The sequence below is a fragment of the Onychomys torridus genome, chromosome 15 (assembly GCF_903995425.1).
Source record: "Onychomys torridus chromosome 15, mOncTor1.1, whole genome shotgun sequence".
NCBI classification, from domain to species: Eukaryota; Metazoa; Chordata; class Mammalia; order Rodentia; family Cricetidae; genus Onychomys; species Onychomys torridus.
Genome location: NC_050457.1, coordinates 51954264 through 52196440, shown reverse-complemented (window position 1 = coordinate 52196440; position 242177 = coordinate 51954264). Strand labels below are relative to the sequence as shown.

General features: G+C 42.7%; 2 protein-coding genes across 4 annotated transcripts; one reads left to right on the top strand and one right to left on the bottom strand.

Annotated features, from left to right (window-relative positions):
- Nucleotides 1–96888: 96888 nt before the first annotated feature.
- On the bottom strand, nt 96889–212752 carry Drosha (drosha ribonuclease III). Of its 3 annotated transcripts, none has more exons than XM_036206998.1 (35): nt 212597–212752; nt 211370–211470; nt 208754–208819; nt 204805–205629; nt 203943–204035; nt 199099–199209; nt 198637–198868; nt 193966–194107; nt 191071–191225; nt 186811–186891; nt 179408–179494; nt 176809–176895; nt 170126–170197; nt 168506–168587; nt 167502–167576; nt 155172–155341; nt 151404–151528; nt 149727–149826; nt 147633–147740; nt 143495–143602; nt 143002–143140; nt 142602–142662; nt 133625–133684; nt 132080–132179; nt 128102–128204; nt 126219–126289; nt 121146–121190; nt 119041–119198; nt 117767–117872; nt 107589–107730; nt 105728–105810; nt 105542–105645; nt 102388–102480; nt 101571–101617; nt 96889–97909 (listed from the first exon to the last, which is right to left on the bottom strand). In XM_036206998.1, exons 3-35 carry the CDS (start codon nt 208768–208770, stop codon nt 97779–97781), a joined length of 4113 nt encoding a protein of 1370 aa, XP_036062891.1. In that variant the 5' UTR covers nt 208771–208819; nt 211370–211470; nt 212597–212752; the 3' UTR covers nt 96889–97778. The 3 variants fall into 3 exon arrangements, with proteins under 3 accessions (XP_036062891.1, XP_036062892.1, XP_036062894.1); XM_036206999.1 differs by having other exon boundaries at nt 151428–151528; XM_036207001.1 differs by lacking the exon at nt 199099–199209.
- A 142-nt stretch (nt 212753–212894) lies between these two features.
- On the top strand, nt 212895–229937 carry C15H5orf22 (chromosome 15 C5orf22 homolog). The gene is made up of 9 exons (XM_036207343.1): nt 212895–213058; nt 213733–213878; nt 216770–216919; nt 220672–221101; nt 222790–222852; nt 223213–223334; nt 224118–224184; nt 228015–228154; nt 229676–229937. The coding sequence occupies exons 1-9, from the start codon at nt 212936–212938 to the stop codon at nt 229806–229808; spliced, it is 1374 nt and encodes a 457-aa protein (XP_036063236.1). The 5' UTR covers nt 212895–212935; the 3' UTR covers nt 229809–229937.
- The last annotated feature ends 12240 nt before the right edge of the window (nt 229938–242177 follow it).

Genomic DNA, 242177 nt, shown 5'->3' with positions numbered 1-242177 from the left:
TTTTCAGATGGAACAAAGCTGGTGATTTCATTTTAATTCAGGATAAAAATATGTGGCTTAGTTCTCATTTCCACTTCCCAAAGTGTTATACAAGAGACTGACTCTGGAACTTAGACGCATCCAAGTTTTGAGAAGTCAAACTAACTTCCTAATGTTTCCATTATGTCATCTGTGTGCCCTGTGTTCCTGAACAATGGTCTACATAGAAGGCTTTATCCTGAAGTAGGGGTTCATGATTTATGAAATGCCAACAGGGCACTCTTAGATTTTGCATACCTGTGTACATTAGAAGCATACAGCTAGAAAGTGGAGAGTTGATTCCTGGGTGCAAGCTAAATATTTGAATGAGATGCTTGTCCTTATCAAACAAATCCCTTGTCCTTGGGAATACAGCCACCCAAATAAATTCTCTCAGCCCCTGGTTACTAGGTTTGAAGCAGCATAATTACTTTGGAAGAATACACTAAAAACTCAAAATCTCTGCCATTTTGAAGGACGTCCTCTATTTTAAAAAACACTCATTTTAGTGTTACTTTAATTTTTACTTTATCTAGATGAAATCATTTTTGAATTGTCATATTGTAGAAGTGGGCTCAAGGTACAAGGAGTTCACTGTATTTAAATTAACAATATATCGATCTTCTTTATCAGATAAGAGCAGAAAGATGAATTCTTGGTGTGTGGGTCTTCAGGAAGATGGGCTGCAGCCTAAGCTCTGACAAGCATGTGTCTTTTCTAGAGGATGGAATTGCATGGTAGTCTTGTCAGAGTTCAAAGACGATCATGGTTGCAGTGTTTTAAATCTTCCTTCAATGTCTTCATGGAATAATTTTCAAAAGGGATAATTCTCTACTAAAAATACCAGACTGCGACTATATTCAATGCAAAAAGCAATAACCTCTTATAAAGCCAGTACAGTGGCTCACACACTTGTTTAAAGTTAATAAAGAAATAGCTCATTTTCAAAGCCAGGAGTTTATGGTCTCTGCATCATCGATTTAATTTAAGCATTGCCGAGACAATCTTGAATCTCCCCGTTTTGAAATACCTTATTTATGATGCATTCTCGGTTTTTTAATTTGGGGGGAATGTTAGCCTGACAGAGCCGGCAGACAAAAGCGTTAAAGGATGTCAAAAGGAAACAAACACTATTACCCGCCATATTTCAGAAGGGACTGAGGCACTTAGCTGAGAAGACACCAGCTTATTAGATTAATTTCAAAAGATCTTTTACCAGTTGCTTGATTCCACTGGAGGGGGGGGGGGGAACATGAACCACAAACTCAAATTTCCTTCCAAATGAGGTTATTTGACAAATGAGGCATGGACTCAGTGTCGTAGAAAAAGCATCCCGCTGTAATCAGAGCTTGGTCTTTCTTGTGAGGCTATGCTATTTATGTAAATATATCTGAGGCACTTTCTGTAACCTTTTAGTTTTCTATGATCTATTAGTTTAGTGTTTATTAAAAAAAAATATCCATATGTAGAATCACTCAGCACTCACGGGGAATGCTTTTGTGGCAAACATCTAATAGATCTGCTCAGAAGAACACAGGAACACTGCAAACCCACTGTGCTGTTCTGTTTGAGGTTCTTTTCACTGCTTTACAAGGAGGCCACATCAGAGTGGGCCTTGTAATAAACGCTGTGTGCGTCTGTGGTCATACCAAGCTCAGGCAGTTTAGCATTCTCCTCCTGTGACTTGTGATTCCTGAACCAAGAAAATAAAGGCTTCTGGTACCAACTGTACTTAATTAAAAAATAATTCAAGTATAAATTGAAGTTTATGCCACACTTGAAGACCAACTGGCTGGAGTCCTCTGTCTGTTCATATCTTCAGCGAGAGGAGAGGGTGGATGGAAACAATCGGGCTGGCTTCGTCCATATGTCCAGGTGGATAGACCTTTGTAATCTCACACTTTATGTGGCAAAGTTTTTTCTGTGTTAGAAGAATGAGGTGGAAATAGTGACCCTCTAGCTCAGTGTGGCTGGGCCTTATGTTGTAGTCAAATGACAGATAACACACTCCTTGACATGGCTCCTTTTATTTGGTTTTCTTTTCTTAGTCTTATAAATTTGAAAAGAATGCAACTTTAAAAAGTGATTTCTCACAAAGAGTAAATATGCCTTTTGCAAATCAATTTTTGTAACGTTATTTATATGATATTACTTAAATAAACTGTTTTTTTCTAACTTGCTTTTTTTTTTCCCCAATTCTCTCAACTATTGTTTGTCATCATGGAGGTTTTTGCTTTTGTTTTGTTTTGTTTTGTTTTTTAGCATATTTGACATACTTTAACATTCTGAATCCAGTATTTCAACTTCTTGGATAGCTAAGTAAACCTAATGTGTTACGCAGTAAGTAGCTTGTGAACCATCATTTCTCCCAGCCAGTCATTTAGAGCAATAGTGCTGCCCTGTGCATCACACTGCTGGGACACAGTGAATTCTGCTGTGATTTATAGTGTCCCTGTATTGAGAAGGTTGCTTGTCCATACAGTAATTGCTTCAGATAAAAAAAAAAAAAAGAAGAAAAGAAAGAAACTGGCAGTTCTATATTTGTATCCCTTCCAAACCTACATCCTCTATTTCGTTCCTTCAGAAACAATGGTCCGTGGGTCTACCACTTAAGAGAGAAAGAAAAAGAAAAGGCCAGCTTGGAGTAAAATAAGAATAAAATCCAACATCCTGATCTGTGGAGCAAATGAGATGTTTTCAGGCCATTTGGAGCTGCAACGCTTCACATCTTCTTTTTTAAGCTGCCTCCTATTTCTGTGGAGGCTGTTTGATAATTATTTTTGACTACCAGAATTCATAGCTGTGCCAAGGAGTTTTTCACTTATTCATTTGTGGGTTCCATGTATATTCGGTTAAGAACACACTGTGTTGTGGAAAGTTCAACAGTAAGCCAGACCAGAATTATCTTCCCTCCTCTTGGGAAGAGAGGGGTATTAGTTACCTTGCTGTTGTTGTGATAAGACACCATGACCAAAGGCAACTTAGGGAAGAAAGAGTTTCTTTTGGCTTACAGTTCCAGAGGGAGAGGCCATAGTGGTAGGGGAGGCATGACAGCAGGTGGCCAGAGCAAGAAGCCAAGACATCACATCTTCAGCTGGAAACAGGAAGTGAAGAGAAAACCAGAAGGCTACAAACTCTCAAGGCCCGCCCCCCCCCCTATGCCATACTTCCTCCAGCCAGGCTCCACCTCTAAAGGCTCTGCAACCTCCCCAAACAGGGCCACCCAACTAGTGACCAAGGGTTCAAACATGTGACCCTATTGTAGACACCTCTCATTCAAAACACCACAAGAGATAAGAAATCAAACAGAAACTCACTATTGTTTGGTTTTCCTTGTGTCTGTTATTTTTTGAAGGTAATGTACTCAAAAACAGATGCCTGCAGGAGGAAAGAAGGCTGTTAGAAATAAACTTTTGGGAGGCTAGGAATATTGCACACTAGTACACACTGTGCTCTAGAGCCAAGTTTCTTCCTGCTCAAGCACCCTCACCTTGCCAACTCTGTACCACCCTCAGAACTGTGGCACCCCTAAGGATAGACAGAGCCAACCGAGACTGAAGGATGCTGGCATAATTCCCTAACCCAACTGGTAAGATAGGCAGGAAGCACAAGGTAACGTCTTCAAGAAATGGTTCATGAGCCTAGGCAGACATTTAAGTCAGGTGAGCCATTTCTACTTGTCATAATAAACCACTCTCCGTTACGTTTTTAAGATTAGGAGAAAACAACCCTGTTTGTCACAACCAAAAAAAAAAAAAAAAGTCTAAAGTCTCCACAATGTTGATTTCTCACTTGAGAGCAGCTAGGGCCTTCCTCTCATGTCCTGGGGAGCACACTGCCTCCAAGACATCCCTGGCAGGCAGAAATCAGCCACATGGCCCCAAATTACGTAGGAAGAGGCTAGGATACATACACTAGCACATGTGTAGCTGCTGGGCACTAAGAATCTTTGCCATCTCTAACTTCAGTTCCTGTCAGTCTCACACTGTCTTTCCCAACCCCCCCCCCAATTTCAATCACTATAATAAACCACATCCCACAATGGTAATGTAGGTATCATCAAAAGAGAAAGTCAGAAATCATTTACAAGTTCAACCTTCATTTTAGGTTAAAAACCATGGTAGGCATTGCTAATCAACTGCCACATTCATTGATTTCCTAAGACCTTGGACTCCCACATAGGAATACCCTTAGAATCCATCACCAATAAAGAAATGTTGGCCAATGTTCTATCTCAAACCTAAGAGATGAACTTCCTTAATGAAGACACTGTTCTCTTTCATATTAAGTTTTGTTGATTAGCCACTTCTGACATTTGGGAAAAGCCTTCTGTTTTGGGGTTTTCAAAATTTGCAATAGGTTAAGAAGCTAAAAGACAGCCTGCTGTTACAATTGGCTCTCATCTTCTTTCATAAGTTGGAATCAGTGAGCCTTGTTCACACAGTTCCGATATTAAGTGCTAGACTTGGATGCTCATTCTGCAGCAATCATGTGCACACCTACTCGTGAGGCACAGATCAGTGTGACAAGGCACAGCACTAAACAACACAGACACATACCCTTCATCAAGGCTGATGTGACTTACTGTCCCATTACTAATAATAGTTTGCCCCACTAAACAATGACACCATGATTCTTTATCGTCTTCTCTGGGTTTCAGATTCCCGAATCCAATACTTTTTCCCAATATGCTATGAATAGATATGGCTCTTTAAAAGAAGTAGATCATCTCCTACTTCTCTCTATAATATACTTATTCCTTTTCTTAAAATGTCTCCCTTGACATATTAGATCATCTTTATTGCTTCCTAAGCCATTTAGTCTCAAAAACCTAACTTTTAAAGGCGAACATATCTTGTTTGCACATTAGTAAAAAAACTGCCTTCATACAGTCAGTCAAGGATAGGTTTTATTAAAGCTTTTAACTTTGCTTAGCTGCCTAATAATGCCTTACTTTTATACAGCACTTTAGAAATAACTACCATTTATATTACTTAATAAAGTATCTGCACATTAGACTGTATCATTCCTATTTCATGAACAAAGTACGTAGGGTCATTTGCCTGTAAGTCCCCATCACAAAAATTCTACTTAAACTCACTTTTTTTAAATGCAGACTCTGCAGTCCTGCCACTGAACCCCACATTTTCTCCACTGTATGCATGTCCATTTGAGTGAATATTTATTGAGGAAAAGGGGAATTTTCTATTTATTCAAATTCTAATGATGATGGCCGTGGCCCTAAAGTCAATACTCTCCATGAGATGAGTCCAAAGGCTCTGTGGGGAAAAAGAAAGCCTGAAACGCAACTTTCTGTCTATTAACCCCAATTACCCATGTAATTCTTATTATAAAATTGGAACAGTGTTATTAAGGAAAAATATCCCCAAGAAATATCAAATTCCACCAGATCTGCAAAACCTCTGTTTATATGAGTATAATCATGCAACGTTGATACTTTGCGTATGAATTGTACTGAACCCCTGTCAAGTAGCAATGCCCTAAAGGACGTGAGGAGAGGGATTAGCACTTTCTGTCTCTCCTTCAGCAATTCAGATGCTGTGAATGAAGTACAAGGTGTTATAGTTTGGATCTTGAACATCCCACAAAGGCCTATGAGCCAATGGCCATTGCACTATTAAGAGGTCAGGAAACCTTTAGCTGGTGGCATCTAGTGGAACAAAGTTAGGCCATTGGAAAAATGCCCTTGAAGGAGCAATTGAGACCCTGGATCCATCATCCCCCTCTTTTCTACTTGGCTGCCAGGAGATGAATAGGTCTCCTTTACAACAACCCCCCTGCTATGATATACCAAGCCATCATAAGCCCATAGCAAGAAGGCTAAGTGACATGAGCTAAAATATTGAAAATAAATACAAAAATAAGTCTTTTCCCTTAAGTTGGTTATCTCAGTATCACATGACTTTTTCTGGGGCGATGTGAGCAAATATCTATTAAGCCCAAATAGGACACTAATGACAGTCCCAAGTAACTAATCTACTCAAGTCTAGCTGGTGAACCACAGAGTTTAAATGCTTTCCATAGAATAAGAGAATCTCCTTCCCTCTCAGAAAATGTTAACCACTCATATACCCTTGGGAAGGAACTTCATGATCTTAAGATACCTCCTAAGCCTCCCCAATTTCCATGAGAAAGTATAAATAGGTCCAATCTTATAGGGGTCCCCTGATGCTCGTACATGCTCTGATTTCAATGATTTTAAGATATAAATAGCTATGGTATGCCCAGAGACAGACACAGATACAAAGGAAGAAGGAATATTAGCTAGTCATGGGCCCCACTGACAGACCTTAGCCCAATAGTGTGGCAGCTGAGATACCCCTAGAAAGCCCAACTGATCCATCAGGTGGGTACAGTCACAGCAAGTTATCAGCTACAAATCTTTGAGTATAAATTAAAAGAAATATTTTTTACTCTTTTTCTCTAATTGGATTTTATTTTATATTTTCAATTCCACTTCCTGTGAGCAGCAGAAACTCAGCTATGGCTGTTCACTGATACTACAGCAAAATTCTTAGAGATTGAGACAATGTCAACAGTTGGGTGAGACATCACCAAAGCTTAAAGTAAATCACCTAAAAAAGGAGGGGAAGCAGATGGATTCCTGAGTGTGCTGAATAGTTTTATGTCAACTTGACACAAGCTAAAGTCATCTGAGAGGATGGGGCCTCAGTTAAGAAAATACCTCCAAGCTACACAACTGCTACCCATAAGCAGAGGGTCTAGGTCAGTCCTATGCAGGCTCCCTTGCTATAGGTCCAGAGCTCTGTTTGTGGGTCCCCTAGCATTGGGATCGGGACCTGTCCCTGGCGCAGGAGCTGGCACTTTGGAACCTATTCCTCATGCTGAGATGCCTCCCCAAGCCTTGATGGGGGGGGGGGGGGGGGGGGGGGGAGCTTGGTCCTGCCACCACTTGATATACCATGCTTTGTTGACTCCCATGGGAGGCCTGCCCCTTTCAGAATGGAGGAGGAGAGGATGGCATGGAGACAGATGGGAAGTAGGAGGAAAGAAGAGGGAGAGAGGAGGAAGGGAAAACTGTGGTTGGCATGTAAAACAAATGAAAAAATTAATGAAAGAAAGAAGGAAGGAAGGAAAGAAGGAAGGAAGGAGGGAGGGAGAGAGGGAGGGAGGGAGGGAGAAAGGGAGGGAGGGAGGGAGAGAGGGAGGGAGGAAGGAAGGAAGGAAGGAAGGAAGGAAGGAAGGAAGGAAGGAAGAAAATGCCTCCATTAGATCTGGCTGTAGGCAAGCCTGTAGGGCATTTTCTCAATTAGTGACAGATGGGAGGGTCCAGTCCACTATGGAATGCCATCCCTGGGCTGGTGGTCTTGGGTTGTATAAGAAAGCAGGCTGAGCAAGCCATGGGGAGCAAGCCAATAAGCAGTACCCCTGCATGGCCTCTGCATCAGCTACTCCTCCAGGCTCCTGCATGCTTCAGTCCCTGTCCTGACTTCCTTTGATGATGAACAATGATGTGGAAGTGCAAGCCAAGTAAACTCTTTCCTCCACAGTTTGCTTTGGTCATGGTGTTTCATCACAGCAATAGTGACCCTAACTAGGACACTGAGAGAATCTGGTAATTCTCTGTTTTAACCCTCTCTGTCTGTCCTTTCATTCACCACAAAATGAGCAGACAGAAGTGTATTGATCGTATTTTTATGTCATTGTCCTCATTTCTCATTCTCAGAAGGTCAGGGTGAAAAGCTTGACAAAGACACCTGGTTCTTCCATGACTTACAGTTTCGCAAAGATTCAGAAAGAGCTGGAAATTATCTCAGAATGTCACAGTTTCCAGCCTAATGCTAATTTATTACCATAGAGTTTTCTGTTACTGCCTTGGGCATTGTAAAAAAGCATCCACTTGTGATATCTAAAAAAATTAAGTAATATATTAAAAATTGACCTGATCATCAATGATTCTGAATACTTATTCTGTGATGAATACTTTACTACTTAGTTTATGTGTTAGGTATAATATTTTTCTTTATTATAAATCAAACAGAACATGACAAAGTATTTTCTGATTTATGAATATATTATATAAAAATTCTGAGATATCATAAAATCACAATTGGATATATATTTAACAAATACTTTATGTTGAAAATAATAAATATGTTCAATACAGACTGCTTGCCTCAGTTTGAATCCACCAACACCTATCATCTTTCAAAACAATTTGGTGACCAGGGCATGGTAGTACATACCTTTAATACCAGCACTGGGGATGTGGAAGCAGATGGAGTTCTGTGAGTTCACAGTCAACTTGGTCTACTTTATATGATCCAGGACAGCCAGAGCTACATAGAAAGACTTTTGTCAAATAAATAAATAAAATTGGTGAGGGTCGGGAAAATGTCTCAGGAGGTAAAAGCACCTGGGCCAAACCTGATGATCTGAACTTGATCCCCAGGCCCCACAGGATGGAAGGAGAGATCCATTTCCCTCAGGCTCCCTCTGACCAACATGCATGTACCATGACAAGCATGCATACATGGATATAGAGAAAGGGGAGCCTTTATTCATGGTTGGTAGGAGTATAAATTTGTGCAGTCATTATGGAAATCATTGCAGAGATGTCCCAAAAAGCTAGAAATAGAACTACAGTTTGATCCAGCCACACCCTTCCTGGGCATACACCCAAAGGATCCTATATTTTAATACAGAGATATTTGATCAGCCATGTTCAGTGCTGTTCTATTCACAATATCTATGAAACAGAAACAACCTAAACATACATCAGCTGATGAATGGATAATGAAAATGTGGTACATTTACACAATGGAATAATATTCAGCAGTGAAATTATGAAATTTGCAAGTATGTGGATGGGGATGAAAATAGTGATGGCTAGTAAGAGAACCCAGGCCCAGAAAGGCAAACATCACATGTTCTCTTTCTTTTCCCTTTTTTCTTTCTTTCTTTTTTTTTTTTTTTTTAAAGCAAAGAGCCTTTATTTTCTTAAGATTTATTTATCTATTACGTATACAGTGTTCTGCCTGCATGTTTGCCTACAGGCCAGAAGGGGGCACCAGATCTCATTATGGATGGTTGTGAGCCACCGTGTAGTTGCTGGGAATTGAACTCAGGACCTGTGGAAGAGCAGCCAGTACCCTTAACCACTGAGCCACCTCTGCAGCCCACATGTTCTCTTTTTTTTCTTTCTTTCTTTCTTTTTTTTTTTGACATTTAAAAAAATTTATTTATTATGAAGTGTTCTGCCTGCATGTATGCCGCAGGCCGGAAGAGGGCACCAGATCTCATTACAGATGGTTGTGAGCCACTGTGTGGTTGCTGGGAATTGAACTCGGGACCTCTGGAAGAGCAGCCAGTACCCTTAACTGCTGAGCCATCTCTCCAGCCCACATGTTCTCTTTCAAATGTAGGTCCTCAGTCTAGCTTTTGACCTTTAAATATGTGTGCTTAAATTGGAGCAGCTGTAGAAGGGAAGAAACTAAAAACGCCCCCCCCAGTAGGAGTAAAATTTAAAGGGGTGGGAGTAGATAGTAAAACACAGGTGTTGTGAAGGGGAAGTGGGAAAATATGGGGCAGGAAGGGTTGAGTGGGAAAGAAGATGTGAGGGAGGGAAGAGGAGAAGGTATGGGGAGAAATAACACTAAAATCCTCTGGAAAAGCCATATGAAGCCTAATATTTCATATTTACCAACACAGGAAGAGTATAAAAGGAATTACACTATACAGAGAGATAATGCCTCTCCGAGATTCCATACACTATCAAAAAAACAAAAAAGCAGTACCAGGGGTGACTTATTATGCTAAGTAACAAACTATAGTCACCTTGGGGTCACCTGGGAAGAGGGAACAGAAGTTGAGGAATTGCCTCCATGAGATTGGCCTGTGGGCATTTTCTTGATGAACAACTCAGGTGGGTGATGTCACATCTGGACAGATGGTCCTGGATTATATAACAAAGCAAGATGAGCAAACCAGAGGGGAGCTGTGGTGGTATTGTGTTCCCCAAATCTTGTGCACCCTAATAAACGTATCTGAGGTCAGAGAACTGAACTGCCACTGGATACAGAGGCTAGAAAAATGGTAGCACATGTCTTTAATCCTATCATTCCAGAGGCAGAAATCCATCTGGATCTCTGAGTTCAAGGCCACATTGGAAACAGCCAGGCATAGTGACACAGGCCTTTAATCCCAAGAAGTGATGGCAGAAAGCAGAAAAAGTATATAAGGTGTGAAAACCAGGGACTAGGCTGATTAAGCTTTTAGGCTTTGAGCAGCACAGTTCAGCTGAGATTCATTTGGATGAGGACTCAGAGGCTTCCAGTCTGAGGAAACAGGATCAGCTGAGGAATTGGTGAGGTGAGGAAGCTGTGGCTTGTTCTGCTTCTGTGATCTTCCAGCATTTACCCCAATACCTGGCTTTAGGTTTATTTTATTAATAAGAACTCTTTGAGATTTATGCTACAGAGAGCAAGCCAGTAATCAGGGTTCCTCTTCAGTTCCTGCCTCCAGGTTCCTGCTCTGTATTCCTGCCCTGACTTCCCCTTGGAGTGTAAGATGAAAAAAACAAAGCAAAACAAAACCCTTTCTTACCCAGGTTGGTTTTGATCGAAGTATTTATCATAGCAACAGAGGGAAAACTAGGACAGTTAGCTCCCAGAGACCCATTCAAAACAATTAAAGCCCCTGCGACTGCTTCTAGCTACTCAGAAATTGATGGCAAGACCCCATTGCTGGGAAACTAAGAAATAAAACTAGTAAAACATGGAAGCTTCATTTCTATTGGTTAGATTTCATAGAGACAGAGGTTCTAAGCAGAATGATGTGGGATGTCTTCTGTATGCTGCAAATATATATACTGCTTTTATTGGTTGATAGATAAAGCTGCTTTGGCCTATGACAGGGCAGAATATAGCTAGGCAGGAAAGCCAAACTGAATACAGGGAGAAAGAAGGGCAGAGTTAAGAGAGACACCATTCAGCTGCCCGAGAAGCAAGATGCCAGCAGACTGGTAAAGCCATGTCCACAATGCAAAATATAGATCAATAGAAATGGGCTAATTTATGTTATAAGAGCTACTTAGTAATAAGCCCAAGCCATCAACCAAACATTTATAATTAATATAACCCTCTAAGTGATTATTTTATAAGCAGCTGCAGGACCAGGCAGGGTGCAAAAAAGCCTCTGGCTATGTTTGGCACCAAACCAACGTGGGGCAGGAATTTTCCACCTGAAAAAAAACTTAAGTGGGGGGGCACATAAACAGAGCCAAAAACAGCTTCCTAGTTATATCTCTCATGCGGACTGCAGTACAGAGATGCTGCAGCATTCAGGCTTAAGCACAGCATGACAGGTTCCCACCATGGTACATTGACCCCATAGTTGGGGCTGGAGGTAGTAAGCATAACTCTCCTTGGTACCTCCAAAACTGAACAGGGCAGAGCCATCAGCTAAAGCTACAGCTTTGGTCTGAGTCATGCCCCACTTAACAGTTTAAAGCAATGATCAAAAAAGGATTAGAGATACCCAATAAAGATAGGTTCACACACACACACACACACACACACACACACACACACACACACACAAACACCCTCTAAACGGGTCACAGTGTACATAGGCTTGAAAGAGAAAGGGGAAATGATAGAAACAGTCATAGATTAATAGAATAATGTGAAGACAATAAAATGAGGTCCTTGAAAAAGAAATAGAATAATAAAAATTATAATAAGCCACATAAAGATGGAAAATACAAAGAATAGTATAGAAATTCCCAATAATGTTTGTTTTCATTTAAAGGGGGTTGGTTATAAAAGGTTAATGGTAATAATCTCTTTCTAAAGAAAAAAGGAGGATATAATATAGAAATGATAAAAAGGTAGATTATTAAATCTACTTTAATCCAAAAAACAAATATTACCTCAAAATACTTTACATTGGTATGGATTTGGGTTTATTGATACAAATTTAAGGTCAATTTTGCTATACTATATGTATATTTATTTATATTTCTACTCTTGTTTAAGGTATTGTATTAATGCAGCTCATTTAAAAATATAATATATAGTTAAGAAATACAAGTTAATAGTCATCTATAATAGTCAAACTTATAGTCATATTAGTTAGGTTTTATAGATATGCAGAGATACATTTCAGATGGGTAGGATGTATTCTTCAAACACTTCAAAAACCTAAAGAATATGGCATTTAAAATGTTTTAAGAATTTAGATTTTTCTCAATAATGAGACATGTCTGCTCCTGGTACCACCAATTACTTCAAGAGAATGATGGGCATTGAAGAAGCTCCTTATGGAGTTTGCTTTCAATGTGGTAAGGCTAGCCATTGGGCAAGAAACTGCTTTTGCCTTGACGGCTTGACTGTATGCTGTATAAACTGGACACACAGGACCCACAGGAAATTGGCTGCTGAACTTTGCCAAAACAAGGTGAGACAGTCTTTCAGGATTCCCGTTTCATGAAAGAGTCTGGCAGACATTTTGCAGGACACAGAAGAAAGGGATTGACAAATTTTGCCAAAATAGGTAGGACAGTCCTTCAAATTTCGTGCTTCACTGAGAAATATGCCAGAGACTCTAGGCCTATAGGCTAATGATGGATCCCCCGATATAACAGAAGAACTTTGGGTGACCATCCAAGCAGACAGATATCTCTATCATTTCCAGAATTTTGGAAGTTGCTTACAATGCACTTCCTGTTTACTGAGGTAACATTATATCCTTCTGGGGTCTTTCATTGAGTTGAAGACTAGATAGTTATAATTGCAGTTTTCCTTAGTTATGATAAAAGATAAATTAGACATAAAACTTCAGACTCACAAAGAGAAGATAGATGATAGAGTTTCTTCTTTAATTTTGCCAAATACAAATAGACTAAGTATTGTAACTGTAATTCTTACCTGATACTTGTTTTGTTATATGTAATTTTACAATGTTAAAGTTAAAACCTTCCTTTTTATTTTTTTTTTTCTTCTTCTGGAGCTGAGGACTGAACTCAGGGCCTTGTGCTTGCTAGGCAAGCGCTCTACCACTGAGCTAAATCCCCAACCCCAAAACCTTCCTTTTTAACTAGATAAAAAAGGGGAAATGATGTGGGATATTCTTCTGTATGCTGCGAATATATGTTGCTTTTATTGGTTGATGAATAAAGCTGCTTTGGCCTATGGCAGGGCCAAAAATATCTAGTCAGGAAAGCCAAACTAAATACAGGGAGGAAGAGGGGTGGGGTCAAGAGAGACACCAGCAGTGGCCAGAGGTATAAGATGCCAAAGCATTACCAGCAATCCATGGGCCACGTGGCAATACATAGATTCATAGAAATGGGTTAATTTTAAGAGCTAACTAATAACAGCCTGAGCCATTGGCCAAACATTTATAATTAATAATATTAAGCCTCTGAATTATTGTTTTATAAGCAGTTGTGGGACTGGGCAAGACACAGAAAAGCCTCCAGCTATAGCACAATGCTTAGGAGGAAAAATAGTCCAGAACCTTATCCAGTTTTGAGCTCTAATGATGGTTGGATTGGCAAGACATGCTCTAATGTGCAATCGTGGCATGGATTAGTTATGGGAGCAACCAAGTGCTTTCTGGTTAGATTTAATGTCTGCTCCACAAGACAGAAGTCATGCCTGGTACTGTTAGCTGGGCCAAAAACACATGGCTGAATAAGTCAAAGACCCTGGAGGAGAACCTACTGCCATTACTCTGCTAAATAGTAAGAACAGCCCTCCAAATACTTACCTTTACTTATAGACTGGTGCATCTCTCAACTTTCATTGGAGAAGCCTTTTATTTTTGCAGTAAATGATAATTAATACCATGACTCACAACTGGCCAAGGTGCAGTGAATAAGAGACTATGGCATGGGACTGGAAAGATGGCCTAGCAGTTAAGACCAAGTAGTGCTTTTGCAGAGGACCAGAGTTTGGTTCCCAACACCCACATCAGGTAGCTTAAAACCACCTGTAAGTATAATTCCAAGGGACCAACACCCTCTTTTGAACTCTCTGGGCACACACACACACACACACACACACACACACACACACACACACACACACACTGAAAATAAATCTAAAAAGAATGCTGGGACATCTATATCATACCTCTTCCTCCAAGGCTCAGCAATTATAGTAGGAAAGCAGACATGCCTTAGTTACTTTTCTAGTGTTGTGATAAAACACTGTAACCATTGCAACTTATAAAAGAAAGCATTTAATTAGGCTTACAATTTCACAAGTTTAGATGGCAGAACAAAGGAACAGTGGAGAGTTTACATCCTGAATACAGAATTCTTTTGAAAACAAAAAGTCCACCCAAATAACATACTTCCTCCAACAAGGCCACACCTCCCAAACCTTCCCAACCATTTCCATCAACTGGGGACCAAGTATTCAAATATATGAGCCTATGGTGACTGTTCTCATTCAAACCATCACTTTCCACACCTTGGCCCCCATAAACTTGTGGACATATCATAATGCAAAATGCATTTAGTCCAACTTGAAAAGTCTTCATGGTCTTCCACAATCTCAACACAGCTTAAGTCCAAAGTCTCATCTGAGATTCCTAGCCATCTCTTAATTGTAAACCCTGTAAAATTAAAAACCAAATTACATACTTCCAACATACAATGGCAAAAAAAAATATTTGTTATGATTTCAAAAGGGAGGAGTGGGGATATAGTAAGGAAATACTGGACCCAGACTCCAAGTCCAGCTCCATGTCTTGTGTTAAAAGGCTTAAGTGGCTTGACCCTGTGGCTTGACCGCTTGTAAGATACATATTTCTCTTGGGCTGGCTCAGCATCTTATATGCAGTTCTCACCTGATGACTCTGGCACCTTTAACATCTTAGGGTCTCCAACATAATGTAGGCTTCCCTTGTTTTTATTTTGAAAATAGTTTTTTTATACAACATATTCCGATTATGGTTCTCCCTTTCCCCCTCCTTCTTGTTCCTCCTCCCCTCCCCTCCCAACCAGAGCCACAACATCCTTTCTGTCTCTTCTTAGAAAACCAACAGAAATCTAAGGAATAATAATAAAATTAAGATAAAACAAAATGGAGCAGGACAAAACAACCAAACAAGAAAAAGAGCCAAAGAAAAACCACAAGCAACAGACACAGACACAGAGACATGCCTAAGCTTCACTTTAACAGCTTCACTCAAGAGTCTCTCAAGAACTCCAGGCAGGGACTCCTCTACCACATACCCAGCCTCAGCAGCTGTCCTTAATAGAAAAAAGAAGATCCCACAACACCTGCATTCATGGACCCATCATGAATAAAGTCACATGGACAAATGATGGCGAGTTTGACTGCCAACTTGGGGTGGACCCTTGAATCACATCCATAGCAGTCTGCTGATTAGGAACAGAAAATTCCTTAGGCCTTTTCTTTTTACAACTTAGAAGCTTATCTGGGTGGTGTTTTTGCCCAAATGGCATCCTCCCTTTATTTCATTTCAGGTCAGGCCTCTTTTTAATCTCCTTGTCTTTTTCAACACAAGTCTTTGGCTCCAATATTAAATTTCCTGGTATACACCCCCCCTCATTAAACTGTATATTTTCTATTTCTTTTTGCTACCCTTGCTCTTTTTCATTGTAGACCTGCATATGATTACTAATAACTATGGGACAGAGTCAATATTAGGCTGTCTCGAGATCTCCTCTGCCAAGGAAATTAGTCCGTTACTTTTCAATTCATCCTCAGGAAGATTCATAGGAGAATCATCTCTAGTCCAGTTGCTAACATTGTCCTGCTCTGAAACCTCTTGAGCTGGGCCTCCATAGTTGGCATTACTCTCACACTATTGCCTTCCAAGCTCAAATTAAGATGACCCAGTAAACCTGCGAATAACATTTAACTGCTTTCTTAATCCAAAATCTTCCACACCCCTCCAAAAAACTGCAAAATCAGGCCTGTCACCACAACTTTCCACTCCCTGGTACCAACTTCTGTCTTAGTTACTTTTCTATTACTGAGGGAAAAAAAAAACAAAAAACACTATGACCAAGGCAACTTGTTCAGTTTGGCTGTGGTTTCAGAGGGTTAGAGTCCATGATGGCAAAGCAAAGAGCTGAGAGCTCACATCTGAATCTAAAACCCTGAGGTAGAAAGAGAGCCTTGGGAAGGGCAGTGGTCTTTTGAAACTCCAAAGCCATACCCTCAGTGACACATCTTCTAACAAGGCCACACCTCCTAATCCTTCCAAAACAGTTCCATGAACTGGGGACCCAGTATTGAAATAGCCTGTGGGGGCTGTTCTCATTCAAACCACCCCAGAGCAGAAAGATTATAGGAGCTAAAGGTTGAGTCAAATGGCTATGAACAGGGTTTTCTGCACATGATAGTGTTTGCACACAAGAACCCTCAGCAGTTGTGGCTTCAGGCATATGAAAAAGCCAGGTAAAATTCCAGGAGGGATGGAGGAGGAGCTAATGAAGTCCTACCCTCACAGAAGAGCTATTGGCAGATGATGGCAAGGCAATCTGGGAGGAGATGGAGGGGAGGGAGTAGGGGGCGGATCTTATCAAAACACATTAACACAAAATTCTCAATCAAAAATATACTTAGCATAATAATAATAATAATAATAATAATAATAATAATAATAATTTGGTGAAAGGGAAAAGTTCAAAGGATGGGCTGCTGGGTGAGAGAAGGTACAAGGGCAGATTGGCCTCAGCATCAGGACTTGAGCACCTCAAGGAAGAAAATTTGCATCCTTTTTTTTAAAAAAAGATTTATTTATTTATTATGTATGGAGTGTTCTGCCTGCATGTATCCCTGCAGGCCAGAAGAGGGCACCAGATCTCATTTTAGGTGGTTGTGAGCCACCATGTGGGTGCTGGGAATTGGACTCAGGACCTCTGGAAGAGCAGCCAATGCTCTTAACCTCTGAGCTATCTCTCCAACCCAAATTTGCATCCTTTAAGATGCAAAGTCTTTGATTAATACCAGGAAAAAGTCAGGGTTATTTTATGCACACCACCAGCCTTAGGCATTACTCACTTTGGAGGCCCCATATACACTACTGTAGACATATTAAAATCTACCCTTTTGTAAATTTTTGTCATTTCTACCCCTGATGCCTAGTTTGCACTGAGCACATTGACTCTGCCATTGAGGTATGTCCCTACCCTGTTTGCTTACTCATATGGTTGGTTGGTTGGTTGGTTGGTTGGTTGGCTGGCTGGTTGGTTGGTTGGTTTTAACATAGCATTTGCAGAGCAGTAGCACCTCTTCAGAGGAAACAGATAGTGTGAGCACTGTGTCTAATTCAGTCCAAGACAGGACAAACAAGGAAAGATGGAATTGCAAATCTGCATTTAGAACAAATTCCATAGACTCTTACTGCACACCTGAATCTGAGACAGAAACAAAACCATTGAGCCAATAGAAGCCAGGGTGTGCCCTAGGAATTGTGGGTAAATCATTTGACTAAGAAAGATGGTTCCTTACTGAAGGCCTGCCCCCAAGAATCAAAAAGAGAAAGAAATTTCCAGAGCTGATGTGGTGATCAGTAAGTTCTTATATTTTTGCACATACCCTTCAAGTTTTCCGTACCTGAACCTCTCCTGAAAAGGTTGCAAGCTTCCAATTAAAATTCCAAAGACCACACAAATATGTTCATGTAAAGCCCTGGGTGAGGCCTCCCACTACCTACTCTTGTTTTGGGGTTTGTTTGGATTTTTTTTTTTCCAGAACTTTTCTGGCTACTTTCCCTGCATGTGTCAATCAATAGGTAAGTAACTGAAACCCCTCCAGAGTTGACTCACCGGCACTACTTAGCATCTGCTTCTACATCTCTTATTCTCTGAGCCTCGGCTGGTGAACTCCCCATCTCCCAGGACCCAATCAGAGTTCTACTTCAATTAGCTTAATTGGAAGAAGACACAACTAACTCTCCAATTAAAGTTCTAAACGAGCTATTAGAATAGTCTATTTTTGTCTCTTCGGAGTAAGCTTTCCTAATAGTCATTTTTTAAAAGTTATGCTTCCTTGAAGGAGAAAAGGTGGCTATTATCAGATCAATTACTGACAATGACCACACCTCATCAGAAACTAGGGTCATTCATTCCACATAGGTGATTTGTAAGTAAGCCATTTACTTGGTTTTTTTTTTTATTAATTTTATTTTTTCTAAAGTTAATGTACATAGTTTCAAATGTCAAATAGTTCTTCGAAGTTTCTAGTGAAGGGAGGGGCCGGCAAGACAGCTCATCAGATAAAAGCACTTGCCGAAAAAGCATCGTGACCCAAGTTCAAACCCTGGACCCCATGTAAAGGTAGAAGAGAACCAATTACACAGAGTTGGCCTCTGACCTCTACATGTGCACATGCATGCACGCACCACACACATACATACAAACTCCCCATGTCACCCTACTCCCTTACACAGAAACAATCTCCATCGACTCTTCCAGACTTCCATTAGTCAGAATGTCACCATTTTGTAATTTCAGCAGTGGTTAACAACGACCTCAGAGAGGTCAACCTAAAGCTTTATAGTTTTAAATACCGTGTATTGACTTTCCACTATCAAGAGTGACGACTTAGATTGACTAGACCCGCCCTCCAACACACATACTCAATTCTTTTCCTCCATCTTTCTAAGATGGCTATAGCACATTTGGCAGTTCTATTTAAGGCTTATGTTACTATCTCTGTATAAATATTCTGACACAGTATTACAAATTCACCCCCTTTCTTACTCAACTTTCTTTTTCCTGAAATTAGTGTACCTCTTTAAAAAATACTTCTTATTTTTCCACATACCGGCCCTACTCTCAAATGTATAAGGTAATTACAATATCAAGTAAGAACTTGCCCATCTCTGTGAGGTCATGATGATATTTTAAATTAAATGCATTTCTATGAGGAAAGTTTAGTCAGAATGATGACATCTATAGTGTCTCTTCACAGATCATCCACTATTAAGAGGTGACAGCGGTAAATGCAGAGGCTAATGGTGATACAAGGTACTAAGTGATGCATGGAGTGGCAGGAGGATGGATGAGTACGATTATCTGGACCACCAGAAGGGCCTTAGTGTGGGGGTAGCACTGCTTCTCGATGGCTCATCCTGCTCTCATCCATCCATTTCCACGGGGTCTTCCCTTCCATTCTTTTTTCAGGTTCTCATGTGTGTTTACTCTTCAGCTGCTATGTGTTGGTCCTACAGTTAAGAACTTAACCTATTAAAATGGAATTACATAAATCATTTTTAAAATTGTCCATATGGAGCTGGCTACTGTTCCCTTTTCTTTTCTTGGGAGTTCATTTTGTTCTTTGACAATTTCATACACAAACACACACATACACACACACACACACACACACACACACACACCATTCTGATTACTCTTTCTCTCCAGCATCTCCTTTGTCTCCCTCCCATCACCAACAAGCTCCTATCTTTACTGGTCCCTTTCCCAGATTCACGACTTTTTGTTTGGTTTGGTGACATCCTTAGTTTAACCAGGGCCATTTGTATGAGCATTGACTTAGAACTATCCATTGGAGCCTGGTAAGGTCACCAGTAGGTGTACAACTAAATGAATGATAAGGGAGACAGAAACATCCATTGGAAAAAAGATATCCTAGTCAAGAAATGATCTGTATCTACCTGCAGAAGAACTAAATAAGATTCATGTATTTCAGCTTGCACAAAAATCAACTCAGAAAGTATCAAAGACTTATTTAAACACTGAAACTTTCAGACAGACAATGAGGGAGCACTCTTTAAGAGTTGAGTTGGGCAAGAACTTTCTGAACAGAACATCAATGGCACAGAAACTAGCCCCAAGTACCAACAGATGGGACTACATGAGATTAAAAGGTTATGGCTGGTCATATTAGTGCGTGTCTTTAATCCCAACACTCAGGAGGCAGAGACAGATGGATCTCTGTATGAGGCCAGCCTGGTCTACATAGCAAGTTCTAGAAACACATATTAAGATCCTATTCTAAACATTTTCTGCACAATAAAAAAAAAAAACTAAGTAGTAAAGATTTTCTCCCATTTGATGGGAAAAAAAGCCAAATAAATATTTCTAAATATCAAGAAAATAAAACTGCCATTCAACAAGTGGGCTAATGAATTGAATAGGCAGTTTTGAAAAAAGAAACAAATGGTATTCTGTAGCAGTTTCTTCCAAAATTGAAAGATTCCAGCCTACAGGAAAACTCCTTAAGACAGAAAGTAACCAACTCAAAATAGCTTCAGGAAGTCCCTGAAACTAACTAATCATTAGGCCCATCCCTCCAGAAGAGTAAACAGCAAAGATTGTTGACAGTCACTCTCAGACACTGCAACCCACAAAGCAACAGATGGAGCCAAGCAGCCTGAACAAAGCAGAAGCCATCTAAGCTTCCTAGAAGAGGTTTAGACCAACTAAGCTACTAAGGACATTCTCCAACCTGTTGAGCTGCCTGCAGGCTATGCAGTGGGCTCCAGTCTCCCAGTTTTATGAGCTGTCATCCATGCAAGGGTAGACTTTTATAATACAGCTGTCTGTGAATCATTTATGCTCTTCCTGTAAGTAACCCCTCACCCATATTCTTATAAGTAATCCCAATAAAACTCATTGTTTCATCAAGTTGGACATTGATGGTATCCATACTTTGTTCTGTCATGGACTCCCTATCTGGGATGAGTATATGTGTATGTGTTGCATCTCCCCAGAAAAAAGTCTCCTACATAACAGATGGCCAATAACTATTTTCAAAAGTTCAACTTCTCTAGATACCATCTCACCCCAGTCAGAATGGCCATCATCTGGAAAAATGATCACAAATGCTAGAGAAGACATGGGGAGTACAGCCATTATGGAAATCAGTTTGGGAGTTCCTTATGAAATTAAAAGTGGAGCTACCATATGACCCAGATACTCTGCTCCTAGCATACCCTCAGAGAACCCCATACCCCACCACAGAAATATTTGTACCTCCAAGTTTATCACTATAGCAAGGAAATGGAACCAACCTAGCTGCCAATCAAAAATCTGATACACACGTAAAATGCATCCATTTCCTTGGCCATTCTCTTTATTTGATAGGATTTTAGTATGGTTTCTGAAGAACTTAAGCAGATTCATGTAACCTGTCCAACAGGTTATCCAAAATTATGTCTGTATCATTATCTTCAATTCAGTGGCATGAATAAACATTATTATAAAGAGTACTCAGCACTACAATGGTGGGTTGTGTCTTACTATCTAGCAGAAAAGATGATACTTGAATATGCAGTTGTGAACAAAAGAACTGTTGTGATATGCCAAGCTGTGGACACATGTCAAGGCTTCTAAGTGAAATAAATAATCATGCTAAACAGTAAAAATGAACTGGTCAGGAGAATAAGAAAGGGCATTTATGTAAAATGAACAGCCTACCAGATGACTCAAAACTTGAAGAGACCATGGTATGCTAAAGAATTGAAAATGACTGGTGTGAGTGGAGAGTAGTGTGGTGTAGTAAGGGGGAAGGGTGCTGGCATGAGAAGGGAGCTGAAGGGCATGCTCATGAAGTGCAGTGTGAGACACAAGATAGGGTGTGGGCTTTAAAATGGAAACCATTGTGTGATCTACACAGGAAGCAATGATATGGTGAGATGTTCTGTTGAGAGACAACTCTGGTTCCAGAATGATGAAAGGCTGAGAAGACAGAAGGAATGATGAGCAGAAGGTGAGAGCATGTATGGTGTGGTCCTTCCAGCAGGAATTGAGACAGTTTGGCAGGCACTAGCACAGTATAACAGAGATCTGGTCTTTATGTCCATGGATCCATGAGAGATTTTGAACCATTCTGCTGATGGACTGAGATGAGAACAATTCCCACATTTCTAGACTGAGCACATATCACCCAGATACCAAAGAAAAGAAAAAATTTGAAGGAAAGACAGTCTTCAATTCAAACATGCTCATTTTCAGAGACTGTGTGACATTTAAAAAGAAAAGCCAGGCAGTAGTTAAATACATAGAACTAAAGTTTAATATAATCAATTTAAGGTATAGATGTGATTTTGAGGGACAGAATCTTAGTTACTGTTCTATTGCTATGAAGAGACACCATGACCATGCAACTCTTATAAAAGAAAGCATTTAATTGGAGCTGGCTTACAGTGTCAGAGGTTTAGTCCATCATTATCATGGCAGGAATCATGGCAGCACACAGGAAGACATGGTGCTGGAGAAGGAGCTGAGATTTCTACATCTGGATCCACAGGCTGGAGAAAAACAGAGACTCTGGGCTTGGAAGGGGCTTTTTGAAACCTCAAAGGCCACCCTCCAGTAACACACTTCCTCCAACCAAGGCCACGCCTCCTAATCCTTTCAGATAGTAACACTCCCTGGTGACCAAGTATTCAAATCTATGCGCCTATGAGGGCCATTCTCATTCCAACCAACACAGACAGCCACACATAGATGGCCATTTGAGGTGAAGAATGAGATTGGGCAGAGAAAACATGAGAGCCTGTAGGGGAGAGGAAGAAGACACAGTATCAGATGGTAGTCATGAAATAAGCAAACACAAAGAATGGGCTATGACTGAGAAAGATTTTTCCCAAAAACTACAAGGAAAACAAGAAAAGTTGACAGGTCCAATATGTGGAAAAGAGTCACAGAAAAGATGATGGGAAGTTGGCCAAGTGGGGTTGGGAGAGCAACTTAAACACATAAATTTCCAATGGACACAGAGAAATGGAGGGCATGGAAGAGCCTGGCTACATATGGCATTATGGTCAGGTGGCTGAGCCTAAAGATTCAATGTCAATGAGGTATGCCAGTCATAGTCAGAAAATAAGCAGGAAGAAGAAGGATGGAGAAGAGGATGTGTAGAACCCACCCTCAAAGATGACCCCTCAATTTGGGTCAGCAAGTTCTGGGATGCCTGTGGGAAGATGAGTGTAGGTACCACTGTAGAAAACAGGAGAAAGATGCTGAGATCAGATGGGCCCAGCTACAATGGTTAATCAGGTCTTTTCCATTTTTGTGATGGCACGAAAGAGATTTTCATTCAGCAGAAATCAAAGTCAAAACTTTGCATTCAGATTTCTTCTTAGCTAGTATAGTAACCTGTGACTCAGTCTTCTCCCACAAAACTGGGTGGCAGCATCGAGCCATGGGTCCTGGACAGCTACCAGACTGTGATGGAGGAACCTGTGCACACAATGTGCAGAGCTGCGAGGCTATGATGGTTAGTGTTAGATATGTTAAATGTGTTCTTTCCAGGGGACCAGCTTGGTGTTCACGTCTGTGAATTTGCGATAGCCCCCATCTCTGTGCTCCTGTAAGTAAAGTTTGATCACCCCTTTTGTCCAAAAACCTAAAGGATATAAGGCCACTCATCTTTCCATCAAACTTGAACATTACATAGAAGATGTAAGGAATGTGTTATGCTGCATTTTATGGAATAACTCTATGATGGAGTTATCAGCAGTGTTAAAAAAATTCACCCTCTAGCAAATCTAGCTCACAGTTCAGAAGATGTTTCTTCAGCGATAAAAAGCCTTTTAACATTCCTCTTAAGCAGCCATTTGATTATTCTTATGCCGCTGTACTAAAGGCAATTAATGACATTCTTAAAGCATGAGCAGGTTCTGATACCTGCAACCCCCACACACACCACCATCTGTTTGTGAGATCCTAATGTTGCACTGCATTGACACCTCTTAGTGTTAAAGCTGTACAGTGGCTTCAGAAAACCAATGACCTCCAAAATCAAGGTGGGCTGGTGTCGCTGCACTTGGCAAAACTTGAAGGCATTCATGTTTCCGTCATTGCCCCTCAACCAAATTTGATGTAGATCTACTTTTTTGAGTGCAAAAGTTTTTCTTCAAACCCTCTCTTTTTATCCATGAGTAATATGTATCTGCGAGGGATGCCTGCTCCTGGTACCAATGTTTATAAGGAACAGTTTTCATCTCCATTCACAATAATTAGCCCTCTTTGTTTTGATTTGGTTGGTAAAGCCCTTTAGGAAATGGCACTCGTGTGGTAAATACAATAAGCCATACATCTGTATGGTCTATCACTATACCTGCTGTTATATACACAGTGGGCTCCCAACAAATGTTTACTGAATACCGGAATAAGTCAATTTATCTATCTCTGAAAAAAAATACTTTTTAATATCTATCCTTTGGGAATGTCAAGCTGTGGCTGAAGCAATCAGATGGAACAGTTGTAATCTTTTCCTAAGCTTTTGTACCTTAAGTTTTACATAAGCATACGTTCCCTTTCAGATAACAAGTGCATAAAATGTCTCTGTTGTGCTTGTAATGAGTCTCCATATTACAGAGTCTCGGTGTAGAGCCACCACAGGCATCAACCTTGAAATCCCTAGGTGCAATATTGGATGGAGGCTCAGGGAAAGATATTAGGGTGTGTGTGTGTGTGTGTGTGTGTGTGTGTGTGTGTGTGTGTGTCTGTGTGTGTGTGTGTGTGTGTGTGTGTGTGTGTGTGTGTGTGTGTGTGTGTGTGATACTGCAGCTGGTTTCTGAATCCGGAGGAAAAGGTTGAACACCTGAGGGACAAGTGTTCTACACAGAGAGAAAGACAATGCCTATCTCTTCTGAATACATGCTAATGGGGAGAAGGAAGCTGCTGAGCAAGCAGCATGTGTAGGATATTAGCGTGGACCATGAAAAGTTGCTGCACCATCAAAACCGATGGGTTGGGGGAAGACTCATCCAGCAGGTCTGAAAAACAGCTACAATTTTTGCAAAACATCAGCATGTATTTTTTAAGTTTTGGAATTAAAATGCCTTCTGAACGTTTAGTTTGTTGTCAAAAGGCAACATTGTTTTCTGAGTTCTGCTACTTAAGTAGAGTGATATTTTCTTAGGATGGGGAATAACAAAAAGCAGGGGATGAAATTCAGCACTGGGAAGCTCCAGGCAGGGAAAGAAAAATAAATCAATCACTGATTTAGAAGAAAAGAACGCTTTTCAAATGAGGGTTAATGAGACAAATAACTTTTCACCTGTACAGACTCTTTTGTTGTAAACGCACTCTCATCCTCCGAAACACCCCAGACATTTCATGTGAGTTTGGCTTTGAGCTCCCTCCAGTGCTTACTCTTTTGTTTCTGGATACATTAATTCCGGTATTTCTAAAAGCATTTTTTGTGCACCTTCACACGGTTCTCTACAATGCTCTGCAGAGATAAAAAAGAAAGTTGGGTTTTGCTTGTCCTAGAAGAGCTGTTAAATATTTTCATGCTGAGAAGTGTTCAGCGTTGTTCATTAAAAAATGCTTGTTTATACTCTCAACTGCTAGAATAAAAAAATTACTTGATTCTCCTAACTACCAATAAATAGATGGATGCCTTTCTAACTAGTCTCTTATGTGGCTGAAGCTAATAAACCCCTAAGGAGAAATTAATAGGCTACCTTTCCACTTTGCAGAATTGGATGCATTAAATCATGATTCTAAGTCTTTCAAAGTCTTTAACTCTGCATAATTTTGCATGGAGTGGGGAAAAAAGCTATATACAAGCTATTCTTCCCCACTTGAAATGAAAATTTAATTTAGAGGAATTGTCTAAATTGGTCATGTCCCTCCCTAGCACTTGAATTACTAACTCATGTAATTAGAGGAAAATTACTGAAAAACTAAATATTTAAGCACTTTATTGACATAAAAATAGCATTTAGTATAGATATGTAAATATAATTATATTTTGACATGTGATCTCTTGATTATTAACTTCTTGTTTGACTATTTTCTATGGCAGAAATCTTTCTTATTTTATAGTTTTCTAATTTGGAAGTAAACAATATACCTTAAATATATTGCTAATATACCTTAACTATATTGCTAATATACCTTAAATATGTTGCTAATATACCTTAAATATGTTGCTAATATACCTGAAATATGTTGCTATAGCATTGTTTTGTTCTATCTTTCATAACATTTAATTTTCTAAAATTATGTTAGCAGCCAATCTACCATAAATATTTTTCTCAATTATCAAAATAAATTATACCTAAATACCATGTGTGATGATCAGAGTTCATCCTTTCAAAATATAAAACCAAGTAATATAATAAAACATATAGAAGATAAAGGACATAAAAGCCTAAACTTAAAAACGTAATTAACATTTAGCTCTGTCAGTGAAATACTTGGTTTTTTTTAAGGCTGGAAATCTATCTCAAAGGCAGAATGACTGCCTACCATGTACAGGGGTCTGAGTTAGAGTCCCAGCACTGTGTAAACTTGTATACTCCAGAGCTCTCAGCACTCAGGAGGATCAGGAGCTCAAGGTCATCCTTAGCTACCTAGCAAGTACAAGACCAGCCCAAGAGCCTGTCTCAAGGATGTAGTAAGTTGTTGTTTGGTTCTTTTCTTGGGGAGCCCACCACCCAGCTCCCAAATAAATTGCATACAGAGGCTTATTCTTAATTATCAGTGCCTGGCCTCAGCTTGGCTTAGTTCTGGTCAGCTTTCCTTATCTTAAATTATCCTATCTTCCTTTTGCCTCTGGGCTTTTCCTGTTCTCTAACTTTTGTAAATCTCACTCTTACTCCGTGGCTTGCTGTGTAGCTGGGTGGCTGACCCCTGGAGTCCTCCTCCTTCTCTGGCTCCTAGATCTTAGATCTCAATCCCAGTTTTCTCCTTCTATATAAACTCTGCCTGCCAGCCCTGCCTATCCTTTCTCTTGCCTTGCTGTTGGTCAGTTCTTTATTAGACCATCAGGTGTTTTAGACCGGCCCAGTAACACAGCTTCACAGAGTTAAACAAATGCAACATAAACAAAGTAACACACCTTAAAATAACATTTGACCACACAAGGAAAATAAGGAGGAAGACTTTAAAATGTTTGTCACTGGCTGACAACGCAGCATATAGAACACTGGCTACAATGGAGTATTGCAGGATATTTATTTACACCGAGTGACGATGTGTCTGTCTTGCCTCACCTGCCTAGGGCACCTGATTGGTTTGGTAAAGAGCTGAATGGCCAGTAGCTAGGCAGGAGGGACTAGGCAGGACTTCTGGGCAGAGATGGGAACTGTGGGAAGAAGAGAGACAGATTTCACCAGCCAGACATGAAAGGAGTTGGACATACAGAATGGAAGAGAGTTAAAAAGCCACGTGGCAGAATGGAGATTAATAGAAACAGGTTAATTTAAGTTATAAGAGCTAATTGGAGGGTTAGGGATTTAGCTCAGTGGTAGAGCGCTTGCCTAGCAAGCTCAAAGCCCTGGGTTTGATCCTCAGCTCAAAAAGAAAGAGCTAGTTGGAAACAAACCTAAGCTAAGGCCAACCAAGCTTTCATGATTAATAGTAAGAAAGACTCCGTGTCATTATTTGGGGGCTGGCAGTCCAAAGAAAGTCCAATAAGAAAGACCTGCAAAAATGCAGTGTATCATGGACATTTAAGGAGGCATCTGCCAACCTTGGCTCCATCCCACACCAGTATGATTCAGGTATGTTAGCCATGACTGCTTAGACAATGACTTAAATGGACAAAGGAATTCTTCTCCTATTAATTATGTCCCCAAATAAGCTTTAATAAAATATGATAATGAGTGACAGAGTACCACACTCAAATACCAAGATGCTGCTCAGTGAGAAAGTCCATCCTATCCTTCCACTTTCTACATGGAAAAACTGCCTGACCAAGGAGTAGAAGCTGGCCACAGTGAATCGGGTCCAAAGTAACTCAGGCGTGACAAACGCTACTAGATTCTAAAGCAGTAATAATAGCTCTATGAGGAACACTGCCCACTTGACAATGTCCTCTCAGGAAGAACCAACCCAACATAGGATTTCACATTGGATCACTTTCCTGGCCATCCCCTGGCCGCTGGCATAGTGTGAAACTACCACCTGTGGCATGGATGGAGTGAGTTCTTGCGCTGGCTAGTTTTATGTCACCTTGACACAAGCTAATGTCATCTGAGAGGAGAGAACCCCTCCATAAGATCCAGCTGTAGAGCATTTCTAAGTGATTGATGGGGAAGGCCCAGCCTATTGTGGGTGATGCCATCCCTGGGCTAGTGGTCCTGGGTTTTATAAGAAAGCAGGCTGAGCAACCCATGAATAACAAGCCAATAAGCAGCACCTCTCCGTGGCCTCTGCATCAGCTCCTGCCTCCAGGTTCCTGTCCTGCTTGAGGTCCTGCCCTCACTGCCTTTGATGAGGACCTGTTATATGAAACTGTGAGCAAAATAACCCCTTTTCTCAAGTTGCTTTTGGTCATGGTGTTTCATAACAGCAATAGTAACCCTAACTAAGACAGTTCTGGTGCCTGATATTTGAGCAGCAGAGAAAAATGATTGCTTTGGGGTGAAGAACCATCTCCTGAAATAAAAGGCCAGGGTAGGGCATGAGCAGCCAAGTATATTCTCACTTCCATCTCGTAAGAAGTGTTCTGCTTCATGGATGTTTGGGAAGATATTCTCCTAAAAGAAAAGCTTCTCCCATCCAAAGAGTCTTGACTTAGCAAAACAGATGTGAGCCAGGTAAGATGGGCCTTCTCCCAGAGGCACTAGGCTGATGTTAAGTATTGTGAGCACACCAGTTAAAATAACCAGCAGCGTTAATGACAAGTTCTTTTGGTAAACACTCACTCTAGTGTTTGTTTTCCTGTAAATAAGCAAAGACATTGGGGGAGGGGCAATATGACTCCTTCACTGGTGACTTTTAGACACTCCCACCTGCCCTGGATGCTTGAGCAAAAGAACTGCCAGTCAAAGGAGCAGACAGATTATCCTTAAAGCAGCTCCAGTCATTTTAAGTGCCCCCACGCCATAAGGAAATTATATAATGGCCTCCGCTGCTTCCCCTGCGGGTGCAGCTCCATCACACTGCACTTGTGGCTTCGGGTACCACTTGCTCTTCTGACACTGAAGGTGCTGCTGTTCTCCTCCTACCAGTCACCGCTAGCCATCCATGCTACTAACTCTTCCTTCGCTTTGAAGCTCAGCCCTCTCCACTCAAGGTGGGCAAGCAAAGATGGCCCGACGGAAGCCTTTCACTGGGCTCATGGTCTCACACCAAGGAAGAGAGGACTGAAGGACGGCTCCCCTCCTGTTCACCAAATGAGTTGAGCTGCCTGCTTAGATGCCCAGAGAAGGGCGGCAGGTGACAGGCCAACAGCAGCAGCAGCAGCAGCAGCAGCAGCAGCAGCAGCAGCAGGAGTGAGGATAGCTGCCTCCTGAATTCCCACTGGCATCTGTGACAGCAGCCATAATGACAAGATATAGCTAAACAGGTCCAGCAAGGAAACAAGGAAAAGAGGAAGAGCAGAAATCACGAGAAGGTGAGGAACTGAAGCTAGTGAAGAAGTAGAGGGCTGTCAAGGGCCAGAGAAGATGAACTGCAGGCACCAAATACTAGAAGAGTTTCAGAGTCTCTAGGACAGTGGTTCTCAACCTATGGGTCGCGACCCCTCTGGGTCAAATGACCCTTTCACAGGGGTCACCTGTCTTAGGGTTTCAGTTGCTGCGAAGAGACACCATGACCATGGCAACTCTTATAAAGGAAAACATTTAACTGGGTGGCTTGCAGTTCAGAGGTTCACTCCATTATCATCATGATGGGACATGGTGGCCTGCAGGCAGACATGGCGCTGGAGAAGGAGCTGAGAGTTCTACATGTTGATATCCAGGCACACAGAAAGTGAACTGAGACACTGGGCATAGCTCAAGCATAGGAGACCTCAAAGCCCACCCCTGCTGTGGATATCGCTCTGTGTAAATAAAGTTCTGATTGGCCAGTGGCCAGGCAGGAAGTATAGGCGGGACAAGAGAGTAGAGAATTCTGGGAAGTAGAAGGCTGGGGAGGGACACCACCAGCCGCCACCAGGAGAAGCAACATGTAAAGACACTGGTAAGCCACAAGCCATGTGGCAAAGTATAGATAAGCAGAAATGGGTTAATTTAAGATAGAAAAAGTAGATAACAAGAAGCCTGCCACAGCCATACAGTTTGTAAACAATGTAAGTCTCTATGTGCTTTCTTGGTTGGGTCTGAGCGACTGTGGGACTGGCAGGTAAGAGAGATTTGTCCTGACTGGGCCAGGCAGAAAAACTCCAACTACAAATGGCGCCCAACGTGTTGGCAAGAGTTTCCACCTAAAACCTCAGAAAAAAGATTCTAAGACGGAGCTAAAAACAGCTTCCTAGTTGTCTCCCTCAAGTTAGCAACAGCCTGCCGGTTTGAGCTACTATGGCAGGTTCCTGGCGTGTGCGTCTGACCTGCAGTGTGGCAGGAATGAGAAATCTATAAGCGACGCTTTACTCTGCTGCATGGTGGATTTAGTCTTTGCGAGTTTAAAAAAAAAAAAAAAAAAAAAAAAAAGGGTTTCTGGGCTATGCACTGCTTTGATAGAACTGCTTCTGATAGTTGATGGTAGACATGGCTCCAGACCCAGAGCTGTCGGTAAACTGTACCACCGCCATGTTGGGAAACTGAGGTGGGTGGAGCCAGCAGCCACAGTGGCATTTCAGTCTTACAAAGATGGATATTATACACAGAGAATCTGGTTTGTCTTGTCTTTGGGACTTTTAACTGCAGAAAAAGATTTGATCGTAAAGGCTGTTAAGTTAAATAAATATGTAAATTTTAAAGGTACCTTCAAAATTTGGATATAAGGATATGTTGCTTTGGAAAAGAGTCTCTGCTTTTGTTTCCACAGAAAGCCAGAGGCTATGGATTTGTTCCAGATTAAGATACATCAGGTTTGATGAGCCAAGACCACCTGAAAGGTCTCTGATGACACCATGGCCCAGATGATCCAACATCCAGAATGCTTTCAAGGCAACTGGCTCAGAGGTTCACCCTAATGGACTACTCCATAATCCTAAAATTTTCTTTGTGTCCCCATAAGATACAGCGCCCCCCTCCAGCAGGAAGTAGTAAGAGAAACTACACCCACATTCCCAAAATTATCAAGCTGGCTTTGGAGATGGAATTGGCTCACTCCTTCTCTAAACCCAGACATATTGCTAAAACAAAAGGTTAAGAGATTCTTGTGTCCCAAATCAAAAGAGCCCTCTGGTGTGGGACAGAGAAAAAAACAATATTTTTCTTTAAAGCAGGTTGATTATAAATGAGATCTCTTTCTAAAGAAGAAAGGGGAATATGATATAGATATAATAGGATGAAAAGGTAGATTAGGGAACTTCTAAAGAGCAACAACTTGTTTAAAATGTTTTACATTGGTTTAGATTTTAGTCTATTGATACAAACTTAGTTAATTTTGTTATATTGTGTGTATATTTCTACTCTTGTTTAAGGTATTATGTTTATATAGCTCATTTAAAATTGTAATAGATAATTAAAAATAGATTAATAACTGGTCATCTATGATAATCATACTCATAGCCATGTTAGTTAAGTCTTCTAGGTATACACAGAGATATTTCAGATAGACAGGTACTCTTCAAAACACTTCAAAGGTCTACAGAATATGGCATTTAAAATATTTTTAAAATTTAGACTTTCTAGACAGTCAGACATGTCTGCTCCTGGCAGCACCAATTTACTTCAGAGAGGAGGATGGGCATTGAAGACACATCTTATCTTCATGAAGACATATCTTATCTTCACCTTGGCAAAAATAGCCATTTGGGCAAGAAACTGTTCTTGCTTGGACTGCTCGATCAACTGGACATGCAGGACCCATAGAAAGGTGACCACTAAACTTTGCTTGACAAAATGGTCCTTCAGGTTCCTGCTTCGCAGAGGAAACTGCCAGACATTCTACAGGACACTGAGAGAAGTGACCAAGAGACTCTAGCCCTGTGGGCTGAAGACAAATGCCCCAACTTTACAAAGGAACATTAGGTGACTGTCCAGGCTGCCAGCTGTCTCTGTCTACTCTTGCAAGACTCCTGAAAAATGCTTACATCCTTCTCCCGGTTCTCAGGTAATATTATATCCTTCTGAGGTCTTTGATGTGGTTGAAGGCTAGATAGTTATAATTTCCTCAGTTATGATACAAGATAAGTTAGATATAAAACCTTAGACTCACAAATATAAGATAGGATATCTTCTTTAATATTGAAACTGTATTTCTTGCTAGATAATTGTTTTGTTATATGTAATTGTACTATGTAAAAGTTAAAACCTTCCTTAAAAAAAAAAAAAAAGAAAAGGGGAAGTGCTGTGGATATCGCTCTGTGTAAATAAAGTTCTGATTGGCCAGTGGCCAGGCAGGAAGTATAGGCGGGACAAGAGAGTAGAGAATTCTGGGAAGTAGAAGGCTGGGGAGGGACACCACCAGCTGCCACCAGGAGAAGCAACATGTAAAGACACTGGTAAGCCACAAGCCATGTGGCAAAGTATAGATAAGCAGAAATGGGTTAATTTAAGATAGAAAAAGTAGATAACAAGAAGCCTGCCACGGCCATACAGTTTCTAAACAATGTAAGTTTCTGTGTGCTTTCTTGTTTGGGTCTGAGCTACTGTGGGACTGGCGGGTAAGAGAGATTTGTCCTGACTGGGCCAGGCAGAAAAACTCCAACTACACACCCCCACACTTCCTCCAACAAAGCCACACCTCCTAATCGTGCCAGTCTCAATGAGCTTATGGGGGCCAATTACATTCAAATCACCACATCACCTATGGCCATTTGGAAAACACAATATTTACATTATGATTCATAACAGTAGCAAAATTACAGTTATGAAGGAGCAACAAAATAATTTTACGGTGGGGGGGTCACCACAACATGAGGAACTGTATTAAAGGGTCGTAGCATTAGGAAGGTCGAGAACCACTGCCCTAGGAAAAAGGCTCTCAGACACCTATGAGAATTGCTAGCACTGTACAGCTGAGAGCCCTGCTACCTGAAGCCTGTATGAACCTGGTCACACCAGCCATCACCACCTACTGCTGCTCCCGTCCTGTGGTGCGAGGGTATCGATACAAACGCTACCACAGACCTGCACTTGGAGAGCTTCTCTTTGTTTACTTGTGATTTCTTAATATTTTATTAAGCCTCTGAGGATTTCAAACACACAGAGAATGTATTTTGATCATAGTCACCTCCCACTCCTCACACATCCTACTCTTCCCCCACCCCTTCCCAAGTCTTTTTTTTTAATAACCCACGGAGTCCAGTCTGTACCTGCCCATATACCTGTATGTGTGGTGCTATCCACTGGCCCAAATTCTTAACAAAAATGACTCCCCTCCTCTAGAGGCCATCAATCTTTAATAGCTCTTCAGCTGGTCCCAGAACTTTATGTGGTTTGATCTTCCCCAGACACGTGCAGGAAACCACAGCTGCTGTGAGTTCAACAGCAAAGTGGTCCTGGTGTGTCCAGAGAAGCCTGTTTTACTCTGCTCCCCACCAGTTTCTGCTTCTTACAATGTTTCTGCTTCCCTCCATAGTGACAGTCCCTGAGCCGTGGTTAGGGGTGGTAATATGGATGTCTCATTTGTGGTTAGGCCCTCCACAGTCACTGATTCTCTCTGCCCTTTGAGCAGTTGTGAGTTTCTTCCTTAACCCCTATCTTAGTTAGGGTTTTTATTGCTGTGAAGAGACACCATGACCCTGGCAACTCTTATACAGGAAAAACATTCCATTGTAGTGGCTTACAGTTCAGAGGTTTAGTCCATCATCGTCATGGTGGGAAGCAATGCAGCATGCAGGCAGACATGGTGCTGGAGAAGGAGCTAAGCATTCTTACATCTTACGACTCACAGGCAACAGGAAGTGGTCTGTCTGTCTCACTGGGCATGGCTTGAGCATATATGAGGCCTCAAAGCCCACTTCCACAGTGACACACTTCCTCCAACAAGGTCATCCCTACTCCAATGAAGCCACACCTCCTAATGGTGACACTCCTTTTGGGGGAGCATTTTCTTTCAACCCACCACAATCCCCATCTACTACACAAAGGAAATTTTCCTTTAGGTCTGAGAGTGGCATCAACCTATACTACCCATGTTTTTATCAGGTGAGTCAGAAGGACCCTAGATAGCTGACTAGCAACAGAGTTAACAGCCTTTTCTGTCTCACATTGCCACTTCACAGGTCCCAAATAAAGCAACTTGGGGTCATTTAACACCAGTAGAAAAGAACCAACACCATTTGCACTAACCTTTTATATCTCACACCAGATGCCACTGTGTAACTGGACAAATTTCTCCCACTCTCCAATTCCCAAATAACCACTTAGAGGCTTGTATTAATTATAAATGTTTGGCTAATGGCTCAGGATTATTACTAGCTAGCTCTTACATCTTAAATTAACCCATTTCCTTTAATCAATGTATTGCCATGTGGCCGTGGTGTTACTGGTCTGCTGGCATGTTACTCCTTGTGTGGCTGGCTGGCATCTCTCAGACTCTGTCCTTCTGCTGTATCTCTGCCTAGATTTCCCACCTGTCTACATCCTGCCTTGCCATAGGCCAAAGCAGCTTTATTTATCAACCAATGAGAGGGACACATATTCACAGCATACAGACAGACATTCCACAGCACCACTGTATGAAATATGTTGCCATCCCTCTCTGAAATTTTACTTCCATTATGTCGAGACTGTATCTAACTGATCTCTACAAATTCAAATTTCAGTGAGAAGAGATCATAGGACCATCTCAATGAGACAACTCTGAATTTCCTATGCAAATTATCTCATCTCTTCTCCAAAGACTAAGACAAAGATTAATGTCAAGTTATACTATGGACCCTAGACTGGACCCCTCCTGATACAGAATTACATAAACAGTTCTAAACCTAGGATCTCTGACCTCTGGAAAATAGTTGTCATTGTCTTTCAATGATAATGGAGAAAAAAAAGTCCTTACATCATCCAATGATCTAAGAATGAAAAGGATTTGGGGAGTGAAATATTGGTGTCTAAATACTTAAGTATCTCTTGGAATAAATCATGATTGAATTTACTTTTAAGGATGAATGGTAATTTTGCAGACACAGCTGACAGTTGTGTTCTGAGGAAAGAGTGATCACAATAGGAATCTTTCCGGAGTTAAGGAAAGTGAGTCAGTATAACAAAAGCCAGCAGTAAGCTTGGGAGGACTTTGAGTTGAAAGTAAATGACAAGGTGTTTGAGTTTTCTTCTAAAGGCTTATAACACATCCTTGAAGGGGCTGAAGTAGACGCGTGATATAATCAAATTAAGGATCCAGAAAGTTCAAGGCAAGAGCAATGTAAACAATTAAGTCTGGCATGAAAACAGTGGGTTGTTGCAGAGATTTAATCAAGATGAAATGTGAAATTCTAAATAAAACCATTTGATGAGAATACAAAACAGGAAAGTGTGTGTGTGTGTGTGTGTGTGTGTGTGTGTGTGTGTTTGTGTGTGTATGAGTGTGTGTGTATGTGTATGTGTGTGTATGTGTATGTGTGTGTATGTGTGTATGTGCATGTATGTGTGTATGTGTATGTGTGTGTACGCGCATGTATGTGTGTATGTGTGTGTGTGTTGGCTGCCGATGGAGCAACCACCAGCTCCATCTGGTTAGTGATGGTTAGGATGGTGTACGTGCTTAGAGGAAGAATTGTTTTATGGCTAAGGACATGGCTCAGTGGATAAAGCATTTGCTTCACAAGTGTGAGAACCAGAATTCAGATCCCTAGAACTCACAGAGTGGTGGCCTGTCTGTAATCCTAATACTTGCACTCATGATGCAGAGACAGGGATCCCCAGGAAAGGCTAGAAAGCCATTGTAGAGAGAATTGATGAGCTCTGGGTTTGACAAAAAAAAAAAAAAAAAAAAAAATCCTGCCCCAATAGAGTGTAGATCAATTGAGGAAGGCATCTTATATCAACTTTGGACACACACACAAACACATGAACACATATGTGAACACAAAACACACCCATACACACCACATATACATAAATCTAAAAGGTAAGAGTTGTTTTATTATAGGTTAGCCAATGATGCTTTATGATCCTTTTCTACCCCAAATTTATCATCAAACTTTTCTCTGAACTATATTAAGCTACTGAGCACTGCTTATGTATTACTTTTCTATCACTGTGGTAAAATTACCACAGACTTGGTTACTTTTAAAACAACTTCAGGAAAACTGTGAGCTGATGCTGGAGGCAGTGGATGGTATCCATGCTCCCCCTGCTATAGTCTCCAAGGAATGAGCCAAGGATAGTTAGTTGCTATGAAGGGATGGGTGAGAAAGAAAATCAAACAAACCAAAATCCTAGTTTCAGCAGCAACTAAAGAAATGAAACTTCCTTAATATATTTTTATACTTTGATTATGGTCTCCCCTCCCCTGCTCTCTCCATTTCCCCTCCCATCAGGACCCACACACGTTCTGTCTCTCCTTAGAAAACACAGAAGCATCTGAAAAATGAAATAAGGTAAGTAAAAAAAAAAAAAAAAAAAAACAAATTGAAATATGACAAAATAACCAAACAAGGCAAAAATGAAGCACAAGAAATGCACATAGATGCAGACACACATGCCCACACACTCAGGAATCCCATAAAGTCCAAAACCAAGAACCATACTATCTACACAAAGGATCTGTAAGATAAAAAAGAAGAAAATAGTGCCCCGACTTAACATTAGGGGACAGAGAAGCACCAAAGACCCCATTGAGTTAGATTTTGTGTTGAAGTGAGACTTCCCTGGAGAAAATTAAATTTTCTTCACAAGTGGCTATCAACTGGAGATTGCTTTTAGGTTAGGGATGGGAGCATGTGTCCACTTCTCCTAGGACCTCATCTGGTGTAGACCCATGCAGGCCCTGTGCATGTTGCCACAGTCTCTGTGAATTCACCAGCCCTGCTGTGCCATGAAGACCTGGACTCCTTGGTGTCCTTCATCCCCTCTTCTACACTCCTTTTGCCTCCTCTTCCATTGAGCTCCCTGACCCCTGAGGGGAGGGATTTGATGAAGAAATCTCTTTTAGGGCTAAGTGCTCTCATTCTCTGCATATCGTCTGACTGTGAGTATCAATATTTGTTCCCATCTGCTGCCTGAGGAAGCTTCTCTGATGACGGCAGAGAAAGGCACTGGTCTATGAATATAGAAGAATGTCATTAGGAATCAATTTTATTGCTACATTCCTTTAGCACAGTAGTTCTCAATCTTCCTAATGCTGTTTAATTCTAAAAGGTAAGAATTGTTTTATTATAGGTTAGCCAATGATTTAAAAATATTTTCTGACCGGGCGGTGGTGGTGCACACCTTTAATCCCAGCACTGGGGAGGCAGAGCTAGGCGGATCTCTGTGAGTTCGAGGCCAGCCTGGGCTACCAAGTGAGTTCCAGGAAAGGTGCAAAGATACACAGAAAAATCCTATCTCAAAAAAAAAAATTCTAATGTTTTATGATCCTTTTCTACCCCAAATTTATCATCAAACTTTTCTTTGAACTATATTAAGCTACTGAGCACTGCTTATGTATTACTTTTCTATCACTATGGTAATTTAATACAGTTTCTCATGTGTGGTGACCCCCAATTGTAAAATTATTCTCTTGTGAATGGTGAATACCCTAACTGTCATCACAGAGCTTTTCTCCAATGACTGATGGAAGCAGATGCAGAGATCCACAGCCAAACACCAGGCAGAGCTCCAGGAGTCCAGTCGAAGAGAGAGAAGAGGGATTCTATGAGTAAGTGCATTAGGATCATGATGGGGAAACCTACAGAGACGACCAAACCAAACAAGTGGGAAATCATGAAAGTTGGATCCATGGCTGTAGAGCCTGCATGGGACTGGATTAGGCCCTCTGCATGATGAGACTGTTGTGTAGCTTGATCTGCTTGGGGGTCCCCTAGCAGTAGGATCAGAATTCATCTCTGGTGCATGAGTGGGCTTTTGGAGCCCACAACCTATGATGGGACACCTCGTGAAGCCTTGAGGCAAGGGGAAGGGCTTGGACATGCCTCTACTAGATATGCCTCCCCATGGGAGGCCCTTGCCTTCTTGTAGGGGAGAGTGGAGGGGTAGGTGGGAGAGGGAGGCTGAGGAGGGGAGCAGGAGGAGAAAAGAGGGGGATCTTTGGTATGTAAAATGAATGAAAAAATTTTCTTAATAAAAAAAATTATTGTTGCTACATCAAAACTATAATTTTTGGATTGTAACATAAATATCTGATATGACCCCAAAGGGATTGCAACCCACAGGTTGAGAACCACTTTAGCAGAACAATATTATTTGGTTTTTACCTAGGTCCCTGGCCTATCTAGTCTCAGTTTCTTAGCCACCCAAGCAGCATTGAGTAAGGGTTCTATCTGTGGAGTGGGCCTTAAGTCAAATCAGATAGTGGTTGGTTACTCCCACAAGCTCTGTGCCATTATTGCACCAGTGTATCTTGCAAGCAGATCACTCTTGTAGATCGAAGGGTTTGTAGCTGGTTATTATTTACCTCTCTCCTTAGATATCATGCAGAGAACCTTCTAGTACTGTGAATACTACTCCATGGGGTGAAGGCTCTAGGCAGGTAGGTATCAGCTCAACTTCTCCATGCTCAATAGCTATGTAGGTGTTGTCTTCAGTAATCGGGCCCTAGCATCAGTGTGTGGGGATAGTCCAATAGCAGTGAACAACAGACACACATACATGAACATGTGTCACAGAAACACACACAAAGATATTTTTAAAAAATGGAGAACAGTGAAGTACCGTTCAGTGTGCAAAATACAAATTAGATATTAGGTGGCATCTGTTTTTATGCATGTCCATGTATGTGTGTATGTATGCATCTACATAGGGGAATGTGTTACTTAGTGCATCCACAGAAGTCAAAGAACAACCTTGGATGTCAGTTCTCACCTTCAACCTTTAAGACAGTGTCTGTTACACACACCAGGCTAACTGACCCACAAGCTTCCAGGAATTCCCCTGTACCCACCTCTCATCTCACCATAAGAGCACAGAGAGCATGTTACTATGTCTGGCTTGACATGAGTGCTGGGGACTTTTAAGCCTTTCTCTTTTGATTTTACCTTGGCCCAGACTCCCCTATCTTTTCCCATCTATTTTAATCCCTTTGTGTTTACTTTTCCTTCTGTCTTTTTCTCTATTGCTGTAATACTCCTTGGTAGTGTTACTCACCTTATTTTCTTCCTGTTCCAGCCCTTAGTAATACATGTCTTAGTACATATCATACTATAATTGTTCCATTGCAGAGGTTAAGTGGAGGAATGCTACCCACTGAAGAGGAAAAATAAGTGTACTGGGAGGCACCAGAAACACTAGATAGAATATTAAATAAGCAAACATTACAAAAACAATAAAATGACAGGAATTAGTACATACCTTTCAAGAATGACTCTAATTTTAGTTACTGGTCTCAATTATCCAATCAAAAAATACAGACTAGCACATTAAAAACAACCCACCTATTTGTTACCTACAAAGAATACTCCTCAGTGACAAAGACAAATAGAACCTTAGGGTAAAATATGCAAAAAGACATTCCAAGTAAATGAAATTTGAAAGCCAGCAGGGGTAGCCATGTTAATATCAGACAAAACAGATCTCAAACCAAATTTATTCAAGGGAAAAAAACAAGGTCCCTTCATATTGATTAAATAATCCATGAAAGGGATATTAACATTCTGCACTTGCAAAACTAATCATAAAAATAATTTTATAAAAATAGACTAGATAAAATTGCATAGATGTAGTTCAACACAAAATAATAAATGACTGACTTCCATACCACACTATCACTAATGGATAGATAATCCAGACAAAAAAATAATAACAAGAAAAATCAAAGTTCAATCACATAGATCTAATGGACTGAACAGCTATCTACAGAATATTCCATCTAAACATTTCAGAACATACAGTTTTCTTAGAAGTACCTGGAACTTTCTCTAGGTCACATTTAGGACACAAAGGAAATCCTGAGACAGTGACATGAGACTTAGCAAGCCTGACAATCCACTGGTTTAATCATTAGACTCACATAACGGAAGGAGAGAACGGACTCCTATAAGTTGTGCTCTGACAGGCACATGTATGCCATATCTCACACACACACACACACACACACACACAATAATAATAATAATAATAATAATAATAATTAGAAAAGAAATTCTTTTAAAGGAATTCTTAACAAATATAAGAAATTTTAAATAAATTCTTGTATCTAGTCACAATGAAATTCAACTAGAACTCAACAGCAAAGGAACTACAGAACACCCACAAACTCACGGAGATGGAACAACGCAATGCTGAATGATGGGTCACTGGAAAAAATCAGAATGGAGATTTAAAAATCCCTAAAATTGAATGAAAATACAAATGCAAACATACACGAACATTCAGAATAAAATGGAAGTAGTTCTAAGTGTTTATAGCTACAAATGCCTGCATTAAAATATCAAAGAAATCTCAAATACATAACTTAATAATGTACCCCAAAGTACTAGAAAAACAAGAATAAATTGAAAGCAAAATCAGTAGATAAAAAGAAACAGTAAAGATCGGCGTGAGAAACAATGAAAGAACAGAACAAAGAATTGATGAGACAAAGGGTCTTGATTCTTTGAGACTGCCATGTCTCAGCAAACTAACCAAAACGAGAGAGGCAAAAATTAACGCAATTAAAGGCAATCAGGTGGCTATTATAACAAATCCCAACAAAATCCATATTGAAAACCTATATTTCCCAACAAGCTGGGAATTACAAAAGAAATGGGTATATTTCCAGGCATATAGATGACCTAGCAAAATTAAATCAAGAGGATCTAGCAACATAAACTGATCTATAGCAAGCAATGATATTAGAAGTCTCCCGTTAAAAAATTAAAAAGCCCCAAATCAGATGGATTCACTGCTGAATTCTACTAGATCTTTAAAAAAGAATTAACATCAATGATCCTCAAACTAGTACATATGATAAAACAGCAAAAAATTATACCACACTCATTTTACAAAGCTAGTATTACCCTCATACCAAAAGTGGATAAGGACACAGCCACAGAGGAACATCATGGGCCAGTTTCCCCTTAAATATGAATGCAAAAACTCTCAGTAAAATACTTGCAATTGGAATTCAACTGCAGAGCAAGAACACCATTCACCATGACCAAGTGGGCTTCCTGGTAGAGACACAAGGAGGATTCGATGTTTGCAAATCATCATCACATGATCATTTCAATCAATGCAGAAAAGGCAGTTCATGAAGTCCACCAGTCCTTCACGATTAAAAACCCTAGGAACAGAAGTTAAATGCCAACATAATACATGCTATATATACAACAAACGCCACCACAAAACTTAGACCTGATGAATACTTTCAGCAAAGCATCAAGATAAATAATAATAATAATAATAATAATAATAATAATAACAATAATAATAATAATAGTTCTGCTATGTTTCACTAAGAATGCTGAGAAAGAAAAAGCAGGAAGGTAATCCTATTAATCATAGCTTTTTTTTTTTTAATGCCTAGGAATAAACCTAACCAATGAAATGAAAGATTTCTATAATGAAAATCTTCAAACACTCCTCCCTTTGTGGGAATGGGAGTTATCTACCTCCTATTTCTTGTGTGTAGCCATGGTAAATGCATAGGTGGTGTATATGTATCGACATTGAAAGTAAGTTTGTATGGGTATATGCAGACAGGTCAGCACTGGGTGGTAGTCACCTTAGTACTGAGATGGGGCTGTTTCCCTGAACCTGGAGTTTACCTATTAATGAGGCTGGCTGGCCAATGAGCTCCAAGGACTCACCACTACCACCTCTCCCCGACAACCGCTAGACACCGCCCCCGCCCCCACTCCCCACCACACTTTCACTGCAGACTGGGGCTACATCCCTGCTGCCACACTTAGTTTTCACACAGGTGCTGAAGATTCTAACTCGGGGTCTTCAGGCTTATTGAGCAGGCTCATAAGTAACCAAGCCATCTCCCTAGGTTCCCACTTTTAATGTTCCACCCTACAGAGTCACTCTGAGGTGCGTCTTTGTTTTTCTTATGGAGTTGTTTTTAAACAATATGGAGTAAGAGGCAGTTTTTCCCCTAACCTTAGAAAGGGTGCCCGCTCCACATACACTTACCAGAATGATAATACCTTTCACTTGATATTTTATGCTTTTAATACTTTTTTATATTTTTCTGTGTGATCTGGGTTTCTCTGTTTTGTTTTGTGTGTAGCTTTATGTTTGCAATAATTTTCTAGTTTTAAATTTTATGCTTTTGAATAATACATTTAATCTACTTTTAAAATTTATTAATCAACTTTAAACAGGGCCTATAAACTTTCTGAAGGAAGACGAGGAAAATATCTTATGTACTCATTCTCTCAAATTTACACAACCCCCTCTCCCCCATACATACTGGTGTGGTTTAGTATATGACTATGTTAAATTATCCTGGTATTATCTTTATGTGCTAAAAAAAATGTACTGAAACATTCATCAGTTGAGTTATCAGTACTATAATTTCCCAAACGCCACCACGAAAGACAGAGAAACAGGGAAATGGACATTCATCCCCCCACCCCAGCACTTCCTGCTGTCCTCACAACTGTTGTGGTGAAGTCCTTATTTCTATGCTGTTACAACTTATAACCTTCACATTCTTGTCTAAACTCCTCATTTCCTGTTGCTCAGTCTTGGTGTTGTATCTAAATCATTTCAGTGCCCACATCAGTATTCAAATTTCCTATTCCTGTACTCTGTTTTTATCAGCCCCCATCACTTACTTAGCTAGATTTCATAACCAAATAGATATTTTTTGCCAAAAACCTAATGTGTACAACGTTTCTGATTCATTTTGTGTGCCAAAAAAATAATTTGTTTTCTTTAGGATATTTAACAAAGTATGAAGATCCCAGAGCACTCTATTTCCCTAAAGACTTTGTAATGGTTGCCATGTCATTTCCCAGCATTCATGCTATGAAATTTAATGCTGATTTCACTTTTCCGCAAGAGGTGACTTTGCTCACTTACTCAGCAAGTACTAAAGAGAAGTCTACTGTGTGGCTAGTCCTATTTTAACGACAAAGTCTATAATCAGATTCCTTTTTGTCCTCTATTCTGAGACAGGGCCTCATGCAGCCCAGCCATTGTAACCAAGATGACCTTGAACTTCAGATTCTCCTGCCTCCACCTCTCGGGATTACAGGCGTGCACCACTACACCAGGAATAGAATATTTTATATGGTACCAGTAATTAAACCCAGGGCTTAAGGCATGCTGAGCAAAGAATCCATCAACTGACCTACATTCTCTTCCTCCACACACCATCCACCTACATCCCAATTTCCTTATTTTTGATACTCAACAGCACTTTCATAACAATTACCTTAAGACATAAGGACATGGTTGGTACTCACCCCCAGTTCACATAATCAAGTCTTCTTTTCTGTGGTTTTAAAAACAACATTGAAATATTTTAGGAGGTGCTTACTAGTTCCATTATTTTCTGTTTGAAATTCAGGTTGTGGTTTAATGCATCTTCTGATATACACCATCCTCTTTCCTTTTGTTTTCACTTATTTTCTCCAGAACATCTGAAGTCTTCTTCAAAGTTCAAGGTGTTTCTCTAAAATATCTAGTCTCTCTAAAACTCTAAAGCATCTCTAAATCTCCAGAATCTCTCTAAATTCTCAAAAATGTAAATAACTCAGTATCCAGTGTCTGGGGTTCTCTCATGATTCTCTAGGCTCCAACACACACACACATCTTGTCTTCAGGAATCAAACTGGCTCCGATCGACAGCTGCTGCTGTCATTGTCCATCTCCCTTAGACTGGCATCTCCAAATTCTCGAGTCTTCAATGCAATCATGCTGCTCCTTCACCAATAGCCTCCCCTGGAATCTGTCCAGGAATTCTGACTCTGTCACATGATACCAAGCCTCAAATTATCTCCATGACCCCTTCAATCCTGGGACTTCTTCTTCAGCTGAGGCTGCACCTTCATCAAGGGTCTTTCTCAGTCTCCCAAGTGCTAAGCCTCAGCTACTCTCCATGACCCCTTCAGAACCAGTACTACCTGGTAAGATTCTTTCACATTATCCAGTAAGGTTGCCAGCACAAGGTACACCCTTGGACCCTTCTGGACCATAGCTTCTGTGTGCTGACCCAGAGGAAACATTTCCACAAAGATTTTGCCTCAGTGATGCTGGTCTCTTCTTAGTCACTGCTAATTTCTCAGTTCCAGCCAACCGGCATCAATTATCCCAACAAATCAAAGATGTCACTTCAGTGTGTCTTAATTCACAATATCAAACAGACCCCCACATGTTATTTAAGGGGCTCTCAAACTTCCCTCTGAAATTTCACAAGCCAGGCCTCCTTCACCTGCACTGCTCCCAGCATTATCTTAGTTCCCATAATAGCTCATTACACTCTAAACACTCAACAGCTTGTCCAGCTCAAAGTTCCAAAATCCTTCCACAGTCCTTCCCCAAAGAGGGTCAAATCTGTCAAAGCAATACCCTACTTCTGGTACTAATTTCTATATTAGTTAATGTTTCAGTTCTGTTGTAAAACACCATGACTAAAATCAACTTGGGTAGGAGAGGGTTTATTTCAGCTCAGAGTTCTACATCATGGAACAAGCCAGTAAACAGCACCCCTCCATGGCCTCTGCATCAGCTCCTGACTCCAGGTTCCTGTCCTGTTTGAGTTTCTGACCTGAATTCCTTCAGCAATGGGCTATGACATGAAACTGTGAGCTGAAATAAATCCTTCCCTCCCAAAGTTGATTTTGATAATGGGGTTTTATCATAGTAATAGAAACACTAAGACAGGCCTCCTTTTTGGAATGAGCACAGAGATCAGTGGCCAATGCTCAGGTTCACTGTGAGGAGACCTGTCATTTACAATCATTTGATCAAAGCTGACTCCCTGAGTATGTCAGGTCTTGGTCTTAGAAATTGAGAGTGTAGACTTGGCCTTGAATTCCAAGCCTAAAACTGATTAGTAAGTTTGGGGTAAAAATAGTGCCCTCATCACTGGTAACTATAAGAATGATCTGAATTGGTACATGTAACCAGTCCCTGGCACCGAATAAGCACTTGGCAACCAACGGCTATCTTTATTGTCAACATTGTAATTAACAGTGTCATTATTCCACAATATGCTTCCAGTGTGCTTCTGCAAAGTTAATGTATTTTTCTCCTTCTATTCCCGTCTGGTCTGCCATGGAATGTGGACCTAATGGTTTCTAGTTAAGGGACAACAGGGAAAGCCCTCTGAGCTGTGCCTATTATTGGAGAACAGCCCTGTGCATGTGGACGGTCCAGCCTGTATCCATTTTTGGCATCCTCTGGAATCGGGGCCAAATGGCCCTATATTTAGAAGCAATTCTTCATCGTTAGGACTTGTGTCTGTCTCCCAGCTTCATTAAAGATAGACTCTTTTTGTGAGCATCATGTTGCTTTCAGCTGTATTAGCGACCAGAGCTCAGCACAGTTATCTTTATGCTGCTATCTTCAAGCCAAAGCTCTTAATACTTTTAAATCCAGGAATATTTTTAAATAAGTGAGAGACTGGTAAGCGTCTCTCCTTCTCCACTGAAGCTTAAATATGAAGACATTATAAGAAGGATTTAAGAGTTTTTAATGCACTGTTCATAAAAGGATAGTTTAAACCTTAAAATCAGTTCCTAGGGGAGATTATTAAATCTTATTCCACTTTTGTACTTGGGACTAAATATTTTCTTTATTTAGAAAATGGTTTTGCATGGGAAACAGAAATACGATGATAATACAAAGTTTTGGTAAATAAATTTCAGGTTGTTACTTAAAGTGTCTTTGAAATTTTAACTGAGAATAAATATATTTTATGACTTGCATAAATATATTTATATATGCATGTTAATGTAGGTATTTGAAGTATATGTTTTTCAAATAATATAAACTTGTTTCAACAAATCTTGTCCATAGTTTTACTTTGTGAATTTAATTTTTCTTTAAGTGCTTATTTTATTTATTATATTAGGGAACTAATATAGCAAAGTCAGTTCAATGATACCTTTTATTTTCGTGGTAAGTGGTGATTGTGATGTTTCTTCACATTTGTAAGTAAACTGAAACTATGTCTGTAAATTATTTCATGTACTTTTTAAAACAACCTCTTGAGAGAGAATGTATTATTAGGCCCACTTCAGAGATAAAGAAACTGGGGCTTAAAGGGTTAATCACATTCCTGTCATAACCAGGAAGGAATTTACCAAGTCACATCAGTCCAAAGCCCATCATCCTGGATCTGGGAGACCCCCTTTTCTGACGCTTCCTCCCTAACAATGTAGACAGAACAATAGTTACTTTACCAAAGCCAAAAAAAAAAAAAAAAAAAAAAAAATTAACTGAGGAAATTTATCCAAGGTCACCTAGTTCCAATGAGAAAGAGAAACTTAACACATATATCATTTCATCACAGCTCTTGAAAGTTGGGAAACTGAACTTCTGCGTCACAGAGCAAGTGAGGAACTTCTAATCAATATTTCTCAATTCGTTTATAATTCACTGACGCCTATTTTCCCTGGCCTAGGCAGTAGAAGCAAAACACTCAGAAATGCTCTTGTTCCATGGGTTGCTAAATCTTCCAAAGCTTCAGTGAATCTCCAAAACAAATGGTCACTTGGCTATTAAGCAGGGGGAGAAAGGAATTGCTCTGCACAACAGCACATATAAACTGAATTTTTGAGGTATAATAAATACTTTCTCCTTGAAGGTGGTTCTTTTCCTTTTTTAAAAAATTCAGGTTGCTGAAGTAAGTCAAAAGAGACAAATATAGCTCTCTGCTCCTCTGCATTGGAGGTTAATCATAAAATGCATCTTTGTTTTAAAATCCCATGAATGTCAGAATAGGAAGCCATCTAGCATCAGTTCATAAATGGGCTATTCTGTTTGAAACTTTGACAAACGATTCTCTGTTTCTGCTTCTCTTTGTTGAGAAAGAGACAGTGGCCTTCTGGGACGGCTCTTTAAGGTATTTCCATGAGATTTATGTGGCACAGTGAGCTTTCAAAGACAAATCAATATATCCAAGTAGAGCATTCTAATATAATCACACTGATCAAGAAGAGTGTGTCGTCCCCACAGATCTGTCATCTCTCTTCTCCCCGTGTGAAGCTGCCTAAAGTTTTTATGTTCCTGAAACAAAGCTCTGGATGACATTCTTCACTCATGTTTGATAGTGACTGAATTCCACGCCATCAGTCATCCCTGAGTCACAAACTTTCTCGAAGGAAACTATTCACGTGGGAGGTTGACAGGAGAGAAGGTAGATGGAAAGCAAAGCTATTGAGGAAACGTGAACCTGGATTGTGCCCTTAGCACTAGTTGTGAACCTAAATTTACACACAAAGTGAACCTGTAAAAGTCTGTTAAATCCTAAAACCTGTAGGGTTTATTCATAATCCCTAATTACTGTAGGAATGATGATCACACTTCTCCGTGCTGTTTCTGAAGGAAGTTATTAATATCATGATTATTAGGGGGTTGAGTTCTCCAACCCTCTCCAGTTCCAGATGTGCATGCAGTCCTAGCAACCTGCCCCCAACTGGGATCTTCCCATTGAGCATTACTGCCTCGCTTCATCTTCAGAGACGTTAAACAGCACCTGATTAAAATGTTCCTAATACTTCGCATGGAAATAAAGAGAGGGAAATGGTGTGATGGCTAGCTTACATTTCAACTTGACACAACCTCACCTGGGAAGAGAGTCTTCATGAGGAATTGTCTGCATTGGGTTAGCCTGTGGGAATTTCTGGGGGGGGGGGGAGGGGACGGGAAGTTAACTGATGCAGGGAGACCCAGCCCACTATGGGTGGCATGATTCCCTAGGCAGGGCCCCCTGCACTGTATAATAGTGGGGAAATTAAGTTGAGCACAAGCAAGCAAGTGAGCCTACATCTATTTATTTTTCTCTGCCTTTGACTGTGGATATGGAGGGACTAGCTGTTTGAAGTTCTTACCTTGATTTCCCCACAATGGTGGGCTACAACCTGGAATTGTAAACTTGAAACAAACACTTTTCTTCACTAAGTTGCTTTTTATTGTAGTATTTTTATCACAGTAGCAGACACATATCAAAGGGGGGATATGTGTCTCAAAATTGTGCATGAGGATATCTTTAAGAAAATGGGCAAGGTGGGAACTATTGATGGAATTATTAAAAGTCAGAAAAACTATCCTTTCTATATTAGGTGAAGTGATAGGAACTCCACCACTATCACCAATTCATACATCAAAGTCCTAAATCCCAGTATTGCAGAATGTGAGTACATTTGGAAACTGGGTCATTTAAAAGGTCATTACATTAAAAAGACATCATCTATAGGGTGGAAATTTACAAGAAAATGAATTAAGGGCAAAGTCATGCCCAGACAGGAGATCATGCGAAGACATAAGGAGATCCTGGACATCTACAATCTACACAGAGAGCTCTCAGAAGAAAACAACAGTGCCAACACACTGATATCAGATTTCCAACCTTCAGAATTTGTTTAGCTATTCAGTCTATGCCATTTTGTTATGGCGGCCTAAGTAAACATATACATGACATCAGAGTTCAGAATCAGTTAACAAACAAGAAAGATAGGTTTCAAAGTTGGAGCTACGTTATTGATAAGTAGGTTTAAGAGCATGACTTTTGACCAGCGATGGATAGGACTGACATTGAATTCATAAACTCAAAGCAGCAGGCCTACCCTGGAAGACTATTCTAAGAAAGAGCTCCTAGGACCAGCTAACGGATCTGACATGTCTACAAGGAGATGAAACAGTCAGAAAGAAAGAGAACTCCCCCAGGGAGGGAAGAGTGGTAGGAGGGGAGGTAGTGTGTTCTGCTGCCTTATTTGTCTTTCTCCATTTCTTTATTCTGGGTAGGAGTAGAGATCTCAAAAATTGGAAATAAGTGTCTCCTTGCTCCTATAATTCTATCTTTAGTGGATCTCAAGTTTCTTTATCATGTCCTTCATAGAGACATGAGATCAATTCTGGTCATCATCACTTAGACATGTCATAGACAACTAAAGTGACATAGTGAGATCTCACTTTCCTGCCTTCATTGTGACTGTATTTCTATAGTTCTTTCCTTAGCTATCACTGTCTAATCTTGGACGAGACAGTCATCTAATGTATCAGTTTCTTTTCTGCTGCCGTGATAAAACACCGTGACCAAGGCAACTTAGAGGAGAAAGAGTTCACTTGGGCTTACAGTTCCAGAGGGTTGGAGTCCGTGACAGTGGGGAAGCATGGCAGCAAGTTGCAAGTGACGCAGCTGGAGTAGCAAGCTGAGAGCCCAAATATTGACCCACAAAGCAGAGAGAGCAACTAGAAATAACAGGAGTCTTTAAACTCTCAGAATCCACCTCTGGTGACAGAATTCCTCCAACAAAGCCTAAAGCTCCCCAAAAAGTGCCACCAACTGGGGACAAAGTGTTCAAATGACCAAGGATATGGGAGAGCCTGGAGTTGGTGGCACATGCCTTTAATCCCAGCACTTGGTAGGCAGAGACAGGCGGATCTCTGTGAGTTCGAGGCCAGCCTGGTCTGTACACTGAGCTGCAGGATTCCAGGATAGGCTCCAAAGCTACACAGAGAAACCTTGTCTGGAAAACGAAAGAAAAAGAAAAGAAAAGAATATGGGGGACATTTCAAATCACTACATCTGATTTTCTGCTTCTCACCTTCTGGGTTCTTCCTCTTTTAAAGGTTCACCAGTCTGTCTACCACATTCAAGTCCCATCACTGATACTCTTCCCAGTTCCCCTGGATCCTACCCCCATCTTCTTTATTCCCTGTCATGGTTTAGATATAGTTTGCTCCTGTAAGGGTTCATGTCCTGGAAGCCTGGTGCCCAATGTAACAGCAGTGAAGCCTTTCACAAGGAGGACCTACTAGAATGAGTCTGGATCATGAACACCCTAATGAAAGAACTAATTCTGATTTTGAGGAATGTCATAGGTCTCATAGGAGTGGACTAGTTCCCATGAAAGTCAAGTTGTCATCAAAGAGTGAGCCTGTCCCATCCCCCCACCCCACCTCTTGCTTCCTTTCTCTCCATGTGACTCATACACACTTCCACCTTGAAGCCCTTGCTAGAAGCTGACATGTGGGGACCTCTTGCACTTTGAGTTAACCATAAACTCCAATTTGACCACAATACTCAATAAATCAAAATTCTTCCAACTTCTGAGAACTAGGGAGATGCACCAGTTGGTAAAGCACTTACAATGTAAGCCTGAGAACCTGAGTTCAAATCCCCGAGGCTCACATAAACCTGGATATAGTTACTTGTGCTCATAATCCCAGTGTCCCTGTAGCAAGAATAGGGTGTGGGAATTAGGGGGCCCTAGAACCTCAGGAGGCATTTGCCTGATGACACATTGGTGGACAACAAAAGAGTGACTGTCTCAAACAAGGTGAAAGGTGAGTGCTAATGCTTATACTGCATAGTCTTGGGAGCATCCTCACTGACAGGAGACTTCATCTCCATACTTCTTCCTAAGGGAAAAGCCTTGGAAGAAAAGGTCCCGGGCTACCTTTGACCTTCTTACCCATTCTTGGGAGAAGAAAAATTAAATAAATGACCCAATATATCACCCTCTTCTCTTAGCATCTGCGGCCTAAAGAGGAGATGCCTGACTTAGTTACTTGTGCTGTTGCTATGATAAAATACCATGACAAAAGCAACCTAAAAGAGAGGGGGTTCACCATTCAAGGGCACAGTCTATCATGGCAAGGAAGATATGGCAGCAAGAGTTGAGGCAGTCAGTCACATTGGATCCAGTTTGATGAATATTTGTGTGATCAGCTCACTTTCTTCTTTTGATACAGTCCAGGATCCATCCCAAGGAGCAGTGCAACCCACAATGGACCTGTCTTCATACTTTGATTAACCTGATAAAGACAGTGCTCCCCAGGCATGTCCAGAAGTCCACATCCCAGATGATTGTAGAGGTCATCCAGCTAGTCATTAAGACTATCACAGAGTCATAAGCTCAGCATAAAGAGGCAGCCAGAGTCCCAAGCTCTGATTGTATATCAGTGAATACTTAAAAATGTCAAGGGAAAGTGAAGAAAGTTAATGTGACCATCACACTAAACCTTATTCTCCTACAGGTTTATTGCTGTTAGAAATATATTTTGATCTGCATTTACCCCAATCTACAGTTTCAATTCTGATCCTGCATAGAGAAAATGAATGGCAAGCTAACCCCTTCCATCCCAACATTCCTGAAGGTCTACAATTCTACCTCTGTGTTATAGATCTGCAGTGTTAGGAGCTTAGCATGGGCATGGTATAAGAGTTCACAGTTAACTATTTTGCTCAGAAGAAATAAATCATAGCCAAAGGAATGGCCTCTTCTTGCCAAGCAACCAAGGCAGGCAAACAGCACCTCTATTGTGGAGTTTGACACTCTCCAGAACACCTTGTGCTTGAGTGCCTCCTTATTTATTGCTTATCACCTGACATCAGAATTCCATATCACTACTCACAGCCCTCCTTTAACTCTTTATAACTAATCTGTTACCATGGAGACTTCATTATTACCTTTTCCCGCTTGCAAACTTGCCCTACCTTACAGCTTTTCATTGGATACTATAATAGTTTCCTAACTGGCTTCTGGTTTTGTCTCTTTCCAATTTTTTCCAGTTTATATATAAAAGATTATTGTTTCCAAAGGGTATAATGGGTTATATCTTTCCTCATGTTAAAAACTGCCAGTGAGTTCCAATTATCTTCTCAATTAAATAGGATACTTTCTGTTAGAATTCAAGGAAAGAGGAAAACCCTTCACGGTAACACCCAACTCTCTTGCTCATCTATGTCTACATTTTACACTGTAACTGTACTAGATTAATTGCTGTCACCTTAACAACCCTACACTTGGTTTTTCCTTCCTGGTTTTACTGACATGTTCCTACTTATCAATATATCCTTTCCCTTTCCCAAATGGATTTTGAAGGAGAGGTAAAAAAAATAGTGAAGTTCAATTATTTCATGGCTTTTCTTATTTCTCCAACCCTGACAAAAGGTTGAGTCCTTTTTATTGGTGGGGTTGGGGCAGGGGGGACAAGAAAATATAAGAATCCTTTGAGCTTTCAAGATTGAGCCCATCAATATCTTATCACAGAAAAGAGAGCCCCCAACCCCCAGCTTTCCTGGGGACCAGTTGTATAGCCATGGTAAGGCACACATGTTTGTTGTTTTTGCTCTTTTGGGGAGTCTGCCACCCAGCTCCCAAATAAATTAATTACACATGGAGGCTTATTCTTAATTATGAATGCCCGGCCTTAGCTTGACTTGTTTCCTGCCAACTTTTTTTAACTTTATATTATCCCATCTACCTTTTAAAATCCTAAAGCCTCTAGGATTTTCCCATTCTCTTACTTCTATAAATCTCCATGGCTTGCTGTGTAGCTGGGTGGCTGGCCTCTGGAGTCCTCCTCCTTCTCTGGCTGCTAGCTCCCTCTCTGAGATTTCTCCCTCTATACATTCTTTCTGCCTTCCAGTCCTGCCTTTCCTTCTCCTGCCTTGCTATTGGTCACTCAGTGCTTTATTAGATCATCGGGTGTTCTAGACAGGCACAGTAACACAGCTTCACAGAGTTAAACAAATGCACCATAAACAAAAGTAACACGCTTAAAATAATACTCTACAATACATGCTCCTGTAAATAACTTCTTATCTATGCTCCTTTAAGCAAAGCTAAAGAAACATGCCCTGGATCATCAAAACCAAAAGGAAGATGTAGAAGTAGAAAGGACAACTAGAGAAGAGAAGGGGCTTAGCAGAAAGGGTTGGGACAAGCAAGAGTAATGAAGTAAATAATACCAAAATACATTATGTGCATGTTTGAAGATGTCATAATGAAACCCACTATCATGTGTAGTTAATATGTGTTAATGAAAAAAATTAATTTTAAAATCAAACTTCATGCTTTTCTTGCAGTACTTATTTGACTGTATTATTGTGACTCGCCTCTTCCCCCCAAGAGCACCCAAATGTTTCTTTGGCCAATCACTCCTTTCCTGTTCACCCATCCCAATACTAACCAGACCTGCTTAGCTTCTGAGATCAGATGCATTCAGGGAGGTGTGGCCACAGACTTTCCTATTCTCGGCCACCAATGTTAAGATGATTTCTTCCTCCTTTGTCTTCAAGTAGAGAGTTTACCAAGTGGCTTCCTCTTCTCTTTTGTATAGGGGAGAAGATATAAGAACTTATAAGGCCCATGGGACATAAGAAATATTGGTGGGGGCTTTAAAAGAGTCTCCCTTGTCTTTGAAAAGACCTCAAGAAGACAAAGTCCATCTTCCTCAGATGGTGCGGTGAGGATGTGAGAGCTAGACTGTGGAAGTCGTTTTGCTATTATGAAAGGAGACTGTGCAAAGATAAATCTGGCACAAAGCAGAGGGAACCAGCTAGACCCATTGTGGAGAAACTGTGCTATTTTGAGCCTTTGAGCTGTCATCCTTGCATCTGACCCTAATTTTGATCTTCCCAATCTAAGTCTGATGTGTGCACACCAGTGACCAATTTTTCACCTTCACACTAGACATATGTTATCTTTTCAGTGGGTCAAGTGTAAGCCTACTATAATGTATCTCATAGAACCTACATTGCAGCCTTTTAATAGATATCTTTAGATGAGATTGATCTGTGCAGAGGGAAAAAACACTTCCAGGAATTTACTTAGATTTATTTAAAAACGAAATAGAATAAATTCTCACTAAATGCTAGCTGAGCTGGGATGGGAACACTGATATTTAATAGAGGCACACTGCATCAAGCAGATTCACTGTGGCAAATAGCCTTTAAATCCAGTTTCCTTCACGGGGAGGGTTCAGAAAAGCAACCAGTAGGAGTGTTCTCTGGAGGCAGAAAATTTGTGAAGTCACAGTGGAAACAGTGGGCACGTTGTCTTACTCCAGAGTTTAGAGGAAATACTTTCAAATTCTTTCCACTTAGTATAGTGTTGGCCACAGGTTTATCATCTATAATCTTTATTATGTTGAAGTATGTTCTGTCTATATGTGTTCTGGAGAGAAACAGGTGGGCTGGAGAGCAGTAACCAAAATTAAGTATTGTGAAAATGCCATAAGGAAGCCTGTTCCTTTGTATGCAGATCGAAAATTTAAATTAAATTAAAAAAAATAATTAGCAGTCCTGGCATTTTATCATCTAGGTCATTTTCATATTTAATTAAAATGGTCTGTCCCATGGAGCCAAATTAATTTCTTTGAATAACAAAATTATAAGGGTTCTAAATCCAGGAAAGGCAGTCTTCTCTAAAGTGCAAAGGGCCCAGGGCCATCTCCAAGGCTACAAAACACACCAGAGGCAGAACGGGATGTTCTGATGAAGGAGAAGGCTAACCATTAAGTAATTCTGGAGCAGGTGAACCCAAGTTGGAGAAAGCAGAAGAGCATCAATTGCAATACTAGATCTCTGTTTCTGAGTAGTACATCATTATAAACAATACATCCTTTCAAACAATTTCCATGTAACAGTCACAGTACTGTGAGTTGTAAGTTTGCTGTGCCATGACTACATTTTCTGATCAAGGATCCAATGTTGTCTGGAGGTTCTAAAGTCTTTGAAAGTGGATGGGGGAATAGGGGAGATGTGTTATGGGTACATACCAGTGGAGTGTTCTCTACTTCCAAACCATTCAGGCTGGGAGCAGATTTCAGTGTCTTATGATTATAGAACTGAGGTTCCTCTACCCTCTTGATAGTCAGTCAGAACTGCTCCCAGCAACTCAAGGCCACCCAAGTTTCTTGGCCTGTGGACTTTTCCATCTTCAAGCCAGCCACGATGATAACACTTCCTGGTTTGAATGGCTGACTTCCTCTGTATTTGAGCTCCAGAATCAGATTTGAGGGACAGCTGTGATTCAGGCAATACCTACTTATTTAATTTCCCACTCTAATGTCAATTGTCTTGAGATTTTTAATTAGATACAACAAAAGTCCTGCACACCGCCCCTTGGTTAATACTGAGTTAATATGACTGGAAGAAGATGCGTGCACCTTGGGAGACAAATACCTTGGGGCTTCCTTGGAGGACCACCTATCACACTACAGAGAAAAGCAGAATCCAGCCCACAGCACAAAGCCATCCAGCTCTCTTGAGGAAAGAACAGTTCATGGAACATTGGCTTTAGCCATCTGACCCTCCTGTTTGATCCTCAGAATGATACGGAAAGCAAGCCCTAGTTCCTTCTCTGCATCTTCTGTCAGTACCTAACTCAATTGTCTCAGGCTGCCACAATAACATGAAATTGTCCCTCAGTAGCCACAGAAATTGGTGCCAGGACTCCTGTGGATCCCAACAGCCAGAAACATTCGCATCTATTATATAAGATGGCATTTTTTTTTCACATACCCTATATGCAACTTCCTATAGAAGTCAAATAATCTCTAGATAATGGATTTAATTTAACTTAACGTAAATTATTGTTCTCTATTGTGCATGGTCTGGTAGAAAGGAGTCTTTACCTGTTCAGTTGGGATACAGTGTTTTTTTTACATTTGCTAATCCTAGTTAGTTGAATCCATGAATGAGGAAGCCACACGTGCAAATGGCTAGCTGTGCCAAAGACTGCATGGATGAAATAACAGAAACGTATTCCTTACTACTACAGAGACAGCAAGTGGAGCAGTCATCATGGTCATGATTTCATCTCCAGATAGTTACCTCCCAAAGGCCTCATCTCCAAATACCATGGTGCTGGAGTTAGGGCCTCAGTATAGGAAGGAGGACACAATTTAGTCCATAATAATTTAAAACTCCAGTAACAAAAATTCACTCTTCATCCCAGGAACAATCAGCTTGCTAAGAGCAAAGATGTTACCCCAATTGGAAAAACAACCAAAGTTCCCTCTCCTCTCTTTCCCCTCCCCCAAGCCATGCTATTGTCCATAAACAACGCTTGCAGAGTTTTCTGATACGTGTTTCTCAATTTAATTCATAAATGAACGCTCCTGAAAGGAGGTTCCTGGTGCCTCAGTTTCAAGCATCCTCTTCCAGTTAGGATCGCCTTTAATCCAGACCTCTGAGATGAAGTTGCCCACACTGACATCCCTCAGGTCCTGCCATGTCCAATTAGCCATAAGAGAGCTTGAAAATTACAGCACCTTTTACACCATGACTCTGTGTATTAGTTCCCTATTGCTGCTGTAACAAATTAACATAAGCTCCATGGCTCAAGCTGGTAGGGCTCCATTCTTTGTGAAGTTCTGGTCCTTTCTTCCTTGTCTTCCCAGCGTAAGGCACTGTCTGTCTCCATCCTTGCCTGGCAGCTCACTCTGTGAGCATCACTCTCCCCTCTGTTCCCACTGCCATGTGGCTCTTTCTGACCGCCATGCTTCTCACTTAGAAGGATTCTGTGGTTTGCACCCGGCTCACCTGGTAATGTGGAATGATCCTCCCAATGAACAACCCTTTCTGTAACCTCATCTGCCTTTGAAGGTAACTATTAATGGGGGGGAGGGAGGAGGGATGTGGGAGGACATTCCACTACTACTCACCATTCTTAGCTGTGTTTTCAGATCCCTGGGATAAAATGTCCAACAGGAATAACTTAAGGAGGGAGGGTTTATTTGGGCTTGAAGTATCAGAGGGATTTTAGTGCATCCAGAGAAGGAGGGCATGGGGCAGGAATAGCTCCATTTGTGGTAATGGGAGCATGCAGGGACCAGGAAATAGAGAAGGCAGGGTAAAAGCAGAAGTAGTTATAACATTCACAGGCCTATGCTAGTGATCTGCTTCTGCCAAGTAGGCCCCATGCCCCCTGGGTTTCTACAACCTCCCAAAGGGGCATCAGCAGCAGAGGACCAAGTATAAAAAATGCATGAATCTATGTGGGACATTTTAGACTCAGACCATAGCATTGTGTTCCTGGTGCCATCTCATACTGTAAAATGAATTTGGTCTGTTTTCAAGCATCCCATAGTCCAATAGTCCCAACACTGTTCAGAGTCCTAATCCAAAGGTCTCTTCTGAAACTCAGGGTTAGACTCTTAATTGTGAGCCCCTGTTTAAAAAAACATAAAATTTAAATAAAGTTATATACTTCCAAAATATAATGGCATCAAGTAAATATCCTCATTCTAAAAGGGGGAATCAGGGTGATTCCCTTGACAAAACAAGACCAAAACCCGGTACAGCAAACATGACATCCTAAAATCATGCCCAGTATCTAGGACACATGGAGTCGAATGTGAACTCCAACCATCTTGGGAAGCTCTGACCCTCCCAATTGTAGCACACATAGGGCCTCTCTTGGGCCAGCCCCACTCAGTGCTTTCATTTTTGCTTAGCTAACATCCCACATTGCTGGTGCCTCCTAAATCCTGGGGTCCCTGCTCCTTACCACTCCACGCTTCAGCCTCTCAGCGCCTCCCTGCAGGAACCTGGCCCTGCGACACATTCCTGGCCTCACCAGCTTTTTCCAAAACCCTTGTGCAAGCCTCCCTGGCCTTGTAACTCTTACTTCCTGAATACCTGCAAAAACAACATCGTAGAGATGATGCCAGGTTCTGATGCCAGCTCAAGAAGTCACCACACTTCCTGGACCAGCTTCTGAGAACCTGCATGACCAACCCGAGGAAAGCGTTTCTTTGTTGCCCATTTTCAGCGAGATGTCTTGGAGGAAAGATATCTCTTTTTAGGCACTGTCTCTGTCTTGAGGCACTCTTCTCTCTGAATGTTTTTCAAATGCTTTACATGTCACATCCCGTCCCCCCAAACCTTTGATGAAAGGGCTCTTTCCATCAAGTAACGGTTCTAGTCCCACAGTGCCAAATGAATACTCTTTGATGTCATTAGTATTTTTAATGATTATAGCTTCTTTGGCTGCACTTGTTTTGTCCACAACCTTAAACAAGATCGTATTTCTCTCCTGAAACAAAACAAAAAACAAAAAAAAACAAAAAAACAAAACTGTATACTTTGCATATATTTCTGCTCCCATTCCTGCTCTGTGCCATCACTGTAAATCTGACTAAGAAGAGCAATTAACAACCATGCCACCACAGCCTGCATGATACACTAGGGTGCAACTTCCCCAGCCAAATAAATTATCCCTTACTGTTCTACTGTCCATCAACAGATGAATGAAGAAAATGTGGTGCATACGCACAATGGAATTTGATTTGGCTGTACCAAATAATAGAACCATTACATTTGAGAGAGAAATGGATGGAACTAGAGATCATCTTGTTAAGCACAGTGTGCCAGACGTTCTCTCATATGTAGAACTGGGGTTCAAATAACATACAAATGTATGTACACACACAGGACATTAAAAAAGGGGGAGGGACTGGGGATTCAGCTCAGTGGTAGAGCGCTTGCCTAGCAAGTGCAAGGCCCTGGGTTCGATCCTCAGCTCCACATAAAAAAAAAAAAAAAAGAAGAAAAGAAAAGCCAGAAAAGAAGGGGACTGGGAAAAAGAGGAGAAGAGAAGAGAAAAACACTTGAAGTGAGCAAGGTGTCCAGCTAGAGGGACAGAGGGAGGACAGGGGAGGACTGTGGGATGAGAATGCCATGTGTGTCTGAAAAGGTAGCCATGAGACCCATTTCACTTGTGCTAGCCAAAAAGTGAAAGGAAAGCTCTGCCTATAGTATATCAGGGCCTACAGCTCCAAAGTTCTGCCACATCTCTCCCAGGAACCAGCTCCAAAGGCCTGTGACTTACATGTCACCACGGGGACTCTGCTTCTTGGTACCAATCTTCAGTATCGATCTGTTTTCAAAGCGCTGTGACAAGCCTTGGTGCAGTGGGAAGGGGCTTGGACCTGCCCAAGCTCAGTGTGCTGGGCTCTGCTGACTCCCCACGGGAGACCTTGAATTGGGGGATGTGGGGATGCGGGGTGGCTTTGTAGGGAGGACTGGGAGGTGGGTGAAGGGAGGAGGGGGGAATCTGTGGGTGGTATGTGAAGTGAGTAGAAAATTTCTTAATAAAAAAAAAAATGGGGGAAAAAAAAAGCTCTGTGACAAAATACCAAAGAGACACAACTCAGGGAAGGAAGACTTATTTGGGCTCCTGGATTCAGAGATTTGGTTCCTTGTGGTGAGTGGAAGGTGCTGTGGCAGCAGGTAGGCACAGTGGCATCTTCATCACAGGAAGCAGAGATAGTAAGTTAGAACCCAAATAAGGTATAGCCTTTAAAAGCCCTCTAATGACCTATGACTACAAGTTAGGCATGACATCTCAAAGATTCTATAATCTCCCCAAATAGTACTACCAGCTGGGTACCAAGTTTAAACACAGGGGCCTGTAGGGAACATTTTAACTTAAATCACAGCACGCCCACACTCTTTTCTTTCTTCCATGTGTGCATGTCGTGTGCACACACTTGTCTATGTAGATGTGCACGTACATGAAGGCCAGAGGTTGATGCCTGGCTTTATCTGTCTCTGAGATGCAGGGTCTCTCTCTGAACCTGGAGCTGTGCTGGAGAAGAGCAAGTGCAGGAACCCTCTTGTCTCTGTTCCTCCGCAGAGCTGGGGGGTGGGGGGGTAGGCATACTCAAACAACCATTCACAGCTTTTTCACTCAGTTCTGGGGATTTGAACTCAGGTTCTCATGCTTGCATGGGGAGGTCTCTTAACCAAGGGTTCATCTCCACAGACCCTTACTCCTTTTCTTCTTTCCCCATTAAAATAACTAGTGTCTAGTGTGAGTTACCATCTGGATCAGTTCCAGATTGTGATAGTGTATGAATGTTCTGCATCTATACACAGCAAGCGAAAGGAGACAGTCTCTTCCATCCCTCTCCGGTACATCCTTCCTTGCACTCTTCCCGTGTCTCCCAAGGCACCATCATATCCAGACACAATTTCCCCTAAAGAGAACTATGCACATTTTGACTTGTAAATTCATTTTGAGTTCAGGATAACTGTGAACCTCCAAGTGGTTGACTATTGCTAAGGAAAATAAAACCCAATCATCATCCATTATGTTACATCCTATGTGCACATTTTATCTCAGTGCTTCACAATGATTGTTTATTAACCATTTAATCTTGCTCGCATTATCCCATTGATATATTTTGCTCAGGAAATTGAGTGCCTCAGGTGAAGACAAAATCCATTATGATTAAGCAGAATTTTTTTCTCTCCTGTCACAAGCTTTTCCCCTTAGTGCTGAGGTTTTCAGAAAAGAGTTCAAGTTGACAGAAGACAGTTAGGTGTGTTTGCTTTGGGAACTAAGCAGTCCATTCAGGTGGTTCACCCAGAACAAAAGAACCATCGTCTTCCGAAAGGAGTTCTGACGCTCCATTGGCACTTTTTAAATGATAGGTTTTCCAACTCTGCCCATCAAGGCTTCAAAAATCCTAGGGTTGAATTTCAACCAAAGCACCCTGTAGTAGGCATAAAATAGGTGTGTGGAGTTTGATTTTGATTGAGCCTCTGTCCTCATTGTCACCTGTGAATAAGCCCTCTCCTGGGTAGCCGGATGAATGCCAGAAAGCAAAGGCCAGTTTTCAGGTGCTGCATTCTAGCAAAAGCAATCTACCCCCAAAGCTTCCAGAAGGCTGTTATTGGGAAAGCAAAATTGCACTGTGAGAGGTCAGGGGCTCCTATTCACCTCTCTGTGGCCACATGAAGAGACTTTCTCTTTGGTGGGACCATAATACAGTATAGAGCAGCGGGATCACACTTTTGGTATCACCAGTTGCTATCAATTTTAGAAAATAAATCACCAGTTCACTCTGCCCATTTTAAGAGTCCTGCAAGTACTTTTAGGAAATGTCAGGCTGAAATGTTTAACTAACCCCACTAATTGCCTCTACCATCCCTAAACCCTAGAACTGATTTGTCACCCATAATATATATCTAACCCTCACTCACCTCTCCAGACTTTGAGAGAATGAACTCAGTAAGATGCCGAAAATGTTACTTCACACAGACAGAACGAAGCACTAATTGGGGCATGCCATTTATGTCACTTCCCAGAGTGGACTGCTGTTCATTTTGGTCCCATCAACCTGAGGAGATAATGAAGGCTGTTGCCCAGGTTTTTGGTACAAAGGTCACCTAGACCAAAAAAAGAAAGAAAAGACAGAAAGGAAGGAAGGAAGTGGATCTCAGTGCCCTATGCTTGACAACACCATGAGGATTTGCTGGGCTGTTTCCTTGACCTCTGCAAAGACAAGTCCTTTGTTCTGGAAATCGTATATTCAAACAGGAGACAAATGACTTCAGATTTCACTCACAATTGCCTGCCTTCTGTCTGTCAGCCCACTGCAGAGAAGCAGGTGGGGGATGGTGTATCTCAGACTGTTAACTTCCAATGTGGTCCAAGACCCAAAAGCTAAGTGAGACTAAGGTAATTGGGAAATTAGAGTTCAAGATAAACTCCAGGGGCGGGGGTAGGGTGGGGGGGGGGGGTGTGTGTGTGTGTGTGTGTGTGTGTGTGTGTGTGTGCTTGTGTGCACACTTTTACATGTGTGAGTTCATGTGGGTATTAAGAATCATTCTTACAAGGCTGGCGAGATGGTACAGTGGTTAAAAGCACTTACAACTATAGCAGGAATCTCGACAGTTCTTATTAATAAAATCAAACCCGAGGCCAGGTATTGGAGTGACTGCTGGAAGATCAGAGAGACAGAACAAGCCACAGCTACCTCACCTTGCCAGTTCCTCAACTGATCCTGTTTCCTCAGACTGGAAGCCTCTGAGTCCTTATCCAGAATGGATATCAGCTGAACTGTGCTGCTTAAAGCCTAAAAGCTTAACCAGCCAAATGCTGCTAGTTTCTGGCCTCCACACCTTCTAAATCTTTCTGCTTTCTGCCATCACTCGCTGGGATTAAAGGCATGAGACACCATGCTTGGCTGTATCCTTGAACACACAGAGATCCAGGTAAATCTCTGCCTCTGGAATGCTAGGATTAAAGGCGTGTGCTACCACTGCCTATCCTCTATGTTTAATATTATGGCCGTCCTGTTCTCTAACCCCAGATAAGTTTATTAGCATGCACAATATTTCGGGGAACACAATACCACCACATACTACTTTTCCCAAGGACCCAGTTTCAATCCCTAGCACCCACAGCTGCTGCGATGATCCCAGGGGACCCAAGGCCTTCTTCTGGGCTCCAATGGCACAGTGTGCACATGGTGCACTATAGTGATATTTTATTTGTACTGAAATGTGATTTTATTTGTATATTAATAAAGTTGCCTTGGGGTCAGAGCAAGCCATAGCAGAAGTTGGGCAGTACACGCCTTTAATCCCAGCACTTGGGAGGCAGAGCTAGGCAGGATCTCTGTGTGTTCAAGGACACAGCCAGCATGGCGACACATACCTTTAATCTCAATACCAACCATAGAAGAACTGGAGGTCTGTACAGATAGGCAGTGACTAGGAAGTAATGTGGCTGGGTTTACAACCAATGAGAAGGCAGAATAGAAAGTCTATATAAAAGACAGGACACAGGAAGTAGCTCTCTTGTGGAGAGGAAAGACAGAGCAGCAGTGAAGGGTAAGGTTTTCAGCTCTCAGCTATTGCTCTGACCTCTTGGCTTTTAACTCTGCAATTGGCTCTGTGTTTCTTATTTAACAAGACGGTTACATCTACAGTGCACATGCAGGCAAAACACCCATACCCATAAAAAATAAGTTAGAATTTTTTGAAGAACCATTCCTGTGACATATGACAAAAAACAAACAAACAAACAAACAAACACCTCTAAGACTGGGAAAGTTGTTCAATAGTAAACACTTGCCATGCAAACATGAGGTCCAGAGTTCAGCTCCCCCAAACTTCCATAGACGTTGGGAGGGTGTGGTGGCCCACCTGTAATTCCAGTACTGAAGAAAGAGAGACAGGAGACTCCTAAAGTTTGCTTCACATTCAACTGAGAACTCCTGCCTCAGTGAATAAGGTGGGAAGCAATTGAATAGGTTCCTGACTTTAACATTAGACCTACACACACACACACACACACACACACACACACACACACACACACACGCACCCCACACATGTGCATTGACCCACATCAAACACACACACATAAATGCACACACACCTCACACATACATAAGGGGAGGAATATTAGAATTTCACACTTATCAATCCGAGTCTCCAACTGCTATAGGCAGCCTTGCACACAGCCTCTCTCTCTAAGCAGCTGAGCTGAAAATCCTCCCTGCACGGGCTTGCTGCTGTCCTCATTTTTTTCCCCCAGGGTATTTATTTCCTAGTTTTTGGGTCTGGGGATTCTTACAGGGGTCTGCTTGGCCACATTCTAGTGCACAGTGCATTCAGAATGCTTACAGAGGGGCACTTTTGTCTTCACACACATGTCTTCTATTAGCATATACCACTTCAGCTGTAGCCCAGGTAACACACCCAGAATGGTGATTTTTTTTTTCCAGTTTCACTTATATAAAAGTAACACGGAAATGTTGTAAGAAAAACAGCCAAGAGTATAAAGAATAGAATGGAAAGAGGTTTCCTACTTGCTTACCATCAGTGCCTCGCCTAAGAAACGCCTAAACTGCTTCTGGTTTTAATTCATATGCTTGTTATTTGTAAAATATAAAATAATAAAGCATAGGAGATTTCCGAGTGTATCAAATTTATATTTAGCCTATTGTCTCCCAGAAATGAAAGATGAGGATTTAATTAACTTATTCAGCCATTCTCTCCTCTCCACCTCCTCTTCCTTTTATTTGATGTATTATCATTTTTATTTCTTTGCTTGTTTATCTTTAATTACTTTAAATAATATACTTATGCCTCACTGTCTTATTGTAGCAGGTTCAATTTTCTTGAGCCATGTTCTGGGGAGTAAAAAGGATTAACTTCCTTTATTTTCTGTAACGAAAAGACCACATTTCATTCGTTTGGCAGAAACCTTAATCATCGTCAATCCTGGGCAAACTGGATCATTTTACGTTTGAACTCTGCAAAGTCATACTTAATTTCCCCCTTTCCCTCTCACGTTCCCTGGGCAGGCAGGCTGTCTTGGAGACTCACAGGAGTTGAAGCACTGGAGTGGACAGGTTCTTAGGACATGCCTGACCTTTGTCCTAGACAGCATCTTCCAGGGTCATCAGCGTTTCTGTGGATGCCCACAGTGCTACTGTTACAGCGCTATCATGAACGCTGCCTATCCATCCATTTGTGCAGTGACATTTATGTTGTGTCCCGGTAAGAGCCACCACCACCACCACACACACACACACACACACACACACACACACACACACACACCCGTTAGGAGCTGGAGAAATGGCTTCATGGGCAAAGTGCTTGTAGCACAAGCATCAGGACCTGAGTTCAGATCCCCAGTGCCCAAGTAAGACACCAGGTGTGGCAGCCCATTCTCGTAATCCCAGTGCTAGGAGGTCCCTGGCACTCACTGGCTTACCAGTGCATCTAACTGGTGAACTGTGGGTTCAAGTAGAGACACTGTCTCAAATATATGTATAGATAAAGAAAAGCACGTGGCCTCAACCACTGCTTCCACATGTTCACATGCAGGCAAGTGTACCCTTGAACCCATGTAACACACACGCACATACACAAGATCCCCTTTAAATTGACTAGAACTTCAGTGACCCAATTCTAATTCATGAACCATGTTTTGATTCCTTTCCTGTGGCTACAGAGACAGAAACCTGAGCAGAATTGTTTCAGGCCCTCTGTGCCTTGGGGGACCACAATTCCCATTTGCCACCCACGGCACCATTTTGTTGGGAGGTGAGGACCTATCTGGGAGGCTTGCCATCTGGTTGGCTGCCTTCCAGAAAGGAGTGTGCTACCTTAGTCCTCTTCCCTTTTTCAAAGCTACCCCTTCCACTTCAGGATTGGGGTGGGACCGGGGCAGATTTCAGGGAGCCTCCCAAGCACTTACTGTGCCTCCCATGCCCCAACTTTCTGACCTCTCTCTTCACTTCAGACAAACCCTACCTTTGTGCACTGATTTTTTTTAGCTCATTGACACATTTTTTTCTTTTGCAAAATCAAAAGGCTATATGAGTTTTAAGACAATAAGTTTCAGAAGCACATTCAGAAATTCAAAAGCCAAGAATGTTACCAATGGCACATAGTTATATCCGCCCTGCTCTAGAGAGTAAACCCAGAATGCTTTAACCTAACATTCTGTGTTTAAGAGAACACACTCCCAAGATTGTAAAACAAATGCTCGGGTAGGTGGGGGATTCCAAGCTATTACCTATTACCGTAGGCAGATTCTAATAACAGACATCAGTACCTCTTATCCTCCTCTACTAAGCCAGGCTATTAAGGATCGTTTGCAATCCTTCCTCCCTTAAATTATTAATTACTATGGGAATTCTGATGCCCAGCACACTGGCCAATTGTAAGTGGCTTGGCCCAATGAGAGGGGTGTTCTCTGCAGAGATGTGACCCCATAAGAAACCAGGGCGAGGGCGGGAGAGATGGCTCAGAGGTTAAATGCACCGACTGCTCTTCCAGAGGTCCTGAGTTCAATTCCCAGCACCCACATGGTGGCTCACAACCATCTGTAATGAGATCTGGTGCCCTCTTCTGTGTACATAAGAAATAAATAAATCTTTTTTAGAAAGAAAGAAAGAAAGAAAGAAAGAAAGAAAGAAAGAAAGAAAGGAAGGAAGGAAGGAAGGAAGGAAGGAAGGAAGGAAGGAAGGAAAGAAAGAAAGAAAGAAAGAAAGAAAGAAAGAAAGAGAACCGGGTTGAGGCGTGGTGAGGCACGATGCTCTCTCTTGGATGGTGAGGAGCTAGCAACGATGTGGAGAAAGTATGGCTTGGAGCTTCCTCATCCTCTTGGAAATGAAGAGATAGGGGCAGCTGAACCCGTGGCAGGTGGCAGCTTCATTCTATATCATGAGTATAGTGCACTGATTCTGACTTTTCATAAACTCTGACTTGATCTGCAGATTTCCTTTTATAACTCATCAGTTGCCATTCAGCCTTAAAATGATGCCCTAACCAAATATAAATTTAATTTACTTAAATCCTAGTAAGTCCAGAAACAGACGATCCTGAACTAATACAGTGAATAATAACATAACTGAAAAGCCTACACCCTATCTCCACCCCCACGACATCATCCTCAGCATGTGGGCTTGTGATCCCATGTTTGCTAGACGACTGTAATTTCAGGGATGCATCTGTTGAGAAGAGCAGGAAGGGCGGGCCCCAGCTATGTTTGTTCCCCTTCATCAACAGTGCAAGTATTTTCGTAGAGCGGCTCTCCATCACACATTTCTGTCCGTCTCTCACTGGTCAGAACTCTGTGGTAAAGTCAGGTAACAGAGAACCAGGTTGACAGGTCTGAGTGAAGGAGGTTGGAAATAGGCATTGAGTAAGCAAGTTAAACATGTCTACCAAAAGTCCTCACTATTTGCACTAAAGCAACTTGCTGTACTCCACCAGCAAGAGAGACAACACGCATCTCATTCAGCTGCTGTATCAAGCTTCAAGTCCACACTCTCTAAGGAGTAATCCAGTCCCTCTCAGGTATGTATGCATGGTGCTTCTTGGGGTTAGAGAAGATCATCTATGGCCAAGGAAAAACACATCTGTCTTGGTTAGGGTTGCTATGGCTGTGATGAAACACCATGAACAAAAGCAAGTTGGGGAGAAAAAGGTTTATTTGGCTTATATTTCCACATTGTAGTCCATCATGAAGGAAGCCGGGACAGGAACTCAAACAGGGCAGGAACCTGGAGGCAGGAGCTGATGCAGAGGCCTCATGGAGGGGTGCTGCTTGCTGGCTGCCTCACCATGACAGCTGTTTTGGAACCCAGGACCACCAGCCGAGATATGACACCACCCACAGCAGGCTGCGCCCTCCCCACATTGATCACAAGTTAAGAAAATGCCTTACTGCTGGACATTCTTCTCAAGGGAGGTTCTCTGCTTTTAGATAATTCTAGCTGGTGTCAAATTGACATAAGACTAGCCAGGACAGCACATAACACACAGTGGAGAAGAAACAGAATAACCTGAAAAATAAAACTTGTAAAAGGCAAAGCAAAGCAAGAACGATACCTATTCATTTGAGAGGTGACAGAAGGCAAAGATCAGAGAGGCCACATTCCATGCATGTATTAAATCACAAAGTCACACTGTAGCAAAGAAGGCTGTCGCTCCTCTGTCTACATGGAGCTCTTAAGAGCTCATGCTTCTGGTTTTTTGGTGGTTTTTTTGGCTAGGAAACTTGCTCTAGATCATTGCCTCCAGTATCCTGTTTCAGACTGGTCATGGGTTACCCCTCCAGAAGAAGTAACATCATGGATGGAGAATTACTGCTGAGAGGTGATTCTCAAAGAGGAGCTATTTTTCCCTAGCCATCCACGGGGGACATGTGATAATGTCTAGACAGTTTTTAGTGGTTACAACAAGGTAGATTGCCACTGGTATCTATCTAGTGAGCAGAAACTACTACTATAATCAAGAGATAATTCCCTCAAAACAGAGAGGTACCTGGTGCAATATGTCAATCATAAAAAAGGCTGAGCAACCCTGCCTTAAGTTAATCAAAATAATCTCATGCCCCTATGTTTATATATTACATGTATAATACATATGCATGCTATATATGCATACAGTACTCCTCTGGTGTAATTCTGTTGCTATTTGAAATCTGAGGGGTGGGGGAACACCACTAATGTGGTAAGGACAGTGGACCAGAAAGATGCAAGCCTGAAGTCTTCCCATGTAAGAACTCTCCTATCCCCAGATGTTTCCTCCTCTGAGAAAACAAATGTCCAACTTGCTCAAGTCCATGTTGTTTTGTTTTGTTTTGTTTGTTTGTTTGTTTGTTTGTTTTCAAAACAGGGTTTCTCTGTGTAGTTTTGGTGCCTGTCCTGAAGCTTGCTCTGTAGACCAGGCTGGCCTCGAACTCACAGAGATCCATCTGGCTCTGCCTCCCCAGTGCTGGGATCAAAGGCGTGCACCACCACCATCATCCAGCCAAGTCCGTATAATTGATATTCTCTGTTCCTTGCAGCTGAGTATATCTTAGTTGATATGGCGGCCCTGTTCCCACTTTTCCATGTGACTGACATCTGCCCTTTGAGGAGAGTTCTTCCTATTTTATCTCATGACTGACGATGTTCTTTCATATTTAACAGCAAAACCCAGGGTGATAAGTAAGGCTCCCCTCTACTGTTGTGTAGGTACCCCCAAAAAAAGGTCCTCCTGAGAGAATTCTGGAAGGGAATGTCAACACGGTTTTGCTTTATAATGTTTCCTTTAGAAGACTTTAGAGCAGTGATTCTCAACCTTCCTAAGACTGTGACCCTTTAATACAGTTTCTCATGGTGTGGTGACCCCCCCCCCAAGCATAAAATTATTTTCATTACTACTCCATAACTATAATTTTGCTACTGTTATGAATCATGATGTAAATATCTGATATGCAGGATATCTGATATGCAACCTTTATGAAAGGGCCATTCAACTCCAAGGGGGCCGAAACCCACAGGTCAAGAACTGTTGCTTTAGCAGGAAGTACCTGTGCAGCTACAGGTCTAACCTGGACACTAACTCACAGCTGGAAGCTTTACTATTTTCTTTTCTGGGCTTACATTTGTTTTGGAAAACAGCCTTCTGTTTTTGTAAAGTGGTTAAACAGATGTGGCTCCCTTGCTTTGGCCTATGGGTAAGACATAAACTTCTTGTTCTGCATACAGAGCTGTGGGACCCACCTAAGTAGCTTCTTCTTTTGTTTATCTTGAGTTAGTGACCCTTGTCATAAAACCACTAGTGTCATTATGAAGGTCCCACCTTCTTGACTTTTTCCAATCCTAACTACTTTTCAGGGTCTCACCCTCAAATACCATTAACTTGAACTTGAGAATTGGGTTTCTAACACTTGAACTTTGGGGGCAACACAGTCTAACCATAGCACCTTTGGATCCCCAGTGGGTTTAGAGGGTTATTAAAAAGGAAATGTATGCTCGACCTGTCATTTTCAAATCAAAATATATTTGTTTGTTTGTTTGTTTGTTTGTTTGTTTTGAGTCCAGGTCTCACTATGTAGATCAGCTTGCCTCAGACTCATAGGAATCCACCTGCCTCTGTCACCCCGATACTGGGATTAAAGACTTGTGGCACCACACCCATCTCAAAGTGTGTGCTTTTGAGGGCTTATTCTATTAGACCCTGTAAGCCTTTTCTCTGAGAAGACACCACATATTAACTAGTAATATTCAACTTAAGGAGAGGGATGCAAAATCAAAATCAAAGATTCAACCTAACAATGTTCTCGATGTTTGACAGGATGGATTGGGAGCATTTGGTGACATCTGTCTTATTTCGTGGCTTTGGAAAGAATTTGGAAATGATTTTGCCAGGAAAGTTCAGATAAACTCAAGAAGGAAAACCCAAAGCATATAACAAGAATGATCATAATATTTTAAATTAATCTCAAAAGGCTAATCCCTCGATGTGGTATCTCTTCAGCTTTTAATCCAGTAATAGACTTTCCCGTTTGCCTATAAAATAACACTTGAACGTGCAAAGGAGGGATGGGATTAAAGATGTCTATGGAATTTACAAATCCAGCCCTTCTGGTTGGAGCAGAGTTGTTTAAAAAGTGGGTCCTCTGAAAGCTTTTCCTTTCATTAGCAATGTTACTAAAAGCAGCATGAACAGCAAGACTGATTTTAGGGAAAACTAATCGCTACATTTGAATTCTCATGATACTCAGAGAGAAGAGACGTAAGAACTTTCTGAATAATTGCATTTGTTCCCAGAACTGTAATCTGTGTAGCACCCCAGCCTCCAATCTCCTCTCCACAAATGTAACTGGGAAGGAGATTGGGGGTTGGATGAAGATCCTGGGGCACAGCAGTCAGAGAATGTCACAGGCTCTGTAGCAAAATTCCATAAGACACTTCAGCAGACAAGCAGGGTGGTGCCTCGAACTGTGTGAGTCGCTTTCCTGCTTGATCTAGTGAGGTCCTTAAGACCCAAACAAGGACTTGCAAGGTCCAGCAGATGCCTGCCTCAACCTCATCCTAACTGTATAGTGAGGCTTGGAGTCATCCTCTGCTGATCCAGCCTCTGGGTGGGGACTTATGGTCCCTACTTCTTTCAATAGGAGCCTAAGAAGTAACTTAACCCTGACTACAGTAGCTGCCCGCAGTCTTAGCCATGACTGTCCTACCATCCATGGCAGCTGCCTTCTGCAGAAACCCAACATTTCTGCTCACTGCTGTGCTTCAAACCTTGCATCAAACCTGCCCAACATTTCATGTTCACTGTCTGACTTCCATAAATACCTCCATTCGTAGCAAGTGGAGTTTTAACAAAACTCCTGTGAGGATTGGGGGAATGCAATGCTAAGTAAAGATTTTATTTTTATATATAACCAGCTTCTTAGAGTGTTTCCAGTGTGAATATATTTTAAAGCTCTCCAGGCAAGAGAGCAACTGCTCATTTGCAAGGTTGTGCCGGGCACTTATTTCCCTATAGTCACTAGATGGTACATATTTATCTTATTACTCTTTAATGGATAATAAGACATATCTAAAGAGAACAGACCGCATAGCGGGAAATCCTGCATGCAGGTGTCACAGAGCAACCTGGGTGGAAAATAACTGGCTATTAGTGAAATGCTAAACTGGAAAATAAGCACCTAAACACCACGCTTGTCCTGGAACAGAGAACAACACTAAACCTTTTCGGCCTAATCCATCCAAAACCACAAAGGTATTCAGAACAAGGACGGTGACCGCTAAAGTTTGTAAGGCTGTCTGCCTTTAGCTAGGTGAAGAGTTTTCCACGAAGGCTTCCATTTCTTGGGTTGTTTTGTTTTGTTTGTTTGTTGTTGTTTTTCTTTTTATTTATCTATTGGATGGTTGGAAGATCAACATTGTAAGTTAATTTTTTTTACAACCAATGATTGTTTTTCAAAATTACCGGGTGTTTCGGTGTGTATGTATACCTGTGTATGTGGTTCTGTCTCCTTTTTCATCTGAGTTTCTTTATCTGCCTCTCTGTTTTTCTCTGTATGTGGGGTATGTGTGCAAGCGTGCCTGTACTCTCTGGAAAGGAAAGAGCTGGCTGAAGTCCACGACCCTGCTTACGCATGATCAAGATGGCAGTAGTGCATTCCTGGAAGGTCTTTGCTAACTATTGCTTTGGTTGCCTTTTCACACCCATGATTCAAACTGTTCAGTCAGCTCAAATGGATAACAAGTGACCTGGTGCAAATTACAGGAATCTGCAGGACAAGCTCCAGAGAGCACTCAGCCAAATGCCTGTGTACTTCTATTAGACAAGCTGCAGAATTCTTCTGGGAACAGGCCAGAGGCCCCTCCGACAGAGAGCATCTCTGATTCAGGGCATCTTTAAGCATCGGGAAGGAAAGTGAGAGCATTACTTGAGAAGTGAGTCACTTCCAGGGCTGAAGAGTGGTTGTTTTTAATTTATCTATCGACCTTCAGTCATGATGAGTAATAATCCTATGGAAGAACCAGTTTCCACTGGAATGTCAATAACCGAAGCAGAGAGAGTGGTTTGTGGGTTTCCTCACAGGACTCGAGAACACCAGATTGCAAATGGCAAACTAAAACTGCCCACAGCCCTTTCACAATCCTGATGGCAAAGGCTTTGTGTTTGCTCTGTTTTTCTCTGGTAAGCACACTAAAATACAGCTCGTAGACATGTTGTTGATTTGTAAGACAAGGAAGACTGTCTCTGACTGCCCTCCATCTTCCATAATTGAATTCCTGCTTCTGTTTAACACAGCAAAGGGCAAGAGGAAACTGAAGTTTCCTGAACACTCAGCTGTGCCCATCTGATGGCCAAGCCTTTACACAGTTTATCACATTTAATTCATATGCCACACTGGGAGATAGTTAGCATCATTACTTCAATTTTATGAACAAAATGAAGTTTTCCAAAGTCACAATACTAATGGATTTTGTATAATCTACCCAGCTTCAAAGACCACACTCCTTCCATGACCTTACTTTCCTGAACCAATTCATAGTATTATCTAAACCATGAGGCATGGTGACTTTTCTTCTACACCCTCCTTCAAGATGAAGCCTCCCCTGATTGTGCATTTGCAGACTACCCTGTGTTACATCAAGCCACAAACAATAAAAAAGAAAGAAAGAAAAACCCAATCCATTGTCTTGCTTCTTTGGTATTGTAGATTGAATTTAAGATGAGTTCTCACTCTACTTCTGAGATAACCTGAAGTAATTTACAAGCTGAAGCACCATGTAAAAATATGACATTTACATCAGAAATAGAACTGTGCCCATCAAAAGGACCTAATCCATTCCCTCAGTCATCAGCAAATAGGTATTAGTCAGGCCCTTTTCTAGGAGTCATCACAGGACCAAGATGAACTCAGTATTACACATAAATAAATTCTAAGTAATTCACAGGCAATTAGGGAAAAGCCGAAACATGTTCTATTATAAAATTTGAATTTTATAATAAGTTAAAGCCATAAATTTCACATGAAAAATGGAAGATTTATTCAACAAAAAAAAAAAAAAATCAAGTAGATTAGTCATGTGGATCTTTCTAGAAAGGGCACTGAGTAAACCCTGCAGAGAAAATCAAAACTGCCATTTTGAAAAGTACAAGGCTCGCTGTTCAAATGGGCGATTCTCCTATCGATCTCCCATATACTTAAGCTTTATAGGAATTAAAGTCTTGGTCATCAAACACCATGGATCAATATCTGGCACACAGAAGCATTTCAGAACCATCTGACAGTACTACAAGTTTCCAGTTTCTACACTACACTGGAAAAATACCTTTATGCAGGAAATTTGTTTTTCAAAAGTGAACTCAATGGAAGATGGTAGCAGTCATGTGCTTCCTTAAAATGCTACAGCCTGCTTGCAAAAGTCAGACACAGATTAGGTTTAAAATATTCAACATGAAACACACGTGCTAGATTTTGTTTGGTAATTACCTAATGCCTCAGATACGAGGGTCCTGATATTCCCTCCCAGCACCATGCACTGGAGCCTGATTGGAATTGAGAAGGGACGGGATGCAAGGAGCAGTTCCTCGCCAAAGTGCAAGGAAATAGTGCACTCTAACAGTAAGATGGGCTCTGTAGCCCTTTCCAGAAATGTCTGTCTCAGGATTCTTTTCCTCTTAAAATACAGTCATCACACTGAAACCTCCTCCACTTGATATTCTGCACGCATTTGACATTTTGACAGCCCCACCATTCCTTAGACGACGTTGTCGTCCCTGCTTTTAGGGTGTGAGTGCTCCAGTGATTACCCACTGTCCTTCTGGGCCACTCCTCTCTCTCTTGCCCTGGCTTCTCTCAGTAGTATACCTGGGCTTTTAACACACCAGTGCCCCCACCGAAAGGACCCATTTGACCCTGTGCTCTGCTCCATCTGCACTCTTCTGAGGAAACAATCATTCCCACTGTCTCCGCTGTCACCGAAATGTCCCTATGAAAACTCTTTCCCAGACCCACGGCTCAAGCCTGTCACCTGAGCTTTCCAGTGGCCTGAGGGACTTTTACCATCTCTCTCTCATTGGCGTCTCAAACACACCCTGACAGAGACAAAATACCTTTTTCCTGCACTGTGCCTCTCCTCAAACACTGTGGCCCCAAAGCAGCACCACCTAGGCAGATAAAGGATCTGATTGCCACATGCTCTTAGCTTTAAGTCACAGCTTCCGGGAGGGAGGTGTTTTGACCCTACTTCAGCGGAGAACCTTTTTTTTTTTTTTTTAAACGATGCGTAATTCTGAAATTTAAGTTTTTCAGCTAAATGGAAAGTGAGGCAGGCACATTTGTTTCTCATATTTACATGCCTGCTAGTCCAATAAAAAGTGAAAGTAACCCAAAAGGTTGAAATCAGATGAAGTGAATGATGAGGGAAGAGATCTCATGTGTCAAATGGGGAAGGAAGGTGTCTTAGTTAGGGTTTCTGTGAAGAGACACCAGGACCACAGCAACACTTTTTTTTTTCCGGGTTTTTTTTTTTTTAATTCTTTTTGATAACAAAAGATTTTTTTTTTTGAATTTTTTCTTTATTAAGAGATTTTTTCTACTCATTCCACATACCATCCACAGATTCCCCCCCTCTTCCCTCCCCCACCCTTCCAGCCCTCTTTCCCAAGCCACCCCACATCCCCACATCCCCCAAATCGAGGTCTCTCATGGGGAGTCAGCAGAGCCCAGCACACTGAGCCTAGGCAGGTCCAAGCTCCTTCCCACTGCACAAAGGCTGTGCAAGGCGTCACAATGCAGGCACAGGATTCCAGAAGCCTGCCCATAGATAGACCAGGGATAGATCCCGATCCTCCTGCCTCAGTGCCTCCCAAACAGTTTGAGCCAAACAACCATTTTCCATACCCAGAGGGCCTAGTCCAGTCCCATGGAGACTCCACAGCCACCAGTCCACAGTTCATGGGCTTCCACTAGTGTGGCCGGTCATCTCTGCAGACCACAGCAACTCTTATATAATTGTGGTGGCTTACAGTTCAGAGGTTTAGTCATTATCACTATGGTGGGAAGCAGGGCAGCATGCAGGCAGACATGGTGCTAGATAAGGAGCTGAGAGTTCTTACATCTTGACTCACAGGCAACAGGAAATGGTCTGTCTCACTGGGCGTGGCTTGAGCATAGATCAGATCTCAAAGCCTGCCTCTACATTTCCTTCAACAAGATCACACCTACTCCAGCAAGGCCGCATCTCTTCATAGAATCACTTCCTTCAGAAGCCATTTTCTTTCAAACCACCACAGAAAGGGGAAGAGGCAAACATTTGGAATGATACTAAGAAGGTGTGTGTATATTGGTTTAAAAAAAAAATAAGGAAGGCTTTAAATGTATTAATGTTTCTTCTGTTTATGAACTGCCATGGTTTAGCAAATGTCAATGTCATGTTGTAGAGGAGGGAGTCTTTATTCCAGAAGATACTGTGAGTGTTTCTGTGCAGAACCATGCTTCTCCTTTGGAAATATGTGATCAGCCAGGTCTACACTCCTAGCCTTTCAGCCAGTGTGCAACACCGTGCAGACTCTTGGCATATAGGGAAAACTATCTGCCCACCGGAGAGGAGCCTGGGAAAGAAACTAGCATAAGAACCCAGGAAGGGAGTAAGGAGGGCAAAGGCACACAGAAGGAGGGCAAAACTGATGGTATTGTCTTTAAGTGAATATCTAAGAGCTAACGGTGTGGCTGTGTAACACGCTACTCTATCAACACCACTGATCCCTGAAGACCTTTTTTGAATTCATCCCCCTCCCCCAGTTACTGTTGTTAAGTAGAGGGAGAAACGGTTTCCCAATGACACAAGCTACTGTCGTATGGCTTTCATATCAAGTGTCTGTTTCCCTTGGTTCCAATTAGTTCAATTCAAAATTATTTAAAGTTTGATTGGAGGTTAGACTTTGAAGCATCACAAATGAGTGTGACATCTAATGATACTGGGTGGAGAAATCCCAGTATAAATATCATCTATCAAATTCCCATTGTTTCTCACCAGGATAAAAATGGTGGTAGTGGTGGTGATGGTGGAGTAGGGAAAGGTCATTCTAGAAAGAAGTGAGTAAAAGAGCAGAGCCAGTCTCAGGCCACCAACTGGGAAAGTTGAAGGTATGTGACCCTATGACCAAGATTAGTCAGTGACCAGAATGGCCATCTGCTAATGCATCTTGGCAAATGAAATGGGAACTAAGCGTAGTGACTGGCATATGGAACACTGTGTTCACAGTAACAACAGATGAGGAAAAGCTAGTTTTTGTTGAGTTTGAGGCTACACAAGTTCCAGATCTCTAGAAGAAAAGTTCACATACACAGTGGAGATGTCAAGAGTTGCCAAGATGGTGGAGTGTTCTTGCTGCTGGGACTGATGGGTGTGGCTTGCTGTCTATGGCTGTCTCTCCTGTGTGGTCTCCTCATTTCAAGTGGAGAGCACTTCCATTAATCACAGGACTGGGTCATGGTTATCTTTCCAATATTCTTAGCCAAACAGCTCAATGTCTCTGACCTTCCAAAGTAGAAATACCTCTCCTTTCCACATATATTTTTTTGGGGTCAGGGTCTCACTATGTATCCCAGGCTGTCCTGAAACTCACTATGTAGACCAGGCTGGCCTTGAACTCACAGAGATCCACCTGCCTGTGCCTCCCAAGCACTGGTATTAAAGGTGTATGCCATGATGCCCAGCCCCTCTCCACATTGTCTAAGGCAAGTTTTAATGACTGTACCTGCTCATTAAGCTGTATGACCTCAATTTCTGATTTCTAAATCTTTATCAGAACTTGATGTTGAGGCACTGGACAAAACACAGTTTATGATCATCTTATTTAACTGCACCTGCTGTTAGGATTCTGTCTGAAGTGTCTCTTAGGTAGGCTGAAATTATGTTTAGCAGGTATGTTGGTTTGAAAGAGAATTGCCACTCTAGGGTCATATTTGTGTACTTGGTCCCTGGTAGACCTGTTTGCAAAGAATTAGGAGGCGTGGCTTTGCTGGAAAAGGTATGTCACTTGGGTCAAGCTTTGAGGTTTCAAAATCCCGTGCCATTCCCAGTTAGCTCTCTCTGCCTGAGCTCCCAGTAAACTCTACCAGTTGCCTTGTATCTCTTCATAGCAATAGAAAGATAAGTAAGACATAAGTTGGTGTCCAGGAGTGGGATATTGCCATGATGGGCCTGATCATGCTGGGGTTTTGTTGTTGTTGTTTGTCTGTTTTTTAAGTAATGTGGAAGAGTTTAGAACTCTGGATTAGAAAAGTGGTGGAATGTCCTTGAGTGGGGCATAGTGAGCCCTTCTTGTAGGACCTTGGAAGACAATAGTGCTAAGAGCAGTGGAGGCCCAGCTCAAGAGTTTTCAGAGGGGAAAAATATTAGCTACAGGGTTAGAGACCATTTTTGTGATGTTTTGGCAAAGGATGTGGCTGCTTTCTGCCTTTGTCCTAAGAATCTGCTTAAGGCAAAATTGAAAAGTTTTAGACTAATTTCATTGACAGAGGCGATTTCAAGACAGTCCTGTAGTGACTCTGTCATATTGTTATTAGTAATCACTCTTGTGCAGGTCTACAGTGAAAAAGAACAAGCAGGGCAGAAACTACAAATGAATAGTTTGAGGATAAAAAGAGCACCAGGGGACATAATGTTGGAGACAACGCTCATGCTGAACGAGATAAAAGGGGAGACCTGACGTCCTTGTCATGCCTCAACAGGATTGTATTCCTTTCCACTGTAGTTAGCACTGAAGACTTCCTTAAAACCCTGAATAAAATCCAGGGGGGTTTGTTGGGGATGGAGAGATGGCTGCCTTGGTGGTTAAAAGCACTTGTTGCTCTTGCAAAGGACACAGGTTCCATTCCCAGCACCCACATGGTGGCTCACAACCATACATAACTCCAGCTCCCGGGGATCGAATGTTCTCTCTGAACCTCTGTGAGTCATAGGCACCAGGCACATGTAGTGCACATACATACAAACATGGAGGCAAAATATTCATATACATAAAATAGATATCAAAATTAAAAAAAAAAAAAAACCTTCAAGCTTTCTTGGAAATATCTTTTACCAGCTTCTCCACTGGAATTATCTAGTGAACATTAATTCACATAAACAATGATTGCCAACATTTAAAACTATATATATATATATATATATATATATATATATATATATATATATATATATATATATATATATATAAACTGTGGTTGTTGGAATAGGAATGACCCCCACAGGCTCATATAGGTGAAGGCTTAGTCACTAGGGAGTAGAGCTCTGATAGAATCAGGCCTTGTTGGAGGAAATTTGTTACTTGGGGTGGACTTTGAAGTTTGAAAAGCCTGAGGCAGGGCCAATGTCACCCTCCCTCTCTCTGACTGTGGATCAGGATGTAGCTCTCAGCTATTGCTCAAATGTCTGCCTGCATACCTCGATGCTCCCTGCCATGATGATAATGAACTCAACCTTGGAAACTGTAAGCCAGCCCCCAGTGCTTTCTTTTCTAGAGTTGACGTGGGCATGTTGTATCTTCACGGCGATAGAACACTGACTAAGACAATACCCATGCTCCAAGTTTGCTTGCAACTTTACTTTCATCAAACTAATACAGACTAGAAAAGCATGTCCATGATCTGGTAATAAGCCACTCCTAAACAAAACAGGCCCACTTTGTGAAGTTTAAAAATACTATATCATCATCCCACACAGTGATGCCGTACTTGCCCACAGTCTCCTGGGTTATCCAGGTAGAACACACACTGACTGAATTCCCTAACTGCAAGAAGGCTCCCTGCTCACTGTGTCTTTCTGGCAAGGAATGGCAATCCCACTATCGCATATGATGTCAATGTTGTTCTTGACATTTGGGAACAGAGCGTAGGTTGGCCCAGCCCTGGCACACTCCAAGAGAGGACTGGCTGGGGTGAAGGGTGGCTGTATCTTCCCCCTTGCTGCCTCACCTTCTCACACAGACCCTGCCTGTGAAGGTCTTTGAAAATCTAAATAAAGGCATGTGTCCTTGTGGTAGGCATGAGCCTTTCAGATCTCCCAGCTGTATGCTTGGAAATAGAGCTGCTGCGTTTGCACAGAGCCTGTGCTTCTAACAGCCTGCTCCCAATAACTGCTACAGAGAGCAGGCATCAGCACCGGCACTCCAAAGAGACCAGGGATTCGACGATGGGTATTCTGGCTGAAGACGTCGTGTGAATGTCTCCTCCCAAACTCACGGTGAGATTTAACCACCACTGTGTTAAGAGAAGAATCTTTGAGAGATGATGAACTCATGAGAATTGATGCCTTCATGGCAATGTTCATAGAGGTGGGGCACTGATATAAAAGATGACTTTGACCCAAGTTTCCTCTTCATCTTGCAAAAGCTTCTTGCCTTTCTAAAACATTGTGTCACAACCCCAATGCCTTTGTCTGCTGATGTCAAGTTCTTGGACTTTGCAAGTCTTTCGAACTAGACCAGATAAAATTTTATTGTTCATGAATTATCCAGTCTGTGGTGTTCTGTTATTATAGCAGATTTACTAGGTCACTAGATGATTCTGCAATGGCCTTACTGAATGTCTGTTATGTGAACAGCACTCTAAAAAGGACCCACCAGAACCACCTTCCACCCTGCCTTCATTTCTTCCCTTCCAGTCTCCCTCCCTCCATTCCTTTCTTCTTTCCTTCCCTCTCTGAGAAGAGTCTTTTAGTTGTCTTTATCTCTTTCAAGTGGTCCTGTAAGAAATTTCTTGAGCCAGGCTGGGGAGATGGCTCAGTGGTTAAGAGCACTGGCTGCTCTTGTAGAGGTCCTGAGTTCAATTCCCAGCAACCATTTAGTGGCTCACAATCATCCTCAGTAATGAGATCTGGTGCCCTCTTCTGGCCTGCAGGCAGACATACAGGCAGAGCACTGTATGCAAAATAAATAAATAAATAGATAGATAGATAGATAGATAGATAGATAGATAGATAGATAGATAGATAAATAAGTAAACAAACAAACAAACAAACAAATCTTTAAAAAAAGAAATTTCTTGAATTTTAATCCATTTTCTTATTGATGTAGGTTGTTATTGTTTGAATATAAAAGGCTCCCCATAAATGTGGGTTTTTTAATGTTTGATTCCCAGTTGGCATTGCTGTGTTTGGAGGTTACAAACCTTAAGAATCAGGGCCCATCTAGAAGAAGTAAGTCACTGGAAGTAGGCCCTTGGGGACAGTATTCTTGACTGCTTCCTGCCTGCCATGATGGGAACAGCTGTCTTCTGCCACATTCTCTCACTGCTATGCTTTCTGCTAAGGTACCCAGATCTAAGCAACCATGGATTGACTCCTCTGAGGCCGAGAGCCCAAAGAAATCTTTCCTTCCTTGTTTCTGTCAGGCATTTTGGTCTCCATGATGCTAAATTGCCTAGTTCACTGGCTAAATCTGATCCTCGGGTAAACTTACACTTGTTGTTCCCAACATTGGACAAACTGTCTTCAAGACTTACACAACTTGGCTGGGCAGTGGTGGTGCACGCCTTTCATCCCAGCACTCGGGAGGCAGAGCCAGGCGGATCTCTGTGAGTTCGAGGCCAGCCTGGTCTACAGAGTGAGATCCAGGATAGGCACCAAAACTACACAGAGAAACGCTCGAAACACACACACACACACACACACACACACACATGCACGCACGCACGCACGCACGCACGCACACACATACACACACACAAACCAAAAAAAAAAAAAAATACAAAAACAAAAACAAACACCTCACAGTCCATCCACGGGCCTTGTGGTGATCACTGGCATCTTGATGAGAAGGCTGTCCTACAACCTGCCCCTCATTGCCCACCACCACATCATCTTGCTTCTCTCTGGGTTTGCCTCATCTTTCACTTGGAACTCAATGCTCCTCTTATATATCTTTCTCCCTGCAAAGGTCTACTATCCAATCTAGTCCTTATGTAGCTTCCAGAAATATGCATCACTATCCTGTTCACACTACCAACTATTTGCCATCATGTAAAGGTCAGCCTGTTGCTCAAGGATATTTCAGGGATCCCCAATCTTTTTTCTTCCCAAACTCATTCCCTTCCTCAGCCACAGGGGCTGTCTTGACATACTGCATATTGCTGTCCTATCTTAATAAAACCAATTCTGCTAGCGAACAGCCAACTCCCTTTAGTGGCAGAGTGGTTTTTTTTTGTTTTGTTTTGTTTTGCTTTGCTTTGTTTTTTAGCATGTACAAGGCCCTAGGTTTGATCCCTAGTGCTATTTTTTTTTTTAAATGGGCATAGCCTAGAGTGGGTTGTCAGCTTTAGAAACTAAAAGTAAAATTTACCATTAGCTAAGTTCATGAATATGACTTAAAAAATGATTGTTTACTATTCTATGAACAGTGATTCTTGTAGTAAGGACAAGACTACATGGAGCACCTATAATCAGTATTTTTCTCTGTGTAAGAAACTTCCAAAGGAATGTTAATTTAAAAACCAAAAGAATACTTGGTGGGTATAGAAAGAAAATAATTGGTAATTGAATCTCTAATAACATCATTTATTAATTCACTTACTCATCTAATTGGGTGTCTCTCCAGGTTCTCTGATGCAGGCCTCTGCCCAAGCCAGTTCTTTGGCCAGGGAAAGCAGATTATTAATGATCTGTATAAAACTCCCTCCTCTTTGATTAAGCTTGATAGAGACAGCACCATCCCATTTGTTAAGAACCTAAGATTAACTAACCTTGCTTTTCCTGATTATTTTCTTTACATGTTATATGTTTATATATTCTATCTCATTAGAGTACAGTTTCCGGCGCCAGATGTCTAGCTCATTAGTTCACATGCTCTTGCATGTCTGTTCTTGACCAGTAATATATTGGCATGCATACAAGAACTGTCCTACCTTTCAGCTCTTCCCAGACTATAAATTGTGGCTTCCTCACTATCCTCTTTCTGCCACTCGCCCCCTTGTAGAGAGAGGTCCTATCCTAACAATCCTGCTATACTTTTAACCAAGAAGGCATCCTACTCAACTTGCCACAGTGTACCTAATACCCACACATCTGCTTCTCCGAAGTTTCCCCATAGAATCAAATAAGACCCGAGTTCCTCCATGTGGTCATTTCCAATCACTCCATCCCACCCGAGGATCCTTACTGTGTAGAACTCCCATCCGTAGTACCATGCATTTGTCTCTATGCCAGTGCTGTCTGAGTATCTGTTTCACCTTGGATTCCGTGAATACTGAGTCTCATCAGCACTTTCTCACGCAAGGGTTTTTGCATTAAACATTAGCAGTAGAGATAAGCTTCACACACTTGCTACCTTCCCCAGTAGCCCCTTGACAGGGCCATCTGTCATCGTAATCTCGCTCCAGTTAGAAGAGTCCTCCCGTGGTTCTCACTCACTGTGGGCCTTTCTGCCAGAGTCCAGCAGTAAATCCTGTTGGTTCTCGAACCCCCTGCCTCCTGTCTGACACTTGTATTGCTCACATTCTCTGATAGTCCTTGACATCTTGGCAGCTATATGGACCTGTATAACCATCTATCACCATGGAGCTCCCTGACCTCCAACCTAGCAACTTTAACCCTAGGCTTACATCTTCTCTCCAGCAATAGCTCTACTCAAAATAAAACTCTTGGAGTATCTATCCCTCACATTTTCTCCTCAATCTCAGCTGGGAAAGGGTTATCTTGGAGCTCCCAAAGCATAATGATCTCGCCTATTGAATATGACGTCACTGGCTCCTCCAGTGAGACAAATTATTCTGACCCCCTGTCCCACTCCCCTTTACTCTCCCTGTCTCATGGATCTTAGCCTGACCTCAAACTTGCAAGGTAATTAAGAATGATGACTTGAACTTTTGACTCTCCTTCCTGTACCTCCCAAGTTCTGGGGTTACAGGCTAGTTAGTGGTACCTGTTTTTGTTCAATGCTGGGGATGAAACCCAAGGCTTCCTATATTCCAGGCAAACACTCTACCAACTGAGGTACATCTCCAGCCCTCAGCTCTATTTTCTTACAGAAGTGGGATCTGTGGAAAGACTTCTGAATTCTGGCTCCCAGCACCTGAGGATCATGTCAGTACTGTGACAGCAAGAATCTTCTAAGATCAAGGCCATGGAGTTCAGATCAAGGACATCCTGGTCACAGGTCCAAACTATAAGATGCAAACAGAATCATGGCATTTTCAAGGAATGAATGCTCTGCCATTCAGGACTAGGAGAGACTCCCATGGCCCTCATTGCCACATATCCGTTCTCTGAAAGAGGTTGAAATCTGCATTAGTGGGTTTGGAAGTCTGTGTCACTTACCTCCTGCTTCTATCAACTCTAGCGGCCACGTCTGAGGTCATGGGTGCTGTGGTGTGGATATGGTTTGTCCCCCAGAGACTCACATAGTGGAAGCTTGATCTTCATGCATTTTGTGGTATGTCGATAAGACTTTTTTAAGAGGTGGGGCTTAGTGGAAGGTAATTAGGCCATTGGGGATGCCATGCTCCCAAACAGATTAGTACTGTCTCCACGGAGTGAATCATGCCTGATAGGAATGAATTGGTATTTGTGAGAGCAAGTTGCTACAAAAGAGTAAGCCTGGCACCTCCCTGGTTCATGCTTCCTAATCACATACATGTTCCTCTACATGCTTCTGAGCTGGCCCCTTCTGCTTCTCCACCGTGTTGTGACTACAGCAAGGGTTTCTCAGGCTTCCAGTGCCATGCTGACTGCACCTTGTCGCTTCCATAATCATAAACTAAATAATCCTCTTTTCTCGATATATTATTCTTCATCAGCATTTTTTGTTGTAACAACCCAAAACTGACTAATACAATGGTCAAGCAGGAGATAAATGAACTCAAAGATGGAGGCAGAAAGGGACAAGAAGGCTGTGTAAATCCTGTTGTGAAGAGGAATGCAGTGGGAGCTTGTTTCCTATAGCCTCACATATCTCAGAGAATACTGTCAATCAAGTTGGTCCTCTAAACAGTTCTTTCTAGAACCCACTGCCATTGACTCAACCCAATGGAAATAGGCCCTGGTTTAGGTGCAGCTGTGGGTTGGTTTCCCAGAATGCATCTCTCCTCTTTGCTAAGACCAGCTGAAACTCAAAGATGAAGCTTCCAATAGGATAGTCTGCAAACATGTTCTTGCCTTTTGCATGGGTCTCTGCTACAGCAGACTTGCTTTCTCAGCCCTTACAAACTCTAGTTGGCAAAATGTGACCCCCCTGCTATGGGATTTACCAACTACTCTTTCTCCCCACTAGTCAGATGATCCTTGGGGAGAATTTGACATTCATCAAGCACAAAATCTTAGGATCATAGACATGAATAGGTGAGTAGATGATATGGTCACCTGTGATGCCACTGAGATGGTATCCTGCTATCCTTGACAATCCCTGACAACAGAATTCATGGTTTTGAAAGTCTGCTATTTCACTTAAAACATGACAAAGTATTAAAAACCAAAACACCAGCAACAAAAATTTTCCTGCAGTCTCAGAGCGGTAAGAGACGAAGTTGATGCTTACCTTGGTTATTAGGTATATGACCCCTCTGCAATATCATCTCCAGAAAGGCCAATAATCTTTTTTTGTTGTTATTTTAAGTCAATTTTAATAAAACCTTCCAGACAGAACATCCATTTCCACATATCTTGAAATAAAGAACAGGAAAACTTATCGACACACCTTCATTCCTATTCTTTAGTTACTGAACAAAAATAGTGGTTTTCTTCCAGCCATGGCTGTCATGCTTTTATCCCAATTTAATTCACACATCTTCATAACTGAACTCCTGTCCTCCAGGCCTTCCCAAGGAGTGAAGGCAAAGAGCAGACAGAGAAACCTTAATCTGCCTGTATTGTTTCTTTTGTTGTTACAGTTGGTATTTATTTGGGACAAGATTTCCCTGCGTAGCCCAGGCAGGCCTTGAACTCCTGAGGGCTGGGATCCCAGGCACACACTGCCAACATTCACTGCACTGATTTCTTTTCACTGACTTGTTTCCCCAGAAATATATACAAATGCATAAAGCCAGGCTTGCAGATTACCATTGAATCTCTGGTTTCCAGCCATTGTCCATGGTGCTCTGACTTCTGGGTTTGCTGGTACAAGGCTGTTCTTGCATGAAAACATGAATGTGGATCCTGACATCCCTTGGTTCTTTCCAGCTATCCCCCTTGATGGAAACCCTAGTGCCAGTGGCTTCATGCCAGTCATGTGTACAAGCCAGACTCTGTAGCAGGAATCTTAACAGGTCTTATTAATAAAAACAAACTCGGGGCCTGTTATTGGGGTGAATGCTGGAGTGTCAGAGAAGCAGAACAAGCCACAGCTTCCTCACCTCGACAGTTCCTCACCTGATCCTGTTTCCTCAGACTAGAAGCCTCTCAGTCCTCATCCAGATGAAACTTAGCTGAACTGTTGCTCCAAAGCCTAAAAGCTTAACCAGCCAAAACGCTTCTAGTTTCTGGTCTTCATGCCTTATATGTCTTTCTATTTTCGGCCATCACTCCCTGGGATTAAAGGCTCACTTCTTGGGATTAAAGGCGTGTGCCTGATTGTTTCCAGTGTAGCCTTGAACTCACAGAGATCCAGAGGGATTTCTGTCTCTGGAATGCTAGGATTAAAAGCGCGAGTGCCACCATTTTCTGGCTTCTGTATCTAGTGGCTGTCCTGTTCTCTGACCCCAGATAAGTTTATTAGGGTGCACAAGATTTTGGGGCACACAGTACTACCAGACTGACTCTCTCTCTCTCTCTCTCTCTCTCTCTCTCTCTCTCTCTCTCTCTCTCTCTCTCTCCCTCCCTCCCTCCCTCCCTCTCCCTCCCTCCCTCCCTCCCTTTCTCCCTCCCTCCCTCCATCCCTCCCTCTCTATTTTTAGCCTGCCTTAAGTACAAACCTGTTTTTCTTCAAATGGCAACATCAACTTCCTGCTAAAATATTATTTGATTTTGAGCTTACAAATACATTCTGTGATCAAATTTAAAATGGACCCTGTGTGCCCTGGAAAACAGTATTTAGTCTCTTCTTGATTCAGAATTGTTATCATGAATGTACAACATTTGAGTTCTATAAAACAATACAGTTCCAAGTCTAGAATTTGAATAACTCCAGACGCCTGGCTCCAAACAAAATGTCTCCAGCTATCTTGAGACATTCTCTTTATTTATTTGTTTTAGCCCATGCTTGCCATCCAGAGAGCAGGAGAGACTTGACTCTAACGCTTGTCGAAAGGCCTGGTCAAGAAGAGTCAGCAAGTCTGCTACAGGAGCTAAGGGCTATTTCTGTGGCAGCCTTTCTTGAGTGGAGTCATTACCACTTAACTCCTGTGTCAGGGCTACATTTTGCAGAATGGAAGATATCAAATGGGGTAAGTAGTAAGCCCACAACATCTCCGGGGACAAAAAGGGCTTTCGTTTACTGACAATAGCCATGACCCCTAAAAGCCACCATCTCCTTGAGACCTTTCTTTTGAAGGACACTCACATTTCCAGTGAGCTAGTGATACCTTGGCAGAGCAAAAATAACACGAATGAAAGGGACAAGAACACCACATACGCCATGACCACTTCACGCTGAAGGAGATTTCTGCCAGCAGATTGGAAATGGCTTCTGTACCCCAGAGTCTCTATGTATCTGTGCAGCCCTGTATAGTCTGGGTCTGTGATGCTAGCTCTGGGAAATCCCCCTTACACTTCTTTTTTGCTTTTGCTTATTTTTCTGCTTTGTGTTCATCACTATCCCTATCCTCAAATGTTTTCCATTCCAATTAGAGGCTAGAATTCCACTTAGGGTTCCCTAGTGAACTCTGTAGCTTCATGTCTAAAGTACTAGGACTAAAGTTAACTATCCTCATAGCCAGCCATTTGAGGCCCAAATTCCTCCAAATTATGTTCCATCACAAAAATACCTTCCTGAAGCACGGACCCTCAGATAATTGATTACAAGACCAAACTAAAATCATTTTTGGCAGATGTTGTCCAAAATGCAATTAATTAGTATCCAATTATCTCATTAAAACAGATAAATTTATTTAGAAACCAGAGTATATCTTTCAATTAATTCACACAGTCAATATCGAATGACTCTGATAAAAACTGTGCTATTCATGAGAATATTATTCAGGCTTTATATGGTCATTGAGCAGAACTACTAACAAGTGCTCTCATAGTTTACAGGTCAGAGCTTCTCATGCTCTATGATGTAAAAGCTTCAAGGCTCAATCAATCATTTCTTCAAGTACTAGACAAACGGCAGAATTATTTCCTAAGGATGAGCCCAGCTTTCTGTACCTTGGTCCATGCAGTGGTCAAATGACTATCACTCCAAGTAGGCAGCTACCTACATTTTATTAGATAGAATTCAACTGCCATCAGTCTGGGTTTTCCCCCCAAGAACAAAGTTCCATTATCAATGAACACCTTCTCTCTTAAATACAAGATTCTGTCTGAAAACCATTAACATCAAACTGTCAACTGGCCAATTCTTGTCAGAATCTCAGATTTTTTTTTTTTTTTAAAAAGGGTGATGTTGATGGATAGCTACTTAAAAATATATGTAATGTTTTTACATGTGCCCCAGTGGTGCCTAAAGCCTATTGCTTGCTCAAAATCAACATCAGATACACAAAGCTGGACCAATTGATGTCTCCTTCCCACATTCCCCCCCACCACTACACTGCAGGGGGTAGGGCCTTGACTTGGATCAAGAGACACTAGAAGAAAAGCCCTAGACATCAGATGGCACGTTTACTTTTGGGATGTGGCCTGAAGGCATTGCTTTCTTGGTCACTCAGTGTGTCCCCGACGACCCTGCTGTACACTGCACTTTGGAACCCATGCAAACATAATCTATAGCCATCCAGAGAGACACTATGGTGTCACTTACTGTGGGCTGCAAAAATGGGCAAGTTCCCTCCAGTCCAGGTAGTCATATAATGGTACCTGGTGGAGCTCCTTAACGCAGTACTTTATGGAACTATTAAAAAGACCAGGGGGGAACAATATACTTTATACCATGCAGTAAACACGAAAATGTCACAAGTTATGATGACTTGTAACTCTGGACAACAGATCCAAATCACAGGCCGGTGGAACTCTGGGGACAGATTGTTTTCTTCCCCTCTTGCCATGTTGCACTCCTGCTAACAAGTGTGTTCCACGCTGTTCTTCTTAGCCCACTCCTGTTTGACTTGGGATGTTTTGGTAAAGAGCACTACCCTGAAGATTCTGCTGTGCCCTTGCTCACGTTTACTTCACAGGCCGCCTTCAGCCGTGCTACACCCCTACATGCTGACATCATCACAAGTTGGAGCCTCTCTTCGCTCAGTGGCTCCAAGCCACACCTGCCACGAAGGCTGACTCTGCTTATCCACACCAGAGATAACGGCAGACTTTAATTCTACTTTTGCACTGAAAACCAACACACTGCTCAGCACCCAGGCAGTGGCAGGCTCACTCAACAGTGAACAACAGCTCAGCAAGGCCCCAGCCAAACAGCTCTCGTCAAGGCTTTGGCTCGGACACCCTGACCTTGTCTCAGACCACCGTGTGATCTCAGGCGAGGAAGGTAACTTTGCTGTGTTCTGACATCTAGAAAGAACACTAACTGAGGTAAAGCTGTAGGACAGACTCGGAACGTCCGTTTCTTGGAAGCGGGAGGGGAAGGACAGGGGAGAAGAGATGGAAAGACAGATATGCATTCTTTCAATAAAGAATGAAAAGCCACACCTTTCATTTTTTTCCCTTTGCCCCTCAGCACACTTGGAGACACATTTGCTATTCAGTTTGAATGGGAAAGTAGACACAATCTTCTCGCCAATAATTTTGAATGTTTGTTTCTCTGGCATCTTTTATGCCTACTTTTACGTCTTCTTGTAGCCTCGTTTTTACATTGTATTTATAGTTCATTATTCAGTGTGGTTTTGTTTTTTTTTTTATATGTGAGTTTTGGGCTTTCCCTGAGGTTTGAAGAATGTCTCAAATCTTTTATGGAATGAGATGTGATATGTATAAATGCCTGCATTTGGAGATGCTGTCCTGAGCATTTTTATGATACAATATAACAATATAATCTTATAAAGTTATCTTGTCTTCCTTAATACTCCCAGTGACCCTGGGAGACAGACATTATGAACTCCATTCCTAAGATAAGGCAACTCAGTTTTGTGAACAGCCTTCCCCCATGGTCAGAATTTGATATACACGTCCTCTCTTGAATCCCAATCCAAAGCTTTTCCTTCTCTAACTGACTTGGCCTCTCCAGAGTCATTAGCCATGCAGGTTTGCTACTGCCCTGACAAATAACACCAGTGACAAGAGCCAATCTGTACCACTCACCTGCTACGTGGCAGGCATTTTATAGGCACTGTCTTATTTAGCGTTCCCCATAAGCCAATGATGTGGTGACTACATTACCCTTTATAAGCCATCCGCTATGCAGAGGCAAGTGCCCCACAGGCACACGTAAGAGAGGAGTAGGGATTTGAACCCAGATTAGTGCAACTCCCAAGTTCTTGCTCTTGGCTGGCACCCAGCAAGGGCATTGGCTCTGTCACCAAGTGACACTTCCTGAGGGTAGTGTTCAAAAACCTCTGGGTTTGTATGATGTCACTGTGTGGCCTCGATTGAAGCAGACAGTAGCAGCAGGCTGTCCCCACTTCCCTGACCTCTTCCCAGAAGGAAAGCTACCCCAAGCGGGCAGCGGGATTGCCTTCGCCACTAACCTGCTGTGGTTCATTAAAGCCTCAGGCCTTTATGATCCCCTTCGGATCTGTGCGAAAGGGTCACAATCCCGGGCTTTGTGTCCCAATTCATATTCCCCTTTATGTTCCACCTGGGAGCTGTGATTTTCTTAACATTCTCTTTGCTGCCTGTTTTAAGATTTGGACATAGGTGAGGCTAACAAAACTCACGTAGTAGTACCGGCCATTTAAAAGCATCCAAAGACTGCTTGGGGAAGTCTAATTATTTGCCTTGAAGTCTATTCTTTTTATCTTTGAGATTTATTTGGCTTTTAGACCCTTTTACCTTAAGATATGCTTTTAGGTTACAACAAACAAGGCTGACAACTATTTCTGAAAATATTCAAACAAGGACTTCCATTTCTTTTTCATCTTTGTACGCGCACCAATTCTTTTCATGTTAACGGGACCGCAGGATTGCTGCTTTCTGGGTTGGCCATCTACTTTGTTGGTCAAGACTCAGAGTCTCTTTGTTATTTTCCTTAGCTCCTGACAGCCCTGTGTTCCCTCCCGGGGACTGACCTCAGGCAGTAACACCATGACTTCTCAAAGCCTTGGTTTTGTTTATGTTCTCTTTATTCATAAAAGTGAAGAAAAACATTCTTCTGTCTCGATCGGGTTGTTCTGAAGATTCAATGAGGCAACGTGTGTTAAAAGCTTTGAAAACCATATGCTGTCATGAAAACACAGGCTCGGCCCCCATGGTCCCTCGTGCCAACTTCAGATAAAGGGCATGGGTTTAAGGAACATGTGCCTTGTAAATTACAAAGGCATCTGGGCCTGCAGCCTAATTGTCTGGAAGAAAAGCAGACAATTCTGTAAGTCCGTCCTGTTGTCTGTCCATCAGGGATCATGGACTGATGATCCTGCATCTGAGGCTTTGATGACGGGCATTTTTTTTTTTTTTTTTTTTTTTTTTTTTGTGGAGCTGAGGATCAAACCCAGGGCCTTGTGCTTGCTAGGCAAGCACTCTACCACTGAGCTAAATCCCCAACCCCAAAAGAGTCTTTCTTTTTTTTTTTTTCAAGACACGGTTTCTCTATGTAGCTTTGCGCCTTTTCCTGGAACTCACTTGGTAGTCTAGGCTAGCCTCGAACTCACAGAGATCCACCTGCCTCTGCCTCTGCCTCCTGAGTGCTGGGATTAAAGGCATGCGCCACCACTGCCCAGCGATGACCGGCATTTTTATCCACTCTCATAGCACATCTGCAAAGGTGGGAAAGAACCGCAATACACTTTGAATGTGGCTTGTTTTCTGGTGGTATTTTTCAATCTCAAAGCAGAGGTCAGGAGGCTATGGCCCATGGATGGACTCTAGCCTTATCATCTGCTTGTCCTCCAAGCCAAGAATGTTTTCTACCTTTTAAAAGAGTTGAAAAGCAGCCGGGCGGTGGTGGCGCACACCTTTAATCCCAGCACTCGGGAGGCAGAGGCAGGCGGATCTTTGTGAGTTTGAGGCCAGCCTGGTCTACAAAGGCACAAAGCTACACAGAGAAACCCTGTCCCAACAAATAAATAAATAAATAAATAAATAAATAAATAAATAAATAAATAAATAAATATTGAAAAGCAATCAAAATAATACTTTCAACATGTGAAAGTTATATGGAATTCTAATGCCAATGTCTATAAAATTTTTATCATGTCCTATTTGGGCTTTCAAAGTCAGCTGCATCCTGTCTTCAAGCAGTCATTCAGCACCTGCATATAAAGCATTCTAAGTCCTCCTCAGTGTGAGGCTGCCACAATGCCTGAGGGGTTTAATTGGTGTGGAGACTTTAACAGAGAGCTGATGATCTAAACACAAAGAAGGCTTCGGCTTGAGGAATGGATAGAGCAGAAGGGTCCATTTGGGGGTTCCATCAGGATGGGAATGACCAAAAGGGGAAAAGTGATAGGGACGGAAGATACAAAATGTCGGGGGTGGAAGAATATGATTTCTCTGGGTACCGTGACCCAGATAGGACTAGACCTGTGCAGTGGCCGTTCTCTTTATGGCCATTCTGGCCATTGATGTCAACACTTACCTTTATTCTTGCTGTTTGTATGGTTGAGCAATCAATAGTTTTATGATGCAATCTCCAGAGAGTCAGGAGGGACCCAGTGTGGTGGGGTACACTTTATGATCCGTAACCTCCAGTTAGGCTTGGCTCCACCCCACACCTGTGCTTCATGTTGCTCATGCTCCAGTGCTCCCAGTTCTGAGAACCAGCGGGCTCTGGCAGCCTCTGGCTCTCACACCTTCCCTCTAGGTTTTTTTTTTTTTTTTTTTTTTTTGGTTTCTCTTCCCCTTTGCATGATTTTGCTTTGCCTGGGCCAAATTCACACCCCCACCCTTACTACTTAACTCTGACTTGCAATTCGCCTCCTAGGAGAGAGGGGTTATAAATAATATATGAGGTTTCCCGGACCCTGCAAACATTGGGGAGTGAATTGGTGCTCTGAAAGCCTTTGTTAGTGGTTTGGGAGTATTGGCAAGTACTTCTGTCTGTTGATGGATTTCTTACCTATAAGAATGAAAGCAAGGCTGAGAAAAATAGATTCCTATGAGAAATCAAAGTCAAAGAATAATTTCCTTGGCAACTGCCAGGACCCAGGTACAAGGAATTGACCCAGAAGTAAATGACGGTACCAGCCCAGAAAACAGAAACAAAACCAAAAACAACCCCCACGAGGGCTGTGGCTGTGGATATTTGCACATCAAGGTTGTCCAGTCATTGTCAGGGTTTAACCTAGTCTGCAGTTTACATTTGCTATTTGTTACACTGTATTTAGGCATCTATTCAGCTTCTCAATGTAGCCAAGCTCAGTGATGACCCAAAAGACTAAAGTAGACGGGTGAACAGATCCGCACTCTCTCTGCAGCTAATGGCCAGGAGGAGTTCCAAGGAGCAACTGTTTGATTAGGGCAGACCCATTGTCCTGGATCCTAGGAGAGCCAGTCAGAGGAAGTGGCCAGCAGTCACAGGTGGAGAGAACCAAGGACACAATACCACTGATGGCTTCCTAACAAGTGCCCTTTCTGGGGAATGCTCCATTTTTAAGCAAATGAAAGCCTATTTTTTGCCACCAAGTCCTTTAAGCAGAACTGACTTCTCAGTGGGTAAAATAACACAGATTAGCACAGCGCTCCAGAGAGGCCTCCAGGGTCGGATTTCACATCCCCTTTGGACTTTGTCTGCAGGCAGTTAAGCATTCAGGAGAAAATCCCTTCTCTTTATGTGGCTTCTTTAACTGCATCATTTGTGAGACAATTTTTAAGAGTCAAATACAACAGACTGCCACGCTGGTATTCCTCTTATCTGAGACTCTAGAAGTTCCCAGCTGATTTTTTCATATGGCTGATTTTTCCACACCCCCAAGTCACTACCATTCAATTCAAAAAACAAATAAACAGGAGAGGGAGAAGAGGGGAAAGGTCCCTTGTGTTACTCAGCAAGACTTAGGTGATTTGTAAGTTTCTAAAAATCCTTCCAGCCCTGCTTATTTTGACAAAACTACTTAACACTTCAAGCAATGAACTACAGGGCATAAAAGTATAATCTGCAGAGAAAACCCTTAATCCTCTGTAGTAACCCATTTGAATCTCCTCAAACACATTTCCATGTGGAGGCCTGGAGAATTAAGTCAATTGTTTGATCTCAGAAGAAAGGCAATTAGGGTTCTCTCTTGATCTTTCCAGCTGAATTCTAGTCAGGGGCAGCCACTGTTCTCCACAGCTGCCTGAGACCCCCATTAGTGCAATAATAAAGGTGAGCATTAGACACGCCACCATTACGTCTCACTGCATTTTCATTAGTTGTTCAAATCTCGATGGGCTGATATGCAGCATACAAATGATTAGCTAGCCGGATTTAAAAAAAAACAACACTTCATTTAAAACTTTCTCCTAATATGAAGTGAAAGAACGTTCATGGGCATCTACCGGAGTCATGGACAGTGGGCTTCACTTACCATGGGATCACTGGCAGAAATGGGGGAAGGGTTCTCCTCAAAAGGATGTCTCTGAGCCCCAGATTTGTGAGTTGAATTTGTGGTAAGAATCTATCTGGGGTTTTCCCTGCAAGGGAAAAACGCTCTGGGGTTTGATTTAGAATTAAACTCAGAACAGTTCCCAAAGTACTAAACAGCAGCAGTTTGGTGACAATTTAGTTAGAAATAAAAGCAAGATGTGTTGTCAAAGACGACATAAGATTAAGTAAAGGTGGAGCATATTGGAGAGGGAGCCGAGGCTGAAGGTAACCGGCGTTGGTGGGAAAAGCCTGTCCCAAGCCTCCAGTTTGCTCTGTCGCCAAACACTAAGCTTCCGTTACTGGTTTCTGAGGCCATTACTGTCATAGAGCTCCCAGAGGTGACATCTAACTTGTCCACTTCCTGGGAGCTTCTGCCTTGGAAAAGACGACAAGCCAAGGCAGGCAAAAGGCACTCTACTTCTGGCTGGATTCTACCGGGGCTCCTGGGGTTCAGTCTGAGAATCTAGTTCCTGCCGGATCCAAGTGCACGAGATCCTGAGAGGGCAGGCACAGTCCAGTGGATCCCAATGGGTCATTCTCCTCACCTCAGTCTCAAGAGGTCCTTCAGGAAGATGGTATAAAGGAAGCTACATTATTGCTGGAGGTAGCTGAGGCTCATGGGAGAACAGCCAGGAGAGTCCACAGGAGCAGAGTGGGGTGCTAGAAGCCATTGCTTCTAAGGTAGATTCACGGTGGTCCTGCTCATCAGGAGAGGCGGGCTAGCGAGGGAAGGTGGGTAAGCCACGGGACAATTAAGATTTAATCCTTTAATCTCAGCACTTGGCAGAGGCACTTGGATCTCTTAAGTTCCAGGATATCCACGGCTAAGAAGATGGGGGTCGGGGAGAGGAGAGAGGAAGGGACACACACACACACACACACACACACACACACACACACACACACACACACGAGTATGGATGAGAATAGAATGGACCAGGAAGAACCAAATGGACACTTCATTTGAGACCCAGGAAATGGCTGACTGGAGTTAGTACCTGAGCTGAAGCCAAAGGTAAGAAATGATTAGTAAAGAGATGACCTACTTAGGGCAGTCAAGGCCCTGGAGGGAAGAGAGGAGATAATGCTGTAGGTTGGACAGTCTGTAGACAGGGCTGTGTAAAAGGCTGATGTCCCCTGCTCACATCTAATTCCCATGCCACTGTGAGAAACTTTTACTCTAGAGGCCATAAGAGGGCCCACGAGATATCAAATTACCCCAAACTTTGTCTCTTAAAACACCTGTAGCTTTCCCATCTGACAGAAAATTAACCATCCCAATCATCTATTGCCAAAAAGAAGGAAATAAATGGCACTATTGGAATAATAGTTAGGGAAGGAGTGTTTCTAAAATACACATCTGTCAAACATTTCCAACCTCCCTCTAAAACCAAAGCTTAGACTCAACCTAGAGTAAACAGGGAAGAAGCATCTGATGATGCAGGAAAGCAACGTGTTACAACCCAGATACGGAACACCGTGCATTGATGTGGTTTCTTCAACTGGTCAGGAAAAAAGGGGATACAGGACTCCTCTCGGTCAAAAGTCACTTAAGAGTCTATAAAAACCAAATGTAAACACGCCATGAACCTTATCTAAATCATTCCTTGAAGCAGCCAACTGCACATGTGCAGATAGACTGGTTATTACATGTTTTTAAGACCGTGTTGGCAATTTTACGGTGTCACAATACTATTTTGGTTAAATAAAATGTTGGACTTGAAAAAGTCTTTTTGTCCAGCGGGTAGAGTCCATGTAGTGGGGCAGGCCATCCCCTCGTGATCAGACTGAACCCCAACCTTCTGAAAGGAACAGGTCATTCTCGCCTGGTCCTGTGTGGCCCCCGACACACACGGATGGGCATTTCCTTTCCTCAACAGTGAGCCCCCTCCAGACAAGGGCTTGCCCTGTAACCTTAAGCCCAGGATGTGGTATATGCTACAAATTCTAGTAAACCTTTAATGCAGTGTGCTCTGAAAACCCCTAATTTGTAAGTAGGACTGTTTCACGGTTGTCAATCTTAACATCTCTTAATCTGTACACAGGGGAAGTTCTGAGTCATAAGTAAGCATCAGTGCAAGAAGCCTGTGAGCGAACAAGTTCTTTTCATATGGCTGGGCTGATGAACACTTAATTGCATCTAAGTGCAGATGCATTACTCAAGGCAATATTTGGTGCAGGACAAGTCCCAAGTTTCAGCTATGGTACACAGATAAATGTTTCTCACATAGCCCACACATTCAGCATCTCCTGCTTACTACCCCAGACTTATAAACCCAACTGCAAATTCCAGGCTGGGCTGCACTCCCTTCATCCCCTCTCTTGGAGCTGAGTCCCTCTGCGAAGGGTCATCTCCATACACAGCATCATTTAATTGTCCTCTCAACCACACCAAGCAACCTTCCGATTCAGTGACCAACAGGACTTACATTCCGTTGAGTTACTGCACGAACTTAGCCCTCAGCAGAACTGGAATAATGACACTGGGTGGAGAGAAGGCTGGAGTCTGTGGTCACAGTAGCCAGTCTGCTCTGATGTGCCTGCAAGTCCCCATGACAAGAGCTATGCTGGTATTTCTAGACCTTACTTCTCCCATATTCAAGACCCTTCACTTTAGGAAGCAGAAAAGGGTCAGGGGACAAGTCCCAATAAAGATTTTTTTGACTCAGACACTGAACTTGGCATTACTTTGGAACATTTAAGATTCATGAAAATGATTATTTAAAATTTAAAAAATAAATAAATAAAAGGACGAGCTGCAGGATGACCAAGGCCCATCCCTGGAGCCACATGGTGGAGAGTTGTCTTAACCCAAATATGTGTCATAGGCCACCATTGTCATCCCTGTCAAGGCCACCCAGGAGTCCCGCATTCCTCACTTCCTGTCCTGCTGTCCAATGAATGTGTAACTTATATAATGCTCAGGCGTGACTGCACTAATGGCATGGGAGACGTGCTGTAAACAACAGGCGCAAGCTCTTCTCCCTCCCCAGTGCTGGCCCGCCCCGTCCTGTCCTCAGCTTCCCTGAGGAAGACACCAGGGGGGGAGACACCAGTATGACCTTTCTCCTCCAGGCACAAGCCTGAGGGAGGCCACCCCTCCTCCCTGGAGGGTGCAAAGCCAGAACACGTGATGTACTTTTTACAACCTACACATCTTTCAGTGTCTCAGCTAAAGATGATACATCCGTACTGCCATCGGCAATAACATGTGTTCAACACCCCATGCCAGATAATTTTAAACAGGCAATGGAAACTGACTATACAGCATCCCATGGACTAAATGCTTGAGGGAGCTGTACCTGTGAACAAACACAGGTCCGACAGGATATACAAATTCTGTGGGTGATGGAACCATGAGGGGTTTACTTTCTTGCTTGTGCTTACTAATATTTTCAAAGGAACAGTTCTTTCTACTGCTAAAATACATTTTAGAATGTCCAATAATGTGTCATTAGAAAGATAAGAAACATTTCCAGGTCCCCAAACAGTGCTCTCCTGTCCTCATCTTAATTCAATGATATCCTTTCAGGGAGACTTCCTCTACCACCCCACTTGAAACTGCACCTACCAACTTCCCTGCTTTACTTGTCCCTTGTAAATTGGGGTGTCCTTGTGTTAGCACACAAACTCCCTGAGGTGGGGGGTGTGGTCTGTTTTGTTCACTGCTGTATCCTTAGAGCCTGGAACAGTACCTGATACACAGAAAACATTTGCTCTATTATATCTGTTGAAATAATGAGTAAAACACATTTGTGTTACAAGAAAGTTTTTCTTTTATTAATAAGAAACCCTGGATGTTCAGCGTAAAATAACTGTTTAAAGGAAAAAGTTGTCTTTTTACTAGGGGACCATTAGAGAAGCTGATAAAAGCTATGGAAACTTTTCTTCGTGACTCTTAGCCCTTCCGACCCCTACTCCACACACATAAAATTAAATACAACTTCAGGAGACACTGAGACTATAAACTTGGGTAAGGACTACAAAGCCCAGGGTGAGGGCAGCTGTTTAAAAGATGTTCTGACATAGCACAGCGATTTCTTCCCTGCTCAGATGACTCCAAGAATGTGTGTGACTCACTGGAGTCCTTCTGCAGCTCCATTAACTGGTCAGACGCTCAACGGGTTTCTTCTACACCACACTCACTACTGCCTGCAATGGGTTAGCTCCTTATTCACTCATGAGTACTAGAGAAACATCCAGATGAAAGCTGAAAAATTTGACCAACAATGCAGATTGCAAAAAAGGAAATGTGTTACCATAATCAGTAGTGACAAATACCAATATACTAGATAGATTTGTAAATCTAGTAAAGTGAGCTTGTTCCTCATCAGCCAATAGTCTGAAGTCACAATCTGAAACAGAAAACAATGACATTCCATAGAATATGGTTTCCTGAATTTTAATCTTTTAAAAGTAAAATAAAGGGACTAATGCAACCCAGTACACAGAAATCAAATACTCTGTAATAAAGACCATCCAGCTAGAAACAGAACATCTAATCAATGAAACAACAATCGCAGTTTGACTTGGAGTTTTATTTCAATGGGCGCACACTTCATTCATTGAAGGAAAACTAGGCTAGGTCTCGATGGGCAGCAGTCACAGTTCTTAGGCAAGAAAATGCGCCAGCACTCCGTGCCCTCCTTTACTTCTTTATGTCTTCGGCCTCATCTGGCTCTCTCTCTTGATGCTCTCTTTCCCATCTCATTTCTTTTAACTCTTGTCTGTATTTCCGTTCAATGAAGCGCTTCTGATGGGCCATCTGGGGGAAGTTATCTGACACAAGGAGATATGTTTAGTACTTCATAAAGGATATCCACGGGTGCAAACAACGGCGGCAGACACACGCGTCACACATACGTCATTGTGTTATATTTTGTGAAACTCTAATTTCAATATTGGATATAAAACCTAGTAAAGGCACCAAAGCACACAGCAAGTTAAAATAGAGACGTAAGATTCTGGAGTACTTTTGAAAAAGGCAGGTGCTCTAAGCAGCATTCTCTATGAGTGTCTTCAGGGAGACGGGAAGAGTGAAGGAATTTAGGGTCTTACAGTTTGGAAAGGCTCAAACTAAAAGCTCCCTGCAAGCAATGCTATCATACCCTTATTTACCACAAAGCAAAGTTTCTCAGAGAGGAACAAAAGGAGGCCACATTCAGTCACTCTGTCCGGGGAGCAAGTCTATCTTTAGAGGACCATCAAAGGCCAGAGCTGTATTCGCAAAGGTAATGCATATGGAGAACTCTGATTTGATAAAAGGAGAACTGTCACTCAGTGGTACAGTTGAGCTATATTTAGTCTGAGATCTGACCTCATGTAAAAGCGAAGACACAATGAAAATTTGGATGAAGATTTAGAAATTGCACAGTTCTCTTGTCCCATGAAGCACACACAGTGTCAGTGCGCCGATGAGTTGAGAAATCCAGCAGAGTGAGAAACCGTCATGGCGTGTACCTAGCCAGTGACACACTCAGACAAAGGTCACAAAGGACACATGCTGGCGGACAACACATGGAAAAAGAACACAGCTCTGCCTGGCCAGCAAAGGGAGTGTTCTTAGAAAGGATTATTCTGTTTTTCACACACGAGGAGTTGGAGGTGAAAGGAGGTGGCTTACCCAGGAAAGCAAGTCTGTTTCCTTGTTTGCTGGAGGGCGGAGCATGATGAAGTGTATCTGTCTATATGCAACATGCTCCTAAACTCTTTTTTTTTATCTTTTCTATACTGTGTCCCATCTTCACTACAGGTTGGTGACGGCAGGGACAGGGTAGAGAAGCACTTGGAAGACGAACAGTGAATCATAAAGTCCAAGTGTATCTGAGAGTGAGTGATTAGCAAGACCATGAAATCAGCACTTGAGAACTAAGACAGGAACACTGAGCCCTCACATACTGAATACTTTTGACTTCTAATACTGTAAGTAGTTTAAAAAAAAAAAGTCAAACAAATCCCCCAAACTCAGTGAAAAGTTTCTGCTAAATAAGCCCTGTTTCTTCAGTAGATTCTACTGTGTAAATGAGCTTGGACTAAAGTCTTACTGTTCATAGCTAACCATGAACAAGCAAGCTTTCAGAATGTATCCACAGTGCTTTGTTTAGAATAGCTTTACTACATGTATCTAGTAACATATATGTGTCTTGTACATGTGTGAACACATACACTACACAAACAGTGACAATCTTTCCACGCTCAATCCCTACACTGGTATGTGTTTATGGATACATATTTTCCTTTGCTTCTGTTATCAGTCTTCAACAGCATTATTTCAATAGCTACAAAAATATCACACTTGGATATTCAGGAATCGGTAAACTATTGCCAACAGGCCAAACACAGCTCTCAATCGGTTTCTGTAACTAAAACAGACACAGACGTTTGACACCACCTGTATTTGTGCGCCACCAAGTCAGAATTTAGTAACTGAGACAGATTATGACCTGTGGAAGCCTAAATACATGCAGCTGGTCCTTCACAGAAAATGTTTGCCAACCCCTGGGATATCATTTACTGATAAGCTTACTGTTTAATGTGCGCTTTCATTTTATTTAAATATTTTGCTATTATAAATCAAGTTGTCATGACTGCTGTGGTATGTGAATCTAATCTAGTCAGAATCTAAGCATTTCCTTAAGTTGGACTCCTAGAAATGGAATCAGAACCAAAAGGTGAGAACTTCTTTAAGGACCTGACATAAAGCCAAATTACCTTCCAGCATTTAAGTAATCCACTCCTATCGGTTCTTTTGGGGACTAGTAATTTTTCCAGTACCATCTTATAGCTGAATATAAGCATCAGAAGCTGGGGGTGCAGGGGTGCAAGAGGGACTCTTGTTTTAACTAGAAAAATAGAATCCCACTCTACTTCAATAAACGATGATGCATTCATACAAACAATCAATGAAAACAGTCTAAAAAAAAAAAAGTCAATGTAAAATTCTCAGTGCGGATTCCACCAATGCTAGACCCAGGCAGCCCTGGCTTCTGACCCTCAACAGTAAGCCGTTGTCTGCTGATTTCCTCTAACCTTTCCCAGAACCTCTCTCAAGCCTGAGAACCCACTTCACTTTGAGCGTGAGTGCTCACTCTCTCCCAGTCCTATAGCTGGTTCTTGAAGCATTGGCATACTGTGCCCACAAGCCCTTCGGTGCGGCACAGTAGGCCTCGGAGGACAGTGTCCTGACTCATGCCTTCGATTTACAAGACCAGGCAGCTCTCTCCATGGTCTGTTAGGCAACTGGAGTTTCTTTAAAATGGGCATTCCACTCTGGAGACAGTCTATATCCCCAGAACTAAATACACCACAATATAGACATTTATTGTAGACACTGAACACACACACAAAGTAGTCACCAATCATGAGAAAAATCATCAATAAAATATAGCATACCCAGGCTGGAGAAATGGCTCAGAGGTTAAGAGCACCAGCTGTTCTTTCGGAGGACCCGGGTTCAATTCCCAGCACCCACATGGCAGCTCACAACTGCCTGTAACTCCAGTTCCAGGACATCTGACACTCTCACACCAATGCACACAAAATAAAGTTAAATAAATTATTTAAAAAAAAAATTGCACACCCACAGCAGAAAATAGTCTGCAACTATTAAGAAAGACTAAATTGGAGCCACTCTATATTTTATGACTCACAGGGCTGCCCATGACATACTGGACAAAAGTAAGATATCTTATTATATACATACATTAGCATGTAAACGTATGCAGAAGTATATAGTTACCATCGAATTCAAATAAGACAATGGTTAAAAACTAAACAAAAAAAAAATCTCCCCATGTATATGTTTATGTCTACACAAGATTTTTTTTTGGGGGGGTGGGGGGTGAGGTTTCCAGACAAGATTTCTCTGTGTAGACAAGGCTGGTCTTGAACTCAGAGACCCACAGGCCTCTGCCTACTGAGTACTGAGATTAAAGGCATGCATCACCAAGCCCATTTACATACTATTGTTTTATTTCATTTGTTTTGTTTTGCTTTGAAGCAAGGTCTCATGTGGCCCAGCCTCACCTTGAGCACACAATATAGCTTCAGGTAACCTCAAACTCATGATCTCCTGAATCTACCACCCAAGAGCTGGAACTGCAGACCATGCATGTGTCACCATGCCTGGCTTACATGACTATAAAGTATGGGGAAGTACGGTCAGAAACAACATGCCACTCACAGAGGTTCCTATGCTGACAGTAGAGCTCTATGTAAAGAAGGAAAATGAAAACCAGACCCACTTAGGAAGAAATGCCTTGGAAAAATTACGTGTGCTTCATACATAGCACACCGTCTTCTGTACTCCGTATGGAGGATAATTATGAAGAAAATAAGATCACATTCGATCAGAACTTAACCATTCCTCTACTTGCTCATTTTCCTTCCACAAAACACTCATTACGTTACGAAGGTGTAATTATAGAAGAGATAGGCTTACATTTCTCAAGTGCGTCCATTGCTGCTCCCATTTCTGCCTGCTGGATACTGTCGAATAAAATGGTGAGGTAGACTTTAAAGGTTTGCCTCTCCAACAACACAAATTACAGCTACAAATTATTAACACCGATTGTCCTATCTCGTGCATAAAATGCCACGTGATTACTTCCCTCACACACTGAACTGCATGGCTGGGAAAATACACAAGAGCACGCAGGAGAGCCTTTGATTTGCACAAGCCTCTTTGAGGTATTTGTTCCACATGTCTAACACTGCAGCAGAACACCTCCCGTGTACATTAGGTCTGAAGTATTTCAGTCTGAAAAATACCCCGTGTAAAGTTTAAACATGAAAGGATCAAATGTGTACAGAGAGAAAAGGCAAGGCACAGATTAGAGGGTTCAAAGAAAGGAGATAATAACTATAATTCCTTTTCCTAAAAAATGGTAAGAATGCCCACAAAGCTCAAGTGATAGGAAATGAAATGTCTAACGGCTGTGCCAGGCACACCATGACACATCTTACACATCTGAACTCTGCAGAGGCTGCCACTGGGCACAACTGACCAGTGTGGCAAATGACAGGGTTTCCTCCCCACGGCCCAGGCCCCTGTGTAACAGCATGCCCGCTCCAAGGCTGATTACCAGGCTTCACAGCTGCCTTCGAGGAGACACTGGTCCTCGGGATTCATTCCGCTCTAACTGCAGACACACCACATTCTAATTTTGCAATAGAGACTGCAGAGCTTTGAAATACCAGGTAGGGACTTTCCTGAACACAGACACACACTCAATGAAACAAACGTCTCCCTCTCCTACCTTGGGCCTTTCCCACAGCCTATCCTTTCTCCTTTGAAGTAAACAGCCACGGTGTAGGTTCTAGCATGGGATGGCCCCACTGTCTGCAGAGTCCTGAAAGGAGAGAACATCAATTATGACAAAATGCTCAATTACTTGATATCATATAACTGACAAAGTAACAAAACAAACAAAAAACCTTATTCTGATGGCAGAAAGAGGGGAACATAAAAATAACAAGAAATATGGAAAAAGGAAGTGGTTCAATTTTTGATTTGTTATATAGAGAGCTTTGAAATAGGAAATCTGAAAAAATATCTACATTGCAGTTTATTTTTCTCAAATAGAAATAGTATCTGAGGGCACATATGTAATACTTTAAAACAACTTCTAAGTGTGGATATTTGAGTATCACATAATTAACAAACTTTTATATGAAGAATTGAGGGCTTTAGTTATTTTACAATGTTTATCACAGCTAAAAGCAATAAATGGGTAATAACGCCTCAAGTCACACCTCAATGGTTTCACACCCTTTATGGATTCTTTCTAATGTCTAGTATTTTACTGAAGAGATTAGAAAACATATTTAATTTCTGAAACATCTGTGATCATTTCAGAGATATGCTATAAAGGCAAGTATATAACACAATCACTAAAAAACAAAGCTCCAGGTACTCCAGATGTAATGACAAGGTGCAGATTTCTAATGTAAAAAAACTGATAACTCATGGAAAAGGGAAATTAAAAGTAGCCAAGAATGATAGTGGAATGAACACCGTAATCATGGAAACTATGTAAAACAAGCCCATCATCTTGATAACAAGAACAAAGTCATCATCTTGTGGGAAGACACATGGGCAGAGAGCGTAGCAATTTCCTTTGTGTTTACACACTTAAGAGGTGCACACTGTGGCTTCTTAAAGGTAGTTGTTTTTTGTTTTTTTTTTTTTTTTAAGATTTATTTATTTTAACTTTATGTGCATGAGTATTTTGCCTGCATGCATATATATGTGCCCCACATGCATACCTGGTGCCATGGATCCCCTGGAACTGGAGTTACAGACAGTTGTGAGCTGCCATGTGGGTGCTGGGAATTGAACCCGGGTTCTCTGGAAGAGCAGCCAGTGCTCCTAACCACTGAGCCATCTCTCCAGCCTCCATGAAAGGTAGTTCTTACTAAAGCAATCATGCCTGTGCTGTAAGACAGGCATCATCTTTATCATTGACCCTCAGTTATCACTGTGATGGAGAGAGTCTTTGAGACATTCACATCACATAGCGTATTCATTATGCTTATCAGACAGATTAATAAGCTACTTCTAAATATTTAGGGGTTTTCCCCAACAAAGAAAAACTTTCACACTGACAGCCACGTGCACAGTTTAGAGTAGCTGGCCATAGGGGGACTAGTCTTCTGGCCTCTCTTTGACTGGCTGCACAAAAGCTCATAAACTGTTGTGACTATTGTTTAATGGAGTCTGAAAGTCCAAAAGGAGGGGTTCTCAGAAGGAATGCACCTGTACAAACTGGTATGCTTAGAACCTTGTGTTCCCAAAGGCATGGAGCAAACACTATTGAAACTAGACTATTTTTAATTAATAAAGAATAATGTATGTGTGTGCGTGTGTGCGTGTGTGAACACAGTTTAAGAATGAAGTCATGTAAGAATTCTGAGTGTTTGTGAGAAAACTCCAAGAAAACGAGACAAGGGCCTTGTGACCTCAGTTTGTACAAAACACAGAAATGCTCTTGGAGTGTGTTTTCGGGCTCCTCCCGGGTGTAGTGCATGGGCGTGAGTGTATTTCAGCTGTTATTCAGATGCCTCTATGGAAAAACATGTTTTTTGTCATGTGTGGCCTGCCCTGTGACTGAGCACCTTAGTCATGTGATTCTTCATATCCCTCAGAGTATAAATTGCCTGATGCTCTGAATAAAGTTAGTCGGCTCACTTTTAGCCCCTCACTCTCCAGGTTCAAGCCGTCAATGAGAGCAGTAAGCATATGCAGCTACCCACCGAGGCCAGAGGAGCACCTGATCCTGGGAGCTGGGTTACAGATGGTTGTGAGCCCCCGCCAATGTGGGTACTGGGAACTGAACTCGGGTCCCTCTGCAAGAGCAGCAAGTGTTCTGAACTGTTGAGGATTCTCCAGCCCAGTGAAACTAGACTTTAAAGCATCCCTAAAATCATGTATCAACATATCCTGGGAGGCAGCCAGGTGCGCTAATGATTCCTTACTTTGCAATTCCCATTTAAAGCCCTTCTCAATCCACATGTGGACATCACACGATACGAGTCAAATCTGTTTTTAACAATACTGGGTTATGTGATATAGTGACCCATTCGTTACTCATGCACATTGCTTTGGAACGTCCTCGGGCTATACTGGAAAGTGGAAGGCAACTTTTGACTGGAATTCCAGGAGGACCAAGCACTAACAAAGTAGCAGCAGTAAACACTTGTTCCATTCCTGCCCGCGAGAGACATGACAGAGGCCGACAGAGACTCACGGGAGACAGTCTTAAATAGCAGACCAAGGCTGCCAGCTTCCCTTGTACTCACCGAGAGCACAAATCAGCACTCGAATATTGCTGCAGACAACACCCAGCTCACCACCCCACAAGAAATCAGACACGTAAAAACTGTACAAAAAACCTACTTCACCTGGGGGGCTTGACAGGTAAGCTCAGGGGTTAAGAGCACTTGTTCCTCCTGAAGAGGGTCCAAGTTCAATTCCCAGCACCCAAAGGCAGCTCACAAGCGTCTGTGACTCCAGTTCCTTTCTGACCCCCACAGGCACCAACCACTCATATGATGCACAAACATATATGCAGGCACACACACACACACACACACACACACACACACACACACACACACACACATTAATAAATACACCTCAAAAATCAACAAATACTGCATCTGAATTGCTATATAGTCTTAGTAGATCTTCCTGCCAGGCAGACTGGAGGTCATAGAGATTTGTACCTGGGAGAAAGCAGGGAAAATCAAGATGCACCCACTTCTAGCTGCTACGACAGAGCACTTCAGGGCTTATCCAGTGTCTTCTGAAGTCTCTCCATCATCCATGTCATCCATGCGTTTTCCATCTAAGCCCACGAACGAGCCACTGAGAACACTGTGGTCAGTGGTGGGCGTGCAGGAAGCACTTACTTGTACAAGGGAATGTCTGGCTCTTTCCCCTCCGTCCTCAGCGTCAGGCAACACTGCTGTAGCTGCGATTTGGGGTCATTCCAGTCCTGGTTCAAAATGAACTCCTGTGGATCAGACAGAGCGCTGAGTGCTGCGGTGCAGACCACCGGAAACAGAGCACACAGTGACGACAGTGTTAGAGCTCACCTTCAGCCGTGGAAAGAAGCAGACGTTCATGAAAGTATGCACATATTCCAAGTCCTTGTCAATGTACAGAGCTGCAATAAATGCTGAAAAACAGAACGTGAAATAAGCAGTGCACTGCCATTTGCCAGAAACAGATTCATTTTTATGCATCTTCCTATTTAATTACATGTATATGTGTGTCAACATGGGTGAAAACGGAACAGAACTTGGGTCCTCCACAAGGGCCGTATAAGCTCACTGAGCCATCTCCCGGCCCTTAGAGCTGAGCAGTATTTTCACAAGGTTTTTGACTTCTAGACACTTTTCTAAGCATAATTCTTTCTTTTTTCTTCAAATACAACTGTACCCTTTATCACTAACACCAGAAGCACCAACACAGTCGTGTGGTTAGGATGAAAAATCACAGAACACAGAGACTGAAATGCACTTATCTAGGGACTATGTGAACAGTCTGAACCAGCAGTTCTCAACCCTCCTGCTGCTTCGACCCTTAGTACAGGTCCTCATGTTGTGGCGACCCCACACCATAAAGTCATTTTCACTGCTTCTGTTACAAATGGTAATATAAACATCTGTGTTTTCCAAGAGTCTTAGGTCACGCCTGCGAAAGGGTTGTTTCCCCCAAAGGGTAATGACCCATAGGTTGAGAACCACTGGGTGTAAAAACTATACCAAATGCTACAGTGCAGACTAGGAACGGTGTCTGGGAAAACCTAGTTAACCAAGTTAACAGATCAGATGATGACGGAATAAGCACATCTCTGGAGCCACTGTGCCCAACACCAATCTTGAGACCGCTCGTGAACCAGTTCCAGGTTAAAGTTCAGAAACAGGAAAAGAAATGAGAAATTTAAAGATTCTATCCGTACACATTAAAAACAACTCAATGACAACACAATAATCTATGTAACTGAATTAATAAGGGACAGTTCTAAAGATGAGTTCATTTCAAAGAATTTTAACTAAGTAGACAAATAGTGTATTTATTTAAGAGACTGAAAGTATCTTTCATTGAGCGAAATTAAAAGGGCCAGTGACATTGATCACTCAATTGAGTTTCTCTTCTCTTTAGGTGTCTTGATTAGATTGTCTATGCTTTGTAAGTCAGCTAGTTTGCACAGCAGACTTTAGTATTTGCATATAATTCCAATTCTGAAAAATACTATAACATAAAAAGCTCTAAGGCCCATAGAATATTCTAGTCCCTTTGAAGTAATATTAGAAATAATAAAATTATGTGTATAATCCCTTAATTAGCTATAATGGAATTAATTATAATGCTTTCAGACCGTATCAGAAAACGTAAAACATGGAGTCTGTTTAGAGTTTTGTACTCACTCAAAATATGTAGTTGGTAATTTCAGTATTTAGTGAATAAGTTATCCTGTCACCTGTGTCTCTTTATGAAGGATGCTGGGTAGCAAAAACAAACAAACAAAAGAAAACCACTACTGTGAGTCACAGCAACAAATCTTCACATCGTATTACTGCTTCTCACAAAGGGATTTGGTGACTGAGAGTCAGGATGACGGGAGGAACAGCCACCCCAGAATATAACCTGAACAAAAAATAGATTATTCACATCTTAGTGAAAAGCAAAAATAAATAAAAACAGCCCATGCCTGTAATACCAGCACTTGGGAGGTAGAGGCAGGAGTACCCAAGAGGTCAAGGCCACCTTTGACTACACAGGAATTTCTAGGCTAACCTGGAATATACAGAACTTCATTGAAAAAAACTAGAAAAAGAGAGAAAAGAGGTTCTTTAGCCAGAACGTCATCATGAGAAGAATAAGCTCTAGTCAGTTTAACTTAACCTTGAACATGCTAGTTAAAAAGCTTTACACTGTAGGAGGACTCACATTCCAAAAGGTCTGCCAGTGTCTTGGTTCTCAGGGCCACAGGTCTCTTGGTTTTGTCGTTGGTGATGGCATACTCCTGCATGCCCAGCTCCTCCGCCACCTTGGCTTGAGTTCTGTTATTCACTAAAGAACTTCGCAGCAACTGGTAAGAAGGAATTGGGGCACAGTCAGACACCACTGAAGTCGGGTCTCTCCTTTGCTCTTGTGTTGAACCCAACCACCTGGACAGCATATCATGAAGGGATACCAGGTGAGTTAAGATCTCGGTGACTACAACAGACTCCAAAGCTCCTACTGTCTCCTCAGTAACTCACCCTGCCCTACCACCTCGATGTAACCCAACAGGCACACACTCAATCACATAATTAGTAGCAGCGAGAAGACTTTGGGAGAGAGGTGCACAGCAGTACGACTACTAACAAGTTCAAAGCTACCGAACCAGGAAGCATTGAAACCTTAAAAATCGGGCTGGAGAGATGGCTCAGAGGTGAAGAGCACCGACTGCTCTTCCAGAGGTCCTGAGTTCAATTCCCAGCAACCACATGGTGGCTCACAACCATCTGTCATGAGATCTGGTGCCCTCTTCTGTATACATAATAAATACATCTTTTTAAAAAATCATGTTAATTAAATATAATTTACATCCAATAAAATATACCTCTTTGTGTACAGTTACATTAATTTTATAAACCTTACCCATTTTTACCATCCCAAACAAATTTCCCATACCCTGAAATAATCAGTCATAGTCAATAATTATAGGGGGCACATCCAAACAAACCTGTTTTTAAAGTTGTTTTAAATCTAAAAGAAGCATCATATTTCCTGACACAGATCCTAATTTTGATACTATATGACTTAAGGAAGAGCTATTTATTTATATCATTATTAAAGATCTATATTATGTACCCCATATCTCAGTCTTTTCATACTCAGATACTTTATGTTTAACCAAATTTAAATATATTTTTTAAGATTTATTTTTATTTACTTACTGTGTATTTTCATGTGTGCATAGATACCTGTGGAGACCATAGGATGCTGGAATTCCTGGAGGGGCAGCTGTATGCCTCCCCACATGGATATTAGTAACAGAACTCAGGTCCTCTACAGGAGCAGCGAGCTCTTTAAACCACTGAGCCATCACTTCAGCCCCAAATTTCAAAATTATTTCTGTATTTTAACCTCAGGAATTCAAAACAGAAATGTCTACTAGGAAGTCAAGATTACTAACAGGCCTCCAAGGATTATTTAAATAGTACTGTGAGACACTGCCCGAAAATTACACAACTGATCCGTTCCAAGTGTCCATAACAAGCCCAATTTAAGCATTTAGCATGCACTAGGAAAGAGATGGGAAGGCAGACTGGGGAAGCAGATAGATAACAAGATGGGAACTCCTCAAACTTGAAAGAACTGACATAATTATCCCTAATCCCTAAGACTCGGGGGGACACTGCACCTAAATCTCTAACTTTCCTTACCAGAAGCACTAACAAACCGTTGGTTCCTGAACACGGGGTCAGGAGGAAGCAGCGATGAGTCATGCGAGCATCATACTCGCCGCTGGTCCATAGTGCACTGTGTTTATCAGATGCAAGTTTTATGCTCTATGGCTCCATGGTGTCAACAAAGCTTATGAAACACCAAGATTTATTCTCAGTGCTTGATATTGAATCCTTGACAATAGATAAATAAGGAACAATATGTTCTTAATTTGTCTGGCAATGATTCATGAAGCAGAAATACAACTTGATCTTCATAAGCCATGCCTGCTATTGAATTTTAGACTGTAGCTCTTCACCTGTCTCTGCTCCACTTCCTTCCTATTCCCCTTAACTACATTGTTTCTTCAGAACACTAGTTCTTTAAAACTAATTATATACATGTTATTCTGTACAATTAATGTATACTAATAAAAAGATAAAAATTAAAACCCACAAAGAGGTTAAAATTGAAAAGGCCAAATCCAAACCAATTTACAGAGTACCTGAGCTGAAAGTACTACCTCTTTCATCTGAAGCAGATGCCACAGGGGTAGGAAGCTTATTCGGGGAATGGGGTTAAGTTGAATCCACGCTTTGAGTAAGAAGGGAAATTCCACAGGCTGTGTATATGGCATGTTCATGTCCCAGGACCAATACCCCAACATGAACAAGAACACACACAAGTGATGACACATTGCTGGCTGTGGTGTTTTGAATAGAAATAGCCCCATAGACTCATGTGTTTGAGCGCTTGGCCAATTGGGAATGGCACATTAGGAGGTATGGTCTTGTTGGAGTAGGTGTGGCCTTGTTGGAAGAAGTATGTCACTGTGGAGGTGGGCTTTGAGGTCTTAAAGCTCAAGCCAGACCTAGTGACACAGTCCCCTTCTGCTGCCTGCAGATCAAGATGTAGAACTCTCAGCTCATTCTCCAGCACCATGTCTGCCTGCACACCACCGTGTCCCTCCATGATGATAATGGACAAACCTCTGAAACTGTTAAGCCAGCCCCAGTGAAATGTTTTCCTTTCTAAGAGTTGCCATGGTCGTGGTGTCTCTTCACAGCAATAGAACCCTAACTAAGACACCAGCTATCAGGCCCCAGCTGCCACTTCCAGGGCCACAGATCCTCCTTTGGTACCATGGAGTAATGCTGTCTGACAGAGAAAGAAAGCAGTGTGGATGAAAAGAGGGGATGCTTTCAGCTTTACCTTACGACAAGCCCTGGCAGGGCTTAAAGCAGCAAGGTAGCTAACAGTAACTGAGATCTGTGAAGTTCATGTTAAAAATTCAGAGTATGAACCAATAATCAATGAGGAAAGGGGAACCAGTAATTAACCTCATTTTTGTAGTCCATTTACATTTGGAACATGAAGTAAAATGAGGTAAGACTTTATTCTCGAAGCATGAAAGCCCAAATGGAGGGTTATTAAAGTGACAATTTCTATCTTTGTCCTCCGATGAATTCAACTTCAGAATAAATCTGTTTTTTTGGCAAATCATCATGGGTACAGTGAGGATGGACAACAGAAGCAAAACCGTGATCATGTGAGGTCAGCATGGCAGCAGTGGAGGCTGAGACCCCAGCAGGATCAACAGCATCCTTCTCAAGTGCTTCCACATGGACCCACTCCTAAGAGAGCCACACACAGGCTAGCCACAACAGTCACCACCATGCTTCCAGAGACCCGAGCACAGACTCAGGAACATACAGCTGCTCTTCTCGACCAAGCTTCCCAGAGAAGCTGACCTGGGTAACTCCTCTCAAGAATCTTCTACCCAACTTCAAGACTGAGGTCTAAGATGCTTCTCAGGTATTGGTAAAACCCACATTTCTCCCAAACACCAAGGAATCAGAATTTTGAACTCTGAGCTTGGTGTGCTTGCCTTTTGGAAAAGAAAGTTCATATAGATTCTGATGAACATAGAACTAAAAAAGAGTAAGGTGGTTCATGGGAAAATGGCTGGGAGGGTGTTCTCTGAGAATGAACCACAGCAGCAAAAGTAGAAACCGTGACAGGGCAAGGTGACCACTGAGGGAGCTAGAAGAAAGATCAGAGCCAAGTGAGGGAGAGCTGATACAGGCAAGGCCACAGGAGATGGAAGAAAGTCTAAATGTCCCTGCAGAGGATAAGGAATTCCTAAAGGGGCTAGTGCAAGGCAAGATGCTGACACTGTAACTATTATTTTCTACAGAGGGCATGATCTACTTTTTAGCTTTAGGAGAAATCTAGGTGCTATCCACAGCAGCATCAGGTAAGGTTTGCTCACTCTTCAGTAATAGGGAAATAATTCTAGAAAGTTCTAGAATTAGAATCCCTGTAGATCTTTATTTTAATACAAAACCTGCTGGATACCCACTTCTTTACTGCCTTCAAGATCCTCCCTTCAACCAAATACTTACCTATCCCTATCAACTTTTTTTTTTTTTTTAACTAGCCCTCCTCAGAGTTTAATTTTAAACTAAAAACAATAAATAAAAGTACAGTTAATGCCTTTGAAAATCTGACAAAGGTACTGCTGATCCCTTAATGCCAGCCAAGGGCCAACAAATATTCTAAATCTGATTCTGGTTTTGAGAAGTCAGGATGTTCCTACAATCTCAGCATGGAAATCTCCCACACTTACTTTAAACTTAAACTTCCATAAGGACAAGATTTATTGGTTTCCTTCAACTTCCCTAGTCAGCCTTGCTTCTAGGAGGAAACCGTAGCGTAGGATATAGGCTACCCAAGAGGGCCACCTAGTGTAAGGCAAGTAGACTGAGGTCTGTTGTTTTGAGGGCTTTAACAGTGGACTGAAAGCAAAGTCTACAATTAAAATTTACAGTGAGCTGCCACACAGGTCTCTTCTACCAAGAGTAGTAGCTAGATGGCCTCCCGTTCCCATGGTAATTAAAGAAAAGGTATACAAACGATAGCTGGCAGAATGCAGGTCAGATGTGAGGAGCCAACTGATGTCAGTGATAGAGAAATCCTCTGTCGGGAGGCTGGGGAATCCATCTTTTCAGAGCTCTGTTGGCTAGGGTACCTGCCTGCCTGGATGATTTATACTCTGCTATCCGGAGGCAGCAGGGCAGGATGAGATCACCACTTCTCAAGCTTTTCGTTTGCAATCCCTGCTCTCTCTCCTATTACCCTGCATCACGCCTTGGAAATCAAGCAAAACACTTCCACAAGTTCATCTTGCTAGTGCAATCACCATCCGACACAGTGCCTGGCACACGGCAGCCATGGAATGAGCAGCCCTTGTTAGCTCAGCAGCGGGACAACGTGCTAAGTAGGAAGGGCGCAGCGCACCTTTGCAAGTGTTGTGGGACAGGCATTCGGGCCTGAGTAAGGTTTTCTTTCTGGTGCTCTCTAGTCACGCTGACCCTACCAGGTAGGCTTACCCTGAGTGTCTAGATAGAAGATCTCCCCCAGACGTCCCAATTCAAACTCCATTAAGCTAAGGCTTACTATGGATTAACTGTTTAGATCTATGTTCCTTCCCGAGCAGGCTCTTTGAGTACTTACTCACAGGACAAGACTTTTCCTCAACAACCTGCAAAACTTGGAAGACACAATTACATTTGTCCTGTTGTCTTTATTCTTTGTAAAACAAGTGTGTTCCTAACTGGCTCCATGCTTAGACTTTCCAATGTGATTTATTACCACCCAGTGCTTTTAATCACAAGAAGGAATAATTGCTACCCTTCCAATGCAATGCCAGTGATCTGCACACACATTTAAAAGTTAGTGTCCAGTTCATCTTTTGAACACACAGAAACATGCCATTTCTCTACAGAACCACTCCCTCTGCCCACTGTGTAACTAACTTACCCTCCTGCAATCTGTCCCTCTTGACTTCTTTACCAAGTTTGGATTGAGAACCTAACCTATCTTAGGTTCTGCAGGGCTAGAGAGAAAACCAACCATGCTCTTATGGAACTTCTAGTCTAGTGGAGTAGGCAAGCTGGAATCAATGCTAGAATAGAAAGGAACACAGACTTTAAGACAGTGGACTAGGGGGTCAGGGAAGCTTCTCCTCCACCCAGAAGTCAGGTCAGAACTGCCAAGTGAGGGAATACTAGATGATACCAGGCAGAATAAAGGGCCGATGTAGACCAGTTTCCAGGCAGAGGAGCCACATGCGCTAAGGCAATGGCAGAAGAGGCCTGGACCAAGCAGGCTGGTGCAGAGTGGAAAGAGCATGTGACACAGTCTGAAGAGGTGTAGCAAGACCACTAAGGGTCTGCCTGGTTCTCTAGCCACTGTCCAAACCAGACTTAAAGATCGTTACTCTGGGCTGTGAAGAGCATTCATTCAAAGCCTATTTTTCTGAGTACCTATATAACTGGAATTTCCCAATGAACCAAAATTCAGAATAGAAAAGACACAATGTTTTCAGTGTATACTCTGATGGGAGAAGACTAGAACAACACATACCTAGTCCCAGGGAGAAAATGGAGATGAAGCGCCAATCAAAGGGAGTGAAGTTAGGAACCAGAAGAAGGGACTGCCTGTTTAAGCGGAGTAGGCTAACTAAACAGAGAGCGGAAGAGGATGAGGAATTTGGCTACGTGGATTACCTAGAGAGGAATATCACAGCACAGGCAAAGTCCCCACTCTTGTAGGCCAATGTCAAGGAGCTGGGAGGACACTAAACAGCATTTTCTTTCACCTTGAAGGTGGAAAGAATGCAAGGTCTGATGCAAAGGAGACTTGTTACCTGGTTGCCCTTTCAAAATGGTCTGCTAGGGGTGCAGCTCAGCACTAAGAGTGCCTGCCTAACATGGACAAACCTGGGGTTCAGTCTCCAACACGGAGAAAAAGAATCCCTCTATATACTGCACTGAAGACAGAATACTGGAGGAAAGGGCCAGGTAGACGGGAGAGCATGGCTGTGGCCAGACAGCATCAGCAGTGGGGCTGCTGTCAGACTCGGAACTGACTGAGAAGTTCAAGTCCACAGGTATGCTCAAGCTGAGGAGGTGTAAGACCAGGCAAAGACAAGGATGACCCTAAGGCCTCTGGCAACCAAATTAATGGAGTCATTTGTATCAGCATGAAGAACACTGAGCGAGAAGCAGGTCTGAGGTGCAAACTGTTTTTTTTAGACACATAAGTCTGAGGTGCCTGTTAGAAATCCAGTTAAAGGCTTGCATGTTTATATATCTAGATGTATCGCTACATCCCATAGCTACGAGTCCAATGTGAGGAGGAAAGAAAGGCTTTGGACATAAATCAGGAAGTAGCATACAGATGTTTTCAAAACCACAAGACAGACAGGATGAGGTCATCTATGGAGCAGAAGTCGAAGGAAGAGGGGAGGTCTGACAACTGAGAACGGGGACAATTTTGATGCCAGCAAATTGAGGATAAATGGCCGGTTGGTGTAGTCACAGGAGAGCGGTTGTAAAAGGACTCTTCTGGATGAAACACACCAAATGGATTGCATCGGGGTACAAATTGATAGAAGAAAAATGACTTCAAGCCATGCTGAGATCAGGGCCTCCTGAAGGATCCAGCTTTAAACTGTCCATCTCTTAGGCAGAGTGCAAAAGTGCCCTCAAAAATACCAGGCAAGCTTTTCCAGAGTAGCAGATGGTCCAGAAGGAATCTGGGGACTTGGGGAGCCCACTCCTCTTGCAGAAGGATGCTCTACTACCCTGTGCTTTGTATGACCAGAACTGTAAGCCTCCCATCCTTTGTAATTTTTATAAAAGTTACTGCTTCTAATTGGGTTTCCCTGACAATCACATTTTCCCTGTAACATTTTGATAGCTGTGAAGAACACATTTTAGTGATCCAGGTGATCAGGACTGGGAGGGCAGCTATAGGAGATGGAGATTAGGACACATTCCAGAAATACGGAATAACACTGTTAGAACTTGGGAGGAAGGAAGAGAAAGGGAGGAGACAAAGATGACTTCCAGGTTCCTGACACACAGAACCAAATAGCTGATGGTGTCATTAACCCATTACTCAGGAAGCTTCAAGAAGACCGAGGTAGAAGAATATTATTATTTCATTTTAGCACCTGGAACTGGAGCTTAGGACAGAAGGGAGCCTGAAGAGCTCAGTTGCAAGCTTTCTGCCAATAAGATGAAACTGCTGATACACACGGAATAGACTGTTTGAGAGACAATATATTAAAGGAGACATGCTCTAGTAGTGACCTCTTAGATGCTGACATATTTGCTAGCTATAAAGAATAAGTTGAACATGCAAAGGAGTCAAGGACACAGCAGCTAAGAAAAGAGGTACAGGAAAGTCCAGAACACAGAGTGATAGCAGCCAATGGAGATGCTGTTTCAAGGAAGGAAAAATCACGTCAATGTTTAATTGTGCTTATGACTGACCATCTTTGTCTTGCCAACAGATCTGCTGGTGCTAGTCATTTCTTCCAAACCATTCTGTAACAATACAGTACAAAACTACTGTACCATAGTTTTATTATTTGCTAATACCAATCTAAGAAAAACTCTAATTTGAAGACAGCAAGGCTGAGAAACTCATCTTGTATAAAGCTGCTTCTGGAGCAAGGAGTACTAGACCACACCCATAATACCAACATTTGGGAGACTTAGGCAAGAAAATTGCCATGAGTTTGAAACCAGCCTGGACTATAGAACAAAACTTGTCTCAAAATAACAAAACCCAAATCAATTATACTCTGTGGTGGTTTAAAAGAAAATGGCCCCCAAAGGGAGTGGCACTAATGGGACAGGAGGTCTTGTTGGGTAGGCGTGGCCTTGTTAGAGGAAGTATGTCACTGTGGGGGTGGGCTTTGAGGTCTCCTATGCTCAAGATACCACCTAGCATCTCAGTTCACTTCCTGTTGCCTGTACAAGATGTCCAGCTACCTCTCCAGCACCATGTCTGCCTGCATGCCACCATGTCCCTCCCCACCACAATGATAATGGACTGAACTTCTGCACTGTAAGCCACCCAATGTTTTCCTTTTAAGAGTTGCTGTGGTTATCGTGTCTCTTTGCAGCAATAGAAACCCTAACGAAGACCTGCTCCTAGCATTGAAGGGATTGTGGAAAGCAGCCAGGCCCTGAATCTCCTCCAGCACTGCCCTGGGTTTGCTCACAGGCAGGACTCAGGTCTCTCTGCGCTTTAGTTCACTGCTGTCTAGTGCTGGAGTTAGTGAGCGGCAACACATCTGAAGAAGGACCCATCCCCAAAAGGTCCTAGAACCCATAGTTAATTCTGGAAGAAAACCAGGGGAAGGAGGGTGCCCATTTGAACCACATATTTTCCACAGAGTCCTTTAAACAGTTACTTCAAGCTATTTGGTATGGTTTGACTACTTCTCAGATAAACAAGAGACTTCTGACATCTATGAAGTTTCTTTTCTAACGGAGAAGAACAGACATGCAATATATTGTTTTCATAAGCAAGATGTGAGACACTAGCTCTCGAAAAGATTCATATTTTCTAAAGAATTCAATTATCAAGTAGAGAAAGAAACTCCTGTCTTTCTAAAGGCAGTTAATATCAAATGGCAATCAAGCTGTTCACTGTAAAGTGAGAGGTACTACTGATTCCTGAGCACTTACCCCAGCACATGCAGCACACGGTGTAAGACCGAAGCACAGCACTCAGTGAGTGAGTGAAGACTGAGCTGAGAAACGCCACTGCAATTCACATCTAAACTCCATGTTCTCTCTACATCCAATACTTAGGTCTCACACAGACTACTGATAGGTCTCACAGTTGTGGAACTCAGATTTAATTCTATCCAAAGAAAACCACACAGAGCAATTTAAAAAGTATGAACGAACTGCCATTAGCTTTAACGCGATAGAGATTACAATGAAGAACAGCCAGTGCAGCACTGGTTTCCTCCTGATGGAACCCCAGCCTGCCCGATGCCCAGTTCTCAAGGGGCTTCACGGGGCTTACTCTGAGTCCTCCGACATTAGTGACTGCCGGACCAGCTTTTTCACCTGTATATTACTGGGAAGTGTCGCAGCAACAATTGTATGCAGCAAACAAAAGTTCATAAAGTTTGGCTAAGGGAAACAAGTGGAAGGAACGGTGACCATTTTACTCTGGGTATGAATCTGCCCTCGTCTCTGTACTTCCCTTCTCATGTTGCCACGGGGCCACACGAGTCCCAGCTGCCTCAGTCCAGGTTTTTCGTGCATGCCCTTGTTTCTCTGGACTCAGTGTGAAGAAAGCCACTACAGAGAAATCAACTGTGGCCAAATTCACAATGGCTAAATCCTACCCATCTTTGAAGGTCCAACATCACCATACCCACGAAGCCTTCCCTGCACTCTGTAACGAGAAGCATCTTTTCCTGACTGTGTAAGTCCAGCAATTGGCCTGTGCCTCTATAATAACTGACACATTCAACCTTGCATTGAGTTATACTCACTCACATTTTATAATGTGCGCGTGTGTGTGTGTGTATATATATATATATATATATATATATATATATATATATATATGCGCATACACACACACACACACACACACACACACACACACACACACACACGCGCGCGCCCGTGCTTTTAATTTATATGGCAGAGTATTTTTTTGTAATTACTTTATTCCCCTCAGGATGAAAGAAAAAGGACGATCCCAGTCACCGAGAACTAAGTGATAGGTTAAACAAGTGTGTATTGTGCCTCCCATTTCTTGCTCTCCACTCTCCTGCAAAGACAGGGGATCACTGAAGACAGACTCACCGTTAAGTGTCCTTCATGATGATCGGGGAAGTGAATGAACAAGTACTCGGTGGCTACCAGCTGCATTATGGAGTCACCTAGAAATTCCATCCTCTGATTGTGGCCTCTGGAAAAGGAGACATCACTGTAAGCTAACCAATAAGCCTTTGTGGATTTAAAAACAATAATTTTTAAGATTACAACTTAAAAATTAAAATGGGTTCATTTTGTTTTAAAGCATAAAACGAAATATAATACCCTGACACACTCAACTAAGGAAAATTTGGGAAAATGAATTTTTAAAAAACATTTTTATTTTAATTGCATGTGTGGTATTTATGTGTTTGTGGTAGGTATGTGCACATAAGACCAGAAGAAGGTGTTAGATCACCTGGAGCTGAAGCTGCCAATGATTGTGAGCAGCTGACATGGGTACCAGGAACCAAACTCAGGTCTCTGAAAGAGCAGTACACACTTTACTCCTTCACTAGTCTGCCCAGCTCGACAGTGACTACTTTAAGGATTAAGTGACTACTAAATTAAGATTAGTTCTATCAACTGAAAAATATAGTAAAATATGGAAAAACTCTCATAAGAAAGAAAAAGAGCATCTAATTTATTTCTAAATCTATTAAATATGTAAGTTATTTATTCAAATCTGGAATTCAATTTACAAATATTTATAAAATCTATTAGAGTCTTTAATTTATAGTTTAAGGAGAGTTGGGAATTTTCCACTCAAGAGACAGGAAAAAAACATTGTATTATATAACGCTGCATATATACTCACACCTACAATTTTGCTACTTACTTTTTTTTCTGTGCTGAGGACTGAACTCAGGACTTTAATCTCTAGCAAAGTTTTTCTCATTTTTAATTTCAATAGTCTCAACAAATCAATTATCTAAGGTAGGAGTTGAAAGGCCATATCCAGTGACAGCCTGTTTGCAGCTTTTACTAGAGAGCACTCACACTGATTTTTCTCAATCTATGGTTGTTTCTAAGGTATTATGGCAACTGACAAAGAAACCACATGATCTACAAAGCTGATAATATTTAATACATGTTTCCGTGTGGGCAAAGGTTTTAATTCCCGCAGATCTCATAAACTTCATGGAGACAGGAAGATGCTTGTCAACAGACCCGAAGGCATGGGATGAGAGAACAATCCCTGGTCCACATCACTGTCCACCTGCTGTCTGTCTAGCCACATGACTCTCCTCTGAAGGGCAGGAAGGTTTGGAACTTCTCTAAATGGTCAAGTAGGGCTAGCTACATGGGTACTCTGAACTCACAGGGTCAGGTGGTTAAATCCCACAGTTCTCAACGTGAATGCCCTTGCCAGAAGTCGAACATGAGTAAAAATGACTCCAATTGCTTCTTCAAACTCTGTGAGTTTCTGTAGAACTGGAGAAGTTTCAATAAGTTGTCGATCCGTATTTGGCTCTTGTAGCTATAGGAAAATAGAAATAAACTAAAAATCACATGTAGGTTTTGTTATAAGAGTAATTATCAATTTCAGGACACTGTTCTGTAAAATTCCATCTCCCGTGGGCAGAAATTTCTGAAATGCTAAATAAAAAGTGAAATCCTCTTCCTCAGTCTTAGAATAGCAAACAAACCTAATATTTAAAGAAGGCTCAAATAATATTTTCCAATCTTCATTCAAATTTCAAGGCCAAGTTCTGTACACAGATAGTTCAAAATCCCTGGTATTAGACTAACTCTCTAAGGAAGATGCAAGCTGAAGAACAGCTGCCATATGTGTGTGCCTGTGTGCCTGTGTGTGTGTACCTGTGTGCCTGTGTGTGTGTATCTGTGTGTGTGTCTGTGTACCTGTATCTGTGTGTGTGTGTGCCTGTGTGTGTGTGTGTGTCTGTGTGTATGTGTCTCTGTGTGTGTATGTGTCTGTGTGTGTCTGTGTATGTCTGTGTGTGCGTCAGTGTCTGTGTGTGCGTGTGTCAGTGTGTGTGTGTGTGTGTGTGTGTGTGTGTGTGTGTGTGTGTGTGTAGAAGAAATATGTGCCAGGAAGCAGTGACTCTTAAACTCCACTTGATCTAGTCAAAAGGTCAAGAAGCAATAGTTCTCTACCTCATGAAGCTCCCTGTAGGACTTGGTAAAGGCAGATGGCTAGGCCCTGCCCCAGAGTAGACTTAGGGGTTTCCACATCTAGAGTGGGTGCTATGAATTTGCCCTCCTGACAAGTTTCTAGGTGATGGAATGCTGCTGTCTGGGAACTGCCCTTTAAGAGTCTGATTTTAACTTGGGAGGCAGAGGCAGGCAGATCTCTGAGTTCGAGGCCAGCCTGGTCTACCAAGTGAGTTCCAGGGAAGGTGCAAAGCTACACAAAGAAACCCGTCTTGAAAAACCAAACAAAAAAACAAAAAAGAGTCTGATTTTAGAGTAACTGGACTACTGTGCATCTACTAGAGACTAAACTGTTTGAGTAAATGAACATCATTAAAACTGAATTCAGATTCCAGCAGAGATTATTATTCCACTAGAGAGGTAACAATGAGTCTTTAACAGCTGGCAAGGAGAAAATATAAGAAGTATAAATAAAATTACCATTTTCAACAACATTGGGTGACCTTATTTTTTAATAGAATATTCTTAAAGCACTCTGAGTTGCCATCTACTATTATAAAACCTCCCATGAACATCTGATTACTAGTAATTATTATTTATGTTAAATACATATTCACATATAAGATGTGTGACTAGGTAAAATACATATACACATACCCTAAACTAAAGCAGCAAGAAAAACAAAGAACAGAAACTTTGAAAGTGAACCGAGGAAAAGCATGCACCTTGTTTCAGATCCTTTAAATTTCTAAATCAATGTGCAGTAAACTGTATGCAATCTGAATCAATTCCTAATTTGGGAATTAGGTTATAACTTAGCAATATTAATTGAGTATGTGTTCTACTTTTTAACTATGCCTAAGATCACCTCTAACATCATTTTCTCTACACTAGCACGTGCGAGGGTATATAAGAGTTAACCTAGCACATTTGCATCTGATAGGACAGGGCTATATACCCCCACAGCAGCTCTTTTTGTCTTGTGAGGAACATGACTCCCATGACTTCCAGATCACATGAGCACACACAACACCTACATTTACTATTCATTTCCAAAATTTCCTATATTGGCACCCAACATAAAGTCTTAATTCCAGGGAAGAGAATAAAAGCATAAAGGTGTGTATGTGGCTGTGGTGGGTGGCGGGTGGGGCTGTGGTGTGGGGTGGTGTAGGGTGAGGTGGTGTGGTGGTAGCGTGTGTGTGTGTGTGTGTGTGTGTGTGTGTGTGTGTGTGTGTGTGTTGCACAGGACAAAAGTAAGGGAAAGCCATGTTGTTCTAAGGCTCACCGCACACAAAAAGGCCATACTCACTTGGAGTGGGTGGAGAGGATAATGGAGCCAGACTTCTCGAAGATCCTGGAAAATGAAAGATGCCGTTCGTACTCAAGGGAGTCGTTTAACACACTCTAGAGTACTCAATAAAATGTCATTATTTGAAATACTGAACTATTTCAGATGCTGACTCCACTTACTGCAAATTCAACAGTGCTAGCAAACTAATTTTTTAAAACTGTAATCTCCACTCAAACTGCCTGTAGTGACTCTCATTAGCCTATTAAGCTGGGGAGGAAGAGAGCCTTTTCAGGCTAACTTCCACATTTGCTGAACCTACTACTCAGGATCAAACTGCTCTTGTATTCATACTTTCCATCCGCATGCCCCCGTCTGGGTATCTGCTACAGCCTGTGTGAAACTCACCTCACACCTCTTTTATTTCATGTCATGGTCCTGAGCCTGTTTCAGAGGGAGTGAGAACACCCCACGTCCAGTTCCTAAGTCCTCACAACTATGAGACCATGCTTTAACATGGCTCACACCAATGTGTGTTTGAAATATGACAATAAATGCACTTTATGGAACATCCTGTTAAATTATCTCATTGGCTGAGTTAGATCCAGGAGCAGTTATAAATTCCAATTTCCTTGGGATTAAGGTGTTTTCCTTCAGGTTCAGGGAGCCTCTACCTAGATCTACTCTCAGGCCTTGACGTTAGACTTTTTAAAATAAGTGAGAAAAATAACCTGAAGAGGAATGTTTTTCCAAAGTTTGTTTTTTGGCCGGGATTAGGAAAACTTAGGATCCTTTGTGACACATAAGGTCATAAAGAGAAATAAAAGCCCATGTTTCTGAACAACTTGCTTCTTAACAACACACAGAGGTTCTCAGACGATGTTTAAAGATAGGGTTTAAATATCAAACTCATTTCTAAAGGCACATAAAAAGGACTACTGTTAGCCAAATCAACAACTTCTCCTTTTATTCCCCAGAGTGAATGTCATCCCTCCTCACACTTGCTGGTGTTCTCTCAATGTCTGGTTCTCTTTCCTCCCACAACAAAATGAATGCTTCCACATCAGGCCCTGTCTCCTGTGGAGTACGTCGTCATTTTCACAGATCCTCATTCCTGCTTCAGTTTGGATTATTTTATTCTGCTGCAATGACCTCTCATCTGAGTCACAATTTCGGATGCCTTATGGCATTGACCTCACATGCACTCAGGCAATAACTCTTCACGTTTCACATTAAGCTAGGGAGTGTGGTGTTAGGAAGAGCTGCTGTCTGGTGGGGGCACCTATGTTTCATTCTGATCCCACACTGGAATTTATTTATTCTCTCCAAACCTAGAGGTATAAGCCTCAGGTGTAAGGCAAAGAAAATCGTAGTCCCTGTGTCAAAGTGTTTCCTGATATCTCAATGAGTAACGAAATGAAGGCACTAAGCCCGTGCTGGGTCAAAGAAAACAGTAACATCAATAACAATGGATCAACGGCATTCATAAAGCAGCTCTCTCCTCCAACCATGCCCACGTTCTCCAGAACCCAAGAGTCACATAGACATTCGAGTTCATTTCCTCCTGGCTGCTTCATGGTTTTCTCTTTTTAAAAAAACTTGTGATTTCTCCTTGGATGGTCATGGCCACCCATCTTGGTGTAAATCCATGCCATCTTACAACCAGACATTTCATTCACATCCATCTCCTTTTCCTTATCCTAGTGTAGTGTCAGAGAAAGTACACTAGAAAGATCTAGACCGGGGTCCCAGCAATACCGTTAATTAGCTTCTAGAAAAGGCTCAAGATTGACTGGGTCATTACCACAGCACATTGATATTAAAAACCTAGTATGTATTAGGTTACTAAGATAAATAGGATACAACTCTGTCCTCAAAGGGGCCTAATGAGGAAGAACGAAGGTAAATAAACAGAGCTTAGGTACCTGCAGTAGGTCCCTTAATAGAGAAAAATCATTCTCAGCTATGGCACAGCTGCCACTTTCTCAGATGGAATCTCATATGAGAAGAAATGCTTGCAGCTGAGATGGGCTCCTTGAAGGATGGCAGGCTATTATACCAGGCTGGGAGGAAGTGGGCACCACGGGGAAAGTCACATCACTCTGCCTGGGGCTGTTAGAAACATCTTCGAAGAAGACTGGAAGAATATGAAAAATCTAGCAAACAGCAGCGGCTGAGAACCGAACGCCAGCCATATACGAGCCCAAAAGGGAAACGGCTAAGGAATGGCATGAAGCGTGGGCAGAAGGAGACTAGAACAGGTAAGACAGGTGAAGACAACATCAGCTCTCCGCGCACGCCTGTAATCCCAGCACTCGGGAGGCAGAGGCAGGCGGACCCCTGGGAGTTCGAGGCCAGCCTGGGCTACAGAGTGAGCTCCCAGGGCTACACAATGAGGTCCTGTCTAAACAACAAAACCTACCCAGACCTTCTATGTTCTGTCGTATAGACTAGTAATCGAGTGTCTTACCCTAGAAAGGTCTGTCACTCACTCGCACAACAACTCTGGGCGTAACAAAAGACTGCAGCAGTGAGGGACAGTGGACAGTTAAACAAGGGAGAGATTCGAGGCCTTAGGAAGAATGCAGGCCAGTTTCAAGTGAAGCAACCCAAGACTCACTTGAGTCAACCAACAGTGATGAAAGTTTAAAACTGAACGGATACATGGAGGAAAAAAGCTTAGGGTCAGGAAAGATTCTAAAGTTTCTGATTTAAAGATAAAAATAAAATCAAAATATGTTTGAGACTAAAGGTGATGGGGCGAAACTAAGCATGTTAAAAGGCAAGTCTGGAGGACCCCATCCCAGGCCACTCAGAAGCAATTTAAAAAGACACAGTTTCAACTTCTAGAGGGTGGGAGAAAGGCCTGGGCCAGAGACACTGGGGATGGATATACAAAGAGAAAAGATGGGTGAAGGTAGGGAAGGTTATATAACACCTTTCCACTGTTTTAAGAGGCCAGTGGGGCAATGAAACCCAAGCTTTCCACACACGAAAACTCACTGGGTAAGCCTGCAGGGTGACACAAGCAAACACAAATCAGTTGAGGGAGAGAAGACAGCCAGCCCGGGCTTTTGAGAGGGCTGCAAGGAGAGCGCAGACCACGTCAACAGGGACACTGACATAAAGCAAGGCTTCCTTCTCAGCCAGCAGCAGGAGAAACCCAAAGGACCCTCTCCAGAGAACCTTCCTACTTCTGGACAACACTGCACTGCACTCTTACCTGCTCCGCAGTGCCCGGTCCCCTGAATAACTACTGGGGACACACTCGGTTGCTAAACCTCACTAGAGCAACCCATTTCAAACTAAACTTTTCTCTTAATTTGGTCTCATGGCCGGCAGCCAACCAAGAACCTCAGTATTCAGCACTAGCCCTGGCCTTAAAGGATGCCTCTCTCCATGCTGCATGACACCCTTGAGTCACAGAGTTCATCAACCTGTGTTAGTTGTCTGCAGTTCTTTCCTGGCTGCTTGTCTGACTACATTTTCATAACATTACACACACACACACACACACACACACACACACACACACTAGTTTGTCAACATTTCACTCATTTAATAACTAGAAGATTCAAGCCAATGTGGAAACGCCACTCAAGTTAAAAGGGCCAAGCTTGTTTACATGAAAATTCTGAAGCAGAAAGTTGTGTATTACTGGGCCTTGCTCGGTTTTACAAGAGACACCAAAATGAATTCTGAACCTCAGCCATTCCATTTGTAAGATAATGTTTGGGCTCTGTTTTTCCATTTACACACCTCTTCAATTCACCCTTTTAGCAAATATTAAATGCTGGGCAGGTCAGCATTGCACTAGGCGCTGGAAATACAAGATAAGCTTACTAAGTAGACAAATGGGACAGAGCAGTTTAAAGGGGGGAAAAAAGTCTAAACACAAGCAGATCCAATTAAGAGCACAAGACGCAAACATGCCGGGAAGGAGCGCAGGAGCAGGAGCAGGTTAAGCCAGGACAGCGGAGCAGGGATAAGCAGCGGGAAGGGAAACACTGGAGGAGGAGGGCGGGGTAAAGGTTGCTGAAACTGCCAACAAAAGATAAAGGCCAGAACTCTGATATTTTAAAATTTGAGAAAAACATCCTAAAATACATGCCATCTGGTACAGACGCAAATCAAGATACACAGTTGTTTGTGCATGTAGGACAAAATGGGGGACTATGGACCATCTGCAGAGAATTCTTCTACTACAAGCAAATACACCAATAGAGAAATCATCACCTATCTAGGAAAATAAACTTAATTCTTGGACATAACAGTGAGGTCACATTTTTAAAAATACTGACTTTTAGCTACACCAAGTAATGCAGTCATGACACCTGGCACGGAAGGCACGGAAGATGAGGTCTCAGGGACTTACAACATTGGCATCCTGTGTTCTCCATCCTCCACAAGAGCTATTTCAATTATGATGACATTTCAATTCGGAATATAGAGCTGCCTTTCTCTTTTAACGTAAAATTGACTTGTTTTGGTTCAGAAAGCATTTAGGATGCTCCAGCACACGCAAGAATAAAAGGGTATCCCTGGCAATATTAATAGCTTAAAACACTAGTAACAGAAACTATTTTAGAATTAAAAAACAAACACTACAATTTGCTTTAAAAAGTTCTCCTAGATGATTTATTCATAGACCCATCAGAAACTCCTGTCTAAAATAAACATTCATTTTTCTAGTCTACATAATTTAGGAGAAAAAAAATCCAACAAAGCAAAAACAAACCATGAACAGACTAACATCTTTAACTAAGCCTGCACAAGGTCGGTACCCATTTGTTAAAAAGTGTCAAATCATAATTAGCTTAGAGAAACGACACAATACAACCACTCCTACTGCATTTATAATGCATACTTAATCTAGAAATGACCACAAAGGAAGGTGATCAGGTGAAAAAGCAATCCCCAGGAAAATACCACCAAACTCGTGCTTCTGCAAGAGTTGACTAGGCTGATACTAAGGTACTGGACATCTGCAGCCTATGAGAGGGCTGGCATTTAGTTTCTCCTACCGCCTTTTTAAAGAACAAAGCTTCGGCTCTGATAGAGGGCTCAGGGAAGAAGATGACTGAGCATAAGTACCGGGTCATTAAAGAGTAAGCGTCCAAATAACTGTCTGGCCTCCTCCAGGCTGCCCTCCAAGTAAACAGCTCCTAGAGGGAAGGAAGCAAATGCCAAAAGGAAGGCCGTGTTAATATTCAGAGAAAATTACACAGCTCTAAAAAACAGTCAACAGGCAAGCCAAAACCAGCCCGGGAATAAGGAGAGATGGTTTTAAAGGGAACACTTCCCTGCTTTGAGCTATGCTTTTGTGCTGAAATCCAGAATGAAATATAGTTAACTCACTAAAATTTGCAAGCAAAAGAGGTAAAATATGAATTCTCGTGAAGATATGGCCCATACCCTATGAAGGAGACAATACTTAACATACAAAAGAAAACACTTCAATTCAGTTTTTGTTTATATAGTACATGCTTTAAAACAAACATATGCACGACTCTAAGAAAAAAAAATAGATAAAGCCAGAGTCTAGACCAATGAAGGCTTCTGAAGATAAAAACCAGGATACACTACACTTTTAACTTGAAATAATTAAACATGGTAAATGCACTTAGCATTAATCAATCATAAGCTGTTAGTGCTATACTAACATTTTACCTTGGTAGCAAAATATACCTGGAATAGAAAAGTCCTATTTTCTTACAATCAAAATTTTATATCTGTCTTCAGAACGGCAACATTTCCACAATGTTAAAGTGTTAAGATACTTTTGATCAATATTATCAACTGTATCAATAGCTGTAGCAAAATGGACAGCACGGCAGCTTTGGTCTGGGGCCTAGCAGGCACCAGGCTAACTACTCCACATTCCTCTTTGCCCCTTAATGGAGCAGCTCAGGAAAGCGTCAGAAGGTTCAGTGTGGTTCAGGCTCTTGGCTGACTGGTGGGAAGGCTCAGCTACGTGGAACTATCTGGACCGGATGCTGGCAGGCCTGGAATGATTCCTTCAAGAACTCCTTGAGGAAGTGACCCCGTCTCCATCTCCGACAGGGAAAATGAAGATCGGAGATGGGCTTGTCTGCCAAAGACACATATCGGACAACTGATGGAATAAGGAACCGAATGAATCATGCCTGCTCAAGCGCGACACCAAACCGACACACTGTAGATAGCATGTGTAAAAGGCCCAGTAATTCCACCCTGGAAATGGACCTATTTACGAAAAGCAGGCAATGCTGGGAAAGAGTGGATAACTACGAACATTCTCTTTCCACTATCATCAATATGAAACTGTAATGGAAACTTTTGTGTTCATTTTCAAAGGAAGAGGGCAAAAAGAAACACAAAGGATTTTGAGAAATAAAATGTACTTAATTGTTTACTTAAAAATTAAGAAACTGTCCATCAACTATAATATTTTATTGTAAAGTATATTTCAATTACTAGCTAATTAGTTCCCCGTGAATTTCCTTGTACCAACAGATAACCATGTGCTGCAGTTATAAAGCCCGGGTAAGAAGTGCCCATATCAGTCTTGCTTTGCAAAAACAAACAGCAGCTACACAGATTCATTACCTAAGAATGAAAAAGGTTTTGTTTTCAAGGTACTGAAATCAGAAAATTGTGTAAATAATTCAAAATCTGTTCAGAAACCACACTGGGATCTTATTAGCAATTTAGTTCCTGTCCCCTTGCATGTGTATGTATGTCGAAGCTAGAAAGCAAGCCAAGTCCACATTAATTCACTTCGATTCCGGAAACACCAAGCATGACATCAGAGACGAAGCATGCAGTAACTAGAAAGCATGACTGATTCGTGGAGACACTAAAATAACTACAGCACAGTGTGGTGGGTGTTCACGTACGTTACGAACTAGTCACTCTACTGTAAGCTTCTCCATTGAATTTCATGCACTCTCCAACAAGCTCAACACATGCAAGAAGCAGATTTTCAACAAAATTACCTATCAATGCTTCAAAACAATTGGCCATTGCATGCCGGAGGTCCGATTCTCTACACAGGTCAGGCCCATGGGCATACAGCATAAATCGATCCAGTTCAAGTTTCTGCAAAATCCAAAATGGTAAAAAGTCAGACAGTTTTGCCAAAATAACTCTGTGTCTCATGGGGAAAGGAGCAACAGTTAATGCACTCACTGTTCATGCAAGTTAATCGGGTGCTTAGTTTACCATTCATTAGAAACCCACACAGTTCAGTCCTGACCAGCTGAAGGATTCCCCAGATTCCAAGAGTCAGAGTTGGGGTCAGAAATCACTGAGAGTGCAAAACAAGTATGAGACTACACTAACAAAGATTCTGCTACAAGAACATGGATGTCTGGGTTCACCTAAAAGATGCAAACCCAACCCAAAGGTCTAACCAAGAGTCTTGACTCTCTAGATTCCAGAAATTGTGACACAGATGATGTCTGTACCACACAGAACAGGTGAGGATTTCAAAAATACTTTCAGCTCTAAATATTTAACTGGGTGAGGCCTCAAAGAGCTCTGTGTTTTGCATGTATGTCTCCTTTCAGAAGGCTCCCACACCCATCTCTCTTGGGATCACTGGGACTTGCCAAGTAATTACAGGATTAATCTTAAGAGTTTTGAGAATAGCGTCTATACTTAATAGTATTTTATTTTTTCAATGTGGCCTTAGAAACTGTGTGGCCCACTACTAGGAATAGCACTTATTAATCTATTAGTGTCTATTTCCTCTACACTTGGTGACATTTTATAGTCTTATCCTTATTTTCCCTTTATGTGATTTCTTTTCTTAGAGGGGTAGTTAACATTTTTAGAGACAGGGTTTTTCTGTATGCCTAGGCTGGCTTAGTTCTCTTCACCTTCCAATTCAGACTCTGGTTTCTACCATCAAGTCTAGCTCCTTTACATGGTTTTCCACATCTACTCATTTCATATCCTAATACACAATATAAGACCTTTATAAACCAGGTCCAAACGAATTAAATACTTCCTTAAAAATTCCTGAGACTGAAATAATATTTTTCACAAAAGGAAAAAGACACAAATTGTGGTGGTTTGAATAAAAATGGCCCCCATAGGTCCATAGGGAGTGGCACTATTAGGAGATGTGGCCTTGTTAGAAGAAGCCCGTCACTGGGGGGGGGGGGGGGTGGGCTTTGAGGTCTCAGATGCTCAAGCCATGCCCAGTGTGGCTTTTTCTTCCTGCTGTCTGCAGAACCAGATGTAGAACACTCAGCTCCTTCTCCAGCACCATGTCTGTCTGTACACCACTATGCATCCCACCATGACAAAGATGGGCTAAACCTCTGAAATTGTAAGCCAACCCCAATTAAATGTTTTCCTTTATAGGAGTTACTATGGTCACGGTGTCTCATCACAGCAAGAGAATCCCTAAGACATAAATATTACATAAACATGTAATAAATCTGTTTCCATCTCCATAAAATTAAATTTAAAAATACTTACTAAACAAAAGTATGAGACATAATATGGAATATGACACAAGCTACTGAACAACCTAACACAGTTGGAATCTCATCAGTTTTTGGATTAAAGACATTCAGATTATATGTCTCACTTTCTCTGTCAAGAATCCATATACATTTATATTTGAAACACGGCTAAGAATCTAGTATAAAATATATTCATACGAGTTTCAACTACCACAAATATAACAGCAGAAAGTTCCTTTAAAAAACAACACAAAAAAAACCCTTGATCCCAAAGTGCCAGAGTTTATACTAGAATATGTAAACTTCATCTGTTTCACAGGCTCACTGGGAAAATACAATGCTTGCTATGTCTGGAGTCCTGCTTGAGAGCAGACTGCAGACTGCATATTGATGCTGGAAACAATTATCCTGGAGTGCTGGGAATTTCCAGCTCCTCATACTCCCCACCCTCTTACCCTTACTTTTCTGTAGGAGCTGGCTACACTCTTAGAGGAGAGTGGGCGCTGGGATCCAAGCGCCCAGTTCACAGCCCTGTTGGTAGTCTCTAGCTCCTTACTGCCCAAGCGTCTCAGGGCCACTGCTTTAGGAAAAGGTGGGGCCACATGGCCTTCTGCTGGAGACAAACCTACAGGGAAGCTAGGTGATGGGGGACCGGTCATCTAATTTCAGTCTGAGGAACTTTGTAAGAAAATATTCATTTAACATGTCTGCCTCTACAGAGATTTGTATTTAATTATATATTAGCATAAGAAATAAGTAACTTCAGAAATCAAGCAAAGGAGCCAGACTTGGATATAGACACCATATTTTCAGTACTTGGAATCCTAGTGAGAGAACTATGCTAGGGTGGGTTTGGTGAAGTAAAAGCCCACATAGAAATCCCCATGGGAGGCACTAGCCAGCCAGTCATCTCTCATGGATGTAGAGGATCCCTGTATAGGATGATCCAGTGTGTTAATGATGACTGCTTTCAGGCTATGGCAATTTCCTATACCTGGCAAATATCCTCCCCACTGCCATCCCTGTAAGTTTCTGATGGAGAGGTTGGGCAATTTCACTACGCCCGCCCCAAACTGAAGAGAAAACAAGGGTGGATGGGCTGACGGCTCTTGGTTACTGCGTACTTCCCATCACATGACTATAAACTACCAGGAAGCAGCTGACAAACCAACTACACACCGAAGCAGTTTTACACGGCACGTGGGTATCACTCACTGGAAGGCGCTGAAATCGTGCTTGTTTACCTGGTTGCTGATAGCTTTTCATTAGGCATTCTCCTCATTTGCATTCTCAAATGCCATGATGATACTACACAAAGTGAAATAATGCTTTCTTGCCAACACAAAAACCAGAGGCTAAAGTTTGCTACATTTTTAATATTAACATCCCGGCAAGATCAAATCAACAAGCCAGTCACAAAACTAGTCTTTTCCAACTCTTCTATCAAAATGAAAGGGTAGGGAAAGAAACTACTTAAGGCAAAGCAAAGGAAAGCTTTTCCCACAGACGCTGCCATCTAGGGACTTAGGAGCCTCCATTCTTTCTGTTGTTTCATAAACACAAAGGCTATAAAATGTGAGAATTTATCCTAAGAACAATGACAAACAGCACTAAAAGTAACTAGCTGCCACAAATTTATTGACGCGTTTGTGCGATTTCTATGAACAAGGATCATGAAACCCACTTTAAATAGACTCAAGAAAACTCATAACCTCATTTAATTCCCATAACCAGCATGTGTGGTGGGAGCTAATGTGGTTCCCACCTTAGAAATGAGAGAGCTGAGGTTGGGCAGAGAGAACACTACTCATCTATTGCCACCCAGTATGTAAGAAAAGGGACGGACAGAACCCTAAGGGGCCAGCCCATGTGTCCACGTTCCCATCTGCTATGTGCTACTGTAAACCATCACACGGAAAGACAAACACCAGACCAGACCAGGGGAATAGAATCCTAGCATGAGTCTGAACTAAGTAGAGGTCCTGGTAGCCTCCTCAGCTAAGTTAGTGAGGCCAGCAACACAGTCTAAATCCTAAACATTACTACTGGGATTTAGGATTTGGCGATTCCCAAAGGCCTAACAAGTATCCCTCAAGATGTGAACTGCCTGAAGTATTCTGTTCAGAGCTATAATTCCACCTGTTAATGCAAATGAATAACAAATGTAATCCAGAAACGGTGCACAGATACATACACTAGTTCATCTCTTTGGCAGAGCTCTCCTGTTACTTTTCCCCAAATGTTTAGCCTGTTCATGTACATCTGTCAATTTCTTCCTCATCTGTTTCCAAGTTACCTCACTGTGGAGTTCATTAGCTGCTGGTGAAAACCACTAAGGTAACAGACCAAAACAAACAAACCAACCCCCACCATGGTCTGGTCCATAAAATATGATTCCCCCAATAGACTCTCAAGAATTACTCATTCAGCTGCAGAATTGTGTGGACTCGGGAAGAGAATGTCCGACTCCACACAAATGCTTCGGGTGTTTCACCATACCTTTGCAAGCATGGCCAGATGCTGGTTCTGAACGATGGCCGTCCGGTAGGTTGCCAAGCCTCCTTCTTCCAGACTAGGAAACAAATAGTACAGGTGGACACTGTGGGGGGCGGGGAGGAGAGAACATAATAGAGCATATAAATATGCAGCGCAAACTGTCTGCGACCCTGCAACATAGAGACAGAGGTGACACCGTGTCTGCAACAGATACTAGCTGCACTGAACTAACCTAGAGGGGAAATTATCTACAAATGCACTGAAGTCCAAATAGCAACACTTACTCATATGTCCATATATGCGTCTCTTAAAAGATTTCTCTGGAGGCAGACATAGGGACACACATCTGTACTACTAGCATCCCAGAGACGCAGACAAGAGAATCACCACAAGTTCAAAGCCAGCCTGCTATATATGGTAAATTCTAGGCCAGTCTGGGATAGACAGTAAGACCATGGCTCAAAAAAAAAAAAAGCAAAACAAAACAAAACAGATTTCTCTGAAATCTGATAAACGATTCAATCTGTCACACTGTTTGTGACGAACAGAAGCACACATCTGAAAGTCCAAACTTGGGACTATAACCAACACTGCACACTGGGTAGGGTTATGGGTGGCCCCTGAAGACAACTCTGGGAAGCCCCGAGTAGCAATGCTGTGATATAGTGCCCCAAATCCAAGCAGCCAGGAACAGAGCAGTGACAGTGACAGGTCCTATGAAATGGTGAGTGAAGGGAACTCGTGGGCACAGTGTGACAAGGTAGAGGGTCACACAGAATCCATCCTATCACAGTGCAGCTGCTCTGTTCTGTGGCACCCCACTTCATCAGAGCTGCTGTCCACCGGGACAGCTAAGCTCATTAGTCTTGGAGTATTAGGAAATGGCCCCATCTCTTTGTGTCTTTCTTTGGAAAACACTGACCTCAAGAGAATAAAATAGTTCAAGACAGTTCCATGGGAGGCTTGCGTCATCTCCCTAAGAGAGAACCTGTGAGCATGGAAGGACAAAATGCACTTCCAACCCCTACCTCCATCAAAGATCTTAGAAGAACCTTGGAACACTTTTGGACAGGACACACAGACAAACAGACACAGACAGACAGACAGACACTCACACACACCTAGTCATTAAAATTACTTGTAAGCTTTACTTCCCTCAAGATTAGAAAGACAGAACAGGATCAAAGGCAAATCCTGGAAGATGAAATGACATTTTAAAATATCATCCCTTCCCTTTCAAATGGAATATAAGCTCTGGAGCGCTAGTCTAGGACCGGCTGAAATCCTGTGTCTGTAAGCAACTTTAACACATGCTTGACAGGACAGAGACACCGGCCTTTCATCTTGTAATCTCACTCGTTACAGCGGCAGCAAGAGCAGTTGTCAGAGCAAGAGCCACAGACGTGGCTTTGAAGCCCTTCAGAAGAGAAAAGACACAGTTGTCCAATGCCTTGCTTGGCTAATTACAAAGGAGGGAACATAATAAGCATGCAACCTATCAAATATAATTACTGGGGGGGGGGGGTGCATGGGGGAAGGCCTCCTTACCTGGTCAGAAACTCAACAACCGCATCTCCCAGGAACTCCAGCCTTTCATTGTGATTAATCCTACAATGAAAATGTAAAAGGGCATTTAAAGTAGCACATTTAGGGCTAGTGAAATGGCACAACAGGTAAAGAAAGACGCTGTCAGGAATCCTGAGGCCTACATGACAGACGGAGAGAATGACTCCAACTGTCTCCATACATGTGCCATGACATGGGCACATGGGTGTGCACCACATGATAAATGTAATTTTAAAAAGCTTTTATTTAAAAAGCGAAAAAAGAGCACATTTACTTCCCCTATCTCTTCGAAAAAGGAAACAGTAGAGTTAGTTCACCGAGTAATCTAACCCCTTACAGCCCTCTCTCTCATACTCCAGAGCCGTGGCTGTCCTATCTTATCCTGAAGGAGAATGGCCCACATAGGCTCGGATATTTGAAGGCGTAGTCACCAGGGAGTGGCGCTATTTGAAAGGATTGTAAGGATTAGGAGGTGCTTGCTGCCTTGTTGAAGGAAGTGTGTGACTAGGGTGGGCTCTGAGGTTTCAAAAGCCCATGCCAGGCACAGTCTCTCTGTCGACAGATCAGGATGTGGTTCTTAGCCATTGTTTCAGTACCTGCCTGCATGCCCCTATGCTCCCAACCCTGAAGATAATGAACTAAACCTCTGAAACTGTAAGGAAGCCCCCAATTAAATGCTTTCTTTTCTGAGAGTTGCCTTGGTCATGGTATCTCTTGACAGCAACAGAACTGTCACCAAGAGAGAAGTGGAGAACGGGTTTCATCCCATTATACTATATGGCTCCAACTTTCAGGCCCCAGGCTTCCCCTGGACACAAGACTTCAAAGCTTCCCAATAAGCCAGGCATTCTCACACTGACTATGGTGAGTGTCTCCACTCTGCTACCAGGAGAGCCAAAGAAAGAGGAATGTGTTCCAGAAGAGTCCCGAGACAGCATCTCACCACCTCACCTCAAACTCAAGTTAGTATCTAGTCCTGGAAAACAGGCTTGACCTAGCCACCACCTCGTTCCCTGCTGCTATCCTCTCTCTCCTGTGTGCTGGCCCCCTGTTCCAAACCACTCGATATTCTCAGAAAGGGCACTTCCCAGAGCACAGAATAGGCAGCTACTGCCCCTCTACACTCAGATACACTGAAAAACCACTTTCTCCCTCAAGGTTCAGGAGAAGCTCTAGGAAATCCTGCCTGATGATGCCCCTCATCAATGCAAACACTCCCCGGTATATAGGTCACATACTTCAGTTACATGATAAAGCCACATCTATAAAGAAGTCACCCTGAAACCCGATCTCAATTGATGGCTCATATTTGCGTGAAAAGGCTATTCAGTTGGGGTTGTAGCTCAGTGGTGGAGTACCTGCCTTGCATGTGAGGCCTTCGGTTCAATCCTCAGTAGTATCCCTCCAAAAGAAAACTCCTTCAGGAGTGAGCAGCCAATAGTGGGGAATAAAGGATGTGCCAAGGCTGAGGAACTCTTGATCTCGCTGATTGCTTCAAGTGTACACATCTACATATACTTCACGCACATACCCATGTAAAGCAGTCGGCCCTATCTGTGACTCTTACAGACCACTTCGGGTTGGGTTGCTGCCGTTTTTACTACTCTATTACCCAAGAGTGACTAGGAAAGGGATGTTGTTAACTGAGCCAAGCATGGTGGTGCAAGTCTGTAATCCCAGCACTCTGGAGGCTGAGGCAGAAGGGCTCTGAGTTCAAGGCCAACCTGGACACGTAGTTTAGGGCAGCACAGGCCACATAACAACTCTGTCTGAAAAAACACCAACAGCAAACAAAAACCACTGACCTCCAAAAGTGTCTGCCATTTCTCTTAGAGAAAACATCAAAGAATAAAGGCATTATTTAAAGGTATGATGAAACAGCCCTGAAATCCTCGTGCGTGTGTGTGTGTGTGTGTGTGTGTGTGTGTGTGTGTGTGCGCATTTTTAAAAAGTAGTCAGCTGTTGTTCTAAGAAACAGAATTACCAGGTATAAAGGCTCACCCCAAATCCCAGCACTCAGGAAGCTGAGGCACACAGAATGTCATGAAGTTCAAGGCCATCCTGAGCCAGAGGACAACACCTTGTCTGTTTCTGTCTGCTCCTGTATCTCTCTCTCTCTCTTCCCACACACAAAAAAGGAATGAAAAGATTTTTAAAAGAAGAAATTACACTATTCAGTTTCATGAGCCATGAAAATAAAATTCCATTTTCTTTGACAGAGATGCTTTTCCCTCTAACAATTCAAAGTATTACACAGTGAAAACTATTTACTGTGAAAACACGGAACCCTGTTAGGAGTTTGGGGGAAGGGGTAAAAAGACAAATATATGTGAACTATAGCTTTATTAGAGAATAAAAAAACACCTAATCAGAGAACGGGAGCCGCTAAGTCATAGTGACTATAAATGACATCTTCCTGGCATGAATTTTACCTCAATTTCTTTTATGAACTTTCATAGAGACAATGACTATGTCTAGTATTTTAATTACCAGAAATTAGACTGGTTAAAATCCAAGATCAACAATCCTAAAAAGGGTTGTTCAATATTGAGTTTACCATTCATTAAAAAAAATTGCCCATATCTGGCTTTGGTTTTCTATTTCCACATTATGACTAAACTTTGACAATAAACGATAAACCAAAAATGGTTCCAGCATTCCATTCTGGTGACTATGCTGCTGGTGAGTTCCTAACCCAACAGTTTATCTAGAAAGTGGACAGAGTGTGGTAGTTTGGATAAGAATGACCCCACAGACTCATAGATTTCAACAACTGGTCCCCAGCTGGGGGAACTATCTGGACAGTGTTAGGAGGTGTGGCCTTTTTGGAGGACATGTGTCAATGAGGTAGCCTTTGGGCTTTCAAAAGCCCACACCGTCTTCAGTGAGGTCTGTTTCCCACCTGTGGAAATGATGCAAGCTCGCAGCTATTAGTCTAGCGCCACCCTGGCTGCCACGCTCCCATCAAAACAGCCACAGATTCACCCTTAGAACCATGAGCCTCAGATCAAATGCTTTTTCCCCTAAGTTGCCTGGGTCACGGCGTTTCAACACAGTGGTAGATCAGTAACTAAAAACAGAGTAAGCCACCAGAGCTCACAGCAAGGGCAAATACAGAGGCATGAATCATCTTTACCAATAAAGCAAGATCCAAGGTGAGCTATTATGAAATTAACTGTCACATTTATACCTCGAATTTCATCTAAGGAATTCAATGCACCTTATAAAATACGTAATCTCTCTATACCAGCAAACAGTCTAAGGCGACATTTAGTCCATGCAAAGCCATCTTGGCATGGACCAAATCCCAGGGTAAACACACAACTTTACTCACTTGTACATTTCATGTCTCAAGCAGTGACTGGTAGGGGATTGATAGGGGCCTCGAAGGTCAGGGGAAACTCCTACCCAACTCAGGGACGTCTCTCCCTGTAGGTAGCTGGACTTGAGGGAAGGAGAAGAGAGGCCACAGCCTCATCAGACCTCAGGCCTGCTGGACTTGCATGCATCATGTGAACAATGCTGAGAGGAGAGTCATGAAGAAGACATTGACCTTTGGCCTAGACACACACACACACACACACACACACACACACACACACACACACGCATGCACGCACGCATGCACCAATCCACACACCCATCAACAGCAATTACTGCGACAGTAAATCCATGTTTGAAAGCTTATTTACTGAAGTGAAAGGAACTGGTCTCAAAATGAAAAGGAGAGAAAAGAGCAGGATCACAGACCTTCAAACCCTTCACTGTCTAATAAAGAAAATTAGCACCGCCGCGTGATCGTAACACACACAAGAAAAGGGCACGCGTTGTGGAAAATGCACCAGCAGGACTTCACAAGGCCAGCTAGGCATTCGAGAAGCAAGTGTAAAATGACAGCTGGCGTGTGAGGAAGGAAGGAAGGAAGGACGGAGGGACGCCTCACAACTCAGAGAGCCTGTGGCTCTCCACATGAAGAAGCCATGCCCGTCAACGCCGGCCAGGGCCAGGTCACGTGGGCTGGGGCTGCCAGGCGGTGGCTCAGGCTTTGCTTGGCTGGTGGAAGCTTGGCAGCAGACAGCAGCTAAGATCTCAAAGGGAGGTGTCGGAGGTAGGAAGCTGCAACTGCAGCTCCAGGGAAAACAGGCAGAACGTGGCTGGCCACCCACAATGGTACTGCAGGGTGGGTGCCGAGGGTTCAGGGCACCCCAAGGAAAGCTTCGTCCAGAACCTGGTGGAGCAAAGGCATCTCTACAGAGCCCCTTGCTTGAGACCCCACCACCGATGTGCAGACTCTTGGGAAGCATGCTTCGAAGAAAGCAAAGGCTCAAAGGTGACTATCCATTTACCACAGCAACGAAGAAATAAGCATGGGGAGGGCAACAGTTGAAAGTCAACTCAATTATTCAAGTGCACAGTACAAAGCTGACCTATAATCCCGACACAACGGCCTCAGCCGCCCGGAGCCCCTTGGCAGTGCTTCCCTTTTGATCTGCACGAGAGCACTTAGCAGAGTCGCTCCTGCATAATTCAGGCTTCCAGCATTCTCACCCTACCCCAGGCGTTCGTGCCTCCCCAAGAGTGGGAGTTTTTGTGGTACCTGATTTCGGATCCCCTAAAATACCTGCAAACTGCCTCAAACTAAAAGACTCTGGATAAATGTCCGCTGATTTCAACGTGTGCAAAGCTCTTAAGTCGGGCTTCTGTGGCTTGCACAGCTGCAGACACACGCAGCAGTCACGCACAGACCCTGCGGCTGAGGCCAGGAGGCCCTCTCAGATCAGACACAAAAACCACAGATTCTCGGCAAAAGTAAAAGTGTGTGTTAGCATTCTGCCAGCTTCCTCCGGGTTGCTGCTGCCATCAGCCACCTAACTACGTTTGCTACCTCGGTTTTAGATCTCAGCTGCTGTCTGCTCTGAAGTGTCAAAATAGTAAATTCAGAAAGGATATGACTCTGAGGTGTCGTTCTTTCTGTCGCGGTTAAAATTCTCCCCACCCCCACCCCACCCCGGTCAACCCTTCCCTCCCTCCCTCCACTCTTGTTCGCATCCACACACACTCAAACTCACACTCCTAGACTCCCCTCTGGAAATGGAATCCAGTGTTAGGAATGCTAGGCATGCACTCCCAGACTGCTACATCCCCACAAAATCCATCTCTTTTAATAGAAGAGGAGGAGGAAGAGGATGACAAAGTCCTCTTGAGAGCCGACCAATGAGTGCCATCAAAAGATGTAGTTTACATTCCAACAACTGTGGTGGGAGTGATGTGCTTTGTTAGGGAATTGTGGAAGGGTCCTTGGTGTGGAATATTAGCTTAAGATGTGTTGCCTTTGTTTATGCTGTGGAATATTTGTTTAATGATGCAAAGATGTGTTGCATTCTTTTATGTTGCATTTGTTTAACAATGTGAAGCTATGTTACTGTGCCTGTCTAAAATACCTGATTGGTAAAGAGCTGAACGGCCAATAACAGAGCAGGAGAAAGGATCGGCGGGGCTGGCAGGCAGAGAGAATAAATAGGAGAAGAGAAAGGAGGAGCAAGAAAAGGAGGAGGAGGAAAGGATGCCAGGGGCCAGCCACCCAGCCATACAACCGGCCATGGAGTAAGAAAGAAAGCAAGATTCACAGAATAAAGAGGTAAAAAGCCCAGCGGCAAAATGTAGTTAAAGGGCAACAGGATCGTTTAAGTTAAATTTAAAAAGCTGGCTAGAAACAACCCAATCAAAGACTGGGCATTCATAAGAAAGAAAAAGTCAATGAATTTATTTGGGAGCTGGGTGGTGGGCACTGAAAGAGTAAAAAACAAAACAAAACAAAAACAAGCAAAAAACACCCTCCAAGTCCTTTTATTAAGAACTGGTCATGAGGGGCTAGAGAGACAGCTTAGTGGCTAAGAGCTCTAGATGTTCTTTCAGAGGACCCAGTTTGATTATAGCATCCACATGATGGTTCATTACGGTCTGTAACTCTAATTCCAGTAGACCTTGACATTCTCTTCTGGGCTCCACAACAACCAGCCTGCCATGCACACGGTACACAGACACACATTCAGGCAAAACACCCACACACATAAAATAAAAAACAACAACAAACAGCTGGTCATCTCAGGCCAGTGAGATGCCTCGGCAAGTCAAGGCACTGGCTGCCAAGCTTCATGATCTGAGCTGGATCCCTAGAGCCACATGGTGGAAGGAAAAGCAGCCACTCCCTTTCAGTTCTCTAACACACACACACACACACACACCACAGTATGTCTGCCCTGCCTCCCAAGCAAAAATGTAATAAAACTATGAAAGAATTGGTTATGTGGATTCCATGATATAAGCTAAAATGGAACCAAGCATTGTTCTGCCATGGTTTTTCCTTCAAGGTCCTGCCAGATTCCCACCCCGACTTCCTTCGATGATGTAAGCTGAAACTTGTAAGCTGAAACAAATCCTTTGCTCCCAATTGCTTTTGGTCAGACTATTATTATTATTATTATTTATCATCATCATCATCATCATCATCATCATCATCATCATCATCACCATCACCGCAAAACTGAAACACAAGCTTTTCAAGCAATCATATCAATGTTCTTAAAAATCTTTGGATTCCGGGACATTTAGACTTTGGGATTAGGGCTACTTCAGATAAAGTCAATGCAATAGTCTAAACTGCTATACAATTCAAATTCTGCAATACTCTTAAATACTTCTGGTCCCAAGCATTTCAGACAAAGAATCATCAAGCTGTAGGAAGGACAGACAGACAGACAGACAGGGAGCTGTGGAGGAAGGCAGCTCAGAAGCAACTGCCTTAGCTCGTCTCCCTCCTCTACTTGAACCTAGGCAGCAGGAGTGACAGCCAACACCATTAAACATTTCCACATCCCACCTGGAGAGGAAGCTTCCCTCAAGCAATCTCCACAACTGGCTTTCAGAATACTGTCTGCTCTACTTCACACACAAAATAATCCTCCTGCTAACCCTCGGCATATCATCAGCCAACTGGACGGGATTCTGTCCCGTTTTTTGAGGGGTGCACAGCACACACCTGTAAGAAGCAACCTGAGCAAAGGAGGGTTCACTGTGAACAGACACAGGGCATCATAGTGTAGAAGGGACACCATCATGAATGTAGTCTGCTACATCGTGTCTGCCACCAGAAGGACTGAAGCCAGTTAAGTCCCAAGTAAAGCTTCCACAATTTTCCAAACAGTGCCATCAGCCGGGGACCAAGTGTCCAAACACACGAACTTATGGGGGACATTTCACATTTAAGGTGTAACATGATGTGGAGCTAATATAGACCCAGCCCACTTCCTTCCCAAATTCTTCAAGGACTCAAAGCCAAACGAAAATGAAGATGTTAATAAAGATACCTTTTGTGAAATCAAGAAATAAGGAAAATCAACCTGTGGCCAATATTACCATAATAAACTAAATAAAAAAACATAGGAAAGAAAAACTATACAGCAATGTCTCCAAACTTCCTCCACAAGGGCAGACCCAGATCCACAGAGAAAAAGGTGAGTCCTAGTACAAGCCCTCACATTTTCATCGGGGCATTAGGAGACTCTTCAACAAATGGCGTTGAACAACTGGATACTACAGAAAAATACAGTGGGGTGGCCTCTCTATCATACCACATCCCAAGTCAACTCAGAGTGGACATAAAAACCTACACAAATGAGACACAGCTACAAAGATCTTCGTTATTTTATACTTGGGAATGGCTTTCTAGGCATAACCCCCAAATCACAATGGAAACAACGAAGGATAAACTGGACTTCATTAAGATTTCTTTGTCTCCAAGGACATCAGAATAAGAGGCAATCTTTAGAATGAGGAAAGATTGTAAATCATGGATCTGATAAGACTCATCCAGAATGTAGAAAACTTGTATTAAATTATTAATAACTCGACAAGATATGAGAGAGATCAACAGATATGAGAGATATGAACAGATATCTTTCCCAATGGCCAATAAGCCCACAAAAGATACTAAACATGACACATGAGGGAAATAGGATATTTCGTACCAACCAGGATGGTTAAGATCAGAAAGATGAGTAAGTATAGACAACTACTTAGAAACAGGGACAGGGCTGCGGTGATGGCTCAGTGGAAAGGTAGCTTGCTGTCCCCAGCACCCATGTAAAAAGTTGGGCACAGCTGCATATACTTAACTCCAGTATTGACAGAGCCAAGAAGGTTCTAGAGCTTGCTGACAGGTCAGCTTAGTGACCGTGGCAAGCTTCTGATTCAGCTAGAGATCATGGCAGAAAGCAATAGGGGAAGATACTCACAGCCTCTGCTGGCCTGTGCACACAGTAGTATGTGTGCACTATACCATACATACAACAATATTTTTAAATTAAATGTTTCTTAAGAGGTATAGAACACTTATGCACTGCTGTTATGAATATAAAATGGTGCAATCACTTGGAAAAAAATATCAGTTCCTTGAAAGATAAAATACTTACTACATGACCTCAAAATTCCATTCTTGGATAAATATCAAGAAATATCAAAGCATATGTCCATAAGCCCATCAACTACTGAGTGAATAAGTGAAATGTGTTAGAGTCACACAATGGGGTATGGTTTAGCAACGAGAAGAAACAAGGAGCGTTTACTATAGACAAGTCATATGTCAAGAGAAGTAAGCCACAGAAGACGAAGTAAAAACCACAGACAATGAAGCTGCACACACAAACTGTTCAGAAAGGTGTTACTACAAGTAGTAAGAACAGGTGGTGGTTGTTTAGGGATGGGGGGGCTGAAGGGATACCGGAACTACTCATGGGCACAGGCATTTGTTTTGATATGATATAAACATCTTGAAATTAAATAGCCACAGTTGAAGAAATTTATGAATAGACTCTCTGAACCATTTGTAGTACACATGTGAAGTGGGTAAACTATAGAATATGCACATTACTTCTCATAAATCTGCTTTTTAAAAATTTACCTTGAAGGAGTTGGATCATCTTGGCCGAGGCGTGACATAATATTTATTAGGGTGTTAATTCCTATTGAAAAACCACAGATACAAAATAAATAGCAAGTATTTTATGACATATAGAAAAGAATTCTTCTCATTCCAATTTGACTATAAAAAGTTTAACATCTACATGCATGTATTTGAAATGTTTGATAGAAGAAAATATTTTTTCTAAAATATTCATCCATCTTTATTAGAATGTTCTACCCAGAGTGAATGCTAGTTAGTATGTGTGAGAAGCTCTAGAGAGGGAGGGGACTAAGGAGCCACCAGAAAACTGGTCCACGGATGGGAACTGGATTCGAGTTTTAGGAAGAAGCACAGACTAGACAAAGGGAGAGCAGTGTCTTGGTTCATCCAAACAAACCTTTTTTCCGCATGTGCATGTGGTGGACTTTTCTGTCTCCGTATTTGGGCTGTCGAATTCCACAGTTCGACAAAGAATTCCTGGCGTGATCGGGATTCATTCCGAAGTTTAAATGGTGACTGGGATGAGTCATGGCCAGCTACAGTTAGGGTGAAATAAGCTGTGAACGCTCAGCACACAGGCACCACCTTTATAATGCTCCAACGACACATTTAAGGGACCCTAGCTCCTTCAGAATCAACTGCAGAACTGTGCTGCAGCTCTTTTGAAAACACCCCCCAAATCCCACCCTTTTTAGGGGAGGGTTGGAGTCCTGGAATCTAGAAAGAAGAGCCATAAACAAGGGAAGGCTGAAAGAGGTTCTGACTGCTGACAGAGATGGTAGATTGGTCTACTTTTGTAGGGAGGCCTCGAAAAACAGAGAGAAAGGGTGCAAGATGAACTCTTCCAACCTTACTGCGGGAGTCTGCAGATCTGTAACGACAATTCTTACCTGTAGCAGACAACGGTCTTGGAAAGTATATCCTATCAACTTGTCCAAGTGCATTAAGCATTGATGGTATCGGATGTGATGGGTCAGAACAGGCAGCATCATTGCATGCTGGGAAAAAAAATATTTCAATATATTTAACTCTATAAAAACATTGTGTTTATTCTACAATAAATAAGAACTATTTCCTCATTCCAAATTCTATCTCATAAAGTCCTGAAACAGTTTACTGGCTAGGTGGCAGCGTGGAGAACTGTCTACTGGGAGCAGTAAGTATATTACAGTTTCTTTCTAAGTCTCTGGAACCAGAAGGCCTGGATCTGGTTCCACCACTCACTCACTGTGTGACCTGGGGCTATTTCAGTCTGCCTGGCTCCCTACCTGTAAAATGAGGATATTCAATGTAGCTAACCTCAAGGGCAGTTCAATGGATAAAAAGTAAGTGTAAAACTCTTGCAATGTGAAGGCACAAGATCAATTCCGGTGTCTTCCTCTGTCGCTCTCCTCATTTGCAGACAGGTCTCTCACTGAATAGAGTTCCAGCAAGTCTCAGGGATCTGCCTGTCTCCACCATCCCTGAGGTTACAGGAATGTTCCACCCCACCCAGCTTTTACCTGGGTGCCGGGAAACTGAACTCAGGACCTTCTGCTTTTACACTATTTTACACACTGGGCCATCTCTCCAGCCTGCATTCATTCATTCATTCATTCATTCATTCATTTATTTATTTATTAGAACCAAGGCTTTGCTATAGAGCTTAGGCAAACTTGGAATTCGCTATGTAGAAGGATGGCCTTGAATTCACAATCCTCCTGCCTCAAGCTTCTAAGTGCTAGGATTATGGGCATCTTATAAGAAATAGCTCTGGGAGTATGAGTATGAACAGCCTCAAGTAAGCCTTTCTATGCATCCTTGTCTCTAATTTCAGGGGAATACATGAAGACACATTTGTACATTTTCAGGTCAAGACACTTTTGAGCCTCAAATAAAAAAAGAAATTTTCTCCAGAAAAATTTCCATATGCAAAATGTGTATGCTATTTTTAATGCGTTCACAAATCCCTAAACCTCACCATTATCTTTTAAGAATATCTCAGCACAAGATCTACCAAAGCTACACTAGGTCTAACATTCACTGATCACACTCTCAAAGACGACAGCCTTCATAAAAGTGCTACACAGTCAAGGCACCTGAGGACTCAGAACTTAAATCTTTGCTTCAATCACTCTTTATCTGGCTAAAGATTCCTTATTGGGAGATGATTTCATGAAAGGTGTATCTTTTTCTTTTCTTGAATAATGTTTCTCTAGAACTCAAGAGAATGAAGAAATCATTTTTATTCACCAGAAGCTGGAGGGCGGGCATAGCCCACAGAATGATTGACATACGCTTTTCATTCTGCTCTCTGAAGTATTTTAAGCTGACATTATTAAAAATACACATAAAAATGGGTCTATGTGAAGCTACAGACATCAGTCTTATGTTATTCACTTAAAAAAAAAACACTATTTCTGCCAATAGGATCAAAGCTACAGAAAGTCTTGCTTGCCAGTGCAATTGAGTAAAGCATCCACTGAGTACCTATGTGTGCAAGGCGTCCCTGTGCCTGTGGAAAACAAAAAAGATGAACACCAAGTTTTTCAACAAGGGCACAAGAGACATGCCATTATGATATACATTTCTGGCACTTAGTCAATTTTGTTTTTATAATGCCAGTATTTAAAAATACGATAATTTGAGCAGTCAACATAATACCATTTCCATCCACTTAAACTGCAGAAAGCTCAAAAGAGCTTATGTGGACAGCTAATTGTTAAATTACAATCACTAGGTATCTTCACTCTCCTCTTAATCCATTGTAAGTGTGTGTGTGTGTGTGTGTGTGTGTGTGTGTGTGTGTGAGTGAGAGAGAGAGAGAGAGAGAGAGAGAGAGAGAGAAGAAAAGGAAAAAAGAGAGAGAAGAAGGAGAGAGAAGAAGGAGAAGGAGAAGGAGAAGAAGAGGAAGAAAAAGAAAGCCCCTTTGAAATATTGTGAGAAAACAGCAATGTATAATTTTCAAATTCTAACTGACCGGCAAGTCAGGGTCCTGATGCTCCCTATACCTAGGTGAGGAGCTAATGGAGTTAATGGATGCTGGAGGAAGGTCATGTTTCCTTGGGGGAGGAGGGCCTAAGCCACTGGTGAGGGCCTAATGTCCTAGTAGATGACCCCACACACGTGTGCTAGCTGAACTTAATCACTATTAAAAAAGAAAAAGGAAAGGAAGAGACATAAAGCTGGGAAGGAGATGGGAAAGAGACCAGGGGTGGAGCTAGAGGGACGGGATGGGGGGTGGACATAACCACGAACCATTGTATACATGTATACAATTTTTTAAAGATTAAATACAAAGGTTAAAAAAAGAGACCACCAAAATCAAAGCTCCCCGAACAAGAGCAGTTGGCAAGGATTGAGAACTATAGTGGTGTCAGCATCTATGTGAGAGAAAAGGAGAGTGACTGTTTTGACAGCCCAAAGACTGAGGAACCCACGGATGAGCAGTGTGTGTTCACTGGTAAATATGAGCAAAACCAGAGAGGCTATGCAAACTTAGTTGCTTGGCCAGGACAAGGACAGTGGTTGTGCTGGGCAGAGGTGCACTGCTGTAATCCAGAACAGGAAATAGCATCAGTGGCTACATACCATAGGAGCTGACTGTCCTCCAACTATTTCCAACTGTCTACCACATCAATAATTCATAATTAAGTGCATCTTAACACAAAATTAGTTAGTTTCAGCCAGGCATGGTGGCGCACACCTTTGGTGGCTCTCTGGCCAGCCTGATCTACAGAGCTAGTTCTAGGACAGCTAGGGCTATGCAAAGAAACCCTGTCTCGAAAAAAACAAAAAACAAAAACAAACAATCAAAAAAAATTAGTTGGGCTGGAGAGATGGCTCAGAGGTTAAGAGCACTGGCTGTTCTTCCAGAGGTCCTGAGTTCAATTCCCAGCAACCACGTGGTGGCTCACAACCATCTGTAATGAGATCTGGTGCCCTCTTCTGGCCTGCAGGGATACATGCAGGCAGAACATTGTATACATAATAAATAAATAAATCTTTACAAAAAAAAGAAAAGATTTAAAAAAAAATTAGTTAATTTTGACTATCACTCAGAATATTAATCATTTAATAATACTTTTAACAATTGAATAAATACCACTGTTCAACAGAATTAAATGGCAAGATGAACTTTTTAATCATTACAGTAAAATGAATACCTACAAGTATATACCTGAACTTATTAAAATACAGCTACCATTAGACAGACGTGGAAGCATGAAGTATTTCCTGTAAAGGGCTGAATAAAGATAACGGTACTGTCTGCCTCCATCTGGGCACCCCTTCCCTTCACTTCTCACACTCTAACCAATACCAACCAGGACACAAGAATCAAGGGAAAAGCCAGAGTATGCCGCTTTGGTGGGACATCAAAGCTGGTGTAAATTTCGACTACAAAATAGATAATGCTAGCTGGGTGGTGGCGGTGCATGCCTTTAATCCTAGCACTTGGGAGGCAGAAGCACAGGCAGGCAGATCTCTGTGAGTTCAAGGCCAGCCTGATCTATAGAGTGAGTTCCAGGACAGCCAAGGCTACACAGAGAAACCCTGTCTTGGGAAAAAAAAAAAAAAAAAAAGAATGCTTACTAATGAGTCATTGATGAGAACAGAAATGTTTTCTATTAAGTTCACCTCAAGGAAAAAGTACAGTCTTTGCCAAATATGAAAAAGCCTTCAGCTCTCTATGCAAAATCTGAGCCACTGGTCCAGAGAGCTGGCAAACTTCTGATGGCTACCTGTACAGCTGCTGGACTTTTGCACAAGTATCTAGACACTTGCTGCAGCGGAGAGATACTGGAAGCTGACTGCTCTTCACCTGAAGGGGCGCACGTGTTCCTCCCTACTGCACCTCCACAACACACACAGCATTGCTACAGAAAATAAGAACAAACCCGAAACAGCTAGAAAGAAGCCTGTGTTTGGTATTCCATTTCCCATCAGGGTATAACCCATAGCAACTTCTCAACTAGAAAAAAAGCGCCTGGCCGACGCCTGTAAGGAAGAGATGTGTGGACGTGAATGATTTCAGAGCCGCGTCCTCACCTGACAGACATCAGAACGGATGCCAGTCTTCCAGAAGCCTTGGCTACTCAGCTCCACAGTCACTTCTCGTCGCATGGTGTTCTTCTGTCGGATTTTCTGGAGTGCTTCCTAGAAAAGAGCTCATCCTGAGTAACCCAGCAGTGCTGACGCCACACGAAGCCACGTGCCAGGCATTAGAAAAAAAAAGGGTCACTCAATACATTCCTTACGTTCAGACACTACACCTTCCTTATGCAAAAGGAGAATACTGTATTTGAGATGAAGGCCAAGGTGGGAGGTGCACTGGGCACAAAGCAATCCTTCCTATAAACCACATGACAAAAACTCTAAACTAAATCTTATTAACCCAGCATGTCTGAACAAAATACGCTTTTACAAATGAGAAGCAATATATGGCTTGGGATCTGAAATCATCATGTAAAAAGTATATTTATATCACGCCTCACATTAAGCATTTCCATTTATGAAAGATAATCAATCTGATACCTACGTGGTTCTAAAAGCTGCCAAGTCTGCACAAGCCTTACACTCTTGATGCAGGGGGACATGTTAGAAGGAGCAGGGGCAAGTGAAAACGGATAGCACAATGGCGCACACTAGTAACTCTGGAACTCACAAGGCTGTTAGCATGATGACTGCAAATAAGTACAACCCAGGCTATAAAAGGAGACTCCACTGGAAGAACAGAGGGGGAAAGCAAAGACAATGGCCTCAAACCTCACCCATGAGACACAATCAGAACTTAAGTCTTCCTTTTCACTATCCTTCATGTACAAAAAAATTGTATTTGGATACATGCAATTTCATAAAAATCCCAGGAATTGAATATAAAGAAAACAGTAACTACCACCACCTCCATCAGTAAGTTCCTACTATAGGCCACATACCAGGACAGGGGTTTTCAATGATACAGTTCAGAAGTCCACACAAACACCTTTGGCCTTAGGTATATAGTAGGACCTACAGCCAGCCCTCAGCCTAGTGCCTTGGGTACACAGTAGGGCCTGCAGCCAGCCCTCAGCCTTAGTGCCTTGGGTACACAGTAGGGCCTGCAGCCAGCCCTCAGCCTTAGTGCCTTGGGTACACAGTAGGGCCTGCAGCCAGCCCTCAGCCTTAGTGCCTTGGGTACACAGTAGTCATGCAGCCAGCCCTCAGCCTTAGGGCCTTGGGTACACAGTAGGGCCTGCAGCTGGACCTTAGGACCTTTTTTTATAAAGATTCTGACTGACTCAAGTCACAGGAAGTGACAAAGCCAGAATTCATATCTTTTCCTAGCTTCTAAGCCTTACACTACCCACAGCAGAATAAAACCTCACTTAGAAGTTTGTGTTCATTCTAAATGTATTCGTAACACATAAACTTAAAACAGAATTCTGGAATGTAGAGGATACTACTACTTATTAGTAAACAACATGGGATGTGAGATATCAAACTTTACAGAATTATGGGAGGATGGTCTTTTACAACCATAACACCCCCAAATCTAAGATCCAATGTTATGCAATATCAAATTAGGGACAAAGGTTGATTTACAAATTTTAAGCTTTTTCTATTTCTTCAGAAGGTGTATGAAGAGGCTGCAGTGTAGCTCAGTAGTAGGGTGCTCACCCTGCATGCCAGTGCCTAAGTCCCTGGTTCAGTCACCAGTACCAAATCAAACAATGGACATGTGATTCAAGACAGTGATTGACTAAGAAACTGGCCTTCTGAAGGGTAAAAATGTGCTCCAATGGACAACCTACAAACATGCACGTACCAGCAACACCAACCAGGCCCAGTGCTTTCAAAAAAAAGGGTAGGTAGAGTTACAAAGGAGACCTGGAGAGAAGGATCTGGAAGCAGCTAGAGTGGAGGGACTAGGGTGGACTGGAAGAAAACACTGTATATGTGTATGAAGTTCTCAAGTTTAAAAAAATGCCTCTTGAAATACTGAAAGGTTTTTCAGAAGTAATCAATATACCAGAATAGGGAGAAAAGTAACTAGTTGTTGAGAATCTATTTTGTCATCTTAACTGAAACTAAAGTGTAATCCAACATGCACCACGGTTGGTCGTGCGGCAAGGTCAGTCGTCAAGGGGCGGGTTTAATACCTACCTCCCTCTGTGCCAGCTTCTGTTTGTCAGTTTGTTTGACTTTGGGACTATTTGCCAGGAGGTGGCGAAGTTTCACATAACTTTTCCATAATTTTTGGTACCTAGGAGAAGGACAGATGGTTGTCTTAGACAAAGAGAAGGCAAGTCTACAGTGAAATAAAACCAGCTACTCTAATAAGCCTGTTCATTCACACATACATTCCTTTAAATACTCTGGTGGCAGAAAACGCTCATCCTAAAGAGACACGTGGTTTGAGAGTTCAGGGACTGGATGACCAGGTGTCACCTGGAGCCTGTGGTTACATGACTTGACGGCTCATTTAGATTAAATGGAGGAGTCCCCGGAAACAACTCCACAGAAGACACACAAAACCACTTCAGGCAACGGAATCCTGTTCCATTTCTCAGAGTTACTCTTTATAAATGAAGTGTTCATTTAAATTTAAAATGTATCTTTTATGAGAAAAAAAAAATCCCTTTCTTAGAATGGGATGGTCAGTTCAAGAGCACGAGCATGGAGAACCCATTAGTGCTGATGCTCAAGCCACGCAAGTGATTCTATTTTTCAGCGGAGGGGGCGGGGAGAGACAAAGGGTATGCACAACTTGTATTTACCATACTAAAAATCAGCATATCTGCTGCATCCAAGTTCATGGTAGCTGGGACCAGTCTAACAGACACTGGTAAAGTGGTCAGGGAATGCAGACTACGTAGCCCTGGATCAGTTCACAGTCCTGCCCTGAGAGGTGACAGAGCCTAATCACATTCTACTAACATTTTTCTGACAAGAAGGGATTTGCCAAAGATTTCCTGCCCTGTTGACCCTGCTCCTGGCCTGGCCTGAGCTGGGCCTCGCTCCTTTTTCAACAGTTTGTAGAGAATGGAGGAAAGAAAGAAGTACTTACACAGGGCCTGGTTCACTGCTTCATACTTTTATCCAAAGAGGGAAAAAAAAGAACAAAACCCTTTAGCCTCTTCTAATATACGTCAGCCAGAACTGCAGTTATGAACTGAAAATCTCCCATGCCCTTTTCTCCCATTACGAGTCCGTTTGTGTTTTTTTTTTTTTTTTTAAATTAAGTCAGGAAATTGTTTATTTGTCTAAAAGGTAGGAAATCCAAACACACCTGAAAAATATAATGGTCCTATCTATCTCCATTCCCACATATCCTCTCATCTTCTCCCAGAAAAATATTAATGTGCCAGTTGGAAAAGCCCACATCTGCAAAGCAATATGAATTCTAAGAGTGGGAATATATAATTCCTACATCCCACACAACCCTGACTGTGTCTGGAATCTTACAAATAACCCCATAATAGGAACCAATATAGTGCTACTTTCCAATAAGGGCACCGAGCAAATTAAAAACAAAGCCCAACAAAAATGAGTAAATATCATAATGATAAATAAAGGAGAAGCTCCCTAGAGTTGAAATCCATGCAGGACTCTGGGTGACAAGACTGTCGAGGATAATCTTCTGAGTAATTTACTGCAGTCAAATGTGTAAAGAAACTCATTCTTCACAAGCTACCAGAACTTAATTTGTAAATTTGGAAACATGGTTCGTTTCAAGTCTTAACTTTTAAAAGGAAGATGTCCACTAAAGGTACTCCTCTGCTAATTCAGTTGTTAGTAGAAGGTGAAATTGGCCAAGACAAACACTGAGAAATATCTTACTGTGGGTCTCCTGCATAACTCAACTGTGCAGGGCGTATCCCAAAGTGGACGATAATTGGAAAAGTAATGACATCGGGGTTGAACTGCTCACGATCCAGTTGATCAATGCGGACGGAGCTTGGTTTCTGGGGAGAAAAGAATATCAAGATCATTTATTCCCATAGGAAGTCTTGAGGCACTGACTTTAACCCAAGTAGGAAAGGAATTAATTGGATTGTCTTTCTAGGAAACCTTCCTCTCCAAACAGAAGACGGCATAGCAACTATACCATGTAAAAACACTACTCTATAAAACCTGGAATGTCATCCCTGAAAGTCTTTGCCATTTGGCATAATGAGCAGTGATTTTATCTTTTTTTTTTTTTTTTTTTTTTTTTGTAATCTACACAGAAACCTTTAAGAATTAAACTTTTAAAAGGATGCCTGGGCAGACAGAACTTTCACTTAACTTCTTCCGGGCTCAGGGGAAGCGTTCAGCATCACAGGAAATGTTCAGGCTTAGTGTGTTGTAAAATCGTAGTCAAATGACTAACACACTGTTATTCAGGGCAGATGCCTCTATTTAAATTCTCCACTAGCTTTCAGTGTACATTTATCCTCCTTACGTCCACACTCTGAAAGCTATAGACATTCAACAGACAGCTGGCTTTCTCTCTCTAAGACTGATTTACTTTACATATGAGTGCTTCACACATATGCATGTATGTGTACCATGTGCATGCCTGGTACCCTGAGGTCAGAAGGTCCTGGATTCCCCTGGAAGAGGAGGTAGGACAAGGTGCTTCCTACCTGTAGGTTCCCAGCCTGCCCAGCCAGCTGACGAATACAACCAGATGACAAAGAACAGATTGGTAGAAATTCATTCACATTGTTAAAAAATAATGTCAAATTTCAAAAACAATGTACATCACTTAAAAATAAAAATCTCACTATGAGCTTGAGAAAATGGTCTTTGTTCTCAAATATCCAAAATGAGATGATTTTTGACCACAGGTAACCTAAACGTAAAATTACATGAACGCACATTAACAGTAGAAACAAGCCAAGTTTTGTTTGGGCATAAAGTGCCATGTTGTGCTTTTATAAAAGCTGTACAAAGAATGCTCATGAGTTATTCATGTATCATGCTACTAATACATAGGATCCCTACAGATGTAGTGTGTCCCTACACTTGAAGCTACTCAAGGGGCTGAGGTAGGAAGATCACTTGAGCCTAATCATTCAAGACTGACCTGAGCAACATAACACGATATCATTCAAAAAAACAAAAAAAAACCCAAAAAACTAATGTATCCTCAGACGCCATATATGATACAGAGGCATAGAACCCCAGCACTGGGAAGTGGAAACAGAATCAGGAGCCTAAGACCAACCAGTCTTGGCTCATAACTACCAAAAAATAGTTTTTAAAAATTAAAAATAACTTCTAAATTATGAGGATAGTGGGTTGGGGGAGGGAGTCAATTCAAGACTTTGGCTACAGCCTACAAATCTATCATCCCATCTCTCTGTAAGAATTTAAAGCATTTTCCACTAATGACCAAAGTGTTCACATGCAGAGGCAAAAGTGTCAGGGAAGAACATTAATTATTTTAAGTCTGCAGCAAGAAAGTATTTAATGTGACCATAATGGCTTGAAAAACTTAATCAATTCCCCAATGTCCTTGTCACTAGGCAATCCTTCAAAATGGGTACTGTCCAGGATGAAATGCAGTGTGGTGCCTACTTTGTCCTGTGAGTAACACGCTTCCTTCTGTAAAGTACGTAATGAAAAGCTGCTTCTATGACAATAAACTATCTTTGCATAAATGGTGAGAAATAACTGACTTCACCATCATGTCCCTAAGCCAAGCAGCTACATTTCCTTTCCTAATCTACTGCTGAGTATTTTCCAATATAAGCCTTTTACTTGACTAGTCTGGTTTCTTTTACTAGCTACCAAGACAAGGCTTTCACCATCTCAAGGATATACATTAATCACAAAAACAACAAAAAAGCTTTGTCTAAACAATTCACTGTCTCTTTCTATGAGTTTTTGTTTTGTTTCCTGAGACAAGGTCTCACTATGCAGCGCTGGGTGGCCATAAACTTACTATGTAGCCCAGGCTAGTCTGAACTCACAATCCACCTCCCTCAATCTCCCAGTTGAGACTACATACATCATCATACCTGGTAAATGGATGGGTGTGTGCACGTGTGCTCACACACACTCATACACACACACACACACACACACACACACACACACACACACACACACACACTTCACTGACTGAGCCATCTCCTCAGCTCCTACATGGATATATTTTAATTCTCCATTTCTGCAAAAATTGATCCTGATAAAATGCCAACATATAATTGTTTTAGGAAACAAAGGAAAAATCATTTGATGTAATACTAAACAATGCCATGTTTTATATAAGAGCTATTTATTTTCTAATTTTTATTTATAAATTAACATTGGAAGCCTGGTGTGGTAGTTCAAACCTTTGTCTAGCACTCGGGGCTGCAGTAGGACTGAGCTCAGCACTCGGGAGGCTGAAGTAGGACTGAGCTCAGCACTCGGGGCTGAAGTAGGACTGAGCTCAGTACTCAGGAGGCTGAAGTAGGACTGAGCTCAGCACTCGGGAGGCTGAAGTAGGACTGAGCTCAGCACTCGGGGCTGAAGTAGGACTGAGCTCAGTACTCAGGAGGCTGAAGTAGGACTGAGCTCAGCACTCGGGAGGCTGAAGTAGGACTAAGCTCAGTACTCAGGAGGCTGCAGTAGGACTGAGCTCAGCATTCGGGGCTGCAGTAGGACTGAGCTCAGTACTCAGGAGGCTGAAGTAGGACTGAGCTCAGCACTCGGGGCTGAAGTAGGACTGAGCTCAGCACTCGGGGCTACAGTAGGACTGAGCTCAGTACTCAGGAGGCTGAAGTAGGACTGAGCTCAGCACTTAGGGCTGAAGTAGGACTGAGCTCAGCACTCAGGGCTGAAGTAGGACTGAGCTCAGCACTCAGGGCTGAAGTAGGACTGAGCTCAGTACTCAGGAGGCTGAAGTAGGACTGAGCTCAGCACTTGGGGCCGAAGTAGGACTGAGCTCAGCACTTGGGGCTGAAGTAGGACTGAGCTCAGTACTCAGGAGGCTGAAGTAGGACTGAGCTCAGCACTCAGGGGGCTGAAACAGCAGGAAGAAGCCCCCAAACTGCAGAAGCTATGCAGTGCACTGTTCCAGGCCAGCCTGGAAAGCTACAGTGAGGCACTCATGAAAAAAAGTAGTATCTTTACCACGAATGAGCAGTAGTGAAAGGTAAGTACCAGAAAATACAAATCAAATAATGGGTATTAACAGGGAATTTATTTTTTAAAAAGATGAATTGGCAATAAGCATTTAAAATGTGAATTTTCACTAGAAACTAAAATAAATATAAAACTAGGCAAAATACTAAATATCCCCCACTACCAAACTGGCAAAGGTTTTTTGTTTTTAAGCTAGTATGAGCAGTATGAAGGAATGAGTATTCTCATATAATTCTCCTGGGGGGGAATTTGAAATGTACATTGAAGGTCTTTGAAATGTACATTGAAGTACACACCTTCAGGCAGAATAAACATACTAGTCAGATGAACTCAGTAAATAAGCCAAATTCTAGTATTTTTCTTATTTACTAAACACTTAAAGAAAATGACCCAGAGCACAAGAAACCACGGTACTCAGAACCCGCTCCATGCTCCTGCTGTTTGTGTGGAGCATCCAAACAAGGATGCTGCGCGAGCACCAGAACTTACCGTCCCGGGGTTGGTCACGATCATGCCTTTGCACTCTTCTGCGTATTTCTGCCACTCAAGCTCCTCCCACTGGAGCATATTGGCAATCTCCTCCTCGGGTACCAAAGCTTTGCTACACCGTAGCAGGTATAGAAGAATCTGGTGCATGGACAGCACTTCTTTGCCTCCATCTTGGGTGAGAAACACAGGGGGCGGGAGAGGGAGAAAGCTGCTCAATTAACAGCAAATCCTCAACTCACTAAGGTAAAACAAGACAAGGGCTATAGAAGAGCACATGTAAAAAAGTACTTGAAAATTTACACTGTTCAGCCAGGTGCCAAATAATGCGAACACCATGTGTCTCACCGATGAACAGTGCTCATAAACCATCTCATTCACTAAAACGGGAACAACCACATTAGAAATGATAAGGGCTTTGTTGGTGAGGTATGAATACCAAAAGAGGTGTTTGCCTAAATAAATTTAAAGTAACCTAGCATAAGAAACCACAGTTTGTAATAAACAGAATCATGTTATGTCTAAATAGTTTATCATTCTTTGTAGGGTAACAGATGAAAGCTTTTCAGAAGCGATGTTACTGTCTTAGGGAAATTCTAAGCTTTATGAGATATTTATAGATGTTTTCAATAAGATATTGTTGCATTATGATCTAATTTGAGGGTGCTAATGTGCTGCACCTGCCATGATGAATGGAGCTGAAGAGCCTGTACTAATATTATAGAAGACCATTATGGAGTTAGTGCAAGGATAAAATACCAACTGTCGGAGGTTTACAAGAACAGAGGGTGGAAAGCAACAAAAGACGTCATTAAAGCAGCTCAGGAAAGGGCAATCTGTACTTTACAAGTGAAAGACACGCAGCTTGAGTGGGCCCCAAGATGGGGGCTGCAGGCTTCTGCCTCCTCTTCGGATTTAGCTTCATAACTGACATGGGTAGCACATCTTGTACTACTTTTCTTTGCCTACCTCCACCCAAAAGGACAAAAGCCTTCCTGGGGACTTTGAAGATTATTCCTGAGACGACAATTAGTACCCACCCCCCAAACATGAACTATGTTATAAGTGAGGATCAAGCCAAACACTGAGTGGACAAAAGGAGCAAGAAAACCCTGCTTGGGTCAGAGGAATTATTGGCACCTAGGAATGTGGTGGGTAGGAAACACAAGGGGATAAAGACTGCACAGTTGGGGTTGGCTAAGAACCTTGATGGGCCAAGGCACTTGAAAGAATCAAGATCAAAACCCCTACCTCAGGTGTTGCTCTGACCTGAACACTGCCACCACGGACATGTGTCGGCACCCATTCCTCCTCATGAATATTCACACAGCTGGCATTTACTCAACACCTGTCGCTGGCAGGCACCGTTCTAGAGATCTTGGGAACATCATCGGTTATCCAGACAGCTAAGTCCTGTACCTCCCCCTAAAGCTTACACTCCAGTGGAAAGGAACAGACATTTAAAAGCAGCTATATAATAGGTCAGGACAAGATGAGCTACTGAAGGAGAATCTGCCTGCGAAAGGAAAGAGAGGATCATCAAGGAGACAGGCATGATAGCACATGCCTGTAATCTCAGTACTCAGGAGGCTAAGGCAAGAAGACTGTGAGTTTAAGGCCAGCCTGTGCTACACAGCAGCACATGGTAAACACACTCACACATATACACACACACACACACACACACACACACAAACACACTAGGAGGACTGAAGAAGATACGCTCAGTGGTAGAGGTCTTCCCGGGCACAGGTAAGGCTCTAGGTTTACCCTCAGCACTGAAACAAATCCAAAAACAAAAACTTTAAAGAAGAGCCCACCCACCATGCAGCTACCACCACCCACCATGCAGCTACCACCACCCACCATGCAGCTACGCAGCATCCTAATGTCCTTTCCTGTCGCTGTGGTAAAATAAATACCTGGACAACCGTAACTTAGGGGAGAAGGGGTTGCCTTTAGCTCATAGCTCCGCAGGTTACAGTTCATTCTGGGCAAATCACAGCTGCAGGAACTTAGACCAGCTAGTCACACCAGAGCCACAGTCAAGAGTCGCAGAACAATCGGCACGCATGCTGGTGCTCAGCTTCCTCCTTTCTACACAGTCCAGGACTCAGGAAGGGCGCCGCCAACTCTTAGGTCAGGTTTTTCCACACGAATTAACAGAAACAAGACAATCACGCACAGACGTGCCCACAGGCCAACCTAATGGACGCAATCCCTCATGGAGTCACTTTGTCTAGGTAACTCTAGACTGTGTAAAGTGGACAATTAAAACTGACCATCACAATGGGCAGAGTATCTCAGTAGAAGAATCGGCAAAAGTCCAAAGATGAAGTGAGATGGGTATGCTCCAGGAACTGCAAGGCCGGTGTGGAGGACACAATAATCAGGCAGGAGAGGGTCAGAGGGCAGCAGGACAGCAATGATCGAAGAGCTTCACAGCGCTCACTATGAGCTCAGTGTTTTATTTTGCAACTGGAGGATGTTTTCCGGTATTAGGTGCCACATTCTGCGAGTGGTCCCATGTTGCACTTATGCCCACTCCAAACAAAATCCACAAGCCTTACGCTCTCAAGAAGTACCTAAGTTAATGATTGATGACTAAAGTCCTAAACGAAATAACATTCTGGAAACAAATTATCTTCATCAAAGACCATGAGCCTCTTAAAAACGTATCTAAATACAAGCTACCCAAAGGTGTATTCTATCTGACTCACGATGACTGTTCACAGTGGTGATACTTTTACACCTTATTTTAGAAGACATCTATCTTAAAGCTAGCATTCACTTTTGATTAGCAAACTCCCATGGAGTTACAAATGGAAAGGTGAGGTGTGTCCCTCAAAATCAGTATGTTGACATCTGTCCTGGTTTTATGTCTATTGTGATTAAAAAAAACAACCTAGGGGGACTAGCAACATGGCTCGGTGGGTAAAGGTACCTGCCACTAAGCCTGACCAGAGTTTGACTCCTGAGACCCACGTGGGGGCAGGAAGGAAGCAGATCCCAATAGGTGTCCTCTGACCTCTACATGCATGCCACAACACACCTGTGTATGTGTTTGTGTCCTCAAGTGTGCTTGGACATAAAACACATGCAAATACATAAACATTATTTTTTTAAGGCAACTTTTTTTTTAAAGGGGGAGAAAGGGTTTATTTTAGCTTACAATTCTGGACACGGCACTTGATTTGGGGTAAGTCAAAGCTGTAGGAAGTTGAAACAGCTAGTCACATCACATCAACAGTTAAGAGTAGGCAGAAATGGGGACTGGAGAGAGAACTCAGTGGTTAAGAGCACTGGCAGCTCTTCCAGAGGTCCTGAGTTCAATTCCCAGCACCCACATGGTGGCTCACAATCATCTGTAATGAGATCTGATGCCCTCTTCTGGCAGGTGTACATACAGATACAGCACCCATATACATAAAATAAATAAATCTAAAATAATTATTAAAAAAGAAGTTTCCTCTCAATAAATAAATCTATGCAATTAAAAACAAAGAGTAGGCAGAAATGAATGCAACCATGCCTGTATGTATATGCTCAGCTCACTTTCTCTTTTATACAGTCCAGGACCCAAACCTAGCAACTGGCAGAGCCCATTTTTAGGCTGGGACTTACCATATCAACAAACATGATCAAGATAACCCACCACAGACATGTCCATAGGCAACCTAATCTAGACAATTCCTCATTAAGACTTCTTCCCAGGTGACTTCCAGACCATGTCAAGTTAACGATTAAAACAAAATCTTCATCCCCAATAGAAAGAGGGTATACAAAATCTTCATCCCCAATAGGAAGAGGGTATTAAGAGATGAGTCTGCCAGGCGGTGATGGCACACGCCTATAATCCCAGCACTTAAGAGGCAAAGACAGGCGGATCTCTGTGAGTTCAAGGCCAACCTGGTCTACAGAGTGAGTTTAAGGATAGGCTCCAAAGCTACAGAGAAATCCTGTCTCGACAAACCAAGAAAAGAAAAAAAAAGATGGGTCCATCCATAGAAAGGTGATTCAGTCAAACAGGTGAATAAGGACCTCAGACTTGGGGATTCTGTTTGGGGTGGGCATGATCACAACGCCATGCTCCTGTAGAAGACAAGACCTGCCTCCCCTGCCACTTCTCTCATCCTCGGCATCTCCCCGCCAGGAATGCGTCTTTGAACTGGTTAAAAGTGGTGAGAAAGCAAAGTCTGTCTACATTCACAGACAAAGTAGACAAAGATGCTACATTCCTGTAATCCAGTTCTTCAGAGGCAGAGGCAGGAGGATCACTGCAAGTTTGAGGCCAGCCTGAGCTACTCTGTTAGGTTCTACCCTGGGCTACAGAGCAAGACCCTGTCTCAGAGAGAGTGACAGAGACAGAGAACGCTTCTGTCTTCCTTTTTAGTTTTGACTGCATCAGGAAACAATGATGACATGCTAATCTCTCGTCTTAGGAGGAGACCGAGGGGAACAGGCAGACAAGGGACACTGTAAGGCGAATGTGACAATGCTCTGCATGTCTACATACAGAACAGCAGGAAGGAAGGAGACCTGGATAACTCAAGCAGTGACTGTCGATTCACCAAGAACCAAAGGAAGAAGTGCGCTGAGTTTATCCAGAAGAACTGTGGGTTACAGGTAAGGAGCGGAATGTTGTCCACCTGAGGATCTGGAAAAGTCTCCATGTTTTCATGGGAGAGGAGGGTGTGTGGGGAAAGAGCAAATATCAACAGATACAGCTAGAAACAGCAAGAGGAGCTCTCTGGGTGCAGTTATGCCTGGCTGACTCCACGCACTTCATATGCAGTGAAATGGATGTGAAGTATCTCATTTAAAGTAAAAAGCTCAAAGACTACTTGCAGAGGAAAATACTCAAGTCTACAAACCAACTGTCGCTTAAAGTCTCAGATTCTACTGAACACCTGGTGTGGGTACTGCCCAATTTAGGACAGGAATATCTGCAAGCTAAAAGACAAGGCTTATAAACACTTAGGAAGACACCAACTACCCAGGCTCCAGTTGGGGTTGGGAGCAAGCCTGCTTTTCCAGCAGCACAGAAACTGGACATAATTAAACATGCAAATACTTATCAGGTGCAAAGCTGCTGCTAGAAGAGAAAATAAATCCATGCTAAAAATCTATTGAATAATTCACATGGCAGCTTCAAAAAGATAGTTATTTACAACTGTGGAAAAACGCAGAAATTCAGGACAGACAGGCTGAGGTGAAAGGTTTACCCAGGAAGGGGACTGAGACTCTGGATGCAATCCACATGGAAAAATCAGAAGAGGTAGACAAGGCGTAAGAGTCCTGTACCAGCCCACAGAGTACAAGCTGTAGCCCTCACACCCTGCCCAGCAAAGCGACACCGTAATAAATCTTTGTGGAATACTTTCGGAAACAGATTCATCATATGGCCACTTGCTCTCACACTGCCATGAATTTACCAATGCTAATGAATTGGCTCTTTGGGTTTGTCTGTTTTGCTACATGTTTATGTTGGGGATTTATGGAATTATGTCACTGAAGGAAACAAAGTAATTTTTATCTCGTTGGCTAGGATAAATAGGACATGATACAAATGAGAAATGAGAGTGGGTAAGCTAAGGTTAGCAGGAATTCTGCCAGCTCTGGGGCTGGAACCATGACAACGGCTCATTATTCGGGAAGAACCAGAGTTTGTGTTTCAGGGAATGAATCTGGACAGTCATTAATGAACTGACAGACTTCATAAACTGTTTCTCAGAGACCCAACTCCCTCCAGTTATACTGCTTGGTTATTTGGAAGAGGGGGACAATTTGTTAGGGAATCTGTGTTAAATATATGGCTGCTTGAACAAGCATTTATCAATGATATAACAAACACTCAATTCAAAGAAATATAAAAATACTTGCCCCTTTCTTTACACTAAGATTAACTCTATGACTACATCTTCCACATATTCCTACCAAGATGATTTGGAATGATTTTATTTTCTAAAGTTGGTATTCATAACAAGTATTTTTAATTTCAAAATGTAAAGTTATATTAGGAGCTAGAGGTGGCTTAGAAGTTAAGGGCACTTGTTGCTATTTTAGAGGACCTGAGTTGAGATCCCAGCACCCATATGCACATAACTCCAAATCAAGAGGATACAATGTACTCATCTGGCCTCCAAGGCCATCAGGTATGTATGCTGGTGCACATACATGCAGGGAAAACACTCATACACATTAAAATTTTAAAATAAAATAGCAATAAAAAAAATTTAAAGATGCTATAGCAAACACTAACTTCCTAGAAATGTTTTTAGGCCCTCTCATCCTCCTGGCCTCCAGCCAGCCATACCTGACAACTATTGTTCCAGATGGGGCAGTTTGCAAAAATCAATTTGCTAGCCAGTCGATCTGAAAAAGTGGACTCAGGATTTCCCAGCTCACTCCAGTGAAGATGTAGGGAGTGCACAAACTCTCCTTAAAGTTACTTCCTTCCTGTTCCCGTCAGCTATGGTCAGAAGGAAATCTTCACCTGCGTCTAGTTCCTCCCTGTTAATTTACCACCAGAGGGAAGAGCAGGATACAAGAGAACAAATGGAAAAAGATTCCTAAAGTCTGAATACAGGAGCTACTCTACAACTTGGTTTCTGGCAAACGTGCACACACTGAACAATGCCTAGTTTACACTAACAAGCAGGGGTTTGTACATATGCATGAGGCAACAGAGACAGATGTCTTCAAATCAGAAAAATGGACCAAAATTATGATGACTGATAACACTTTATCATTCAATTTAGTATTATAATACATTGGTATTAATAGACTGCAATCCAGGTGTCTTTAATCCCTTTAATCCTTTAATCCTAACACTAGGGAAGCAAACACAAGTGGAGCTGTTGTGAGTTCAAGGCCAGCCTGGTCTACATGAGTTCCAAGCCAGCCAGAGCAACAGTGAGATCATGTTTCCATTTTTTTTTTAAGTAGTAAATGAAAACATGTTTTACAAAAGTATAAATAAAAGAATAAAAAGACTTGAAATATAGAAAAAAAACCGAGCCAGGCAATGATGGCACATACCTTTAATTCTAGCACTTGGGGGAGGCAGAGCCAGGCGGATCTCTGTGAGTTCGAGGCCAGCCTGGTCTACAGAGCAAGATTCAGGACAGACACCAAAGCTACACAGAGAAAACCTGTCTTGAAATAACAACAAGAGCAACAAAAAAACCTATCTAGTCCTCAGAATTTAAGAAACATGTACACACTAACAATGGCATTATGTTTTGTGTCTTAGATGGACAAAACTGTAGAGAATAGACAGTAATATTCAGTAAGCAAATAACCTTTTCAAAAGAATACTTAATACTTCACCAAAATTCTTGGCCAGAGGTATAAAGTGGCATGTACTTTTTCAAGAGGTAATCTGGCCACTTTTTCTTATTTAAAGTGTGTGTGCTCTATTAACAAAGCAATCTTATTTCTAGAATTCTATCTTTAGAAACACAGAATGCAAATGGACAAATGCACAGGACTTCTGCTGAAGTATTCTATGGAATGGGTAAAACAGGAAACCCTTCAACTATTCATCACCTAAACAATCATCAGAAAAGTCACAGCCATCAGTAATACAAAATTCTCTTCGTCAGTATTAAAAATGACACAAAACATTTCCACAGAAAAATGTCTGAGGTATTTTGGAGTGAAAAGGGCAAGTTATGTAGCATGCTCAATACAATCTCATTTGAAGAGCAAAGTATAGCATGCCTCATGCAGATTAAAACAGAAATGTGTGCTCAACCTTCGTTTTTTTTTTTTTCCTCTTGTATTGTTTGTGTACACTAACCAAGGCATCCTGATTAAGAACAGACAACAAAAACAGCTCAATTTGTGAAGAATGTCTTTAGTAAATGACATGCAGTAATTGATGTCTATATTGAAGATGAAGAGTTTGGGCCTACACTTCATACCAATTCTTTAAAAAAACAAGACAGAACATAAATTTAACAAGAAGAAGGCATGGCAGAAAATCATGATGACATTAGAATAGGTAAGTGTGAACAACAAGATACAAAAAGCTATAGCAATGAGAAAAAAATGTAAGCCAGAGCATAGCACTAAGCTTAGGAGTTTCTGCTCATCACGAAGCACCACGCAGATTATAAAAAGCAATCCATGGAGAGTGTGTTAGTTAACAGCAGCTCACCCAGACAGGCCAGGTGGCCTGGGCCTGTAATCCCAGCACGCAAGAAACTGAGGCAGGACTAACGGAGGTTCAAGACCAGCCTGCACAGTGAGTTCTGTGCCAGCCTGTGCTACAGTGAGAGAAGACTGTTTCAACAGAAACAAAAGGGGCCTGTGAGATGCTCGGCAGCCAGAGGCACTTGACAACAGCTTGAAGACCCGTGTGCTCCCAGTTTCCACAAGCTGCAGGAGAGAGCCAACTCCTGAGACCTTCCCTTTGACTCCATGTCGGTCCAGAGTGAATTCTCAGACACCTGTAGTCTTGATCTGGGTACTGAAAACAGTCGCATTTACTTCATAAAAATTTGCTGATGGGGTTGGGGATTTAGCTCAGTGGTAGAGGGCTTGCCTAGCAAGCGCAAGGCCCTGGGTTCAGTCCTCAGCTCAAAAAAAAAAAAAAAAAAATCACTGAGTTCTATCCTTAGGATGTCTGCATCTGTCATTATTTTGCCACAGTTTGATTAAAGCTTTACTTTAGAACAATGAGCTACAGTCTAAAGACATATCACCCTGAGCATATCCCATCTGACGTGGCTTGGAAGCTAAGCAGGGCTGGGCACAGTTAGAACATGGCTGGAGAAAAAGGAAAGGCAAAAACCAGGCTCGGTGATACATGCTCATAATTCTAACACTTAACAGGCTTTGAAGCATAAGGGAAAAATGAGTTTAGGGCTAGCCTGGGCTATGAAGTGAGTCATGAGAAAACCTGGGCTGCATAGCAAGAATGCCTTTTAAAACCATTTAAAGAGGAAAAACCAGGAAAGCAGGGTAGAGGCGATAATAAATGTCTGAAAAGCACCTTCATGAATGACTAGAACATCAGCATTCAAGTCAGGGCCGTCGGGCAGAAAGATGGCTGAGGGCTGAAGAGCACTGGCTGCTTTTGCAGAGGGAGGGTCTGGGTTCACGTCCCAGCACCCACATAATGGCTCCCACTATCTGTAACTCCATTTCCAATAGATTTAATGTCCTCTCGCGTCCTCTGTGGGCACTATGTACTCACATAGTGCACATACCTACATGCAGGCACTCACACATACAGATAAAATAAAAATAAATAGTGTGCTATTATGACACACTAAGATCAGCAGGCAAGTATTTAAGGAGTCCCTGATAGGTGCTGAGAATCACATTATCACTGATAATGCAAAAAGCAGATGAATTGGACATGGTGGCACACTCCTGCACCACCAGCACTGGGGGAGACATGGTGACACACTCCTGCACCGTCAGCACTGGGAGAGACATGGGGGCACACTCCTGCACCGTCAGCACTGGGGGAGACATGGGGACACACTCCTGCACTGTCAGCACTGGGAGAGACATGGGGGCACACTCCTGCACCACCAGCACTGGGGGAGACATGGGGGCACACTCCTGCACCGTCAGCACTGGGAGAAACATGGTGACACACCGTCAGCACTGGGGGAGACATGGGGGCACACTCCTGCACCGTCAGCACTGGGAGAGACATGGGGACACACTCCTGCACCGTCAGCACTGGGAGAGACATGGTGACACACTCCTGCACCATCAGCACTGGGGGAGACATGGGGGCACACTCCTGCACCGTCAGCACTGGGAGAAACATGGTGACACACCGTCAGCACTGGGGGAGACATGGTGACACACCGTCAGCACTGGGGGAGACATGGTGACACACTCCTGCACCACCAGCACTGGGGCGGGGAGCAGGGAAAGTGTTTATTCTTGGCCTCAAAGGAGCAACTGGTTGAATGTTTTTTACAAAGGGAGGAAATGATGTAGGAAGGAAAGAGGAGAGAAGAGCCTGCCTGGGCCTGATGTTAAAGAGTAACAGCGTCTTTTCCACAGTAACATAACTGCTGTGCTTCCTTTGATAAGAAATCTGGCACTAAAGAACAAACTCCTTAAAAAATACCCATCTGCTCAATGAATTATTTAAAAATAGGATGTAAGACTAATGTGACTATATAAGAAAAGACCTCATACATAGAAACATATGGAAATATATATCAAATGTGGCTTTCAATTCCCTTCTTAAAATGATCCTTAATGAAGTCATATTGTGAAAAACAAATCAACCATGTGCCATCCAGTCCAAGAGGAATTGTATATAGTGGGCTTTGTTCTGTGGCCTTCAAGGTTTTCAAAATCTGTGCATTTTCAGGGGCAAGTCTAATACAAAACCAAATCCTGTTTTAAAATAAAGCAATAGACCTTCTCATTTATGCCAGCGTCAATGTTATCCTACAGTTATGAGAAGCATTCTGTACACTTGAAATCCCATAAAGTAAGATTTTTCTCTATGACAGCTTTAAGACTGCCTACTTTCTTATAGATTTGTTTGGTGATAAAATGCTGAGAGGCAGAGAGGGACAGAAAGGACAGGCTTTTCCACAATGTCTCACTAACACTATTTTCTAAGACGCTTGCTGCGGAAGCTCCATTATGAAATCAAAGATCCATTCACTTGAAATGAAACCAGAAATAGCAAGGAAAAGCAGCTTCTGAATGCATTTCCTAAACGAAATCAACAGTAACGATAATAGTACAAATAATAAAAGTGATGCTCTCCTAACATAAAAATAAGCCAGTGTGATGGCCTTGTAAAGAGTCTCCTTTCCTCAAACTCTCCAGGGAGCCAGCAGACAAATAAAAGCAACTAAGGAGGAACCAAAGAAGCCAAAAAGAAGGACGGCACCAGGAGCCCAGACCCCACCTCTGGAAGAGGGCAGAACTGCATCTTCTGCAGGGGGTTGGCCTTGACGTCACAGCGGACTGGACTGGGAGGAGGGCAGCGGACACTCCGGCAGAACTTGGGGTGAAACAGACTAGATCCACTGGAGGAAGCCGGCATCGGCCAGGTTCCAGCGCATGGGGAAGGCCAGCCAAGCCACCTCAGAACGAGAGGCAGGCACAAAGCATGAGTGCAGAGCTGGATTTCCCCAAGCGACACGGAGAACCAGGAGGAGAGCTACACTGAGACCAGCTCTCTAGCTCAGCTGCAGACAGGGAGGCAGCCGCTGTGTGTGTGTGTGTGTGTGTGTGTGTGTCTCTCCCCCCCCCCCATTCCCGAGTGGTGCACATAATAGAAAAGGCGGGTGGGCTGGAAGGATGACACAGCCAGTGGGAAAAGCACAAGGACCAGAGGGACAGAAAGATCCTCCAAGTGAGAGAACTTAGTAAAGAAGGCAAAGAAATGTGGCTATGCACACGAGAAGGGGTAGAGTCAGCTAAAACGAGACGATACGGGAATACAAAAGATGGCGCCCGAAGGTGAAATACTGGAGCTCGGGTTCCAGGAACAAATCCATTCAGTGTTGGCCTGGTTCAAGGTTTTACTCAAGGACTCAGGGGCTGCGCTGAAGCAGTGTCAGAGTAGAAAAAGGAAACATTACACAGCCCCGGAAGAATGGCAGGAGACGGTCACTCAGCTGGTAGCAAAGCTTTGCAAGACTGCTCAGCACTGAACAGAGCAGGTAAAGATCAGATCAGAGATCGAGATGGAGGGCAGAAGACTCCAAGACAAAGATGGCAAGTAAGGCTTCCAAAGGAGTTCATTAAAGACCTGATCATTAACAGTACTAAATATTGCCATATCTTACATATATTCTTGAAAAAATCAGAAAACAAACATTACTTTACAAACTAAATTATTCATTAACTTACATATTTTAATTTAAAGGGAGAACAATTATATATTTATTTTCATTGTGAAATAATTTAAACTTATCTATCAAAATAGAAAATAATCACCTAAATCCTACCACCTTAATATAACTACTACTGCAGTCATTTTAACATAGCTATATATTATAAATTAAAATTTTCACTAATAGTTTCCCAATGGACCATACACAGAATTAAGCAATATGTATCTTTCTATTATTTTAACTTCCATGACATTTTACTAAGTACATTTTCAAAGGGTATAAATCAATTCACCTATTGCTCACCAAACCTAGGAGTGTGATAAATTATGAAAGGTATCAATCAGCATGTAAAGTTTTACATTTCCTAGTTCAACCTGAGAAGTAGATAATTAACAGCATCCAACATGGAAAAGCTGTCCCTAAGGACTGAAAGGCGAATGGCAGGCTTATTTTCAGACACAGTCACACCAGGTCACTGACAAGCTGAAAGATTTACCTGGAAGAAATCGTACAAAACGTGGCATGAAATGAAATCTTGGGCAGCAGGGAGGACTGTCTTCAAACAAAGGACCTAAAGCAAGCAAGGAGAAAGAAAAGAAGAAAGAAATCAAATGGCCTTGGAGAGCCAATGCTGCAACTTAATTCCCAAGATTTATGGGGGCCACAAAAAACCACCACCAGAAGCAGGGACATAAAAAGTGCCACCCCCCCACACACCCTGCCTCAACAGCTCAATCCATCAGCAGCCGCTGCCATGGCGTCTAGTGAGAACCGCAATGAGGGTCTCCAGCAGCTCACGGGGAGAAAGCAAGCCAAGGAGCCAGTGCACACAGAAGAGCACTTCTTCAATCAAAAAACACCAACACCTTTGCTATAACTGAACTACAGTACTATATCACACGTGCATGTATGCTAATTCCTTCAGTGTTTAGTCAGTACACTAGAAGAACTAAACCATGCTATTGGTTTAGCAAACCATTTATCTGTGTACTTGGTTTTAAAAGCTGCTCATTCATTTCATTGAAAAACTAGCTTCAAAAAGTCTTCCTTCAATACACTTTAAAAATAAGTAAATTTCAACATTTTCTGGAACACAGACACCTGCAGATCTTTAGTCTGCACATGCATGTATGTTTTAGTGAGCAATTGGTTCTCTAGTTTAATAAACTGCTATCTTACAAGTTTATTACAGTAACAGTCACTGTATTTAAAATATTAACCACTGAGATCTTCTCCCTCTAATACACATAAGGTAGTTGTATTAGTAAGAACTGGTACCATCTTCTTGGCAAACAGGCACTGATAAACTACATGAAGCAAGATCCATAACCGCGTCTTCCTGTGGGATGACTGCAAGTATGCCTATAGATGTCATGCTTTAACTTAAGGGTTTACAAAGTAAAAAAAGTCAACTATGCCTCCACCATTTCATGTAAGCTTTTATACACACTGTGACCTACATCTTAGAAGAATTGCTTTTTTTAAAGCCTTATTATTTACCTTTAAGATTCCAGTCATATAATTCCAAAATATCTCTGAATAGGAACAGTGAAAACAGTTCAAGTCCTTTGACACAAAAATTCTGAAAAATAAGTCAAAATTAAATTACTACAGATCTGCAAGTATGTATTAACTGAAGTTTTAACTTGTCCTAGGCAAGCATCTCAAAGGGTTTGTTGAAACTATACACTAAAAGCATTCCCTACCCAGCTTGGCCACTGTCCTAAAATGGCTTGCCGACTTCAAAGAGAAATGAGGTAGACTATAATGTCATTAGGATTGCTACAAAATGTCAGCTCAGCTCTTTTTCGTGTACAAATAAAATACCTGAAACTTAAACTCTTACTTCTATCATGGTCTTCTAATCTAACTGTAAAATGTACAAGAATCTCCTGGGAGCTTCATGTGAACTCAGGCTACTCACACACCTGCAAAGCTAACTAGCTTGTCCTCCACTCCCATCCCACCGTACCCCACAACCCAGGATCACTGTTGCCAAGCTACCAAATTTTACCAATTCTTGTACCAAAATTTTTGAAGTGTTAATAGAGGCAAATAAAAGGGCTGAGGAAAACTGCAGAGGTCTACCAAACCTCCTCCTGCAAACGAGCTACACAGAAGTCAGTCTTGTCTCCTATGGCTCCCACCTACTTGTTTTGCTCAGGGTTCATAAATCAGCCTGCGTGAGATCACGTCAGGAATCATAAAGTTTTATAACGATAAGTGAAGGCTTATGACCTTAGAACCAAACAGAAGCAAAAGAGAAGCTGAAACCTCCCCACACCGACGACGGAGTGGGCAGCCCTTGCTCTTTAAGCCATTTAAATGCAGGTAGAAGATCCCAAGGGGCCCAGAGTGAACGAGGCGGGAATTTAGAATGCAATCCGGCCCATCAATCCCTCCCCATTGCTCCCTGCCATCCATTACAGCACTTCCCAGTTCAACAAATCCCAAGAGCCAAGGGCGCCAGAAATCGACCCCAACTCCAACACATCAAGCACACAAGCTTGTCTGCCGTCTAGCTGATGTTTCTCAGTGTGATTTGTTGACAACACTAAATTCCAGATCAGGCAATGAATCATTCTGAGATTCACATTAATCTTACTTTGGAATTTTAAATCTCTTGCATATATTTAGATAAATCTGCTGTTTAGCATCTGCAATGAAAAACAATTAGGAAAAAAATGTAAATATATGGGGAGAAAAATGAAGCCAGTACTGATCTTGTCACTGAGATAATGAGCAAGATTATTTCAACAGCTCTTGCATTCGGTTCACTGTTCCCGTCCTCTCTGTGAGACTGGCCAGGGCCCAAACACTGTCCCTTAAGCAAAGCTGAGAACAGATGTACGCTGACTATCAGCAGATGCAGGCGAGTAGATATGAGTTCAGAAATAGGTCAACAGTTTACATTTTTGAACCGTGGTATCAGAGCAACATTAGAGCAACCCTTTGACAGTAAACATGGTAGTGTTTCAGGGGTCTGAAGCGGCAAGAAGCTAGAGTTGACCAACTTCAATATTGTTGTTGGGGTTTTTTTGGTTGTTTTTTTTAGGGGAAAAAAAAGATTATAAAAACAGAATAAAGCACATGAAGCTGTTAAGCAATCCTTTCTCTTACCTCAGGCATCATCTCTTCAATAAAATGAATTGTGTAGTCTATGTTGAATCTAATCACTTTACACAGTGGAATCTGCAAGAAGAAGAGCTTTGAGTTTCCCAGCATTTCTCGGCAGGCTCGTAAGGAAGAGTTTGCTCTCTGACTCAGAGGACCAGGAACCAAATGAAGTTTTACCTTCCCCCAACCTGGTAACAACCTTGGGCATGACGTTCAACTGCTTCCTTTGTTTGTTTTTTGAGATAGGGTCTCACTCTGTAGCCCTGGCTCATCTGGAACTCCTGTGTAGACTAAGTGAGCCGGCCTCAAACTCAGAGAGATTTGCAAGCCTCTGCCTCCTAAGCACTGGTATTAAAGGCAATGTGTCACCACACGTAGCCCAAAAATACAGCATTCTAATGGTAAGAATTAGAATCTCTCTGACGGAGCTTCTATGAGAGACAGCAATAATACTGATACTTCATTAATGTGATTAGGAAAGCACCACAAACACAAAAAGAACACACTAAACTCAAACACATCACCTCTACAAAGAAATAATAAAACCAATCACGTACTAATTCGACCTTTAATCTCCACACGGGTCAAGAATGACAGCACAATAATGTATCGGTTACATACACTTAGTTCATTGATCAGGACACAATGCATGCTGCCTGTCTGGTTCTGGGGAAGAGCAGCTGTGGCAGCAAGTATAAAAACAAAAACAAACCAGTAGCTGGTATTTGCTGGGCCAGGCACTGGTCTAACGTCTCACCATACTTACTCATGCAACTATCACAGGTGCCCTAAAACCTAAGTTTGACCATCAAACCCCACGAGAGAGGAAAAAACTACGAGAACCATCAGGTAGGGGCCTTGCCTAAGAGAGCAGGCTGCTGGTAAAGTGGGAATTCTTATTCTAGACACTCCTCTTACCGACCGGAGAACACACTCCTCATCCCCCATTCTCATACTCGGAGCACGGGAGAAACTGCAGGTTCAGCATGAACTAATAATCCACAGCTGTCCTAACTTCCCAGTGCATCATCAGACACTAGCCTAGGAGCTAGACACAGGAGTTTCCGTAAATAGATTTCTGAATGAATAAAAGGATGAAGAAGGCATGGAAGGAGGTTACCGAGCTGGCTAGCTGGGCACAATAATTGAAACCAGAGGCCCTGTAGATGTGTTACACGCTCTTTCTGGCTTAGCAATCTGTCCATGAAACATTGTAATCACTTCTACAAACCACAGCTGTCAGAAAGAAACAAATTTTAATTCTCCCAGCAAAAAAGGATAGTAAGAAAATAGAAAACAGTCTCACAATGCCATCTACTGGAAATGAAGTTTAGCTCTTAGGTAGTCTTCCTTATTCTTTTTCTTTTTTTTTAAATACAGTGGTTGCTACCTTTAACTTTTGTTATGATTTTACTACAGGATTCATTTCCATCTTCTGGACATAATATGTCCCCAGTCCTCAGCTAACCAAAGCAATATGCTTAGTACACTATTATTTTTACAACCTACTTTAACCCCAGACATTTAAAATACTCGCGAGAGTTACAAATTGGCACACAATTTAGTCTGGTTTTAAAATACCCATTCTTTACTAACATCTGTATAAGGTTCAAACTTTAGAATAAGCCACAGGCCCTGTATTAAAAATCAAGGATCTAGAGTCCAGTAAGATGGCATAACTCCCAGCCCTAAAGCTCCTGAGGCAGAGGCAGGAGGATCATGAATCCCAGGCCAGCCTGGAAAGCAAAGTGAGACCCCCATCTCAAAAACAAAAAATAAAAAGGGCAAAGATTTGGAAAAGGAAAGTAAACAAGTACAAAGAGAATGTGGCACATTGTAAATACAACTAAAAACAGCATATGAAAAAGCATGAGAGGTCCAGCTAACGTTTGGGCTGCTGTGTAAGACCAGCAGGAAGCCACGCCTCTGATACCAGCACTGGGGAGGTGCAGGCAGGATAGCTGAGGACAGCCTAGTCTAGACAGTAGGTTCTAGGCCAGCCAAAGAAATATAGCAGAATCTGCTCAAAGATATTGGGGGGGGGGGAGATTAAAAAAACAAACCCAAGGGTACACAGACACATCCATCCAAGTGAAGAGCGCAGGTACTGGAACACAGAGAAAAGGGACCTGTGAGGTCACTGAGCTCTTCAGAAAGCACAGTGCACACAGAGAGAAGCCAGACGCTGCTAAGCAGAAAGGAACACTGTCATCCATCCTTACAAACCACACTGGGGCCAGGGTCTACTACTACATCCAATCTCTTTCAAGTACATCCACAAAGGAGACTACTTCAGTTTACACTCAGATGGGCCATGACATAAATTGTGGGAATGTCTTGGAGAGAGTGCAAAGGCCAGAAGACCAGGCTACAGTCCACATAAGGCACGGCTGGAAATAGTGACAAGTTTTAAACATAGCTGGGGGACCTTACTGACCATTCTGTCATGAGAGGAAAGAACTGAGAACAAGTACTGGATCCCTGGGCTTGTGGCACCAGGGCGATTACAAATGGCACCAATGCCAATGCAGAAACCCACAAAGTTGTCCCCCGAAGTAACTCATGGCTCCACAAGCCATGAAGAGCAAGCCATAAGTAGGGATCCTCTGTGGCCTCTGTATCAGGTCCCGCCTTGGGTTTCTGCTATTTCTGACTTCTCTGGTTGGTGGACAACAAACCGTAAAGTAGAACAGACCCTTCCCTACTCAACTTGCTTTTGGTCATGGTATTTCACACGGCAACAGAAACCCTAAATGAGGCAATGCCCGAAGGCCATCGAAGAGCACATGCCAACAGAGAACACAGTCCAGAGAGAGCAGGGCAAAGCTACTAACAGCAAGTTGTCAATCAAACCTCGGGAGAGCGGAACAAAGACCACGGGTGGTGGTGGGACATCCAGCAGGAGAGCACACAGGAGAGAAAACTACACAGAAGGCAGGCAGAGGAAGAGCCTGTGGGGAAGGACTGCAGCAAAGATGCACACAGAATGGCTCCCGCCTCCTCGCAGCAGAACTCACATCCGGGACACTCCTCAGGGCACGCTTGGGGCTTCCGTCCACACCACCAGCGGCCTCCTGAGAGGCACTCAGCTGGAAGGGCACCACTGCTTACCAGCTCACAGCCTCATGTCTTTCTAAGACTCGGTGAACTTGTCCCCTCTCTACCCATTGCCATTCCAAGGCCACCAGAGCAGCTTCCGTCAGCCCACACACTAACACAGAGGCCTAGCGCTTCCCCACAGGTGGGTTACTCAAAAGAACAGTGCTGCATGCTGATATTAAACCCTAGCCCACAATAGCAAAATTAATTCATTAATACCCCCCAAATCTATACAAGCAATCAATCCTTTTCCTAGTGAGTGAATGACGAAATGAATCATCAGTGATCAGAGAAATGGAAAACCAAGCAAGTTCTTTGGTTTTTTGGGGTTTTTTTTAGATTTATTTATTTATTATCTATACAGTATTCTGTTTGCATGTGTCCCTGCACACCAGAAGAAGGCACCAGATCTCATTACAGATGGTTTTGAGCCACCATGTGGTTGTCGGGAATTGAACTCAGGACCTCTGGAGGAGCAGCCAGTGCTCTTAGCCTCCAAGCCGTCTCTACAGGCCCCCAACCACGTTCTTGATCACAGAATGATCACGGGGTTTTCTTGGGCATATGAGAATGTTATATGACACTCTGCAATTAATGCACCTTTTACATTGTCAAAGCCCCAAACATCGGGTATTACATAGAACCACAAGTGTCCTACATGACAGGATAAAAATCCATCCAGAATGTGCTACACACTTAGCCAGCAAAGCTTTCAATCCACTTCAATTCAAGGCCTTCAGATTACCTGTCAGAGCTAGCTCTGGTCAAGAATCCACGTGACTGTCACCTCTAGACCCTTCCTGCTGATGGGCTCATTCTAAGAAATGGATCAGGTCAGTAATGCAGTTTAAAAACCTTATGGCAATCTATTTCAAATTCAAGAGATCTTGATGGCTCTAGCTCTGTGAACTTTAGAATCCTCCACTCAAAACTGCTATTATCAACATCACTCACAAAAATGACAGGGCTCCTCATCATGACTAAAGTCCTCAAATTTGAAAGACATTCAGTATTTATATAAAATGCATGCTAAGGTCAGGGACTCTGTAATTTGGTTTTCGGTTTCATCTCTTTTAACAAATAAAAACTGATATTTGATATAACTGCCTCTCAGTGTCAAACTTTATGCTGGGAAACTGTTAAAAAAATTATCCTTTTTAAAAAGTAATCTTATTTTCTACTCACTTTTGCTGTAAAACTAAAACTGCTTTAGAAAAGCAAATGTATATTTCAAGGCCAATCTAGATCATATAGTAAAAGCTGTCTCACAAAAATAAATAGAAATAGATAGATAGATAGATAGATATAAATAATCATAAAAAAAATGTCTCTTTTTAAATATGCAGAGTCAGTGGCTCAGCAGTTATTAGGACTTGCTGCTCCCAACGAAGACCTGAGATCGATTCCCAACACCCATGTCGGGCAGCTCACAACCTCTTGTAACTCCACCTCCAGGTGATCTGATGCTTCTAGCCTCCATGGGCACCTGCATTCCCACACACTTACCCACACATAGACACACACAGACACAAAATAAATATTAAAAAATAAGTCTTTTTTTTGGGGGGGAAAAAAAAGGTCTGACTTTAACTAAAATCCTAAACATAGATATAATTAATAAAGCCCAAAGAATTACCAGTCCAATGTAAAATAAAAAACAAAAAAGAACAAAAATATTCAAAGTCATCTGTCTGAAATCTTTCTAAAATGAGAGGTGTCAATATTTATTATGCACCAATTACCATGACAAATACTTGTCATGTGCCAGTGCATTTATCCACAGACGATGAAACCAAAGTGTACAGTTTGGTGTCAGACCACAGAGTCAGAAGCCAGTTTGTCTTCTCTGACTCAGGTGACCCGAAGGTCAAATTGAGAGCTATATGACATCAAGGGAATTAAGAGGTAAGATGACAGATAAGTAAAGTATTTCCATGCCAACAAACCTGGCATGAAAAGTGGAGGTTAGTAGACTACAGAACTTCTACAAGCCATCAAGACTGAAGACTAGAATTTGGTAAACAAAGAATTTGATTGTCTGAGACATATAAACACAGCAAAGGAACTACTGAAATTCTAAAAATGTCTAGTATCTTATGTAACATGGAAGTAAAAGGGAAATGAAGGGGAAGAGTTCTAAAAGGGAGAGCATTAATAAGTAGGGGAGATGAGAGATGAAATAGCACTTATTTTCTGATATTAAAAACCTGGGTTCATAAACAGACAGACAGACAGAAAGAGAGCTGGAGATGTGCATATGTGGCATGAAGACAGAAGGAGACTGTGGGAAGAGAGAAAGGAACTAAGTGGGAGAGGAGGGAGGGGAGGGCAGTGAGGGGCAAATATGGGAGTGCCACAACAATATATGTTTTGTATATTAACAGTATAGTCTCTGAAAGAAAACTCTCCAACATAAAACCAGACATGGTTGCATGCGCCTCCACTCTGGACCAGGCTAAGGCAGGAGGATCCTAAGTTCAAAGGCCCTGAGCTATATAAGCTCCAGGCCAGCTTGGGCTACCTAGTGAGACTTTGTCTCAAAAATCTAAAAAGTTAAAAATAAATTTCCAGCCAGGCGGTGGTGGTGCACACCTTTAATCCTAGCACTCAGGAGGCAGAGGCAAGCGGATCTCTGTGAGTTTGAGGCCAGCCCGGTCTACAGAGTAAAATCCAGGACGGCGCAAAACTACACAGAAAAACCCTGTCTTGGAGGGAAAAAATTATGTAGGGTTATGATATATCATAGAATAAGAAAAATAAGAAAACAGTGTTTTAAGTCAGTATCACTACCTAGAGTCATATCTACTTAATAAAGTGGAATGATGTATAGAAGTATGATAAGATCAAGACTTGAGACTCAGCCTCTTTGGAAAACTCTGGGTTCCAAGCAGACAGTACTAAGATGGTTTCCCGACTGTAGGCAAGCAGCACACCAAAGTCTAGCTCACCAGGCTCCACAGGACCCAGTGCCACACTCTTCCCAGGACTGCTCCAGCAGTCCACTGTCCAACCTGCAGACCAGACGAGCAGGGCATTCCCAAGGCAGCCAACTTCAAAACAGGACAATTCTGATGCCCAGATACAGAGCATCCATTTGGACTGATGCCCAGAAAAGCATCTCTAATACCCACACAAATATCACGAGTCTTTGTGTCAGACCATGTCTCTGAATACAGGTACAGTCCCGGGATTCAAAAGCAGAAACCATGTGAGGTTACCTCGGGCTTAGTGTCCCTTAGTGTCTTTTGCTCAAAGACATATATATTTAAGTCTCCTTAAAACTTCCAACTTTCCTTTAAGGACAATCAGCCCAAAAATAGCTTATCACATCACTCCACAGTTTATCCTCCTCTTTCAATTTTTCACACTCTCTAAATGTTATTCTAACACGTTTACTCACACCATTTAATGTAGCCCAAACCTGTGACTCATTAGCAGCCTCACAGTCCCACAGCTCACACAGGTAGGATGCAGAGTAACTTACGAACACATAAAGGGATCTACCTTGATTGGGAGAAGGACAGATAAGGGAAAGGCAGGGGGGGCAGGAGGTGCAAGGAGGGGAGTGCCAGCTGGCACATACTTACATTGGTCAGAGGGGCGTGTGCAAACATAGAGAACCCCTCAAAGATATACTCATGGTCATCGTACTCTATGACAGTTGGCCTGTCAGTCTAAAAGTGAACAAGAACACAAGACAGGATTAATGATATCATTCGCATGTGCAGGAAGCCACCCAGACACAAAGTAACTCAAGGCAGAAACAAAAGCAATTTTGTAGACTCAATGTTTTTCCAAATATCAGGAAACATACACTAAAGATTAATTTTAAAGGGAATGCTCTGGCTTGATGAAATTCTCCAACTTCAGATGTTATGCAGCATACTATATATTTAAATAACCAATGATGCTTATTATGTACACCATAAAGAAGATTAAAGGCTATAATATAGCTTCATTTTCTAGAAAGTCATTTTCTTTAATCCCGTAACTGAACAGACTGACACAATAGGAAAGATTCTGAAGGCCTGGAAGTGCCGGAATCCCACAGCTGCATCCCTGTCCTCCCCAGGAGAAGACACCCACCAAATACTGCAGCAGGGTAGGGACCATGCAATACCAGACTTCAGTGACCTAAAAACAGAATCTGTAATTCCATGATATACGTGTCAATCTCACCATGAGAGACTCTCTTCTATGTCATTCTTCATAGCCATCCTTTGAATATTAAATGTCAAATGTGGAGCCAATTATAAAGATTGGTAGCCTAAAAGATTCTTCTTACCTAGGTACTAAACATCATTATTTCACAAATTACATATAAGAACTGAGAAGAACTAAAGATTATCCATGTACACATCATCTCTTTTGTCAATAAAACTATCACTTTCTATTGGAGTAACTCAAGAAGACTAAATTAAATATAGTGAGAAGACTCTCATGAAATGAGGATTAATAATGAATGGTAGAACCACTCTGAAAAATGGGCCGTTCCTTGGAGTATTAAACATGGTTACTAGACAAATCAGCAATCTCGGTCCTAGGTATACACCCAAAATATATCAAACATATGCCCTTTTATTAAAATGTAATAAAAATATAATTATATTACTTCCCCCTTCTCTGTCATCCTTCTCCCCCAATCCTTCACACATCCAATTTTATGTCATGTGCATGTCTGTCTACCATTTGCAGGCTTGGTGCCCACAGCAGCTAGAAAAGGGAATCAGATCCTCGGGAACTGAAGTTACAGATGGTTGTGAGCAGCCATGTGGGTACTGGGAGCCAAGAAGGGTCTTCGGGAAGAGTGAGTGGCAAGTGCCCTGAACTGCTGCGCCATGCCCTTAGTCCCACACAGATATTACTATCAGCATTACGCACAATAGCAGACAGTGGAAACCACCCAAAGTCCATCAACGTAATAAATGAATAAATGAAACATGCTGTAGCTATACAACACACGCGCGCGCACACGCGCGCACACACACACACACACACACGCACGCACGCACGCACGCACGCACGCACGCACGCACGCACGCAGGCACACACGCACAGACACACACTCTGTAAGGGGATAGTACTTGGCCATAAAAAGAAACTACAAAGGATGTAGGCTGCACAGCTCTGTGGCAGAGTGCTTGCCTAGTATACCAGGGACCCTGCGTTGAATAAAAGGAACATAAAGGAGAAAGGGAGGTGAAGTACTGATGCGTGCCACATCATGGGCAAATCTTTAAAAATACACTCTAAGTAAAGGAGCAGAGACATAGGAAAAGCAGTTACCATACGGTCTCAATGAAAAGTCCACAGACACATATCACCTAAAGGACATAAAGTTCCTTTCAGGATAAGACAGTTCTCAAGTTAGATTGCGGTGATGGTTTTACAAGTCTAGAATTATGCTAAACATCATGAATTACACAATTTAAATGGGGAAAGCTTTTAATGACATAAGAAGCATAGCTAAATAAAGTTATTAAAATATGTAATTAGGAATCATTTTGAAATCAAGACTTGTATTTAGCAGAATTAACCAACTTCATAATGTGAAAGGCAGCACAGCATAGCGTATCGACATGGACACTGGAGCAGACTGCTGGCTTCTGAAAACCACCGCGCTACTTAGTACCTGAGCAAATGACTCAGGCTCATCTACAAAATAGGAACTAATGTCCCAAGTGGGTAGTATGGATAACATATACACGGTTACGATTGTGAAAATTAAATTAACTGTGCTAACCACCTTGAATGGTACCTAGAACACAGTACATGTGCATAAGTATACCACATTATCAAATTGTCATATTGTATATTGAATTTTCTAATTCAGACACAAGACAGTAAGCTGCCCACCAACTTTGAAAACATGGAAATGCCCTACTTTATGCTTCCCACTCTACTGCTCCAGTAACAGCTTCATAATTCACTGGCTACTATAAACTTGGTTATTGCGTGGTACCATTACAAATAAAAAAGTCATAATAAAATGTGGGGGAGGAAAGCTGAAATAAACATCATGATAAAGCCAAATTTTATCAACATAATGATTTTAAAAATTAAAGCAATGTAAGATCTAAACTAGAGGCTCATGCCAATAATCCCAGCACTTTGGAAATGAGGCAGGAGGAATGATCTGAGTTACAGGCCATCCTAGGCTAGAATGGGATTTCATCAGTAACTTACTAAAAAGTTGGTAGGAGGGGAGACGGTAATCCGATAGTGGAAAAGTCGTCCAGCGTTGTTGGTCATGGGACGACAGGGCTTGATTGCCTGGGGGAACAAAATGAGAATGTTTTACAAATGAAGTTTTAAAAGAAACCATATCGTCAGTTTCGCATCCGACAACTGCTTTCCTGTATGTTCCTCCACAGACTATTCACTTCACCATGTACTACCTAAATGAACAAAAAGATGTGGCTACTCACTGGTTCTCAACCTTCCCCACACGCACTAGTGAAGTGGGGACCAAACGGACCTGTGATCTGGTGTTCAGTGAGACCAGAAGTGTCTGTAGATTTTCTGTCCCCCACCAAATACAAGGTCTCAATGAATCGGTATCTGTCATCAGTTGAGTACTTGGGGGACATGGCTAGACCCCCAGTACCCACAGTGGGAACCATTATTGGTATAATCTGGTTCTATTCAGTACAAGTAGATATGTAAGTGACGTCAGCATCCAGGAGGGTTTGGAAGGACTCATGTGGCTTGCCATCCAGGAGCCTACTTGGGAGCCCTATCTGGCATACAACCAGTAGAGGCTTCTCTACTCACTCTGCAAGCAGCTGCACAGGGTCTCTTTAGAAGGGGGTGAGCCTGCAAAGGCCCCCAAAGGAGCACAGAGTAGATGGACTACTGTTGTCGTGAGTTCCTTGCCCTTTCCAGGGCAAAGACCCCCGAGGAGCCTACTAAACTCTTAGCCGCTATGCCATCAGATCCACAGGCTCTTAGGGTACTAAACTGCAAAAATCTGATCCTGAGTGACTTGATGAGGGCTTCCTTCCCAAGGTGCTCTGGTCCTGTGTAGATAGCACTTGCAAACATCTTTTGGGATGTGCCTGACTGTCTTCCTAGTTCCCTTCCTTCCTCACTTAATGTGAGGAGGCTCGTTCTAGGGTGCAGTGTGTACCAGGCCACGACAGCTCCTGCAGCAGAGTATAGGAACATGTGTGCATGCCCTGCCAGGGTAAGCCTTGTTTCACAGTATCATTCTGACCACTTTAGTAGTCGGCTACCAGCTGTTGTATGTCTTGGTCCGAGAACTGCAGACTACATCTGTGAATTGCACCCACACCAGGGGCATACCTCTCTCTATGTGGACTCAGTGGTGTCTGGGTGAATGCTTTTTCATCTGAGCCAATTATGAATGTGGCAGCTGGCTCCTTAACCATATCCTAAGTGGTGAATAACAACATCTCACTCAGTATAAACACTCTACAGATCACAGGGCTCCTGATCAGTCAAGCAGAGTAATACAACTCCGAGAAGTGCCTGGGAGACTTGAGTACACTGTTGCGTTATGTTTGTACCGGAAGGATGCAGTCTGCGATTTATGCTTCAAGGGAATACATACATTACACCTGTGCTCAGCTGTAATCGCTGTTTGTGGCACAGGGAACACCGCACCAACAGCTGCTGGCAGGCTTCACAGCGGGTGGCACTCTCCACGGAAGGCCATGCTCTCCGCAAAAAAGAGTAGGGGTGAGGTTCAGTGATTCTGTGGGCTCTGCTGGGCCATCCACAGATACTCATCTAGATCCCCCACTGACAAACAACACTAGTACTCTCTGCAGATAAGCTTTTCCTTAGGCCTCTTGTTCAGTGGTATCCTATGCCAAGACTTTCGGAACCAGCCACACTCCCAAATAGCAGCAACCAGAGACACACCATCTGGCAGTCAGCTCTGAAATCCAGGAGCACACTTCCCACCCAGAGCATCCAGACCATCCTTCTATCAATCACCCACCCCTCTTTAGGGGGCCCAGAGTGGTCTTAAGAACCATTCTGCCATACAGTGCCTGGTAGCGGTTTCCAAAGCAGAGACAAGAAGTTTATACAGAAAGTTGAAGCAGGTCAAAAAAAGGAACAAAGCGACCAAGCCAACTGTGGAGCATTCCAAGTTTCCCAGTCGGATCCAGTCACTATTCACTCTCTGATCCTCCCACAGAAGTGAGAGCAATGAATGACTCACTTGCTTATAGGAACCCCACCTTAATATCCAGCCGTCATGCATGGGACTCTTGGGTAGTCCCAGTTAATCAGCCCTTAGGACTCTTGTCTCCCCATCGGTTCAATCCACATCACAATGGGTCTTAGGTACTTCCAATGCTCAGGCAGTTTATCCTGGCAACACCATGACAAAACACATAGCCAACGTGGGTCAGACACATGGGACAGATGACTGACCAGGAGAGTCCCTACATGAAACTAACTGCCCTTGGAATCTGGGCATCCGTCCTGCTTTCTTGTGCCAGTGTTCAGCTTGAGGCAGTTACCAGGTGTTTCTTCATTAAAGGAGTTTAAGTTCTTTGAAATGATTGAGCAAAGGTTTCAGAAAGCTGCGTTTGTGCTGAGGGAGTGAAGCTCTTAGAAATCCAGACCTGAGCTGTATCACACCAACCCTGCATCTGAGACACCTTAGCTCTGCTGCTAGAGAACCTAAGATGTAGCAGATGGTATTAGGAACAAATAAGCTAAGGAAATAAGAAGAGAGATGGTGTTTTAGAAATACTATCCACCTAACAAAGAGTCCCTATCACTGGTAATAAACACAGTACAAACAGCCCTGGCATCAGATTACCATTTTCAGACTTTGAGAAATGGAAGACTGCACCATTGGAAGAGCTGGTACACCACACCAAGTATTCAGGACTATAGAGGAAATGGTGTCTACAAGAGAAAGGGTCATGGATTGTAGAAACGGATAGCAAGTATTAAATACCATATTCTCTTCCATGGCCTCAGTCCTTGGTCTGCCAGGAAATCACCTGGAGGGATTATTAAATCACAGCATACTCTCCCCCTGGCAGCTGGTGGGTGGACAGTGGACATTTCCAACAAGCTCCAGATTAAGCTGATACTAATTTGAAAACTTCACTGTGAGAACTTCTGCTCTAAAAAAAATGTAATGGCAGAGGAGGAGAGACGTGAATGCCAAAAGGCTTCTTGAAGCTCCAAAGAGAGCTTCCCATCATTGCAGTGAGACCTGGGAAAAAGCCAGGCGCAAACCAGAGCTTACCTGTGAAAGAGCCCTAATTCTAGGACAACTGCCAGCCAACCAGGGTAGGTCTGCTGTGCAAGGTCAGGGGCCTGGAAACTTGGGACAGGGACATTTTACTCCCCAGGCTCTTTGGAACCTTCTGACTCTGCAGAGATGGCTCATCCCTCCCTGTTGAGATCACTCACTCACCTGCACCAGAGGTAACAAAAGACCCTGTCAGACAGCAGTGCCCACCTTACCTCAGCCCACATACAGACCCCATCAATCAGCCTCCTTGCCAACAGACCTATACTGCGAATTATTTCTCAGCATAACCCAGTTGTATAGGTGTCTGGGAGAAAGCCTACATCCCGAAGGAGCTCTAAGAAATAGTCGGCATGTCCCAGCAGGGGTCTGCCAAGGGCCAGATGGGGAGAATGCTTCAGGTTAAGGAAGAGTTTGTGGACTTGGAAGATATAAACCAAGAGACACTAGAGTTTCCTCCGAGGGAAGGTCTAAGATGCAATGGTGCCCCAAAGGGTCCAACCAAATGTTGAGGAGTAGGAGTAGGCATTCTGGGATGGAGGTAGTACCCGCAACTAGCAATATGCAGATAGTCCCCAAAGGACGAAAGAACAAATGTGCTGGGGAGGAGTGTGCATCACCAAGGTCAGTGGTGGCTGCCTCTGTCAGCCAGGACAGACCGCAGGACAAGTAGTCGGAGTCTGTCGAGGACAACAGGGATGACGCACTCTGGAAACTAAGCCAACAGAAGCCATGTCACATAATTATCGTGTCGACTAGTAAAGTCGGAGTACCAGCCAAGAGGGTCTGCACCATGGAAACAGCTAACACAACCTGTTGTCACTGGGTACAAAACAATGAGCAACCAATCAACCAGAGCAGCTCGCAGTTTGTACAAGCAGAAGAACTCAGGGCAACCAAGAGGCTAAAGGCGAGCACCCCACTCAACAGTCACACTATCTGACCAGTCCCAGTTCCAAATTCATCAAGATTTTTAGACTGAAATCCATCGGCTGGAAAAGTAATCGGATTCCAAAGGAAAAAATCCTCCACGGTGTAATGACTACAACTGGTGATGAGTACCCTAGCCTTCCTCAATGGCCCAGTGACTATTTCCCTGAGACTCTGTTCAAAGTGGAAAAGGGCTAGCCAGGCAGGTCAGTGAGTACTGGACACAGTAACCAAATAATCATCGATACCATAGGGATGGGATGTGTTATCCTTGCACCCATCAAGAGTGGGTGATGGTGTAGGAATGTTGGCCACGTCTGGTTTAGTAAATCTACCTTGGATCTACCCAGCAGTCGTTTCCCTGGAACTGACATAACTTGGCATATGACACTATTCCTCACACTGGGTCCTAATGTGGAAGAAGAGCAACCAGAATAGCATGACCAGGCCAAAGCTGCTTAAATTACCACCACCATTCCTCCAACCCAAGAACCACAAACAATCCCGCATTACAAGACAACGGAGATCCCCGCCATCCTGAAGGCCCACAGAGGTGCTGGTACTGTTGAATTCACCAGGGTCCTAGAGGGTTGCAGTAGGCTACCAGGGCCTCTCCCAAGCAGCAGCTCTGGTGGCAGCTGCTGGGCCAAGTACTGTGGCTCAATGAGACATTAACCAAACTCCACGGCAACTCATTCAGTCAACGTGTTTGCCTCCGTCCCCATCAGAAATGAGGACTGGAATTTCTCAATACCTCTCCGAGTTACATCTCCATCCCAATATTCATAAAGGTCCCAACTGTCCAGACATGCTACACATCAAACCGCTCCATTATCTCTGTGGAATTGTTACTTGAGCTAGAAACCTTAATAAAGACTTATGTACTACAGAGGATCAGAGAAAAACCCCACAAAGGTTCAAGGCCAACACCATTATAAAGTTCAGTTACCTATAGACCACCATGACATCATCTACAGAGTAAAAGATACATTATCCTACCACCTACTTCCTACAATGAAGAAAGAAGCGTAACACTTGGGCGGTCTTACAGGTTCAAAGGATATCCAAAACCCACACCCAACAAGAATGCTCTGGCCAATTACGTGGTGGTGGAAAAGGCTAGAGTATCAAGTGGGACCCCAGGAAGATACCTTAGCAAGTCTAGGCACACACACACACACACACACTCCTACTGCTATGACCAACAATTCACAATGGCAAGGTCAGGAAAAGGTGCCAAAAGACTTCACTGCAGACCACACTGGAGAATCACAATGCTGGTCTCTGGACCTAGGCCAGGTCATCTGAAGTAAAAAATTACATGCCTTGGGGGGATGTGGGCAGTGGTGGTGTAAGTGTAGTGTACCTGATCAGTATGGAAGGCCTGGCTTTAGGACGCCATCAAATCAATGTGTGTCCAGACCTGCCTGTCATAAACTGGATACGGTCAATCTCAACAAGCAATTAGGCTGAGGGGCACAGGCAACAATCCATCCTGAAAGGAAGGTGGTACATTCAGAATCAAAGGCACAACAGGAACAAGGGAGAGACAAGCTGTGTGGCAGATAGACGACGGCCCAGGTCCCTCCTGGCTTCAACAGTGTGGTATCAACGTCCCTCTCTCCTCGGGTGATGACTAAGGATATAATGACGTAGGTGGAGGAAAAAGCTTAGGCCTGATTTGCAAACAAGTTAGTTTAGAATGCAGATGCAAACAAAACTGACTGTCTTGCTCTGAGATGACTTTGAGAGACACCAATGAGGGGGAAATCTCTCCAGTGAACAGTTCCAGCAATGCCCCCGATCAGGTACTTTGAATGGAAAAGGAAACAGCCTCAAGTTTTCCACAAGGAAAAAGACCAAATGATCAAGAAGGAAAGGGTCTTGGGAGAGACTCGGAACTGGGCTAGCGGGAGGGACTTCATGACTTCTCACCAGTATGGTGACCATCAGAGAGCAGCTACCATGGCACCAAACAGACAGAATGACTAGGGCAACCATGTCTGCCCCCACTCCATCCCAGGGTTGACAGGGTAAGCACATGAGTGTAGTGACCACAGTAACGAGAACCCAGGAGCACAGGCCCCACTTAACAAGCAGCTAGCTAACAAGCCAGCTAAGCCCACCTTATGCTAGTGAACATCTATACAAATGGCTGGCTAGCACTGGTACCACCCCTTGAGAACAAGCTACCACCAGTAGCAAGCTGACTACCTAGGCCGCTTCTATCTGTACAGGAGCAAATAAGTAGAATATAGCCCACAGGCATACAGCTGATACTGCCCACTCAGGCTCCCATCCCGGAAAAGCCTACTCCCTCACTATCGGGAACGTAGGTGGCATGCAGGCTGTAGCTGTTGGTCCACGGGACAGCTCCTGTGAGGTCACCCGCAGCTACAAAGCCCCCTCTCCCAAGGTCAAGTGTTCCCTAAAAGGGTTGCCTATAGAGATCAGGGGATGCAAAGGTATAAATAAAGGCCATTCCAGCCAACAAAAGGAAATCCTGTCAAGCTGACTTGGTCAGGCCCACAGAGCAGCCGAACCACCCCCCTCTACTCCTGACCCCACTCTCCTTCTCAGACACTGGTCCCCAGCAACAGGTCAGACCACCCCACCTGAGGCACAGGAACTGATGCCCACAGGTGAAACCTGGTCAAAACTCCTCACTACACTCGCTGGGCTCCAAAGATAACTAAGTTGTTGAAACTATCAAGTAGTCTCATAGCATATCAAGTTTTAAATAGAAATTAAGAACTTACATATTCTGTGTGTAGGTATAATGTGTTGAATCATAAAATGGTAATTCTGGGATTAATAGAAATAACTGACAAATCGGAAAGATAATCATTCACAAATCGGGGGAAAAAATCATAGGAAACTAATCAAAAGACAGCAATTACAAACGGCTACAGTGCAAAGGTCTTCTGTCCCTTGAGCCAAGCTTAGAGTCCCTGAGAAGCCAAGGCTGGGGTGTGGAGTCAATGGGAACTCAACGTTGGGAGAGACGAAGATTCTGACAAGTTCCACGGCCAAGTTCTACCTGAGGGGAGAAAGAGGGTAGGTCCCTCCCCAGGGGACGAGGACACGAGCCTCGAGCTCAAGTTAGAACATTTCCCGGGGCAATCCATACCCAGATGAAAGCAGGAAACTAATGCTAGTGTGTCCAGTTTGAGAACACTTAAGGATGACGCATACCACATTCATAACCGCTTTTTAGTTTCCTCGACAGCATTCTCGAGTCTACTCACAGCCCAAATATTCTCCCTCTGTAACTGCCAGTAACACAGGCTATACCAGGGAACACGAAAAGATCATTGTGACGCCATTATTTCATTTCATGGGAAAAGAATAACAAGGGCATTCGTCTCCTTGGGACTCCTTGGTGCTTACACAAATCATAACCCAAGCCAGTTACCTCTTCTCCGGGGTAGATGCTGTGCCGAATTCCCGTGCGTCTTGCCTTTGCGCTGCATTTGCAAAGTGGTCCATCATTCATCTGTCAGAAACAGAATGCAATTCAGTTTTATTGGGGGGAAATCCACACGAGGCACAAAGATGCCTCCGAAACTGTGAGGTTTAAAGTCAGGAGTGCTGGGGCCTCGGAGAGGCTGTCACGGTTAGAAGATTAAATGATGTTTCAAAGCCAGTAAACTGGAAACTGTCTATAACAGATGGTAAGAGGAAAGCGTACGGCATCACTGGAATCCCAAGTTATCTGTGCAGCCACACAGGAAATGTCATTGTGGGCACGCTGTTCGCCCTCACTGTCTCCTGCCCCTCCACAGCGCTTTCCTTTTTCTCACTTCAGAGAAAATGACTACACACACACAGAGACAAACGTACTTCATACCCTAAAGGTGTGCACAGACTGCTTTGAAGATGACCTGCAGATTTCATGTTTTAAGAACTGAAGTATGCCTCGTGGTAGTGGCGCACGCCTTTAATCCCAGCACTCGGGAGGCAGAGGCAGGTGAATCTCTGTGAGTTCGAGGCCAGCCTGGTCTACAAAGTGACTTGCAGGACAGCCAGGACTGTTAACAGAGGAATCCTGTCTCAAAAAATTAAAAAAAAAAAAAAAAAGGAAGGAAGGAAGGAAGGAAGGAAGGAAAGAAGGAAGGAAGAAAGAAAGAACAAGAACTGAAGTATGTATGACAGGCAGGGACGAGGGCATCCAGTAGAATCAAATAAAAGATTTTGAATGCTAGACAGCCTGAAATCGACCCTCTTCTGCCCTGTTTCACTGTACTCTGGAAGTGAATAATGTTGAACGCCGCTCAGGACAGTAAGTACCAAGCAGCGGAGGATAAATCATAGCACAGAATCCATGAACTCAAGTAACATTTATTCTAGAAAGGGGAGCAGACACTATGCTTGGATTTTGAAGGAAGAAACTCCATCGAAATGGACGCAGCACTGGAGCTGCTGGGGTTGGTTAGGCAAGGCTTACAGAGAAGAAAGTGAAGTGCTCGTCAGCACAGAAGAGGAAGATGGTTATCCCCCACACACCACCAGCATGCACGAGATGAAGAGAAAGCCTGTGTGATACTCAGGGACACGAAACCCCACTAAACAGAAGGGATCGTGTATGTGTGAAGACCAAACGTGAGCTGAAAATCAAACTCTAAAGTACCCTAACAGCCAGGGTCCAGGCTGAGGACATGGCTCAGTTGTCAAAGCATGTGTCCCACACGGTAAAGACTGGATGGAGTTCATGGGCTGGAGAGATGGCTCAGAGGTTTAAGAGCACTGGCTGCTCTTCCAGAGGTCCTGAGTTCAATTCCCAGCAACCACATGGTGGCTCACCATTTGTAATGAGATCTGATGCCCTCTTCTGGTGGGCAGGCATACATGCAAGAACACTGTATACATAATAAATAAATCTTTTAAAAAGAGACTGGAGTTCAGAGCCCCTGAACCCACACAAAAAGCCAAGCAAGGTGGTGCATGCCTGGAACTCTAGCAATCAATAGTGAGATCCTTGGAGGCTCACAAACCAGCTAGCCAAGCCAGGGACACAAAGTTCCAGGCCAACAAGAAACTCTGCTTCAAACAAAAGACAGAAGGTCCCTGAGGATCACACCTGTGCTTGTGTTCCAACCTCCATGCACACACACAGGCACACACTTATATACAAGCATGCTGAGGATCACACCTGTGCTTGTGTTCCAACCTCCATGCACACACACAGGCACACACTTATGTACAGGCATGCTGAGGATCACACCTGTGCTTGTGTTCCAACCTCCATGCACACACACAGGCACACACTTACATACAAGCATGCTGAGGATCACACCTGTGCTTGTGTTCCAACCTCCATGCACACACACAGGCACACATTTATGTACAGGCATGCTGAGGATCACACCTGTGCTTGTGTTCCAACCTCCATGCACACACACAGGCACACATTTATGTACAGGCATGCTGAGGATCACACCTGTGCTTGTGTTCCAACCTCCATGCATACACCCAGGCACACACTTATATACAGGCATGCTGAGGATCACACCTGTGCTTGTGTTTCAACCTCCATGCACACACACAGGCACACACTTATGTGCAGACATGCTAGTTCCAGGACTTTTAAGTGTACTAAGAATAAATAGTTGTTTTTTTTTTTTTTCATTCCCTAAGTAATACAGTGTAACAACTACTGACACAGTGTCTATACTGTAAGGTATTATTAGTAATCTAGAGATTTAAAGCATAAAAGAGGTGTGTCTCACTTATATGTAAATACCACACTGCATTCATAAAAGACTCTACATCTGTGGACTTTGGTATCTGTGCAGACCCTGGATCCAAAAATCTCCTTAGATTCTGAGGGGTGACTATATACTGATAGTTTTTGTTGTTGTTTTTAAGTTCTAGGGATTTACAATTCATTGTACCCAATTAAAATATAAATGAAAATATCGCAATAGACTTTGGCAACAAATAGTAAAGTTAAACTCTTTAGCCTTTTGGGAAATCTAACGCTCCTGCAAGTACAGCAGAAAGATAGCATTACTATCTAAATGACAGTGCTAGGATATTATCTGAAGGAACAGCTGGAAAACAAGAGGCTGTCTAATGTTCCATTGATAATCACAGCTCACACACACACACACACACACACACACACACATACACACACACACCTGTGACAGTCCTAGCTCCCAGACAGCAGACAAACAACCTCCATTCTTGCCTTCCCCGGGGTCTATGCTCCCACATGGACCCCTTCACAAGGCTCCAGTATCGAGACCAAGTACAGTACACAGAACAGTGAAACAACGAGCCTGGAGCCCTACGGCCGAACAGGACAGTAACACACAGGAAGCAAGGCTGATACCTCTTGACTGAGAACAACCTGGTGAAAAAGACCAGCTATGGAGAAAACGTTCTCCTCCGTCTGAATAGAAAGGAAACTGTTAAATGTGGTAGCACCTGTTAGGAATGGCAGCACTCAAGAGGCTGAGGCAGCAGAGTCACAAGTTCAAGACCAGCCTGGACTATCCATAAAAATACGGTGTAAAATACACTGATATTTTTGCAAATGTTTCTACTCAATTCCAGGGCATCACAAAGTACATTGTTCCCAGTCATTTTAACTATATAAGACCCTCTTCAAAAGACAAAACCTGAAATATGGCTCCACATTTAAGAACACCGGCTGCTCTCCCAGAGGACCCGGGTCCAATCCCCAGCATCTATATGGTGGCCCACAACCAAACAGACCTCCAGTTGCAGAGGATCCAATGCCCTTTTCTGGCCTCCAAGAGCACAAGGAATGCACGTGGTACACAGACAGACATGCACACAAATACCCATACACTCAACATAAGACAAAATAATAATAATAAAATTTTTAAAGAGCTTTTAAAATAGCTGTTATCTAACAAGAATCAGAAGAGAATTCCAATTAATACTGAATGACATGGACTTATTCAAACTATAACTGGTAAATTATCATACAGAACAAGTAGGGACAGTCTTACTATTTGCAACCAATTCATATTCATAGAAGACACATGTTTATAAGGACTGGGTATTTGTAAGCACAAATCTGTTATAAAGATACCGTTTTTAGAGCCAAGTCTGTGGTACAAGCCTATAACCTAGCAATCAAGAAGCCAAAAGTACATCGTGCGAGCCTGTCTCAACAACAAATACATATTTATAGACATTGAGGGGTTTTTTTTTTTATCAAATATTACATCAAAACAAAATAATAATCAAAACATTTTAAGTGTTCTAGCTGTGATGTCATTAGCTCTCATGCTTAACCAGGAAGAGAATTTACAAAAACTCAAGATTGTTAGCAATAAGACAAATGCTACTGGATAGAATGACTCAGTGCACTAGTTAGCAGGAAGATGCCTTCCAGGTGAACTGCTTTGCAAAGACCCACACGCTCTTACCCTCACCCCCCCACTCCTCTTCTCCACTGCAGGTTTAACAGCACTGCTATCCCGCTCCCAACACGGAACTTACAAATGCCATCAATGTGATTCAAGGAGCAGCTGTTCTGGGCTCACACTTGGCGGCTGAACTCTGAAAAATGGCACACAAGCCCTGGGAGAAAAAGTCCCATTTCTACACCAGCCAACATGCATCTTCTCAGCCCTGAGTCGTCAATGTGATGTGTGGGTTTGCAACCTTCGGAGCAAAAGCATAAAAAAGCTCGCACCTGGCCCGGGTCGTTGTACCAGAGTTCATCGTGAAGCCGGTCAGGGTGAGCCTTTTTGCGTTTAATCTCGGCGATGACATCGAACACCTCAGAGTCCGAGCTGCTAGAGCAGGTGCTCTCCTCTTCGGACTCACACTCAGATTCGCTGGAACTCTCTAGAAGAAGGCGGGAGAGAACACAGTAGACGCTCGTGAACTTAACAGAAGGTTCTGCAAAGCCTTTCAAATGCCCGAAACCTTTAAAGGGAGGGGCAGCTGGGATCACTGTTCACTGCTCCAGTAAATTTTTGAGGGGTTACCTGACACCAAACACTGCTAAGCAATGCCATGAAAACAGGTTCATAATACTAAGGCATAATCTAGCTGGGGAAACAAAGGAAATACTTTTATAAAGAAAATGGGAATCATGACGAATATCAAACAAAAATAACACAGTCATAGTGATTTCACACTTTAAAAGAGGTATCAACTCAATAAAGAGCCGGTCCACGGTGAGCCAGAAAGGTCAGTGGCAAGTTCACAGAGGGGCACTTGTGACTCGGACACTGGGCAGAAGGAGACCGATGGAAGGATGAGCAGGAATGAGGAGGGCCAGGTAGTCAGGGATGGAGACAAGACTGGGGTGGACCCTGAGTGCAGCAGAACAGTATTGGGAGGGAAGCACCCCACATGTGAGACTCCAGGCTATACATGACAGCAACATGGAAGATTTTATACTTTTTTCTCTTGATAGTAGCAATTAAAGACAGAGTCCTTTCTGAGTGTGGCAGTTCACACTTGTATCCCCAGTAGAAGCAGGAGTGTCAAGATTCAAGGCCTGGTGGATCTCTGTGAGTTCGAGGCCAGCCTGGTCTACAGAGCGAGATCCAGGACAGGCACCAGGCACCAAAACTACACAGAGAAACCCTGACTCAAAAAAAAAAAAAAAAAAAAAAGAAGAAGAAGCAAAGAAATTACTATTTGGGGGCTGGAGAGATGGCTCAGAGGTTAAGAGCACTGGCTGCTCTTTCAGAGGTCCTGAGTTCAATTCCCAGCAACCACATTGTGGCTCACAACCATCTGTAATGAGATCTGGTGCCCTCTTCTAGCCTGCAGGTATATATGCAGGCAGAACACTGCATACATAATTAATAAATAAATGAATGAATGAATGAATGAATGAATAAACAAATAAATAAAAGAGTTCAAGGCCAGCCTCAACCACACAGTGAATTTCAAACCAGGTGACTGAGACTGTCTCAAAGAACAAAGAGAGAAAGACAGAGAGAGACAAGATTTTAGTCCTAGAAAGTAACTGCGTGAAAGCAGAGAGAGATTACGATGTGTGAATCAGGCCACAAAAGAAAGACAAATACTACATGATTCCACTGAGGTGGAGGATTTGAAGTCATCAAATTCAGAGACAGAATGTGCTGGCGGTGGGAGACTGCATTGTTGCTTAATGTGGACAGTTCAGTTTTCCAGGATGAAGAGTTCTGCAGACCAGTTGCTGGCAATACACATGTACTTAATAACACCAAACGAGTTGATTTCAATGGTTAAGACGGTAAACCTCGTGTTGTGTTTTATTACAGCTTGGAAAAAGAAAGTAGCTGCAGAATAACAAAACCCAGCATCACAACGTGATCCCCATGGACAATGCTGTCAGTCCCATTTTACAACGGGAAGACTGAGTGAGACACACAGACTTGTGTCTCAAATCTTCTGCCAAAATCACTTCACTGTGGTAGCCCATCTAGGGTTCCTGGTGGCTTTATCCACCAGATCTGCATAAAGAGGATAAGTGGACCATGGGCCTGAGTACCAGGTGTTTGAAAGAGTCTACATTTAGCTGTATCTCACAGGGGGGAGGTCTTTTGCTCCTCACCTTGGCATTGTAATAAAAAGCTCTTTGGAATAAAGTTCAGGGCTGGTGGGTTTGGACCCAGGCTCTCCCAAGGCTATCCTGTGTTTTCTGTCTGTCTCTCTCCTCTATACTTCTATCTACAAATCCTAATTTCTCTCTGCTCAAAAGTACTCTGGGGGAATAAGAGGGAGCTGTTCTCCCTCACTTCGTAAGTAAGGAGCATAGGATTCTGAGCCAGGCCACTTGGCTTCTGAGGCTATGATTTCATCACTACTGTATGACATGAGACAAAATGAATGTGGGCGAGTGAGAGCCAGACAGAGGAGGTAACAGCATATGGAATGTCTCGGGATCACTTCTCCACCTCCTGGAGTAAAGTGTAGTAACATCTGTGCATGGCATTCGGTTAGGGGCCAAGGACACAAAGTGGCAAAAAGCATTTCTATCCTCAAAGATGATACCATCAGCGCACACCTTATAGCCTGTAATTCTAGCACTTTGGAAGCTGAAGCAGGAGGACCACCATCAGTTCAAGTCTGGCTTGGGCAAGAGATTAAATTTAGGGCTACCAGAACTACAGAATGAGAGCCTGTCTCACAAAACTGGAGTGGAGAATCTCACCGTCTACTTTGAAACTCAGAACTTGCACTTAAGAAACAGACATCTCTGAGCAGGTAAAAGCCTTCACACAGGGCTGATGCTTCCTCATCAGACAAGGAGCACCCAGCAACGGAGAGAGCCAAGAAGTCCATCTCCCCATTTAAGGGTTCAGTCACAGACTCCTGCTTTTAGAGGGGTGCTGAAATACAATCCTTTCGGATTCTAAGGCTAGACAACTCTGTAAGGGATAGACTTGTTAGCCCACCCTACAGAATGAGTCCTTACATATCCTGGAGCGTAACTGAGAAAATAAGACCATGTATTTGCTGACTATACCTAAGAAAGATAGGATGAAAAGGAAAGTGTTTCAAGTTGGGGGTCTGAAGGCTACTCCCCAAAAGGCCAGCATTGAGCAGTAACAACGGCGCAGTCTTGGGCTCCTCCACTCACCTAAATCTTCATCTAGCTTCGTCTTTGGAGGCTCCCATGGAGGCCGAGCGGCTTTGGCCTTCTGTTGCCGGTTCCCCAGCTCTTCCTCAAATTTGTCATATAAGTCACGGAGCCTACTTGTTCCAACGACAGTAGAATCTCCCTATTCAAAGGAAAGGAGCAATGTGAGAAGCCATATTAGTGATCGCCATACTAAGAACCTTCGACTACAACACGCCATTTTTAAAGCCCCGATGCAATCAGTATGTTAAAAGGAAAACGCCACACAGCGGTGGTGAGCCTCTGAGCCAAAGACACACTGCTAGCCTGGCAGTTCGGGTGAATGGCCTTCACCAACACACAGCAGCACAGGAACTATTTGCCGATGCCCACTAGGTGTGACATTAAAAAATACCATGGCCCTTGGAGCAAAAAGAAAGTCCCCTCCTGTCCTTCCTGCCACAAGCACACCTAACGAGCACAGGGCTTCTAAAACACAGTCCAATGTGGTGGTATTGTGTTCCCCAAAATATTGTGCACCCTACTAAATTTATCTGGGGTCAGAGAACAGACAGCCACTAGATACAGAGCCACAAATGGTGGCTAGAAAATGGGTCAGAGCAAGCTAGAGCAGAAGCTGGGCGGTGGTGGTGCACGCCTTTAATCCCAGCACTTGGGAGGCAGAGCTAGGCAGATCTCTGTGTGTTCAAGGACACAGCCAATGTCTAAACGCCATTAATCCCAGGGAGTAACGGCAGAAAGAGAAAGATATACAAGGTGTGAAGACCAGAAACTAGAAGCATTTGGCTGGTTAAGCTTTTAGGTTTTGGAGCAGCACAGTTCAGCTGAGATTCATGTGGATGAGGACTCAGAAGCTTCCAGTCTGAGGAAACAAGACCAGCTGAGTAACTGGCGAGGTGAGGTAGTTGTGGTTTGTTCTGCTTCTCTGATCTTCCAGCATTCACCCCAATAACTGGCCTTGGGTTTGATTTTTTTTTTTCCCTGCCAGAGCTAAGGACTGAACCCAGGGCTACCACTGAGCTAAATCCATTAATAAGACTTTTAAGATTCCTACTACAGTCCAAGAGGAAGTCCTCTGCAGCTACCCACTCTCCTTCCAGAAGGTAAAATCCCTCTAAACACCCAGACTGTTTGAACTAATAACCTCAAAATGTAAAAAGCAGACACCTTTCATATATAAAAATAAAACTAAGGCAAATCAATTATCTGCCCCTCGGAAGAGGAAGTGACTGCTTCTCCTCAGCCCCTCCTCACTCCCATACCTGTTGCTGCCTGACAGCTCTGGCATTCTTACCACCTTCTCTGTGTACTTTGTCTCTAACTGATGCCTTGGAGGGCAGAGGAGGGTGACAGGGTTACAGACAGCTGTGAACCGCCACATGAGTGCTGGGATCGGACCTGGATCCTCTGTATGAGCACCCGGTGCTTTTAACCACAAGGCCGTCTCTCTAGCTCCCTTTTCTTACATCGTTAAAGGTAGATTGCTAGAAGGGAAGCTGCTCAGACACCTGCAGTCTGGCATTTGCCCTGGAATCTTATTGGCAAGTCTGGCAGAGAAGGTGGTAAGAATGTCAGAGCCGTCATGGCAGAGTCCTCGGAATGAGGAGAAATACGCACGGCTACCAAGGGTGAGGAACCCACAGGAACCACGCTAAGCAATGAAACCAGAACCTCTGCTCAATAGCCACAAAGAACAAAACAGTTTAAAGAATGAGAAAACATTTTCTCTAGCACTCCAGAAACAACATCTTACCCTTCTGACACCTTGATTTAGCCAATGAGGTCCAAGCTTAACTTCTGGGCCCTAGAACTACGAGATGATAAACACTTGCTTTGGAAGCCACCCAGCTTATAAAGCTTTGTTATGGCAGAAATGGAAAACACAATCCATGGCACAACTCTGGCAGAGACGAAAGGGGAACCTGGGCAAGGCCCATGCCCTGTGTTCCCTGTATGCAGACATAGCTAAGAATGCAATGCCTACCCAGTACAATTCCAGAACCGTGGAGGATTCGAGACAACCTCAAATGCCCACGTCTTCCCTCTACACACCTTCTTGTAAGAAAACTAAACCCGACTCACTCAAGTATCAGTATTTTTCCGAAGCCAGCCTCGCTAACAGAACACTGACTTCCTGCCGCAGATACTGTACCGCTAATTAGGACACTGGAAACATGGAATAAAATGTCAGCGCCATGAAAGTGCTCAGCACACGCACTTCCCTTTGCTACATAACAGGAACTAGCTGACTTAAAAGCCTGCTCCAATTTATCAAGTATCATACCACTATCATGGAGTCCTCAAACCGTTTCCTTCCGAAAACAAGGACATCTTTCAAGTTCCCCACAGAGAAGAGTCCCAATAGAAGGAACTGACCGTCCAAAACCAATGCATACATATTCAGTAGAAGCTGTATTTCAGGGCCAGCAAGATGGCTTGGCGGGTAGAGGCACGTGCTGCCGAGCCTGACAACCTGAGTTCAATCCCATAACCTTCCTGGTGGATAAAGGGAACCAACTCCCCCACTGTCCTGTGATCACACACACACACACACACACACACACACACACACACACACACACACACACACACACACACACACACACACACAAAAATAAATAAATGTTTAAAAAACTGTACGTCAGAGTTGGGGTTTTAATCTTTTCCTGTATGGTCCCCTCTTGAGATGCTGAGCAGTAACTGTGAGATGTTCCTTTCAGGCAGCCATGCCAATGACAAGATACAACCCATATTCTACTTCATACTATGTTGCCAGGATTTCTTGGACACACATTTCAAAACTTTCCATGAACTACTCAAACTCTTTTTTTTTTTTTTTTTGTTTTTTCGAGACAGGGTTTCTCTGTGTAGCTTTGCGCCTTTCCTGGAACTCGCTTTGTAGCCCAGGCTGGCCTCGAACTCACAGAGATCCACCTGACTCTGCCTCCCAAGTGCTGGGATTACAGGCATGCGCCACCACCGCCCGGCATTACTCAATACTTTATAAGACAACAGAAGATGATTTTTGTCCAACTACAGAGTAGAACCTAAGTGCTCCGAGCACACTTACGGCAGAGTAGGGTTACTATGACATTTGGTAGGTGTATTAAATATATCTTGGACTGGGGTTGGAGAGAATGGCTCAATGGTTAAGAGCACTGACTGCTCTTCCAAAGGGCCCAGGTTTAATTCCCAGAACCCACATGGCAGCTCACAACTGTCTGTAACTCCAATTCCAGGAGACCCAACAACCATGACAAAATGCCAATGCACATAAAATGAGAGAAATTAAAAAAAAATCTTGGACATAAGACATTTTCAACTTACAATGGTGTGACTGAGATGTAGCCCTGTCGTAAGTCAAGGAGCATCTCTGTTTTCACAGAACCCCAAACAGTAGAACCCCATCTTACCTAACCTCATGCACTAAATCTCACATGGCCAACTTCTTGGGCCCTAAACCTATAGGACTCACTCATTTCACTACTGAACCTTGAATCAAGTATTTGATAGGAACCTAATTTATAATGAATGGGGTTGACACAATCCTGACAGGGAAGAAAAGGAAACAAGAAAGAGGATGAAAGAAAATACAGTGAAGATGAAGGAAAATGAAGAGAGTCAGTGTGTGGAGGGCTGAGGCCACCACAGCAACGGCAGTGCCCATGGCTGAGACCTACAGGAGCGCATCCCAAGGACTACGTACATGGAGTCCCCTCTAAGGCACAGGAAAGGGGACAGAATGGCTTCCCTCCCCAAATCAACCAAGATATGCTGGAAACTTATACACCTCAAAATGAAACCCAAATCCTTTACCTCCCATTTCGGGAAACACACACATACACACGCACACGCACACGCACACGCACACCACCACAGACTAGTTGTAGGTTAGGTTACAAAAATACCAGTATTAAGATCATTAGCTTCACAGAATGCAGAATCCTTATGTAGGTACTAGACTCTTAGCCTTTAGCCTTTGGTGTATTTCTCTGCAATAGTGATTCTCACCTTGGGGTGATCCCCTCAGGGAACGCTGTGGTTTGAATGAGAGATGCCCCCCATAGGCTCAGGTAGAAACACTTGGTCCTTAAACAAGTGCTGCTGTTTGAGGAAGTTACAGAACCTTTAAGAGGTGCAGACTAGCTAGAGGAGTATGTCTCTGGGGGTAGGCTTTGAATGTTTACACCCTCACACTGCCTCCAGCTCTTGCTCTTCACTTCCTACGTGCCCGGAGATGTGATCTCTTTCTACACCACACCATCCTGGGGCACCCAATCTTGTCTGGTCTCAGAAGACAGGCAGGCAGGGATCTGGTTAGTACTGACTGCCTGTCCTCAGGTTCTTGCTCCAGCCAGCTGCTGCCTCTGGAACCACAAGCCAAATAAATACCTTTCTCCTTTAAGCTGTTTCTGGTTGTGATATTTTACCACGGCATCAGAAAACTAACTGATACCGGGAGCCGATGGCACATTTGAAGACAGCTTTGGTTCTCACCACTGGCGGAGGGTGCTACTAGGACCAATCAGGACCTACAGTGCTGCTTACACAGTATAACATATAGGCAACAACATAATACACAGGCGACGCCCACAAAGAATTATCTGCAAAGGCCACCAGGGCTGCGCTAGCTGAAAAACCCTAGTGGACACGGACTCTGCCCAGACCTACCACCTGATCCATGGGGTCGCTGGAGTAATAGCTTTCTGAATGTGTACAGCGAATCCACACAGGTTTGAGCAGCTCCTCCTCCTCCTCCTCGTTTCTGTCAGGGGGAGCCTCCTCCGACTCCTTTTCCTTGATGGAAGTGTAGTTCTTCTCTCTGCCAGAACTCTGGTTATCACTCCATCTGTCTTTCTCCTCCTCCCAGCGAGCTCTCTTCTTCTCCCTGCTTGGAGAACGACTTCAAAAGAGGGGTGTGCGGGTGAAGAGCTGGTTATTAAAAATAATGTTCCATCAACCCAGCTAGCTGGTGCACTTTCCACCTACATGCCAGTGCCAGGCCAATGCCAGGCCAATGCACCATACAACTTTCACTAAATCAGTGATTCCCAAATGCCAGCCTGCTAGCATCAGAATCACCTGGTCTGCTTAAAAATACAAATTCCCAGGCCCTACCCCAGATTTACTTACTGATTCGCAATCTCCGGGGGTGGGGCCCAAGAATCTGTATTTTTAATACTCTCCCCAGGTGATTCTGGTGCGCATCCGGCGGGTTCAGGAGTAACTGGTAAACCATAGCTCCTAGAAAAAAAAGATACTTAGAAAATATTTGGAAACTGTTGGGAGCCGTGCAGCCTAGTCTCGGATCAGCACATGTCTACCTGTCTAATGGTTTCCTCAGGGCAAGGCACCTGTGGAAACAGACTCTCCCTCGGCAAGGACCAGCAGTCCACGGGACAGTGTAGGAATTTGCAAACTTCATGCAGCTTGTAGGCCCTTTTCTCTCTCATTATATTGGTGATTCTCTGGGCGGTTTTTAGTTTTACTGTATCAGTCACACATGCAACAGCTGTAATTTCCCCTGGAAGTTCTGTTCCTTTCAAATATTTTTCCCTAAGATTCAGTAGGCAGCTAATGTTTCTTAAATCTCTTACCTGTGATTACTAACTACAACTCCGAATCCTGGACACTTTTCTGACTCAACAGATAGGTATATATGAGAAAATATTTGTAACATTTAACCATCTCACAGTTCTGGAGAGGAGAGGAAGGCGTGCATACACAGAATAGGGAAAAAGCCTCAGGGATACACATAGTGCCAACTGTTGAGAGTAAGTTCCCTGGACACTAAGCATAGAACCATTGGTAGGATCTGGTATGCTCCAAGAGAGAAAAATATAGTAAAAATGTGAAATGGATAGATCCATCTTTCCATCTTTCCCATACATAGGAGCTTATATCTATGCGGGAGAAATGAGATGGGTAAAGAGTGCCTTGTCAAAGCCTGCCTTTTACAGAAGATTGAGACACAGGACCCTCTTGTAGAAAAAGGAACTGTATAAAAATATATCTTGCAGACATGAAAGAATTGTCTGGGTTTGAATACTGTCCTTAAAGCTTTGTGCCATGTCTATTACTTTTTAACTTTATAACCACAAGTAGCTGCCAGCTGACATATGGGCTGCGAGAGCAGGATGTGTCTGGCTCAATATTTAGAGAAGCCTGCAAAAATGCTGAACTCTGTGTCTAGAATAATATGGAGGGGGCGGGAAGGTGTGTTGGGGAAGCATAAAGGGGAACAATGGGGGCTTTCATAATGATCACAATGTATTCCTTAAATTATGATGTATCTCTTAAAGTCAAAAATAAAAGCCGATAATACAGCTGTTCATGTAACCCTGGTTAAAAAAAAAAAAAAAAAAAAAAACAAAAACAAAACTCTGTTTAAATATCAATAAAGACAGCCTGAGCTATTGGGGCCACGTGGGTGCAATCCACTTGGTGCTCAAAGATTCCCCTTCCCCACCTCAGAACCTGAACCCTAGCCAAGGCTGGACCCCGGCAGGAAATCTCTACTTATGGACAATATCATCAATGAAGAAACTAGTTTTGAATCTTTCACATACTATTTAAGCTTCCTAAAAATGCATGCAGCCTGACAATCTGAGTGAAGCAACACTCACTCTTACCCTCATAAAGACAGCCTTGAGTATTGCTGCTCAATCAAGACTGTGCCTAATTTTGACCCTCAAAATAGTCATATCAACTTAGCTAATCAAGAAGGTAAGAAATCTACTATCCTTGAATTCTTGGAGCTTAAAATGCATGAAGATTAAGTCTATGGATGTACTTGGAGGCAAAAAAAAAAAATCTAGAGTAGATTCTAACTTAAGCCTATTAAATTTAGACAGAACCTAAAAAATCCTTCAAAAAGACAGCTAATAAGAATAGCCACATTGTTAAATCAGTGGTCAGCCCCACTGTCCACTAATAAAGTTACTACTACCCAAGAAAGCTGAGACAGGCATGGTGGCTCATGGCTGTCATCTCAGCACTTGGGAGGCAAAGATGGGAAGACTGTTGTAAATTCTAGACCTCCTTGATACACAGTGAGCTCCATGCCAGCCTGTGAACAGATCTGAGACCCTGCCTCAAAAATTTCTGTAACTTCTAAACACACATATTACAGCATGCATCATTAGTTTTGTTACCAAAAACCAAAAAGCTCTAGTCAAAATAAAAAAAATGGGTTCATGAGATTGTTGTGGATTATCATAACCATGTAAAGCTATGTTACATTGGCTTATGTTGCAGAATATAATTTTAACAGTGTAAAGGTGTGTTATATTTGTTTCTGCAGCCTTCGTTAATGATGTAAAAATGTGTTACATTTCTTTATGCTGCATTTGTTTAATGATGTAAAGATGTGTTGCTGTATCACCTTGCCTGCCTAAGGCACCTGATTGGTCTAATAAAAAGCTGACCGGTCAATAGCTAGGCAGAAGAGGGGTAGGCGGGGCTGTTGGGCAGAGAGAATAAGTAGGAGGAGGAATCTAGGCTGGAAAGAAGAAAAGAAGAGAGGAGAGAAAAAGGGGCTGGGGAGATGGCTCAGCAGTTAGGAGCATTTGCTGCTCTTGCAGAGGATCTGGGTTCAGTTTCCAGCAGCCACATGATGGTTTATAACCATCTCCAGTTCCAGGAGATCTGTTCCCCTTCTGACCTCTGCAGACACTATGCACACATACGATGCACATACATACATGTATGCAAAACATTTACATGAAATAAAATGAATATATCTAACAAAAAATTTAAAAAAAAAAAAAAAAAGGGAGAATGAGGGAGTAAGAGAGGAAGATGCTGAGGGCTAGCCAGGCAGCAGGCACAGAGTAGAACACACAGAAAAAAGGTAAAAAGCCCCAAGGAAAAACATAGATGAAGAGAAACAGGATAATTTAAGTTAAAGGAAAAAAAAAAAGGCCAGAAACTAGCCTAAGCTAAGGCCAAGTACTCGTCTGTCTGTGTGTCATGATCTGGGAGCTGGCTGGTGGCCCAGAAAAAAAGCCTGGTACATGAGATGATGCCACAACTAAAGACACTGATTGTCTGACAAGTAGAATCCCCAGATCCTACAGGACAAAAGGAGAGGAGCCCTTCCAAACAGTCTCCTGACCTCTCCACACACGTTGGCACACTCACACATGAACGCACACGCACGCACGTTTTCAGTCTTGTCTCCATAACCTAGCACCAATTTAAGCTACCACCGAAAACACTTGCAAGTTCCCATCTCCGCACATCTCATCAAAACAGTTTTGAAATCTTTGCCATTCTGATGAAGTAAATTAATTCACAATTACTAACTAAATCTTATCTGGTAAATGCACACATGTATATGATGCATTCTGATTACCTCCTCCCTCTCTTAGAAAACCTATGGAGTGCTCCATGAATTTACATGTCCTTCTTGCACAGGGGCCGTAATCTCTGTAACACTCCAATTCGTTTGGCATCTGAGCTGCTGAAGCAAGCAGACTTGGTATCACCAATGACATGACAACAGCTCATGTCACTTCCTTTGTGAACATTCTGGCCATAATGTTATTGCCCCAGACTGAACTCCTTTTCTTGTCTTTCTTCACGTCCCCCCACTCACAATAAAGAAACTGGAGATGGAGGTTTGCCACAGGATGAGAACCACTGCTCTGGACCATCAGACTCACTTCTGCTGAAGACTGGTACAGAAGCCTTCACGGCTGATTTCCTGACATCCCCGGCTGACTTTCTCAGAGCAGCTCTCTACACTAAGTCCCTCGCATATGCTCTTCTCGCTTCCCTACAGTCCTGGTTACCTGCTCTACTTCAGACATCGGTCAGATTTCTCTGTGTCTACTCCATCCTTGATCTTTCACTGCTGGCCTCCTCAAAGTTGACTCCTCCTGTGTCAGCCTCCCAAATGTGGGGACAATTCATTGTGAGCCACGGCACTCAGCTTCTGAAATCGTATTTTCTGCTTTTCCTACTATCTGTGGAAGTCTGAATGTAATTTCTATACTCTCACAGGGATTGGCACTATTAGGAGGTGTGTCTTTGGAGTGGATATGGCCTTGTTGGAGGAAGCATGTCGCTGTGGGGGCAGGCTCTGAGGTTTCTTATGCTCAGGATACCACCCCGTGTCTCAGTCAACTTCCTGTTACCTTCCAGTCAAGATGTGTACAGCACCATGACTGCCTGTACACTGCCAGACTCCCTGCCATGATGATAATGGACTGACCCTCTGAACTGTAAACCACCACTTCAATGAACTGTTTTCCTTTATAAGGGCTGCCATGGTCATGGTGCCTCTTCACAGCAATAGAAACCCTAACTAAAATACTACCTATTTCTAAAGTCAAGTGCTCACATAATTATATAGTTACCACTCATTTGGTAATTATTTTAGGGTTGGTTCTAAGTGTTTTAATGTGTATTATTTCCATGACGCTTCACCAGTCAATAAGGAAAATATAACTACTCTTATTTTACATTAAGGAATTGTGGCTTAGAAAGGTTGGATAACTTCATAATAAGCTAAGGGGATTAATACCCAACCTCCACTCTGTCCGACTCCAGGACCATGATATAAGACCACAGGTTTAAACACAGAAATGATGCTTTAAACTGTAGTGATCACAATCGTGGCGTCTGTTTGCTAAAGTGGGCAAAAACTGAACACTTTGCTCTTCTTTTTCTGAAACAAGTAAATTTAAGAACATAATTATGAATCATTTTTTAAAAATCTAGACTTATTAGTCCATAGCTTTATAGCACTGTGGATGGATGTATACATACATATATACAGAGATACATACATACACACATACACACATACACACACACTTTCTAATTTGGTGACAATTAAGATCTTCATCAAATTCCATAATAATGCTGGGCTTCTGGTTTCCAGGCCCCCCGGCCAGAGCTGAAATGAAGACTTGGCAGACAGCAGCGCACAAAGAGAAAGCGGAATTCTGAGGGCTCCTAGACCTGCTTACCTTCCAGACCTCTTATACTCTTTTTTGTAGGACCTTTCCGGAGATGGCGACCTGCGGCTGTCCCGATGCCTGTGTCTCTCTCGTTCCCGCTCTCTTAGAGGAAGTAACACACAGAGCTGTTTTCAGCAAAGACTCACACCACCATCTCTGCACTCAACCTTCCCGTGCCTAAGAAAATTCTAGGTGCTACCCCTACTCCACCTCCTCGTTTTACTGGAAGGACAGCTTCTCTACGCAGACAGCTTTCCAGGTCCTCACTAGCACGAAGCGCTAACAGAAGTCTACCTAAATCTTCTTAAGACCTAATGACCTAACCCTACGGCAAAAGCATTCAAGGACTCCCTTACCATTTCTAGAAAACTCTATTTACTTAACAAATAAATCCTGACTAAAACTCAGATAGCCAAGATTAGAACAAAAGTAATTTTGTTTTGTAGACCTGGCTGGCCTCAAACACACAGACATTCGTGTGCCTCTGCCTTCCGAGTGCTGGGATTGAGAATGTATGTATCACCACCACCCAACATACATTCTGTTTTTCTTTACAATTAATTTCCTTCTTCTCAGTCTAATTGTCATTAAAAAAAAAAAAAAATCAACGTACATGCCGAGTGATGGTGGCAGTGGTGGTGGCACACTTATTTAATCCCAGCACTCTGTAGGCAGAAGCAGACGGATCTCTGAGTTCCAGGCCAGCCTGGTCTACTGAACAAGTTCCAGGACAGCCAGGGCTACACAAAGAAACCCAGTCTCAAAGAACCACACAAAAGAAGTTCACAGGTTTTTGCGGGTCTACAGGCAGATCGCAGCTGGCCGTCCTGGCCTCTGTGGCTTTATTAACGCACTCTCCGTGGGGGTGTACCTGCTCCTGTCGTGGCTGCGGTGACGAGACGACGATCGCCCCCGCTCATACTCCGACCGGTAGCGGCTATCCAGTCTTCTCCTTTCAGGGCTGCGGCCTCGCTCCCGGCGCTCCGGAGACCGATGCCTCTCACCTCGCCCATGACTGTGATCCCGGTGCCGGTGGTCATCATAGTGCCTTTCTGGGGACCGCCTCTCACTCTGAGCCTTGGGGAGTGGGTACGGAGGGAGATGTCTAAAATGAGGGCTACTGCTATTATTAGCACTGGGCGGAAAAGAACCAGAGCTGTTCTGGAAACTGTTGAAGTTGGGAGGCGGGAAACTGTGCGAGTATCCAGGAGGGTACTGATAATTAACCTGCTGGGGCATGACCGGAGGGGGTGGGGGGTGAGGCATGGAAGGCGGGGGTACCATGTAGGGGTAACTGCCTTGTCCGGAAGGTGTTCCAGAGACTGGTGGGTTATTAGGGCAAGGCATTGGAGGGGGCATGGGTGGAAAACAGGGAGGAGCTGGGAAAGGGTGTCTCATCTGGTGGTTGGGGAAAGGGGGCCTAACTGGGCAGGGTGGGACAGGGCCTTGGGCTGACGGTGGCATGGGTGGAGGGAAGGGTACAAAGTCCGGTCGTGGAGGCATATAATTGGAAGCTTGAGAGTTCGAGTATGTGGTGGAAGGGGTACTTGGAGGTTCATATTGATATTGCGCAGGAGGCTGCTGAGGATGAAGAAGTCTCAGATTTTGGGGCCTGAAAGCTGGTGCTGAGGGTCTGGCTCCATGTCCTCCTCGTCCTCGGGGACACCCTCGTCCCGGGTGGAACGACATTCTGTGACTTTTTAGAGAAAAAGAAAAGAGAAATCAAAACATGGGCCTCACCATGACCCACATCATGAAAAGAGAGAAATGACTCCTCCAAGTTGTCCTGTGACATGCACACATGCACACACAAAATAAACGGAATTTTAAAGCCATTTTGTTAAAAAAAACCTCATGGGATGCAGGCAGTGGTGGCACACACCTTTATTCCCAGCCCTCAGGAGGCAGAGGCAGGAGGATCTCTAAATTCATGCCAGCCTGGTCTACAAGAATGAGTTCTAGGACAGTTAGGGCTACACAGAGAAGCCTTGTCTTAAAAAAAAGAAAAGAAAAAAAAAAAGCCTCATGGAATAGGGAGAATATGAGGACCTGAGTTCGAGCCCCAGAATAAATAAAAAACCAAACATGGTGAATGTGCTTGTAATCCCAGAGCTGAGAGACAGGCGGATTCCCGAGGGCCCCTGGCCAGTCATACAGTGAGAGAACCTATCTCAAAAGATCAAGTGGGTGGCACCCGAGGAAAGAAATGGCACCCAAGGATTGTCCTCTGCGTGCATCTATGTGGACCCACACGCATCCCTCCGTAAACAAGGTTTCCCAGACACGAGACTGCCCTGCTGAGCGCTGTGGTGGTTTGCATGAAAATGCCCTACCCACATTTGTGGCGCTATTGGAAGTGTGGCCTTGCTGGAGAAAGTGTGTCACAGAGGGTTCAGAACAGATGCCATACCAACTTACGAAACCCATCTGCACCCATCCCCAATTTCCTGCTCCTAGCAAAGCTTATCTTACTACAAGCACCTGGAGCCCCATCTCCAAAAACTCAGGGACCACTGCTCTCCACCCACCACTTCCCACCTTTCCCTACCACCACACCCTAGACACCAGCACTTGAGTGTCCAGTCTACTCAACATAAAATACTTGCCTTGGCCTCCGCTTCTCCCTCAACTATGCATTTTCTCCTCTTCCTCACATTTGAACTTCCTGAAAATGCTACTATAGACTAAACATTTTTGCTTCCTCAAAATTCTTATATTCCTATGTGGTGATTACATGTAGGAAGGGCCTCAAGGAAGTAACCAGGATTAAAGTAATCACAGGTGTTTATTTATTTAATTAAGTCATAAGTGTGGTGGTTTGGATGAGAATGTCCCCCATATGTTCATATATTTGAATGCTTAGTCCTCAGTTAGTGGAACTGATTGGGAAGGGTTAGGAGGTGTGGCCTTGTTAAAGGAGTAGTGTCACTGAGGGTGGGCTTTGAGGTTTCAAAAGCCCACACCAGGCCCAGAGTCAGTCTCTGTCTCTCTCTCTCTCCTTGCCTCCCTGCCTGTGGTTCAGCCTGCCTGTCAGCCACCACATTTTCTGCCATGATGATCATGGACTAACCCTCTGAAACACTAAGCAAGCTCCCAACCAAATGTTTTCGCTTACAAGAATTGTCTTATTTATGGTGTCTCTTCACAGCTGGGTGTTCTAATAATGGGATTAGTACTCTTATGAAAAAGGAAGAGAGACAACCCTGTCTCTACCTGGTGAGGGATGATATAGCAAGAAAGCCACCTGAACACCAGACAGTAATCTTCACCATGAAAGCACCCCTGAAACCTGACCATGCTGGCACCTGACAAATGCGTACATTCCTCCTTTAATACCCAAGCAGGATTAGTGCCAGGACCTTTATCTCTAGTTGCTGAAAAACAAAATGCTCAACTCCCTTCCCAACAAATACCATTTGTTGGGCATCAATGCATATACAAGGTAATCAATTATCCTGAAAACTTTTTCTCCCTTACCCCGTTTAACTAAAACTTTATTTTTAAACTGACATCATGTATGTGTCACTACACCTTAATAAATAAGGCTTTGTTTTGTTTTCTTGAGATATGGTCTCATTCTGCAACCCTGGCTTGCCTGAAACTCAATACAGAGCAGGTTAGATTGGAAGTCACAGAGATCAGCCCACCTCTGCCTCCCAAGTGCTGGGATTAAAGGCGTGTACCAACAATAGTTTTTAAAAAATAAAATTCCTGCCAGGCGGTGGTGGCGCACACCTGTAATCCCAGCACTCGGGAGGCAGAGGCAGGCGGATCTCTGTGAGTTCAAGGCCAGCCTGGTCTACAGAGCTAGTCCAGGACAGGCTCCAAAGCTACAAAGAAACCCTGTCTTAAAAAACCAAAAATAAAATAAAATAAAATTCCTATCTTTTTTTGTTTGTTTGTTTGTAAATACTCCCTGAGTACTTCCTTACTTAACTACAATTATATTCCTGCTGAACTTTCAACAGCCTTATCACCACACGTAAGTCTTCTGTGGTGGACATTCTTGGTTGTCAACTTGACTACATCTGGAACCAAAACTCAAAAATGGACGCCATGCTTGTGAGATTTTTGCTTAATTTGACATAAGAAGATCCACTTCTGATCCAGATCTTTGAGGTAGGAAGACAGATCTGTAATCCAGATATAATGTGGATCACACCTTCTGCTAGAAGTCTATATAAGGACATGGAAGGAGGAAGCTTTTGCTCTTGGCCTGCTTGTCCTCACCTTGCTATCAAGCCCATTCCTCCACTGGCATTAGAGCCATTTCTTCAGGATCCCAGCATACACTGAAGACCAGCTGAGACATCCAGCCTTGTGGGCTGAGCAACTACTGATTCTTGGACTTTTCATTCACAGCCAGCCCGTGTTGGATGATTACTTGGACATCGGTCTGTAAGTCATTCTAATAAATCTTTCTGTATATACCAATTCATTCCATAAATTCTTTAACTCTAGAGAACATCAGCTAACACGTCTTCCTTAGATTTCCTGCTCTTAAAATATTCGATGCTGCTTCTTAGCAGGTCTTACAAGCATCACATAGTCCACCAACTAATTATGTAATTCTACCTTCAATGCCTACTTGCAGTCAAGAACTGCAAGCTTAATCAGGGGACGGCTCTAGGATGTTTCACTAATGTCCCTGGTCTGGTTCTTAGCCCTACACACAAACCTCTAATGTGCTATGACCATAGATTAAAGAATGAACACAGTCCGGCCCTTCCCCTCTATCGGAAACCTTCCCACCCTCTTGCCCACTACCTACCCTCTCTTCTTTAGTCTTCCCGAACTGCCATTTCCAGCATACCACTTACCATGTATTGCCTTGCATGGTGATGTATCCTCTAGATACGCTACATCTTCCACTCAGAATGTATACTCTACAAGACAGAAAGAATATTTAAACATGTTTTCAAAACTGCCAGTGCTATAAAATAAAGTTTTTTTGCTTGTTTGTTTACAATTATCTTAATAATTTTAAACCCTCAGCTGCTGCTGCTGGTGGTGGTGGTGGTGGTGGTGGTGGTGGTGGTACACGCCTTTAATCCAAATACTTGGGAAGTAGAGCCAGAGTTCAAAGCCAGCCTGCCTGGTCTACAGAGCAAGATCCAGGACAGGCACTAAAACAACACTACACAGAGAAACCCGGTCTCAAAAAACTAAAAAAAAAAAAAAAAAAAATTTTAAACCCTCAAAAATGCTTAGCCTATTAACAAAATCAGGAACAACTATCTTCAACTTTCCAAGCAAATTTCGAGCTGTCCTCATTAGTTGTACTAACTCAAAACTAACTACTGAACTGGCCAAAAGCACAGCTACCTCCCATCTCTAGTTTAGTAAAAGACTGAAGGAAAGATTTTCTCCGTCACTCACAAACACGTTTCCCTCCACTGTAATATAAAGTAGGCATAAATCCAACCCCAAAATCACAGTGAAACCTGCACTCAAATTCAAATATACCCACAACCTTCCTAACACAAGTTACAATTCTTTACTTTCATTCTCCACTCTTCCCACAGAAGAACACTGTCAACATAAATAACTTTTGAAATATTTGAACTTTGGCAAAAAGCTTTAAAAAACATGCACAAATACTAAATGCAAAAAGCTTTAATGTAGAAACATCTTTCTAGGGGCCAAGAACAGCTCAGCAGTTAATAGCACCTGCGACTCTTGGAGAGTTTAGTTCCCAGCACCAATGTTGGGTGGCTCACAATCACCAGGAGATACCACGCCCTCTCCTGGCCTCTGGAACACCTGCACACATGTATACAGACAAATATGTAGACCATTGAAATTGAGACAATAAAGAAGACACAAACTGAGGGAATGCTGGAAATAGAAGCCTGACTAAATGAACAGAAACTACAGAAGCAAGCATAACCTCCGAATGCAAGAGATGGAACAGAGAATCTCTGACACTGAAGACACAATAGAGAAAATAGATTTGTCAGTCAAAGAAAACACTAATGCCAAAAGTAGTAACATAAAACGTCCAAGAAATTTGGGACACCATGAAAAGACCAAACCTAAGAATAACAGGGATAGGAGAAGGAAAAGAATACCAACTCAAAGGCACAGAAAATATATTCAACAAAATCATAGAAGAAAACTTTCCTAACATAAAGAAATACCTATGAAGATTCAAGAAGCTTACAGAACACCAAATAGACTGGACCCCACCCCCCAAAAAATCCCCTCACCAAATATGTAGACTAGTGGTTCTCAACCTTCATAATGTAGACTTTTAATACAGTTCTTCGTGTTGTGGTGACCCTCAACCAGAATATTATTTTGATGACCCAAAGGAGTCACAACCCATAGATTGAGAGCCACTGATGTGATGGTTACTCTTGGTTGTCAACATAACTATTCCGGGTGCACATCTGTGAGGGATTTATGCTTAATTTGAAGTGGGGAGGGGATCTTCTTCTAATCCAGATCTTTGAAGTGGAAGACATACCATTAATCCAGACCTGTAATCTAAATCTAATCTAGACCATACCTTCTGCTGTAAGCCTATATAACTTTTGCTCTTTGCCTGCTTGTTCCTGCCTCGTTAGCAAGTGCATTCCTTCACTGGCATTACAGCCCTACTTCTTCAGGACTCCAGCATACACTGAAGACCAGCTGAAACATCCAGCCTCGAGGACTGAGCAACTACTGGATGCTTCGACTAATAAATCCCCTCCTTTTTTTTTTTTTTTTTTTTTTTTTGTTTTTCGAGACAGGATTTCTCCTTGTAGTTTTGGTGCCTGTCCTGAATCTTGCTCTGTAAACCAGGCTGGCCTTGAACTCATAGAGATCTACCTGCCTCTGCCACCCAGGGATTAAAGGCATGTGCCACCACCACCTGGCATAAATCCCCTTTCTATAAATGTAGTTCTTTAACTCTAGAGAACTCTGACTAATACACACACACACACACACACACACACACACACACACACACAGGAACATATAGATACACATTTACAAAATTAAATTTTTAAAAAATACTTGTCTTTATCAAAATGACAGAGTAAAAAAAATTACAAATAACTTGAGCTCTATCAATTACTGTTTAATAAACACAGCTACCAAATAATATGATTAATGATTAGTCCTCATTCCAACACTCTCATGATTAAACTTGGGATCCAAAGAGCCAACAGAATTGAGCACAAACTCCATGCTCAGCATTTGAAGCTCTAAAGTACGGAAACCCAACCTCTCCCGGGCTTATCATTCTACTTCCTTCTCCACAAAGACCCTCTCAGCCCATACTTTCCCTGCCCGTTAACAAACCAAGCACTTGTCCACTGAATTCCTACCCATCCACCAACCTCTTCCTGAACCTCATTTGAGACTCATTCCTGATTTCCTGGGGGAATGGAATCTCATCCCTTCTAGACTGCCTCGTTTATGCCCACTTCTCTTACAGCACTTACCAGCAACTGCCTGTGGCAGCCATGGGTGCCCATGTTGAGCAATGTTACTAGATCCTTGAAACCCTGGGTTCATTCAGTCATTTCTGCATCCGTCACAGCTTCTGCACGAAACAAATGGCAGGCAGGTATTAATTTACTTTCTGTCTCTGTGTCACTAAGTTTGCATTTCCCTTCTTCTCCCCACAAATTTGCATTATTGAAACCACCCAGGAAGCAGACATTTTCACTGATTCATGCATCATTTACTGAGTCAATCAATACACGTGAGGCACTGTCCCAAACTCTGTAGACTCAAAGATGAACATGGCACACACAAGCCTTCAGGGCTCACCACACACAAGCCTTCAGGGCTCAAAGATCTCAAAACCCATATACAAATGTTATAGTAGTAGTAGTAGTAGTAATAAAATAATAATAATAATAATAATAATAATAATAATAATAATAAACCCGACACCACAAAAAGAAAAATGCAACGTGATTAAAAACGAGAAAATAGCCGGGCAGTGGTGGCGCTCGCCTTTAATCCCAGCACTCGGGAGGCAGAGGCAGGCGGATCACTGTGAGTTCAAGGCCAGCCTGGGCTAGAGAGTGAGTTCCAGGACAGGCTCCAAAGCTACACAGAGAAACCCTGTCTTGAAAAACAAAAACAAACAACAACAACAAAAACAAAAAAAAAACAATGTAAAGACTCCAAGAATGTAACTCAAGTCAATGAATTCAATGTAAATGAAAAATGCCTATTCCTGGGCTGTCATTTGAAAGCAGGGAAACGGAGGGAGCTCTTATGAACAGTGGATGACTAGTCCAGGAACGTCAATCGAACACACAGAGTTGCAAGGTGTGACTACAAGTCACTGAGACTCCGCACTTTGCCACGGTTGGACCCTGAAGCCCGGCCTCCGCCTGGTGGATGCTCAATTGCACGTTCTCTGGTTTGCATCTCCCGCCAGCCCGCGAGGGAAGCGCGGGACTCCGGGACTCGCCTCCCGGCGGCCCTGGGCCTGGACCATGACTTGTGCTCCACAAATAGATGAAAGGCACCCCAGCCCGCTTCTGCATATCTGCGGGATCTGCTCCTAGGGTCGCTCTTTCGCCCTCGGCGGCAGATCTGCACCGAAGCTGCCAGACCCAACTCCCAGGATCATTTCGCTCCGCCCTGGACTCCATTGAAATCCCGACCCTCGATACTCGCTCTCCAAACACCCGCCAAGCGCCCCCATTTACCTTCAGAGAGTCCCCGGGTCGCCGCCGGAACCAAGCCCGGTTACTACAACAGCCTCCACGGCAAAGGCGCCGCCCGCGCCTCCGGAACAGGAAACCCCGGGAATTAAAATGCAAACCTGAAAAAGCTGAGCCTAGGGAGGGAAAACTCTCCGGAGAGCGTCGCGGCCCCTTTGCGCCGTGATTGGCGGGCCAGCGAGAGTGACGGACATCTACACCAATCAACACTAGCTATCGTTCCCACACCCGCCCCTCCACCTTGACGTCCTCCAATCCGGAAGCGCAACCGGGTGAGCGCGCGTTTCCGCTGCGAAAGGGCAGTGTGGGGCGCAGGGCTTGGAGATGCCGGGCCCCTCTCCGGGCCCCTCCGAGTCGCGCGGAGACATGAGTGACACCGAAGGCGACCGCACGCGCCTCAGGCGCTACCCTAGGCTCCCGGTGTGGGTGGTGGAGGATCACCAGGAGGTGAGCGCGCAGCAGAAACCCCTGACAGGCGGGATTCGAACCCCTGGCTGCCTGCAGAGCCTTGACCAGCCTCTGACGCCGGCTGACGCCTGTCTCCTGCCGACGAATCATTGTGCAGTTTGATGAGAGGGGGAGGTCCATGGGTCTAGGAGCTTTGTTTACAGGACCCATGCAGGGTCTCTGGACATAAAACAAGATGGGACAAGGGTGATGCTCAGTGCTGCAGTGTTTGCCACAGACCTTGGGTTCAACCCCTCCCGCAGGAAAAAGTGGGGGAAGGGGACTTAGTGATGGAAAAAGATGAAGGCGGTAAAGAAAGTTGATTTCTGAGACAAAGTCAACTTTGGGTTGGTCTGTGCTTTCAAGTTTAGGAGGAGACCTGGGCAGATAGCGTGTCAGAGGAGAACATGAGTCAGCCAGTCTAGCTCCATCCTAAAAGGACAGAAAATGCCCTAAAAGCTAGAGAACTTGTCACACGGTTAATGCTAGAGTGGTTCTGAGCAGTTGGGTGGTAAAGACGGAGATTTTCATCAGAACCATCTAGAGTCAAGAAATTTTATATTTTTCCACTTTTTAACAACTTGATGTGCTTCAAGTTTGTGCAGTGATTGATTGATTTTGAGTCTGCAACTTGACAGTGTGCAATTCTCAATGTGTATGTGTTTCTGTTACAGGTCCTGCCTTTCATATACCGGGCCATAGGTTCAAAGCATCTTCCTGCTAGTAATATAAGCTTTTTACATTTTGACTCACATCCAGACCTCCTTATTCCTGTGAATATGCCAGCAGACACTGTGTTTGATAAGGAAGCACTCTTTGGGTAACATGACTTTTTTTTTTTTTTAAATCATTTTATGTATTTGAAGCATAACATGTAGCAGATGATAAAACAGTAGACTTTTGCTACACTTGTGTGTTTGGGGTTTTTTTATTTGTTTGCCTTTTTATTTTGGGTTTTTTTTTGTTTTTGTTTTTGTTTTTCAAGACATGGTTTCCCTGTGTAGCTTTGGAGCCTGACCTAGAACTTGCTCTGTAGACCAGGCAGGCCTCGAACTCACAGAGATCCGCCTGGCTCTGCCTCTGCTGCGATTGAAGACATGCAGTCACGACTGCCCACCACCTTTTTCATTCTGTTTAAGAACAAGTTTTTGACAAAATAAAAAAGCCAAAATAGGGACCAGGCATAGTGGCTGATAACTGTGATCCCAGCCCCTAGAGCACTGAGGCAGGAGAATTACCGTTGGAGGACAGCCAGTGCTACATTGAATCCTCTTTATGGTTAAGTGTTAACTGTAACTTGGCAGAATCTAGAATTATCTGGGAAGTGGGCAACAGGGCTTGCCTGTGGGGGGTTATCTTGATTGGATTACTAAAGGGGGGTAGACCCACCCACTGTGAGTAGTGCCCTTCCTGGCTGGGGTCCTGTTCTATAGAAAGAAAGAAAGGAAAGTGAACAGCACTTCCCTGGTCCCTGGTTCCTGTCTCAGGTTCCTGATTATGGATGTGACGTGTTCAGCTGCTTCAAAGTCTTGCTGCCTTGACCTCCTTGCCAAAACCTGCTGTTACTTTTGTCAAAGTATTTTATCATAGCGACAGGAAAAGAACATAAGACTCTCTCTCTCTCTCTCTCTCTCTCTCTCTCTCTCTCTCTCTGTGTGTGTGTGTGTGTGTGTGTGTGTAGTAATTGAGGTTTCCTGGCACTATATCCATATCCAATTACTTGTCCCTGCCTTTGTGACGTGATAGCAACCATGGATGTTGTGCAAACAAGTGGCAAGAGGTTGTTCTAATAAAACTTTACCAAAAAAAAAAATATATATATATATAACAAACAGCCAAACCAGTATTCAATGACCTCTAATTTAAAATTTGGGATGCTAGAAGAGACTTGTGAAGTAATCTGAATACTCTCTCCTCCTCCTCCCCTTTTAAAGCCTGGTAGTGGGGTCTAGAAAATAGGACTTTTCTGAACAGTCTCATAACCATGCAGTGCTACATCTTCAACTTGCCTGTCCTTCCTACTTCATAGTGATTTTATTTTCAGGTCACAAATCCTGTTGATTTTCAGTTTTATAAAATTGCAGAGAGGGGGCTGGAGAGGTGGCTCGGCAGGTAACGCACTTAGGCTTGCGGAGTACCCAGTGTGGTTCCCAGCACCTGCGCTGAGTGCCTCACAACCGCTTTGTGACTGCTCTGAAGGATCCAGCACCAGGTTCTGGACCTTCAGGCGCCTGCACATTCTGTACACACACATAATTAAAAGAAATCTTAAAAAATGAAGTCAGAGGAATAGAAGTAAAGTTGATCATTCACATTCCATCCTTCAGGAAAGATTCTGTATCTTCAAATAATAGCTCCCTGAAATCCTGTCATCATCTCATCTATAAAGCATATTACTTTCAGTCTACTATAGACGTTTTAGTTGACTTTTTCCAAAACTCCCAATCAAGGCACCAATTCCTAAAGAAATGCCGTTCCACCATTCCCTCACTGTCTTTCATCATTTAGAAATTGAAAGAAAATGCTAAGCATGTAGTCAAACCAAACATTAGAAATAACAGTTCTTAAACTGTTTAGTATCCTGTTTCTTTTTTCTAGTTTTGTGAGGTGTTTTGTTGTTGTTGTTGTTTTGAGATTGGGTTTCATGTAGACCAAGCTGACTTTCAGCTTGTTTTATAGCCAAGGCCAGCCTTGAACCCCTGATCCTCTTGTCTCTACCTCTTCAGTGCAGGGACTGCATGTACATGCCACCATGCCCAAGTTTCTGCATTCCTTTATACTCTTAAAAAACTAAGCCTTGAAAACAATGTGAATTATAGTTGTGTGTATTTATGTTACAACTAAAAGTAAAATTTTTAGATATTCATTGTAAAATATTACATCATTATGTCTACATAAACAAGTTATTTTTGTAAAAATACATTTTTAAAACTATCACATGGAATTATTTAAATTTTTTTAAGATCTAATTTTTACCCCTGTAAATGACACCTGGATTCTCTGTCCACTTCTTCGTTCAGTCTGCTGCTGTGTGTTGTTTTGGTTGAAGTATATGATGAAAATTCATGTTCTCATAGATGTGATCGGAAAATGGGATGGTATTTCCATCACTCAATCAGAAAAGTAGTGTTGTGATGTTCTTTGATCTTCCACCAAAACTCCACAAGCTTCTGAAAGCTTAGCTAGAATGCAAAATCCAACAATCCAGCCTTGTGTCTGAATAACCTCAGTTAATTGATCTTTCAAAGAAGAAATTAACTCAAGTCACAATTCAGCCCCAGGTGTTTCTCCTTGAAGGAACCATTGTGCTTCACGTCTAAAGCAGAAGAAGTTCTACTGTTTTCCCTTTTTTGCTACACAGAATATTTTAAAATATCTAGTTGGGAGCAAGAATTAATAAAACCATGACCATTCTTCAGCAAAACTAGCTTTGGGACAGGGTAATTGCTAGTAATGTTATAATGACTGCTAATGGACCTTGCAAGGCACTTAAGTTACCAATCCACCGTCATGCTGTGCATCATCATGCTGTGCACCATCATGCTTGTGCAAATGTTTGTTCAGTAAAAGGTAATAGTATTTCTGTGAAAACCGTTTAACCTAATAGTCTCAGGAACCTTGTCAGGGGCCATACTTGAGACCTGCTGCCTTCAAATGTTTGGGAAAAATCATTCATTAATAATTGTAATGTTTCTGGTTTTTTTTCTCCAGAGAATTAAGTATTGAAAATTGGATTATGCCTGCAGTTTATGCTGGCCATTTTTCTCATATAATATGGCTTCATCCCACATGGGCTCAGCAAATCACAGAGGGCAAACACCACTTCTTAGTAGGCAAAGACATTTCTACCACCACAATCAGGTAATTTCTTCATGTTTGGTAAGAATGGAAGGAACTGAGTTATACTTTGAAGTCTTGTAATAACTTCCAAAATGCCTCCATACAGAGTCACATTAAGCCCCAGCTCCTCCAAAGAGTTCTTGAATCACCAGAAACAGATTTTTAATTCTCTTGATCTCTTTCATGTACTCTTTATATTTATTACTAGCGAAATTGTTTTGTGTTATGACATTTTCTGGAATTTAGATTCATTTTTAACTCTCTTGATCTCTTTCATGTAAACTTTATATCTATTACTAGCGAAATTGTTTTGTGTTATGACATTTTCTGGAATTTAGATTCATTTTTAACTCTCTTGATCTCTTTCATGTAAACTTTATATCTATTACTAGCGAAATTGTTTTGTGTTATGACATTTTCTGGAATTTAGATTCCGTTGCTGGCTAACTCTGTCAAGTCTTTATTGTACCTTATAGATTTATATAACCAATGGTTCATTTTTTTCCCTGATCCTTCTGATATAAATATAGTATGTTGAGTTGAACTTTTACAAATGAGCCAGGCAAGGCAAATGGCACATATCTATAATCACAGCCTTTGAGAGGCTAAGGTAAAAGGATGCTTAAAGTTTGAAGTCAGCCTGAACTACAGAATGAGACCCTGTTTCAAAATGCAAAAATAAGGACTGGAGGTGTAGCTAGGTAGTAGAGCACTTGCCCAACGTGCCTATAGCCCTGCCTGAGTTCAATTCCCAGCACTGAAAAAACATAAAACTTACCTGGGAGTTGTGGCACATACCTGTAATCCCAGCCCTCTGGAGGTAGAAGCAGAAAGGTCTAGGGTTCAAGGTCATCCTCAGTCACATAGTGAGCTTGAGGCCAGCTGAGGCTACATGAGACCCTGTCTCAACAAACAAATAAATCACTGTTTTTGTGTCTGGGTAAGTAGATTTTAGGTTTTAAATTTATTGTTGTGATTTTTGGTATTTAGTCTAAGTTAAATTACTGTGCCCTTGATTTGAGCAATATGTACATCAGGTTTTTTGTATGTGCTATTTAATCAATATCCTCTGTGTTATGTTGCTGCAGTGTCTGTCTTTGGAAGTAGCAGTCTGGTTCTAAATTCTCCTGGGATAGGAAGAACGTTTTAATCAATGTACACTTTCCTAGGCCCTCAGTGACAATGAAAACTGTGCCCTGTAATTCTGTTTCCATTTTTGTTTTGTTTTGTTTTGTTTTCTTTGTGGTTTTTTTTTTGAGCTGAGGATCGAACCCAGGGCCTTGGGCTTGCTAGGCAAGCGCTCTACCACTGAGCTAAATCCCCAACCCTGTTTCCGTTTTGATAACGGTGTTACCTTTGGTGTTACATGTTTTTGTCATTTATATGAGTGATGTCATCTTGATTTATGAAAATTGTACTTACTATATAATTTTTAAACAGTAATTAGACCTCAACATATAGCAAATATTATACATAATATTGATCTATATAAACAAGTGAGTTCAGCGTGTTGAATGGACCTAATAGAAGTTGTAAAAACAACAGATTTTTTGTTGCCACTGTTACTCAGCAGACTCACAACAGCCCTTCTTTGGCCTCCCAAATTCGGGGATTAAAGGTGTGAACTATCGTGCCAGCTTGATATGGATTTATCTGTGGGAGAGAGTTTTTCTGGTTTTTTTGTTTTGTTTTGTTTGTTTTTTTGTTTTTTTGAGCAGAGGATTGAACCCAGGGCCTTGCGCTTGCTAGGCAAGTGCTCTACCACTGAGCTAAATCCTCAAGCCTTCTGTTTTTTATTTTGAGATAATTCTCACTTTATGTTGCCTTGGGTAGCCTCACTCTCTATAGAGACCAGGCTGGCCTTGAACTCACAGAGATTTGTCTTCCTAGTACTGGGATTAAAGGGATACACTACCACACCAGGCATGGTTTTGGTTTTCTGAGACAGGGTCTTATTCTGACACAGAACATCACAGATATTTTTGGAAAGTTAAAATATAATAACAGCTTGGGGAATATTGTGCTTCCCTCGTGATTTAGTTAGTCCAACAAGTAAACATGTTTGAACAGGCATGGTGGCACATACTTCTAATGCCAGTCCTGAGGAGGCAGAGCCAGGCAGATCTGTATGGCTCATAGGCCAGCCAGCATAGCCTACTAGTGAGCTCCAGACCAGCAAAAGCCTCAAGGGATGCCACCCGGGTTGACTAGCTTCCACATATACACACTGGCATGCATACCACACACAGACTATAAATTCAGGTTAGGGTTACAGTCTTGGTCTTCATCAGGACATTACAGTTTTTAACAAGCTTGCACTTTTACTTATATGTCATTGATCTTCTTTGAAGACTATCTTCTTTTTAATTTATAGCTGTAGGGTGGAGCCTCAGTTGGTAGGGTGTGTGGTTAGTATGCTTGAAGCCCCAAACTCAATCCCCAGCACATATGCCAGCTATGTTGGCATGTGCCCATAATGCCAGCACTCAGGAGGTGGAGATAGGAGAATTAGTAGTTTAGGGACAGTCTAGGCTATGTGAGACCCTGTCTCAGGTCAATTTAAAGCTATATATATTAAGTGTGGACAGGTGGGGAATAAACTGTATTATTTTCATTTAATAGAGTATGCCTCTGAAACATGTATTTGAATTTAGTGTTCTAAGTACTCAACAAGACATAGTCAAAAAGCTGTGCACATGCTGTTTTTTTAGAATCAGAAATCTTACCTACATATTCCTATTGTCCCAGATTCTTGGAAGGCTGAGGCAAGATCACTTGAGCCCTAGAATGGATGCCACAATGAGCACCTTAGTGCTCTATCTCTTTATAAAGAAAAGGAAAAAAATAAAAAAAACCAGGCCTGCAGAGATGGCTCAGCAGTCAGAGCTCTTAGTGCTTCATCAAATGACTGGAGTTGGGATCTCAGCACCCATGACAAGACCCTCTCAAATACCTGTGTCTCCAGCTCCATGGGCGCCAGTGCCCCCTTCTGACCTCCATGGGCACCTGCACACTTAGGTGTACACAGAGGGTGGGGTGGGGGGGACACTCAATAAAATAAATCTTTAAAACAGAAATCCGGAACTCATAAACTGAATTTTATATGGGGATCTGCTGAAATTGCTTTTCATGTTAAAAAAAATACTGTGATTATATACTTTAACTGAAGCTATGAAATAGAACTTCTGTATTTAGAGAAATTATTTCTTATAATTTTTTCTTAGAGTTTTTTATTCACATTTTTGAAGATTTATTAGTGTGTGTGTGTGTGTGTGTGTGTGTGTGTGTGTGTGTAGACCAGGTCCTACTCTGTAGCCCAGGCAGGCCTCATCCTTGCACCAGTTCCTGCCTTACCTTCCTAAGCTCTGCCATTACAGACATTTACAGACAGGAGTCACCACCGCACCTGGCTCCTTCTGTCTTCATGTTCCACAGTGTCTGGAGTCCTCCTGGGCCAATGTGACTTCCCACCTTCATGCTCATGGCTGGTCAACACGATGGGGAGAGCACTGCTCCATACACCTATCACAGTCCCTGACCAGAACTTCTGAGGTGGCCACAGCTAGCTGCAAGGTGGCCTACAGAACAATGCGTAGTCTTTACTTTGGGCAGTGGTGTGCCATCTCAGAATGTGGAGAGAGCTGTTTCTACCGAGGACAAAATGCAAGCGTTAAAGTCTCTTGTTTTTGTCAGACGTGTCTGTCTTCTGCAGTGTGGTAGGGTCACGTCGGCTAATGTGCTCTTTCCTTACAGTGGCTTTCCCTTTGACCCAGGGTTACCAGTACCGACTATTACTTCCTGAGTGACGGTCTGTTTGTACCCAAAGACCAGCTCGAGAACCAGAAGCCGTTAGAGTTGGATGTGATCACGGTAGACCCTCCCAGACTCTGTAACCATCAAGAGGACAGTGACTCTGTACCTTCTGCCAAGAAGCCCAAGCTGGCACTGGGCGGTCGAGAGAGTGCTGCGGCCGCTAACGGTTACCCTTGCTCAGAAGGACCACAAGGGGATGCAGAGACACGGCCGAGTGACCGTGCTTACCCGGAGCCATCAGGCCCCTGTCCCTCTGGAGGGCAGCGGAGCCAGAGCACAGGCAGCACTGGGGAGATCCTACAAGTGTGGAAGGGTGGAGATGCATTTGTTCTAGATATCGACCTGGATTTTTTTTCTGTCAAAAATCCCTTCAAAGAAATGTTCACTCAGGTAAAGGTATTTTGGAAGCATAGACCCTGAGAATTGCAGGGCATTTCTCAGGGTGACAGATAGTAGCCTTTCCACCAACATCCAGATGAGAACTACCTTCAGGTTTAAAGGCCATGTCTCTTGCCACATACTCTTCTGTTCTTTCCCAGTCCTTTAAAGTTACGTACAGGGGTTGGGGATTTGGCTCAGTGAGAGAGCGCTTGCCTAGCAAGCGCAAGGCCCTGGGTTCGGTCCTCAGCTCCGGGGGGAAAAAAATTACATACAAGCTTATCATTTCTAATTAAAAATTCCAAAATCTAAAATACTCAAAAATCTAAAACTTCCTACACACCATGATGAAGTGCACTCCTAAAGTCCCCAGATTTTCCAAAATCTGGAAAACTGCTGGAATTTGATAGAACTTCTGCTTCCAAGCATCTCAGATAAAGATATCCAACCTACACTGTACTTTATAATTTATTAGCTAAATTTTTATCATGAATTTATTAACTCCAGGAGGATGGCAGCTCATGCCAGATTGCACATGCAGAAGTCAGGACAACTTTCCAAAGTCAGTTTCTAGATCTTCAGGGTTGGTGGCAGGCACTGGTACCCTCTGGGCCATTTCACTGGCCCAGCTCTGTTTTTAAAATAAACAAAGATAACAGGACAAATCCTAATGGCACATGCTTGTAATCCCAGCACTTGGGAAGAAGATACAGGAGATCATGAGTTCAGTCAGATCCAGCCTGGGCTACGTGAAGCCTTGCCTCAGAAAGCTCACTAGCTGTGCCACCCTGGGAAAGGTACTTGCCTTTCTGACTTGCAGTGGAGCAGTCACCCCCAGCCTGCTAAGGGTGTACCTCAGCAGTAGAGCGCTAGCTTGCTCAGGGTTGTGGGTTCGATCCTCAGTGCTGCAGAGTAAGTAGTTAATGAGCAAGCCCCAGCTGGTAGTGTGGTCATGGGCGGTGAACACCGTACATTTTAGCTCTTCCCTAACACTGGGCCACGTGCAGCCACTTAGAAACGGAGCTGTCCAGTTATGGTTTTAAGAAGGAGTTTACTCATTTTACCTCACAAAATTTAGGTATGTTAGGCATCTTTCTCTTAACTTGGGTTCTGTGTCTGCCACTCTGCAAGCCAGCGTTGCTTCTGGACTCCAGAGGCCTCTTGCTGCTAGAGAAGTAGCTGCATGGTGCACATGGGGAATCTTCTGTCATCGTCCTTGAAGACGTGTATGTCTCCCATGAACAGCCAAAGTCTCTTTAGATCTTGGGATGTGTCCATTCACATAATAGTACGTGCTTGTATTAGAAATGCTTTGGGGGCTGGAGAGATGGCTCAGTGGTTAAGAGCACTGACTGAGTTCAATTCCCAGCAACCACAAGGTGGCTCACAACCACCTGCAGTTAGATCTGGTGCCCTCTTCTGGCCTGCAAGGACACATGCAGACAGAACACTGTATATGTAACAAATAAATAAATCTTAAAAGAAAAAGAAAGAAATACTTTAATGATCTGTTAGCCTATTAGCTAATTTTTATACTATATTCTGCCCAGCTAGATAAGCGTATCCTGAAAAATTAGATCTGTTTTAGGAATTTAAAGTATACAGTGTGCCTGGTTCTCCCAGACAAACCTTTGGATGTTGTTGGAAATAAGCATAGTGTTGGAAACTCCTAACCTTGGGGTGTTTGTTTTGTCTTCCAGGATGAGTACAAAATTCTACAGGAGCTTTACCAGTTTAAAAAGCCTGCTAGTAACCTGACTGAGGTAAGCCTGCACTTCCCCTACCACCAAGTGCTTGCTTTCATTATTAGGATGATTATTTTCCAAGAGTTTGTGTACTTCTAGCCAGCCTCAAATTCAGCCTCCTTAGTGCTGGGATTATAAGTGTAAGCCACCTTGCCTAGCTCTAAGAATAGCTTGTAGCTTATTTAAATGTTCTCCGCTATCCAGATTCTTCTTTGTGTGCATATAGATAGTCACACATACGTGTGTATTCTTTTGGTGGATGCTTCGGTTAGTACAGAGAAAATATTTTTAGCTAACTGAACTGGTATTTTCATCATAATAGTATTTTACTTGTTTTTTAAAGGAATAACTAACCTCAGTTTTTCGATGTTTTTGAAGGAAGATTTGGTAGATATTGTTGATACTCGAATTCATCAACTGGAAGATTTAGAAGCAATTTTTGCTGATTTATGTGATGGTGATGGGGAAGAAACTGTACACAGATGGGCTTCCAACCCTGGGTAAGACCCTTAACCTATTTCTTTCCCAAATCCTGAGCCGTTCATTCTAGATACATTGCAAAGTTTGTCTGACGAGTTGCCCCTTAAATTCAAATCAAGGGCTAGGGAGATGGCTTACTCAGTAAAGTGCTTGCCACATCGCCATGAGGCCCCAAGTTCAGATGCTGCACATCTATTTAAAAAGCCAGACTTGGTTGTAATAGGGAGGCAGAGACAAGAGTATCCCTGTAGCTCACTGGCCAGCTAGCCTAGCTGAATTGATGGGCATTAGAGTCAGTGAAAGATCCTATCTCAAAAAATAACTAAAGAAGACAGGTTTATTCAGCTTATGCTTCTACAACGCAGTTATCATCAAAGGAAGTCAGGACAGGAACTCAAGTAGGTCAGGAACCTTGAGGCAGGAGCTGATGCAGAGGCCATGGAGGGGTGCTGCTTACTGGCTTTTGCCTCATGGCTTTCTCACTCTACTTTCTTACAGAACCCAGGACCTCCCACCCAAGGATGGACCCACCCACAGTGGGCTAGGTCCTCCCTCACTGATTACTAATTAAGAAAATGCCCTACAGGCTTGCCTACAGCCTGATCCTATGGAGGCATTTTCTCTATTGAGGACCCTCCTCTCAGATGACTTCAGCTTGTGTCAAATTCACATAAAACTGTCTAGCACAAATCCTAACCCCAATCCATGATTTAAACAAAAAAAAAATGCCTCGTATGCCATTTGTTGCCAATGCTAGCCAAGGTTGTTGTGGTGTTTAATGACTTGGGGTGACTTTTTTCCAGAATGGAATCATTAATTCCACTTGTTCAGAGTTTGAAAAAACGGATGGAAGTACCAGACTATGAAATGGTAAATATTTCATATCATTGTAAAATCGATGCTTTATACAAGTAATTTTCTGAATGAAAGTTTTCTTCAGTTGGTTCAATTTGTTTAGGTTACTTATTTAAAAATTAAAGAGTGATAAAATACATACTTTTCACAAAAGATTTTAAAAAATATTTTCCCAGAGGACTGGAGAGATGGCTCAGTGATTAAGAGCACTGACTGCTTTTCCAGAGGACCTGGGTTCTATTCCCTGCACTCACATGGCAGCTCACAGTCTGTGACTCCAGTTTCAAGGGACCCAACACCCATGTCAAAACACCAATGCACATAAAATAAAAATGAATAAAATTAAACATATATTTTTGCCCAGGAGAAAGATTTGTTTGGTTTTTTTGGTTGGTTGGTTTGTTGGTTGGTTGGTTTTTTCGAGACAGGGTTTCTCTGTGTGGTTTTGGTACCTGTCCTGGATCTCGCTCTGTAGACCAGGCTGGCCTCGAACTCACAGAGATCCGCCTGGCTCTGCCTCCCGAGTCCTGGGATTAAAGGCGTGCACCACCACTGCCCAGCGAAAGATTCTTATTTTATTTATCTAAGAAGTAAAGGTACTCTGAATCTTTTTTTTTTTTGTTGTTTTATTGGCCATTCAGCTTTTTATTAGACCGATCAGATGCCTTAGGCAAGCAAAGCAACACATGTTTACATCCTTAAACAAACAGCAGCATAAACAAATGTAACACATATTTACATAGTTAAACAAATGTATCACATCTTTACATAATTAAAGTAATATTCTGCAATATAAACAAATATAACAGATCTTAACATAGTTAAAGTAATGTTCCACAATGTGTGTGTGTGCAAGTGTGTGGGGTTTTTTTTTCATTTTTTTTTCCATTTTTATTTGTTTATTTATTTTTTTATTATAGCTTGATACAGTACAAATTCTTTTTCCCCTTTTCTATTTTAATAAAAAGAAAAAAGTTATAACTAATATAAGAAAAACTACATATAAAAGTACAATAACTATATACCACATATATAAGCAACAAATACCTAAACAATGTCTAGTCCATTTGTATTTGACAAATTCAGAGACTATAGTTCCATTATCTATCCTATTTTGGTAAGTCCAAAATGTACCTGATTCACTTTCTATCCTAACTTATATTACTAACAGAACTATCTTATAATATCTTTCAAATTTATACACTTACACCTCTTAGTGAGTTTCTTTTCTGAAATTCTTAACAAAGAAAACTATAACCATCTAATCTTCAACTATAACTAACTAATCTTCAACTCCCTCCGAGACCCAAGAAGGAAATATTACCTAATAAAAAATCAAAACAGGAAGTGCACACAAGCAGCTTCCAGCAAAAATGTGAATTGACAGAAACAGCCAGCCGCCTGGACAGTCACCTGAGGTTTCTCTGCATGTTGGGCATCATCTTCAGCCTCCAGGCTTAGTGTATCTGACAGACTCATTTGTGAAGTAGGATGTACACAAGGTCTACAGTTCTACCTCACGTTTGGTGAGAGCAGTGCATGGTACTCTGAATCTTTTACTGTTTTTACTATGATTTGAAACAGGGTCTCACACAGGCCCCCTGGCCTATAACCAGGATCCTCTGGCCTTCACCTCACAGTTCTGGTGTTTCATGGGTGCACCACCAGGCCCTACTGTTACTACTTCTTTGTTTTTTTTCCGTGCTTGTTAATAGTCCAGTCTCACCTCACCATCCGTAATTTAGTCTATGGTTTCTAATTTCATCATCTACTTGTTGATTTTTTTTCTATTTTCAAACAAGGTTTCACTGTGTATCACTGGCCAACCTGGAACTTCCTGAGTAGACCAGGCTGGCTTCAAACTTCCTAGGAATAAATGCTGGGAATAAAGGGGTATGCCACCACGTCTGGCCACTAGTTCTTACTTAGGCTCTTTTCCTTTCTCTGAAAATTTACCTCATCATAAAAACCAAAAGAGAAAAAAAAAAAAAAAAAAACAAAAACAAAAAAAACTGTGTCTGGTGCATTTTAAGTGTTAGTTCTTTGCCACTTGTTAGTAGTCACCTGAGTGGTGAGGCAAAGACCTGTGATCATAATTTCTAACTCCTAGCACCTTAGAGTCCTTGAAGCATATATTTTCCTTTTTGACTCAATATTTGAGAACACATGAAGCTTTAAAAGTTCAACTGGAAGCCAGGAAAGGCTTCACTATAGTCTGCACACTCTGGGAGTAGAGGCTACAGTAGTAGCATGTTCTGGGCTAGCCTGGACTACATGCTTCCTTCATAGCCAGTCTGGGCCACATAGCAATGCAGTTGAGGTGCATTCCTCAATTGTTAAGATGCCACAGCTGAGACTCAAGTCCCCTGCTGCTTCCGTTTCATCAATAAAAGGTGTTTTGGGTTTTCTTTGGTTGTGGAATGCTGTCATGCCACTTTATTAGGAGGTGGTGTTTACTAACTTAATCTTCACTTATGAAATATAAATAAATAAATGAATGAATGAATAAATAAATAAATAACAGCATGGATAATGCTTGCGAAGCCAAGGCTTACTCTTCTCTGAAAATGGTGTTTGTTAAAAATAGCACATGTTGGGGCTAGAGAGATGACTCAGTGGTTAACAGCACGGGCTGCTCCTTCAGAGGACCCAGGTTCACTTGCCAGCACCCACATGACTACCCACAACCATCTGCAGCTCCTGTTCCAGGGAATCTGATGCCCTCTGTCCTCTTTAGGTACTGCCCACATGTGGTGCACATACATGCATGCCGGTAAAACACCTTTACACATAACCCAAAAAAGAAAAGGAATGGTAGGTACATGATACTCAGGGCTTGAAAATGTTGTTGCAGCCGGGCCGTGGTGGCGCACGCCTTTAATGCCAGCACTCGGGAGGCAGAGACAGGTGAATCTTTGTGAGTTCGAGGCCAGCCTGGTCTACAGAGCAAGATCCAGGAAAGGCTCCAAAGCTACACAGAGAAACCCTGTCTCGAAAAAAACCAAAAAGAAGAAAAAAAGAAAAGTAAATGTTGATGCAATCAAATGCCTGAAGCATTCTTGATTGTTCCCTCCTTCCCCCCCCCTCTCTCTCCCTCCCTCCCTCTCTCTCTCTCCCTCCCTCCCTCTCTCTCTCTCTCATCACAATGCACATGTAGCAGACTATAGAATTGGTTCTCCTCCTGCTTTTACATGGGTTCTTGAGATTGAACTGAGGTCCAGGCTTTTCGTGGCAAGCGCTTCCATTGGCTGAGCCCCCTTCTCTGGCAGCCTTTGTTTTTTGGGTTTTGTTTTGTTTTGTTTTTGTTTGGTTTTTTTCGAGACAGGGTTTCTCTGTGTAGCTTTGCGCCTTTTCCTGGAACTCGCTTTGTAGACCAGGCTGGCCTCGAACTCAGAGATCCTCCTGCCTCTGCTCCCTGAGTGTGTAGATGTAACCGGCTTGTTAAATAAGAAACACAGAGCCAATTGCAGAGTTAAGAGCCAAGAGATCGGAGCAATAGCTGAGAGCTGAAAACCTTACCCGTCACTGCTGCTCTGTCTTTCCTCTCCGCAAGAGGGATTAAAGGCGTGTGCCACCAACGCCTGGCCAGCCTTTGTTTTTGCGATGAGCTCTCACTGAATGTGAGGCTCCTTGTTCAGCTCGGCTCACTGCCCAGTGAGCTTTAAGGCTGTACCTGTCCTCACTGCCCACTCTCCCAGGAGTCTTCTGAAATCACTGAAGTCCTCCAGTGCCATTTACAGTCGTTTTGAGTAGTGGGCCTGGAGACCATGCTTGTGCAAGCGAGGCATACACTCGGCCATGGAGACGCATACCCGGCTCACGCTGTCATTTTCCTTTACCCTCAGGTTCACCAGGCTGGGCTAACCTGCGATTATTCCGAACTCCCTCATCACATCAGCACAGAAGAAGAAATTGAGTGTCTTATTCAGTCTGTGTATTCTTTACTGAAAAGTCTTCCAAAGCCTACTCTTGTGACAATCGCAAGGTAAGTGTGATTGGCTGAATGACAGCCCGTCACAGACGTCCGTGTCCTACCTTCTGGAGCCTCTGCACAGCAGTAGGGACTTTGCAGTGTGAAGAATGCAAGGGTTTTGAAAGGCGTTCTCCCAAATTCCCTGAGTGGAACCAGTGTCGTCACAGGACTTCTCAGAGGGGGTCTGAACTACCAGAATCAGAAGGTGGTTAGGTTTGGAAGGTGCAGTGCTACCAGCTTGGAAGATGGGCAGTGGGTCTCCTGTTCTCAGCATGCAGTGCAGGCAGCATCTAAGTACTGCTAGTAAAGGTGAGAGAGCAGAACTCTCCACAGCTGTAGGTTTTAAAACGCCAGCCCTGCCCACACATACACACACAGGAGATCGCTAAGCTGGTTAGAGCATTTGCGGCTCTTACGGAAAATCTGCATTCTGTTCTCAGCACCCAACGTCAGGTCATTCACAACCACAACTCCAATTCTAGGGTATCCGATGCCCTGTTCTAGACTCAGTGGAGGCCCACACACATGGGCACACACTCACACAACACAAACACATAAAATTAAATTTTAAGGAAAAAAATTCCCTTACCCTGAAACAACACTTTGCCACCTATATGAGGCTTGTGAGTTTTTTTTTTTTTTTTTTAAGATTTATTTATTTATTATGCAGTGTTCTGCCTGCATGTGTCCCTGAAGGCCAGAAGAGGGCACCAGATCTCATTATAGATGGTTGTGAACCACCATGTCATTGCTGGGAATTGAACTCAGGACCTCTGGAAGAGCAGTCAATACTCTTAACCACTGAGCCATCTCTACAACCCTTTCTTTTTTTTTTTCTTTTCTGAGCTGAGGATCGAACCCAAGGCCTTGCACTTGCTAGGCAAGCGCTCTACCACTGAGCTAAATCCCCAGCCCCCCTGCTTGTGAGCTTTTAAAAAGCATGCAGGGCATGATTTTGGGAGATGGCATGCCATGCAATTGTGAGAGCCTGAGTTCAGCCATGGTAACATATGCTTGACACACACACTCGAGAGGCAAAGGCAGGAAGGTTACAGGAAGCTTGAGACCAACCTGGTCTTCATAACTAGTTGAAGACCATCCAGGTTTGCATTGCAACATCCTGTCTCAAAACAAAACTACAGAAAGCTGGTAATTGTACCTGTCCTATAGAATAGCTTTTTAAAAATAATAATAATAGGGGCTGGAGAGATGGCTCAGAGGTTAAGAGCAACGACTGCTCTTCCAGAGGTCCTGAGTTCAATTCCCAGCAACCACATGGTGGCTCACAACCATCTGTAATGAGATCTGGTGCCCTCTTCTGTGTACATAATAAATAAATAAATCTTTAAAATAATAATAATAATAATAATAACAACAACAACAATTCTTGTAAAGCACCTGAAGTAGGTAACATCTGCCAGCTCTCAGGCACCCGCATGTCACTTCACTGACAGTAGCACACGCAGGCTGTCCCTCCGCACAGAAGGACTTTATCATGCTCACGTAGCCTTCTTCCTTTTCTCCTGGCTCCAGGTCAAGTCTGGATGATTACTGTCCTCCTGAACAAGTTGACACCATTCAGGAAAAGGTCCTCAGTGTGCTACGCTCGCTCTATGGGACCCTGGACACTCACCTGGTGTATTCAGAAGAGTCCCCGCCATGTTGAGACACATGGGGCACTGAACTCCTATGCATTTTGTTACAGTCACAGGGCCATTGTTTGTGGGTCTTCCAGAGTACACTTTTTTTATTTGGCTTTTCGAGACAGGGCTTCTTTGAGAAGCCTTGGCTGTCCTGGAACTAGTTCTGTAGTCCAGGCTGGCCTCAAACTCGCAGAGATCCTCCTGCCTCTGCCTCCCAAGTGCTGGGATAAAAGGTATGTGCCACCACCACCCTGCCAGAGTACACACTCTATTAACTTTCAGTTGAAATCAGTCAGATATTTTGAATCTCAAGCAAATATCAGTTGTTGAACGTGGTAATTGGGGTAGAGGTAAGGGATGTCTGTTTGATTTGGTTTTATTGTTTTTACATCAAATCTGTTAACCCCAGTTGATGGGGACTACTGGCCATCTTTCTTGTTTTCCTTATTATCTTTGATATTGTGAGATTTTTTTTTTTCTTTTCCTCAAACAGAACTTTGGATTATATGAGATTTATTTATTTATTCATTCATCTGATGTTTATTTAGCATGTCACTGTACCAGACACTGCCCTCCTGTGGGAGACACATGAGAAGCAAATAATGGGCTGTGAACAGTTTCAGGAAAAAAGAACCACAAATGTGTCTTGGGCATGCAGTTAGCTCTCAGGTACCCTGGCCTTATAGGGAAGTAATATTCTCAAAAGTGATGCAAAAACATCCTTGCCAGTTCATGAAAATGTTACAGCAAAGCTGCCCATCTAAGGATGTTGAAATGGTGCCCACGCTTTGACTCTAGTTCTCTAGCATTGTTTTTGTGTAAGAGGTCTGGTTGAGTAAGCCTGACCAAACAGAATCTTCCTTTTTGTTGTAGCTTGTAGGTTTTTTGTTTTGTTTTTCTTATTGTTCTTTTTGTTGGTTGGTTTTTCAAGGCAGGGTTTCTCTGTGTAGCCCTGGCTGACCTGGAACTCACTCAGTAGACTAGGCTAGCCTCTAACTCAGAGAACTACCTGCCTCTATCTCCTGAGTGCTGGGATCAAAGGCGTGTACCACCACCGCCTGGCTGCCTGTAGTTTCTGATAATTGGAAGGCTTTGGGGAGTTATTGCCTTCATGTGGTCATTGTGGGCCTCAGTTGGCATTTAGTCACTAAGTATCACTTTATTGGCAATCAGGGTCAAGGGGCTATAAAGTTGCTAAGCAGTTAAGAGCACTCGGTGCTCTTGCAGAGGGCTAGAATTCAGTTCCCAGCACCATATGGCAGCTCACAACCTCTAGAGGCCAACACTCTCTTGTGGCCCCCTGTCACCACACACATGGGTACATACCCACACACACACACATAAATAAAAATAAATCTTTTAAAAATCAAGGTCAACAATTGTTTCTGATAAACCAACTATTTAAGGAAAAAGTGGGAAAGTTACATCTTTGTGACCTGACATAACTACCCAAGGACATAGCTGCCTTCCACCAGCCTCCTCATAATGTGCCTGAACACAGTGGGTCCTCCCTCAGATGAGTGCAAAGACGAGACTGTGATAAAAGTGAAGAACTGTTGACTATTTGAACAATGAGGAGAGCACTAGCAATGTTCCTTGAGAGTGTCTCCCCAAAGAAAGAAAGAAGGAGTTGTATTGGGGAGACTCATGCAAGTGTTTCCTGGAATGACCCATCACTGCATATAGAAGAGAATATTTTTCTGCTGCATGCAGTTGGAGATCATGCTTTACATATTTAAAAAGTGCCCTTAGCGACCCAGAAGAGTGGCTAGGCTGTACTAAACTTGTGGGGAGGGGAAATGTGCTTTAAGGGATGTAGCATCTCCCCCCCTCCCCCCGCCTCTGCAGACACCAGTGTCCAACCCTGAGTTCCCACCTCGCCAACCACGACTCAGACACTATCACGGAAGTTATTGTCTCAGTTGGCCTTTTTTTCCACACTTTGCTTCACTTTTGTTCTGTAGTGACTTCTAACCGCTTAATTTCTTACCCTTTAAAAGGTAAGATGGTGTGTAAAGAAAAAAAGCCCAACATCCGTCATTCCTGCTCAGCATAGCAATTGTTTCTTTTGTGCAGATCAGTTTCAGCCCTCATCTCCACGTGTTCCTGTAGAGTGTGTAGCCAAAATCAGAGTTACTTGGATGCAGCTAGTACTCCAGGACACATGACCATTCAATACATGGAAGCATATTTGGTTGTTATAGTGGCCGTATTTTCCTTTGGTGAATTCTCTTGACACCATGAAAGCTTGTTTGTATTGTGTAAGCAAAGCTAACTGATTTAGCCTCCCATTTTGACACATTATGTACCCAAAAGGTTTATGTTCATACAAAATTAGAATTGTAAAATTGTGCATTTGTTTTTAAATTTTGAAAACTTTCTGTTACAGTTCTGTAAATAGGCGTTACTTTAATGAATAAATTATTCTGTGTGCTAAATGAAATTAAAGAATATGTTTGGAAGTTGTAAGGCTTTTATGTTAAACTGTAGCACTGATTATTCCTTTTGTCAGTCTGTTGACTTCATTGGATTTTAGCTGTTTTGTTTTGAATTTTTGTTGTTGTTGGGAAGGTTGTTATTATTATGATTTCAACAAACACTGATGTAGTTCTTCTTTTTTTTTTTTTTTTTTTTGAGCTGAGGATCGAACCCAGGGCCTTGCGCTTACTAGGCAAGCGCTCTACCACTGAGCTAAATCCCCAGCCCTGTAATTCATCATTTTTAACCTGGGTTGGATAAAAGTGGTACACACCTGTAATCTCAATACCCAAGCTAATGCAGGATGATTCCTGTGAGTTCAAAGCCAGCCTAGGCTACATAGATTTATCTCAAACAGAGAACAAAACAATCCATTTTTTAATAGAAATGCTGGGGTTTGAGGTGCTCCCCTAGCAGGCCTCCTGCAGCCCTGTGTTCTGACCTACTTGTAGAAGAAGCCCATTTAGTAAAGTATGACTCTGCGCAATCCAGACAAGAAGATATTTAACATCCCGCATTTGTGTTCCAAATGCCAGGAGGGAATACACACACAAATAGCCATCTCTCCAGCCCCAGAATCCTGAGTTTTGAAGCAATATTGAATCCTCACAGAAGTTCTATGAATAATGATTTTCAACATTAGAGTTCTTTATTCAAAAAAGGAGGTATTTTCCCATAAGGAAAGAAGTTACTAGAGGTTTAAATAGTTACCCATAATTTAAAACTTTTCTATTGTAATCAGTATAAGCATCTATTGACTGACATTTTTTAAAATTACTATTACTTTTGTGTTTTATGTTTTGCCTGTGTGTATGGGGACCAGAAGAGAGTGTTGAATCCCCTGGATCTGAAGTTACAGGCAGCTGTGAGCCTCCATGTGGGTTCTGGAACTCAAACCCAGGTCCTGTGGAAGAGTAGCCAATGCTCTTAAGTACTGAGCCATCTTTTCAACAAACTAATATTTTAATTTCTATTTAAAATTGTTTCTCATACAATGTAGTTTGTATATAATTTCTCCCAGATCCTCTCTCCCTACCCACTGCATGTTCTTTCTCTCAGGGAAAAAAAAAGAACTAACCAAAAGAACAGGGGGTCCATTTTGTGTAGGCTAACTGCACTAGTAGGAAAAATCCAACCCCACACCAATAAACACCAAAGAAGGAAAACACAACACGACCACAAAAAATTAACAGGAATTAACAATTCCATCAATATCAATGGTCTCAACTCACCTATAAAAAGACACAGACTAACAGAATGGATAAAAAAACAGGATCCATCCTTCTGCTGCATACAAGAAACACACCTTAACTTCAAAGACAGAGACTATCTCCGAGTAAAGGGCTGGAAAAGGCTTTCCAAGCAAATGGACCTAAGAAACAAGCTGATGTAGCTACCCTAATATCTTATAAAATAGACTTCAAACTAAAATCAATCTAAAGAGATCAGGATGGACATTACATATTTATCACAGGAAAAATACACCAAGATGAAGTCTCGATTCTGAATACATATGCCCCAAATACAAAGGCACCCACATTCATAAAAAAAACACTACTAAAGCTTAAAAGGCACATCAAACCCCACACATTAGTAGTGGGAGATTTCAACACACCACTCACCAAAAGACAGAAACTTAACAAAGAAATAAAGGACCTAGCAGATGTTATGACTCAAATGGATTTAATAGATATCTACAGAACATTCCATCCTAACACAAAAGAATATACCTTCTTCTCAGCACCCCATGGAACATTCTCAAAAATTGACCACATGCTTGGTCACAAAACAAATCTCAACAGATACAAAAACATTGGAGCCGGTTGTGGTGGCGCACACTGGTAGGATTTGCTGAGAGAGGTGGAGGCAGGAGGATCACGAGTTGGAAGCCAGCCTGGGCTTCAAAAACATTGGAATAACCTCCTGTATCTTATCAGACCACCATGCCTTAAAGTTAGACTTTCAACAACAACAAAAATTATAGAAAGCCTACAATTTCATGGAAACTGTATAAAGCCCACCTGAAACATCAATAGGTCAAGGAAGAAATAAAGAAAGAAATTAAAGATTTCCTAGAATTCAATGAAAATGAAAGTACAGCAAACCCAAACTTATGAGACACTATGAAAGCAGTGCTAAGAGGAAAATTCATGGCTCTGAATGCCCACATAAAGAAGATGGAGAAATCCCATACCAGTGAATTAACAGCACAAGTGAAAGCTCTAGAACAAAAAGAAACAAACTCACCCAGGAGAAATAGACGCCAGGAAATAATCAAGTTGAGGGCTGAAATCAACGAAATAGAAACCAAGAGGACCATACAAAAAATCAATGAAACAAAGAGTTGGTTCTTTGAAAAAAATCAACAAGATAGACAAACCCCCAGCCAAATTAACCAAAAGCCAAAGAGAGAGCACCCAAATTAACAAAATCAGAAATGAAAAGGGAGACATAACAACAGACAATGAGGAAATCCAGAGAATCATCAGGTCATACTTCAAAAACCTGGACTCCACAAAACTGGAAAATCTGGAAGAAATGGACAATTTTCTGGATAGATACCACATACCAAAGTTAAATCAAGACCAGAGAAGCCATTTAAATAGACCAATCACCTGTAACTAGTTCCTTGGCTACAGGCAGGACTATGTGTCCACTTCCTCTTCTCAGTGCTGGGATTTTGTCTGATTTTAACTGTTGCAGGTCTTGTGCATGCTCTCACAGCCTCTGTAGCTCATAGGTGTATCAGTCCTCTTATTTCTGGAAGATACTGTTTCCTTGGAGTCATCCACCACCTCTGGCTCTTAGAATCTTTCCATCTCTTCTTCCACATAGATCTCTAACTCTTGAGAGGAGGGATGAAGACATTCCATTTAGGGCTGAGTGCTCCAAAGTCTTTACCTCTCAGCACATTGCCCAGTTGTGGGTTCCTGTGTTAATCACCATCTACTGCAAGAAGAAGCTTCGCTGACGAGGGCTGAGCAAGCTCTGATCTATCGGTATAGAAATATGTCCTTAGGAGTCATTTTATTGCCATGTTTCTTTAGCAGAATAATAGTAGTAGGTTTTCCCCGAGGCCTTTGATCTATTTAATCCCAGGTATTTTGCCCTTTCAGTGGTATCAAATCTGTCTTCCATCTCATGGAGTGAGTCTTAAATCCAATCAAAAGTGTTGCTTACTCCCATAACATTTGTGCCACTATTAAATCAGTATATCATGCAAGCAGGTCTTTGTTGTAGGTTGCAGGGTTTGTAGCTGGTTGAAGCCCATGATTACTTTTCTCCTCTAGCATGCAAAGTACCTTCTAGCTCTATGAACACTGGTCATTGGGGATGAAGCTTCTAGTTAGGCACCAGCCTGATTTCCCAGTGTTTGATAACCTAAGAAGTTGTGTCTTCAGTAACAGGGCCTTACCATTCAGTTGTGGACAGTAGCCAATAGCCTGTGATGTTTAGGGAAATGTCTATGTGACCCAGCCCGCTAACATTTTTATCTTATACTTAGGTAGTCATAGATGGCTGGGTCATTTGTGAGCTGGCCTCTTTCAAATAAGACCCGATGACAACTGTGTTCCAAATGCTGGGTAAGCATAACCTACAAATATGCACAGCTTGGACTTTTGCCTAAAAATTTAAAATCTAACATTTGACATGATTTCCCAAGAACTGTGTGTATGAATTTAGACTCCTAAAAATATCCTGCTTTGGGCGAGCTTTGCTGACGATTGAAGGATTGACGTCTCCCCCACTTGTGGTTTTTTTTCCTTCCACTTCAAAGTATAGCTGTAGTCTGGCTCTTCCCCACTGCTCCTTCCTGGACCAAAAGAGTGAACGAAGGAGCATCAGGATCTTTTCTTAGAGAAGGATTTGTTCTGTTCTCCTCATCCACTGTTGCTAGTTTTTGAAGGTAGACCACATGAAATCGATGCACAGTGGGACCACTGGATGACCAAGTCAACCTTGAGGAGGCTGTTGCTCAGAGATGGAATCCTGCTCCTTGCTAGCTGCTGTATTGGTGATGGTGCTACAGTTATTTAGAAAATTAGGAGAGAAAGGTGATGTCTTTGGGGCGTTGTCAAATCCCAATGTAACATCTGCTTATAAAATAGTTTATTAAAATCTTCTGCTTTATAAAATTGCTTGGAAAGTTTATAAATTCATCAGCCTTTTGAAATTCTGATAAAAAAGGAGATTATCTAAATTAGGTCTTTTTAGTTGATACATGGCATAGAGCTTTTTAAGCTCTTTCTGGTTTATTCCACTTTTGAGTATTAATAGACTAGTAATTTGACTTTTTTCTGGCATCATGCTGAGACAGGCAATGAGGCACATTAGGAAGATTCCCAGATAAATAGCATGTAGTCATAAAATGTCAGCATATAGGATGTTATAATTCAAAGCAAGGTACCCACCAATTAAACTTCATTGCAGCCTACCTAAATAGAATTTTACAAGCTATTAAATAATCTAAATGAAAATATGACTTTAGAAAGATACGTAATATTAATATAAAAAATTCAGGTAGCCACACATCGGCACATGTCTGTAACCCTAACAGCTGAAAAGTAGAGGCAGACAAAACACCATGTATTTAAAGTTAGCCTGGGCTGTATATAACAAGTTCCAGGACAGCCAGAATTATATAACAAGACTCTACCAAAACTAAAAAGGTAACCGATACCAAGGGTCAAAGACAAAAATTGCAGAACACTGGGGCTCTATTCACTGCTCCAGTTCTGGCCTGCTATTTTAGAGATCTCAGGCAGGTGTGTGCTTCCCTCCTGAGAAGGTCAGAGACCTCCTCTACACAGCCCACACCAGTTCCCCACAAGTGGCCAGAAAGGAGTTCAAGACCTGTGTTGCCTCCCAGACAGCTACCAGATTTGTTAGATCAGAAGCTAATAATTGGGAATGGTGGCTGGCTTGCCAGAAACCCTTTTCTTAAGTAGCAGTTCTTCTCCTGTGTCATTCTGAACTTTGTGATATCCAAGCCTGACAACTTCAGTTCAATCCTGAGAATAAAAGAACAATACCACAAGTATCTGTTTCTAAGTTCTACTACTGAGCCATAGTAACAAATACAACATAGTACTGGAACAAAGCAACACATAGATCAGTGGACTAGGACAGAGGATCCAGATATAGACCAATACAGGTACAGCCACCTAATTGTTTTTTCTTTTTTCTTTTTTGGGGGAGCTGAAGATCGGAACCCAGGGCCTTGTGCTTGCTAGGCAAGCGCTCTACCACTGAGCTAAATCTCCAATCCCTAATTATTTTATTTTATTTTTTTAAGATTTATTTATTTATTATGTATACAGCTTGTATGACTGCAGGCCAGAAGAGAGCACCAGATCTCATTACAGATGGTTGTGAGCCACCATGAGGTTGCTCAGGACCTCTGGAAGAGCAAGCAGTCAGTGCTCTTAACCTCTGAGCCATCTCTCCAGCCCTAGCCTCCTAATTTTTGACAGATGCCAGAAATATGAAGAAAAGACATCCTCTTCAACAAATGGTGCTGGCAAAACATGTAGAATGAAACTAGATTACCTTGCCACCCCCCCCAAAAAAAATCACCTCCAAATGGATCAAAGGTCTTAACAGAATACATGAAACTATTAGAAGATTAACTACAGAAGTACTTAAAGATATTGACATAGGGAAGGACTTAGTAAATGGGCTCCAGTCAGCCAGGAACTAATGCTAAACAATTGACAAACGGCATTTCATGAAACCAGAAAGCTCAACAGCGAAAGAAACAACTGAGTGGAGAGTTGTCTTACAGAATGGGAGGGCAGCTTTGCCAGCTCTATGTCTAAGAGGATTTATAGCTTGAATATACAAGGACTCAAACAACTAACAAGAAACCCAATAACCCAATCAATAAACGGGGTCATGAACAAATGGTCCTTGAAAGATAAGTTCAAATGGCCAATTAACGCATCAAAAACATGTTCAGTGTCACCAGACATCAGAAAATGAAAGTTACACTACATTTTTTTTTAAGTTCTCTAATAAGGTATGAATCACAAAATATTGTGTTCTCAGTTCAAGGGCATAAATGCAGAAAACCACAGAATGTTACAGCTGAAAGAAATCTTAGAAATTATCTCTTCAACTCTGTTTTTTCAGATGAAGAAATTGAGATCCAAGAAGACTAGGATTTTCTCAATAACAGGTCAAAGTCACTCAATAACAGGTCAAAGGTCAAATGTCATTCTGACACTAACACTAGGGTCTCCAGAAACCCTCTGCAGAGTTCTACTGTTTTGTTTGGAATGTTTAAAAGAAATCTCCCAGCCATGCATGATGGCACATGCCTTTAATCCCAGTACTTGGGAGGCAGAAGCTGGTAGCTCTCTGAGTTCAAGACCAGTCTGGTTTACAGAGCAAGTTCTAGAACAGTCAAGCCTTACACAGAGAAACCTTGTCTTGGGGAAAAAAGGAAGGAAGGAAGGAAGGAAGGAAGGAAGGAAGGGAGGGAGGGAGGGAGGGAGGGAGGGAGGGAGGGAGGAAGGAAGGAAGGAAGGAAGGAAGGAAGGAAGGAAGGAACCTCCCAAGCTGAGTATGGTGGTGCCTGCCTATAACTTCAGTGCTGAGGTGGTTAAGGAAGAACCGTGATGAGTTTGAGGTTTCCTGAGCTACACAGCAAGACCCTGTCTGATAGAGAAGAGAGAGAAGGAAAAAGGGACATGTGAAGAGAAGACCCTTTTTTCTGCTAATGACACTGTGTCTCACAAACCCAGGAAGAAAGAGAAAAGAGTTACATTACATCAACAGTCCCTCTCACCACAATCAGAACGTCAGTCTTTAAGAAAAGTGTTAGCAGGGTGGTGGCGCACGCCTTTAATCTCAGCCACCTGGGAGGCAGAGGCGGGCAGATCTGTGTGAGTTCGAGGCCAGCCTGGACTACAGAGCAAATCCCAGCACTGTTACACAGAAAGACTGACAGAAGAACAAAGAAGAGAGGACAAGAGCCATGGCACATGTCTGTGATCCCGGCCCTGCGGAGGTGAAAGCAGGGAGACCCGCCTCAGCTACAGCAGGTTTGAATCCACCTTCAGCTATATGAGATTCTGTCTACATAGCAAATGCTGGCAAATGGGGATGAAAAAAACTTTATGCACTCTTGGTGATAATGTAAACTAGGCCATAATATAAACAGAGCCATGTGGAGATATTTTATGTGTACTGAAATGTGATTTTATTTGTATGTTAATAAAGTTGCCTTGGGGTCATAGCAAGCCATAGCAGAAGCTGGGCGGTGGTGGTGGTGGTGGTGCACGCCTTTAATCCCAGCACTTGGAAGGCAGAGCTAGGTGGATCTCTGTGTGTTCAAGGATACAGCCAGCATGGCGACACACGCCTTTAATCTCAGTACCAACCATGGAAGACCTGGAGGTCTGTACAAACAGGCAGTGACGAGGAGGTCATGTGGCTGGGTTTACAACCAATGAGAAAGCAGAACGGAAAGTCTATAAGAAAGAAAAAACACACAGCAGTAGGTCTCTTGCAGAGAGGAAAGACAGAGCAACAGTGAAGGGTAAGGTTTTCAGCTCTCAGCTATTGCTCTGACCTGTTGGCTTTTAACTCTGCAATTGACTCTGTGTTTCTTATTTAACAAGACGGTTACATCTACAGAGCCAGATTAGAAGTATGAAAACTAGAAACTGGGAGAAATATACAAGGAAACTTTTTTAGCTAGAGAAAAAGAGCTCTGGGCCAGGTGAGCATGGAAGCTGAGTATCACTCTTCCTGTACATCACCCTGTGTACCTTTTCATTTGTATGCTAAACCAGTAAACGTGCCATAGAATTTGGAATATTATCTTTCATGGAGTATGCAACAACCTCCAAATCATCTCTAAATTTGTTAAATTTGATTACTCTGTGTGTGTGTGTGTGTGTGTGTGTGTGTGTGATGCTTGTGTGAGTGTAGATATGCACACGCCACGGTGTGTGTGCAGAGGTCAGAGGACAGACAGATTTAGGGAGTTGCTTCCACATTGGGATTCAGGGGGGTCAAACTTGGGCTTTTAGGCTTTCCTAGCAAACCCTTTCCTACTGAGCCTTCTTTTTGGCCCTCTGTTGCCCCATACCAAAGGGAAAGGAGTATCAGATGTCAACCGGATTGGGTGAGGAAAAGAATACAAGCCTAATTCTTACAGTAGCAGTACAAGAAGCTAAAACAAGAAGATAAAAGCCTCCGCGCCACCACGTCAACATCGCATACACTGTCAAATCAAAGAGAAAACCCAAGACTGGCGAAGAGCCCATTCACTGCAAACGTGGTGTTATTCCAACCGCAGCCTCCATGTTCACAGCGGGTGCCAAGCACAGACCCAGGTTATGGAATTCCTTGTAGGTAACTTTAAACGATGACAGCAGTGGCTCAGAGCTGAGGACCAGTGCCTGTCCTGTCACTTGGAAGATCAGTGAGCTCATCGGTAAAGTGCTTACCTTGCAGACATGAGGACCTGTGTTCAATCCCAAAAACCCATGTGGAAATACAGGTGTGGGGACAGTCTGTAATCCCTGTGCTGGAGAGTTACAAATAGCTTACAAGCCTATTTGGCAAGGTCCAGACCAGTGAAAGGTGAATAGCACCTGAGGAACAACGCCTGAAGTCCTCTGGCTTACAGACAGACAGACACACACACACACACACATACACACACACAGGGATATAACTCAGTGGTAGAGCACTTAACCTAGCACATGCAAAGTACAGGGTGCAATCCCCAGTAATGCAAATTACATACATACATACATACATATAGACACACATACATACATACACAGATAGATAAATACATACATACATACATACATAGATACATACATACATAAGGCTGGGGAGATGATTCAACAGGTAAAGCCCTTTCCACACAGATGAGAGGATTCAAGTTTGGAGCGCTCCATAATTCACATAAGTGACAGATGAGTGTAGCAGCCCACCTGCCATTCCACACCACAGGAAGTGGGGGTATGGAACCCCCAGAAGCTGGTTAGCCAGACTAGCCTACATGGCAGGCTCTGAGTTCCAGGAGAGATCCTGCCCTATAGTTACATGTCTGAGGTAAGGGTTTAGATGGCTCTGCCTTTCCAACTTTGCTGCCCACAACACAATTCTCTCTCAGCCTGGTCCCATGCCTTGTGTGCAGATACGCCACAGCTCTGGCACCTCTAACATCTTGCGGGCTCTAATGCAATCAGGCTTCCCTTTCACAGCTTCACACAATGGCCTCTCAAGACCGCTATGCAGACATTCCCCCCTGCCACATACCTGGCCTCAGAGGTCCTTAACCTCATAGGAAGATTCTCAACCCCTTTACTTGTGTGTCCTTCATGATTCTAAAGCCAGAACCATGTGGACACACTGCTAAGTTTGACTACCTGCTTAGGATTACCTTCTGGAATGGTAATGTTTAGTCTATACTATTGTGTGTTAGAAGTATATGATTTGCTTTTTGATTTTACAAGGGGATTACAATTAAGTCTCAAAGGAGTCTTTTAAACTGTGTTGAGACTGTGAAAGACTATGGGGACTTTTGAAGTGGAACTAAACGCCTTTTATATTATGACATTGTTATGAGCCTGTGGGGGCCAGGGAGTAGAGTGTGATGGTTTGAATAAAGATGGCCCCCATTGGTTCACATATTTGAATGCTTGGCTGCCAGTTGGTAGAACTGTTGGGGAAGGATTTGGAGGTGTGTACAGTCTTGGGGGAGGTATGTCACTGGGATCGGATGTTGAGGTTTCAAAGACTCTGGCAATTCCCAGTGCTTCCTCACTCCACCCCCCACCGACACACTCATGGTTGTGGGTCAAGATGTGAGCTCTTAGCTATTCCTTCACTTGGCCATCATGGATTCTACCCCTCTGAAACCATTAGCCAAAATAAATGCTTTCTTT

Coding starts and splice junctions, on each gene's coding strand:
- Drosha (XM_036206998.1), bottom strand. Junction 133,685..142,601: donor GATGATCCAACTCCTTCAAG/GTAAATTTTTAA, acceptor TTTTCATTGTAG/GATTAATCACAATGAAAGGC. Junction 105,646..105,727: donor GCTTCTTTCCACGGCTGAAG/GTGAGCTCTAAC, acceptor TCTGATCCACAG/GAGTTCATTTTGAACCAGGA.
- C15H5orf22 (XM_036207343.1), top strand. CDS start 212,936: ATGCCGGGCCCCTCTCCGGGCCCCTCCGAGTCGCGCGGAGACATGAGT. Junction 213,059..213,732: donor TGGTGGAGGATCACCAGGAG/GTGAGCGCGCAG, acceptor TTTCTGTTACAG/GTCCTGCCTTTCATATACCG. Junction 224,185..228,014: donor AAGTACCAGACTATGAAATG/GTAAATATTTCA, acceptor CTTTACCCTCAG/GTTCACCAGGCTGGGCTAAC.